Consider the following 272125-nt stretch of genomic DNA (forward strand, 5'->3'; position numbering starts at 1 on the left):
ACAAACTCAGGACTCTTACCCCTGAAGGACTCAATGAATCCATTGAAATGGATCTATGTTAATATTCTACGGTTTATATATACATTCTTCATTTTTTATCTATTTTGATATTGAGACATAGCTGTTTTTTATATATATCAGTTAATTTCAACTACTTCTATCATTTTTTTCAGTGGAGTTCATCTGAGAGCGCCAGTGGCGCAATGTATATATGGTTGATTCTCTCATCACAGTTCTCAATGTATTCCAGTTTGACTGGGTGTTCGATTCTTGGTGTCTGATTTTTGACACCACTACAAAAATTTCTTTACCGCTGGTTGTCTGGTTAACGCACAGTCATCTCCTCGCCGCGCAGACGGACACTGGGCATTGCAGGACCGCAATACCGAGGACGCTCGGTACGGACCAGCCCTAGGAGAAGGTAATCATAATTTAATTATTCATTTGCCCACCTGCCTGTGAAAATCTCTCAAGACATCTATCATCAGCCACACACTGATGGGCTGTTTATCTGGAACTGTGGACATTCCAATCACATCAATTCTGGACTCTGTGGTTCCCATTCTCAATAAGCAGATTGAGAATTTACAGCTCATACATCTTATGATCTAGGTGTTGACATATTTAATTTTATTTTCATGTGTTTTTTATTGCATTTTATATGTAGACTCCGAATGTCTTAATTAATGTTATTAACATAATAAATCTTTTCTTTTTCTACGTCAGCTCTTATCTTTAATTATTCTGCATTAGCCATTGGTGGTTGTTCTTCCACTTTTGAGCAGCCGTTTCTTCTTATTAGCAACCAACGGAAATGCTCCCATTTTTGCACACTAAGGTTTGTGCAATATAAACTATTTTGAAAAAAACAAACACATTTTTTATCATTTTAACTCTATTTATTAAATCACAGTGCTGTACAAGTATATATTAGAAATTAATAGTATTACTTCATTGTAACAGATATCAATCACTTGGTCAAGACAATATACGTAATCCAACATTTCAGATAAATCTTTTATGTTCTTGGACCTATTAATACTGTACATCATTTTTTACAACTGAAAATCTTTAATAGCAAATTTCAACCCACAGTTTTCTGTACTAATAATTTGCTGATATCTCCATACAGATCTGAAGAATGCAGCATTGGAGGTCTAGAATAGATTCCAATATTATGGAACCAGCAAGATTTCAGGCATTCAACACAAAATTTAAGCAACTCACTGAAATCCTGCCGGTTCTGTTATATTAGAATTGTTAAAACTGGAAGTCTGCATGAATTAGCGAATCATTGAACTGCGATTGACAGTAATTACTTGCCATTACAGAGAGTATTAGACTAACCATGACCACTTTGGAATTCTAAGATTAGAATTAGTTTTTCACTCCATTATAGTTCTGGTATTATATTATCATTGATAGGGATGGGAATTATTTTTCCAGAAATATTTTCAGGAAAAAGGAGCTTAACTTTACTGCAAAAAACATACAGGGGTATAGAAAGACATTTTAATATTGCTTGTCAGCCAGAACAAACAAAAGTCTAGTTTTATCCATTTGTGTAAACTAAAAGATCTCATTACATTTTAATTGGAGCATATTACCTTTCGTTATGTATGTACTTTCATTGGCATATAAGGATGTCTAATCAGAAGAACACAACTAAATTAAATATCTGGAAGGATCTTCTATATTGCTGGATGCAGGCAAGATTCAGTTATGTAGTTTCCTCCAATGTCCAGCATGGGAAGTAAAGCACATCAAATATTACAGATTACATGAAGAACTCCATTATACAAGGTAAGGATTATCCAAGACTGCTACACCTGCTGCCACACCACCATCTGCATGTTCTGTGGCTTTTGTCCTAAGAAGATGGCCCACACATTCATTGAGGACCATCTCTTCACCATGCCTGAGGAAGAAAAAAAATAGATAACATTTTGTATGTATATGCACTTACACAGACAATATGCCATCATCAAAAGAGACGCTAGTAGAGAAACTATATATGAGGAATGATGAATATACACTCTGCTTCCTTGGACACAAAGGAACTGGCGTGATTCCAGAGATTGTGCCGATAGATTTAAAACAGCAATAGTTTTAAAAGGCTAACACAGTTTTGTCTTTTAAATTATTGCCGCTTCAAATCTATGGATTAAATCCCCAGAATCGTGACAGTTCATGAAACTCACTAGCTATTACATATGGGCCCAAGCAAGAAAATCTGAATGCCTCCTTCTGCATAACATCACCTCCCAAATGACAACAGTTACACAGTCTAGAACAAATAAAGAAATATTTATCATTTGCGCCAAAACACAGCAGCCTAGTCCTATTTCTGAGCCACACTCTTGCTCACATACAGTACCCAATTTGAAAATAAAATCAAAGGCGCTGTCTGTATTGTGAATGTCTACTTTTTTAAGCAATGAACGGCAATGGACAATCATGATGATCTTTACTTTCTCTTCAATGCCTCAACTTCTGTCTCTCCAATGCATAGAGAAAAAAAAAAGAGAACAGGTGGTAAAAGAACGGGGTCACTTCTATGTCACCCTTTACTAGGTATAAATCTCCACGGTACACACCTTACATAGGTGATCCATGTTTATTTTTACTATTATAGTAGTAAAATAAGATTTTACTTACCGGTAAATCTATTTCTCGTAGTCCGTAGTGGATGCTGGGGACTCCGTAAGGACCATGGGGAATAGACTGGCTCCGCAGGACACATGGGCACTTTAAGAAAGAATTTAGATTCTGGTGTGCTCTGGCTCCTCCCTCTATGTCCCTCCTCCAGACCTCAGTTAGAGAAACTGTGCCCAGAAGAGCTGACAGTACAAGGAAACGATTTTGGTAATCCAGGGCAAGATTCATACCAGCCACACCAATCACACCGTATAACTTGAGATAAACATACCCAGTCAACAGTATGAACAACAACAGAGCAACAGGTCAACCCTGATGCAACCATAACATAACCCTTATTTAAGCAATAACTATATACAAGCATTGCAGAAGAAGTCCGCACTTGGGACGGGCGCCCAGCATCCACTACGGACTACGAGAAATAGATTTACCGGTAAGTAAAATCTTATTTTCTCTAACGTCCTAGTGGATGCTGGGGACTCCGTAAGGACCATGGGGATTATACCAAAGCTCCCAAACGGGCGGGAGAGTGCGGATGACTCTGCAGCACCGATTGAGCAAACACAAGGTCCTCCTCGGCCAGGGTATCAAACTTGTAGAACTTTGCAAAAGTGTTTGAACCTGACCAAGTAGCCGCTCGGCAAAGCTGTAATGCCGAGACCCCTCAGGCAGCCGCCCAAGAAGAGCCCACCTTCCTAGTGGAATGGGCCTTAACTGATTTTGGCAGCGGCAATCCAGCCACAGAATGAGCCTGCTGAATCGTGTTACAGATCCAGCAAGTAATAGTTTGCTTTGAAGCAGGAGCACCAAGCTTGTTGGAAGCATACAGGATAAACAAAGACTCTGTTTTCCTGACCCTAGCCGTTCTGGCTACATAAACCTTCAAAGCCCTGACCACATCAAGCAACTCGGAATCCTCCAAGTCAGTAGTAGCCACAGGCACCACAATAGGTTGGTTTATATGAAAGGGTGGTCTTCTGTATACCGAATGTCGGGATACCGGCGCACAGTATACTGGCGCCGGAATCCCGACATCCGGCATACAGACAACTATTCTCCCTCGTGGGGGTCCACGACCCCCCCTGGAGGGAGAATAAAATAGTGTGGCGCGCGTAGCGCGCCCGCAGCGTGGCGAGCGCAGCGAGCCCGCAAGGGGCTCCTTTGCGCTCGCCACGCTGTCGGTATGCCGGCGGTCGGGCTCCCGGCGCCGGTATGCTGGTCGCCGGGAGCCCGAGCGCCGGCATACCGTACGACACCCATATGAAAGGATGAAGCCACTTTCGGCAAGAATTGTGGACGGGTCCGCAATTCTGCTCTATCCGCATGGAAAACCAGATAAGGGCTTTTATGTGACAAAGCCGCCAACTCTGACACACGCCTAGCCGAAGCCAAGGCTAGCAGCATGACCACCTTCCACGTGAGATATTTCAATTCCACAGTTTTGAGTGGTTCAAACTTAGAGATGAGCGGGTTCGGTTCCTCGGAATCCGAACCCGCCCGAACTTCAGTTTTTTTTACACGGGGCCGAGCGACTCGGATCTTCCCGCCTTGCTCGGTTAACCCGAGCGCGCCCGAACGTCATCATCCCGCTGTCGGATTCTCGCGAGGCTCGGATTCTATATAAGGAGCCGCGCGTCGCCGCCATTTTCACACGTGCATTGAGATTGATAGGGAGAGGACGTGGCTGGCGTCCTCTCCGTTTAGAGTGACTAGAGTACTAGAGAGAGACACAAATTTTGGGGAGCATATAGGAGGAGTACTACTTGCTGCTGATAGTGTGACCAGTGACCAGTGCCACCAGTTTAATTAATCCGTTCTCTGCCTGAAAAAAAACGATACACAGTGTGACACAGTCACACATACCATATCTGTGCTCAGCCCAGTGTGCTGCATCATATACTGTATATCATTATCTGACTGCACTTAAGTACAGTGCACACTTTTGCTGCCAGAGTGCCACTGCCAGTGTGACTGACCAGTGACCACTGACCACCAGTATTGTGATTGTCTGCTGACCACCAGTATATTGTGATTGTCTGCCTGAAAAAGTTAAACACTCGTCGTGTGGTGTTTTTATAAACGCATTCTGCAGACAGTGTCCAGCAGGTCCGTCATTACATAATATATACCTGTCCGGCTGCAGTACTAGTGTGATATATATATATATATATTTTAATTTTATCTCATTATCATCCAGTCTATATTAGCAGCAGACACAGTACGGTAGTCCACGGCTGTAGCTACCTCTGTGTCGGCAGTCGCTCGTCCATCCATAATTGTATACCACCTACCCGTGGTTGTTTTTTTTTTTCTATCTTCTTGATACTAGTAGCTTACTTTAGGAGTCTGCAGTGCTGACAGACAGTGTCCAGCAGGTCCGTCATTACATAATATATACCTGTCCGGCTGCAGTACTAGTGTGATATATATATATATATATTTTAATTTTATCTCATTATCATCCAGTCTATATTAGCAGCAGACAGTACGGTAGTCCACGGCTGTAGCTACCTCTGTGTCGGCAGTCGCTCGTCCATCCATAAGTATACTAGTATCCATCCATCTCCATTGTTTACCTGAGGTGCCTTTTAGTTGTGCCTATTAAAATATGGAGAACAAAAATGTTGAGGTTCCAAAATTAGGGAAAGATCAAGATCGACTTCCACCTCGTGCTGAAGCTGCTGCCACTAGTCATGGCCGAGACGATGAAATGCTAGGAACGTCGTCTGCCAAGGCCGATGCCCAATGTCATAGTACAGAGCATGTAAAATCCAAAACACCAAATATCAGTAAAAAAAGGACTCAAAAATCTACAATAAAATTGTCGGAGGAGAAGCGTAAACTTGCCAATATGCCATTTACCACACGGAGTGGCAAGGAACGGCTGAGGCCCTGGCCTATGTTCATGGCTAGTGGTTCAGCTTCACATGAGGATGGAAGCACTCAGCCTCTTGCTAGAAAAATGAAAAGACTCAAGCTGGCAAAAGCACCGCAAAGAACTGTGCGTTCTTCGAAATCCCAAATCCACAAGGAGAGTCCAATTGTGTCGGTTGCGATGCCTGACCTTCCCAACACTGGACGTGAAGAGCATGCGCCTTCCACCATTTGCACGCCCCCTGCAAGTGCTGGAAGGAGCACCCGCAGTCCAGTTCCTGATAGTCAGATTGAAGATGTCAGTGTTGAAGTACACCAGGATGAGGAGGATATGGGTGTTGCTGGCGCTGGGGAGGAAATTGACCAGGAGGATTCTGATGGTGAGGTGGTTTGTTTAAGTCAGGCACCCGGGGAGACACCTGTTGTCCGTGGGAGGAATATGGCCATTGACATGCCTGGTGAAAATACCAAAAAAATCAGCTCTTCGGTGTGGAAGTATTTCAACAGAAATGCGGACAACATTTGTCAAGCCGTGTGTTGCCTTTGTCAAGCTGTAATAAGTAGGGGTCAGGACGTTAACCACCTCGGAACATCCTCCCTTATACGTCACCTGCAGCGCATTCATAATAAGTCAGTGACAAGTTCAAAAACTTTGGGCGACAGTGGAAGCAGTCCACTGACCAGTAAATCCCTTCCTCTTGTAACCAAGCTCACGCAAACCACCCCACCAACTCCCTCAGTGTCAATTTCCTCCTTCCCCAGGAATGCGAATAGTCCTGCAGGCCATGTCACTGGCAATTCTGACGAGTCCTCTCCTGCCTGGGATTCCTCCGATGCATCCTTGCGTGTAACGCCTACTGCTGCTGGCGCTGCTGTTGTTGCTGCTGGGAGTCGATGGTCATCCCAGAGGGGAAGTCGTAAGCCCACTTTTACTACTTCCACCAAGCAATTGACTGTCCAACAGTCCTTTGCGAGGAAGATGAAATATCACAGCAGTCATCCTGTTGCAAAGCGGATAACTGAGGCCTTGACAACTATGTTTGTGTTAGACGTGCGTCCGGTATCCGCCGTTAGTTCACAGGGAACTACACAATTTCTTGAGGTAGTGTGCCCCCGTTACCAAATACCATCTAGGTTCCACTTCTCTAGGCAGGCGATACCGAGAATGTACACGGACGTCAGAAAAAGACTCACCAGTGTCCTAAAAAATGCAGTTGTACCCAATGTCCACTTAACCACGGACATGTGGACAAGTGGAGCAGGGCAGGGTCAGGACTATATGACTGACAGCCCACTGGGTAGATGTATGGACTCCCGCCGCAAGAACAGCAGCGGCGGCACCAGTAGCAGCATCTCGCAAACGCCAACTCTTTCCTAGGCAGGCTACGCTTTGTATCACCGGTTTCCAGAATACGCACACAGCTGAAAACCTCTTACGGCAACTGAGGAAGATCATCGCGGAATGGCTTACCCCAATTGGACTCTCCTGTGGATTTGTGGCATCGGACAACGCCAGCAATATTGTGTGTGCATTAAATATGGGCAAATTCCAGCACGTCCCATGTTTTGCACATACCTTGAATTTGGTGGTGCAGAATTTTTAAAAAAACGACAGGGGCGTGCAAGAGATGCTGTCGGTGGCCAGAAGAATTGCGGGACACTTTCGGCGTACAGGCACCACGTACAGAAGACTGGAGCAACACCAAAAACGCCTGAACCTGCCCTGCCATCATCTGAAGCAAGAAGTGGTAACGAGGTGGAATTCAACCCTATATATGCTTCAGAGGTTGGAGGAGCAGCAAAAGGCCATTCAAGCCTATACAATTGAGCACGATATAGGAGGTGGAATGCACCTGTCTCAAGCGCAGTGGAGAATGATTTCAACGTTGTGCAAGGTTCTGCTGCCCTTTGAACTTGCCACACGTGAAGTCAGTTCAGACACTGCCAGCCTGAGTCAGGTCATTCCCCTCATCAGGCTTTTGCAGAAGAAGCTGGAGACATTGAAGGAGGAGCTAACACGGAGCGATTCCGCTAGGCATGTGGGACTTGTGGATGGAGCCCTTAATTCGCTTAACAAGGATTCACGGGTGGTCAATCTGTTGAAATCAGATTACTACATTTTGGCCACCGTGCTCGATCCTAGATTTAAAACCTACCTTGGATCTCTCTTTCCGGCAGACACAAGTCTGCTGGGGTTCAAAGACCTGCTGGTGAGAAAATTGTCAAGTCAAGCGGAACGCGACCTGTCAACATCTCCTCCTTCACATTCTCCCGCAACTGGGGGTGCGAGGAAAAGGCTCAGAATTCCGAGCCCACCCGCTGGCGGTGATGCAGGGCAGTCTGGAGCGACTGCTGATGCTGACATCTGGTCCGGACTGAAGGACCTGACAACGATTACGGACATGTCGTCTACTGTCACTGCATATGATTCTCTCCCCATTGAAAGAATGGTGGAGGATTATATGAGTGACCGCATCCAAGTAGGCACGTCAGACAGTCCGTACTTATACTGGCAGGAAAAAGGCAATTTGGAGGCCCTTGCACAAACTGGCTTTATTCTACCTAAGTTGCCCTCCCACAAGTGTGTACTCCGAAAGAGTGTTTAGTGCCGCCGCTCACCTTGTCAGCAATCGGCGTACGAGGTTACTTCCAGAAAATGTGGAGAAGATGATGTTCATTAAAATGAATTATAATCAATTCCTCCGTGGAGACATTGACCAGCAGCAATTGCCTCCACAAAGTACACAGGGAGCGGAGATGGTGGATTCCAGTGGGGACGAATTGATAATCTGTGAGGAGGGGGATGTACACGGTGATATATCGGAGGATGATGATGAGGTGGACATCTTGCCTCTGTAGAGCCAGTTTGTGCAAGGAGAGATTAATTGCTTCTTTTTTGGTGGGGGTCCAAACCAACCCGTCATTTCAGTCACAGTCGTGTGGCAGACCGTGTCACTGAAATGATGGGTTGGTTAAAGTGTGCATGTCCTGTTTATACAACATAAGGGTGGGTGGGAGGGCCCAAGGACAATTCCATCTTGCACCTCTTTTTTCTTTAATTTTTCTTTGCGTCATGTGCTGTTTGGGGAGTATTTTTTTGAAGGGCCATCCTGCGTGACACTGCAGTGCCACTCCTAGATGGGCCAGGTGTTTGTGTCGGCCACTAGGGTCGCTTAGCTTACTCACAACAGCTACCTCATTGCGCCTCTTTTTTTCTTTGCGTCATGTGCTGTTTGGGGAGTGTTTTTTGGAAGGGCCATCCTGCGTGACACTGCAGTGCCACTCCTAGATGGGCCAGGTGTTTGTGTCGGCCACTAGGGTCGCTTAGCTTACTCACACAGCTACCTCATTGCGCCTCTTTTTTTCTTTGCGTCATGTGCTGTTTGGGGAGTGTTTTTTGGAAGGGCCATCCTGCGTGACACTGCAGTGCCACTCCTAGATGGGCCAGGTGTTTGTGTCGGCCACTAGGGTCGCTTAGCTTAGTCATCCAGCGACCTCGGTGCAAATTTTAGGACTAAAAATAATATTGTGAGGTGTTCAGAATAGACTGAAAATGAGTGGAAATTATGGTTTTTGAGGTTAATAATACTTTGGGATCAAAATGACCCCCAAATTCTATGATTTAAGCTGTTTTTAAGTGTTTTTTGAAAAAAACACCCGAATCCAAAACACACCCGAATCCGACAAAAAAAATTCGGTGAGGTTTTGCCAAAACGCGGTCGAACCTAAAACACGGCCGCGGAACCGAACCCAAAACCAAAACACAAAACCCGAAAAATTTCAAGTGCACATCTCTAGCAAACCAGTGGGATTTCAGTAAACTCGACACCACGTTAAGATCCCAAGGTGCCACTGGAGGCACAAAAAGGGGGCTGAATATGCAGCACTCCCTTTACAAACGTCTGAACTTCAGGTAGAGAATCCAGCTCTTTCTGAAAGAAAATGGATAGGGCCGAAATCTGGACCTTAATGGAACCCAATTTTAGGTCCAAATTCTCTCCGGACTGTAGGAAGTGGAGGAAACGACCCAGCTGCAATTCCTCCATAGGAGCATTTCTGGCCTCATACCAGGAAACATATTTTCTCCATATACGGTGATAATGTTGAGCTGTCACGTCCTTCCTAGCCTTTATCAGCGTAGGAATGACCTCCTCCGGAATGCCTTTCTCCGCTAGGATCCGGCGTTCAACCGCCATGCCGTCAAACGCAGCCGCGGTAAGTCTTGGAACAGACAGGGCCCCTGCTGCAACAGGTCCTGTCTTAGAGGAAGAAGCCACGGGTCCTCTGTGACCATTTCTTGCAGATCTGTATACCAAGTCCTTCGTGGCCAATCTGGAACAATGAGGATTGTTCGCACTCCTCTTTTTCTTATTATCCTCAGCACCTTGGGAATGAGAGGAAGAGGAGGAAATACATAGACCGACTGGAACACCCACGGTGTCACCAGGGCGTCCACAGCTACCGCCTCTTGACCTGGCGCAATACCTCTGTAGCTTTTTGTTGAGGCGGGATGCCATCATGTCCACCTGTGGCAGTTCCCACCGCGTTGTAATCTGTGCGAAGACTTCCTGATGAAGTCCCGACTCTCCCGGGTGGAGGTCGTGTCTGCTGAGGAAGTCTGCTTCCCAGTTGTCCACTCCCGGGATGAACACTGCTGACAGTGCGCTTACGTGATTTTCCGCCCAGCGAAGAATTCTGGTGGCTTCCGCCATCGCCACCCTGCTCCTTGTGCCGCCTTGTCGGTTTACATGAGCCACTGCGGTGATGTTGTCTGATTGAATCAGAACCGGTTGGTCGCGAAGCAGGGTCTCCGCTTGACGTAGGGCGTTGTATATGGCCCTTAGTTCCAGGATGTTGATGTGAAGGCAAGTCTCCTGACTTGACCACAGACCTTGGAAATTTCTTCCCTGTGTGACTGCGCCCCAACCTCGGAGGCTTGCATCCGTGGTCACCAGGACCCAGTCCTGAATGCCGAACCTGCGGCCCTCGAGAAGGTGAGCACTCTGCAGCCACCACAGGAGCGACACCCTGGCCCTGGGGGATAGGGTGATTAACCGATGCATCGGAAGATGTGATCCGGACCACTTGTCCAGTAAGTCCCATTGAAAGGTCCTCGCATGGAACCTGCCAAAGGGAATGGCCTCGTATGATGCCACCATCTTTCCCAGGACTCGAGTGCAGTGATGCACAGACACCTGTTTTGGTTTTAATAAGTTCCTGACCAGTGTCATGAGTTCCTGAGCTTCCTCTATCGGGAGATAAACCCTTTTCTGGTCTGTGTCTAGGATCATGCCCAGGAAAGGCAGACGAGTCGTAGGGACCAACTGCGACTTTGGAATATTTAGGATCCAGCCGTGTTGCCGTAACACTTCCAGAGAAAGTGCTACGCTGATCAGCAACTGCTCTCTTGATCTCGCTTTTAGGAGGAGATCGTCCAAGTATGGGATAATTGTGATCCCTTGCTTCCGCAGGAGTACCATCATTTCCGCCATTACCTTGGTAAATATTCTCGGTGCCGTGGAGAGACCAAACGGCAACGTCTGAAATTGGTAATGACAATCCTGTACCACAAATCTGAGGTACGCCTGATGAGGCGGATAAATGGGGACATGAAGGTATGCATCCTTTATGTCCAGAGACACCATAAAATCCCCTCCTTCCAGGCTTGCGATAACCGCTCTCAGCGATTCCATCTTGAACCGGAGCCTTTTCAGGTACATGTTCAGGGATTTTAAATTCAATATGGGTCTTACCGAACCGTCCGGTTTCGGGACTACAAACATGGTCGAATAATAACCCCTTCCTTGTTGAAGGAGGGGAACCTTGACCACCACCTGTTGAAGATACAATTTGTGAATTGCAGTTAACACTAATTCCCTCTCGTGGGGGGAAGCTGGCAGGGCCGATTTGAGGTAGCGGTGAGGGTGCATCTCTTCGAATTCCAGCTTGTATCCTTGAGACACAATCTCTATTGCCCAGGGATCCAACTGGGAGTGAACCCACTTGTGGCTGAAATTTCGGAGACGCGCCCCCACCGGGCCTAGCTCCGCCTGTGGAGCCCCAGCGTCATGCAGTGGATTTTGTAGAGGCCGGGGAGGACTTCTGTTCCTGGGAACTAGCTGTGTTGTGCAGCTTCCTTCCTCTGCCCCTGCCTCTGGCAAGAAAGGACGCACCTCGGACTTTCTTGTTTTTCTGAGATCGAAAGGACTGCATTTGGTAATACGGTGCTTTCTTAGGCTGTGAGGAAATATATGGCAAAAAATTTGACTTTCCAGCAGTAGCTGTGGAGACCAGGTCCGAGAGACCCTCCCCAAACAATTCCTCACCCTTGTAAGGTAAAACCTCCATATGCCTTTTTGAGTCGGCATCACCCGTCCATTGCCGAGTCCACAGGACCCTTCTGGCAGAAATCGACATAGCATTGATTCTAGAACCCAGCAGACTAATGTCTCTTTGAGCATCTCTCATATATAGGACAGCGTCCTTAATATGCCCCAGGGTCATTAATATAGTATCCTTGTCTAAGGTATCAAGTTCCTCAGATAAGGTATCCGTCCATGCTGCTACAGCACTACACACCCAGGCCGACGCGATTGCCGGCCTCAGTAAGGTACCTGAATGTGTATAAATGGACTTCAGGGTACCCTCCTGTTTTCTATCCGCAGCATCTTTGAGGGTAGCCGTATCCTGTGACGGCAGGGCTACCTTCTTAGACAAGCGTGTTAAAGCCTTGTCCACTCTAGGGGAGGATTCCCAGCGTAACCTGTCCGTTGGCGGGAAAGGATACGCCATAAGAATCCTTTTGGAAATCTTCAGTTTTTTATCTGGAGATTCCCAAGCCTTTTCACATAACTCATTTAGCTCATGTGAGGGGGGAAAGGTTACCTGCGGCTTCTTTTCCCCATACATATGAAACCTCCTGTCAGGGACTGGGGTTTCCTCTGTGATGTGCAACACATCCTTAATTGCTATAATCATATAACGGATGGATTTAGCCAATTTTGGCTGTAACTTTGCATCATCGTAATCGACACTGGAGTCAGAATCCATGTCTGTATCCGTGTCAACAATTTGGGATAGTGGGCGCTTCTGAGACCCCGACGGCCTCTGCGACATAGGATAAGGCATGGGTAGGGACCCTGACTGTCCTAAGGCTTCAGCTTTTTCTAACCTTTTATGTAAGGAATTCACACTATCATTTAAAACCTTCCACATATCCATCCAATCAGGTGTCGGCGCCGTCGGCGGAGACACCACATTCATTTGCTCCCGCTCTGCTTCCACATAGCCTTCCTCAGACATGTCGACACAAGCGTACCGACACACCACACACACAGGGAATGCCCTTTTTGAAGACAGTTCCCCCACAAGGCCCTTTGGAGAGACAGAGAGAGAGTATGCCAGCACACACCCCAGCGCTATAACCCAGGAATAACACAGTAACTTAATGTTAACCCAGTAGCTGCTGTATATTGTGTTTTTTGCGCCCCCCCTCTCTTTTTACCCTCTTCTACCGTGAATCTGCAGGGGAGAGCCTGGGGAGCTTCTTCTCAGCAGAGCTGTGGAGAAAAAATGGCGCTGGTGAGTGCTGAGGGAGAAGCCCCGCCCCCTCAACGACGGCTTCTGTCCCGCTCAAATATGCATTTTCTTGGCGGGGGCTCATACATATATACAGTGCCCAACTGTATATATGTGTACTTTTGCCAAAAGAGGTCCATATGCTGCCCAGGGCGCCGCCGCCGCCCCCCCCCCCCCCCCCCCCCCCCCTGCACCCTTACAGTGACCGGAGTATGTGAGGTGTGTGGGAGCAATGGCGCACAGCTGCAGTGCTGTGCGTTACCTCAGTGAAGAACGGAGTCTTCTGCCGCCGATTTCGAAGTCTTCTTGCTTCTCATACTCTCCCGGCTTCTGTCTTACGGCTCTGCGAGGGGGACGGCGGCGCGGCTCTGGGATCGGACGGCGAGGGTGAGATCCTGCGTACGAGCCCTCTGGAGCTAATGGTGTCCAGTAGCCTAAGAAGCAGGACCTAGCTTCAGAGAGTAGGGCTGCTTCTCTCCCCTCAGTCCCACGATGCAGGGAGTCTGTTGCCAGCAGAGCTCCCTGAAAATAAAAAACTTAACAAAATACTCTCTCACATCAAGCTCAGGAGAGCTCACTGAACAGCACCCAGCTCGTCTGGGCACAGTCTCAAACTGAGGTCTGGAGGAGGGACATAGAGGGAGGAGCCAGAGCACACCAGAATCTAAATTCTTTCTTAAAGTGCCCATGTCTCCTGCGGAGCCCGTCTATTCCCCATGGTCCTTACGGAGTCCCCAGCATCCACTAGGACGTTAGAGAAATGATTTTTATTCTTTCATTGTTCGGCAGGACTTTTGTATGTTTTCATGATTGGCATGACAGGGATGATATAAATTAAATGGACATTTTTACAGTTGTTACTTTCTTTTAGGCCTGTACTGTTAGTGCATCTAATACCACTATCAGTGACACATTTGTAGTAAAATATACCACATACCTACAGATACCACATACGTACAGAAGGACACTTACCTCACATAGACCCCAAACATGCCCAGCTCACTGATGCACTCAGAGACGTGTAGCTTGCCATTGGCTTTCAAAAGACAATTTCTGATAGGCTGCGGCTTGATCTTATCCATCAGTATGTAGGAAGTACGCTCAGTGCTGTCTCTAAACCTTTCCAGTACTTCTCTTATCTCATTTCCATAGATATTGTTTCCTGAAACAAGTAATAGAAATACAATGTATCATTTTCCAGTGTCCAGTTATTTTATTAATTACCACCAAATATGGCAGCAAAAAAAAAAAAACAGTGAACCAAACTAAATAGGTTTCTAGACGTGGTGTTTTACGTATTTGCACAACCACATTTTAATTGAAGGGTGTTTAAATACATAATGAAGTCTTCTCTCTTACTCTATGATAAGGTCACAAGGTTTGCCAGTGAGATTTTTCCTATACTGAAAACTACCCTGTACATTATGTAGTAGGGGAGAAGGGGAATTTGGGGGCTGAATTTGTATAGACAGAAGTGGAAGATATGTATATTGATAATAGCGCTCTCCAATAACCATGTTAAATAACACCCATGTGCAAAAATCCCAACATGGGAGTTGATTCACCGTATAATGAAGGAACAAGGTATCCTTTTGCTTCCTTGTCACATGAAACCAAATGGTCACGATGGAGTAACTCTTTTCAGAGAACTCAATGATAGGCCCAATTCACAATCTACGGAAGAGAAAATATAAGCACCTCCTAATCCTTTAACAAGGATAATCAGTGGAGGTACTTATAATGCGAAATATAGTGTAGCAAGCCTTTTAAAAATGGGGTCACATTTATTTTATACAAAATGCACGTACAGAAAAACAACTTTAAAAAAGCATGTCAATCTCCATAAGGCACATCACCATCGTTAGAATCTTTCCAGGGGTTTCTAATGGCGTCAGGTGTCCAGTTCAGAAGTGAAGGAGCTCCGGATGCCCAACACTTAACACCATGCAGAATTCACCCTGTGACCGATCAATGAGTGCAGGAGTCCAAGTAAAATACAGCCACGCTTAACGCGTTTCGGACGGGATCCGTCTTTCGTCAGAAGCATGGCTGTATGAGAAAAGCTTCACTATTTAAACCCTCCTAACTAGGGACATCAGGTGTAAACGATTACAGTATCAAAACCAACACCTCCCGCATTGATGAACACTCGCGTCGAAACCGGAAGTTCGTCATGCGCGTCAGTCATTCCCGGAACTTCCGGTATTTGCGTTCCATATGCGGTTCACGGTTTGCCGGAAGTCACTGTATTTGCGTTCCATGGAAACGGACTTCATTCAGGAGACTTAATTCCGGATTCCTGGCATCCTAAATGTCATTAGATGTCATCATAATCCAATATAAACATGTCCAGAGGATTTTAGTCCGTATGATAGTCCTCTCAATATCCATAAAAATAAAAAATAAATAAAAAACAAATGTTACCATATAAGGAAATGATACACATTAATTTATCCGCCATGGTTGATTACCACTTACAACCACTTGTACAAAAAACAAGGGCATTCCTTAAAGATACAGGAGACACACTTAGAAGGATCAATCAGTATAAGTGGGAGGAGGGAGATTTTTTGTGTACAGCGTATGTGTGTACGCTGTACACAATTATTGATTTGGATAGGGGACTATTGGCAGTCTCCTATTTTTTGAATGCAAGTACCCTCAGTACTCCACTAAAAGCTTTTATTTTGGACAGTATAAAATTTATTTTATTGGACAACTAATTTGGTCTTCGATGGTACCTTCTATTTACAGAGGGTGGGCACTGCTATAGGCACCAGGTTCGCCCCCAGCTACGCTAATTTATTCATGGCCTATTGGGAAGAACATCAGATTTGGCATGATGGCGGGCTGGTGGCGGGCCTGGTGTCCTGGCAGCGCTACATCGATGACATTTTGTTCATATGGCGTGGTGGCGAAGAGTCACTTGACACTTTTTGTGAAAATTTGAATCACAATGATATGGCTATACAATTGGTTTTCAACAAGAGTCAGAAGGAAGTTACCTTCTTGGACTTGAGTATTTATATCTTGGAGGGTCAGATTAACACAAGAACTTTTAGAAAGACTACAGACTCCAATAGTTTTATTGAGAGAACGAGTCAGCATCACGCCAATTGGCTGGATGGTATTCCATTCAGCCAATTTGCCCGTATAAAAAGAAATTGCACAGATGAACACATATGTGATCAACAACTTAATGAAATGTCTGTGCTATTTTCAAAGAAAGGTTATTCTACTGACCTATTGGATAAGGCTAGATCGAAAGTAGCCAAAATAGAAAGAAAGGAGTTACTAAAAATTAACACCAGTCCCAAACCCAAGGATGAACGCTTCCAATGGGCATTCATCAGCCAGTATAATAGATCCTTCAAAAATATAGAACGAGTTTTTAGGGGAAACTGGAACATACTAAAACAGGATTCAGTTTTGGGCCCGAAGTTACCTGAGAAACCACTCTTTATCTATAGGAGGGCGTCAACACTTAAAGATCAGCTGGTAAAAAGCGGTATGGAAAATAATCCCAGACAAAGCATAAGAACTAAGGGTTTCCACCGCTGCGGTGAATGTTTAATGTGTAGGACAGTGAAAACACCGCTACGAAAAATATCTGAATTTACAGTACATGGTCAAACTTATCCAATAAAGGAGTTTATAACATGCCACTCCAAAAATGTGGTTTATATTATGAAGTGTACTTGTGGACTCTTTTATGTCGGAAGAACAGGCAGGTGTGTCAAGGTCAGATGGGCTGAGCACATTTATAATATCCGTAAAGGTCTTGATACCCAGGGTGAATTCTGCATGGTGTAAGTGTTGGGCATCCGGAGCTCCTTCACTTCTGAACTGGACACCTGACGCCACTTCATTTTAAAAAAATTAATGAGTCAAAAGAATGTTTTTTAAAATCTTTATGCGGTATTCAAATGATTCTCCCAAAATGGAGAACCAGAGATGTGCAGAAAAGGCTTGCACAGGCAGAGAACAGATGGATTCACCGTTTGAGCACTCTAACACCTGGAGGCTTAAACGGTGAGTTCGAATTGAAATGTTTTCTGATTTAACTCATCTTCTCTGATTATACGCACTGAAGTTACTTTAATGTGTATCATTTCCTTATATGGTAACATTTGTTTTTTATTTATTTTTTATTTTTATGGATATTGAGAGGACTATCATACGGACTAAAATCCTCTGGACATGTCTATATTGGATTATGATGACATCTAATGACATTTAGGATGCCAGGAATCCGGAATTAAGTCTCCTGAAAGAAGTCCGTTTCCATGGAACGCAAATACAGTGACTTCCGGCAAACCGTGAACCGCATATGGAACGCAAATACCGGAAGTTCCGGGAATGACTGACGCGCATGACGAACTTCCGGTTTCGACGCGAGTGTTCATCAATGCGGGAGGTGTTGGTTTTGATACTGTAATCGTTTACACCTGATGTCCCTAGTTAGGAGGGTTTAAATAGTGAAGCTTTTCTCATACAGCCATGCTTCTGACGAAAGACGGATCCCGTCCGAAACGCGTTAAGCGTGGCTGTATTTTACTTGGACTCCTGCACTCATTGATCGGTCACAGGGTGAATTCTGCATGGTGTAAGTGTTGGGCATCCGGAGCTCCTTCACTTCTGAACTGGACACCTGACGCCATTAGAAACCCCTGGAAAGATTCTAACGATGGTGATGTGCCTTATGGAGATTGACATGCTTTTTTAAAGTTGTTTTTCTGTACGTGCATTTTGTATAAAATAAATGTGACCCCATTTTAAAAGGCTTGCTACACTATATTTCGCATTATAAGTACCTCCACTGATTATCCTTGTTAAAGGATTAGGAGGTGCTTATATTTTCTCTTCCGTAGATTGTGAATTGGGCCTATCATTGAGTTCTCTGAAAAGAGTTACTCCATCGTGACCATTTGGTTTCATGTGACAAGGAGGCAAAAGGATACCTTGTTCCTTCATTATACGGTGAATCAACTCCCATGTTGGGATTTTTGCACATGGGTGTTATTTAACATGGTTATTGGAGAGCGCTATTATCAATATACATATCTTCCACTTCTGTCTATCCTATAGTGTGTTTTTGGATGCACACTTATGTATACTGTTTAGCTGCACTTCTGTATTTATTGCGCACTGCATTTTGAAAATTGTTCCCAGGCTGAATTTGTATGGCAGAAAGCATTTTATACAGTCGGCTGTGCCCTTTCCCAGGTAGGCTTCCCGCACAGCAACAATGCTGCAGTGTGTAGAGGAGGTTCGGCTGGGAGCAATCTTAGCACAAGACTTATAGGCCCTACACACTGGCCGATTTTCTGAAAGATATGAACGATCTCGTTCATAAATGAACGAGAACTCGTTCATATCTTTCAGTGTGGAGACTCCAGCGATGAACAATGCGCGTCCCCGCGCTCGTTCATCGCTGGTCTCCCGTCGGCTGTGCATGCAGGCCAATATGGACGATATCGTCCATATTTGCCTGCACTTCAATGCAGCCGCGTGACGGGGGGAGTGAAGAAACTTCACTCCCCCCGTCACTGCCCCCCCGCCGCCGGGTCGCTCGTTGGCCGTCGGGCACCTCAGCGGCGCATCGTGATATGTGTAGGGCCCTTTACACTTTGACTGACTCAGTGGGAAGCAGGTTACTGTAGCTGAATAAATGCTCTCTCCTAGGTGACTAGGGTCAGCTTAAAACTCTTTATTGTGCATGACGGATGAGGCTTGTCCCCTGCATATATATCAAAACTGCAGAGAATGAACCCCACTCATCATCTGCAGTGAAGTCAGAAAAGGAAATAGGTGGGAGGGACCATACCTTATCCCACCAGTTATCTGTATGGGTCGGTAGCCAGAACGGAAGCTGCGCAAAACTGACGTAGACACACAAAGCACACATTTCAAGTACGGAAAAGACATACACATGCAGTTCAAAGCAGAGTAGACTTTTCCATTAGTATGCCTATTTAAATGCTTTTGAAAGTACAATAGAATTAGCATTAGTTTTTCTAAAATTCTGAGCTTAAAGTGAGCCTGTCACACACAGTGGCGATAGCCATTCTGTAACGCAGAGCTAACAGTCATGAGACTGTATAATTGTGTCAGACAGGGCCTAAGTGTTGTCCTCCATTTCTAGAAAATTAACAGACTTCACACTGTTCCTACCCACAAAGTGTACACGCACCCGGCTTTGTGCTGGTAGTCCATTATAAATATTCCAGTTGTTTGTATATTGTCAAATGTGCAGTTTTGTTTTGGGTTTCTTTTCATTCGATAATGTAGCCTTGAAGGCCGATCATTCCAAATATGATTTCCTGCTAGCACTGTACATAACCACCACTATCATCATGAAAAAGGGTGGCATCCATAAAACAATGTAAACTGAGAGGTCAACAACTGTTTACCTCCTCCTTCTCTTTGTGGCTTTAGTACATACAACTCTGGATTTGCAAGTGCAATTTTCATGGTCTGATCTCCTTCTACACCCTGGATAAAATAAAACAAAATAATACAGGATAAGAACAAATTTCAGTCATACATATATTATAAAAAGGCCCTGTGTACTGCATGTAAGAGGAGTGTGCATCCTACCCCCACATCCCATCCCTTAAAAGTCCATTAACTAGAGCCACTAGTAGCCATTATATTTGGCCATGGCGCGACTTGCTGCAACATGTAATGCATCAGGAAAAAAAAATGGGGGAGGGGGTGAAAAAGTGGTCACTAAAGTTACCAAAAAGGGTCTGGTTTATCCAGGAGGGGGAGGTGGGCACAGTGAGTATGTATGTCTCAGATGTATACATTTTAGGTAAAGAAAGACAACTTTCAACTCTGTATGAGGCCCCTAAGGTTCCAATAGCAATAGGATTAGAAACAATTGTCCACTCTTGTACAGCCCTTCCTTCTTAGTCAACCATGCTCCCATGAATCCCAATTGCGGAAAGGAAAGATTTGGTGGTGGTGAAGGGTGGGTACTTTACACCTGGATCCTGAAGCAGTCAGCACACAGTGATTCATGGTAAAAATGTCTAAAACAGACTCATACATTTTTTTTACAATCACCATTAACAAACACAGTCCCATATCTTGACAGAACTAAATATGTTTAACTTTGTATTTATTTTTGCTGCTCAAACGTTCAGTCCAATCTTACGTACAATATCTAAGGAGTACAAGCCTGCGAAAGTCTCTCGGATTCGGACAACAGCCTCTGGTTGGTCTGGCAGGAATTTTTCCAGAATAAGTGGGCGACTCAGCTCCTGTTGGACTTTCTTGGTACCCGCCAGTTGGGTTGCTATGTCTGGACATTTCACTGCTGTGGATCTCTCCATCATAAGACGTGCTTCCCAACCCTAAACTCATCAAATAACTCCATTAGCACCAATGTCTTCTTTCAGCTGTATGGAACATCTACGACTATTTACCATACGGTTACATTTTTATTAATAGCATAAGCAATGCAAACATTGTATCTATATTTCAGAACGTGCACATACATTTATACAAAAGCATCTATAGCAAAAGGAGACAAAAAAGTAAAAAAGTAAAAAAAAAAAAAAAAGGATAGGAAGATAATAAGTTGGCAATAAGTGTGCTACACAAGTGACACAGCGAGACAAAGGATAGGGACTGAAATATACACGAGGGATATTGCTAAAATGAACTAATGATTGTTTTATATCAATTGGAATATTGCATCTACAGAAATTCCGCAGATACAGATGGCATCTGCAGCAACCAGCATGTTCAGATTAAAATTTGTTTTAAACATTTTGTCTTAAAAGTGGCTTGCAGGCCTTCCATGCTGTAAATAAGGAGTCAGAACGTTTGGCCAGTGCTATTACCACATATGGGATGAAAGACTCACCTGATGTTCCTGCTTTATCTACCGAGTGCTTTGCTGAGGAGGCATGCCCCATAACCTACACATATGGTGCTGGTGATTGTGATGTGCCTTTTTTTCTCTTGAAACCTGTGAGTGCCTTGTGAAGGGTGCATCCCCGTAAAATTGCTATATACCTATACGGGGTGTTTAATATGTAATACGCGTTACAAAATCTAAACACTGGGAATAGTTTACAGTAACTGTATTACACAAGGAATTTTTGTGTTTTCTTTATTTTATGTATATGTACATCTCCAATCATTGATAATGAAGAGGAAAAAACCCTTCAAAGAACTCAAGAGGGAAGTGTTGTTAATGTTTATTCAAAGTGCCATTGTAGGCAACTGATTATCTTTTCTATCTACTACTACTACATACGCTTGCCATGTAACATTGCTTTATATGTCATGAGGATTGTATTCTTTATCCTGATGATGAGGCAATAAAGTGGCTTTGAAACGTTGATTGAATTTACAGCAGCGTGTCCTGCCTTTCATTTATCTGAGGAACCACCGTCTGGTATGAGAAACATACATACATACATACATACATACATACATACATACATACATACATACATACATACATACATACATACATACAGCAGGCAGGTTCGGCTCTCCCATTAAGATCAAAAAGCGCTGGGTGCCCTCACATGGAATGAATACATACAGCGGGTTGGTGCGGCACTCCAAGCGACTGTCACAAATAGGCAAAAGGGTCCTCGGTATGGACAACGTTTCAAAGCAATTTAATATAGCTTTTTCATCAGGTCATCAACCTGATGACCTGATGAAAAATAAGATTTTACTTACCGATAAATCTATTTCTCGGAGTCCGTAGTGGATGCTGGGGTTCCTGAAAGGACCATGGGGAATAGCGGCTCCGCAGGAGACAGGGCACAAAAAGTAAAGCTTTTTCCGATCAGGTGGTGTGCACTGGCTCCTCCCCCTATGACCCTCCTCCAGACTCCAGTTAGGTACTGTGCCCGGACGAGCGTACACAATAAGGGAGGATTTTGAATCCCGGGTAAGACTCATACCAGCCACACCAATCACACCGTACAACTTGTGATCTAAACCCAGTTAACAGTATGATAACAGCGGAGCCTCTGAAAGATGGCTTCCTTCAACAATAACCCGAAGTAGTTAACAATAACTATGTACAATTTATGCAGATAATCCGCACTTGGGATGGGCGCCCAGCATCCACTACGGACTCCGAGAAATAGATTTATCGGTAAGTAAATTCTTATTTTCTCTCTCGTCCTAGTGGATGCTGGGGTTCCTGAAAGGACCATGGGGATTATACCAAAGCTCCCAAACGGGCGGGAGAGTGCGGATGACTCTGCAGCACCGAATGAGAGAACTCCAGGTCCTCCTTAGCCAGAGTATCAAATTTGTAAAATTTTACAAACGTGTTCTCCCCTGACCACGTAGCTGCTCGGCAAAGTTGTAATGCCGAGACCCCTCGGGCAGCCGCCCAAGATGAGCCCACCTTCCTTGTGGAGTGGGCCTTTACAGATTTAGGCTGTGGCAGGCCTGCCACAGAATGTGCAAGTTGGATTGTGCTACAGATCCAACGAGCAATCGTCTGCTTAGACGCAGGAGCACCCATCTTGTTGGGTGCATACAATATAAACAACGAGTCAGATTTTCTGACTCCAGCTGTCCTTGCAATATATATTTTTAATGCTCTGACAACGTCCAGTAACTTGGAGTCCTCCAAGTCACTTGTAGCCGCAGGCACTACAATAGGCTGGTTCAGATGAAATGCTGACACCACCTTAGGGAGAAAATGCGGACGAGTCCGCAGTTCTGCCCTGTCCGAATGGAAAATCAGATATGGGCTTTTGTAAGATAAAGCTGCCAATTCTGACACTCTCCTGGCAGAAGCCAGGGCTAGAAGCATGGTCACTTTCCATGTGAGATATTTCAAATCCACCTTTTTTTAGTGGTTCAAACCAATGAGATTTTAGGAAGTCCAAAACCACATTGAGATCCCACGGTGCCACTGGAGGCACCACAGGAGGCTGTATATGCAGCACTCCCTTAACAAAGGTCTGGACTTCAGGGACTGAAGCCAATTCTTTTTGAAAGAAAATCGACAGGGCCGAAATTTGAACCTTAATAGATCCCAATTTGAGACCCATTGACAATCCTGATTGCAGGAAATGTAGGAATCGACCCAGTTGAAATTCCTCCGTCTGAGCACTCCGATCTTCGCACCACGCAACATATTTTCGCCAAATTCGGTGATAATGTTGCACGGTTACTTCCTTCCTTGCTTTAATCAAAGTAGGAATGACTTCTTCCGGCATGCCTTTTTCCTTTAGGATCCGGCGTTCAACCGCCATGCCGTCAAACGCAGCCGCGGTAAGTCTTGAAACAGACAGGGACCCTGCTGAAGCAAGTCCCTCCTTAGAGGTAGAGGCCACGGATCTTCCGTGATCATCTCTTGAAGTTCCGGGTACCAAGTCCTTCTTGGCCAATCCGGAACCACTAGTATCGTTCTTACGCCTCTTTGCCGTATAATTCTCAATACTTTTGGTATGAGAGGCAGAGGAGGAAACGCATACACCGACTGGTACACCCAAGGCGTTACCAGCGCGTCCACAGCTATTGCCTGCGGATCTCTTGACCTGGCGCAATACCTGTCCAGTTTTTTGTTGAGGCGAGACGCCATCATGTCCACCATTGGTCTTTCCCAACGGGTTACCAGCATGTGGAAGACTTCTGGATGAAGTCCCCACTCTCCCGGGTGAAGATCGTGTCTGCTGAGGAAGTCTGCTTCCCAGTTGTCCACTCCCGGGATGAACACTGCTGACAGTGCTATCACATGATTCTCTGCCCAGCGAAGAATCCTTGCAGCTTCTGCCATTGCACTCCTGCTTCTTGTGCCGCCCTGTCTGTTCACATGGGCGACTGCCGTGATGTTGTCCGACTGGATCAACACCGGTTTTCCCTGAAGCAGAGGTTCTGCCTGGCTTAGAGCATTGTATATTGCTCTTAGTTCCAGAATGTTTATGTGAAGAGACGTTTCCAGGCTCGTCCATACTCCCTGGAAGTTTCTTCCTTGTGTGACTGCTCCCCAGCCTCTCAGGCTGGCGTCCGTGGTCACCAGGATCCAATCCTGTATGCCGAATCTGCGGCCCTCCAATAGATGAGCACTCTGCAACCACCACAGAAGAGACACCCTTGTCCTTGGAGACAGGGTTATCCGCAGGTGCATCTGAAGATGCGACCCTGACCATTTGTCCAACAGATCCCTTTGGAAAATTCTTGCGTGGAATCTGCCGAATGGAATCGCTTCGTAAGAAGCCACCATTTTTCCCAGGACTCTTGTGCATTGATGTACCGACACCTTTCCTGGTTTTAGGAGGTTCCTGACAAGCTCGGATAACTCCTTGGCTTTTTCCTCCGGGAGAAAAACCTTTTTCTGAACCGTGTCCAGAATCATCCCTAGGAACAGCAGACGAGTTGTCGGCATTAACTGGGATTTTGGAATATTCAGAATCCACCCGTGCTGTTTTAGCACTTCTTGAGACAGTGCTAATCCCATCTCTAGCTGTTCTCTGGACCTCGCCCTTATTAGGAGATCGTCCAAGTATGGGATAATTAATACGCCTTTTCTTCGAAGAAGAATCATCATCTCGGCCATTACCTTTGTAAAGATCCGAGGTGCCGTGGACAATCCGAACGGCAGCGTCTGAAACTGATAGTGACAGTTTTGTACAACGAACCTGAGGTACCCCTGGTGTGAGGGGTAAATTGGAACGTGGAGATACGCATCCTTGATGTCCAAGGATACCATAAAGTCCCCCTCTTCCAGGTTCGCTATCACTGCTCTGAGTGACTCCATTTTGAACTTGAACTTCTTTATGTACAGGTTCAAGGACTTCAGATTTAGAATAGGCCTTACCGAGCCATCCGGCTTCGGTACCACAAAAAGAGTGGAATAATACCCCTTCCCTTGTTGCAGAAGAGGTACCTTGACTATCACCTGCTGAGAGTACAGCTTGTGAATGGCTTCCAACACCGTCTCCCTTTCGGAGGGGGACGTTGGTAAAGCAGACTTCAGGAAACGGCGAGGTGGATCTGTCTCTAATTCCAACCTGTATCCCTGAGATATTATCTGCAGGATCCAGGGATCTACTTGCGAGTGAGCCCACTGCGCGCTGTAATTTTTGAGACGACCCCCCACCGTCCCAGAGTCCGCTTGAGAAGCCCCAGCGTCATGCTGAGGCTTTTGTAGAAGCTGGGGAGGGCTTCTGATCCTGGGAAGGAGCTGCGTGTTGCTGTCTCTTCCCTCGACCTTTGCCTCGTGGCAGATATGAATAGCCCTTTGCTCTCTTATTTTTAAAGGAACGAAAGGGCTGCGGTTGAAAAGTCGGTGCCTTTTTCTGCTGGGGAGTGACTTGAGGTAGAAAGGTGGATTTCCCGGCTGTAGCCGTGGCCACCAAATCTGATAGACCGACTCCAAATAACTCCTCCCCTTTATACGGCAAAACTTCCATATGCCGTTTTGAATCCGCATCGCCTGTCCACTGTCGCGTCCATAAAGCTCTTCTGGCCGAAATGGACATAGCACTTACCCGTGATGCCAGTGTGCATATATCCCTCTGTGCATCACGCATATAAAGAAATGCATCCTTTATTTGTTCTAACGACAGTAAAATATTGTCCCTGTCCAGGGTATCAATATTTTCAATCAGGGACTCTGACCAAACTACCCCCGCACTGCCCATCCAGGCAGTCGCTACAGCTGGTCGTAGTATAACACCTGCATGTGTGTATATACTTTTTTGGATATTTTCCATCCTCCTATCTGATGGATCTTTAAGTGCGGCCGTCTCAGGAGAGGGTAACGCCACTTGTTTAGATAAGCGTGTTAGCGCCTTGTCCACCCTAGGAGGTGTTTCCCAGCGCTCCCTAACCTCTGGCGGGAAAGGGTATAATGCCAATAATTTCTTTGAAATTATCAGCTTTTTATCAGGGGCAACCCACGCTTCATTACACACGTCATTTAGTTCTTCTGATTCAGGAAAAACTATAGGTAGTTTTTTCATACCCCACATAATACCCTGTTTAGTGGTACCTGTAGTATCAGCTAAATGTAACGCCTCCTTCATTGCCAAAATCATATAACGTGTGGCCCTACTGGAAAATACGGTTGATTCGTCACCGTCACCACTGGAGTCATCGCCTGTGTCTGGGTCTGTGTCGACCGACTGAGGCAAAGGGCGTTTCACAGCCCCTGACGGTGTTTGAGTCGCCTGGACAGGCACTAATTGATTGTCCGGCCGTCTCATGTCGTCAAAGGACTGCTTTAGCGTGTTGACACTATCCCGTAGTTCCATAAATAAAGGCATCCATTCTGGTGTCGACTCCCTAGGGGGTGACATCCTCATATTTGGCAATTGCTCCGCCTCCACACCAATATCGTCCTCATACATGTCGACACACACGTACCGACACACAGCAGACACACAGGGAATGCTCCTAATGAAGACAGGACCCACTAGCCCTTTGGGGAGACAGAGGGAGAGTTTGCCAGCACACACCAAAAGCGCTATATATATATCAGGGATAGCCTTATAATAAGTGCTCCCTTATAGCTGCTTTGTTATATCAAAATATCGCCATAAATGTGCCCCCCCCTCTCTGTTTTACCCTGTTTCTGTAGTGCAGTGCAGGGGAGAGACTTGGGAGCCGTCCTGACCAGCGGAGCTGTGAGAGGAAATGGCGCCGTGTGCTGAGGATAGGCCCCGCCCCTTTTCCGGCGGGCTCGTCTCCCGCTATTTAGAAAAATTAGGCAGGGGTTAAATATCTCCATATAGCCTCTAGGGCTATATGTGAGGTATTTTTAGCCTTTATAGGTACTCATTTGCCTCCCAGGGCGCCCCCCTCCCAGCGCCCTGCACCCTCAGTGACTGCCGTGTGAAGTGTGCTGAGAGGAAAATGGCGCACAGCTGCAGTGCTGTGCGCTACCTTTAGAAGACTGCAGGAGTCTTCAGCCGCCGATTCTGGACCTCTTCTGACTTCAGCATCTGCAAGGGGGCCGGCGGCGCGGCTCCGGTGACCATCCAGGCTGTACCTGTGATCGTCCCTCTGGAGCTTGATGTCCAGTAGCCAAGAAGCCAATCCATCCTGCACGCAGGTGAGTTGACTCCTTCTCCCCTCAGTCCCTCGCTGCAGTGATCCTGTTGCCAGCAGGAATCACTGTAAAATAAAAAACCTAGCTAAACTTTTTCTAAGCAGCTCTTTAGGAGAGCCACCTAGATTGCACCCTTCTCGGCCGGGCACAAAAATCTAACTGGAGTCTGGAGGAGGGTCATAGGGGGAGGAGCCAGTGCACACCACCTGATCGGAAAAAGCTTTACTTTTTGTGCCCTGTCTCCTGCGGAGCCGCTATTCCCCATGGTCCTTTCAGGAACCCCAGCATCCACTAGGACGAGAGAGAAAAGCTATATTAAATTGCTTTGAAACGTTGTCCATACCGAGGACCCTTTTGCCTATTTGTGACAGTCGCTTGGAGTGCCGCACCAACCCGCTGTATATGTGTGTGTGTATATATATATATATATATATCTATCTCTCTATATCTCTCTATATCTCTCTATATCTCTCTATATCTCTCTATATCTCTCTATATCTCTCTATATCTCTCTATATCTCTCTATATCTCTCTATATCTCTATATATCTCTATATATATATATATATATATATATATATATATATATATCTCTATATATATATATATATATATCTATATATATCTATATCTATATATATCTATACACACACACACACACACACACACACACACACACACACACACACACGTGTGTTACAGTGGGCACTCATAAAAAAACATATGGCCGGGGTGCCCTCCTTAAAGGTATAGCATGCAGGTGGTTTGTGATGGTAAGAGACAACGCTCTGCTCCCATAAAACAAACACAGGCGGCACTCCACGGACTTCAAAGAATGGTGATGTTTATAAATGTGAAAACAGGATGAGAGTCCGACGTTTCAACACCACGCAGGGTGTTTTTTTCAAAGTGTTTTGCTTCACCATGTGTCCTTGAAAAAAAACACCCTGCGTGGTGTTGAAACGTCGTACTCTCATGAAGTCTGTGGAGTGCCGCCTGTGTTTGTTTTATGGGAGCAGAGCGTTGTCTTTTACCATCACAAGCCACCTGCATGATTATATATATATATATATATATATATATATATATATATATATATATATACACACACATACACAATCGCTGCTGGTGCGGCACTCTGCTCAAGAAGAAATTCCAGTAGACTGGCGTGTATAACAACGTTTCAGTGCTCCTTTTTATTGCACTATCATCAGGTTAAAAGAAAAATAACAATTACATACCTTTTATATGATCAACACCCATGTGAGACGCCGGTTCGGAAAACCCGCCCAGGGTCCCGTTCCGGAAACAGTAACGTGTGACGTCAGCGCGTTTGCGCTCACAAACCATCACCATGACAACACATAAACAAAAAATGAACGGACCTGCATCAGAAAGGAGTTTCATATTACTTTAGAAAAATGCTGCGAATATACATTCATATATAAAATAGAAATAACTTTACATCAGAAAAAATATTTTTTATGACTCTAAATACAATTATATGCTCAAAAACAAATTATAAATAAAGACTGACTAGTTGAAACAAGCGAAGCTTATGTATTCATTAAGGCCGCGAGGTGATAATACATCCAGCCGATGTATCCACTGTGTCTCTCTCTGAAGTAATAATCTATTGCGGTCACCTCCTCTAATGGGTTTCTGTACAAAATCAATCATTCTATATCTCAGACTTGAAATACTGTATCTGAGATCTGAAAAGTGACGGGCCACAGGGTGTTCGGATTTTTTGTCAGATAATAAAGTAGCTCTAATGGATGAGCGATGCATTGACATGCGATCTTTAAATCTACATTGCGTTTTGCCTATATATGATAAGCCGCAAGGACAAATAATTTGGTAAATTACGTAGGTTGAATTGCATGTAAGGTGATGTTTAATATAAAACTTTTTACCGGTGTGAGGATGGAAAAATATATCTCCAGCAATCAAAAAAGAACATGTGGTACAACCACATTTAAAACATCCATTTTTCTTTTTAGATAAAAAATGTGAAGTGGATTCTACAGAATAATTACCGATGTCAGATTTTACAAGTATGTCTCTTAAGTTGCGGCCCCTACTATAACAGGGCATTAAATGGACATTTTGAAAAGGCAGATTCTTATCAGTCTCTAAAATGTTCCAATGCTTTTTAACTGCTTTATTAACTTTAATTGACTGAGTGTTAAATTGATTCACCATTGGGATTATTTTGGATGTAGAAGGATTACTTTGTTTACATAACAGGGCTTCCCTATTGAGCATATAATTGTATTCAGAGTCATAAAAAATATTTTTTCTGATGTAAAGTTATTTCTATTTTATATATGAATGTATATTCGCAGCATTTTTCTAAAGTAATATGAAACTCCTTTCTGATGCAGGTCCGTTCATTTTTTGTTTATGTGTTGTCATGGTGATGGTTTGTGAGCGCAAACGCGCTGACGTCACACGTTACTGTTTCCGGAACGGGACCCTGGGCGGGTTTTCCGAACCGGCGTCTCACATGGGTGTTGATCATATAAAAGGTATGTAATTGTTATTTTTCTTTTAACCTGATGATAGTGCAATAAAAAGGAGCACTGAAACGTTGTTATACACGCCAGTCTACTGGAATTTCTTCTTGAGCAGAGTGCCGCACCAGCAGCGATTGTATGTATATACGGAGGTATATGTGAGGGCACCAGCTGTTTATTATGCTCATCGGAGTGCCGGTCTGAACATTGTGTATGTATATATATATATATATATATATTTATTTATTTAAATTTGACTGTGGATCATAGGGTCGACCACACTTAGGTCGGCATGGTGTGTATATGTATGTATGTATATATATATATAAATAAATAAATAAACATAAACAACTTGCGGGTCCGGCTCTCCCAATGATAGATACAATAGCGCTGGGTGCCTCCACAGATACAACCAACAACGGGTGCGGCACTCCATGCGACTAAATGATCAGAACACTTACAGTTGAAGTAGTGACAACGTTTCAATGCAGTTTAATTGTGCATTTTCATCAGGTCATTGCCCTGATGAAAATGCACAATTAAACTGCATTGAAACGTTGTCACTACTTCAACTGTAAGTGTTCTGATCATTTCGTCGCATGGAGTGCCGCATCCGTTGGTTATATATAATATATATATATATATATATATATACATACATATACACACACACACATATATATATATATATATATATATGTATATATATACACACACACACACACACACACACACACACATATATATATATATACACACACATATATACATATACACACACACACATTTATACATATACATATACACTGCACACCTAAACCTTTTATTTAAGCAGCAATTATATTCATTACAGATGTTTTGCTTTGTGGGTAGAAATAATGTAAATGGGATGCCAGTGGGCAGTGCTCAGGGGTGTTTTAAGAGAGGAGGAGGCCTGTGTGCAGCCTCCTCCATCCAAGCCTGAGTAGTAGCAGTAGGGGCTAAGACTCATGCATGCACAGATATCCGGGAAAATGGCGCGGCAGCCATTTCACCGGCAGTTTCTCTTGTGCACATGCACAAAACACCAGGAAAAAAAGGCCACCGCACCATCTTCCCTGTGACGATTTTTGCGCTTGCTGCTGCAGTCGGGAAACTCCGGAGAGGTGAGTATTAAAGAAATGGGTGCAGCGTGTGCGCTGTGGGGCCCCGTGGTACTGCTCTAGAACATCTCCTACATCTCATTCTTTTACCTGACTGGATGAGTTTCTTAGGCCATCATGAGGCAATAGGCACATTTTAAACATATACATTCAATCACCGAATCCTCCATGAACATACATATTTATTAGAGGGTAATACAAACCTGTTCATTGTAATCTTGAGGCATGTACCCAGTCCTGAAGTATGCTACTGCAACCTCATATCCATCCCTAAACAAACCACATCATGTAAGCATTGAAGAAATGTAAAGTGCAAATTGTGCAAGCACTGAAACATCAGACTATAAATACTAACACATATAGATGTTTTCTTTCATCCAAGGAGCCCCTCTCTTTGACATCTGTAAGACGCCTCCTGATCACTTTGATATTTCTACAAGACAAAAAACACAACACTCACACATACAAAAGGAGGCTATCAGAAATATTTATAATGTATCTTGTATTGCTGAAACATTAAAACATAGGACACATGTGTTTACTATGGGCTTTTAAATGTTAAAACAAAAACACCAGAATCTTGGATAGAGATAAAGTACCAACCAATCAGCTTGTAGCTGTCAATTTACAGGCCGTGTTTGAAAAATGACAAGTGGTCATTTGTAGGTACTTTCTCTCTCTTGAAGCTTTGATAAATGGCCGTTCCCCCTATCAGTAGATCCGATATCGGGAAGGACATCGCACAGAACAGACTGTCACATAACCTGTATTGTATGAATGTAGTACTGTATGTCTTCTAATTGAATGATGAGACTAGCAGCTGACATGGGAAGTAAACCTGAGATGGGCCAGAGACACCTAACTGGGAGCATGCCAAGCAAAGCTTTCATTACAAGAAGCCTTGTACAACCCACCATACACCTGTTTCTCCTGCCAACCAGGTAAGGGATTGGTGGATATGTATCAGTGTGCATAAAAAACTCCTCACTCTGAATCAATCTGACAAGCCACGCCCTGTCATACAGCCCACATCTCATCAAATGGACTCATTGGCTGTTTCTATACACAAATACTTTAGCGAGACAGAAGATTTGGTTTTGGCTTACTGAATTGGCTGGTTTATTGCGTCTATAGTTCAAACATCTTTCTAGATGTCTAGGTCTTTTCCCTCAATAGCCCTTATCCAACTGGATCATTTCTCTATTGCATATGTAGGGACTATGTAAAGCAAATATTTATCTACACCAAGTACGGAAGCCATTATCAGGGCCACAGTGTACCAAGGTGTACTGTAATTACTATAGGCTAAGATAATCAAGATGGATCGTTATAGTTCTTACATGATTACAAAGGAAACAGGAGAGTAAACCAGCTAAAGCATTACCTGTTCCACAGCTCATTCTCAATGTAACGGTGATCAAAAATATTCCTCTGGACATTTTCAACCAGGAACATGACAACAGCTCTGAGGAGAAAAAGAACTATGTGACATGGTATTGTTGTTCCCCCTATAGGTCATAGAAACATAGAAACATAGAATTTGACGGCAGATAAGAACCACTTGGCCCATCTAGTCTGCCCCTTTTTTATTTTATCCTTTAGGCAATCTCAACCCTTTTTTAACCTTGATTCTTTGTAAGGATATTCATATGCCTGTCCCAAGCATGTTTAAATTGCCCTACAGTCTTAGCCTCTACCACCTCTGATGGGAGGCTATTCCACTTATCCACTACCCTTTCTGTGAAGTAATTTTTCCTTAAATTTCCCCTGAACCTCCCCCCCTCCAGTCTCAATGTATGCCCTCGAGTTCTAATACTTCTTTTCCTTTGAAGAATGTTTCCCTCCTGAACTTTGTTAAGACCCTTTATATATTTGAAAGTTTCTATCATGTCTCCCCTTTCCCTTCTCTCCTCCAAACTATACATGTTAAGATCTTTTAGCCTTTCCGGGTAAGTTTTGTGATGTAGGCCATGCACCATTTTAGTTGCCCTTCTTTGTACACTCTCTAATGTATTTATATCCTTCTGGAGATAGGGTCTCCAGAACTGGACACAGTATTCCAGATGGGGCCTTACCAATGACCTATACAGTGGCATTATCACTTCTTTTTTCCTGCTACTGATTCCTCTCCCAATGCAACCAAGCATCTGACTTGCCTTTCTCATTGCTTTGTTGCATTGGTTTCCTGCACATATCAGGTCACATATCACTATAACATGTTAACTTTCCACACGCTGATTTGATAGGCAGTACAGGTCCTGCAACTCTTGTATGGCAAAATCTTTCCCTACGTCAGTTGATTAAGCTCAAAAGCTCTGTAACACAACACAGTAATGCAAAAACTCGTCATCTCTGATCCATCCAGTTATGGAGATTGAGAAATCTGTGGTGTGACTGCCAGACAAATATATTTTTTTCATTAGTGTGTAATCAGTGATGCACATTTCTGAATATAGGAGCATGATGATGCTAATAGTGAGCAAGTGGTGGTACTTTAAAGGCAGATACATATGAAATGCTGTTACGTTCAATAATATGCAATTTGCAAAAAATGATTATATATATATATATATATATATATATATATATATATATATATATATATAGTCGAAAAGATTAGGTGGCACTCACAGACTTGTAATCAACGTGAAAACTCCGCCAGGAGATTTATTGTGCAAAACAAGTAACGTTTCGGGGACGTGTCCCCTTCCTCAGACAACCAAAACATAACACGTGCATTGTATAAATAGTGTATCATGACCCCACTTACCCCCTTCATCATGACTCCCAGCTGCGTGGACCACGGCTTGCCTCGGCGTCTCCCGACCTGCACTTCCGGTTTCGGCGTCACCGCCCAGCCGGAAGTGACGCAAGCGGGCTTCGCCGGTCACCATGGAGACGCACCGGGAGCCCTAGCAATACAAAAAACAAAACAAAACACGAATACTTGATTGCGGTGAGAAACGGACACATAATAAAACAGCGCTCAATCGGAGCTAGAGTGTCAGAAAAGTAAATAACAGGTAAAATCACTTCTTAAAACACAAACATTTAAAAACGAGAATGGTGTTAAAAAAGTGTTGATAACATTAAAAGGTGACAAATAAAGCAGGTGCTGCAAAATCTTAACTCCGGTACTCTTTTCTTCTAAAATATCTACCTGGGTGGCAAGGAGCTAGAATGGCTCCTAGTCTACAGGGCAGTGTGCAAATGTTATAATGTATGGTCCTAAGTAGGGTTACCCCACAAAAATGGAATCTATCACTAGATGGCCCTACTCCTTCACCACAGTGATTCTTGGGTCGGTATCCTTATTACCCCAAAGTTACCCCAAAATTGATTGCCACATGCTTTAGACTCACAACGATATGGATTAATTCATAGAAAATTAATTAGTCCAAGGGACTCATTTAGCCCTTTGGGGGCTAAGCAATCCAGGCGGAAAATCCACCTGGATTCCAACTGCAGGAATTTCTTTCCTCTATCACCACCTCTTAGAGAAGCTGGAACATGATCGATGGCCCTATATCTCAGACTCGCCAGTGGGTGGTGCTTTATGGCAAAGTGTCTTGCCACCGGTTGGTCGCTAGTCCCAGAAGCCAGGGCTGCCCGTATGGCTGACCTGTGTTGAGTTAGTCTGACTTTTACTTGGCACTCCGTTTTGCCCACATAATAGAGTCCACATGGGCACACTATTATGTAAATGACAAAACGGGACGTGCAAGTGAGTGGCCACCCGATCTTCAGTCTCTGGCCGGTGTGTGGATGGGGAAAAGATTCTCCCACTAAGAAAAATGAACACGTCGTGCACCCCAGGCATTTAAAGCATCCATTTTTCTTGCTCAAAAAATGCCTGGGTGCATTCTTGGCGTCAAAACCTGTAATATCGGTCTTGACCACCAAGTCTTTCAGATTTTTGCCCCTGGAAAAACTTGCCAACAGTTTACTCTTTTGAAAGCATTTTAGCTCTGGGTCCGTAGTAACCATCCGCCACATGTTCCTAACTTGTTTAACCAAGGTCGGGCTGTTGGCATTGTACTCCGTTACCCATGGAATGGTTTCTCTGGGCAGGGTTTTATTACGCTGTTTGGCCTGTTTTTGAAAATTGGTCAATGCCCTGTCTCGTGCTTTCTTAAGCTCAGTTCTAGCATAACCTCGCTCACTAAATTTAGTTATCATCTCCTCAAGCTGCATCTCACGTATGTTAGGATCTGTATTATTTCTGCAGACTCTGAGGAGTTGTGAGTAGGGTAAACTGCGGATCATCGCTTTGGGATGGGAGCTTTCGGCTTGGAGCACTGTATTCCGATCCGTGGGTTTTTTGTACAGGGATGTCACAACCTTTCCCTCGACAAGCTGAATCCGGACATCAAGATAACAGACATCTGTCTTACTTGATGTCCAAGTTAATTTGATGGGACTATTCGTGTCATTATGTTTCAAAATAATGTCGATGAGTTTTTGTATATCATCATTCCACCAGACCAGGAGGTCATCGATGTAGCGGAAATACAGGGAGATTTTACTTGAGATGTTAGTGTCTATGAAAAAAAGGTCCCGTTCCACCTCCCACATGAAACTATTAGCAAATGCTGGGGCCACCGGTGACCCCATCGAGCAGCCCTGGAGTTGCCTATAAAACTTCCCATTGAACAAAAAGAAATTATGTGTCAATGTGAAAGTCAGTAATTCAATAAATAGATCAATATCAGGACCCGAGTAGAGGCTATTGCCCATGATCAGCCGTCTAACTGCCTCCAGCCCCTCCTCGTGAGGGATACATGTATAGAGGCTGGTCACGTCCAATGTGACCATGCTTGTTTCACTGGGAACCTGTCCCAAGCCTGCTAGTCTCTCTAACAACATATTCGTGTCCTTCAGATACGTAAAAGTGGCCTGTACACAAGGCTGCAAGAACGTGTCTAAGTACACCGCCACTGGTTCGCACAGAGACCCCCGGGCCGAGATGATAGGTCTCCCTGGTGGCCTCTGTGCGTCCTTGTGGACTTTCGGCAAAGTGTAAAATATTGGCACAACCGGGCATTTAGTAGTTAATTTGTCACAAATTACCTGTGTTATTAACCCCTCTTCCACCGCTCTTTTAAGAATAGTATCAAGCTTTTGTTTAAAAACCGGTGTGGGGTCACGGTCAAGTTGACAATATGTTTTGCTGTCACTAAGCAGCCTATCACATTCTGCCACATATAGTGTTGTGTCCTGAATGACGACTGAGCCCCCCTTATCGGCGGCCCTGATCACAATGTCAGTCCTCTGTTGCAGATTTTTCAATGCTTGCCGTTCATCTCTGGGTAGATTGTGTTTCATTGTTGGTGCTACAGTTCCCGTGATGCCATCCATTAGTCTGTGGAAGGTTTTCAAGGTCGCATTATTTGACTGTGGGTCAAATCTGGAGCGACTGCCCAGTTTGGAGATACGGCTAGGTAGTGTCGGTTCAGGATTTGCCGTCGGGTGTTTAAAGAAATGTTCCTTAATCTTTAAAGAACGTGCCAATTTGAATGATTCCACCTTCCAGTTGAATGGATTCATGTAGTTGGTAGGGATAAATGTGAGTCCTTTGCTGAGCAGTCTTTGTTCAGGGTCTTGAAGGGTGTATGAGGACAGATTAAAAATTAAGTGGCTTTGTTCTTGGGTGGTCTTCCCACTCTGCCTCCTCGTTTGGCCTCCCCGTCTTGTTTTGGTCTTCCCCGGGAGGAGGCCACTGCCCGGGTGTTGGCCCCTAAAGGGGTCACGGGTTTTCTAGCTTCATAACCTGTTGCTCCCCCTTCATCGTTATCACTGGCAGAGGTACTTGAGAAACGTACCCGTTGTGGTCGTCTCAGATTACCAGCTCCTCGGCCCCGTCCTCGGGTTTGGGTACTCTGCCCCAGCCAGGTGTATACTCGATGCTGGGCATAATCAGTAACAACCTTTTTGTGTTTCTCTTTCTTATATTTGACCAGGTTGTTTTTATATTCGTCAAGTTGGGCCTTTAATTTAGAGACCCAATCAATGGACTTGTCAGCAGTCATGGTGGTCAGATGTTCGGTTTCGAATGCGCTGATTTTTTCAGTTGTTACTTTTAGCTCCCTCGTGGACTCCTCTATGACCAGTAACATGAGGTCCATGGAGCATTTGTTGAGAATTGAAATCCAGCGCTTGCAGAAGGTGGTATTGTACCGGCCAATGGTTGGAATATTATGGACCCTGAAGCCACGGGGTATGTGTTTTGCCCTGTAGTAGTCGGACAAGGTGCGGCTATGGTAGAGGAAATCCAACTCTCTTTTCTTTAATTTAAACAGTTCACGATAGACCTCAGTACTAGATTCCGTATAATCATCAGACAGTGCCCTGTCTTTGTGTAGAATCTTCTCAGCATCTATGTCCGAGAAGCTGAGCGTCTCGTAATTGTCACACTCTAATAAGAATGACGTGAAATCACCCTCACCTTCCGATGTCGCCATTCTGAGTTCTTAAGCCGGTCCCGGTGCTGCACCTGATTGTGAATGTGCTTCTCACCAACGTGTCGACACCGTGCAAGTCGGTGTTTAAAGTGGATAAAAACAAAGTGAACTTCCGAGGGAGGAGGTCTTGTTGGAGGGTGCCATGGGCTGGTTCAACGAGCTTATCTACCGCAGCAGGGCGTGAAACCAAATATTTTCAAAAAGCTTGCCCCGTCACTCCTCTAAAATAACTGGCTGTGGTGCCCTTCCTTGTGGACCAGTAGGCCCACCGGTATGCAGTCGAAAAGATTAGGTGGCACTCACAGACTTGTAATCAACGTGAAAACTCCGCCAGGAGATTTATTGTGCAAAACAAGTAACGTTTCGGGGACGTGTCCCCTTCCTCAGACAACCAAAACATAACACGTGCATTGTATAAATAGTGTATCATGACCCCACTTACCCCCTTCATCATGACTCCCAGCTGCGTGGACCACGGCTTGCCTCGGCGTCTCCCGACCCGCACTTCCGGTTTCGGCGTCACCGCCCAGCCGGAAGTGACGCAAGCGGGCTTCGCCGGTCACCATGGAGACGCACCGGGAGCCCTAGCAATACAAAAAACAAAACAAAACACGAATACTTGATTGCGGTGAGAAACTGACACATAATGAAACAGCGCTCAATCGGAGCTAGAGTGTCAGAAAAGTAAATAACAGGTAAAATCACTTCTTAAAACACAAACATTTAAAAACGAGAATGGTGTTAAAAAAGTGTTGATAACATTAAAAGGTGACAAATAAAGCAGGTGCTGCAAAATCTTAACTCCGGTACTCTTTTCTTCTAAAATATCTACCTGGGTGGCAAGGAGCTAGAATGGCTCCTAGTCTACAGGGCAGTGTGCAAATGTTATAATGTATGGACCGCAATCAAGTATTCGTGTTTTGTTTTGTTTTTTGTATTGCTAGGGCTCCCGGTGCGTCTCCATGGTGACCGGCGAAGCCCGCTTGCGTCACTTCCGGCTGGGCGGTGACGCCGAAACCGGAAGTGCGGGTCGGGAGACGCCGAGGCAAGCCGTGGTCCACGCAGCTGGGAGTCATGATGAAGGGGGTAAGTGGGGTCATGATACACTATTTATACAATGCACGTGTTATGTTTTGGTTGTCTGAGGAAGGGGACAGGTCCCCGAAACGTTACTTGTTTTGCACAATAAATCTCCTGGCGGAGTTTTCACGTTGATTACAAGTCTGTGAGTGCCACCTAATCTTTTCGACTGCATACCGGTGGGCCTACTGGTCCACAAGGAAGGGCACCACAGCCAGTTATTTTAGAGGAGTGACGGGGCAAGCTTTTTGAAAATATTTGGTTTCACGCCCTGCTGCGGTAGATAAGCTCGTTGAACCAGCCCATGGCACCCTCCAACAAGACCTCCTCCCTCGGAAGTTCACTTTGTTTTTATCCACTTTAAACACCGACTTGCACGGTGTCGACACGTTGGTGAGAAGCACATTCACAATCAGGTGCAGCACCGGGACCGGCTTAAGAACTCAGAATGGCGACATCGGAAGGTGAGGGTGATTTCACGTCATTCTTATTAGAGTGTGACAATTACGAGACGCTCAGCTTCTCGGACATAGATGCTGAGTAGATTCTACACAAAGACAGGGCACTGTCTGATGATTATACGGAATCTAGTACTGAGGTCTATCGTGAACTGTTTAAATTAAAGAAAAGAGAGTTGGATTTCCTCTACCATAGCCGCACCTTGTCCGACTACTACAGGGCAAAACACATACCCCGTGGCTTCAGGGTCCATAATATTCCAACCATTGGCCGGTACAATACCACCTTCTGCAAGCGCTGGATTTCAATTCTCAACAAATGCTCCATGGACCTCATGTTACTGGTCATAGAGGAGTCCACGAGGGAGCTAAAAGTAACAACTGAAAAAATCAGCGCATTCGAAACCGAACATCTGACCACCATGACTGCTGACAAGTCCATTGATTGGGTCTCTAAATTAAAGGCCCAACTTGACGAATATAAAAACAACCTGGTCAAATATAAGAAAGAGAAACACAAAAAGGTTGTTACTGATTATGCCCAGCATCGAGTATACACCTGGCTGGGGCAGAGTACCCAAACCCGAGGACGGGGCCGAGGAGCTGGTAATCTGAGACGACCACAACGGGTACGTTTCTCAAGTACCTCTGCCAGTGATAACGATGAAGGGGGAGCAACAGGTTATGAAGCTAGAAAACCCGTGACCCCTTTAGGGGCCAACACCCGGGCAGTGGCCTCCTCCCGGGGAAGACCAAAACAAGACGGGGAGGCCAAACGAGGAGGCAGAGTGGGAAGACCACCCAAGAACAAAGCCACTTAATTTTTAATCTGTCCTCATACACCCTTCAAGACCCTGAACAAAGACTGCTCAGCAAAGGACTCACATTTATCCCTACCAACTACATGAATCCATTCAACTGGAAGGTGGAATCATTCAAATTGGCACGTTCTTTAAAGATTAAGGAACATTTCTTTAAACACCCGACGGCAAATCCTGAACCGACACTACCTAGCCGTATCTCCAAACTGGGCAGTCGCTCCAGATTTGACCCACAGTCAAATAATGCGACCTTGAAAACCTTCCACAGACTAATGGATGGCATCACGGGAACTGTAGCACCAACAGTGAAACACAATCTACCCAGAGATGAACGGCAAGCATTGAAAAATCTGCAACAGAGGACTGACATTGTGATCAGGGCCGCCGATAAGGGGGGCTCAGTCGTCATTCAGGACACAACACTATATGTGGCAGAATGTGATAGGCTGCTTAGTGACAGCAAAACATATTGTCAACTTGACCGTGACCCCACACCGGTTTTTAAACAAAAGCTTGATACTATTCTTAAAAGAGCGGTGGAAGAGGGGTTAATAACACAGGTAATTTGTGACAAATTAACTACTAAATGCCCGGTTGTGCCAATATTTTACACTTTGCCGAAAGTCCACAAGGACGCACAGAGGCCACCAGGGAGACCTATCATCTCGGCCCGGGGGTCTCTGTGCGAACCAGTGGCGGTGTACTTAGACACGTTCTTGCAGCCTTGTGTACAGGCCACTTTTACGTATCTGAAGGACACGAATATGTTGTTAGAGAGACTAGCAGGCTTGGGACAGGTTCCCAGTGAAACAAGCATGGTCACATTGGACGTGACCAGCCTCTATACATGTATCCCTCACGAGGAGGGGCTGGAGGCAGTTAGACGGCTGATCATGGGCAATAGCCTCTACTCGGGTCCTGATATTGATCTATTTATTGAATTACTGACTTTCACATTGACACATAATTTCTTTTTGTTCAATGGGAAGTTTTATAGGCAACTCCAGGGCTGCTCGATGGGGTCACCGGTGGCCCCAGCATTTGCTAATAGTTTCATGTGGGAGGTGGAACGGGACCTTTTTTTCATAGACACTAACATCTCAAGTAAAATCTCCCTGTATTTCCGCTACATCAATGACCTCCTGGTCTGGTGGAATGATGATATACAAAAACTCATCGACATTATTTTGAAACATAATGACACGAATAGTCCCATCAAATTAACTTGGACATCAAGTAAGACAGATGTCTGTCATCTTGATGTCCGGATTCAGCTTGTCGAGGGAAAGGTTGTGACATCCCTGTACAAAAAACCCACGGATCGGAATACAGTGCTCCGAGCCGAAAGCTCCCATCCCAAAGCGATGATCCGCAGTTTACCCTACTCACAACTCCTCAGAGTCTGCAGAAATAATACAGATCCTAACATACGTGAGATGCAGCTTGAGGAGATGATAACTAAATTTAGTGAGCGAGGTTATGCTAGAACTGAGCTTAAGAAAGCACGAGACAGGGCATTGACCAATTTTCAAAAACAGGCCAAACAGCGTAATAAAACCCTGCCCAGAGAAACCATTCCATGGGTAACGGAGTACAATGCCAACAGCCCGACCTTGGTTAAACAAGTTAGGAACATGTGGCGGATGGTTACTACGGACCCAGAGCTAAAATGCTTTCAAAAGAGTAAACTGTTGGCAAGTTTTTCCAGGGGCAAAAATCTGAAAGACTTGGTGGTCAAGACCGATATTACAGGTTTTGACGCCAAGAATGCACCCAGGCATTTTTTGAGCAAGAAAAATGGATGCTTTAAATGCCTGGGGTGCACGACGTGTTCATTTTTCTTAGTGGGAGAATCTTTTCCCCATCCACACACCGGCCAGAGACTGAAGATCGGGTGGCCACTCACTTGCACGTCCCGTTTTGTCATTTACATAATAGTGTGCCCATGTGGACTCTATTATGTGGGCAAAACGGAGTGCCAAGTAAAAGTCAGACTAACTCAACACAGGTCAGCCATACGGGCAGCCCTGGCTTCTGGGACTAGCGACCAACCGGTGGCAAGACACTTTGCCATAAAGCACCACCCACTGGCGAGTCTGAGATATAGGGCCATCGATCATGTTCCAGCTTCTCTAAGAGGTGGTGATAGAGGAAAGAAATTGCTGCAGTTGGAATCCAGGTGGATTTTCCGCCTGGATTGCTTAGCCCCCAAAGGGCTAAATGAGTCCCTTGGACTAATTAATTTTCTATGAATTAATCCATATCGTTGTGAGTCTAAAGCATGTGGCAATCAATTTTGGGGTAACTTTGGGGTAATAAGGATACCGACCCAAGAATCACTGTGGTGAAGGAGTAGGGCCATCTAGTGATAGATTCCATTTTTGTGGGGTAACCCTACTTAGGACCATACATTATAACATTTGCACACTGCCCTGTAGACTAGGAGCCATTCTAGCTCCTTGCCACCCAGGTAGATATTTTTGAAGAAAAGAGTACCGGAGTTAAGATTTTGCAGCACCTGCTTTATTTGTCACCTTTTAATGTTATCAACACTTTTTTAACACCATTCTCGTTTTTAAATGTTTGTGTTTTAAGAAGTGATTTTACCTGTTATTTACTTTTCTGACACTCTAGCTCCGATTGAGCGCTGTTTTATTATGTGTCAGTTTCTCACCGCAATCAAGTATTCGTGTTTTGTTTTGTTTTTTGTATTGCTAGGGCTCCCGGTGCGTCTCCATGGTGACCGGCGAAGCCCGCTTGCGTCACTTCCGGCTGGGCGGTGACGCCGAAACCGGAAGTGCGGGTCGGGAGACGCCGAGGCAAGCCGTGGTCCACGCAGCTGGGAGTCATGATGAAGGGGGTAAGTGGGGTCATGATACACTATTTATACAATGCACGTGTTATGTTTTGGTTGTCTGAGGAAGGGGACACGTCCCCGAAACGTTACTTGTTTTGCACAATAAATCTCCTGGCGGAGTTTTCACGTTGATTACAAGTCTGTGAGTGCCACCTAATCTTTTCGACTGCATACCGGTGGGCCTACTGGTCCACAAGGAAGGGCACCACAGCCAGTTATTTTAGAGGAGTGACGGGGCAAGCTTTTTGAATATATATATATATATATATATATATATATTTCTCTAACGTCCTAAGTGGATGCTGGGGACTCCGTAAGGACCATGGGGAATAGCGGCTCCGCAGGAGACTGGGCACATCTAAAGAAAGCTTTAGGACTATCTGGTGTGCACTGGCTCCTCCCCCCATGACCCTCCTCCAAGCCTCAGTTAGATCTCTGTGCCCGAACGAGAAGGGTGCACACTAGGGGCTCTCCTGAGCTTCTTAGTGAAAGTTTTAGTTTAGGTTTTTTATTTTCAGTGAGACCTGCTGGCAACAGGCTCACTGCATCGAGGGACTAAGGGGAGAAGAAGCGAACTCACCTGCGTGCAGAGTGGATTGGGCTTCTTAGGCTACTGGACATTAGCTCCAGAGGGACGATCACAGGCCCAGCTTGGATGGGTCCCAGAGCCGCGCCGCCGGCCCCCTTACAGAGCCAGAAGGCAGAAGAGGTCCGGAAAATCGGCGGCAGAAGACGTCCTGTCTTCAACAAGGTAGCGCACAGCACTGCAGCTGTGCGCCATTGCTCTCAGCACACTTCACACTCCGGTCACTGAGGGTGCAGGGCGCTGGGGGGGGGGGGCGCCCTGAGACGCAATATAAAACACCTTGGATGGCAAAAAAAAAATGCATCACATATAGCTCCTGGGCTATATGGATGCATTTAACCCCTGCCAGAATACATAGAAAAACGGGAGATAAGGCCGCCGATAAGGGGGCGGAGCCTATCTCCTCAGCACACTGGCGCCATTTTCCCTCACAGCTCCGTTGGAGGGAAGCTCCCTGGCTCTCCCCTGCAGTCACTACACTACAGAATGGGTTAAAAAAGAGAGGGGGGCACTAATTAGGCGCAGTATTAACTATACAGCAGCTATAAGGGGAAAAACACTTATATAAGGTTATCCCTGTATATATATAGCGCTCTGGTGTGTGCTGGCAAACTCTCCCTCTGTCTCCCCAAAGGGCTAGTGGGGTCCTGTCCTCTATCAGAGCATTCCCTGTGTGTGTGCTGTATGTCGGTACTTTTGTGTCGACATGTATGAGAAGAAAAATGATGTGGAGACGGAGCAGATTGCCTGTAATAGTGATGTCACCCCCTAGGGGGTCGACACCTGAGTGGATGAACTGTTAGAAGAAATTACGTGACAGTGTCAGCTCTGTATAAAAGACAGTGGTTGACATGAGACAGCCGGCTACTCAGCTTGTGCCTGTCCAGACGTCTCATAGGCCGTCAGGGGCTCTAAAGCGCCCGTTACCTCAGATGGCAGATATAGACGCCGACACGGATACTGACTCCAGTGTCGACGGTGAAGAGACAAATGTGACTTCCAGTAGGGCCACACGTTACATGATTGAGGCAATGAAAAATGTTTTACACATTTCTGATAATCCGAGTACCACCAAAAAGGGGTATTATGTTCGGTGAGGAAAAACTACCTGTAGTTTTCCTGAATCTGAGAAATTAAATGAGGTGTGTGATGATGCGTGGGTTTCCCCCGATAACAACTGATAATTTCTAAAATGTTATTGGCATTATATCCTTTCCCGCCAGAGGTTAGGGTGCGTTAGGAAACACCCCCTAGGGTGGATAAAGCGCTCACACGCTTGTAAGGGCTCTACCCTCTCCTGAGATGGCCGCCCTTAAGGATCCTGCTGATAGAAAGCAGGAGGGTATCCTAAAATGTATTTACACACATACTGGTGTTATACTGCGACCAGCAATCGCCTCAGCCTGGATGTGCAGTGCTGGGTTGGCGTGGTCGGATTCCCTGACTGAAAATATTGATACCCTAGATAGGGACAGTATATTTTTGCCTATAGAGCATTTAAAAGATGCATTTCTATATATGCGTGATGCACAGCGGAATATTTGCCGACTGGCATCAAGTCTAAGTGCGTTGTCCATTTCTACCAGTAGAGGGTTATGGACACGTCAGTGGTCAGGTGATGCGTATTCCAAACGGCATTTGGAAGTATTGCCTTATTAAGGGGAGGAGTTATTTGGGGTCGGTCTTTCAGACCTGGTGGCCACGGCAACAGCTGGGAAATCCACGTTTGTACCCCCGGTCGCCTCTCAACATGAGAAGACGCCGTATTATCAGGCGCAGTCTTTTCGTGGACAAGCGGGCAAAAGGTTCCTCTTTTCTGCCCCGTGACAGAGGGAGAGGAAAAAGGCTGCAGAAATCAGCCAGTTCCCAGGAACAGAAACCCTCTCCCGCCTCTGCCAAGCCCTCAGTATACGCTGGGGCTTTACAAGCAGAATCAGGCACGGTGGGGGGCCAGTCTCAATGAATTTCAGCGCGCAGTGGGCTCACTCGCAAGTAGACCCCTGGATCCTTCAGGTGATATCTCAGGGGTACAAATTAGAATTCGAGACGTCTCCCCCTCGCCGTTTCCTAAAGTCGGCTTTACCGATGTCTCCTTCTGACAGGGAGACAGTTTTGGAAGCCATTCACAAGCTGTATTCCCAGCAGGTGATAATCAAGATACCCCTCCTGCAACAGGGAACGGGGTATTATTCCACACTGTTGTGGTACCGAAGCCGGACGGCTCGGTGAGACCGATTCTAAATCTAAAATCTTTGAACACTTACATACAGAGGTTCAAATTCAAGATTGAGTCACTCAGAGCAGTGATTGCGAACCTGGAAGAAGGGGACTACATGATGTCTCGGGACATCAAGGATGCTTACCTTCATGTCAAAATTTACCCTTCTCACCAAGGGTACCTCAGGTTTATGGTACAGAACTGTCACTATCAGTTCAGACGCTGCCGTATGGATGGTCCACGGCACCCCGGGTCTTTACCAAGGTAATGGCCGAAATGATGATATTCCTTCGAAGGAAGGGAATTTTAGTTATCCCTTACTTGGACAATTCCCTGATAAGGGTAAGATCCAGGGAACAGTTGGAGGTCGGTGTAGCACTATCTCAGGTAGGGTTGCGGCAGCACGATTGGATTCTCAATATTCCAAAATCGCAGCTGGTTCCGACGACTTGTCTTCTGTTCCTAGGGATGATCCTGGACACAGTCCAGAAAAAGGTGTTTCTCCCGGAGGAGAAAGCCAGGGAGTTATCCGAGCTAGTCAGGAACCTCCTAAAACCGAGCCAAGTCTCAATGCATCAATGCACAAGGGTTCTGGGTAAAATGGTGGCTTCCTACGAAGCAATCCCATTCGGCAGATTCCACGCAAGAACTTTCCAGTGGGACCTGCTGGACAAATGGTCTGGGTCGCATCTACAGATGCATCAGCGGATAACCCTGTCACCAAGGACAAGGGTGTCCCTCCTGTGGTGGTTGCAGAGTGCTCATCTTCTAGAGGGCCGCAGATTCGGCATTCAGGACTGGGTCCTGGTGACCACGGATGCCAGCCTGCGAGGCTGGGGAGCAGTCACACAGGGAAGGAATATCCAGGGCTTATGGTCAAGCCTGGAGACATCACTTCACATAAATATCCTGAAGCTAAGGGACATTTACAATGCTCTAAGCTTAGCAAGACCTCTGCTTCAAGGTCAGCCGGTGTTGATCCAGTCGGACAACATCACGGCAGTCACCCACGTAAACAGACAGGGTGGCACAAGAAGCAGGAGGGCAATGGCAGAAGCTGCAAGGATTCTTCGCTGGGCGGAAAATCACGTGATAGCACTGTCGGCAGTATTCATTCCGGGAGTGGACAACTGGGAAGCAGACTTCCTCAGCACGACCTCCACCCGGGAGAGTGGGGACTTCACCCAGAAGTCTTCCACATGATTATAAACCGTTGGGAAAAACTCGACAGGTATTGCGCCAGGTCCAGGGACCCTCAGGCAATAGCTGTAGACGCTCTGGTAACACCGTGGGTGTACCAGTCAGGGTATGTGTTCCCTCCTCTGCCTCTCATACCCAAGGTACTGAGATTGATAAGATGGAGAGGAGTAAGCACTATATTCGTGGCTCCGGATTGGCCAAGAAGGACTTGGTAACCGGAACTTCAAGAGATGCTCACGGAGGATCCGTGGCCTCTACCTCTAAGAAGGGACCTGCTCCAGCAAGGACCCTGTCTGTTCCAAGACTTACCGCGGCTGCGTTTGACGGCATGGCGATTGAACGCCGGATCCTGAAGGAAAAAAGGCATTCCGGATGATGTCATCCCTATCCTGATCAAAGCCAGGAAGGATGTAACCGCAAAAACATTATCACCGCAATTGGCGAAAATATGTTGCGTGGTGCGAGGCCAGTAAGGCCCGACGGAGGAAATTCAACTGGGTCGATTCCTACATTTCCTGCAAACAGGAGTGTCTATGGGCCTGAAATTGGGGTCCATTAAGGTTCAAATTTCGGCCCTGTCAATTTTCTTCCAAAAAGAACTAGCTTCAGTCCCTGAAGTTCAGACGTTTGTAAAAGGGGTACTGCATCTACAGCCTCCTTTTGTGCCTCCAGTGGCACTTTGGGATCTCAATGTAGTTTTGGGTTCCAAAAGTCACATTGGTTTGAACCACTTAAATCTGTGGAGTTAAAATATCTCACATGGAAAGTGGTCATGCTGTTGGCCCTGGCCTGGGCCAGGCGCGTGTCAGAATTGGCGGCTTTATCCTGTAAAAGCCCTTATCCGATTTTCCATTCGGACAGGGCGGAATTGAGGACTCGTCCTCAGTTTCTCCCTAAGGTGGTTTCAGCGTTTCACCTGAACCAACCTATTTGTGGTGCCTGCGGCTACTAGGGACTTGGAGGACTCCAAGTTGCTAGACGTTGTCAGGGCCCTGAAAATATATGTTTCCAGGACGGCTGGAGTCAGGAAATCTGACTCGCTGTTTATCCTGTATGCACCCAACAAGCTGGGTGCTCCTGCTTCTAAGCAGACTATTGCTCGTTGGATTTGTAGTACAATTCAGCTTGCACATTCTGTGGCAGGCCTGCCACAGCCAAAAATCTGTAAATGCCCACTCCACAAGGAAGGTGGGCTCATCTTGGGCGGCTGCCCGAGGGGTCTCGGCTTTACAACTTTGCCGAGCAGCTACTTGGTCAGGAGCAAATACGTTTGTAAAATTCTACAAAATTGATATCCTGGCTGAGGAGGACCTGGAGTTCTCTCATTTGGTGCTGCAGAGTCATCCGCACTCTCCCGCCCGTTTGGGAGCTTTGGTATAATCCCCATGGTCCTTACGGAGTCCCCAGCATCCACTTAGGACGTTAGAGAAAATTAGAATTTACTTACCGATAATTCTATTTCTCATAGTCCGTAGTGGATGCTGGGCGCCCATCCCAAGTGCGGATTGTCTGCAATACTGGTACATAGTTATTGTTACCAAAAAATCGGGTTATTGCTGTAGTGAGCCATCTTTTCTAGAGGCTCCTCTGTTATCATGCTGTTAACTGGGTTCAGATCACAAGTTGTACGGTGTGATTGGTGTGGCTGGTATGAGTCTTACCCGGGATTCAAAATCCTTCCTTATTGTGTACGCTCGTCCGGGCACAGTATCCTAACTGAGGCTTGGAGGAGGGTCATGGGGGGAGGAGCCAGTGCACACCAGATAGTCCTAAAGCTTTCTTTAGATGTGCCCAGTCTCCTGCGGAGCCGCTATTCCCCATGGTCCTTACGGAGTCCCCAGCATCCACTACGGACTATGAGAAATAGAATTATCGGTAAGTAAATTCTTATATATATATATATATATATATATATACATACATACATACATACATATACACACACACACACACACACACACACACACACACACAGAGTAAAAACCACAGCACTCACCGCACCAGAAGCGGGGCACAGCTATGCACTTACCACTCACAGGGTGGGGTGCATGTAACACTGCACTCTCCACCACAGAAGCGGGGTACACAGCTGTACTTACCACTCACAGGGCGGGGTGCATGTAGCCCATGACCACATCGCTCTAATAAATACAAACAGAGAACCCAGCACTCACCAAAGTAAACTCACTTATCCTCAACAATTCAATAAATAAATGATGGGGGTTTAGTTGGTGGATTGGCTAATGCACGGAAGCCTGTATACCGATTCAAGGTACCCCACCTTCATACAGGTCCTACACTATCACAGAGTCTTAAAACCCGACTACCACACTGCTGCATCATCTGCCTGCTAGATGTAATGTGTACCTGCCACAGACTTTATGGCTTTTAAAGGCACACTAGTCACCTATTGCACTGGCTCAAAGATGATTGCTAAAAAACAGCTGAGACAGGTTCAGGATAATAAAGTCCACACAGGGGTGCATGAGAAAGCTAGTGGCCACGGTTAATAAGAGCTAACCATAGATTAACCCCTTCATATACACACAGAGTAAAAACCACAGCACTCACCGCACCAGAAGCGGGGCACACTATGAAGGGGTTAATCTTCTAGCAGGCAGATGATGCAGCAGTGTGGTAGTCAGGTTTTAAGACTCTGTGATAGTGTAGGACCTGTATGAAGGTGGGGTACCTTGAATCGGTATACAGGCTTCCGTGCATTGGCCAATCCACCAACTAAACCCCCATCATTTATTTATTGAATTGTTGAGGATAAGTGAGTTTACTTTGGTGAGTGCTGGGTTCTCTGTTTGTATTTATTAGAGCGATGTGGTCATGGGCTACATGCACCCCGCCCTGTGAGTGGTAAGTACAGCTGTGTACCCCGCTTCTGTGGTGGAGAGTGCAGTGTTACATGCACCCCACCCTGTGAGTGGTAAGTGCATAGCTGTGCCCCGCTTCTGGTGCGGTGAGTGCTGTGGTTTTTACTCTGTGTGTATATGAAGGGGTTAATCTATGGTTAGCTCTTATTAACCGTGGCCACTAGCTTTCTCATGCACCCCTGTGTGGACTTTATTATCCTGAACCTGTCTCAGCTGTTTTTTAGCAATCATCTTTGAGCCAGTGCAATAGGTGACTAGTGTGCCTTTAAAAGCCATAAAGTCTGTGGCAGGTACACATTACATCTAGCAGGCAGATGATGCAGCAGTGTGGTAGTCAGGTTTTAAGACTCTGTGATAGTGTAGGACCTGTATGAAGGTGGGGTACCTTGAATCGGTATACAGGCTTCCGTGCATTGGCCAATCCACCAACTAAACTCCCATCATTTATTTATTGAATTGCTGAGGATAAGTGAGTTTACTTTGGTGAGTGCTGGGTTCTCGGTTTGTGTATATATATATATATATATATATATATATATATATATATATATACACACACACACACACACACACACACACACACACATACATATATATATATATACATACACACTGCTCATAAAAATTAAGGGAACACTTAAACAACACAATGTAACTCCAAGTCAATCACACTTCTGTGAAATCAAACTGTCCACTTAGGAAGCAACACTGATTGACAATCAATTTCACATGCTGTTGTGCAAATGGAATAGACAACAGGTGGGAATTATAGGCAATTAGCAAGACACCCCCAATAAAGGAGTTGATCTGCAGGTGGTGACCACAGACCATTTCTCAGCTCCTATGCTTTCTGGCTGATGTTTTGGTCACTTTTGAAAGCTGGCGGTGCTTTCACTTTAGTGGTAGCATGAGACAGAGTCTACAACCCACACAAGTGGCTCAGGTAGTGCAGCTCATCCAGGATGGCACATCAATGCGAGCTGTGGCAAGGAGGTTTGCTGTGTCTGTCAGCGTAGTGTCCAGTGCATGGAGGCGCTACCAGGAGACGTGCAGGAGGCCGTAGGAGGGCAACAACCCAGCAGCAGGACCGCTACCTCCGCCTTTGTGCAAGGAGGAACAGGAGAAGCACTGCCAGAGCCCTGCAAAATGACCTCCAGCATGCCACAAATGTGCATGTGTCTACTCAAACGATCAGAAACAGACTCCATGAGGGTGGTATGAGGGCCCGACGTCCACAGGTGGGGGTTGTGCTTACAGCCCAACACCGTGCAGGACGTTTGGCATTTGCCAGAGAACACCAAGATTAGCAAATTCGCCACTGGCGCCCTGTGCTCTTCACAGATGAAAGCAGGTTCTCACTGAGCACATGTGACAGAGTCTGGAGATGCCAAGGAGAACGTTCTGCTGCCTGCAACATCCTCCAGCATGACCGGTTTGGCAGTGGGTCAGTAATGGTGTGGGGTGGCATTTCTTTGGGGGGCCGCACAGCCCTCCATGTGCTCGCCAGAGGTAGCCTGACTGCCATTAGGTACAGAGATGAGATCCTCAGACCCCTTGTGAGACCATATGCTGGTGCGGTTGGCCCTGGGTTCCTCCTAATGCAAGACAATGCTAGACCTCATGTGGCTGGAGTGTGTCAGCAGTTCCTGCAAGACAAAGGCATTGATGCTATGGACTGGCCCACCCGTTCCCCAGACCTGAATCCAATTGAGCACATCTGGGACATCATGTCTCGCTCCATCCACCAACGCCACGTTGCACCACAGACTGTCCAGGAGTTGGCGGATGCTTTAGTCCAGGTCTGGGAGGAGATCCCTCAGGAGACCATCCGCCACCTCATCAGGAGCATGCCCATGCGTAGTAGGGAGGTCATACAGGCACGTGGAGGCCACACACACTACTGAACCTCATTTTGACTTGTTTTAAGGACATTACATCAAAGTTGGATCAGCCTGTAGTGTGTTTTTCCACTTTAATTTTGAGGGTGACTCCAAATCCAGACCTCCATGGGTTAATAAATTTGATTTCCATTGATAATTTTTGTGTGATTTTGTTGTCAGCACATTCAATTATGTAAAGAACAAAGTATTTAATAAGAATATTTCATTCATTCAGATCTAGGATGTGTTATTTTAGTGTTCCCTTTATTTTTTTGAGGTGTGTGTGTGTGTGTGTGTGTGTGTGTGTGTGTGTGTGTGTATATATATATATATATATATATATATATATATACACACACACACACACACACACACACATACATACATACACAGGTTTTTACCCATATATATTTTATTCCATGTATCCATTGAATATATTATAACAATACAATTTTTTTTATTTTATTTTTTGCCATCTACAAGTTCACCCATGTCCTAGGTGCCACACACTGCAAGCGAACACTGGACATGAGAATTCCAGATGTTTCAGTCTGCAGAGAGGAAATGTAAGGTTATAATTTGGAGAGGAGTTGGCTACAATTGCGCCTGAAACCGCTGGCACAATGTTGATCCATTTAAAAAGCAGCAACTGTGACCGTATCCAAAGTAGCATTTATCGTAAGAGCTGTGACAGGCCAGCAACAGTAGCTCATGTGCCTGGTTTAAGCCAGAGATAGGCCACATACACTTCCAAACCATTTAACTCACATTTTTAACCAGTTTATTTGCAATAACTACATTCACTATAATACATAAAAATGCTCTTATAAAAGAAATTTTCTGTCTCATGTATGAAAAAAAAAAAGTTTGCTTAAACACATAGGCATAGTATATTGTTCAGTGAGAAATAAATCACCAATCAGCATCAAGGGAGGAGTCATATACAGCCAATCGAAATTGGTTGGCTAGCATTGAAGACCATCATGCTTATTCACTATTTGCACCTGTCCCTGAGCACCATATTGCACATAAGAATGTCCCAGAAGTACGCAAGGCTTTGTCCTGCATGCATTCACAACTGTGTAAACACAATAACTGTACTCGGCCTACGTTAACATGCCCCCATTTGCTTGTCCAGACACAAGCAGACCTATATGGGAGGACCACATACGGATTATTTATTTATTTATTTTAAATCTGTCTTGCAGAGCAAAATCACAGGACACAGACTGCACCATCTGACAAAGCGCTCACTCAGCTTTAACCCTTTAATGTGATTGATGGGAAGAACTGTTCTATTGATTACATTTTTCACTTTGTGCAAACAGGTGCACATCCACTGTATGTGATATCGGTTTTCACATGAGGATGCAAAAGTAGATACATTAATGCGTCTAGTGTCAGCAAAATCACAACACAGATAATTATGTTCCGTATCCTATAAATTCATGTGTTTCCCTGGAAGGATTGGTACATTTAAATAAAAATAACCTGTACTTTGTGCAGTTACATAAATACCAGCTTTTTGTGAACAGCTGTATGATCATCATCCCAAATCACATGAAAATATCATGAAAATATGTGGAAAAGAGCTTCATAGGTGGAACATACTTTTGTGATCCGTACAATTCCCAGGCCTTTGCAATACCCTGGGATATCCCAAGCGATGGGTTGTTCGACAAAAGGTTACAAGCTTCCTCCGATTTCTCAAGTGCTCTCAGAACATGTCTAAAACAAAAACAAAACAAATCCCCCATAAAATATTAGGACAGATGAGATTACATTCCATGATGTAAAGGCCCATATACACGGCCGATTTGGGGAGAGATGTGTGCTGAGCGGTTCGCTCAGCACACATCTCTCCCGCCGCTCAGCACAGCGCGATGTGTGCTGAGTGTGCAGGGGCAGACGGGGGAGCCGCTCATTTCACCCAGCGGGTGAAGTGAGCGACCTGCTAGATTGGCCTGCATGCAGGCCAATCTTGCACCAGCGATAGCGATGCGCGGGGCTGCGCATCGCTATCACTGTGAGGGGTACACACGGAGTGATCACTGCTAGTCAGATTGCTTAGATTTTAAGCAGCGATCGCTCCGTGAGTACCCCCCTTAAAGGTCTTATGCCAAACCAAATAGTGTCTATTTATCAGCCAGACACAGTGAGACACTGGCAACACTCTGGGGTATTAAGTGGAGCCTGTGTATTGTAAAATGAACCTGCAAAAAGCTCAGGCAATCACTCTAGTAAAAAGGGGAAATCGGGGAAGGGGAAGTACTGTACATCTTCTGCACCAGTGAGTAGTCTTTAATTGTTTAAATGGCCCTAATTACTCATACAGGCATCAATTGTCTGGTTATACAAGTGTGGGTGCTGCCCTAGACAATATGTATATTGGAGTAATAAGAGAAAAAGAGAAAGTTGTCTTTTTTGCTGGCGCACTGGAGAAATTGTTAAAAATATACTTTTTATAACAAAATATTAAAATGGTCTGATTTGTGAAATAAAACCCTCTATGCATCGTCCTTGGCAAAGTATAGTGCTATATATCTACTGATGTGAATATACTGAATGTATACAATCAAATATTTTTTGCATAGAAGCCATGTTTCAATCATTATAACAATAATAGAAAATAAATATCACAGTAATATAATACCAATAAAAAAATTAAAAAAACATCTAGGAGGTACAATACTCCCCTACATTGTACTATAAAATAATTCAAGACATACATAGGAAAATGAAATATATTATATATACAGATGTTAAATGAATATAAAATAAGAACACAGTGAGACACAGATTATCACTTTATTTCACTTCACTTGTATGTTTTTTCACAAATCAGACAATTTTAATATTTTATAATTAAAAACTACATTTTAAACAATTTCTCCAGTGCGCCAGTAAAAAAAGACAACTCTCTCTTTTTCTCTTATTACTCCTCCTCACTCTATAAATCAACATTTTCCCACTCCTTTAATATTACATACTTAGCTTTATTTCACTCTCCTCCTTAATCAGTCATTGGAGGCCCCATTTACTCCTTATAACCCAGTCACACCTCTATTCTTACCGATGCACTGCAGGAGTGGAGCTCGAGAGTCCTCCAAAACTAGCAGCAATCGTGTTAATCTCAATCTGTTTTAGGGCTGCTGTTCCATCGCCTCTACAGTCAAACATGTAGTCCGAGCGATTAATGCCTAAAAACACAGACTAAACACAAAAACAGTTTCTGGTTAGGTTATGCATATAGATAATAACAGCATAGAAATAGCCATTTTCTAACAGGCTTTTATTCTCAAAAATAATGTACCTGTGCCAAACCTTCATCCAGCACGTGCCTATAGACTTTAAAAAGCTGCGATATAAATTCATCCACTTTCATAGCGCTGGAATATAAAGTCAGGTGCATTAATACAGGCAACTAGCTAAGCCACTTAATGCTCCGTTAGTGTTTGGAAGCATAATGAGTTGTGTGTGTGTTTTCTCACAGGAAATGCATGCAGATAAAACACGCTGTGCAAAACAGACACTACTATAACACTAGCAACAGCACTAGTGGGTACAGTGACACCAGAAATAATAGTTTCTATTAGCATACGTGCTTACATGGATTTTATGGTTACCAGCATTACCAACACTGAAAAAAATGCTGGTCATTAACACCAGTGGGTACGAGGCCTAAAACGGAATGAATCAACCAATAAGCTCCTACAAAACGACCAGCAGCGACAGACCCTCCCATCCAGAGACTCTGGGTCTAATGATACAACAGGCTAGAGAAACACAGGTTGCTAGTCTTAGACTGGAACACACAGGTAATCTGCCCATCTAGACAATGGCTAATAAATAATCTATATTCATAACTCTGGGTATGCAGTGCTGCATTCCTACCTTGAAAGTGTTTGTTCCAGAAATGAGGGGTTCTGGCTGATCCGATCTACCAGAAGATTGAAATCTTCCTGCACAGACTTGGCTTGGTCAAAGAGTGCTCTTGGCACTGGGGAGGGGAGCAGAGTGAAGGGTGCGAAATTCACCACCTGGCAAAGAAACATCACATGAGGGCATACACCTGAAGACTCACCAGCCAAAAAGGATGTCAAACTAACAAATACCAAATGTGGAGTTTGCTGCTACAATACTGCTAAACTGCCCAAGTCATTATAAAAGCAGAATAGAGATAAACATTCATAAAGATACTATATGTTGCTGTCATACTTATTTATAAACGTACTGTACAGACAACAACAATAATGCAATATACACATGAAGCACAAACATATGGTGCAATACTATGTATGTTTATAGTGTTCCCATGAATATCAAACCCATTGCTTACATCAGAGGAATTTGGGGTTTCCTTTGTTCTCATAATAACTCCATGTAAGAGGGCTGCGTCAATAGCGATGGGCACTATTTCCTCAAGGAGCTGTGTATTATTGTAGATGTCCTCCCATAAAGCAGACATCTTAGAACTGTGGAGACAGTTGAATTAAAGAAAGAAAAAAAAAAAAGTTGTATGTAAATACTGTATACTGAAACGATAACAGACTAGACTTAGACTAGAAAGGTCATTCATTCTTCTGGGACCAATGTATCATATGGAGTGTACATTATACACACATTACTAGTCTCTATGGAGTTGCATTATCATTTAAAGCACCTGGGTCCTCTAGCAATCTGTAGCGTATCAACTGTCATGGAATGACAAAGACCAGCATCCTAACCTGGAGACCCACAAATTGCCTAATTTTAAAATGTGGTCCTCAAGGCACCCCAATGGTCCATGTTTTATCTATATCCATGGCTCAGCACAGATGGTTAAATCAAATTGACTGAGGTGCTAATTAAGTCACATATAGCCAAGCATGGATAAACTTAAAACCTGGACTGTTGGGGTGCCTTGAGGACCACGTTTGGAGAACCTATGGACTAAAGACATACACAGGATTAGTTTATCTGCATCCACAATGTTGCAAAGAGGTCCAACTTAGACAGTACAATGGTCCATCAGGATAAAAGCTGAGTGGTGCAATGATAAAGTCCACTTTATAGTGCATGTAAGCCCAAGGTAAGTAGTCCTGTGTAGGTCTTTAGTCAATAGTCAATTTGTCCGAATAAAGGTTTCCTTTTATGATATACTGCACTATGGAGATAACCTGTATTCACAAGTGATCATTCTGCGATTGGGGGTGCACAAGAGACACTACTTGATAGAAGGTCCCTCCTGATCGATTGTAAAAGCCGGAAGCCAGTCGGATCACAGCAATCATATTATATGTGACGTACCAAGACACCATTACGGTACGCATAACTTATTTGAGTGCGTGAACGCATGTATATTAAGAACTACTACACTGTTAGGTGCATGCCAAGGATATCATATTCTATGAGAGAGGAATAATCTTGTTTTTTCTGAAAAATATATATATATATATATATATATATATATATATATATATATATATATATATATATATATATATATATATATATATAATAAGATTTTACTTACCGATAAATCTATTTCTCATAGTCCGTAGTGGATGCTGGGGACTCCGTCAGGACCATGGGGATCAGCGGCTCCGCAGGAGACAGGGCACAAAAAGTAAGCTTTTAGGATCACATGGTGTGTACTGGCTCCTCCCCCTATGACCCTCCTCCAAGCCTCAGTTAGGTACTGTGCCCGGACGAGCGTACACAATAAGGAAGGATCTTGAATCCCGGGTAAGACTCATACCAGCCACACCAATCACACCGTACAACTTGTGATTTGAACCCAGTTAACAGTATGATAACAACGAAGGAGCCTCTGAAAAGATGGCCCACAACAATAATAATAACCCGATTTTTGTAACAATAATTATGTACAAGTAATGCAGACAATCCGCACTTGGGATGGGCGCCCAGCATCCACTACGGACTATGAGAAATAGATTTATCGGTAAGTAAAATCTTATTTTCTCTAACGTCCTAGTGGATGCTGGGGACTCAGTCAGGACCATGGGGATTATACCAAAGCTCCCAAACGGGCGGGAGAGTGCGGATGACTCTGCAGCACCGAATGAGAGAACCCCAGGTCCTCCTCAGCCAGGGTATCAAATTTGTAGAATTTTACAAACGTGTTCCCCCCTGACCACGTAGCTGCTCGGCAAAGTTGCAAAGCCGAGACCCCTCGGGCAGCCGCCCATTATGAGCCCACCTTCCTTGTGGAATGGGCATTTACAGATTTTGGCTGTGGCAGGCCTGCCACAGAATGTGCAAGCTGAATTGTACTACAAATCCAACGAGCAATAGTCTGCTTAGAAGCAGGAGCACCCAGCTTTTTGGGTGCATACAATATAAACAGCAAGTCAGACTTTCTGACTCCAGCCGTCCTGGAATTATATATATATATATTTTCAGGGCCCTGACAACGTCTAGCAACTTGGAGTCCTCCAAGTCCCTAGTAGCCGCAGGCACCACAATAGGTTGTTTCAGGTGAAACGCTGACACCACCTTAGGAAGAAACTGGGGACGAGTCCGCAGTTCTGCCCTGTCCGAATGGAAAATCAAATATGGGCCTTTGTAAGACAAAGCCGCCAATTCTGACAATCGCCTGGCCGAGGCCAGGGCCAACAGCATGGTCACTTTCCAAGTGAGATATTTCAAATCCACAGATTTGAGCGGTTCAAACCAATATGATTTGAGGAATCCCAACACTACGTTGAGATCCCACGGTGCCACTGGAGGCACAAAAGGGGCTGTATATGCAATACTCCCTTGACAAATGTCTGGACTTCAGGAACTGAAGCCAATTCTTTCTGGAAGAAAATCTACAGGGCCGAAACTTGAACCTTAATGGACCCCAATTTGAGGCTCATAGACACTCCTGTTTGCAGGAAGTGCAGAAATCGACCTAGTTGAAATTTCTTCGTGGTGCCTTCCTGGCCTCACCCACGCAACATATTTTCACCACATGTGGTGATAACGTTGTGCGGTCACCTCCTTCCTGGCATTGACCAGGGTAGGTATGACCTCTTCCGGAATGCCTTTTCCCTTAGGATCCGGCGTTCAACCGCCATGCCGTCAAACGCAGCCGCGGTAAGTCTTGGAACAGACATGGTACTTGCTGAAGCAAGTCCCTTCTTAGCTCCCGAGGCCATTAGTCCTCTGTGAGCATCTCTTGAAATTCCGGGTACCAAGTCCCTCTTGGCCAATCCGGAGCCACGAGTATAGTTCTTACTCCTCTACGTCTCATAATTCTCAATACCTTGGTTATGAGAAGCAGAGGAGGGAACACATACACCGACTGTTACACCCACGGTGTTACCAGGACATCCACAGCTATCGCCTGAAGGTCTTGTGACCTGGCGCAATACCTGTCCCGTTTTTTGTTCGGGCGGGACGCCATCATGTCCACCTTTGGTCTTTCCCAATGGTTCACAATCATGCGGAAAACTTCCCGATGAAGTTCCCACTCTCCCGGGTGGAGGTCGTGCCTGCTGAGGAAGTCTGCTTCCCAGTCATCCACTCCCGGAATGAACACTGCTGACAGTGCTATCACATGATTTTCCGCCTAGCAAAAAATCCTTGCAGTTTTGCCACTGCCCTCCTGCTTCTTGTGCCGCCCTTTCTGTTTACGTGGGCGACTGCCGTGATGTTATCCCACTGGATCAATACCGGCTGACCTTGAAGCAGAGGTCTTGCTAAGTTTAGAGCATTATAAATTTGCTCTTAGCTCCAGTATATTTATGTGGAGAGAATTCTCCAGACTTGATCACACTCCCTGGAAATTTTTTTTTTATTTATTTTTTTTTCCTGTGTGACTGCTCCCCAGCCTCTCAGGCTAGCCTCCGTGGTCACCAGCATCCAATCCTGAATGCCGAATCTGCGGCCCTCTAGAAGATGAGCACTCTGTAATCACCACAGGAGAGACACCCTTGTCCTTGGATATAGGGTTATCCCCTGATGCATCTGAAGATGCGATCCGGACCATTTGTCCAGCAGATCCCACTGAAGAGTTCTTGCGTGAAATCTGCCGAATGGAATCGCTTCGTAATAAGCCACCATTTTTACCAGGACTCTTGTGCAATGATGCACTGACACTTTTCCTGGTTTTAGGAGGATCCCGATTAGCTCGGATAACTCCCTGGCTTTCTCCTCTGGGAGAAACACCTTTTTCTGGACTGTGTCCAGAATCATCCCTAGGACCAGCAGACGTGTCGTTGGAACAACTGCGGTTTTGGAATATTTAGAATCCACCCGTGTTGTCGTAGAACTACTTGAGATAGTGCTACTCCGACCTCCAACTGTTCTCTGGACCTTGTTCTTATCAGGAGGTCGTCCATTTTCTTTGAAGACGAATCCTCATTTCGGTCATTACCTTGGTAAAGACCCGGGGTGCCGTGGACAATCCAACGGCATCGTCTGAAACTGATAGTGACAGTTCTGTACCACGAACCTGAGGTACCCTCGGTGAGAAAAGCAAATTTTTGGGACATGGAGGTAAGCATCCCTGATGTCCCGGGACACCATATAGTCCCCTTCTTCCCGGGTCGCTATCACTGCTCTGAGTGACTCCATCTGGATTTGAACTTTTTTAAGTGTTCAAATATTTCAGATTTAGAATAGGTCTCACCTACAGGGCCGGTGCAAGGTTTCTCGACACCCTAGGCAAAACTTCAGCCTGCTTTTAACCGCCCCCCCAACCCCCCCCCCCCCCCCCCGACCAAAACCAAAAACCAGTACACGTTTTCCAGCCCGTCAGATGAAAGTATGTAGGCAGCATCTTAGAAGTTCAACAGCTACCGTCTAAATTAAGTTTTACAGGGATGCATCTCACGGAGTTATCCTTAAATTTGTGATAAGCAGACTCAGGGCAGCCCACTCAGATACTGGCACCCTAAGCAGCTGCCTAATGGTAGAACCAACCCTGCACTTACACACAATGCCCACAGTAGTAGTGCCGCTTACATATAATACACACAGTAGTAGTGCCGCTTACATACAATGCCCACAGTAGTAGTGCCGCTTACATATAATACACACAGTAGTAGTGCCGCTTACATATAATACACACAGTAGTAGTGCCGCTTACATATAATACACACAGTAGTAGTGCCGCTTACATATAATACACACAGTAGTAGTGCCGCTTACATATAATACACACAGTAGTAGTGCCGCTTACATATAATACACACAGTAGTAGTGCCGCTTACATATAATACACACAGTAGTAGTGCCGCTTACATATAATACACACAGTAGTAGTGCCGCTTACATATAATACACACAGTAGTAGTGCCGCTTACATATAATACACACAGTAGTAGTGCCGCTTACATATAATACACACAGTAGTAGTGCCGCTTACATATAATACACACAGTAGTAGTGCCGCTTACATATAATACACACAGTAGTAGTGCCGCTTACATATAATACACACAGTAGTAGTGCCGCTTACATATAATACACACAGTAGTAGTGCCGCTTACATATAATACACACAGTAGTAGTGCCGCTTACATATAATACACACAGTAGTAGTGCCGCTTACATATAATACACACAGTAGTAGTGCCGCTTACATATAATACACACAGTAGTAGTGCCGCTTACATATAATACACACAGTAGTAGTGCCGCTTACATATCATACACACAGTAGAATGCAGTTGTTGGGGTGCGGTCCAGACAACGCAGGCGTATCCGCACTGTTGCGGGGGCGGGCCACAGCAACTGCATGATATTACCTAGGCTGCGCAGGCAGGTAGCTACTCAGCGAATGCAAAAGCATCGCCGCCGTGCATTGAGAAGTACATTTGGATCTGGACTATGTACATGCTATTTGAGGATGATATGCAGTGTTTAATACTATTTATGTGAATAGAACCAATAAATCATCTATGATTCTTTATCCCAACAGTCTGCACTGTGTCTGCTTGTTTAAATTTTTTCAGAACAAGATCTTTATAAAGAAAGAATACATTAGTGCAGACTTCACTGAATAATTGGTTGAAAGATCGTAAGCATTGATTGTTTTACTCGGGATATGTGGCTGCGCCACGTGTTATTAAGATATTAGCATTCCCCTCAGATGTGCAATCTGTATACTAGTGCTCTGCCTTTATCCATGCCCCATATCTGCTCACTCACTACTAATACAGTAAGCAGGTAACTGTATTATCCACTATATATATCAGCAATAGATAGCTACAGGCTACAATCCATACAGAAATATTATTGGCCCTCATTCCGAGTTGTTCGCTCTGTAAATTTCATCGCATCGCAGCGATTTTCCGCTTAGTGCGCATGCGCAATGTCCGCACTGCGACTGCGCCAAGTAAATTTGCTATGAAGTTAGTATTTTTACTCACGGCTTTTTCTTCGCTCAGGCGATCGTAGTGTGATTGACAGGAAGTGGGTGTTTCTGGGCGGAAACAGGCCGTTTTATGGGCGTGTGTGAAAAAACGCTACAGTTTCTGGGAAAAACGCGGGAGTGGCTGGAGAAACGGAGGAGTGTCTGGGCGAACGCTGGGTGTGTTTGTGACGTCAAACCAGGAACGACAAGCACTGAACTGATCGCACAGGCAGAGTAAGTCTCGAGCTACTCAGAAACTGCACAGAGATGTCTTATCGCAATGTTGCGAATCTTTCGTTCGCAATTTTAAGATGCTAAGATTCACTCCCAGTAGGCGGCGGCTTAGCGTGTGCAATACTGCTAAAATCGTCTTGCAAGCGAACAACTCGGAATGAGGGCCATAGCCCGGAGCCGGCAGCTGCCACAGCCAGGGACAGCTCTGTCCCTGCTGTGGTGTGTGGGCATCGACACCTGCAGCTGTAGAATTCGATAGCTACAGGTGTCGGAAGAGGTCAGTGCTACTGACCATTCATACATTGCCTGCATGTCTTTGTGCTATGTTTAGAAAGTAATACATGGAGGGGAGCAGTATCAGGGCAGACTAGATGGGCCAAGTGGTTCTTATCTGTTGTAAAATTCTATTTCCAGATGATACATTTACATCTAAATTACTGCCAGAGAGGGATTGTGTATGGGCAGTCGCCAAATATCGCCAATTTATGTGATCATTGACACTGATTGACTCCTCTCAACATGAGCCCTCTTGTGTTTTTATAACTTCCACTGTTCGAGCACACAGGAGTCAGTGCCACCTTACACACACACACACACACACACACACACACGGGAGTGCCAGCCTACACACATAGGTCAGTGTCAGCCTACACACACACACACACATAGGTCAGTGCCAGCCTACACACACGTGGGGGAGTGCCAGGCTACACACACAAACACACACACACGAGAGTGCCAGCCTACACACACAGGTCAGTGCCAGCCTACACACACACGTGGGGGAGTGCCAGGCTACACACACACACAGGAGAGTGCCAGCCTACACGCACAGGTCAGTGGCAGCCTACACACACACACACACACACACACACGGGAGTGCCAGCCTACACACATAGGTCAGTGTCAGCCTACACACACACACACACATGGGGGAGTGCCAGCCTACACACACAGGTCAGTGCCAGCCTACACACACACACGGCGAAGTGCCAGCCTACACACACAGGTCAGTGCCAGCCTACACACACAGGTCAGTGCCAGCCTACACACACACACACACACACACACACACACGGGGGAGTGCCAGCCTACACACATAGGTCAGTGTCAGCCTACACACACACGGCGAAGTGCCAGCCTACACACACAGGTCAGTGCCAGCCTACACACACACAGGAGAGTGCCAGCCTACACACGCAGGTCAGTGCCAGCCTACACACACACACACACACACACACGGGAGTGCCAGCCTACACACATAGGTCAGTGTCAGCCTACACACACACACACACACACACACATGGGGGAGTGCCAGCCTACACACACAGGTCAGTGCCAGCCTACACACACACACACGGCGAAGTGCCAGCCTACACACACAGGTCAGTGCCAGCCTACACACACACACACACACACACGGGGGAGTGCCAGCCTACACACATAGGTCAGTGTCCGCCTACACACACACACATGGGGGAGTGCCAGCCTACACACACAGGTCAGGGCCAGCCTACACACACACACGGCGAAGTGCCAGCCTACACACACAGGTCAGTGCCAGCCCCCACACACACACACACACGGGGGAGTGCCAGCCTACACACATAGGTCAGTGTCAGCCTACACACACACACACACACACACACATGGGGGAGTGCCAGCCTACACACACAGGTCAGTGCCAGCCTACACACACACACACACACACGGCGAAGTGCCAGCCTACACACACAGGTCAGTGCCAGCCTACACTCACATGGGAGAGTGGCAGCCTACACACATAGGTCAGTGCCAGCTTACACACACACACACACACACACACACACGTGGGGGAGTGCCAGGCTACACACACAGGTCAGTGGCAGCCTACACACACACAGGGGAGTGCCATCTTATACACACACACGTCAGTGCCAACCTACACACACACACGTCAGCCTACACACACACACACACACATGGGGGAGTGTCAGCCTACACACACACACGGAGTGCCAGCCTACACACACACACACACACGGGAGTGCCAGCCTACACACACACCGGGGGGGGGGGGGGGGGGGGGGGGAGTTATAGCCTACACACACACACACACGGAGTGCCAGCCTACACACACACACACACACGGAGTGCCAGCCTACACACACACACAGACACACGGGGGAGTGCCAGCCTACACACACACACACGGGGGGGGGGGGGGGGGGGGGGGGGGGAGTTCCAGCCTACACACACACACGGGGGAGTGCCAGCCTACACACACACACACACACATCCACACACACACGGGGGAATGCCAGCCTACACACACACACACGGGAGTGCCAGCCTACACACACACGGGGGGGGGGGGGGGGGGGGGAGTTGCAGCCTACACACACACACAAACACACAGAAGAGGGCCAGCCTACACACACACACACACGGGGGAGTGCCAGCTTATACACACACAGGTCAGTGCCAGCCTACACACACACACACGTCAGCCTACACACACACACACACATGGAGTGCCAGCCTACACTCACACACACATGGAGTGCCAGCCTACACACACACACACATGGAGTGCCAGCCTACACACACACACACACACACACACACGCACAGGGGAGTGGCAGCCTACACACACACACACAAAAGGTGGGGGGGAGTTCCAGCCTACACACACACACACACTCGGGGGAGTGCCAGCCTACACACACACACACACACACGGGGGAGGGGGGGTGGGGGGGGGGGGGGGGGAGTTCCAGCCCACACACACACGGGGGAGTGCCAGCCTACACACACACACACGGGGGAGTGCCAGCCTACACACACATGGGGGAGTGTGCCAGCCTACACACACACACAGGTGAGGAGTAGCAGCCTACACACACACACACATCAGTGCCAACTTACACAGACACATAGGGGTCAGTACCAGTCAGCCCCCCCCCCCCCCCCCATACACACAGATCAGTGCCAGCCAACCAACACACCACAGCACAGTAGCAGCCTATACACAATGCCAGCCTATGAAGCTGCTGAGTTAGAACCATGAACTGTACACTGACCTTGGGAACGGCCACTCCTTCTCCTGCTCCAGCCTCTCCTCTGAGCTCCCAGTCACCCCAGACCGTCAAACTCCCCAGCAGACCAAAGCTGCTTTCCGTGCCAGCTCCCATCAAGTCCCCCCCCCCCCTTTAAAGTCAATCTGCAGCTCCCAACATGAGGTGGAGAGAGGGAGATCCAATCGTGGGGGCGTGGGTAACATGCGGGAGGGCGGTGCAGCATGAAACTCAGCTTAGCTAAGGAATTATTCTTTCACTGGCAGCGTGCAGCACCGCCCTCTAGTGGCCGGCGCCCATAGGCAGCTGCCTAAAGCTGCCTAGTGGTGGCGCCGGCCCTGCTCACCTAGCCTTCTGGCTTCAGTACCACCATATAATGTGGAATAATACCCCTTTCCTTGTTGTAGGAGGGGTAATTTTATTATCACCTGCTGGGAATACAGCTTGTGAATTGTTTTCAATACTGCCTCCCTGTCGGAGGGAGACATTGGTACAGCAGACTACAGGAAACTGCGAGGGGGAAACGTCTCGACATTCCAATCTGTACCCCTTGGATACTACTTGTAGGATCCAGGGGTCCTGTACGGTCCCAGCGTCATGCTGAGAACTTGGTAGAAGCGTTGGAGGGCTTCTGTTCCTGGGAATGGGCTGCCTGCTGCAGTCTTCTTCCCTTTCCTCTATCCCTGGACAGATATGACTCTTATAGGGACGAAAGGACTGAGGCTGAAAAGATGGTGTCTTTTTCTGCAGAGATGTGACTTAGGGTAAAAAACGGTGGATTTTCCAGCAGTTGCCGTGGCCACCAGGTCCCATGGACCGACCCCAAATAACTCCTCCCCTTTATACGGTGATAAAGCTAAATATTTATCGTATATAAAACACTTTAAGAGGTCTAAGAACACTGTACGCTACCTACGTAAGAAGTACCGTAAGGGTACGCAAGTTGTGTAGCGATCGCTCAACCGTAGTCGAGACGCTCAAGCGTCACGTTCGCTTACGGCCCAGTGCTCACAGGCAGGCACGCTATTGGCTGCCGACTAACGTGATGATTCGCTATAGCGTAGCGTACGCTCGGGACCACGAGGAGATCACCAGCGGTGCAGACGCTTACAACGTTAAAACCTTTATATCTATACCTTTAACAATGAGATACACAGTATACCTTAGTGTAGAGACAGAGTGTAAGTGCAACCTGGTGTAACCTGATTAACTACAAAGCTGCTTGAGCGTCACCGACGCTCAGAGAATACTTAACCCTATAAAGAATACACAGATACCTGGGCTTAGGGTCCAAAACCTATTATATGTATTATAACTATTATACTTGCAAAAGGAATCACAGTACAAATGATACACTACAATATAACATAAACCAACTAACCAGATAACTACACAGGAAATACAATACAATACAATACAATAAAAGGAAAATATTAGAGAGATAGAGGAGGGAGAGAGAGAGATGGCTCACAGTAAGACAATATGATTACGGAGAAAACTTACGCACAAAGGGAAACGATCGCATGCGCCTCGATATCCAGCTCCCGATTATCAGCAATGAGAACCGTTGGAGAGTTTACTGGATACGGTCGGCCTGCCTATTTATGCCCCACACACAATACAATTCAATGGTCCCTACAATCTCATTGTCCATTGGACACAGGAATTCGGCTTCGCATTATAACAAAAGGTCATAGGTTGATTCATACAGGTGGGCTGTGACTATTTCCAACTGCTCAGGTGGGAGGGAAACTGGGTTTCCCGCCGCATGGGTAATAAAGTGCAAATAAAGTAAATGTTCATAAACTTCTTATGTCCATAACTATTCGCACGAGCGATTGATCTGCTTCAAACCAACACCGGAATATTTCTAATTAAATATTCTTCCGATGGATACTAAACACCACTGTATTACTCCTGTCTGACCCTTCGTATCAAACAAAGAGGGATTTCTCTGTTCATGAACATTCTATATTAACCAAACTTTCAGAATCTATCAAAGGGACCATGATCTACAAAATACATTATTAGTGAAAATATGTAATGATTGAGTCGCACGCTACGATCGCATAAACTCTACCGTAAATACGCATACCATGCGCCTGCGGGTGCCCGCGACTGTGAGTATGCGCACGTACGGGAGAGCGTACGCATGCGCAGCACGGACCTGTGTGAGGTGCAAATATGGTAGTGTGCATAGAGATATTTTTCTGACTTTGACAGTCCACCCTTTGGCAGTCAATAATAACTGCCACTTCCTGAAAACATTTCAAAAGGAGAAAAATATATGTTAGGGGTTAATTCATTTCCATGGTTGGGTAAGGGAGGAGAGAGGAGTAGGTGTGAAGAGGGTATGACCTAGTGAGATAGCAGAAGCATGTGTGTATGAGTCCATGTTTGGGGGGTCATGTATCATCGTGCCGTACGTGTTGTAAATCAAGCTTCGAGGTATTGCGAAGTATACATTTGAATTCCTTCTTATCCCGTGGTACGGGTCTGTGGATGGGCTGTCAAACTTTACCGAGCTCTTTTCGGATTTGAACAAAATGGGGAGCACATCTTAGTTGATGATACATGAATGGGGGAATATGTGGTTGCTGATATCTGTGCCTGTATTCCCTATACTATGTGTGTCGTTAACTGAGGGTTGTAGAAATGAAGAAAAGACATAATTACGGTAAATACGGTGGTATTCTATGTCAGGTTAATGTACATCTGTCGGTTGAAGTTTTGTTCGGTATCAGTTGAAAGTCGTCTTCTTTGCGCTGTGTTGCCCATTAGGTGTGAGCAAAAAGCTTTGTCAATGCCATTAGATTTACAAAAAAATGTTGGGCTAGCGTAAGTTTAAGAATTCTAGGGAAACTGGGGATCCATGGCAAAGTTCATCAAATGTCCGTATCTACAGTGGTCAAAACTTCTTCTTTGGTCAATCCGTTGTCTGTATAGCGTCTCGTCAACTTCCTCGTCCAAGGGGGTCTTTTTATCTTGGAGAAAAACCAGAAAAACAGGTGAAAGAAACGGACCGTATAATCGCATTTTCATTACATCATTATTTCTATCATTGGGTCATAAATCAAATCCAGGTTAATTACAGTTTCTTCACTCCTCAAACTCATTACCCTGGTACGATGTTTGCACTTCATTAAAGCCTGACCGCATCTAAATATCAAGCCAATTGATATGACAACACCTAAGATACATAGGAGAAACTTCCCAACATCCATTATGACTCCTTGAGCCCAGTCTCCCAAACCGGAGAACCAATTTCGCGGGTTCAACCATGACACCCAACCAGTCAGCTCATTACCTACAGCAGCAAGAGTGAGATTGTGTCTTCGGCGAAATTCCCACTTCAATTGGAGAAGATCGTCCATCTTTTGGTCTATGACCTCGACCGGATCCTCGGTGCTATTCGTGATATACGTGCAACACTTCACGCCGTACTGTGTTGCCAATGTAACACAATATCCGCCTGTCACTGCTGTGAGGTAATTAAGAACCATTCTATGCTGCACCAGTTCTGTTTTATAAGCTTGAAGTTCCCTTCCAGTATATCTAAACGTGTCATCATACATTTCAGTGATATTATCTAACAAATTTGCGAGCGCAGAAATGTATTTATAATTTAGCACTCCTCTAGCGGTGCGGGTGAAATCTAACGCGATTAAGAATTGAATCCCGGTGGATTCACTTATCAGATCAGAGGCCGGATGCTCTGTCTTCTCTATCAGGTGCCTTTTAACAACGTGCTCGTAATGGGTGTGAGTATAAGGAGCTTGGGCACCACGATGTATGTCTTTCATTTTGTCATGTGTTACAGTCATTACTTCAGGCAATACTTTTCCAATATAACACAATCCTTCAGAGTTTGGGGCAAGCCACTTGTACGCCTTTCTCCCGCATATGAAATATGCATCATCGGGGAGAACATATGGGACGGAGAAGGACATAACCATATTACACACCTTCCAGGTGAAATCTCCTAACCCTAATTCTTCCATCTGCTTAATACACGTATCAGGTTGTACGATATGTGCACAGTATCCTGGTGATACTTCTCCAACTCTCGTAATCCTATTTCCTAAGGTGTACCTATACCGGAAAGATTTTCCTCTACTGGCTATGTGGCGTACAAGCTCTGTATCTGTAGGCATTCTATCTGCTCTATGCGAAAAGGTCATGGTGTGGTTACTCCATGACACTTCCCAATTTCCCGGTTTTCTGGGATTGGAGATGTTGAAACATAATAGGGACCTATCCACATGGTATTGGTGGAGCTTCAAACTAGGAGGGCTGGAGATATTAAACCTCCTGTCCACCGGTCTCCCACCATTTAACTCAAGTACCTCCCCTATCGTTAAAGGAAATGGTACTAGCCCTGATTTGCTATGACCTTGAGGTACTTGAGAGCATACCCAACAATCTGTTTTGTTTAACACATTACCCACTAAGGAGTGATAGTCACTCAATGGATGCCGGTCCATATGGATATTAAAACTGGATTGGCATTTCTTAATGCACCCATCTTCAATGACATTGTTACAGAGCCTACAGATACAGTTTTCCTCAGCTAACAATCCGTCACAATTCCTTCTATGGTCAATGCTATCGGATCGTTTTCTGATACTCGCCTTTGCTTGTTGGTTAGGTTGATCTTGGAAAACTACGCCTCCATCTTTATCATCAGAACCCATTCCAGAACCTCTATCGACCTCCATGGTACTCTCGCCGGAACAGACTGCTCTGGTCAACATCATGGTCAACAGGAAAATCCGGATCACAGTCTCTTGGGGCAAGTCCATCTTATAGGAGGAAACGGAGAAGAATGAGAAGGAGGAAAAAGAAATTTGAGGGAGAGGGGATGGGAAGTGGAGGAAAATAATAAAAGGGAGTGGGGAGTCGACAACAGCTCTCGGTCTTCAAGGCTCAGGTGCCGCCTCAGTCCTCCTGGAACAGACACTCCAGTGATACAACCTCTACCGTCTGTTCCTTATCACGGGACTTCTCTGGATCAGCAACCTTCTTGCAGTGGGATGAATGGACCCAAGTCTCTCTCTCAGCAACCTTTAATGCTGTAGTGCTAGTCAATAAGACCTGGTATGGTCCTTCCCATCTGTCAATAAGGCAACCTGAGCGTAGAAAATTCCGTATCATTACATAATCCCCAGGTTCAATGTCATGACAATTACTATCAGGTAAATCAGGAATCACCAACTTCAGATTATCATTTTGATTCCTTAACTGTTTACTCATGTTAATCAAGTACTTTACAGTTACTTCATTGTTACATTTCAAATCATCCTGAGGGTTAATCATGGCATGCGGTTGTCGACCAAACAAGATTTCAAAGGGAGACAGATTAAGAGGGGACCTGGGAGTGGTTCTGATACTGTACAATACAATGGGTAAAGCTTCTGGCCATGTCAATCCTGTCTCTGCCATCACTTTACTCAATTTATTTTTAATAGTGCTGTTCACTCTTTCGACCTTCGCACTCGCCTGTGGCCGGTACGGAGTGTGCAGCTTGCTATCAATTCCCATCAACTTACACATTCCTTGAAAGACATCACCTGTAAAATGGGTACCCCTATCACTTTCGATTATTCTAGGGATACCATATCTACATACAAATTCCTGCACAATTTTCTTAGCAGTAAACATAGCGGTCTTTGTAGCCGCAGGAAATGCTTCGACCCAATTTGAGAAAACATCTATACAAACAAGTACATATTTCAAATTCCGACAAGGGGGTAATTGTATAAAGTCAATTTGTATTACCTGGAAAGGGCCGCCGGCAGGTGGGATATGGGATGGTTCTGTAGGTATTGCCTTTCCAATATTCTTTCTCAAACAGGTAAGGCATGACATTGCTCTTTTACTCGCATGAGAGGAGAATCCTGGGGCGCACCAATATGCTCTCACCAATTTGCACATCCCTTCCCTGCCTAGATGAGTCAGCCCGTGAGCTGCTTCAGCCAGACATGGAAGATATGCTCTGGGGGCCACTGGTTTACCATGTCCATCCGTCCAGAGTCCTGAGGACTCCTGGCCACATCCCTTTGCCTTCCAGACTGCCTTTTCCTGTGTGGAACACAAATTTTGCATTTCACACAACTTCTGTGTGTTAATGGTATTAAATACCATCAATTGTGTGGTGTCTGTCTGTATGGGGGTAGCAGCTGCTAACTTAGCAGCTTCGTCTGCTCGGCTGTTACCAAGCGATACCGGGTCTTGGCTATATGTGTGTGCTTTACATTTGATAACAGCCACTCTGTCGGGTTCCTGTATCGCTGTTAGATGCCTTTTTATGTGAGCTGCATGCGCTACCGGTGTACCAGCGGCCGTCATGAAATTTCTGAGACGCCATAGGGCTCCGAAATCATGGACTACCCCGAATGCGTATCTAGAATCGGTGTAGATATTGGCTGACTTACCTTTAGCCAATTCACATGCTCTGGTTAGGGCGACCAGTTCAGCAACCTGGGCTGAGTGAGGTGGGCCTAGCGGTTCCGCTTCTATGGTGTCTTGGTCATCTACGACTGCGTATCCAGTACACAAGTCTCCCGAGTCTGACTGTCTATGACAACTACCGTCCGTGTAGAACGTGAGTTCTGCATCTTCCAGTGGGTTGTCACTGATGTCAGGCCTTGCGGTAAAATTTTGGGTCAAATATTCCATACAATCATGTGTATCTTCCTTTATATTAAATCCTCCTTCCCCATCACTCTCACCTTCCACCCTTTGTGCCTGACCAGGCACACCTGGGAGATACGTTGCAGGATTTAATGCACTGCATCTCCTTATGGTGATGTTTACGGGGGCCATTAGTGCCAATTCCCATCTTGTAAACCTCGCTGATGAGACGTGTCTGGTTTGGGCAGAATTCAATAAGGCTGATACTGCATGTGGCGTATGGATTGTGAGGTTGTGGCCTAGCACAACATCTTCGCTTTTTGTCACTAGCAATGCTATCGCAGCAACGCTTCGCAAGCATGTGGGGAGGGATCGCGCTACCGTGTCTAGCTGAGCGCTGTAGTATGCAACTGGCCTACTGGCATCACCGTGTTTTTGGGTTAGTACACCTGCCGCGCAACCAGCACTTTCTGTTCCGTATAGTTCAAAGGGTTTCCCATAGTCTGGCATACCTAGTGCTGGTGCCTGCGTTAGGCACTGTTTGAGTCTCTCAAATGCTGTTTCGGACTCGTCTGTATGCGAAATCCTATCAGGATTGTTTGAGGAGACCATTTCCTGCAAAGGTAACGCCAAAATGGAAAACCCTGGGATCCAATTACGGCAATACCCACACATTCCTAAAAACGTTCTGATCTGTTGCTGGGTTTGTGGCAGAGTCATGTCTCTAATTGCTTGGATTCTATCAGCGGTCAGGTGTCTCAGTCCTTGTGTTAGACAGTGTCCCAAATATTTTACCTTAGTTTGGCATAATTGCAACTTGTCTTTGGAAACCTTGTGTCCTGTGTCTGAAAGATGAAACAGGAGCTGTTTCGTATCCTTCAGAGATGCTTCCAGTGAATCTGAACACAGTAGTAAATCGTCCACATACTGTATCAATACTGATCCACTGTCTGGTTGGAAAGACTGTAAACAATCATGCAAAGCCTGAGAAAATATACTTGGACTATCTATGAAACCTTGGGGTAATCGAGTCCACGTGTATTGGACTCCTCTGTATGTAAATGCAAACAAATATTGGCTGTCAGGGTGCAGAGGTACCGAAAAGAAAGCGGAGCAGAGGTCAATAACAGTGAAAAATTTGGCAGTGGGAGGGATTTGCATTAGGATGACAGCTGGATTTGGCACTACGGGGAACTGACTCAACTATTTTGTTAATCCCCCTTAGATCCTGCACTAGTCTGTAACCCCTCCCCCCACTCTTTTTAACAGGGAAGATGGGACTATTGGCAGTGCTGGACGTTCTTACCAGAATGCCCTGTTGTAGCAAGCGCTCTATTACTGGGTAAACTCCTAACTCCACCTCTGGCTTCAGAGGGTACTGTGGGATTTTTGGAGCTATCCTACCATCTTTTACTTGTACAACTACTGGAGCTACGTTTGCCATTAATCCAGTGTCTTGTCCGTCTTTTGTCCAAAGTGACTCTGGTATCTGAGATGTCATCTCTTCTATTTGGGATGGATTCCTATTTGTCATAATGGTATGTGACATTAATTTTGATGGGGAGTCTAACATGTCTCGCACTTCCTGAGCGTGTTTCTCAGGTATGTCCAAGAATACACCTTCAGGAGTACAATAAATGACGCACCCCATTTTACACAGTAAGTCTCTTCCCAGGAGATTAGTTGGTGCCGATGCAGCCAGCAAAAAGGAATGCTTGGTATGCAAAGGCCCTATTGTAATCTCGGCTGGTTTGCTAACAGGGTAGTGCTGGACTACTCCTGTTACTCCCATGGCTGGAATTGTCCTACCAGTGGTTCTCATGCCCACTGTCGAATTTATCACTGACTTGGCCGCCCCTGTGTCTACAAGAAAGTTTAAAGTTTTACCAGCTACATTAATTGCGATCTCGGGTTCACTTCCAAGGTTGGCAATTAATTTTACTGGCTGCAGATTACAGGTATGGCCACACCCCTATTGGGTATGGTGACCTTCCTGAATCCCGCTGGCAGCAACTACTTGTGAGGGAGATAGTTGGGAACTACCAGAGGCATGCCAGTCTCTGTTCGGGGGATATCTTTTTGTTTCCCCTGTATGTGGCTCATAACTCCGTTTCTGTGGACCCCGATCCCAATGTCGTGTGTCGTGTCGTTGTCTAGGGGGTTGGTATGAGTTTCGTGGATTCTTTACTCTACAATCTCGTGCCATGTGTCCCTGTTTGTGACAAGAATAACAAGTAACCATACTTGACTTACCCACAGGATTTGGTGATACAAACAAAGGCTGCCTTGTGGTCAGAGCCTGTATACTTACTGACATTAATTTATCACCTTGTTGTTCCCTGTGTCTGGTGATGTTTCTATCGTGATCAATAGCAGCCTCTCTCAAAGTAGCCACAGACAGACCTCGCCAACATGGTTGTGTGGTCTGTACCCTAGTCTTCAATGACTCTTTTAAACCATCCATCAGTACCGATACTGCTACTTCCCGATGGTTTGTGTCTGTTTTAATGTCCTCTATGCCTGTGTATTTTGCCATTTCTAATAATGCTCTGTGAAAATACTCTGCAGCTGTCTCTGACTCCTTCTGTTTAATGGAGAATATCTTATTCCATTTAGCTACTGCTGGGAAATACTCTTTTAACTGCAAGTTTATTCTTTTCACATTATCTTGGTTGTACACATCTGTAAGAGGTACATCATGATCTAGTCCGCAATCAGCTAAAAATTGAGTTGCGTCGACATTTGAGGGTAAACATGCTCTCAGCAATATCTGCCAGTCTTTATTGTTGGGCTCTGCAGTGTTACCTAAGTCTCTGATGTATTTTTGACTGGCAACTAAGTCTTTTCTAGGGTCAGGAAATTCAGACACTATGGTCCTTAATTCCATTCGGGAAAATGGGGTGTACATGGCAATGTTCCTAATGGGAGTGGCTCCTGATGTGTCTGTTTTCCCATTTGGCACTGCTATTACTCTAACAGGTGTAATTCTAACAACCTCATTCTGTGTAGATTCTACAGGCTGTGGTGAAATAGTCTCAGCATAATGCATGGTGCCGTACTTACCAGTTGATACGACCTCACCTATCCCTCCGCTAGGGGCCTTTACTAATCTCGTGGGTGGAGCTGTGCCTACTGTGGTCTCTGCTATGGTGGCTGCTAGAGAGAGTGCTGAAATCGTCGCCGATTCGTCCTCTTGATCACACTCCTGAGGAAAGTTCAAAACAGGGTACAACTTGCACGGGTTAATACTTGCATGGGTTAATGGGTTAACATTATCATTAACATTTACACAGTTACTAAGTGATTTTGTGTTACACCTTAGTGCGTCTTTCTCCGCAATCAACTTCTCTCCTGATATATATGGTGGCGGTGGGGCCGTGGCAATCAGTTTTCTGTTAGAGCCAGATCCCGCCGCCTGAGCCAAACCTCTCTGTATCTCACCTTCCTGTTGCCACAACTGTAAATAATCATAATGCTGGATTCGTCTCTTTGTTGATTTTATGAGACACATCCTCCTCCTTAAATTTTGTAACACTTCTGAGCTGAAGCTCCCTACTCTTGGGAATTTCTCCCCGTCATGTACAGTCATTCTCTCCCATTCATCACATAAAGTTTCTGTGTGACTTCCATATTTCTCACACATTATATACCTGGCCGACCCAATTGGTCGGACCACTGAATCAACCCGAACCGAGGTTGATCGCCCCCTACCTGAACAAGTGGCCCCCATAGTTCGAAAGTGTTGCTTTATTTAGCCAACCCTTACGCAAAACCAAATGTCCACAATAGGCTGACGGTGGCGGTTTACCGAGTACCCCACTCACTCGCCCACGCCGACCAATACGACCTGATCACACCGATATGGTGCTGGCGTACTCGACCTAGGGCCCCTGCGACCTGAACCTCTATTTACTGGAACCTGCGAGGGTTATCCGAAGAACACTTACTCTTTCCAGTAACTATTGGTTGCTGGATAGTTCCTGAGTGAGCAGCAAACTTCCCTTAAAATAAAAAAAAATTACACAAATCACGTTAGAGTGTACAAATAGCGTTTGTGACCCCTTTACTCTAATGGTATTAGGTCAGATTACTAACTACTGCACACACTTACGTGCGGTCCAGTCGTTCAGTACACAAACAACTAAGCTTATGTACGGAAAGACCAATGGAATCGAAACTTACGACTGCGAATTCCTTCAGCCAGAGCTTATGTGGCCTATATGGGTGTTGCACCAACCCTTTTCGGTGTTGTGCCTGTGAACTGTATAGCGGACTTCCTTGTCGGCTGTCTGCTATGACCTCCTGGTCTTGTTAGTATGACCTCCTGGTCTTGTTACTCTAATGCTCAAAATTGTATATTTAACCAGAGATGCCTCCCTAGCCACCGTGCACGTCACTTACACGCATGTACCTCACGAGTACTCGACTTTTCTTGTGGTTCAACCTTTAAAAATTGTAAAAACACTCACTCATCACATGTACACTTTTGTTTCTATTTCTATTTCTGCGCAGAAATTTTTCTTTAGATCAGGTGTGTTACCAATTAGGAGCAGGATCTGTTAATTAAATTTCGGACACCCAAAAATAGACTTGCGTTATTTCTCGCCTCGCGTTATTTATCGCTTTGCGTTATTTATCGCTTTGCGTTAAAAATCAACTTATCGTGACTTGAGCTACGTGGGCGTAACCGGACGCTCCGTTGCGTAATATACGCTGCGTGCGTCGGCCTTTGGATTGCGTACGCAAGTCTTTGTTAGAGACACGTATACGCAAAGCAAAGATCCACCGTAACACAATTTATACTTTTATCAATGTAGATGATCCTTGATCATCTACCACACAACACACTGACTTCGCCTTATCTCCCAGGCAAAACTGTGTGTTTGTCTATCTTTTAACTATATTACCTTTACTCTTAAACTATGAAATAACGGCAAATCTCTTTTAGCACTTCTATCAACTATAAAACTGGCAGACAGGAGAGTGATATACGAAAATGAAAAAGAAAAAGAAATGCAGATATATATGTGTGCGTGCGTGTGTACGCAAGACAGAAAAATAAACAGTTTTAAAAGACACTAGCGTTTTGTTCTTACCTCCGGTTCCCGGATTCCTTCAGCACTCTTTACCTAAGCGAAGCAGACGCTTATCCTGTCAGCACTACGAGGGATACAACCTCCCGCCCTTTGCTGAGGGATAATGTCTGCTGATCTACCTAGTGCAGATATGTGAAGGACGGGCGAGCCGCCAATTGATAAAGCTAAATATTTATCGTATGTAAAACACTTTAAGAGGTCTAAGAACACTGTACGCTACCTACGTAAGAAGTACCGTAAGGGTACGCAAGTTGTGTAGCGATCGCTCAACCGTAGTCGAGACGCTCTAGCGTCACGTTCGCTTACGGCCCAGTGATCACAGGCAGGCACGCTATTGGCTGCCGACTAACGTGATGATTCGCTATAGCGTAGCGTACGCTCGGGACCACGAGGAGATCACCAGCGGTGCAGACGCTTACAACGTTAAAACCTTTATATCTATACCTTTAACAATGAGATACACAGTATACCTTAGTGTAGAGACAGAGTGTAAGTGCAACCTGGTGTAACCTGATTAACTACAAAGCTGCTTGAGCGTCACCGACGCTCAGAGAATACTTAACCCTATAAAGAATACACAGATACCTGGGCTTAGGGTCCAAAACCTATTATATGTATTATAACTATTATACTTGCAAAAGGAATCACAGTACAAATGATACACTACAATATAACATAAACCAACTAACCAGATAACTACACAGGAAATACAATACAATACAATAAAAGGAAAATATTAGAGAGATAGAGGAGGGAGAGAGAGAGATGGCTCACAGTAAGACAATATGATTACGGAGAAAACTTACGCACAAAGGGAAACGATCGCATGCGCCTCGATATCCAGCTCCCGATTATCAGCAATGAGAACCGTTGAAGAGAGTTTACTGGATACGGTCGGCCTGCCTATTTATGCCCCACACACAATACAATTCAATGGTCCCTACAATCTCATTGTCCATTGGACACAGGAATTCGGCTTCGCATTATAACAAAAGGTCATAGGTTGATTCATACAGGTGGGCTGTGACTATTTCCAACTGCTCAGGTGGGAGGGAAACTGGGTTTCCCGCCGCATGGGTAATAAAGTGCAAATAAAGTAAATGTTCATAAACTTCTTATGTCCATAACTATTCGCACGAGCGATTGATCTGCTTCAAACCAACACCGGAATATTTCTAATTAAATATTCTTCCGATGGATACTAAACACCACTGTATTACTCCTGTCTGACCCTTCGTATCAAACAAAGAGGGATTTCTCTGTTCATGAACATTCTATATTAACCAAACTTTCAGAATCTATCAAAGGGACCATGATCTACAAAATACATTATTAGTGAAAATATGTAATGATTGAGTCGCACGCTACGATCGCATAAACTCTACCGTAAATACGCATACCATGCGCCTGCGGGTGCCCGCGACTGAGTATGCGCACGTACGGGAGAGCGTACGCATGCGCAGCACGGACCTGTGTGAGGTGCAAATATGGTAGTGTGCATAGAGATATTTTTCTGACTTTGACAACGGCAATACATCTTTGTGCCGTTTGGAATCTGCATCACCTGACCACTGTCGTGTCCATAAACATCTTCTGGCAGATATGGACATCGCATTTACTCTTGATGCCAGAGTGCAAATATCCCTCTGCGCATCTCGCATATATAGGAATGCATCCTTTAAATGCTCTATAGTCAATAAAATACTGTCCCTGTCAAGGGTATCAATATTTTTAGTCAGGGAATCCGACCAAGCCACCTCAGCTCTGCACATCCAGGCTGAGGCGATCGCTGGTCGCAGTATAACACCAGCATGTTTGTGTATACTTTTTAGGATATTTTCCAGCCTCCTATCAGCTGGCTCCTTAAGTACGGCCCTATCTGTAGATGGTACCGCCACTTGTTCTGATAAGCATGTGAGCGCCTTATCCACCCTAAGGGGTGTTTCCCAACGCGCCCTAACTTCTGGCGGGAAAGGGTATACCGCCAATAATTTTCTATCGGAGGAAACCCACGCATCATCACACACTTCATTTAATTTATCTGATTCAGGAAAAACTACAGGTAGTTTTTTCACATCCCACATAATACCCTTTTTTGTGGTACTTGTAGTATCAGAAATATGTAACACCTCCTTCATTGCCCTAAACGTGTGGCCCTAAAGGAAAATACGTTTGTTTCTTCACCGTCGACACTGAAATCAGTGTCCGTGTCTGGGTCTGTGTCGACCGACTGAGGTAAATGGGCGTTTTACAGCCCCTGACGGTGTTTGAGACGCCTGGACAGGTACTAATTTGTTCGCCGGCCGTCTCATGTCGTCAACCGGCTTGCAGCGTGTTGACATTATCACGTAATTCCATAAATAAGCCATCCATTCCGGTGTCGACTCCCTAGAGAGTGACATCACCATTACAGGCAATTTGCTCCGCCTCCTCACCAACATTTTCCTCATACATGTCGACACACACGTACCGACATACAGCACACACATAGGGAATGCTCTGATAGAGGACAGGACCCACTAGCCCCTTGGGGAGACAGAGGGAGAGTTTGCCAGCACACACCAAAACGCTATAATTATACAGGGACAACCTTTATATAAGTGTTCCTCCCTTATAGCATTTAATATATATTCATATCGCCAAATCAGTGCCCCCCCTCTCTGTTTTAACCCTGTTTCTGTAGTGCAGTGCAGGGGAGAGCATGGGAGCCTTCCCACCAGCATTTCTGTGAGGGAAAATGGCGCTGTGTGCTGAGGAGAATAGGCCCCGCCCCCTTTTCGGCGGGCTTCTTCTCCGGAGTTTGTGATATCTGGCAGGGGTTAAATACATCCATATAGCCTCAAGGGCTATATGTGATGTATTTTTCGCCATACAGGTATTATACATTGCTGCCCAGGGCGCCCCCCCCCCGCGCCCTGCACCCTCCGTGACCGCTGTGTGAAGTGTGCTGACAACAATGGCGCACAGCTGCAGTGCTGTGCGCTACCTGATGAAGACTGAAAGTCTTCTGCCGCCTGGTTCCGGACCTCTTCAATCTTCAGCATCTGCAAGGGGGGTCGGCGGCGCAGCTCCGGGACGAACCCCAGGGCGAGACCTGTGTTCCGACTCCCTCTGGAGCTAATGGTGTCCAGTAGCCTAAGAAGCCAATCCATCCTGCACGCAGGTGAGTTCACTTCTCTCCCCTAAGTCCCTCGATGCAGTGAGCCTGTTGCCAGCAGGACTCACTGAAAATAAAGAACCTAAAAACTTTTTCTAAGCAACTCTTTAAGAGAGCCACCTAGATTGCACCCTGCTCGGACGGGCACAAAAACCTAACTGAGGCTTGGAGGAGGGTCATAGGGGGAGGAGCCAGTACACACCATGTGATCCTAAAAGCTTACTTTTTGTGCCCTGTCTCCTGCGGAGCCGCTGATCCCCATGGTCCTGACGGAGTCCCCAGCATCCACTAGGACGTTAGAGAATATATATATATATATATATATATATATATATATATATATATATATATATATATATATATACACGCACACACACAGTATGGATGGTGTAATGGTTAGCATTACTGTCTCACAGCACTAAAGTCATGGGTTCAAATCCCACCATGGCGGGGTGGAGTTTGTATATTCTCCCCGTACTTGCGTGGGTTTTCCCCAGGTAATAATAAGAATTTACTTACCGATAATTCTATTTCTCATAGTCCGTAGTGGATGCTGGGGACTCCGTAAGGACCATGGGGAATAGCGGCTCCGCAGGAGACTGGGCACAAAGTAAAAAGCTTTAGGACTACCTGGTGTGCACTGGCTCCTCCCCCTATGACCCTCCTCCAAGCCTCAGTTAGGATACTGTGCCCGGACGAGCGTACACAATAAAGAAGGATTTTGAATCCCGGGTAAGACTCAAACCAGCCACACCAATCACACCGTACAACTTGTGATCTGAACCCAGTTAACAGCATGATAACAAAGGAGCCTCTGAAAAGATGGCTCACAACAATAATAACCCGATTTTTGTAACAATAACTATGTACAAGTATTGCAGACAATCCGCACTTGGGATGGGCGCCCAGCATCCACTACGGACTATGAGAAATAGAATTATCGGTAAGTAAATTCTTATTTTCTCTAACGTCCTAAGTGGATGCTGGGGACTCCGTAAGGACCATGGGGATTATACCAAAGCTCCCAAACGGGCGGGAGAGTGCGGATGACTCTGCAGCACCGAATGAGAGAACTCCAGGTCCTCCTCAGCCAGGGTATCAAATTTGTAGAATTTAGCAAACGTGTTTGCCCCTGACCAAGTAGCTGCTCGGCAAAGTTGTAAAGCCGAGACCCCTCGGGCAGCCGCCCAAGATGAGCCCACTTTCCGTGTGGAATGGGCTTTTACAGATTTTGGCTGTGGCAGGCCTGCCACAGAATGTGCAAGCTGAATTGTACTACAAATCCAACGAGCAATCGTCTGCTTAGAAGCAGGAGCACCCAGCTTGTTGGGTGCATACAGGATAAACACCGAGTCAGATTTTCTGACTCCAGCCGTCTTGGAAACATATTTTCAGGGCCCTGACTACGTCTAGCAACTTGGAATCCTCCAAGTCCCTAGTAGCCGCAGGCACCACAATAGGCTGGTTTAAGTGAAATGCTGAAACCACCTTAGGAAGAAATTGAGGCCGAGTCCTCAATTCTGCCCTATCCGTATGAAAAATTAGGTAAGGGCTTTTATAGGATAAAGCCGCCAATTCTGATACACGCCTGGCTGAAGCCAGGGCTAACATCATTACCACTTTCCATGTGAGATATTTTAAGTCCACAGTGGTGAGTGGTTCAAACCAATGTGATTTTAGGAATCCCAAAACTACATTGAGATCCCAAGGTGCCACTGGAGGCACAAAAGGAGGCTGTATATGCAGTACCCCCTTGACAAACGTCTGAACTTCAGGAACTGAAGCTAGTTCTTTTTGGAAGAATATTGACAGGGCCGAAATTTGAACCTTAATGGACCCTAATTTTAGGCCCATAGACAGTCCTGTTTGCAGGAAATGCAGGAAACGACCCAGTTGAAATTCCTCTGTCGGGGCCTTCCTGGCCTCACACCACGCAACATATTTACGCCAAATACGGTGATAATGTTGCACAGTTACATCCTTCCTGGCTTTGATCAGGGTAGGGATGACTTCATCCGGAATGCCTTTTACCTTCAGGATCCGGCATTCAACCGCCATGCCGTCAAACGCAGCCGCGGTAAGTCTTGAAACAGACATGGTCCCTGCTGGAGCAGGTCCTTTCTTAGAGGTAGAGGCCACGGGTCTTCCGTGAGCATCTCTTGAAGTTCCGGGTACCAAGTCCTTCTTGGCCAATCCGGAGCCATGAGTATAGTCTTTACTCCTCTCCTTCTTATGATTCTCAATACCTTGGGTATGAGAGGCAGAGGAGGGAACACATACACTGATCGGTACACCCACGGTGTTACCAGAGTGTCCACAGCTATTGCCTGAGGGTCCCTTGACCTGGCGCAATATCTGTCCAGTTTTTTGTTGAGGCGGGACGCCATCATGTCCACCTTTGGTTTTTCCCAACGGTTCACAATCATGTGGAAGACTTCTGGGTGAAGTCCCCACTCCCCCGGGTGGAGATCGTGTCTGCTGAGGAAGTCTGCTTCCCAGTTGTCCACTCCCGGAATGAACACTGCTGACAGTGCTATCACATGATTTTCCGCCCAGCGAAGAATCCTTGCAACTTTCGTCATTGCCCTCCTGCTTCTTGTGCCGCCCTGTCTGTTTACGTGGGCGACTGCCGTGATGTTGTCCGACTGGATCAACACTGACTGACCCTGAAGCAGAGGTCTTGCCTGACTTAGGGCATTGTAAATGGCCCTTAGTTCCAGGATATTTATGTGAAGTGACGTTTCCATGCTTGACCACAAGCCCTGGAAATTTCTTCCCTGTGTGACTGCTCCCCAGCCTCTCAGGCTGGCATCCGTGGTCACCAGGACCCAATCCTGAATGCAGAATCTGCGGCCCTCTAGGAGATGAGCACTCTGTAACCACCACAGGAGAGACACCCTTGTCCTTGGAGACAGGGTTATCCGCTGATGTATTTGAAGATGCGATCCGGACCATTTGTCCAGCAGATCCCACTGAAAAGTTCTTGCGTGGAATCTGCCGAATGGAATCGCTTCGTAAGAAGCCACCATCTTTCCCAGGACCTTTGTGCATTGATGCACTGACACTTTTCCTGGTCTTAGGAGGTTCCTGACTAGGTCGGATAACTCCCTGGCTTTCTCTTCCGGGAGAAACACCTTTTTCTGTACTGTGTCCAGAATCATCCCTAGGAACAGCAGACGTGTCGTCGGAATCAGCTGCGATTTTGGAATATTTAGAATCCAACCGTGCTGTCGTAGTACTATTTGAGATAGTGCTACTCCGACCTCTAACTGTTCTCTGGACCTTGCCCTTATCAGGAGATCGTCCAAGTAAGGGATAATTAAGACGCCTTTTCTTCGAAGAAGAATCATCATTTCGGCCATTACCTTGGTAAAGACCCGGGGTGCCGTGGACAATCCAAACGGCAGCGTCTGAAACTGATAATGACAGTTCTGTACCACAAACCTGAGGTACCCTTGGTGAGAAGGGCAAATTGGGACATGGAGGTAAGCATCCTTGATGTCCAGAGACACCATATAGTCCCCTTCTTCCAGGTTCGCTATCACTGCTCTGAGTGACTCCATCTTGAACTTGAACCTTCTTATGTAAGTGTTCAAGGATTTCAGATTTAAAATGGGTCTCACCGAGCCGTCCGGCTTCGGTACCACAAACAGCGTGGAATAATACCCCTTTCCCTGTTGTAGGAGGGGTACCTTGATTATCACCTGCTGGGAATACAGCTTGTGAATGGCTTCCAATATCGCCTCCCTGTCGGGGGGAGACGTTGGTAAAGCAGACTTCAGGAACCGGCGAGGGGGAGACGTCTCGAATTCCAATTTGTACCCCTTAGATACTACCTGCAGGATCCAGGGGTCCACTTGCGAGTGAGCCCACTGCGCGCTGAAAATCTTGAGACGGGCCCCCACCGTGCCTGAGTCCGCTTGTAAGGCCCCAGCGTCATGCTGAGGACTTGGCAGAAGCGGGGGAGGGCTTCTGTTCGTGGGAAGAGGCTGTCTGCTGCAGTCTTTTTCCCCTTCCTCTGCCCCGGGGCAGATATGAGTGGCCTTTTGCCCGCTTGCCCTTATGGGGACGAAAGGACTGAGCCTGAAAAGACGGTATCTTTTTCTGCTGCGAGGTGACTTGGGGTAGAAAGGTGGATTTCCCGGCCGTTGCCGTGGTCACCAAGTCCGATAGACCGACCCCAAATAACTCCTCCCCTTTATACGGCAATACTTCCATATGCCGTTTGGAATCCGCATCCCCTGACCACTGTCGCGTCCATAATCCTCTTCTGGCAGAAATGGACATCGCACTTACTCTTGATGCCAGAGTGCAAATATCCCTCTGTGCATCTCGCATATATAGAAACGCATCTTTTAAACGCTCTATAGTTAATAATATATTGTCCCTGTCCAGGGTATCGATATTTTCAGTCAGGGAATCCGACCAAGCCACCCCAGCACTGCACATCCAGGCTGAGGCGATTGCTGGTCGCAGTATAATACCAGTATGTGTGTATATACTTTTTAGGACATTTTCCAGCTTCCTATCAGCTGGTTCCTTGAGGGCGGCCGTATCAGGAGACGGTAACGCCACTTGTTTTGATAAGCGTGTGAGCGCCTTATCCACCCTAGGGGGTGTTTCCCAGCGCGCCCTAACCTCTGGCGGGAAAGGGTATAATGCCAATAATTTTTTAGAAATTAGCAGTTTTTTATCGGGGGAAACCCACGCTTCATCACACACCTCATTTAATTTATCTGATTCAGGAAAAACTACGGGTAGTTTTTTCACACCCCACATAATACCCTTTTTTGTGGTACTTGTAGTATCAGAAATGTTCAAAACCTCCTTCATTGCCGTGATCATGTAACGTGTAGCCCTACTGGAAAATACGTTCGTTTCTTCACCGTCGACACTGGAGTCAGTGTCCGTGTCTGTGTCTGTATCGACCTGATGTAACGGGCGCTTTAGAGCCCCTGACGGTGTTTGAGACGCCTGTATTAACTGATTATCCGGCTGTCTCATGTCGTCAACAGACTTTTGTAAAGTGCTGACACTATCACGTAATTCTTTCCATAAGATCATCCAGTCAGGTGTCGACTCCCTAGAGGGTGACATCACTAACACAGGCAATTGCTCCGCCTCCACACCATTTTCCTCCTCATACATGTCGACACAACGTACCGACACACCGCACACACACAGGGAATGCTCTGATAGAGGACAGGACCCCACTAGCACTTTGGGGAGACAGAGGGAGAGTTTGCCAGCACACACCAGAGCGCTATATATATATATATACAGGGATAACCTTATATAAGTGTTTTTCCCTAATATAGCTGCTGTATATCTTTATATGCCAATTTTATGCCCCCCCTCTCTTGTTTTACCCTGTTTCTGTAGTGCAGGACTGCAGGGGAGAGTCAGGGAGCCTTCCTCCAACGGAGCTGTGAGGAAAAAATGGCGCCAGTGTGCTGAGGAGATAGGCTCCGCCCCCTTTTCGGTGGCCTTTCTCCCGCTTTTTTATTGTAATTTAGGTAGGGGTTAAATACATCCATATAGCCCAGGAGCTATATGTGATGTATTTTTAGCCAAAAAAAGGTATTTCTATTGCGTCTCAGGGCGCCCCCCCCCCCCCAGCGCCCTGCACCCTCAGTGACCGGAGTGTGAAGTGTGCTGAGAGCAATGGCGCACAGCTGCGGTGCTGTGCGCTACCTTAATGAAGACAGAATGTCTTCTGCCGCCGATTTTCCGGACTCTTCAGTCTTCTGGCTCTGTAAGGGGGACGGCGGCGCGGCTCCGGGACCCATCCATGGCTGGGCCTGTGATCGTCCCTCTGGAGCTAATGTCCAGTAGCCTAAGAAGCCCAATCCACTCTGCACGCAGGTGAGTTCGCTTCTTCTCCCCTTAGTCCCTCGATGCAGTGAGCCTGTTGCCAGCAGGTCTCACTGAAAGTAAAAAACCTACTTTAAACTTTTTCTCTAAGCAGCTCAGGAGAGCCACCTAGATTGCACCCTTCTCGTTCGGGCACAAAATCTTAACTGAGGCTTGGAGGAGGGTCATAGGGGGAGGAGCCAGTGCACACCAGGTAGTCCTAAAGCTTTTTACTTTGTGCCCAGTCTCCTGCGGAGCCGCTACTCCCCATGGTCCTTACGGAGTCCCCAGCATCCACTTAGGACGTTAGAGAAAAGGGTTTTCTTCCCACAATCCAAAAATATATTGGTAGGGTAATTGGATCCAAACGAAATTAACCCTAGCGTGTATGTGTGTGCGCAGAGACGGATTGGCCATAGGGTTTACAGGGAAGATCCCCGGTGGGCCGATGCACCCGTGGGGCCTGTTTTGATTGAGGACATTTGGTCCTTTTTATAGACATAATGAATAAGATTCAAAATAATTTGCATATATGAAAATGACTTTGCCACTTAGCCTGTGATTGCAGATGATCTAGTGTTTGCTCTGTCTGCCTGCTTGGCTGACATATAAGATTGAGTGAATAGTGATTGGGATACGGTTGGTGTAATAAGCAAGAAAATATATCTATCTAAAGAATGATATAGTTTCCTAAATTCTGAAGGTGTATCATATAATGTGCTCATAATATTTAATGTTTTTTCTTTTTAACTTCCCCATTGATGCTGGACATGCCCACTCTCTGAAAAGTCTTGGGGGGAGGGTGCTGCTGCCATGGCCCATGGCTAGACCTTACACCTCTGGTGCTGCCATGTGGGGCCACTAGTAAAAAAATTTCCAGGGCCGCTTTTTCTTCCCAATCCGCCCCTGTGTGTGCGTGTATATGTGGTAGGGAATATAGATTGTAAGCCCCACTGGGGCAGTGACTGATGTGAATGGCCAAATATTCTCTGTAAAGCGCTGTGGAATATGTGTGCGCTATATAAATAATAATATATACATACATACATACATACATACACTCTTACCATACCATGAGTTAGACCAGCCACAGAATAACCATTTGAACACAGAGCTGCTGCTGGATTAACATAGCGAGACCAGAGTAAAAATTACCTACTTCCTGTTAGTTTATTTGCTAACAGGAGGCTGAAAAAAAAAAAAAAATAATAAAGACAAAAACCTTCGTTCAGACAAACTGTTTAAATCCACTTGATTTACCTAATTTGTCTGAACTCTTTGTAGATAGCAGGATCCTAATCTGATCTATTGAACAGATACACATTAGCACATTTAACAGATAAGCAGATTGAAAAACTGAACAAGTTCAGAAGAACAACATTTGTTTTGCCCTGGCTCTTGAAGTCCAAGGAAAGAGTTCTGCTAAATGATTCTATGTTCTAGAAGTATAAAATACTAGCTTTTGGCTCAGGGTGGTTTTGTTTTTGTTCATTTATTTTTCACCTCTCCTCCATCTCCAGAATCTCTCTTTCCCCTTTTCTCTGTCGCTCTTCTTGGTACCCATATGTCTCCTTTTCCTCACTGCCGGGTCCCCACAGAGGTTGTTATCTGGTTAGGTTCAAGCTATTGAGTGATAATATCGGTGGACACACTCTGCATATTAGGTCCTGCTTGAATGCGCCCCCCTTCCCCCTATGATGTAATTTCCATCAGCGTCAGTGTTATTATATAGATATCAGATTTATTCTGTGTACTAACAGAACAGCCTGGGAAATGTACAGCAGGTTTTAAGACTCTTTATTTCTCAGAAACTATAATAACGGATAATAGAACCTTAACCGGATTCTGTAGTGAAGTTAATTTAGTTATTTATAATCCCGACTATATCCCAGAGATCTGTTCTAGGTATCAGAAGCCCTAGCAACTCAAGAGTGTCAAAGTTCAAGCATGGCTTATTGTAAAAGAGGGAGGGTGGAGAATGGCTGGAACAGTACTGGCAGGGGAGCTAGGGATTACAAAATCAATCTTCTATGGAACCAGACAAAGCAAGAATAAAAAATAGATTTAGCATAGCACTTTCTGGCCTCACCATATATAGGGGCACAGACAATGGTTTCATAAATTCTGGAGAAGATAATTAGCTGATATTACCACCCTTAATTCAAAAGTGGTTATTTACTACATTCTGAAGTACACATTTATGCCATCTAAGACTTTCTCTCCTGTATTATAAAATAACTAAGGATAAACCCCTACAACTACTTCTTTATAACCCAGATCACCTATAAATGATCTCCTATATAATAGCCCAGATCTGTCACTGTGATTGTGTGGCTAACGCTGGGCATGGCTAGCAGCTCTTATTGGGTTAGCAGCAGGTCTATCACACCCAGTCCATAGCTGATTGGGCAAGAAACGCCCTCCCACACAGGTTACATCCAATGGCTGCTGTGTGTTCCCAGAGCAGGATTAGCAATCGGGCTGATGGAGCTGCAGCTCCAGGTCCACAACCCAAAATAGGCCCACTGCATCTGCAGCAACATACCCTCCAACAATTTACACATAAAAATTGCGTCAAATTAAAAAAAAAGGGGGCATGGCCACAGGTACAGCAGCCCCCTTCCCTATACTTTCAATGGAAGTTTGGAAAGCCAAAAATCGGTACAGACCATTAAAAAAATAGGTACTATACCTGCCAAAAAGGTACAGCTGGTGGGTATGCCACTGCATCTGCAGCAAGTCTCTGCACTGTAGATAGGATGCTGCAGTAAAAGGGGGGGAAAAAAATCCTATGTCCTGCTCCCAGTCCGCCTGCCCCCTCCAGCATCAACAATCCCCACTCCCTAGCCGCGGCGCAGGTGGAACAAAAGCTGCAGCAGCCACCGGAATAGATGTGCATGAAAGCTGTGCAGCGGAAGGCTTTCATAGCCCTCCCTGCGATGCATACTCTCTGAGCCCCGGAACCTCCTCTGCGCATGATGTCAGCAAAGTACCTCCCTGCCACAGCCGCGCCCAGATCCCCAGTGCGACTCCACAACACAACACCTGGGTTGCCGGCCTGGAAGCCCTGAGATGGCTAATGTAATGGATAGTGTGGGTGATATCGCGGAGGGTAATGTCTGGACGCTAAATCAATGTAAAAGGTGACAGTGTTGAGAAGTGCAGTGTCACTGACACTGCACAGCACTCTCACCTTTTACATTAATTTAGTCAGTTAGTCAGTTCTGCCAGCCAGTCACTATTATTAGCGCCAGTGTCCCAACGCACCGCATTAAATAAACCACAGCTCCCAGCAGCCCTTAGCGCTGAAGCATTCCGTCACTAAGGCCTGCTGGGAGCTGTAGTTTATGGAATGCATCTTCTTCCTTGTAATGCGGCGCATTGGGAAACCGGGCGCTAACAATAGTTACTGGCTGCTTGGCTGCTGTGCGAGTCTCCGGGAGAGCCACTGCCAAAGGGAGGACAGCAGCTTAGCTGCTTCCAGGAGGAGAAGCAAGAGAAGCATTACCCGCCCCTCCCCCACTCGCAGTACCTCCGGCCCCCCTCTGCGGCACCCCCACTCAAACACACCCCTTCCCCCAACCGGGTGGATCCGGATCCACTCCCCCACCCGCAGCAACCCTGCACCCACCCCTCCCCCACACGCGGCACCACCACACCCATCCCTCCCCCATCTGTGGCACCCCCGCAAACGCTCCTCCCCCACACAAGGTGGCTCCGGACCCCCACCCACGGCACCCGCCTCTCCCCCACCCGCGTCACCACAGCACCAGCTCCTCCCCCACCCGCAGCAACCCTGCAACCGGCCTTTCCCCACCCGTGGCACCCCCGGAACCCCTCCCTTACCCGTGTCTCCCCCGCACCCGCCACTCCCCCACCCGTGTCTCCCCCGCACCCGCCACTCCCCCAACCACAGCACCTACTAGGCTCTTCATCAGGCCCTGCATGCACTGTTCACGCCGTTGCAAGGGGCTACGACCCCTTAACCATTGTACGCCCTTTGTCCGTGCAATATTTATCCACTCACACAATTATGATTGGAGGTAATACTCCATATAATACAAATATTGCACGCAACAAGGGCGTGCAAGGGTTAAGGAGGAGTAGCCCCTTACGATGGTGTGAAGAGCGCCCGTAGGGCGCAATGAATCACCTAGTAATACATATGAACACTTAGATAATAGTGAAGCTTTATTTCAACAAAGTTGGTTGGTTTGGTAATAACCATGGGGTCAAGATGTAATCATTTCATGGAATTTACATTACCTCACAATTAAACAAAAAATAAGAATTTACTTACTGATAATTCTATTTCTCGTAGTCCGTAGTGGATGCTGGGGACTCCGTAAGGACCATGGGGATTAGCGGCTCCGCAGGAGACTGGGCACATCTAAAGAAAGCTTTAGGACTATCTGGTGTGCACTGGCTCCTACCCCTATGACCCTCCTCCAAGCCTCAGTTAGGATACTGTGCCCGGACGAGCGTACACAATAAGGAAGGATTTTGAATCCCGGGTAAGACTCATACCAGCCACACCAATCACACTGTACAACTTGTGATCTGAACCCAGTTAACAGCATGATAACAGAGGAGCCTCTAGAAAAGATGGCTCACTACAGCAATAACCCGATTTTTTTTTTTTTTTTTGGTAACAATAACTATGTACCAGTATTGCAGACAATCCGCACTTGGGATGGGCGCCCAGCATCCACTACGGACTACGAGAAATAGAATTATCGGTAAGTAAATTCTTATTTTCTCTAACGTCCTAAGTGGATGCTGGGGACTCCGTAAGGACCATGGGGATTATACCAAAGCTCCCAAACAGGCGGGAGAGTGCGGATGACTCTGCAGCACCAAATGAGAGAACTCCAGGTCCTCCTCAGCCAGGGTATCAATTTTGTAGAATTTTACAAACGTATTTGCTCCTGACCAAGTAGCTGCTCGGCAAAGTTGTAAAGCCGAGACCCCTCGGGCAGCCGCCCAAGATGAGCCCACCTTCCTTGTGGAGTGGGCATTCACAGATTTTTGGCTGTGGCAGGCCTGCCACAGAATGTGCAAGCTGAATTGTACTACAAATCCAACGAGCAATAGTCTGCTTAGAAGCAGGAGCACCCAGCTTGTTGGGTGCATACAGGATAAACAGCGAGTCAGATTTCCTGACTCCAGCCGTCCTGGAAACATATTTTCAGGCCCTGACAACGTCTAGCAACTTGGAGTCCTCCAAGTCCCTAGTAGCCGCAGGCACCACAATAGGTTGGTTCAGGTGAAACGCTGAAACCACCTTAGGGAGAAACTGAGGACGAGTCCTCAATTCCGCCCTGTCCGAATGGAAAATCAGATAAGGGCTTTTACAGGATAAAGCCGCCAATTCTGACACGCGCCTGGCCCAGGCCAGGGCCAACAGCATGACCACTTTCCATGTGAGATATTTTAACTCCACAGATTTAAGTGGTTCAAACCAATGTGACTTTTGGAACCCAAAAACTACATTGAGATCCCAAGTGCCACTGGAGGCACAAAAGGAGGCTGTATATGCAGTACCCCTTTTACAAACGTCTGAACTTCAGGGACTGAAGCTAGTTCTTTTTGGAAGAAAATTGACAGAGCCGAAATTTGAACCTTAATGGACCCCAATTTCAGGCCCATAGACACTCCTGTTTGCAGGAAATGTAGGAATCGACCCAGTTGAATTTCCTCCGTCGGGCCTTACTGGCCTCGCACCACGCAACATATTTTCGCCAAATGCGGTGATAATGTTTTGCGGTTACATCCTTCCTGGCTTTGATCAGGATAGGGATGACTTCATCCGGAATGCCTTTTTTCCTTCAGGATCCGGCGTTCAACCGCCAAGCCGTCAAACGCAGCCGCGGTAAGTCTTGGAACAGACAGGGTCCTTGCTGGAGCAGGTCCCTTCTTAGAGGTAGAGGCCACGGATCCTCCGTGAGCATCTCTTGAAGTTCCGGTTACCAAGTCCTTCTTGGCCAATCCGGAGCCACGAATATAGTGCTTACTCCTCTCCATCTTATCAATCTCAGTACCTTGGGTATGAGAGGCAGAGGAGGGAACACATACACTGACTGGTACACCCACGGTGTTACCAGAGCGTCTACAGTTATTGCCTGAGGGTCCCTTGACCTGGCGCAATACCTGTCGAGTTTTTCCCAATGGTTTATAATCATGTGGAAGACTTCTGGGTGAAGTCCCCACTCTCCCGGGTGGAGGTCGTGCTGAGGAAGTCTGCTTCCCAGTTGTCCACTCCCGGAATGAATACTGCTGACAGTGCTATCACATGATTTTCCGCCCAGCGAAAAATCCTTGCAGCTTCTGCCATTGCCCTCCTGCTTCTTGTGCCACCCTGTCTGTTTACGTGGGTGACTGCCGTGATGTTGTCCGACTGGATCAACACCGGCTGACCTTGAAGCAGAGGTCTTGCTAAGCTTAGAGCATTGTAAATGGCCCTTAGCTTCAGGATATTTATGTGAAGTGATGTCTCCAGGCTTGACCATAAGCCCTGGATATTCCTTCCCTGTGTGACTGCTCCCCAGCCTCGCAGGCTGGCGTCCGTGGTCACCAGGACCCAGTCCTGAATGCCGAATCTGCGGCCTTCTAGAAGATGAGCACTCTGCAACCACCACAGGAGGGATACCCTTGTCCTTGGTGACAGGGTTATCCGCTGATGCATCTGAAGATGCGACCCGGACCATTTGTCCAGCAGGTCCCACTGGAAAGTTCTTGCGTGGAATCTGCCGAATGGGATTGCTTCGTAGGAAGCCACCATTTTACCCAGAACCCTTGTGCATTGATGCACTGAGACTTGGCTCGGTTTTAGGAGGTTCCTGACTAGCTCGGATAACTCCCTGGCTTTCTCCTCCGGGAGAAACACCTTTTTCTAGACATGTAGTCCCCTTCTTCCAGGTTCGCAATCACTGCTCTGAGTGACTCAATCTTGAATTTGAACCTCTGTATGTAAGTGTTCAAAGATTTTAGATTTAGAATCGGTCTCACCGAGCCGTCTGGCTTCGGTACCACAACAGTGTGGAATAATACCCCGTTCCCTGTTGCAGGAGGGGTACCTTGATTATCACCTGCTGGGAATACAGCTTGTGAATGGCTTCCAAAACTGTCTCCGTGTCAGAAGGAGACATCGGTAAAGCCGACTTTAGGAAACGGCGAGGGGGAGACGTCTCGAATTCTAATTTGTACCCCTGAGATATCACCTGAAGGATCCAGGGGTCTACTTGCGAGTGAGCCCACTGCGCGCTGAAATTCATTGAGACGGGCCCACCACCGTGCATGATTCTGCTTGTAAAGCCCCAGCGTCATACTGAGGGCTTGGCAGAGGCGGGAGAGGGTTTCTGTTCCTGGGAACTGGCTGATTTCTGCAGCCTTTTTCCTCTCCCTCTGTCACGGGGCAGAAATGAGGAACCTTTTGCCCCTTGTCCACGAAAAGACTGCGCCTGATAATACGGCGTCTTCTCATGTTGAGAGGCGACCTGGGGTACAAACGTGGATTTCCCAGCTTTTGCCGTGGCCACCAGGTCTGAAAGACCGACCCCAAATAACTCCTCCCCTTAATAAGGCAATACTTCCAAATGCCGTTTGGAACACGCATCACCTGACCACTGACGTGTCCATAACCCTCTACTGGTAGAAATGGACAACGCACTTAAACTTGATGCCAGTCGGCAAATATTCCGCTGTGCATCACGCATATATAGAAATGCATCTTTTAAATGCTCTATAGGCAAAAATATACTGTCCCTATCTAGGGTATCAATATTTTCAGTCAGGGAATCCGACCACGCCAACCCAGCACTGCACATCCAGGCTGAGGCTATTGCTGGTCGCAGTATAACACCAGTATGTGTGTAAATACATTTTAGGATACCCTCCTGCTTTCTATCAGCAGGATCCTTAAGGGCGGCCATCTCAGGAGAGGGTAGAGCCCTTACAAGCGTGTGAGCGCTTTATCCCCCCTAGGGGGTGTTTCCCAACGCACCCTAACCTCTGGCGGGAAAGGATATAATGCCAATAACATTTTAGAAATTATCAGTTGTTATCGGGGGAAAACCACGCATCATCACACACCTCATTTAATTTCTCAGATTCAGGAAAACTACAGGTAGTTTTTCCTCACCGAACATAATACCCCTTTTTGGTGGTACTCGTATTATCAGAAATGTGTAAAACATTTTTCATTGCCTCAATCATGTAACGTGTGGCCCTACTGGAAGTCACATTTGTCTCTTCACCGTCGACACTGGAGTCAGTATCCGTGTCGGCGTCTATATCTGCCATCTGAGGTAACGGGCGCTTTAGAGCCCCTGACGGCCTATGAGACGTCTGGACAGGCACAAGCTGAGTAGCCGGCTGTCTCATGTCAACCACTGTCTTTTATACAGAGCTGACACGGTCACGTAATTCCTTCCAACAGTTCATCCACTCAAGTGTCGACCCCCTAGGGGGTGACATCACTATTACAGGCAATCTGCTCCGTCTCCACATCATTTTTCTCCTCATACATGTCGACACAAACATACCGACATACAGCACACACACAGGGAATGCTCTGATAGAGGACAGGACCCCACTAGCCCTTTGGGGAGACAGAGGGAGAGTTTGCCAGCACACACCAGAGCGCTATATATATATATATATATATATATATATATATATATATATATATATACAGGGATAACCTTATATAAGTGTTTTTCCCCTTATAGCTGCTGTATCTTTAATACTGTGCGCAATTAGTGCCCCCCCTCTCTTTTTTAACCCTTTCTGTAGTGTAGTGACTGCAGGGGAGAGACAGGGAGCTTCCCTCCAACGGAGTTGTGAGGGAAAATGGCGCCAGTGTGCTGAGGAGATAGGCTCCGCCCCCTTATCGGCGGCCTTATCTCCCGTTTTTCTATGTATTCTGGCAGGGGTTAAATGCATCCATATAGCCCAGGAGCTATATGTGATGCATTTTTTGCCATCCAAGGTGTTTTTTATTGCGTCTCAGGGCGCCCCCCCCAGCGCCCTGCACCCTCAGTGACTGGAGTGTGAAGTGTGCTGAGAGCAATGGCGCACAGCTGCAGTGCTGTGCGCTACCTTGTTGAAGACAGACGTCTTCTGCCGCCGATTTTCCGGACCTCTTCTGCCTTCTGGCTCTGTAAGGGGGCCGGCGGCGCGGCTCTGGGACCCATCCAAGCTGGGCCTGTGATCGTCCCTCTGGAGCTAATGTCCAGTAGCCTAAGAAGCCCAATCCACTCTGCACGCAGGTGAGTTCGCTTCTTCTCCCCTTAGTCCCTCGATGCAGTGAGCCTGTTGCCAGCAGGTCTCACTGAAAATAAAAAACCTAAACTAAAACTTTCACTAAGAAGCTCAGGAGAGCCCCTAGTGTGCACCCTTCTCGTTCGGGCACAGAGATCTAACTGAGGCTTGGAGGAGGGTCATAGGGGGAGGAGCCAGTGCACACCAGATAGTCCTAAAGCTTTCTTTAGATGTGCCCAGTCTAATGCGGAGCCGCTAATCCCCATGGTCCTTACGGAGTCCCCAGCATCCACTTAGGACGTTAGAGAAAGGAGGAAAACTATCAAAGCTTGGAGAGAGATAAAGTAGCAACCAGCTACCAAAGCCAGATACACACTAAAACTATATATCATTACATCGGTAGTGTGGGTGTACACTCAATATGTCTGAATGACATTGTACACAGACATATCACATTGGCCCTGTAGCACAGCTGACGCAGCTATATTGCCATGTCTGACATTCGCCAACCTCCCGTACACTGGCTGCAGGGACTGATATCACAGCTGGGCTGGCAAATTGAAATGCCCACCCATTTGTGATGTCTGCACAGACATATCGAGCGGCAGACTGATAAATGTGTATGCTTCCCAAATCAGCCGCTATGGCGGCGGATCCATTGGTATAGTGGGTACCCAGTCTAACTGTCATTTTTTTTTAAATGCAGCCTGCAAAATGAAAGAAGTTTTCCAGCTTTTGGGAGCATATGGTTGATAGCCATTTGCTCCCATACATTACCAGATTTTTGCTCCAACCAGAAAGATTTGACAGAAGCTTATAGTGTGTATCCAGCTTAACAACAACCAGCAATTGGGCCGCTGGTCGGGGCGAATTCCCTTTGCCCCGCACCATGCCAGACTGTCGGTATACACTATGCTATGTAATGTGATGAATGACATTTTGTTCGGTCCTTCATAACACGCCCACGATATCTTCTGGAAGATCTCTCATGTAACCCGCGGGAACGAGCAATCACGGTTACACATTAGATGATCAGCATGATTTGTCTAAACCAGGCATGTCCAAACTGTGGCCCTCCAGCTGTTGAGAAACTACACATCCCAGCATGCCCTGACACAGCTTTAACATTCTCTGACAGCAAAACTGTGTCAGGGCATGCTGGGATATGTAGTTTCACAACAGCTGGAAGGCCGCAGTTTGGACATGCTTGGTCTAAATGTTTACTAAATCTAATTGTGTAGGCATGCCTGGACCTTGCATATATGCACAGTTGACATTTTCAAATAATTTCCAGTTAGTCAGTGCTGCTAAACTAGGTGTACTAAACAGATTATATAATCTATGAAGTTCTGAAACCTTGATGTTCAAGTCTCCTCTGTAACAGCTCTACTACACTTGGCTCATAATGCAATTTCTCACACTTTAAATGAGTATCATATCTAAAAATAAGGTGTACTTCTTTAACATATATGTAGATGCATGTAAGAAAATGTTCAGAGTGGCTCATTTTTCCTACATGCTTTAGTTCAAGTTGCTTTAAATTATATGCAAGTAGCCTTTAATTACCATAGCAACCACAGTCACATGACATGGTGTAAGGATCAGAGAGGTTTTTTATTTATTTCAGGAGCTAAAATCCCACCCCTTACGTCCTATGCCATCATGTGAACATAAAGAATCTCACTAATGGTCATAGACAGATATCCCATTAATGGTTTTCATCAATTTTGACATCAGTGCTTTACATAGATGGAAAACAGCCAATAATTTTTTACAGTTTACACTGTCAACAGCCATGATTGGAGGTGCTGGAGGTGGGACTCAAGCCAATCAGGGAATGGGGTGGTCAGTGGTGGATTTCCCACTAGGCATGTGAGGCACATTCCTAGTGGTGACACTTGCTTTCACAGCATGCTCACTTGCATGAGAGCCCTGCCAGGCTGATGGCTACACGAGCCTAGGTCAGTGGTTCTCAAACTGTGTGCCTAGGTATCCTGGGGTGCCTTGGATTGGTGGTCCAGGACCAATTCAAATGATTTATGGTCAATGTAATAGGCAAAACCAATGCTGGTGGCTACCAATCATAAAATATGTGGACAAACAGAAGCACATATTGTCCCACAGCACACAATAGAACCTACTGATGACATATAAACAATTTAATTCATTTAATTTTTCATTCTAAATTTCTCAATAAGAAACTGTTGGCCTAGGAGTGCCGTGAAAAAGATTCTGATCCTCTAGGGCACCATTATTTTCAACAAAATGTAGGAAACACTGGGCTAGGCAGGGCCGGATCTAGGGGGGGGCGAAGGGGGCGACCTCCCCCCCTAACACAGTCATAGCCACGCCCACTTTTGAGCAGAAGAGAGCTCTCCGGGGAGAGCCTGAGGCAGAATGATGTGCTGCAGCTTATACCACAGCAGCACAGAGGAGCCAGGAGAGCAAGGGTTACAGAGCATGTGCCCCTCACTTTCTGGTGTGTGGTTACTAGGGCTAATAAATACAATTACCCCATAGCACAGTCACATGTACATAGAACAATCACAAAGCTCTATCTCAGTCTCACTCAAAAAGTTCAGTCAGAATTGAGAGAGGAGGAGTTAGGATTGCAGATGGGAGGAGTTGGGACTGTAGAGGGAGGAGTCAAGATTAAACAGTAAACCGCCCACCCTAAAGAAAAGTCTAGATCCGTCCCTGGGGCTAGGTGATTCTTTTTACTATCACAACTTATTTTTTATTTTTTAACTGGTGAGGGAAGGGAGGGGGCACAATGGTCAGTAAATTGTGGTGGTGGGTGAGGTTAGTATTGCTTTGGCAGTCTAAGGGCCAGAACATGTAGGGGCAGTGACATACTGAGGGTGACCGATAATGTTGTGCCTAGGGGCATCCTGACCCCCAAATTCGCCACTGGAGGAGGGGCTTTGAGGTCACATCAGGGTCAGAGCCAAGCTCTGTGGCCCAGACACCAAGAGATAAAAAAAGTACCAAGCTGTCTGCCATCGCTGGCAAACTATCAATGTTCATTCCGAGAGATGCCCGACTGGCTGCTACAGGCTGAAAAGGAACAAGCAAAACCAAATGTTTCAATGAAAGTTGCATTGTTTTCCAGTGGCAACAATATAAATAAATGTGCCTCACTGATAGATTTTGCAACAGAAATGCTGAATTATAGAATCTCCCAGAAAGCTGAGCTTCCGTTTCATCTTAAAACAAACAAAAACATAAGTAAAACAAATAAAAATAATAAGAATTTACTTACCGATAATTCTATTTCTCATAGTCCGTAGTGGATGCTGGGACTCCGTCAGGACCATGGGGAATAGCGGGCTCCGCAGGAGACAGGGCACATCTAAATAAAGCTTTTAGGATCACATGGTGCGTACTGGCTCCTCCCCCTATGACCCTCCTCCAAGCCTCAGTTAGGTACTGTGCCCGGACGAGCGTACACAATAAGGAAGGATCTTGAATCCCGGGTAAGACTCATACCAGCCACACCAATCACACCGTACAACTTGTGATCTGAACCCAGTTAACAGTATGATAACAAAAAACGAAGTAGCCTCTGAAAAGATGGCTCACAACAATAGTAATAACCCGATCTTTGTAACAATAACTATGTACAAGTATTGCAGACAATCCGCACTTGGGATGGGCGCCCAGCATCCACTACGGACTATGAGAAATAGAATTATCGGTAAGTAAATTCTTATTTTCTCTAACGTCCTAGTGGATGCTGGGACTCCGTCAGGACCATGGGGATTATACCAAAGCTCCCAAACGGGCGGGAGAGTGCGGATGACTCTGCAGCACCGAATGAGAGAACTCCAGGTCCTCCTTAGCCAGAGTATCAAATTTGTAAAATTTTACAAACGTGTTCTCCCCTGACCACGTAGCTGCTCGGCAAAGTTGTAATGCCGAGACCCCTCGGGCAGCCGCCCAAGATGAGCCCACTTTCCTTGTGGAGTGGGCCTTTACAGATTTAGGCTGTGGCAGGCCTGCCACAGAATGTGCAAGTTGGATTGTGCTACAGATCCAACGTGCAATCGTCTGTTTAGACGCAGGAGCACCCATCTTGTTGGGTGCATACAATATAAACAACGAGTCAGATTTTCTGACTCCAGCTGTCCTTGAAATATATATTTTTAATGCTCTGACAACGTCCAGTAACTTGGAGTCCTCCAAGTCGCTAGTAGCCGCAGGCACCACAATAGGCTGGTTCAAGTGAAAAGCCGAAACCACCTTAGGGAGAAAATGAGGACGTGTCCGCAGTTCTGCCCTGTCCGAATGGAAAATCAGATATGGGCTTTTGTATGATAAAGCCGCCAACTCTGAAACTCTCCTGGCTGAAGCCAGGGCCAATACCATGGTTACCTTCCATGTAAGGTATTTTAAATCTACCGATTTTAGAGGCTCAAACCAATGAGATTTGAGAAAATTCAAAACTACGTTCAAATCCCACGGTGCCACTGGAGGCACTATTGGGGGTTGTATATGTAGTACACCTTTGACAAAAGTTTGTACTTCAGGCACTGATGCCAATTCCTTCTGGAAGAAGATTGATAAGGCCGAAATTTGAACTTTAATGGACCCCAATTTTAGGCCCATAGACAATCCTGCTTGCAGGAAATGTAAGAATCGACCCAATTGAAATTCTTCCGTTGGAGCCTTCTTGGCCTCACACCACGCAACATATTTTCGCCAAATGCGGTGATAATGTTGTACAGTCACTTCCTTTCTAGCCTTAATCAAGGTAGGAATAACTTCCTCTGGAATGCCCTTTTCTTTTAGAATCCGGCGTTCAACCGCCATGCCGTCAAACGCAGACGCGGTAAGTCTTGGAACATACAAGGTCCCTGCTGAAGCAGATCCCTTCTTAGAGGTAGAGGCCACGGATCCTCCGTGAGCATCTCTTGAAGTTCCGGATACCAAGTTCTTCTTGGCCAGTCCGGAGCCACCAGTATTGTTCTTACTCCTCTTTTCCGTATAATTCTCAGTACCTTTGGTATGAGAGGCAGAGGAGGGAACACATACACTGACTGGTACACCCACGGTGTTACCAGAGCGTCCACAGCTATTGCCTGAGGGTCTCTTGACCTGGCGCAATATCTGTTCAATTTTTTGTTGAGGCGAGACGCCATCATGTCCACCTTTGGTTTTTCCCAACGGTTCACAATCATGTGGAAGACTTCTGGATGAAGTCCCCACTCTCCCGGGTGAAGGTCGTGTCTGCTGAGGAAGTCTGCTTCCCAGTTGTCCACTCCCGGGATGAACACTGCTGACAGTGCTATGACATGATTCTCCGCCCAGCGCAGAATCCTTGCAGCTTCTGTCATTGCTCTTCTGCTTCTCGTGCCGCCTTGTCGGTTTACGTGGGCGACTGCCGTGATGTTGTCCGACTGGATCAACACCGGCTGACCCTGAAGCAGCGATTTTGCCAGGCTTAGAGCATTGTAGATCGCTCTTAGCTCCAGTATATTTATGTGAAGGGACGTCTCCAGGTTTGACCACACTCCCTGGAAGTTTCTTCCCTGTGTGACTGCTCCCCAGCCTCGTAGGCTGGCATCCGTAGTCACCAGGACCCAGTCCTGTATGCCGAATCTGCGGCCCTCTAACAGATGGGCACTCTGCAACCACCACAGGAGAGACAACCTTGTTCTTGGTGACAGTGTTATCCGCTGATGCATGTGCAGATGCGATCCGGACCATTTGTCCAGCAGATCCCACTGAAATGTCCGTGCATGGAATCTGCCGAATGGAATCGCTTCGTAAGAAGCCACCATCTTTCCCAGGACTCTTGTGCATTGATGTACTGACACAGTTCCTGGTTTTAGGAGGTTCCTGACAAGTTCGGATAACTCCCTTGCTTTCTCCTCCGGGAGAAACACCTTTTTCTGAACCGTGTCCAGAATCATTCCCAGGAACAGCAGACGAGTTGTCGGGGTCAATTGAGATTTTGGAAGATTCAGAATCCACCCGTGTTGCTGAAGCACTACCTGGGTTAGTGCTACACCGACTTCCAGCTGTTCTCTGGACTTTGCCCTTATCAGGAGATCGTCCAAGTAAGGGATAATTAATACGCCTTTTCTTCGTAGAAGAACCATCATTTCGGTCATTACCTTGGTAAAGACCCGAGGGGCCGTGGACAAACCAAACGGCAGCGTTTGAAACTGATAATGACAGTCTTGTATCATGAACCTGAGATACCCTTGGTGTGAGGGGTAAATTGGGACATGCAGATAAGCATCTTTTATGTCCAGGGACACCATGAAGTCCCCTTCTTCCAGATTCGCTATCACTGCTCTGAGTGACTCCATCTTGAACTTGAATTTCTGTATGTACAGGTTCAAGGATTTCAGGTTTAGAATAGGTCTTACCGAACCGTCCGGCTTCGGTACCACAAATAGTGTGGAATAATACCCCTTTCCCTGTTGTAGGAGGGGTACCTTGACTATCACCTGCTGAGAATACAGCTTGTGAATGGCTTCCAAAACCGACGTCCTTTCTGAGGGAGACGTTGGTAAAGCAGACTTTAGGAACCGGCGAGGGGGAGACCTTTCGAACTCCAACATGTAACCCTGAGATATTATCTGCAGGATCCACGGGTCCACTTGTGAGCGAGCCCACTGATTGCTGAAAATCTTGAGTCGACCCCCCACCGCTCCTGAGTCCGCTTGTAAAGCCCCAGCGTCATGCTGATGGCTTTGTAGAACCCGGGGCGGGCTTCTGGTCCTGGGCAGGGGCTGCTTGCTGCCCTCTCTTACCCTTTCCTCTGCCTCGCGGCAGATAAGACTGTCCTTTTGGTCGCTTGTTTTTATAGGAGCGAAAGGACTGCGGCTGAAAAGACGGTGTCTTTTTCTGTTGGGAGGGGGTCTGAGGTAAAAAAGTGGATTTGCCGGCAGTTGCCGTGGCCACCAGGTCCGAAAGACCGACCCCAAATAATTCCTCTCCTTTATATGGCAATACTTCCATATGCCTTTTGGAATCCGCATCACCTGACCACTGTCGCGTCCATAAACTTCTTCTGGCAGATATGGACATCGCGCTTACTCTTGATGCTAGAGTACAAATATCCCTCTGAGCATCTCGCATATAAAGAAAAGCATCCTTTAATTGCTCTAGAGTCAATAAAATACTGTCCCTATCCAGGGTATCAATATTTTCAGTCAGAGAATCCAACCACACTACCCCAGCACTGCACATCCAGGCTGAGGCTATTGCCGGTCGCAGTATAACACCAGTATGTGTGTATATACTCTTCAGTGTAGTTTCCAGCCTCCTATCTGCTGGATCCTTGAGGGCGGCCGTATCAGGAGACGGCAACGCCACTTGCTTTGATAAACGTGTGAGCGCCTTATCCACCCTAGGGGGTGTTTCCCAGCGCGCCCTAACCTCTGGTGGGAAAGGGTATAATGCCAATAACTTCTTGGAAATTAGCAGTTTTCTATCTGGGTTAACCCACGCTTCGTCACACACGTCATTCAATTCCTCTGATTCTGGAAAAGCTACAGGTAGTTTTTTCACCCCCCACATAATACCCCTTTTTGAGGTACCAGCAGTATCAGAGATCTGCAAAGCCTCCTTCATTGCCGTGATCATATAACGTGTGGCCCTATTGGAAAATACGTTTGTTTCTTCACCGTCGACACTAGATTCATCTGTGTCGGTACCCGTGTCGACTGACTGAGGTAAGGGACGTTTTACAGCCCCTGACGGTGTCTGAGACGCCTGAGCCGGTACTAACTGGTTTTCCGGCCGTCTCATTTCGTCAACTGACTTTTGTAATGTGCTAACATTATCACGTAATTCCATAACTAAAGCCATCCATTCCGGTGTCGACTCCCTAGGGGGTGACATCACCATTACCGGCAATTGCTCTGCCTCCACACCAACATCGTCCTCATACATGTCGACACACACGTACCGACACACAGCAGCCACACAGGGAATGCTCTAATCGAAGACAGGACCCTCTTAGCCCTTTGGGGAGACAGAGGGAGAGTTTGCCAGCACACACCAAAAACGCTATAAATGTATATAAACAACCCTAGAAGGTGTTGTTTTTGATATAAGCGCTTTTAATATATCAATATCGCCAAATTATGCCCCCCTTCTCTTTGTTACCCTGTTTCTGTAGTGCAGTGCAGGGGAGAGTCCTGGGAGCCTTCCTCACCAGCGGAGCTGAGCAGGAAAATGGCGCTGAGTGCTGAGGAGAATAAGCTCCGCCCCTTTTTCGGCGGGCTTTTCTCCCGGGTTTTAAGAAAACTGGCCTGGGTTAAATACATACATATAGCCTTAATGGCTATATGTGATGTATTTATTTTGCCACTAAAGGTATTTAATATTGCTGCCCAGGGCGCCCCCAGCAGCGCCCTGCACCCTCCGTGACTGAATCAGTGAGACGTGTAGCAACAATGGCGCACAGCTGCAGTGCTGTGCGCTACCTTCATGAAGACTGAGGAGTCTTCTGCCGCCTGCTTTCCGGACCTCCGTCTTCAGCGTCTGTAAGGGGGATCGGCGGCGCGGCTCCGGGACGAACCCCAGGAGGACCTGTGTTCCGACTCCCTCTGGAGCTAAGTGTCCAGTAGCCTAAGACTCCAATCCATCCTGCACGCAGGTGAGTTGGAAATCTCTCCCCTAAGTCCCTCGATGCAGTGATCCTGTTGCCAGCAGGATTCACTGAGATTTAAACCTAAAAAAACTTTTTCTAAGCAGCTCTTTAGGAGAGCCACCTAGATTGCACCCTTCTCGGACGGGCACAAAAACCTAACTGAGGCTTGGAGGAGGGTCATAGGGGGAGGAGCCAGTACGCACCATGTGATCCTAAAAGCTTTATTTAGATGTGCCCTGTCTCCTGCGGAGCCCGCTATTCCCCATGGTCCTGACGGAGTCCCAGCATCCACTAGGACGTTAGAGAAAAAGAGTTTCACTTTTTTTTAAAAATGCAGTAGAGTAGTTCAGTAACGGGTAATAGGCTGGGAATGAAGGCTGGAGGCATTTGCAAGTACAAATCTTTGAATTGCCAGCTATGTGTATGTGCTAAATGGCACTGACTGACACACTACAACCAGTACGCGTGTAGTATGACTTTGCCATACACGGCTGAGAGACGGGCAGTACTAGCATGTTCACACAACATTTACATAAACTGATTTACTTGCAGTTTGGTAACAGCTCCCCAACTCTCCCCGATCGTGCTCCAACTGGTGCCCGAGACACTCACTACTAAGATCCCTGCAGCCGGGCGGTCAGAAAGCACACCCTCACATCTGATTGGTTTAGTAGAGGGAGGCTTGGAACGCAGGTCGTACACGACGTAAACCTGCTGGTTGGCTGCTTCGGGGACAGAGATGCAATTCATCATGACTGCGCATTCACGGCGCTTGAAACTCGCCGGTCGGTGGGCGTGGCCTAATGGTACAGGTGAGACAGGTTTGCAGTGGCGGACTCAGGGGGGGCACCAAGGCACGTGCCCTCCCCCTCTCTCCCACCACCACCTCCACCTCATGTCGCTTAGGGTGTTTTTATTTTATTAAAGTAACAGGCGCAGGTGAGGTTTTTATATATATAAATATATATAGATATATATATAGATATATTTATATATATAGATATAGATCTATATATATATATATATATATATATATATATAGATCTACCTATATATATATATAGATATAGATATATCTATCTATATAGATAGATGTGTATATATATATATCTCATACTTGCAGTCTTGCATACCTCCCAACATGACCCTCTCCAGGAGGGACAGAATGCTCTGCTCCTGGACTTCCCTCTTAATTGATGATTGCCATCACGTAATGGATAGGAAAGGTGTTCCAGAACAGGTGATGGCAATCATCGATTAATAGAAAAGTGCAGAAGCAGAGCATTGTGTCCCTCCTGAGGAGGGTCATGTTGGGAGGTATGCACTTGCCTACCTGACCCTCTGCGTGAGGGAGAAAATGCTCTGTTCTTGGACTTTCCTGGTAAAGTATGATTGCCATCACCTGTGGTGAAACACCTTTCTTATTAATTAGTTTGCTTACCACAGGTGATGGCAATCATACATTACCAGGAAAGTCCAGGAACAGAGCATTTTCTCCCGCATGGAGAGGGTCAGGTAGGCAAGTATGATATCTATCTATCTATCTATCTATCTATCTATCTATCTATCTATCTATCTATCTATATATATATATATATTTCTCAGACGTCCTAGAGGATGCTGGGGACTCCGTAAGGACCATGGGGTATAGACGGGATCCGCAGGAGACATGGGCACACTATAAGACTTTGAGTGGGTGTGAACTGGCTCCTCCCTCTATGCCCCTCCCCCAGACCTCAGTTAGACTCTGTGCCCAGGAGTGACTGGAAACACACTAGGGTGCTCTCCTGAGTTTCTCTAAAGACTTTATTGTTAGGTTTTTTATTTTCAGGGAGACCTGCTGGCTACAGGCTCCCTGCATCGTGGGACTGAGGGGAGAGAAGCAGACCTACTTCTTCTTAGTTCAAGGGCTCTGCTTCTTAGGCTACTGGACACCATTAGCTCCAGAGGGTTAGATCACTTGGTTCGCCTAGCTGCTTGTTCCCGGAGCCACGCCGTCACCCCCCTCACAGAGCCAGAAGAAAGAAGCCGGGTGAGTATGTGAGGAACAGAAGACTTCAGTGATGGCAGAAGACTTCAGTAGCGGAGGTACAGCGCAGCGGTCGCGCTGCGCTCCATGCTCCCCCACACCAACGGCACTCACAGGGTGCAGGGCGCTGGGGGGGAGCGCCCTGGGCAGCAAGTTACTGAAGGTAAAAAAGGCTGGCAATTGAGGCATATTCGGTGCCCGTGCACCGTGTCCGATACCCCCGCAAGTGTAACGCACCGGTCGCGCTGCGCACCATTGCTACCACACACCAACGTTTACGAGGGCGCAGGGGGGGGGGGGGCGCCCTGGGCAGCAATATATAAAAAGGCATGTATACAGTATATAGATACTATATATGGACCCCCGCCAGCTTAAAATATATATATTAGAAGTGGGGCTGAAGCACGCCGGGAAGGGGCGGAGCTTAGCCCTCAGCAGATTCAGCACCATTTTTCTCCATGTCCCCACCAAAGCAGAGCAAACGAGGGGGGGCACAGTGTTTTAGTGCTATATAGTGAGAAATATAGCACTATTTTTGATAATTGGCGTATAATCATTATTGTGGTGCATATATATCTGTTGTTCCTGTAGGATTTACCCACTATAGCTTTTAGTCAACATTTGTCGACGTGAGTGAGGGCTCTGTCAAAAGCTGCTGTGGGGATCACTGTCGGCATCGCCGACGTCTGTTGGTACTGAATTCAAGAGATGCAGTATCAGCAGGTCGGTAGTGATTTCCTTGTCAAAGGAAACACTGTATGGGAGACACAGTAGTATGTGGGTGACCCTGTCGGCACCAACTGTTATTACAGGGTGTAAATTAACATGCTGTAACTGCCTTATACCTGTGTATATATATATATATATATATATATATATATATATATATATTATAGGTATGTGGGGGAGTGTTATTAAATTACACATGTATGCTTCCCTCAGACCCCTCGGGGTTGCAAGAATGTTATTTTGCCTGGTTATTACCCCTTGCTGTCGACAAATACTAGGTTTTCTGTCGGCCATAACGTTCCTGGTAGATCCACAACTGGGGCATGTCAGTACATGGTCATACACATTCAGAACACATTAATGTCACTAGGGACCCGACGGTTCAGGACAATCCGCTTATATGTAATAGTATTCCTTCTCTTGTGCTGGTTGCTCTGTTGATAAAGCTCTAGGTCGGCTATGACGAGTTGGTCTCAGATCCTCTCAGGAAGTCCGAATGTTGTTCGTTTCCCGCCGCGGATAGAATACTGTGAAAGTCAACTCCGGGTCGACACGGGGCCTTGTCACAAAGGATCGTATACAAGAAGCTAAGTGATATTTTATTTCTATGCTTTGGAATTATTTGCATTACATGCACATGGGGGAGTGTTTATATTCGGAAAGGCATCCGATAGCATTACCCTAAAGAGAGAGGGGATGTTCCTTAGGTTGGTTCTTCTCTATAAATTGCGGCAGGCTGCCGTGCGTATATAGGAGGTGTGTAGCCGGGGGAATACTGAGGCTGACTCCAAGAGATACTGGAGTTTTTCCTAGGACGGTGTACCGCTGTTTGGGGATGCCTCAGTTCAGTCAATCTCGGCGGATACTCCAGGAAAATATAACTTCGTGAGTTAGTCTCCTTCACAACGGTTGGTGACGCATTCTATTGTGGGATGCAGTCGTTTTAACTGGTTCGATACCGCTCTTTTTTCCTTTTCTGTGCAGACAGTAGAAGGTGAAAGATAAGTGTTCTGCAGCTTTGTTAGGTTCGCAGAAGCGGATGTCGTTTTCTGTTTCTACCACATCCACCACATGTTCCTGAGTCTTTCTGGCTGGAGCCCACTCCGGTGGGAACTCGTCTACTACTTTTCAGTCAGTCCGGGAATAGACTAGGACCTGTGAGTTAATTATAGAATCCAAAGGGGGACATTCTGGCGTTATAGATGTTTCCCTCACTGATTTTTCTGATAAATCTTGCCGTTTCCCCTCTGGAAGGGGAGGTAGTACGCGACGCCATACCAGAGGTGCGTCAGGTTCAGGGCATTGTCCTGCTTACCCTGTTTAAAAAAAAAAAAAAGGGCTTATAGGTTTAAATGCGTTGTTCTCCGCATGTGGATTACCTGGGTGGATATCCAGGATTGTTTTTGCCATTTCACCAGAGTGATGGCAGTGGGATGGTATTCTTTCAATGGCAAGAGCCATTGTTGTTCTGTACTGGGACACTCTCCTGATTAATGCGAGGTCAAGACACAAGTGGTGCAAAGCGTTGTTTTCTCTCTGACTGTTCTTCAACACAGGGGAAGGCTGTTATTCCCAACGACGCAGGCGTCAGAGGTGGGTATCAGAGTAGATACGGAACGGTGGAAGTTCTGTGTGTTCCTGTGGAAAGAGGTCTGAGGATCCGGAGTCGGATCAGATTTGCAGCGACAATCCATCAATATGTTCCGTTGATGAAGAAGATCGGTGCGGCCTAAGAGGCCTTTTCAGTGAGCAGGTCAAATGCCAGAGTGGCTTTCACGGGGCCAGTTGGAAATGTGGTCCGGGTCTCACCTGCGCATGCGCCGGAATATAATCCTAGTGGCCAGGTTTTCGCTCCTGTGGTGTCGGCTCAGTTCTCACCTCCTAGAGGGACGAAGGTTCGGAATCCAGGATATGATCTTGGTGTCCATGCATGCAGATCTCCGAGACTGGGGAGCAGTCCGTGCAAGGGAAGTATTTCCAGAGGAAAAGGTCAAGCTGGGAGGCTTGTCTGCAATAAACTTTCTTGAATTAAGAGCTATTTTCAATGACCATATGCTTCGTGATCTGCCCGTGTTAATTCTGTCGGTCGACTTGACAGCAGTGGTGTAAGTAAGCAGCTAGGGCAGAACAAGGAGCAAAGCGGCAATGGCAGATGCCAAAAAAGTTTTCCGCTGGGTGGAAAGACTGATAAACGCTATATTAGCAGTCTTCGTTCCGGATGTGCACGACGGAGAAATAGATTCCTCTGCAGAAGCGATCTCCATCCAGGAGAAATACGGTCATCATCGAAAAGTTTTCACTGAAGCGACAAGTCTTTGAGGAGGGCCTAAATTGGACATGTTGGCGTCTCGCCTCAACGAGAGATCTCAGAGATATTGTTCCAGGTCAGAGGAAACTCAAGCTATAGCAGTGGACGTCCTCGGGACACCTTGGGTGTTTCAGTTGGTCTATGTGTCCCCTTCGTTTTCACCTTTCTGAAGGTGATCAACGTAAGAAGAACAAAGGTTCAGGTGATCCTCATTGTTCCGGCTACATAAGGAGGGCTTGGTATCCAGTTCTTCAAGATTTACTCATAGAAGATTCCTGGCCTCTTCCTCTACGTGAGCAACTGTTACAACAAGATCCGGTCGTGTATCAAAACTTACCGCAGCTGCGTTTGACGGCGTGGCGGTTGAACGCCATATCCTAACCAGAAAGAATATTCCCAGTGAAGTCGTTTCCACACTTCTTCGGGCTAGAAAAGAAGTAACGGCAAAGCCTTACCACCGTGTTTGGAGAAAATGTGTGTCTTGTTGTGTATCCAAGAAGGCTACTACGGCAGATTTCAGCTGGGTCGTTCTTCTCCAGTCTTTGCAAGCAGGTGTGGGTGCAGGCCTAAAGTTAGGCTCCATTTAAGTGCGGTTTTGGCCTTATAAGTTTTCTTTTAAGAAAGAATTGGCAACCGTTCCGGAAGTTCGGACCTTCGTGGAAGGATTATTGCACATCCAACCTCCATTTGTGCCCCATTGGCACCGTGGGACCTTGACGTGGTGTTGCGGTTTCTTGTGTCTAAATGTTTGGAACCTTTATGAAGGGTTGTGTCAAAATTTCTCTCTTGGAGAGTGGTCATGCTTTTGGCTTTGGCGTCTGCAAGGCGGATGTCGGAAGTAGCGTCTGGGTCTCACAAGAGCCCATGTTTGATCTTCCAGGTGGATAGAGCGGAATTGAGAACTCGGATAATAGTTCTGCCAAAAGTGGTTTCGGTGTTTCGCAGAAACCTACCTATTTGATGCCTGTGGTTGCTTAAGCATTGGCTGATTCAAGGTCTCTCGATGTAGGCAGGGCTTTGAATATTTATGTCGCCAATTTGGCTCAGATTGGGGAAACAGAGGCTCTGTTTGTCCGGTATGCCCCAGCGTGATTGGGGCGCTTGCGTCTCTGCAGTCTGTTGCACGCTAGATCTGTGATACGATTCGGCGTGCTCGTTCTACGGCTGGATTGCCGGTACCAAAGTCGGTGGTAACCCATTCTACTAGGTAGATGGGCTCTTCTTGGGCGGATGCCCGAGGAGTCTCGCCGGTTCAACTTTGCCGAGCGGATACTTGGTCGGGTTCGAACACTTTGGCTAAGCTATACAAGTTTGATACCCTGGCTGATGGGGACCTCGTGTTTGCTCAATCGGTGCTGCAGAGTCGTCCGCACTCTCCCGCCCGGTCTGGAGCTTTGGTATAAACCCCATGGTCCTTACGGAGTCCCCAGCATCCTCTAGGACGTCTGAGAAAATAGGATTTTAATACCTACGGTAAATCCTTTTCTCTTAGTCCGTAGAGGATGCTGGGCGCCTGTCCCAGTGCGTACTGTGTCTGCAGTTATTGGTTATGGTTACACTCTTGTGGTGTTTCTTTTCGGTCAGGCTGTTGCTGACGTTGTGCATGCCGTGGCTTGCGGTGTCTTATTATTGGTTGTGTTGACACACTGGTTGTGTTGCATATTCTCTCAGCATGTGGCTGTGTTTTGTTCATGCCGTTGGCCGGTATTCTATTGAATGCCACGTTCTGCGGTATATTCGTGGTGTGAGCTGGTATTACACTCGCCGTGTTTAAACAAATTCTTTCCTCGAAATGTCCGTCTCCCTGGGCACAGTTTTCTAACTGAGGTCTGGAGGAGGGGCATAGAGGGAGGAGCCAGTTCACACCCATTCAAAGTCTTATTGTGTGCCCATGTCTCTTGCGGATCCCGTCTATACTCCATGGTCCTTACGGAGTCCCCAGCATCCTCTACGGACTAAGAGAAAAGGATTTACCGGTAGGTATTAAAATCCTATTTTGTGTGGCGTGCGGCACTCCCAGCATATTGTCTTCGGGATAAAGAGTACAAGTGAAATAAGTTCACCTTATCGCCCTCACTATAAGGTGAGCTTATTTAATTTGTACTCTTTGTCCTGATGACAGTGTTTTTCATAAAATTGAAACGTTGATTTTCTACCTGGCCAGTGTTTGAGCCTTATTGAATATGCTGGGAGTGCCACACGCCGCTCAGCTGTATTACCATACAGATTCGTAAGGGCACCGGGCACCATTACTTTCCATACAGATACATATATATGTGTATATATTGTGACAAGAACACTGGGATAGTGTTTGAGGGCAGGTATATTTGTCCCAGGTTCTTGTTTTACATGTTTTAGAAAATGTTAACTTCTAGGAAAAATGCTTTTTGTTTTGTCTGAACCTTTTCAGTTTGCTGTAAAAGCTGGGTAAAGGCTCTGAGAGAGAGATAAGGCGAGTTCTAGACATTGGGCCCAGTTCGGGTCTTTGGCCTCACAGAGGGCTAATCAGGGTTTCAGCTGTGTAAGAGTGTTATAGTGCTTCTAACCTGATTAGTATGGGCAGACTGCCTGGGAAGGCTGCAGGATCTGTGTGTGAGAGACACGCTTTCTGATGCAAGTAAGCTATACAGTATGTACTGAAGAACTCTGTGTTTTGTTTAGTGACAGTTAGGAATATCTTATGTTTAGTTAGTGCCGGACAGGCAAGGTATTTTTATTTTGGGGTTTGTTTTATTTTCTGTTTCAATAAAACTGTCCGGGGTCAGTTGTACCAGAAACTGGACTTGTGTTGTTCCTCAGCTGCTGCGTGCGGCCATATTCCCCAGGAAAAGGCGCCTTGCACCCCTACAGTGTTACAACTTGGTGGAGAATGCGAGCACACCGTTCTGCGCATAAGTGAAAGCAGCAGCTTTGTGAGGCCTGCAGAAAACGGTGGTTTATGCAGATACAGCCCAGTGTGAAGTTACTGAGACTCACCCCTGAGGGTTTGATATATGTCCTGGGTGAAAGCAGCTACAAAGCCGCCTGAAAAATCTGTCGACATGGAGGATCTGCTTAAAGCCTTGCTGCAAGCTACAGCGGCTCAGCAGGAGGCCAACCGACAGCAGCAGGTGGCAATGGAGGAAAATAGGAGACAACAGCAGGTGGCAATGGAGGAAAATTGGAGACTACAGCAGGAGGCCAACAGACAGCAGCAGGTGGCAATGGAGGAAAATAAGAGACAACAGCAGGCAGTTGTTGATGAACTTTACAGGCAACAGCGTCAGGATAGAGAGGCCTTAGCAGAAGTGGTGCAGAGACTTGCAGCTCGGGTTGGAGATGTGGCCGTCAGTGCTCCAACCAGCTCTAGTTCTATACGGGCCAGTCACTTCCTGCAGAAAATGACAGAGGCTGATGATGTGGAGGCCTATCTGACCACGTTTGAAAGGACTGCCGAGCGTGAGAACTGGCCGAAAGCACAGTGGGCCAGTCTGCTGGCACCTTTCCTGTCAGGTGAGCCCCAAAAAGCTTACTTTGATTTAAGCCCTGCTGAGGCTCGGGACTATGATAAACTAAAGACTGAGATCCTGACCCGCCTGGGAGTCACGCTGTCAGTACGAGCACAACGGGTGCACCGTTGGCTGTACGCCATGGAGAAGCCTCCGCGCTCCCAGATGCACGACCTTATTCAGCTAACAAAAAAATGGCTACAGCCAGAGACATTAACTGGTCCCCAGATGGTGGAAAGAGTCGTCATGGACCGCTACTTGAGATCTTTGCCCATGGTCCTGCGCAAGTGGGTGAGCCATGGAAACCCGGGTACTGCTGACCAATTAGTGGACATGGTAGAGAGGTATTTGGCAGCAGAGGAACTACTGATGACCACCCAGCAACCCATAGATCCTCGACAGCGCCCTTCAGTAAAGACTGGTAAGACTGTTCCGTGGGAAAACGTTGCTGGGCGGTTAAGAGAACGCAAGGCTGGAGAGACTGTAAACACTGGCCCTGGAAACAGGCCAATGGGGCTAGAACGGTCTATGCTGCCCAAACGGGTTGATAATCGTGTGATTAAATGTTTTAGGTGTGGTATGCCAGGTCATGTTATTGCCAATTGCCCAGTCACGCAAGAACCCATGCAATGTGATGCTGCCTTTGAATGTCGCAGAATGTCTTTCTTTGCTAGGTTAGCCTGTACTGTGGTACCTTCACCTGAGCTGGAAAAACAAATGTGTGATGTGTTCTTAGAGGGTAACCGGGTAGAGGCCTTGCTAGATTCAGGAAGTTTAGTTACCCTCGTGAAAGCTGGGTTAGTGAACCCCTTAAAGGTCCAGCAAATACCTATTGGGGTAACTTGCATACATGGGGATACCCAACATTATGCCACTGCTGAGGTGAATATAGAAACTTGTTGTGGGTCAGCAATAGTTAAAGTGGGACTGGTCCCTACCTTGGTGCATGAGGCCATAATAGGGAGGGATTTTCCTCATTTTTGGAAACTGTGGGAATCACGGTTATCTACAGATGTGAGAAGTAAAAAGCCAGTTGATAATACCGGTGATTTTATGGATGTACGTGGGTCTTCGGAACTTTCTGGCCCTTTGCCTTTTGCTAGTTTGGCTGGGGAAGTGACAGATGGGGAGTCCAGTGAGGACCCTCTTGCTGGGAACAGAGACATAGTAGTTAGAACTGAAAGCGTGCCTGACCTGGAGGTAAAGAAGGATCTGTTTGCGTCTGAACAGTTAAAGGATCCTACCTTAATAAAGGCTAGAGAGAATGTTAAGATTGTTAATGGGGAACCTGTGGTACCAGGTGACAGGGTTACGTATCCCCACATGGCCATCTGTAATGATCTCTTGTACCACATTGTCAAAAGGGGTGAGGATGTGGTGGAACAGTTGGTAGTTCCCCAGCCTTATCGGAGAACGGTACTAGATTTAGCTCATAGTCACGTTACCGCAGGACATTTAGGGGCAGAAAAAACCACTGAAAGAGTTTTACAAAGGTTCTTTTGGCCAGGGGTTTATAAAGAAGTGTCTGAATATTGTTCTTCCTGTCCTGAATGCCAGTATCATGCCCCTAGACCCCATTTCAGGAGCCCACTAGTTCCCATGCCTATTATAGAGGTCCCGTTTGACAGAATAGCCATGGATCTCGTGGGGCCCTTGTTAAAGTCTGCTCGGGGCCATCAGTATATCCTGGTAATTATGGACTATGCCACTCGATATCCTGAGGCTGTCCCTTTACGCACTATCACAACCAAGGCGATAGCTAGGGAGCTGGTGCAGGTATTTAGTAGAGTGGGAATACCAAAAGAAATTTTGACTGACCAAGGTACTCCATTTATGTCAAGGATCATGAAAGAATTGTGCAAGTTATTTAAGGTCACTCACCTCAGGACGTCCATCTACCATCCCCAAACTGACGGGTTGGTGGAAAGGTTTAATAAAACATTAAAAAGTATGTTAAAAAAGGTTGTTGAGAGAGATGGGAAAAACTGGGATTGTTTGTTGCCCTACTTGTTAATGGCCATCAGAGAAGTTCCTCAGTCCTCTACGGGGTTTTCTCCATTTGATTTGTTGTATGGTAGACACCCCAGAGGGCTGTTGGATATTGCCAAAGAGACGTGGGAAGGACAGCCCACTCCTTATAGAAGCGTTATTGAGCATGTAACACAAATGCAGGATAGGATTGCAGCCATGGTACCTGTTGTCAGAGAGCACATGGAACAGGCCCAAAGTGCTCAACAGAGGGTCTATAACCGGAGTGCCAAGATACGGGAATTTGCTCCTGGAGATAGAGTTCTTGTTTTGGTACCCACTGTGGAAAGCAAATTCCTAGCTAAATGGCAGGGTCCATTTGAGATTAGGGAAAAAGTGAATGAGGTTAATTACAAAGTATACCAGCCGGGAAAGAGAAAACCCGAACAGATCTACCATGTTAACTTAATCAAACCCTGGAAAGATAGGTTGTCTCTGTCAGCTGAGCCTTGCCCTTCGGTGTCTTCACCCCGGTTGCTTCCCGCAGTGAAGGTGTCAGAGACATTATCAGCTGATCAGAACAATCAGGTTAAAGAATTTCTCATCCAAAATAGGGAGGTATTTTCAGAGCTGCCTGGCCGAACGACCATAATAAAACATGACATTGTCACAGAACCAGGGGTCAGGGTTCATTTAAAGCCATATAGGATTCCTGAAGCTCAGCGAGAAGCTATTTCTAAAGAAGTTAAAACCATGTTAGAACTTGGAGTCATAGAGGAGTCTAACAGTGAGTGGTCCAGTCCCATAGTGCTCATCCCGAAGCCCGACGGTAGCATACGCTTCTGTAATGACTTTCGTAAGTTAAATGAGGTGTCCAAGTTTGACGCATACCCCATGCCCCGTGTGGATGAGCTTGTAGAAAGGCTGGGAACAGCCAGGTTTCTCACCACATTGGACCTGACCAAAGGTTACTGGCAAATACCTTTATCTGATAGCGCCAAAGAAAAAACAGCCTTTTCGGTTCCGGAGGGGCTGTACCAGTATAAGATGTTACCCTTTGGGTTGCATGGGGCTCCAGCAACCTTTCAACGGGCGATGGATAAAATTTTGAGGCCCCATAGAAAATATGCAGCTGCCTATTTGGATGATGTGGTAATTCACAGTAAAGACTGGGGGTCCCATTTGGTTAAAGTACAAGCAGTACTGGACTCAATCAGAGAGGCAGGGTTAACTGCTAACCCAAAGAAGTGCTGCCTCGCAATGGAGGAGGTCAAATACTTGGGCTTCACCATAGGCAGAGGTCTGATTAGGCCCCAATTGAATAAAGTTGATGCTATTCAAAACTGGCCTCGTCCAGTGAATAAAAAACAGGTAAGGGCTTTTTTGGGAATTACTGGGTACTATAGACGGTTTATTCCCAATTTTGCGACCACAGCGGTGCCGTTGTCAGACCTTACCAAAGGGAAGCAGTCAAATGTGGTGAAATGGAACCCTGATGCAGAAAAGGCGTTCCAAGCGTTAAAAGTGGCTTTGTGTTCACAACCGGTGTTGATAACACCAGATTTTTCAAAAGAATTTGTGGTACAGACAGATGCCTCAGAGGTAGGGATAGGTGCTGTGCTGTCCCAAACCAGAGATGGGGACGAACACCCTATCATTTATTTGAGTAGGAAACTCAATGAGCATGAAAAAAGGTATGCCATTGTGGAAAAGGAGGCTTTGGCCATTAAGTGGGCACTAGATACCTTGAGATATTACCTCTTGGGTAGACAATTCAGACTAGTGACGGATCATGCCCCTTTAAAATGGATGTATGTAAATAGAGGCAAGAATGCTCGGGTAACTAGATGGTTTCTAGCGTTGCAGGATTTTAAGTTTACTGTTGAACATAGACCGGGAACACAATTGGCCAACGCAGATGCATTGTCTCGCATCTTCTGTTTGGGGGCTACAAGTGTTCCGGCCCCTAGGTCGAAACAGGGGAGGGGGATATGTGACAAGAACACTGGGATAGTGTTTGAGGGCAGGTATATTTGTCCCAGGTTCTTGTCTTACATGTTTTAGAAAATGTTAACTTCTAGGAAAAATGCTTTTTGTTTTGTCTGAACCTTTTCAGTTTGCTGTAAAAGCTGGGTAAAGGCTCTGAGAGAGAGATAAGGCGAGTTCTAGACATTGGGCCCAGTTCGGGTCTTTGGCCTCACAGAGGGCTAATCAGGGTTTCAGCTGTGTAAGAGTGTTATAGTGCTTCTAACCTGATTAGTATGGGCAGACTGCCTGGGAAGGCTGCAGGATCTGTGTGTGAGAGACACGCTTTCTGATGCAAGTAAGCTATACAGTATGTACTGAAGAACTCTGTGTTTTGTTTAGTGACAGTTAGGAATATCTTATGTTTAGTTAGTGCCGGACAGGCAAGGTATTTTTATTTTGGGGTTTGTTTTATTTTCTGTTTCAATAAAACTGGCCGGGGTCAGTTGTACCAGAAACTGGACTTGTGTTGTTCCTCAGCTGCTGCGTGCGGCCATATTCCCCAGGAAAAGGCGCCTTGCACCCCTACAGTGTTACAATATATATATATATATATATATATATAGCGAGGCTGGGCACGTTTGTAAGTGCTGCCTGACAATGGGCATTAAAAGCCCGAAATGTTGCAATTCCTCCTGATGTCTGAAGTGATTTATTTATCCAGCTAAATCCACAGAGTGCCCAGCCCTCGCGCTATATACAGTGGAGCAAATATAGCAGAATATGGCAGCGGGTACTCAGTACCACCTGCCACACACTAGGATCCGGTATGAAGATCGACAATGTTTAGGACGACCACTATAGGTCGACAGTCACTAGGTCGACAGGGTTTCTAGGTCGACATGTGCTAGGTCAACAGGTCAAAATGTCGACATGAGTTTTTTAAAAAAAAAATTTTTTTGAACATTTTCATACTTAACGATCCATGGGGGTCATTCCGAGTGGTCCGCTCGCTAGCAGATTTTAGCAGCATTGCACACGCTAGGCCGCCGCCCTCTGGGAGTGTATCTTAGCTTAGTAGAATTGCGAATAGAAAATTCTTAGCAGTTTCTGAGTAGCTCCAGATCAGCTCAGCCCGTTTCGTTCCTGGTTTGACGTCACAAACACGCCCTGCGTTCGGCCAGCCACTCCCCCATTTCTCCAAACACTCCCGTGTTTTATCCTGGCACGCCTGCGTTTTTCCGCATACTCCCAGAAAACGGCCAGTTTCCGCCCAGAAACACCCACTTCCTGTCAATCACACTCCGATCACTTCAACAATGAAAATTCTTCGTTCAGACGTGAGTAAATCTACTAAGTTTTGTGTTAAAATACTTAGCACATGCGCACTGCGTACCATGCGCTTGCGCATTTTAGCCTTAATCGCTCCGTTGCGAAAATCGTCAACGAGCGATTAACTTGGAATGACCCCCCATGTTGACTACGATTGGAACGGTAATCTGTGCCGAGCGAAGCGGTAGGGGAAACACGGTGCACCAATTGGGCTTCCCGGTCACTGTACGAAGAAAACGACACCAAAAAAAACATGAAAAACGCATGTCGACCTTTTGACCTGTCAACCTAGAAACCCTGTCGACCTTCAGACCCTGTCGACCTAGTGAGTGTCGACCTATAGTGGTCGACCTAAACATTGTCGACCTAGACACTGTGGATTTGATGATCCACACCCCACACACTTCGCATCCGTGACCGCCATTACCACAATTATAATGCACCACAAAGTAACAAGACCATGGTGCTTGGCAGCATGACGGTGCCTCCCAGTTTGTCAGGGTCACTGGGTGACCGGTGATGTCATGACGCCCCATCACACTTCCTCCTCTGGGGGCTGTGGCTGGCGTGAAGAGAGGAGCCTGATTGCACTTTCCCGCAGCGTCTCTTTCTGGGAGCATTCATTTCTGATATAATGTGGACACTACTATATACAGTATGACTATTATTATGGGGGTATTGCTACATATTTCTATTGTAATGTGGACACTACTATATATGTATATTATACCAGGGGCACTACTACACTATATATTCCTGTTATAATGGAGGCATTATTTTATATTGTTATTACATTGGGGGCATAACTATATATATATATATATATTTATTATACTGGGGGCATTACTATATATTTCTATTATACTGGGGGCATCACTATATTTCTATTATACTGGAGGTAGTACTATATATTTCTAGCCTTGCCTCAAGAGTGCAAAGAAAAGGGGCTTTGTAGTGTCGCCACGCCACTAGTGTCATGTACCCACTCCCACTTGTGGCATGTGGCCACACCCCCTCACAACACATGACCACGCCCATATTCGTCACTCAGTACCACTAAGAAATTACTTCTACTTGCACCACTGGCTATATTTATACCCATTACATTTGTGAGCACCATGGCAGATGTACAAAGAGTAAGAGTGCCAGCCAGTCGCTCTATATATATAAATATATATATATATATATATATATATATATATATATATATATATACATAAACAGAATCCGGCACTCCCAAGATGAACTGTGGTAACGGTCCGGTGCCTTCTTATAGGGGTCGGCGCCCCCACACATATATAAAACAGCAGGAAGCGGCACTCAGAAGCTTTGTGAATCCTGATGAAGGGGGAAAACCCCGAAACGTTGATGTGATATAGTAAAGCTTTGCTGCTTTATTTTGCACGATTCACAAAGCCTCTGAGTGCCGCTTCCTGCTGTTTGAGATATATATATATCTCAATTATCGAACCTCCCTGTCCCTGCCCTGCAGCCCAAGGGACCTGGGGGTGAGTTGCCCAGTCACTTCCCGCAGAGCCCAACTGCCCCCCTCTCTCACCTGTGTGGTAATTGGCCCCTGGTCTGGGAGAGTTTAGATGCTGGTGATGCTGCTGGCTAGGCGGGCAGAGGAGAAGGAAGGAGCGGTAAGAACACTGGCCGCCGCCAGACGTTCTCCAGCTCAGCGGTTCCTGCTGCCTCCGGAGCTGCCGCTGCTCTAGTGACAGGCAGCTGCCTTCAACATTACTAACGCCGGGTCCCGCTGCCTCTTCAACCTGCTGTGCAACTGTAGTGACAGCTCCACAGTAGCGCCAGGTCCCGCCGCTTCACCCCGCTGTGTATGCCCCCCCTCCGCTTTAACCTGTTCCTTTCGTAAAATGGTTAGGATAATATAAAGAAATAACTTTTATGACACAGAATATGTGTCATATGTATCTTCTTGATATTATTTTAATAATTAATGACAGGGGAGGCCTTGTTGTTGGACCCGGACTTGTTGGAGGGGCCCGGGTCCGCAACTCACCCACCCTTGATGGGCAGGTAGAAGAAGCATATGGCGGCTGCTGCTCCTGCAGCAGTAGCAGCATAAATCAGTCAGTCCAGCCCCTCCCTGCACCCAGCAGATCGGACACCCAGTGACCAGACCCGCCCCACTACGCTCTCTGCATGGGTTGGGTCCTGGATAATGTTGGTCAGAATGCCAGCAGGGGGGCGAGCGCAACAAAGCCTCTTGTGGGCTCGCTGCGCTTTCCACAGGTTCTGTTCCCACTACATGGGTGTCGTGTACACCCAGGAGTGGGAATAGGTGTGGCAGCGGTGGCGACATTTTGGCGGCCGGGTTCCCGGCATCGGTATTCTGACAGCCGTGATCCTAACCGCCGGTATCCTGACTACATCCCCTCTGCACAGGGGACTCCGGGACCCAGACTGCCGCCGGAGACATGAATCTTTCCCAACCTTGCAGGTGTCAATGAGAGGCTTATGTATGGTGTAATGCAGTCATGTCAAACTCAAAATCCCAACTGGGCCGAATAATAATGGTCTAAGTCTTGTGTGGGCTGCAAGAAAAAGAAAGTTTTATATGCAATTTTCAAAGATTTACTTTTTAGAAAAACCAACAATAAAGTATAATCAATGAGATGTCTAGTATCATGAAGAAAACATTTATTTTAATGCAGTTGTGCAAGTAGGAAAAATTTCTTAGTGGTACTGTGTGCGCGCGCATATGGTGCCGGATATAAATATGCCCTCAGTAGTGCAGTGCCAGATACACACATTCCACCAATAGTGCCACCAATATGTTACCTTATCTGCACAGGACTATGGTGTATTTCTCATACGTCCTAGAGGATGCTGGGGATGCTTCAAGAACCATGGGGTATAGACGGGATCCGCAGGAGACATGGGCACTTTAAGACTTTAAAAGAGGTGTGAACTGGCTCCTCCCTCTATGCCCCTCCTCCAGACTCCAGTTTAGAATCTGTGCCCAGTGAGACTGGATGCACACGGAGGAGCTCTCCTGAGTTTCTCTGAAAAAATACTTTTGTTAGGTTTATTATTTTCAGGGAGACCTGCTGGCAACAGGCTCCCTGCATCGAGGGACTGAGGGGAGAGAAGCAGACCTACTTCTGTGAGTTTCAAGGCTCTGCTTCTTAGGCTACTGGACACCATTAGCTCCAGAGGGTCTGATCACTAGGTACGCCTAGATGCTTGTTCCCGGAGCCGCGCCGTCACCCCCCTTGCAGAGCCAGAAGTCAGAAGACGGGTGAGTAGAAGAAGATCAGTAGACTTCAGTGACGGCTTTGAGGTACCGCGCAGCGGCCGTGCTGCGCGCCATGCTCCCACACACACAGCGGCACTACAGGGTGCAGCATTAACCTCAATAAATAGACTGGCAAAAGAGGCTTACAGTGCCTGGGCACTAAAACCAGACCCCTGCCAGTGTAAAGATTTGAAAAATAGCGGGGCTGAAGCGCGCCATTAAGGGGGCGTGGCTTAGCTCTAATCAGCTCCATTTTCTCTTCACAGAGCTGCAGAGATGCTGGTCCTGACCTCCTACACTGCTGTACAAGTAATAGGGTGCAAAACGGGGTAGGGGGGGCACGGTAATTTGGTGCTGTTTTTATTAGTATAAAAGCGCTAACAGGTCTGAGGCATTATTTTAATTGTTTTCAGTACCGGGATAGGCGCTGGGTTGTGAGCTGGCAAAACTCCCTCTGTGTTTCTCTAACAGGCCTTGCTGTGGGTCTGTCCCCTATAGCCCCAGTGTGGTTGTGGGTGTCGCTACGCGTGTCGACATGTCTGAGGCTGAGTGCTCTTCCCAGGAGGAGGCTGGAGTGGGGACAGAAAAGACTGTGGGAGTGACTGGGTAAATGTTTTGAGTGTTTTGAATGCAAATGTGGCTCGATTGAATAAGAGATTGGATAAATCTGAGTCTCAGAACCAGACATGGAGAAAATCCATGGAGGATGCATTATCACAAGTTCAGACCCCCTCGGGGTCACAGAAGCGTTCATTTACCCAGATAGCAGATACAGATACCGACACGGACTCTGATTCCAGTGTCGACTATAGTGATGCCAGATTGAATCCTAAACTGGCTAAGAGCATTCAGTACATGATTGTGGCGATAAAAGACGTGTTACATATCACGGAAGACCCTGCTGTTCCTGTACTAGGGTCTGTATGTTTAAGGGAAAGAAACCTAAGGTGACGTTTCCTCCCTCTCATGAACTGAACGCTCTTTTTGAAAAGGCTTGGGAAAATCCTGACAAGAAGTTACAGGTTCGCAAGAGAATTCCGGTGGCATATCCGTTCCCCTCTGGGGACAGGGAAATGTGGGAGTCAACCCCCACGGTGGACAAAGCTGTATCGCGTTTGTCCAAAAAGGTGGCGCTTCTGTCTCCTGACACAGCAGCCCTAAAGGATTCTGCGGATCGTAAGCAGGAAAATACACTTAAATCCATTTATGTCACTACAGGTACGCTGCTCAGGCCTGCCGTTGCATCGACATGGGTGAGTAGCGCTATTGAAAAGTGGGCAGATAACTTGTCATCTGATATAGATATCCTGGACAGGGATAGCGTTCTTTTGACACTGGGTCATATCAGGGACGCTGCAGCCTATTTAAAGGAAGCTGCGAGAGATATTGGCCTTTTGGGATCAAGGGCAAATGCCATGGCAGTCTTGGCTAGGAGGGCATTGTGGATTCATCAATGGAATGCTGATGCTGACTCTAAGAAGGCGATGGAGTCTCTGCCATATAAAGGTGGTGTCTTGTTTGGTGACGGCCTCGCTGACCTTGTATCTACGGCTACCGTGGGTAAGTCATCGTTTCTACCTTATGTCCCTGCACAACAAAAGAAAACACCCCACTATCAGATGCAGTCCTTTCGGCCCAATAAATACAAAAAAGGACGAGGGTCTTCCTTCCTTGGTACGAGAGGAAGGGGAAAAAGGTCACAGGCTGTGGCAAGTTCCCAAGAGCAGAAGTCCTCCCAGGCTTCTACCAAATCCACCGCATGACTCTGGGGCTCCTCTTTGGGAGTCCACACCGGTGGGGGCATGTCTCCAAATCTTCAGTCAGGTCTGGGTTCGCTCGGCCCTGGATCCTTGGGTATTAGACATAGTAGCCCAAGGGTACAAATTGGAGTTTCAAGACGTGCCCCCTCACCGATTTTTCAAATCGGCCTTGCCAGCTTCTCTTCCAGAAAGGGAGGTAGTATGCGCTGCAATACTAAAGCTGTGTCAAAATCAAGTCAGTGTCACGGTACCCCAGTCACAACAGGGGGAAGGCTTTTATTCGAGCCTGTTCGTGGTCCCGAAGCGGGATGGCTCAGTCAGACCGTATCTGAAATAAAAATCACTCAATTTCTATCTAAAAAAATTCGAATTCAAGATTGAATCTCTCCGAGCAGTGATCTCCAGTCTGGGGGAGGGGGATTTTATGGTGTCGGTCGACATAAAGGATGCCTACTTACATGTCCCCATATATCCTCCACATCAGGCTTATCTGAGGTTTGCTGTTCAGGATTGTCATTACCAATTTCAGACATTGCCGTTTGGTCTATCCACGGCTCCGAGGATTTTCACCAAGGTTATGGCGGAAATGATGGTTCTCCTGCGCAAGCAGAGAATCACAATTATCTCGTACTTGGACGATCTCCTGATAAAGGCGAGATCCAAGGAGCAATTACTGGAAAACGTTACGCTTTCTCTGACAATTCTGCAACAACATGGTTGGCTCCCAAACTTGCCAGAATCACAGTTGGTTCCGACAACACGACTGTCATTCTTGGGTATGATTCTGGATACAGAATTACAGAGAGTTTTTCTTCCGGTGAAAAAGGCTCTGGAAATACAGAACATGGTAAAACAGATTCTGAAACCAGCAAGAGTGTCGATTCTTCAATGCACTCGGTTGCTGGTGAAGATGGTGGCGGCCTACCAGGCCATTCAGTTTGGCAGGTACCATGCCAGGGTTTTTCAGTGGGACCTGTTGGACAAGTGGTCTGGGTCTTATCTGTACATGCACCGGAAAATAATCCTATCTTCCAGGACCAGAATCTCTCTCCTGTGGTGGCTGCACAGTCCTCACCTCCTAGAGGGACGCAGGTTCGGGATTTGGGATTGGATCCTGGTGACCACAGATGCAAGTCTCCGAGGCTGGGGAGCAGTCGCACAGGGGAAAAATTTCCAGGGAAAATGAACAAGCCAGGAAGCTTGTCTGCACATAAATATTCTGGAATTAAGGGTCATTTACAACGGCCTTCTGCAAGTGGAACATCTTCTTCTCGGTCTGCCCGTCTTGATTCAGTCAGACAACATAACAGCAGTGGCGTACATAAACCGCCAGGGCGGAACAAGAGCAGAGCGGCGATGGCGGAGGCCACAAAAGTTCTTCGCTGGGCGGAGAAACATGCAAGCGCTCTGTCAGCAGTCTTCATTCCAGGAGTGGACAACTGGGAAGCAGACTTCCTCAGCAGACACGATCTCGATCCAGGAGAGTGGGGTCTACATCGAGAGGTCTTTGCAGAAGTGACAAGTCGTTGGGGAATTCCTCAAATAGACATGATGGCATCTCGCCTCAACAAGAAACTTCAGAGATATTGTTCCAGGTCGAGGGACCATCAAGCAATAGCGGTGGACGCCCTGGTGACACCGTGGGTGTTTTCAGTCGACTATGTGTTCACTCCATTTCCACTCATTCCAAAGGTGATAAAGATCATAAGAAGAACAAGGGTTTAGTTGATACTCATTGTTCCAGACTGGCCAAGGAGGGCCTGGTATCCGGATCTTCAAGAATTACTCATAGAAGATCCCTGGCCTCTTCCTCTACGAGAGGACCAGTTACAGCAAGGACCGTGCGTGTATCAAGACTTACCGCGGCTGCGTTTGACGGCATGGCGGTTGAACGCCAAATCCTAGCCCGAAAGGGTATTCCCAGTGAAGTCATTCCCACACTACTTCAGTCTAGAAAAGCAGTAACGGCGAAGCATTACCACCGTATTTGGAGAAAATATGTGTCTTGGTGTGAATCCAAGAAGGCTCCTACGGAAGAATTTCAGCTGGGGCGTTTGCTCCTTTTTTTGCAAGCAGGTGTGGATGCGGGCCTAAAGTTAGGCTCCATTAAAGTACAAATTTCGGTCTTATCAATTTTCTTTCAGAAAGAATTGGCCTCCCTTCCAGAAGTTCAGACCTTCGTGAAAGGCGTGCTGCACATCCAACCTCCCTTTGTGCCCCCAGTGGCACCATGGGATCTTAATGTGGTGTTGCAGTTCCTGCAATCTCATTGGTTTGAACCTTTACGTAAGGTTGAGTTGAAATTCCTTACTTGGAAAGTAGTCATGCTGTTGGCTTTGGCATCCGCAAGGCGGGTGTCTGAATTGGCGGCTTTGTCTCACAAAAGCCCCTAATTAATCTTCCATGCAGATAGAGCAGAGTTGAGAACTCGTCAGCAATTTCTGCCAAAAGTGGTTTAATCGTTTCACGTAAACCAGCCTATTGTGGTGCCAGTGGCTACTGACGCCTTGGCGGAATCGAAGTCTCTCGATGTGGTCAGAGCTTTGAAAGTCTATGTCGCCAGAACGGCTCAGATTAGGAAAACAGAGGCTTTGTTTGTCCTGTGGGCTCCCAACAAGATTGGGGCTCCTGCTTCCAAGCAGACTATTGCACGCTTGATCTGTAGTACGATTCAGCAGGCTCATTCTATGGTGGGATTGCCGTTACCTAAATCGGTGAAGGCCCATTCTACCAGAAAGGTGGGCTCATCCTGGGCGGCTGCACGAGGGGTCTCGGCATTACAGCTTTGCCGAGCTGCTACTTGGTCAGGATCAAACACCTCAGTGATCGTGCTGATCCCAAAAAAAAAGTGGGGTCCTACCGGTCTTTTACTGGGTCCCATCGGAATGAAGGTTCTTATTAATCTTAATCTTGTTTAGACACTACAAAAGTGTTACAAGGTGGGGGGATAGGGTGACAGTGCTGCTGGGCTGTGTAGCATGCAGGACACCCTGCACCATAGCTGTAACTAGACATTTTGGTGCCCTTAGGCAGAAAGTGAATTGGTGTTCCACCTTACTAGACCGCAAAGTATAGGCAATGCGCGCCGAAGGTGCGCCGCAAAATTTGAGGGGCGTGGCTTCATGGGGAAGGGGCGTGACCACATAATAGTTCCAATTCACATTACACCACACAGTAGTGCCACTTCTACAGATTGCACCAGGTAGAACCTCCTATACACACTGCGCCAGGTAGAGTACGTTATACATATTGCACCAGGTAGAGCACATTATACATATTGCACCAGGTACAGCACGTTATACACTTTGCTCCAGGTACAGCTCGCTATACACTTTGCTCCAAGTAGAGCACATTATACACATCGCGCCAGGTAGAACACGTTATACACATTGCAGCCGGTAGAGCCCTTTATACACATTGCGCCAGGCAGAGCACGTTATACACATTACGCCAGGTAGAGCACTTTATACACATTGCGCCAGGCAGAGCACGTTATACACATTACGCCAGGTAGAGCACATTATACACATTGCGCCAGGTAGAACACGTTATACACATTGCACCAGGTAGAGCACTTTATACACATTGCGCCAGGCAGAGCACGTTATACACATTACGCCAGGTAGAGCACTTTATACACATTGCGCCAGTTAGAGCGCATTATTATACACATTGCGCCCAGTAGAGCTCGTTATACACAATGCACCCGGTAGAGCACGTTATATACATTGCACCAGGTAGAGCACGTTATATACATTGCACCAGGTTAGAGCACATATAAACATTGCACCAGGTAGAACACTTAAGACACATTGCACCAGGTAAAGCAAATATAAACATTGCACAAGGTAGAGCACGTTCTACACAATGCGCCCGGTAGAGAATGTTATACACATTGCGCCAGGTAGAGCACGTTATACACATTGCGCCAGGTAGAGCACGTTATACACATTGCGCCAGGTAGAGCAATTTATACACATTGCGCCAGTTAGAGCGCATTATTATACACATTGCGCCCAGTAGAGCTCGTTATACACAATGCGCCCGGTAGAGCACGTTATATACATTGCACCAGGTAGAGCACGTTATATACATTGCACCAGGTTAGAGCACATATAAACATTGCACCAGGTATAACACTTAAGACACATTGCACCAGGTAAAGCAAATATAAACATTGCACAAGGTAGAGCACGTTATACACAATGCGCCCGGTAGAGCACGTTATACACAATGCACCAGGTAGAGCACGTTATACACATTGCGCCAGGTAGAGCACTTTATACACATTGCGCCAGTTAGAGCGCATTATTATACGCATTGCGCCCAGTAGAGCTCGTTATACACAATGTGCCCGGTAGAGCACGTTATATACATTGCACCAGGTAGAGCAAGATATATACATTGCACCAGGTTAGAGCACATATAAACATTGCACCAGGTAGAACACTTAAGACACATTGCACCAGGTAAAGCAAATATAAACATTGCACAAGGTAGAGCACGTTATACACAATGCGCCCGGTAGAGCACGTTATACACAATGCACCAGGTAGAGCACGTTATACACATTGCGCCAGGTAGAGCACTTTATACACATTGCGCCAGTTAGAGCGCATTATTATACGCATTGCGCCCAGTAGAGCTCGTTATACACAATGCGCCCGGTAGAGCACGTTATATACATTGCACCAGGTAGAGCACGTTATACACATTGCACCAGGTTAGAGCACATATAAACATTGCACCAGGTAGAACACTTAAGACACATTGCACCAGGTAAAGCAAATATAAACATTGCACAAGGTAGAGCACGTTATACACAATGCGCCTGGTAGAGAACGTTACACACAATGCACCAGGTAGAGCACGTTATACACATTGCGCCAGGTAGAGCACGTTATACACATTGCGCCAGGTAGAGCACGTTATACACACTGCGCCAGGTAGAGCACGTTATACACACTGCGCCAGGTAGAGCACGTTATACACACTGCGCCAGGTAGACCACGTTATACACATTGCGCCAGGTAGAGCACGTTATACACACTGCGCCAGGTAGAGCACGTTACACACATTGCACCAGATAGAGCACGTTATACACACTGCGCCAGGTAGAGCACGTTACACACATTGCGCCAGGTGACCACTTAGACACATTGTAGCCACAATCTCGTACCCCCAGTTGTCGTCCCCAGACACAGTGATCACGGGTGTCAGTGGAGGGGGTGTCAGATGGGTGTGTGTTGATAATGCCGTTTTATATGCAGGAATGAAAGCTATACCTTAAACACACCTTAAATACACTTTACCATGGAGCCGCTGCGGCCGCTGTACTTAATACACACTCTAAGTACTTTGTATGCTATTAGCGTACAAAGTCCCGTGCTGTGTACGGACTTAGCGTACAAACACCGCGCTGACGGTACAAAGTACACACAGCGCGTACACACCCAATGAACACACTTTAAACCTTATACAGCAATGTGATGCGTTACTAATACACTTTAAACCTTATGCAGCAATGCAGTGTGATGTTATTACACTTTAAACCTTATGCAGCAATGCAGTGTGATGCTATTACACTTTAAACCTTAGCAGGGAAGGAAAGACACGACACCAGTCTGTGGCTAAAGCACTGGGTTCCAACACCACAGCGTATTATTGCTGAAAGGGGGTTACAATACAATCAATACAATACAATACAATATATATATATAACAGCGTAAATGGCTACAGTCAATGTTACATACGTGAGTGGATTCGCTTGCGCTACCCGGTCCGGTCCTCCGTCATCTGATAGATAACGTTGTGAGTCTTGTGTCTGACCAGGCCTGCAGCAGGCTCTCTTTATACAATTCTTCCAAAAAGAAATACAATAGATACTGTAATCTCTTTGTCCATTGGACACAGGGATGCACATTTACAGTACAGGAGAGGTCATAGGTCGGTTTGAATAGGTAGGCGATGTCTGTCCCAACTGCTCTTGTGGGTGGTCTCCTCTGGATTCCCGCCGCATACATAATGTACAGTAAATACAGTTTATATCTATATTCTGCTCCTGCACATAACTATCCGCAGGAACATGCGATCTTTCTCAAACCAACACCGGAATGTTACCCTTAAAATACCCTTCAGCTGGATACCAACACCACCTTATAACCTTGTTCTGTCCCCTCCTATTCTGTAAAGGTGAATCCCTTTGTTCTGAAACCATTTAAACTGCTGTTACTTTCTGATGTGGTGCAGGGAGGCTATGTATACATTGTGCACTATTTGGATTAAATATGTAATGTGTTTTGATAGCCTTCCATACGTTCACAAACTCTACCGTAAATACCCATACCACGCGCTAATGCGCAGGACCGCGGGAGCAACCATACGCAAACTGTGAATATGTGCGCGCACGGAGGCCATCTGTGCGTAGTTTGTACGTGATTTATGCACTGCAATATTTTTTGACTTTGACAGTCCACCCTTTGGCAGTCACCAATAACTGCCACTATCTAATCACTAAACAGAAAAATATCAATACAATATCTACAGATGATCGGGGAGAGTTGTAGGTGGGAAATGTATGACCTAGTGGGATAGTAAAAAGCATGTATGTATGAATCCATGTCTGAGGGGCATGTATCATCGTGCCGTATATGTTCTAAATAAGCTTCGAGGTATTGCGAAGTATACATTAAATCCTTCTTATCCCGTATTAAGGGTCTGTAATGTCGAAGTCGGAGAATATTACAAACCCGCACTACACATACAGACACCATTCAGAGTGGCTTCTGTGCGGTTGCTTATTAGCCGTGCGTGCGCACACCCGGACGCTGCATACATTGGCTCGTGAAGCCCTGCGTATTAGCGTGGGGTGTGGGTAAATACGGTGACATACGCAGTCGCATAGAAAGGCCCCCAAAGCCATGTTCCATATTCAATCCTTATAGTACAGAATTTGTACAGACTGTAATCTTCAAAGGCAAGTTACTGTTCACACACAAGCTAATCAAACCACACATACACATTCTTCTAAAACAATGTCTTGAATATATCAAGACATGTCTTGTTTACGCAAAGGTTTGTGATCATGAAACAGGCACCCTGATCTGTGAGGAAAGTAAATATCTCTAGTTATCCTTATTGTTTCAGAGAGTATACTGAAGACAACACAAACTGAACAAGTCATCGTTTGGTGGGAGCCAGAACAATGGGAGACAAATATCCCAATAGATACACATAAGCCTGCGTTTTCAAATTATTAACTACAGGCAGCCTGCAGTCTAGAAAACCTTTGATATAATAGCAGGGAAACACTTATGGATAGATAGATATATATATATATATATATATATATATATATATATTTGTGTGTATCTTGAGAATGGTTGGTCATTTCATGTGTAGGATCATGTTGCTTGGAGATAGCATGACAGGGTAACATAATGAACATGGAAATATCTGTCACACATTGCATGTTTCCCAAACTTGGTGCACACATTGCACATAGTCTCCCCTTTCCCCTCATGCAACTTTTACTTATTTGTAAGGCACAACAAGGGAATTATACACCTTTACAGTATGCGAGGGGACAGTAACTGATCAGAGCATCATGCATAGTATCTACGTGTTCGGATTATTATGAGTAATAATCCGGTGTTGGTTTGGAGAAGATTGCATGTCGTTGCGAATAGTTATTCGCAAAGGCAGATTAAAGGTATATTTGTGTTTATTATGTACTTGGTATGCGGTGGGAATCCAGAGCTGACCAGCAGTACACACCCCTGGATCAAGGCATCGCCCATATCTTCAAACCGACCAATGACCTCTCCTGTACTGTAAACGACCATCCCTCCAACCAATCGGTGGAGAGCATACAACTCCATTGTATTGTATTTTGGGCAAGGGTATATAAACCTTGCACCTGGGCCGGTCGCTCTCTCTCTCTTGCTCTAAGGTCATCTTGCCAGATCGACTAGAGGACCGGATCCGGGTTGCGCAGGCGAACAAACGTATGTATCATTGGGTGTGTCTCTCTCTCTCTCTCTCTCTGATTGAATTGTATTGTGTTGTACCATTTATATTTTAACTTATTGTAATCCCCTTTTACAAATATATTATTACTTGTTGCTGCTTTGGACCACAACATACAATCAAATACTGGTGTCGCATTCAGTTTCTGTTGAGCGTTTGTATAGTGTAATTGCCACACCTAGAGCTGCCTCGTGCTCTCAGCGTGTCGGTCTGTGTGTATGCACTGAGTGTAAGCTGCACGGCTATTCCGGCGTGTGTACGCAAAGTGCGTGCACAGTACGGGACTGTGTACGCTAACTGGGGACAGAGTACGTAGGTAAAGGATTTATTACAGCGGCCGCAGCGGCTTCAGTTACAGTGTGCAATAGGGGTTAGTGGCTACTTTCCAAGAAGTCTATCGAACTTCTCAGTTGAGGGCATCGTCTTGCTCGTCTCATACCCGGCTTTTGTACAACATTACAGGCGCTTGCCAGCAGCAAGGGTGGATTAGCATTATTATATTGTGTTGAGCTATCTTGTGCTGCTGAACCGCGCCTGTACTGCATTGGTTAGGGATGCTGGCGTGAACCGCAAGGACAAAGGGGAAAAAAAAAAGCCATTTAAAAGTTTGTTGTTTTTTCTTTTGCACATGTAACCTTGCGTAAAGGCGCACACAGCGTACCCATACTTTGCATCCATCCCACATATTGTTGCCATAGGTTATAACGGTCATTTATAGGTTTGTGTGAAACCGGATACATCTGTGTTGCTATATACATTTGAAGTAACTGTGTTAATGATATAGTTGTAAAAACACAAAACGCAGCTCTGGCCTAGTCTTTTAGGTTAAACAGAGCAATTGTGGGGTGTGTTCGTGAGCGACAATAGTTTATATCGCTCACATTTATACTGTGTGATTTGTTTTAGTGCGGGCGCACTTTTGTACACGTGGCCCGGACAAAGTACGTGAGCGCGCACAAGCGTGAAAAGGCACGTGCGGTTGCGTAATTACGCAAGTTGCGTAAGCGCTAACGCCAAGGACAAACCACACAATAGTTCAATTTAAAGCGGAGTAGTAGATGTTTATCTACAAATAGCACATAACTATCCGGTTTCAAACGCAAATTAGAATAACATTGATAAAGTGTGTTACCTCTGGGGAAAGCTATCAGTTAACAGGAAAGGATATTTTTCTGATCAGAAAACTATAGAGTGTTAGTGTGGGCTGAAAAAAGGTGTGAATGTATTGAACCACGCTTGGTGAACTCGGTGAAACTCAATGAACTTGGTGAGCACGGTCTAGGTGAACACGTGCAACGGAGTGTGATAAAGCTTTGTGAAGTTGTTGTTTTAAAGGTTTTTTTTTCTTGGTATTACACTCCGGCTGTTTTGGAGCACAGTGTGAAGACTCCAGTGATCCTACTACTTATAGATAGCAAGTGTCTATAAGCGATATGATTGGACCGCCCGGTTGTGTGAGCGATACGTGGCGCAACGTGATACGAAGTTTTGCATATTTGTGCGTAAATCTCGTCATCATACGCGTTGTGTAAAGCACATGCAAGCTTGATTTGTGTAAAAATTGTCTTTTAGGCAGATATTCACTGGGTACGGTAAGTTACTCCTAAAGGCCCAGGGGATATAGGCCGAAGTAGGGCCTGCACTGGCTAAGCGTGTCTGCTAAATAGGGCGGATCCGTGGTACTCGGAGCAGAAGACGTTAGTGGAAGAACTTTGAGGACTTCCACCGTTAGACTACTGTGTTTGGAGCATTTTAGGAAGTTTTCCCGTGTTAAAAGGGTCCACAATGGGAGCCAAGTGCACAACACAGGGACGTTCCTCAGTCAGGATTCAGACAGCAGAATTAAGACCCAGGGGGTCAGCTCGGTTGGTATTGTGGGGGAAGTGTGGTCCCCACACTGAGACCTTTTGTGATGAATGGACAGGAATGACTGTGGGGGATAAAGCATCATTTCCTGGGATAGGTAGTTTTGATCCAGAGGTACTACACAATGTAAGGATTAGAATATGTCTGCTCAAATCCAGAAAGCAAAGGGTAAGGCATACAGATTGTTTAAACTTGTGGCAACAAGAGGGGGATGTGCAAAGGGAGCTTGCTCGCACAGCAAGTTCCAGACCAGGCCGAAGCGTGAATGCGACAGCACCACCACCACCATATGTTGATGGAGAGAAGAGTGTCACCACCAATGATACAAAGGTAGAGGTCAGGGAAATGCGCAGTGAATGTATTAAAACTAACGCTTGTACCTTGTACCCTGTTTTACCTTCTCCCCAAGATTACAGCAACGTAGAGGATGAGCCTAGCATGATCTCAGCCCTTGCCCTGGCTGCCACCATACACGACACAAGGGTGGGCATTGCCCAACCACCAAGGGCAGTGGCCACATCAGCCAGTGAGGGGGCAGATGAGATCGTGGCGACTGGTAAGTACGGTACCGTCCATTATGCAGAAACAGTGACTCCCTGTATTGTAGAGACAAACAAGAAAGATGTGGTTGAGTTGCATCCAGTTAGGGTGATTGCAGTCCCTAACGGGAGAACTGACACTCAGGGGGTGACCCCAGTCAGGAACATTGCAATGTACTGTCCCTGGTCCCGTATGGAGCTGAGGTCAATTATGGCAGAATTCCCTGACCCCAGAAAGGATTTAGTCGGATGCCAGAAATATATAAGAGATTTAGGACTTTCCCAAGAACCCACAAACAAAGATTGGCGGACGGTGTTACGAGCGAGTCTCCCCTCTAACATTGACATCCCAAAATTTATTACAGACTGCAACCTAGATGCAGAAGTGCCACTCACTGATGCTTACAATCAGGAGAATGTCGGGCAAATCAATATACAACTAGGTTTGTATTTCCCAGCCGTAGTTAGATGGAATAAGATTTTTTCCATAAGACAGAAAGAGAATGAACTGGCATCCGAATATTTCCACAGAGCTTTGATGGAAATGGCTAAATTCACTGGGATTGAGGATATTAGAGACAATGTCAACCACAGGGAAGTAGCTGTCTCTGTATTAATGGAGGGATTGAAGGAGGCACTGAAAACCAGGGTGCAAACTTCTCTGCCAAACTGGAGGGGTATTACTGTGACTGCACTTAGGGAATCAGCACTGGAGCACGACCGTAATATCCAGAATACCAGGGAGGCACAAGGGGAGCGGTTGATGGTGATGAGCATCCAAGCACTGGAAGGAGCACCAACTCGACCAAAACCCCAGGCCCCTGACACATTGAAAAAGCCAAGAGTTTGTTATCTGTGTAAAAGGGAAGGGCATTATGCCAACAATTGTAACAGCAGACAAAAATTCAGACCCCCTAGACAAGAACACGAGCAAAGTAATTATACACATAGAGGAGATCAGGGATCATACAGGAGAGAGTACGAGCTGCATAGAGGGGAAACAAGGAGGTACCCACCACGGGAGGACTGGCGAGCCCCCGAAGACTTACCGTTATCCCCCTCACATATCATAGCCGCCAACGCCCAAAGGGTGGGTCCACGGCCTCAATAGAGGTTAGGCCACACCTGTAGTCTGCAGCCTGTGAAGCTGATTGCTGGCCCTGGGAATGAACCTGAGGTCTTGGTCAAAGTAGCAGGAACACTACAACCATTTCTTGTAGATATAGGGGCGGCCAGATCTGTACTCAAAGCTCCAACCAATTTACTGACCACGGGCAAAACCATTTCGGCAATGGGAGTAACAGGAACAGTGCAACAATACCCTTTGAGTAGACCTGCAGAGATTACGATAGGGCCCTTGCAGACCAAACACTCTTTTCTGCTGGCTGCATCGGCTCCGACTAATCTGCTCGGCAGAGATTTATTGTGTAAAATGCGGTGTGTCATATATTGTACTCCTGAGGGTGTCTTCTTGGATATACCCGAGAATCACATTCAAGAAGTGCAATATATATTAGACACCCCTCAAAGGCTAATGTCGCACTCTGCTGTTATAGACAAGTGTCCATCAAAGGTAGAGGAAATGATCTCACGAATACCGGGTTCCCTTTGGACCAAAGATGGACAAGACACTGGATTGATGGCGAATGTAGCCCCAGTAGTAGTACAAGTAAAAGATGGTAGGATAGCTCCAAAACTCCCTCAGTATCCTCTGAAGCCAGAGGTGGAATTAGGAGTGTACCCCGTCATAGAGCGCTTGCTACAACAGGGCATCCAAGTCAGGACATCCAGCGCTGCTAATAGTCCCATCTTCCCTGTGAAAAAGAGTGGGGGGAGGGGTTACCGGCTAGTGCAGGATTTAAGAGGGGTGAACAAAATAGTTGAGAGTCAATTCCCCGTAGTACCCAACCCAGCTGTCATCTTGATGCAGATCCCCGCAACCTCTTCATACTTCACTGTCATTGATCTCTGTTCTGCCTTCTTTTCTGTCCCTCTCCACCCCGACAGTACCTTTTCGCCTTCTCTTACAGGGGAGTACAGTACACCTGGACTCGTCTTCCCCAAGGCTTCATTGACAGCCCAAGTATCTTCTCCAAAGCACTGCATGACTGTTTGCAATCCTTTCAACCTGAAAATGGCTCAGTGCTAATGCAGTATGTTGATGACTTATTGTTGTGCTCTGACTCATTTGAAATGTCCTTGGCAGATACGAAGCAGCTGCTGCTTCACCTCTCCCAGACAGGACACAAGGTTTCAAAAGATAAATTACAGTTGTGCAGTAAAAGGGTGAGGTATTTGGGGCATTGCTTGACACAAGGACAACGACACCTCACTGCTGATAGGATAGAAGCGATTCGCAACATGACTTTGCCACAAACCCAGCAACAGATCTGCACTTTCCTAGGAATGTGTGGGTACTGCCGAAACTGGATCCCAGGGTTCTCCATACTGGCTTTACCTTTGCAAGAGATGGTCTCTTCAAACAAACCAGATCGGATTTCGCACACAGATGAGTCCAAACTGGCATTTGAGAGACTCATACAGTGCCTATCACAGGCACCTGCATTAGGTATGCCAGATTATGGGAAACCCTTTGAATTGTACGGTACAGAGAGTGCTGGGTGTGCGGCAGGTGTTTTAACACAGAAACATGGTGATGCCAGCAGACCAGTAGCATACTACACTGCACAGTTGGACACTGTAGCACGGTCTCTCCCCACATGCTTGCGAAGTGTTGCAGCGATAGCTTTGCTAGTGAGTAAGAGCGAAGACGTAGTGTTAGGACACAACCTGACCGTCCATACACCTCATGCAGTATCAGCCTTACTGAACTCTGCCCAAACCAGACATGTCTCATCTGCGCGGTTTACAAGGTGGGAATTATCACTAATTGCCCCTGTAAACATCACCATAAAGAGATGCAGCTCACTAAATCCTGCAATTTATCTGCCAAGTGTGCCTGGACAGGCACAAAGGGTGGAGGATGAGAATGATGGTGAAGGAGGATTTAGTGCAGACACTGATACGCATGATTGTATGGAATATCTGAACCAGACTTTCACTGCGAGACCTGACATTAGTGACAACCCACTGGAAAACGTAGATTTTACTTTTTACACTGACGGTAGTTGCCACAGACAGACGGACTCGGGAGACCTGTGTACTGGATAAGCAGTCGTAGATGACAGAGGTATCATAGAAGCTGAGCCCCTGGGCCCACCGCACTCAGCACAAGTTGCTGAGCTGGTCGCCCTAACCAGAGCGTGTGAACTGGCCAAGGGTAAGTCAGCTAATATATACACAGATTCTAGGTATGCCTTTGGAGTGGTACATGATTTCGGGGCCCTATGGCGCCTCAGAAATTTCATGACAGCAGCTGGCACACCCGTGGCGCATGCGACCCACATCAAAAGATTGCTATCAGCAATACAAGACCCCGACAGAGTGGCTGTTATCAAGTGCAAAGCCCACACTTACAGTCAAGACCCAGTGTCACTTGGTAACAGCCGGGCAGACGAAGCTGCCAAGGCAGCAGCAAGTTCAGCCACACTAACCAACATCACACCACTGATGACATTTAACACAATAAGCACACAACAACTCATTGAAATGCAAGATTTGTGTTGCGAAGTCCGTCTGGAAGGCGAAGGGATATGGAAGAGAGTCTTCGGGCCTCTGGACAGATGGGCACGGTAAGCCAGTGGCCCCCAAGGCATATCTTCCAGTCCTAGCGGAAGCAGCTCACGACCTGACCCACTTGGGCAAGGAAGGTATGTGCAAACTGGTCAGGGCATACTGGAGTGTGTCACTGACCTGGTTTGGGAGTGTTGTGGACTCGGGGCTTCTTCCGATGACCGGGAAGAGGAACCGCCACTGGGTCGTAGTAGAGATGGCCGGATGTAGGTCTTCCTCATGCAGGACTAAGACGGCAGGCGGGAGGCCCAGAGGAATTCTTGAAGGTCTCCTGTAAGACAAGACTTGTAGAAATACTGAAGGCTGGGGTACTGAGATATTGGAGACACTGTGGTATTGGAGGCACTGAGGTGCTGGGAGTACAGGGAGTGCAGGGAGGCCCTTGGAGGCACGGAGGTGCTTGGAGGCACGAAGGTGCTTGGGGCACGGAGGTGTTTGGAGACACCGAGGTGTTTGGAGGGATGAGGTGCTTGGAGGCACGAGGTGCTTGGAGACACGGAGGTAACTGGAGGCACGGAGGTGCTTGGAGGCACGGAGGTGCTTGGAGGCACGGAGGTGCTTAGAGGCACGGAGGTGTTTGGAGACACCGAGGTGTTTGGAGGGATGAGGTGCTTGGAGGCACGAGGTGCTTGGAGGTAACTGGAGGCACGGAGGTGCTTGGAGGCACGGAGGTGCTTGGAGGCACGGAGGTGCTTGGAGGCACGGAGGTGTTTGGAGACACCGAGGTGTTTGGAGGGATGAGGTGCTTGGAGGCACGAGGTGCTTGGAGGTAATTGGAGGCACGGAGGTGCTTGGAGGCACGAGGTGCTTGGAGGTGCTTGGAGGCACGGAGGTGCTTGGAGGCACGGAGGTGCTTGGAGGCACGGAGATAATTGGAGGCACGGAGGTAATTGGAGGCACGGAGGTAATTGGAGGCACAGGATGCTTGGAGGCTCAGGATGCTTGGAGGCACAGGATGCTTGGAGGCACAGGATGCTTGGAAGCACAGGATGCTTGCAGGGACGAGGGAGCTCTGGAATCACAGCTTCCGCAGGAGAAACGAAGATACTCAGGCACCGGATCTCTGCCTGGTATCTGATTTTAAATTCCCCGCCCTAGCCTGATTGGCGGAGCAGGCAGGTGACGTCAGACCTGCTCCGCCTCCTTGCCCTCGCTTGTGATGGCGGCGTCCTTGCTTCCGGGAAGCCGCCGGAGAGCAGCGCCGACCCGCCGCTGAAGCCGGAGACCGTCAGGGGAAGAGAGGCGCCGGGCAGACCAGGCCACCCGCAGGGACAAGCGCGGTCGCCGCTGCCCGAGGTTCGTGACAGTACCCCCTCCTCCAGGAGTGGCCCCTGGACACTTCCCGGGCTTAGTCGGATGTCTGGAGTGGAAGATCCGAATCAGACGAGGAGCCGTTACTTCAGTAGCCCCAATCCAACTTCTCTCCTCAGGACCATAACCCTTCCAGTCCACCAAGTACTGTAATTTTTTATGAAGATAACAAGAGTCAAGAATAGTTTTGATTTCAAACTCCGCTCCAGCTTCTGCCACTACGGACGTTGGCCTAGGGAGTGCTGAGTGGAACCGATTCAGAATGAGGGGACGGAGTAGAGAAACATGAAAGGCGTTAGGTATTCGAAGATGGGCAGGCAAACCCAGTTTACAGACCACAGGATTTAAGACTTGTAGCACAGGGTAAGGACCGATGAACCTTGGAGCGAATTTCATGGTGGGCACCTTCAACCGGAGATTCCGTGTGGACAGCCATACCCTGTCCCCAACTTTATATTGAGGTGCGGCTTGCCGTTTCTTATCTGCGAAGAACTTGTACCGAACAGAAACCTGCTTAAGATTAGCATGAACCTTTCTCCAAATTTGTCCAAAGTGTCGTAGAGTGGACACTACAGCAGGAACCTCTATTATCGGAAGGCTTGGAAATTCCGGAACACGGGGATGGAACCCGTAGTTGACGAAAAATGGTGATTCCCCAGTGGAAGAATGAAACAAATGGTTATGGGCAAACTCCGCCCAAGGCAACAACTCCACCCAGTTGTCCTGTGAAGGAGAGAGATACAAACGAAGAAAAGTCTCTAGATCTTGATTGACTCGTTCCGTTTGCCCATTAGTTTGGGGATGATAAGCAGACGAAAACTTAAGTTTAATGTGTAGAGTTGAACAAAGGGCTTTCCAAAACCTGGCGGTGAACTGTACTCCACGGTCAGAAACAATCTCTTGTGGCAACCCATGCAAACGAAAATGTTCTCGGATAAACAATAGAGCCAGTTTCGGTGCTGTCGGGAGACCAGTCAAGGGCACAAAGTGTGCCATCTTCGAAAAACGGTCAACGATAACCCAAACGGTGTTGCAACCCTTGGAACAGGGCAAGTCAGTGATGAAGTCCATGGAAATGTGAGTCCAGGGTCTCACAGGGATAGGCAGAGGACGAAGTAACCCTGCAGGAGGCAGACGAGGAGATTTATGTTGTGTACATTGGGGACACGAATTAACGCAATCTTGTACATCCTTCCTCATGGTGTTCCACCAGTAAGACCTTTGCAGAAACTTGTACATCTTCTGAGCGCCGGGATGACCGGAAAACTTGGAGTTATGGGCCCACAGTAGTATTCCTGGGCGGAATCTAGCTGGCACAGACATTCTTCCAGGAGGAGGAGCTGGAGTAGTTAAAGCAGCAGAGACAGAAACTGGATTCAGAATTAAACCCCGCTCCGGAGGTTCATCCTCGTCTGTGGGAACTTGTGAACGAGAAAGCGCATCTGCTTTAATATTGAGAGTCCCGGCCCGGTACTTGATAATGAACGAGAATCGGGAAAAGAAAAGTGCCCATCTCGCCTGGCGAGGATTCAAGCATTGTGCGGATTTGATGTACAGCAAATTCTTGTGATCCGTGTAGATGGTAAACACATGTTTAGCCCCTTCTAGAAGATATCTCCATTCTTCCAAGGCAGATTTGATTGCCAAGAGTTCCTGGTCTCCAATAGTGTAATTTCGTTCGGCTGGAGAGAATTTACGAGAATGGAAGCCACACGGATGTAATTTTTTATCAGAGGAATACTGGGAGAGAACAGCCCCAACCCCGACTGAAGATGCATCAACTTCTAAGAAGAAGGGTTCCTCGAAATTTGGTTGTTGGAGAACTGGAGCCGTCATGAAAGCTAACTTTAAGCGAGAAAAAGCTACAATGGCTTCCGGAGGCCACAAACTAGGATTAGAACCCTTCCTCGTCAGGGCAGTAATGGGCGCAACAATGGTGGAGAAACCCTTAATGAATTTCCTGTAGTAGTTCGCAAAGCCCAGGAACCTTTGTATTGCTTTCAGGGAAAGAGGCTGAGTCCAGTCACGAATGGCCGACAACTTTTCCGGATCCATGCGAAGCTCCGTCCCCGAGATGACATAACCGAGGAACGGAATAGATGTTACTTCAAAGGTACATTTGGAAAGCTTGGCGTAGAGATGATTCTCTCGTAAACGGTGTAGCACCTCTTTGACTTGAGTCCTGTGTTCGACAAGATTCTTGGAAAAAATCAGTATGTCGTCCAGATATACCACAACGCTCTGATACAGCATATCACGAAAGATTTCGTTGACGAACCCCTGGAAAACCGCGGGAGCATTACTAAGACCAAACGGCATCACCAAGTATTCGTAATGCCCATCTCGGGTATTAAAGGCAGTCTTCCATTCATCCCCCTCTCGGATGCGTATAAGATTGTAAGCTCCTCTCAAGTCGAGTTTTGAAAAAATGCGGGCACCACGAACCCTATCAAATAACTCTGTGATTAGTGGCAAGGGGTATTTATTCTTAATAGTAATGTCGTTTAGGCCGCGGTAGTCGATGCATGGTCTCAACCCCCCGTCCTTTTTCTTCACGAAAAAGAAGCCTGCACCGGCAGGGGAGGAAGAGGGGCGAATGAATCCCTTGAGCATATTGGACTTAATATACTCCGACATGGCTTGAGTCTCGGGAAGAGACAGAGGATATGTGCGACCACGAGGTGGCGTCTTCCCTGGGACAAGGTCAATAGGGCAGTCCCAAGGCCTGTGAGGTGGTAACAGGTCAGCAGCTTGTTCCGAAAATACGTCCTTGTACCCTTGATATGCCTCCGGAATGTGCTCTTCATCCGTTTTGGAGGTAACACGGAGCGGACAAACAGGAGTAAGACAATTAGTGTGACAAAAGGGACTCCAGGACAGAATTTGTGACGACTTCCAGTCGATGTGGGGATTATGACTTTTCAGCCAAGGCATTCCAAGAACCAGATCATGAGGCATTTCTGGGATTACCAAGAGTTCCAAATCTTCCTGATGTAGAGCCCCGACCTGCAGCTTAACTGGCCCCGTGCGCCACATTATAAGACCTTTGGAAATTCTAGTCCCGTTGATAGCCGTCAGTGAAATTGGCCGCTCAATAGGCCGTAACTTTAAACCCAAACTTTGGGCACAGAAAGAAGAAACGAAGTTCCCTGCAGCTCCGGAATCCAATAGGGCTTCACAAGACCTGGAGACTGAATTGGAGACTAGAGTTACTGGAAGCAAGCAGTCCGAAGTTGGAGAAGCTTTTGTCGTAACTCCCAGCTTGACTCCTCCGGAACAAGCTAGGCCTGCCCGTTTCCCGGACGGGCTTTACAAGATTTAAGAAAATGATCTGCGGCTCCACAGTAAAGGCAGAGTTTACCCTCACGACGACGCTGTCGTTCTTCCGGAGACAGTCGGGAGCGGTTAATTTGCATGGGCTCATCTGAGCTGGGTAAGGCCACCGGCCTAGGAGTAGGATTCCGGAACCTGGAACGATCCGAACGGCTACGTTCTCTTCCACGCTCTTGCATCCGAAGATCCACCTTGACGCAAAGGGAAATCAAATCTTCTAATGGATCCGGCAGATCTCTAGTAACCAGCTCATCTTTCAGCCGGTCGGAAAGACCGTTCCAGAAGGCAGCTCTCAGGGCGTCATTATTCCAGCGTAGTTCGGAAGCAATGGTCTGGAAATGAACCACGTACTGGCCCACGGAACGGGCGCCCTGCCGAACACGGAGCAAATCGGAAGAAGCAGTGGTCATTCTGCCGGGCTCGTCGAAAATCCTTCGAAAGGACGAGATGAAGTTGGTGTAGTTGGAAACCATGGGATCAGATCGTTCCCATAATGGAGACACCCAATCCAAAGCAGAACCTTCCAACAGAGAAATAATATATGCTACCTTGGACCGGTCTGTAGGAAAGTTGTGTGCAAGTAGCTCGAAATGTACCTCGCATTGGTTCAAGAAACCACGACAATTTTTGGGATTCCCATTATAGCGGGACGGAGTAGGCAACTGAAGGCGTGGAGTGACACCGGCCGATGGTTGAACATTGCTGGCAACGGCAACTGGTGCGACTACTGGAACAGGTGCCGGAATTACTGAGGCCAGAGACGCCTGAATCTGATCCAGACGCCCGGACAACTGCTGGAGGTACTGCATCACCTGGCCTTGCGCTGCTTCCTGACTTTGCACTCGAGAAGCCAGGTTCTGAATGGCACTCGAGTCCGTGTTCCGATTCCCCGAGTCCATGTGGCCTGAGTATACTGTCACTGACCTGGTTTGGGAGTGTTGTGGACTCGGGGCTTCTTCCGATGACCGGGAAGAGGAACCGCCACTGGGTCGTAGTAGAGATGGCCGGATGTAGGTCTTCCTCATGCAGGACTAAGACGGCAGGCGGGAGGCCCAGAGGAATTCTTGAAGGTCTCCTGTAAGACAAGACTTGTAGAAATACTGAAGGCTGGGGTACTGAGATATTGGAGACACTGTGGTATTGGAGGCACTGAGGTGCTGGGAGTGCAGGGAGGCCCTTGGAGGCACGGAGGTGCTTGGAGGCACGAAGGTGCTTGGGGCACGGAGGTGTTTGGAGACACCGAGGTGTTTGGAGGGATGAGGTGCTTGGAGGCACGAGGTGCTTGGAGACACGGAGGTAACTGGAGGCACGGAGGTGCTTGGAGGCACGGAGGTGCTTGGAGGCACGGAGGTGCTTAGAGGCACGGAGGTGTTTGGAGACACCGAGGTGTTTGGAGCGATGAGGTGCTTGGAGGCACGAGGTGCTTGGAGGTAACTGGAGGCACGGAGGTGCTTGGAGGCACGGAGGTGCTTGGAGGCACAGAGGTGTTTGGAGACACCGAGGTGTTTGGAGGGATGAGGCGCTTGGAGGCACGAGGTGCTTGGAGGTAATTGGAGGCACGGAGGTGCTTGGAGGCACGAGGTGCTTGGAGGTAACTGGAGGCACGGAGGTGCTTGGAGGCACGGAGGTGCTTGGAGGCACGGAGATAATTGGAGGCACGGAGATAATTGGAGGCACGGAGGTAATTGGAGGCACAGGATGCTTGGAGGCTCAGGATGCTTGGAGGCACAGGATGCTTGGAGGCACAGGATGCTTGGAAGCACAGGATGCTTGCAGGGACGAGGGAGCTCTGGAATCACAGCTTCCGCAGGAGAAACGAAGATACTCAGGCACCGGATCTCTGCCTGGTATCTGATTTTAAATTCCCCGCCCTAGCCTGATTGGCGGAGCAGGCAGGTGACGTCAGACCTGCTCCGCCTCCTTGCCCTCGCTTGTGATGGCGGCGTCCTTGCTTCCGGGAAGCCGCCGGAGAGCAGCGCCGACCCGCCGCTGAAGCCGGAGACCGTCAGGGGAAGAGAGGCGCCGGGCAGACCAGGCCACCCGCAGGGACAAGCGCGGTCGCCGCTGCCCGAGGTTCGTGACAGAGTGCACCAGGGTTCTCATCTCATGCAGGTAGGAGGGCAATGGCTTGTATCACCTGCATGAGAAAGAATGTTGGGAAGACAATACCGACGGAACCATCCCATATCCCTCCTACGGACGGACCCTTCCAGGTAATACAAATAGACTTCATACAGTTACCACCCTGTAGGAATCTGAAATATGTCCTAGTGTGTACAGATGTCTTTTCAAATTGGGTAGAAGCATTCCCCGCTGCCACAAATACTGCTACGTTCACTGCAAAGAAAATTGTGCAGGAATTTGTGTGTAGATATGGTATCCCTAGAATAATTGAAAGTGATAGGGGTACCCATTTTACAGGTGAAGTCTTTCAGGTCATGTGCAAACTGATGGGTATTAATAGCAAGCTACATACTCCATACCGGCCACAGGCGAGCGCAAAGGTGGAGAGAATGAATAGCACTATTAAGAACAAGCTTAGCAAAGTGATTGTTGAAACTGGATTGTTGTGGCCAGAGGCATTGCCACTAGTGTTGTACAGCATCAGAACCACTCCCAGGTCACCACTTAACCTATCACTCTTTGAAGTTCTTTTTGGGCGACAACCTCACATAATGATTGACCCCCAGGATGATTTGAAATGTAATAATGAAGTGACTGTGCAATATTTGGTTAGGATGAGCCAGCAGCTCAGAAATCAACAAAGAAATCTAAAGCTGGTGATTTCTGACCCACCAAACAGTAATTGTCATGACATTGAACCTGGGGACTTTGTGATGATTCAAAATTTCTTACGCTCAGGTTGCCTCATTGACAGGTGGGAAGGACCGTACCAAGTTTTATTGACCAGTACAACAGTACTAAAGGTCGGCGAAAGAGAGACTTGGGTCCACTCGTCCCACTGCAAGGACGTTGCTGACCCGGAGAAGACTCGTGACAAAGAGTAGGTGGAAGAGAACCTCGTATCACTAGAGTGCTTGTTCCGGGAAAGTTGAGAGGCAGGACTGTTGAAAGGCATCTGAGCACGGAGAGTAACGAGAGTTAGAACGTTGTCGTACCATTTTCTTTTTTCACCTCCCCTTGCATTTTTCCTTTCTTTTCTCCTTCTTATTTTCCTCCTTTCCCCTAACGAAATGGATCGGTTACAAGAGACTGCGTTTCGGGTTCTGTTAGGGACTTTGGTTTTAAGAAGGACAACTTGTTTTTGTGAGGGTCCCAGAGAGGTGGAGCAAGGATCTGGAGTGAGTTCTGATGGAGAGTACGGGTTGGTAGGACCCCAGGATCAGCGTATCACTTTCACCATGGCTAGCATCAGAAAAAGGAAATCCACAAACCGGAACCCAACTTATCAATCACCAAAAATGTCATTTTATTGTTGTATGTACCGTTACATGTCTTCTGTTCATCTCTGTAGGGCTAGGTTAGTGAAACACACGTAGTCATTAGATAATAGGGACACATAATTGCTCACACATATGGATCCCCACGATGTATTATCAGATAAATGTGCTCCCCATTTATCATATAGCTCGGTGGAGTTTGTTGGACCAGGGCCCTCATTCCGAGTTGATCGGTCGCATTGCGAATTTAGCAGAGTTACACACGCTAAGCCGCCGCCTACTGGGAGTGAATCTTAGCTTCTTAAAATTGCGACCGATGTATTCGCAATATTGCGATTACTAACTACTTAGCAGTTTCTGAGTAGCTCCAGACTTACTCTGCCTGTGCGATCATTTCAGTGCTTGTCGTTCCTGGTTGACGTCACAAACACACCCAGCGTTCGCCCAGGCACTCCCACCGTTTCCCCGGCCACTCCTGCGTTTTTTCCGGAAACGGTAGCGTTTTCAGCCACACGCCCCTGAAACGCCGTGTTTCCGCCCAGTAACACCCATTTCCTGTCAATCACATTACGATCGCCGGAGCGAAGAAAAAGCCGTGAGTAAAATTACTTTCTTCATAGTAAAGTTACTTGGCGCAGTCGCAGTGCGAACATTGCGCATGCGTACTAAGCGGATTTTCACTGCGATGCGATGAAAAATACCGAGCGAACAACTCGGAATGAGGGCCCATGTACAGACCCTTAATACGGGAGAAGGAATATAATGAATACTTCGCAAAACCTAGAAGCTTACACTGCACGATGATACATTCCCCTCAAGCATTTACTCATACATACACGCTTTTTCCTATCACAATAGGCCACACATTTTCTCACCTATGACTTTTTCTCTCACTTCAAGGTGCATACTCTAACACTGTATCTATGTATTATTATGTAAATATTTTCTGCATATTAATTATGGCAGTTATTGTTGACTGCCAAAGGGTGGACTGTCGAAGTCGGAAAATATTACAAACCCGCACTACACATACAGACACCATTCAGAGTAGCTTCTGTGCGGTTGCGTATTAGCCGTGCGTGCGCACACCCGGACGCTGCATACATTGCCTCGTGAAGCCCTGCGTATTAGCGTGGGGTGTGGGTAAATACGGTGACATACGCAGTCGCATAGAAAGGCCCCCAAAGCCATGTTCCATATTCAATCCTTATAGTACAGAATTTGTACAGACTGTAATCTTCAAAGGCAAGTTACTGTTCACACACAAGCTAATCAAACCACACATACACATTCTTCTAAAACAATGTCTTGAATATATCAAGACATGTCTTGTTTACGCAAAGGTTTGTGATCATGAAACAGGCACCTTGATCTGTGAGGAAAGTAAATATCTCTAGTTATCCTTATTGTTTCAGAGTGTATACTGAAGACAACACAAACCGAACAAGTCATCGTTTGGTGGGAGCCAGAACAATGGGAGACAAATATCCCAATAGATACACATAAGCCTGCGTTTTCAAATTATTAACTACAGGCAGCCTGCAGTCTAGAAAACCTTTGATATAATAGCAGGGAAACACTTATGGATATATATATATATATATATATTTATTTGTGTGTATCTTGAGAATGGTTGGTCATTTCATGTGTAGGATCATGTTGCTTGGAGATAGCATGACAGGGTAACATAATGAACATGGAAATATCTGTCACACATTGCATGTTTCCCAAACTTGGTGCACACATTGCACATAGTCTCCCCTTTCCCCTCATGCAACAAGGGAATTATACACCTTTACAGTATGCGAGGGGACAGTAACTGATCAGAGCATCATGCATGGTATCTACGTGTTCGGATAATTATGAGTAATAATCCGGTGTTGGTTTGGAGAAGATCGCATGTCGTTGCGAATAGTTATTCGCAAAGGCAGATTAAAGGTATATTTGTGTTTATTATGTACTTGGTATGCGGTGGGAATCCAGAGCTGACCAGCAGTACACACCCCTGGATCAAGGCATCGCCCATATCTTCAAACCGACCAATGACCTCTCCTGTACTGTAAACGACCATCCCTCCAACCAATCGGTGGAGAGCATACAACCCCATTGTATTGTATTTTGGGCAAGGGTATATAAACCTTGCACCTGGGCCGGTCGCTCTCTCTCTCTTGCTCTAAGGTCATCTTGCCAGATCGACTAGAGGACCGGATCCGGGTTGCGCAGGCGAACAAACGTACGTATCATTGGGTGTGACTCTCTCTCTCTCTGTGATTGAATTGTATTGTGTTGTACCATTTATATTTTAACTTATTGTAATCCCCTTTTACAAATATATTATTACTTGTTGCTGCTTTGGACCACAACATACAATCAAATACTGGTGTCGCATTCAGTTTCTGTTGAGCGTTTGTATAGTGTAATTGCCACACCTAGAGCTGCCTCGTGCTCTCAGCGTGTCGGTCTGTGTGTATGCACTGAGTGTAAGCTGCACGGCTATTCCGGCGTGTGTACGCAAAGTGCATGCACAGTACGGGACTGTGTACACTAACTGGGGACAGAGTACGTAGGTAAAGGATTTATTACAGCGGCCGCAGCGGCTTCAGTACAGTGTGCAATAGGGGTTAGTGGCTACTTTCCAAGAAGTCTATCGAACTTCTCAGTAAGTGGGCCAACAAACACTACTGAGCTCTTTTCGGCTTCTTGTTCCAACAAATGGGGTGCACAGTTAGTTGATGATACATGGAGGGGGAAACATATGTGAGTGCTAGTATATGTGGATATCACCTGTCGACTATGTGTGCCATTAACTGAAGGTTGCAGAGATGAAGATAAGACATATAAAATACATTCACATAAACATTTTTGGTAGGGCTGATGTCTTTTTCCGGATGGATGTATCTGGGCAGAGGGGGAGACAAAAGTAAAACGGGTGAACGAAACAGGCCATGAAATTCATTTGCAATCCTTATCATATCACAGTCTCTATGGATGGGTCGTAAACTAAATCTGCTGCTGTAACAGTACCCTTGCTCCTTAGACTCATCAATTTTGTGCCGTGCTTGCGCCGCATCAGAATTCAAACACACCTAAGTATCAAACCAATAATTATGATGCCTCCCAGGATACAAAGGAGAAACTTCCCTACACTCATGATGACATTTTGAGCCCACTCTCCTAAACCTGAGAACCAATTGCGTGGAATCAGTTCCTGCTTGTAAGCTTGTAACTCCCTACCCGTATACCTGAAGGTGTCGTCATACATCTCAGTGATATTATCTATCAAGTTCGCTAGCGCATGGATATACCTATAATTTATAATTCCTCTGGCAGTACGGGTGATGTCTAATGCGAGAAGGAATTGAATCCCGGTGGATTCTTGGATCAAATCAGAGGCTGCGTGCTCTGTCCTATCTATGAGGTGTCTCTTGATGATGTGTTCATAGTGAGTATGAGTATAAGGAGCCTGAGCACTGCGGTGAACGTCTTTCATCTTATCATGGGTTATGGTCATGACCTCTGGCAGTACTCTCCCAATATAACACAATCCCTCTGAGCTCGGAGCAAGCCACTTGTACGCCTTCCTCCCACATATGAAATAGGCATCATCTGGGAGAACATAGGGGACAAAATATGACATCACCATATTACAAACTTTCCAAGTGAAGAAACCAATCCCTAGTTCTCCCATCTGCTCAGTACAAGTATCGGGCTGGATGATATGAGTACAATACCCTGGCAATACTTTTCCAACCCACATGGTCTTGCTTCCACGAGTATACCTATACCGAAAATGCCTCCCACTGTTGGCTATTTGGCGTACAAGTTCAGAGTCTATGGGTATCCTATCAGCTCTGTGTGAAAAGGTCATTGGTTATTCCACGTCACTTCCCAATTTCCCGGTTTTCGGTAATTGGAAATATTAAAACATAATAAGGATCTGTCTACATGATACTGGTGGAGCTTCAAACTAGGGGGCCTAGAAATATTGAATTTCTTGTCCACCGGTCTTCCACCCCGTAATTCGAGTACCTCATCTATTGCTAAAGGGTATGGTACTAATCCTGACTTGCTCTGACCTTGAGGTACCTGTGAGCACCCAACATTCTGTCTGGTTTTAAGACCTTACCCACTAGTGAGTGGTAATCACTCAACGGATGACGGTCCATGTCGATATTAAGGTTGGACTGACATCTCTGGATGCACCCATCCTCAACTATATTCTCACAGTTCCTACAAATACAATATTCATCAGACAATAACCCCTCACAGTGCCTCCGAGCTCCCTGACTACCAGAGCGCTTACTGATGCCAGCCTTTACCAAAATGATGTGCTGATCCTGAGATCCTACAAATTCATACTTGCCATCAGAACCCATTCCAGATCCCTGCTCGACCTCTCTGGGACCCTCACAAAAACACACTGTCCTTATCAAAACCAGAATTACTAATAGAACCCGAAACGCAGTCTCTTGTGATCGATCCATTTCGTTAGGGGAAAGGAGGAAAATAAGGGGAAAAGACAGGAAAATGCAGGGGGAGGTGAAAAAAAAGAATGATACTACAACCGTTCTAGATCTGTGCTCGGATGCCCTTCAACAGTCCTGCCCCTCAACCTTCCCGGAACAGACACTCCAGTGATACGAGGTTCTCTACACTCTGCTCTTTGTCACGAGTTCTCTCCGGGTCAGCGGCCTTTCTGTAGGGAACATAAATCTTGCATTTCAATGTGTTTAACTGTTGTGTATTATCAGTTGTGTGAAGTAAACCATCTGTGGAAAGTGAAAAAAGAAAGGAAATAATAAAAAGAAATTTTTTCAGATTTGCGTTCACCATCAGGCTGTCACGCCATCATGCATATCGGTGTCTATATACAGTTTCCCTTCACCCGTATTCCCATTCTCCACCCTTTGTGCATGACCAGGCACACTGATACTGGTGTCCCTATGCTGGTGAGATATACTGGATTTGGGCAGAACTCTGAAAGACCGAGTAGGCCTGTGGCGTCTGAACTGTAACCCTGTCGGTGAACGTAAGAGATGAAGAGGAAGCTTTGAAGACAAATCACATAGAGTTTAGTAACAGATAAGTTGGTAGAGGCAAAGAAGATTTTACAAAGTTTGACATCTGGATTGGGCACTAAGGGGAATGATTCTCTACTCGGTCTGCTCCCCCCCAAAAAAATCTATGTGTGTTATATCTCTACTGGGACTATCCCAGCCATCAATCCAGTGTCCTGTCCATTCTAAATTCATAGGGAACCCGATATCTTTGAGATAATTTCCTCTACCTGTGATGGACATGTATCTAGAACAGTGAAATGCAACATTAGTCTTCGTGGGTATCCAACATACTTTGTGCTTCCTAGGCGGGAGCACGCTATATGTATACCATCTCTAACAATACTTCTGCTAAATTAATTAGAGGTCACTTCTGCTAGAGAAAGAAGCAGAAGTTTAGAGACCTCCTCCCAACCCCAGTAAGTTCTGTCAAAAGGGTAAAGTTGCATTTATTCAATTCTTCCCATTAACCGAATCTGTGTTTTCTATATGGCTCGTGACTCCTTACTATATGTCCCTTGATCCCGTCTATGTGTTTAATAACGTGGCTTGTTTTCTCTGTCTAGGGGTCTATATTGGCTATGTGCTCTACTACTCTTGCAGTCTCTAGCAAAATGTCCTTTATTTTTTTACAAATGTAACAATTTCTCGGTCTTTTCTTACCACCAGGGTTTTTGGGGTTTAGGCTGATGAGACTCTGGTGTAAGAGCCTGCATACTTTCAATCCCCAGCCTCTCCTCCTGCAGTTCTCTACGCCTAGCAATATTCTTATGGTGTTCAATCGCGCACTCTCTACGACAAGCTACTGTGGCCCCTCTCCAATCAGGCAAAAAATGTTTGTACCCTGTCCCTTACTGTCTGATTGAGTCCGTCCATTAATACAGAAACAGCTACCTCCCTGAAATTCGCATTGTTCCCTGTATCTGATACCCCCATGTGTCTATCTATTATTTGCAGGTCCTGATGGAAGTATTCAGATGTCATTTCATTTTCCCTCTGTTTTATGGAGAAAATTTTTCTCCACTTAACAGTTGTGGGGAAATACAACTCTAGTTGCATGTTAATTTGCTCTAAGTTCTCCTGATTGTGTTTTGTCAGTCATAAGACTATCCGACTCTAATCTACAATCAGTGATACATTTTTGGGTGTCAATATTAGGAGGTAGGCACGCTTTCAAAAATATCCGCCAGTGTTTGTTTGTCGGTTCATACGCATTACCCAGATCTCTGAAAAATTTCTGACATCTGGCTAAATGCTTCAGAGGGTCGGGGAATTCTGAAATGATTGATCGCAGCTCATCTCTGGGCCACGGGCAATACATTGCATTATTCCTGGTGAGGATTATTCCCTGACTATCGGTTCCCCTATTGGGGGTTACTATTTCCAAGACAGGGTGTAATCCTACCATTCCGTTCCTAATCTGTTTACTGTAAGGTGTTGTTGTCTCTGTGCAATGAACTGTCTCACACTTACCGGTAGCTGTGACCTCACCAGTTCTTTCATTGGGGAATATTGTTACTGCTCTACCTGGTTGGACAGGCCCCACCTGAGTTTCCTGCAGCGAGGTGACTGCTTGGAGGAGAGCTGCGATTTGGCTCGATATATTTGTTATTAAAAAAAAGATATAGATTCAATATATATATTATAAAGTACAGTATACCTATAGTTACAACTCTTACAGTAAGCAGTTAAAACATACAGTTACATACAATTACAGTTACAGGCCAGCGATACAATTACCATTCCCTCCAATGCATTTTATGTCTCTCTCTCTGTAAATAAATACAGGAACTGATCTGCCAGCAAATCCATCATCCTCTTGTGACCTATAACCTTGAAAATACTTAAAAAACAGGATACATCTTTATTTATTAGTGTTAATACATTGTTTTTACATACTACTATATTTTACGGATATACCATTGACTGTAGCCATCTTCTCCCCCGCAATATACGGTAGTGGTGGTGGTGCGGTCGCCATTGCTTTCCCACTAGGTTTGGAACTTGCTGCGCGAGCTAATTCTCTTTGTATATCCCCCTCCTGTTGCCATAAATTTAAACAATCTGTATGTCTAATCCTTTGTTTTCTTGGATTTTATCAGACATATCCTTAACCTTAAGTTCTGTAATACCTCTGGTTCAAAGCTGCTCACTTAGGGAATGGTACCCTATCTTTGTCAGTCATACGTACCCATTCAGACAAAAAGTCTTCAGTGTGTGATCCATATTTACCACACATAACAATCCTCGCTGACCCCCTGGGCCGCGGCTATTCAACCTGAACCCTGGTTACAAAACGTCCACCGCTTGTGCAATTGGATCCCATCGCGGACTTTTTCCTTTTATGCAATCCCCAATGCACAATACGAATAGACGGTGAAAGTTCTCCGAGCGCTTCCACCCACTCACGCCCACGTTGGCCAGTACTACCATACACTGTCGATAGCGAAGGCAATGTACCCAACCTAGGGCCCTATAGTAACCTATATTTACTGGAAGTTTTTAGGAATAACTTACCCTTTCCAGTAAAGTATCGGTTGTTGGAGATTTTCCTGAGAGAGACCAGCGAAAACTCTCTATGCACTTCATTATACACAAATCACGCTTGCGTATGCTCTATACAGCGCTAATGATACAGCGATTTTACGCCAAAGCTCGTAAAATGGATATCACGTTGCGCTATGTATCGCACCTACAAACGCGCGGTCCAATCGCACAGCATATAGGTACTTGTTACTTATCTGCCGTACGACCACAGGTCGTTGTACAAACTGGGACCCTCAGTCCGGAGCGTAATACCAAAAAAAACCTTTTTACTTCAATACTTCGCAATACAATGCACTATCACGCTCCTCTACAAATCACCTCACGATTTGCATATTTCAATCTATATTAACGTGAACCAGCCACTTCACGCCACCAAGCCTCAGCTTACATGGTGTACCAAACGACGGGATCCCGAATTCCGGGGTTCGAATTTCACTCACTCCTACGTACGCTCGCTCAAGTACACTTTGTCTTTTCTGTACAGAAAATTAGGATTTATTCAAGTTGGCAGCTTTACCCCCAGAGGCAATTTAAAAAAAATATTTATACTAGATTTTGTTTTTATACTAAATTTCTTTAGAAACCGGATAGTCTGGTGCTATTGTAGCATAGCTACTGTCCCACCTTTAAACTAAACAAACTATTGTGTAATTTGTACTTAGCGACCGTACTCTTACGCAATTTGCGTAAGCACGCGACCGTGCGTGTCTCTTACGCTGCGTGTGCAGTTCCGTACTTTGTCCGAGACACGTGTACAAAACCGTACGTCCGCAATTAAACAAATCCCACAACTTCTATAAATGTGAGCAATACCAACTATAATTGCTCACTTAACACAACACACATTCTTTCTGTATAAACCCTATTACGACTGGGCCAGACCTGCGTTTTGTGTCTTTTACATTTACTTCCTTAAACATTTATTTTAGTTTTAACTATATAGCAACAAATATCTCCGGTTTCACACAGGTCTAAATGAATCTAGCAATGATCAATAATTTAAATGATATGATTCAGATTGGATAGCCATCTTGCAGAACATACATTGATATAAACACACACGTAATTATAATATATATATGTACCATTCACTGGTCTCCTATGGGACTCATTTACCCATTCAGTGCTTCTAATTTGCATATCAATGCTATGTGCTTTTGGCTGCCTGTAAAGGTGGTTTCTCTATCGTCCTAGTGGATGCTGGGGTTCCTGAAAGGACCATGGGGAATAGCGGCTCCGCAGGAGACAGGGCACAAAAAGTAAAGCTTTTTCAGATCAGGTGGTGTGCACTGGCTCCTCCCCCTATGACCCTCCTCCAGACTCCAGTTAGATTTTTGTGCCCGGCCGAGAAGGGTGCAATCTAGGTGGCTCTCCTAAAGAGCTGCTTAGACAAAGTTTAGCTAGGTTTTTTATTTTACAGTGATTCCTGCTGGCAACAGGATCACTGCAGCGAGGGACTGAGGGGAGAAGGAGTCAACTCACCTGCGTGCAGGATGGATTGGCTTCTTGGCTACTGGACATCAAGCTCCAGAGGGACGATCACAGGTACAGCCTGGATGGTCACCGGAGCCGCGCCGCCGGCCCCCTTGCAGATGCTGAAGTCAGAAGAGGTCCAGAATCGGCGGCTGAAGACTCCTGCAGTCTTCTAAAGGTAGCGCACAGCACTGCAGCTGTGCGCCATTTTCCTCTCAGCACACTTCACACGGCAGTCACTGAGGGTGCAGGGCGCTGGGAGGGGGGCGCCCTGGGAGGCAAATGAATACCTATAAAGGCTAAAAATACCTCACATATAGCCCCTAGAGGCTATATGGAGATATTTAACCCCTGCCTGATTTTTCTAAATAGCGGGAGACGAGCCCGCCAGAAAAGGGGCGGGGCCTATCTCCTCAGCACACGGCGCCATTTCCTCTCACAGCTCCGCTGGTCAGGACGGCTCCCAAGTCTCTCCCCTGCACTGCACTACAGAAACAGGGTAAAACAGAGAGGGGGGGGCAAATTTATGGCGATATTTTGATATAACAAAGCAGCTATAAGGGAGCACTTATTATAAGGCTATCCCTGATATATATATAGCGCTTTTGGTGTGTGCTGGCAAACTCTCCCTCTGTCTCCCCAAAGGGCTAGTGGGTCCTGTCTTCGTTAGGAGCATTCCCTGTGTGTCTGCTGTGTGTCGGTACGTGTGTGTCGACATGTATGAGGACGATATTGGTGTGGAGGCGGAGCAATTGCCAAATATGAGGATGTCACCCCCTAGGGAGTCGACACCAGAATGGATGCCTTTATTTATGGAACTACGGGATAGTGTCAACACGCTAAAGCAGTCGTTTGACGACATGAGGCGGCCGGACAATCAATTAGTGCCTGTCCAGGCGACTCAAACACCGTCAGGGGCTGTGAAACGCCCTTTGCCTCAGTCGGTCGACACAGACCCAGACGCAGGCACTGACTCCAGTGGTGACGGTGACGATTCAACCGTATTTTCCAGTAGGGCCACACGTTATATGATTTTGGCAATGAAGGAGGCGTTACATTTAGCTGATACTACAGGTACCACTAAACAGGGTATTATGTGGGGTATGAAAAAACTACCTATAGTTTTTCCTGAATCAGAAGAATTAAATGACGTGTGTAATGAAGCGTGGGTTGCCCCTGATAAAAAGCTGATAATTTCAAAGAAATTATTGGCATTATACCCTTTCCCGCCAGAGGTTAGGGAGCGCTGGGAAACACCTCCTAGGGTGGACAAGGCGCTAACACGCTTATCTAAACAAGTGGCGGCCGCACTTAAAGATCCATCAGATAGGCGGATGGAAAATATCCAAAAAAGTATATACACACATGCAGGTGTTATACTACGACCAGCTGTAGCGACTGCCTGGATGGGCAGTGCTGGGGTAGTTTGGTCAGAGTCCCTGATTGAAAATATTGATACCCTGGACAGGGACAATATTTTACTGTCGTTAGAACAAATAAAGGATGCATTTCTTTATATGCGTGATGCACAGAGGGATATCTGCACACTGGCATCACGGGTAAGTGCTATGTCCATTTCGGCCAGAAGAGCTTTATGGACGCGACAGTGGACAGGCGATGCGGATTCAAAACGGCATATGGAAGTTTTGCCGTATAAAGGGGAGGAGTTATTTGGAGTCGGTCTATCAGATTTGGTGGCCACGGCTACAGCCGGGAAATCCACCTTTCTACCTCAAGTCACTCCCCAACAGAAAAAGGCACCGACTTTTCAACCGCAGCCCTTTCGTTCCTTTAAAAATAAGAGAGCAAAGGGCTATTCATATCTGCCACGAGGCAGAGGTCGAGGGAAGAGACGGCAACACGCAGCTCCTTCCCAGGAACAGAAGCCCTCCCCGGCTTCTACAAAAGCCTCAGCATGACGCTGGGGCTTCTCAAGCGGACTCGGGGACGGTGGGCGGTCGTCTCAAAAATTACAGCGCGCAGTGGGCTCACTCGCAGGTAGATCCCTGGATCCTGCAGATAATATCTCAAGGGTACAGGTTGGAATTAGAGACAGATCCACCTCGCCGTTTCCTGAAGTCTGCTTTACCAACGTCCCCCTCCGAAAGGGAGACGGTTTTGGAAGCCATTCACAAGCTGTACTCTCAGCAGGTGATAGTCAAGGTACCTCTTCTACAACAAGGGAAGGGGTATTATTCCACTCTTTTTGTGGTACCGAAGCCGGATGGCTCGGTAAGGCCTATTCTAAATCTGAAGTCCTTGAACCTGTACATAAAGAAGTTCAAGTTCAAGATGGAGTCACTCAGAGCAGTGATAGCGAACCTGGAAGAGGGGGACTTTATGGTATCCTTGGACATCAAGGATGCGTATCTCCACGTTCCAATTTACCCCTCACACCAGGGGTACCTCAGGTTCGTTGTACAAAACTGTCACTATCAGTTTCAGACGCTGCCGTTCGGATTGTCCACGGCACCTCGGATCTTTACAAAGGTAATGGCCGAGATGATGATTCTTCTTCGAAGAAAAGGCATATTAATTATCCCATACTTGGACGATCTCCTAATAAGGGCGAGGTCCAGAGAACAGCTAGAGATGGGATTAGCACTGTCTCAAGAAGTGCTAAAACAGCACGGGTGGATTCTGAATATTCCAAAATCCCAGTTAATGCCGACAACTCGTCTGCTGTTCCTAGGGATGATTCTGGACACGGTTCAGAAAAAGGTTTTTCTCCCGGAGGAAAAAGCCAAGGAGTTATCCGACCTTGTCAGGAACCTCCTAAAACCAGGAAAGGTGTCTGTACATCAATGCACAAGAGTCCTGGGAAAAATGGTGGCTTCTTACGAAGCAATTCCATTCGGCAGATTCCACGCAAGAATTTTCCAAAGGGATCTGTTGGACAAATGGTCAGGGTCGCATCTTCAGATGCACCTACGGATAACCCTGTCTCCAAGGACAAGGGTGTCTCTTCTGTGGTGGTTGCAGAGTCCTCATCTATTGGAGGGCCGCAGATTCGGCATACAGGATTGGATCCTGGTGACCACGGACGCCAGCCTGAGAGGCTGGGGAGCAGTCACACAAGGAAGAAACTTCCAGGGAGTATGGACGAGCCTGGAAACGTCTCTTCACATAAACATTCTGGAACTAAGAGCAATATACAATGCTCTAAGCCAGGCAGAACCTCTGCTTCAGGGAAAACCGGTGTTGATCCAGTCGGACAACATCACGGCAGTCGCCCATGTGAACAGACAGGGCGGCACAAGAAGCAGGAGTGCAATGGCAGAAGCTGCAAGGATTCTTCGCTGGGCAGAGAATCATGTGATAGCACTGTCAGCAGTGTTCATCCCGGGAGTGGACAACTGGGAAGCAGACTTCCTCAGCAGACACGATCTTCACCCGGGAGAGTGGGGACTTCATCCAGAAGTCTTCCACATGCTGGTAACCCGTTGGGAAAGACCAATGGTGGACATGATGGCGTCTCGCCTCAACAAAAAACTGGACAGGTATTGCGCCAGGTCAAGAGATCCGCAGGCAATAGCTGTGGACGCGCTGGTAACGCCTTGGGTGTACCAGTCGGTGTATGTGTTTCCTCCTCTGCCTCTCATACCAAAAGTATTGAGAATTATACGGCAAAGAGGCGTAAGGACGATACTAGTGGTTCCGGATTGGCCAAGAAGGACTTGGTACCCGGAACTTCAAGAGATGATCACGGAAGATCCGTGGCCTCTACCTCTAAGGAGGGACTTGCTTCAGCAGGGTCCCTGTCTGTTTCAAGACTTACCGCGGCTGCGTTTGACGGCATGGCGGTTGAACGCCGGATCCTAAAGGAAAAAGGCATGCCGGAAGAAGTCATTCCTACTTTGATTAAAGCAAGGAAGGAAGTAACCGTGCAACATTATCACCGAATTTGGCGAAAATATGTTGCGTGGTGCGAAGATCGGAGTGCTCCGACGGAGGAATTTCAACTGGGTCGATTCCTACATTTCCTGCAATCAGGATTGTCTATGGGTCTCAAATTGGGATCTATTAAGGTTCAAATTTCGGCCCTGTCGATTTTCTTTCAAAAAGAATTGGCTTCAGTCCCTGAAGTCCAGACCTTTGTTAAGGGAGTGCTGCATATACAGCCTCCTGTGGTGCCTCCAGTGGCACCGTGGGATCTCAATGTGGTTTTGGACTTTCTAAAATCTCATTGGTTTGAACCACTAAATAAGGTGGATTTGAAATATCTCACTTGGAAAGTGACCATGCTTCTAGCCCTGGCTTCTGCCAGGAGAGTATCAGAATTGGCAGCTTTATCTTACAAAAGCCCATATCTGATTTTCCATTCGGACAGGGCAGAACTGCGGACTCGTCCGCATTTTCTCCCTAAGGTGGTGTCAGCATTTCATCTGAACCAGCCTATTGTAGTGCCTGCGGCTACAAGTGACTTGGAGGACTCCAAGTTACTGGACGTTGTCAGAGCATTAAAAATATATATTGCAAGGACAGCTGGAGTCAGAAAATCTGACTCGTTGTTTATATTGTATGCACCCAACAAGATGGGTGCTCCTGCGTCTAAGCAGACGATTGCTCGTTGGATCTGTAGCACAATCCAACTTGCACATTCTGTGGCAGGCCTGCCACAGCCTAAATCTGTAAAGGCCCACTCCACAAGGAAGGTGGGCTCATCTTGGGCGGCTGCCCGAGGGGTCTCGGCATTACAACTTTGCCGAGCAGCTACGTGGTCAGGGGAGAACACGTTTGTAAAATTTTACAAATTTGATACTCTGGCTAAGGAGGACCTGGAGTTCTCTCATTCGGTGCTGCAGAGTCATCCGCACTCTCCCGCCCGTTTGGGAGCTTTGGTATAATCCCCATGGTCCTTTCAGGAACCCCAGCATCCACTAGGACGATAGAGAAAATAAGATTTTACTTACCGATAAATCTATTTCTCGGAGTCCGTAGTGGATGCTGGGCGCCCATCCCAAGTGCGGATTATCTGCATAAATTGTACATAGTTATTGTTAACTAATTCGGGTTATTGTTGAAGGAAGCCATCTTTCAGAGGCTCCGCTGTTATCATACTGTTAACTGGGTTTAGATCACAGGTTGTACGGTGTGATTGGTGTGGCTGGTATGAGTCTTACCCGGGATTCAAAATCCTCCCTTATTGTGTACGCTCGTCCGGGCACAGTACCTAACTGGAGTCTGGAGGAGGGTCATAGGGGGAGGAGCCAGTGCACACCACCTGATCTGAAAAAGCTTTACTTTTTGTGCCCTGTCTCCTGCGGAGCCGCTATTCCCCATGGTCCTTTCAGGAACCCCAGCATCCACTACGGACTCCGAGAAATAGATTTATCGGTAAGTAAAATCTTATTTTCTCTGACGTCCTAGTGGATGCTGGGTACTCCGTAAGGACCATGGGGTATAGACGGGCTCCGCAGGAGACTGGGCACTCTTAAAAGAAAGATTAGATACTATATCTGGTGTGCACTGGCTCCTCCCTCTATGCCCCTCCTCCAGACCTCAGTTAGTATCTGTGCCCGGCCAGAGCTGGATGCACCCTAGGGGCTCTCCTGAGCTTCCTAGAAAAGAAAGTATTTGTTAGGTTTTTTATTTTCAGTGAGATCTGCTGGCAACAGACTCACTGCTACGTGGGACTGAGGGGAGAGAAGCGAACCTACCTGCTTGCAGCTAGCTTGGGCTTCTAAGGCTACTGGACACCATTAGCTCTAGAGGGATCGAACACAGGCCCAGTCCTCGGTCGTCCGGTCCCGGAGCCGCGCCGCCGTCCCCCTTGCAGAGCCAGAAGAACGAAGAGAAGTTGAAAATCGGCGGCTGAAGACTCCGGTCTTCATTAAGGTAGCGCACAGCACTGCAGCTGTGCGCCATTGCTCCCTTAGCACACCATACACTCCGGTCACTGATGGGTGCAGGGCGCTGGGGGGGGGCGCCCTGGGCAGCAATTAGATTACCTTACTTGGCGAAAAGCACATAATACAGTCTGATAAACTGTATATGTGCATTAACCCCCGCCATTAAAGTACATAAAAGGACAGAAGCCCGCCACTGAGGGGGCCGGGCCTTCTTCCTCAGCACACCGGCGCCATTTTCTCTTCACAGCTCAGCTGGAAGGAAGCTCCCCAGGCTCTCCCCTGCAGTATGCTGGTACACAAAGGGTAAAAAAGAGAGGGGGGGCACATCAATTTAGGCGCAAAACTGTGTATATAAGCTGCTATAGGGGAAAAATCACTCAGTATAGTGTACATCCCTGTATTATATAGCGCTGTGGTGTGTGCTGGCATACTCTCTCTCTGTCTCTCCAAAGGGCCTGGTGGGGGAACTGTCTTCAAATAGAGCATCCCCTGTGTGTGTGGTGTGTCGGTACGCGTGTGTTGACATGTCTGAGGTAAAAGGCTCCTCTAAGGAGGTGATAGAGCGGATATGTGTGTGGGAGGGTGTCTCCGTCGACAACGCCGACACCTGTTTGGATATGTGTAAGTGCTGAGGTAAAATTATTGCACAAAAGGTTAGGGAACAGAAAGGAAATCTACCCTAGTCTGTCCCTATGTCACAGAGTCCTTCAGAGTCTCTCTATGTTCACTATCCAAAATAACAAAGTATCGACACGGAGTTTAACTCCACTGTCGACTACGATAATGCAAAGTTACAGCCAAGAGGGCTAAAAGATATTCAATGTATGATTATTGGAATAAAAGATGATTTGCATATCACTGATGACTCATCTGTCCCTGACACGAGAGTACACATGTTAAGGGGAAGAATGCTGAGGTAAATTTCCCTCCTCTCATGAGGAAAAAGAGCAGGAATCTCCAGACAAGAGACGGCAGCTTCCCACAAGAGAATTCTCAGGCTGTATCCTTTCCCCACTAGGGCCAGGATGTGTTGAGAATCTTCCCCTTGGGTGTCCTTTTTGCACTAGCTATTCTCAGGGATCCTGCAGATAGTGTGCACATTCTAGTATACTACCCAGACCGGCGATTGTGTCGGCATGGGTTTATAGCGCTGTGGCAGCGTGGACAGGTACCTTATCAGCAGAGATTGAGACCCTAGTATGCATATAAATATTTTAAGATGCTGTCTTAAGTGATAGATATATAATTATAAAGCATGCCCAAAGGGACATGAGTATACTGGGTCCTAGAGACAAAAGCTATGTCGATTTCTGCTTGACGTGTCCTGTAGAATATACCTTGGACAGATGATGCCGACTTAAGAGGCATATGGAAGGCTGAGGATTGTGTGGAGAAAGGTTCTCGGGCCTGGTCTCCACAGCTATAGCTGGTAATTCTGATATTTTGCCTTATATTCCTACACAGCCTAGGAAAGCACAACATTATTAAATGCAGCTTTTCGAATAAAGAAACAAGAAAGTCTGAGGTGCGTCCTTTCTTGTCAGAGCCGGGGGCAGAGGAAAGAAGCTGTACAACACAGCTAGTCCCCAGGAACAGAAGTCCTCCCCGGCCTCTACAAAAATCCACCGCATGTCGCTGGGGCTCCACAGGCGGAGCTAGGCCCGGTGGGGACACGCCTTCGTAAGTTCAGCCACAAGTGGCTTCACTCCCTGTTAGATCCCTGGGCAATAGAAATTGTTTCGCAGGGATACAGGCTGGACTGTGAGAAGATGCCCCCTCACCGAGGACCCGGCGGGCTTCCCCCCAAGAGAGGGAGCCAGTGTTAACTGCAATTCGTAAATTGTATTTTCAACAGGTGGTGGTCAAGGGTCCCCTCCTTCAACAAGAGGGTGTTATTATTCGACCATGTTATAATCCCGAAACCAGACGGTTCGGTTAGACCCATATTGTATTAAAATCCCTGAACATATACCTAAAAAGGTTCAGGTTCAAGATGGAATCGCTAAGAGCAGTCATTGCAAGCCGGAAAAGAATCAGGACATAAGGGATGCATACCTTCGTGTCCCCATTTATCCACCTCATCAGGCGTACCTCAGAATTGCGGTACGGGATTGTCATTACCAATTTCACCAAGGTAATGGCGGATATGATGGTGCTCCTGCGGAAGCAAGGTGTCACTATTATCACATACTTTGATGATCTCCTCATAAAAGCGAGATCAAGAGAGCAGTTGCTGGACAGCGTATCACCTTCTCTGGAAGTGAAACGGCAACACGACTGGATTCTATATATTCCGAAGTCGCAGTTGGTTCCTACAGCTCATCTGCCTCGCCTAGGCATGATCCTAGACACAGACCAGAAGAGGGTTTATCTCCCGATAGAGAGAGCTCAGGAGCTCATGACACTGGTCAGGAATCCATTGAAAACCAAAACAGGTGTCAGTGCATCACTGCACTCGAGTCCTGGGAAGGATGATGGCATCATACGAGGCCATCCCCTTCGGCTGGTTCCATGCAAGGACAATGGAACTTACTGGACAAGTGGTCCGGATCACATCTTCAGATGCATCGGTTAATCACCCTATCCCCCAGGGCCAGGGTGTCTCTCCTGTGGTGGCTGCGGAGTGCTCACCTTCTCGAGGGCCGCAGATTCGGCATTCAGGACTGGGTCCTGGTGACCACGGATGCAAGCCTCCGAGGGTAGGGGGCAGTTACACAGGGAAGAAAATTCCAAGGTTTGTGGTCAAGCCAACAGACTTGCCTTCACATCAATATCCTGGAACTAAGGGCCATATACAACGCTCTAAGTCAAGCGGAGTTCCTGCTTCGCGACCAACCGGTTCTGATCCAGTCAGACCGCAGGGGCTCATGTAAACCGCCAGGGCGGCACAAGGAGCAGGGTGGCGAGGGTAGAAGCCACCAGAATTCTTCGCGGGGCGGAGAATCAAGTAAGCGCACTGTCAGCAGTGTTCATTCCGGGAGTGGACACGTCCTCCACCCGGGAAGGTGGTGACTTCATCAGGAAGTCTTCACGCATTTTTGCAAATTGATGGAAACTGCCTCAGGTGGACTACATGGCGTCCCACCTCAATAAAAAGATAAAAAAGGTTTTACGCTGGGTCAAGGGACTCTCAGGCGATAGCTGTGGTCGCACTAGTAACACCGTGGGTGTTCCAGTCGGTCTATATATTCCCTCCTCTTCCTCTCAGACCCAAGGGCTGAGAATTGTAATAAACGGAGGAGTGTGAACAATATTCTTTGCTCCGGATTGGCCAAGAAGGACTCGGTACCCGGAACTGCAATAAATGCTCTCAGAGGACCCATGGCCTCTGCCTCTCAGTCAGGACATGTTGCAACAGGGACCCGGTCTGATCCAAGACTTACCGCGGCTGCGTTGGACAGCATGGCGGTTGAACGCCGGATCCTAGCGGAAAAAGGCATTCCGTATGCAGTTATTCCTACGCTGATAAAGGCTAGGAAAGACGTGACAGCAAGACTTTTTCACTGTATATGGCGAAAATAGGTTGCTTGGTGTGTGGCCGGGAAGGCCCTACAGAGGAATTCCAGGGGGGTCGATTCCTGCACTTCCTACAGTCAGGAGTGACTATGGGCCTAAAATTAGGATCCATAAAGGCCAAGATTTCGGCCCTACCCCTTTTTCTCTCAAAAAGAACTGGCTTCACTGCCTGAAGTTCGGACGTTGTTACAGGGGTGCTGCATATTCAGCCCCTTTTGTGCCTCCAGTGGCACCTTGGGATCTCAACGTTGTGTTGGATTTCCTAAAATCCCACTGGTTTGAGCCACTTAAGACCGTGGAGCTAAAATATCTCACGTGGAAAGTGGTCATGCTTTTGGCCTTAGCTTGGACTAGGCGTGTGTCAGAATTGGCGGCTTTGTCATGTAAAAGCCCATATCTGATCTTTCATATGGAAAGGGCAGAATGGAGGACTCGTCCCCAATTTCTCCCTAAGGTGGTATCATCGTTTCATTTGAACCAACCTATTGTGGTGCCTACGGCTACTAGGGACTTGGAGGATTCCAAGTTGCTGGACGTAGTCCGGGCCCTGAAACTTTATGTTTCCAGGACGGCTAGAGTCAGAAAAACTGACTCGCTATCTATCCTGCATGCACCCAACAAGCTGGGTGCTCCTGCTTCAAAGCAGACTATTGCTCGCTGGATCTGTAGCACGATTCAGCTTGCACATTCTGCGGCTGGACTGCCGCATCCTAAATTAGTAAAAGCCCATTCCACGAGGAAGGTGGGCTCTTCTTGGGCGGCTGCCCGAGGGGTCTCGGCTTTACAACTCTGCCGAGCTGCTACTTGGTCGGGTTCAAACACTTTTGCAAAATTCTACAAGTTTGATACCCTGGCTGAGGAGGACCTTGAGTTTGCTCATTCGGTGCTGCAGAGTCATCCGCACTCTCCCGCCCGTTTGGGAGCTTTGGTATAATCCCCATGGTCCTTACGGAGTACCCAGCATCCACTAGGACGTCAGAGAAAATAAGAATTTACTCACCGGTAATTCTATTTCTCGTAGTCCGTAGTGGATGCTGGGAGCCCGTCCCAAGTGCGGACTCTCTGCAATACATGTATATAGTTATTGCTTAACTAAAGGGTTATTGTATGAGCCATCTGTTGAGAGAGGCTCAGTTATTGTTCATACTGTTAACTGGGTATAGTTATCACGAGTTGTACGGTGTGATTGGTGTGGCTGGTATGAGTCTTACCCTGGATTCCAAATCCTTTCCTAGTAATGTCAGCTCTTCCGAGCACAGTTTCCGTAACTGAGGTCTGGAGGAGGGGCATAGAGGGAGGAGCCAGTGCACACCAGATATAGTACCTAATCTTTCTTTAAAGAGTGCCCAGTCTCCTGCGGAGCCCGTCTATACCCCATGGTCCTTACGGAGTACCCAGCATCCACTACGGACTACGAGAAATAGAATTACCGGTGAGTAAATTCTTATTTTTTCACTGCTAGGAAAAAGCAGATACACAGGTTAATTTGCATTTCAGAGTTAACTGAATCCTAGAGGTAAAAGAAAAAAAAACTTTTTTTTTAATCTGTGTGTAATTCTTACATAAAGTATTCATCTCACTATTAACATTAACTAGGCCCAGCTGAAACTATTTGTAATTGACTATGGCATGGGTTAAATAAATGCATTGGTAACTCATAAATGGTGATTGATGTGACCAAGGAGAGCTGATTATTCTGGGCAGTGAAAATCAGCCATTTAGAAAAATGACCTTCCCAAAATGGCCGCTGTTCCTCCCCCTTCCATATCCATGAGGGTTACACAAAATGGTAGACAGGCCATGTGGTTAGTCCAAAATGGAGGACAGACCATGCGGCTTCCTTTGTCACAAAGAAATCACACATCATACAAGCACCAGAAGTTATTTTAGGCCTGAGTTAAAAATAAAAACTATATCAAGGCTATGCAGCAACTTTTAAACACTTTTAAACCTACTTAAACAGATAAACAATCCAATCTGAATCAAACACAATATGACTTATTTGAACCTTGTTTCGCAACAATAAAAATACATTTTAGCATCTTAAATATTATGAGAAACGCATTGTCCCTTGAATTTCATATCAGCGGCTTACTGATACCACAACAATACATTAACGTGGATGTCATTTTCATCAGCTTCTCAATGCGTCCATTGGAGCCGGTCAATTACAGCCGCGTTTGTAATGTACAGTGCATCATTAAGAACGTGATATCCCGTGAGAGCCCCCAATTGATAATGCCGTTTTATATGCAGAAATGAAAGCTATACCTTAAACACACCTTAAATACACTTTACCATGGAGCCGCTGCGGCCGCTGTACTTAATACACACTCTAAGTACTTTGTATGCTATTAGCGTACAAAGTCCCGTGCTGTGTACGGACTTAGCGTACAAACGTCGCACTGACGGTACAAAGTACACACAGCGCATACACACCCAATGAACACACTTTAAACCTTATACAGCAATGTGATGCGTTACTAATACACTTTAAACCTTATGCAGCAATGCAGTGTGATGTTATTACACTTTAAACCTTATGCAGCAATGCAGTGTGATGCTATTACACTTTAAACCTTAGCAGGGAAGGAAAGACACGACACCAGTCTGTGGCTAAACCACTGGGTTCCGACACCACAGCGTATTATTGCTGAAAGGGGGTTACAACAATATATATATAACAGAGTAAATGGCTACAGTCAATGTTACATACGTGAGTGGATCCGCTTGCGCTACCCGGTCCGGTCTTCCGTCATCTGATAGATAACGTTGTGAGTCTTGTGTCTGACCAGGCCTGCAGCAGGCTCTCTTTATACAATTCTTCCAAAAAGCAATACAATACTGTAATCTCTTTGTCCATTGGACACAGGGATGCACATTTACAGTACAGGAGAGGTCATATGTCGGTTTGAATAGGTAGGCGATGTCTGTCCCAACTGCTCTTGTGGGTGGTCTCCTCTGGATTCCCGCCGCATACATAATGTACAGTAAATACAGTTTATATCTTAATTCTGCTCCTGCACATAACTATCCACAGGAACATGCGATCTTTCTCAAACCAACACCGGAATGTTACCCTTAAAATACCCTTCAGCTGGATACCAAACACCACCTTATAACCTTGTTCTGTCCCCTACTATTCTGTAAAGGTGAATCCCTTTGTTCTGAAACCATTTAAACTGCTGTTACTTTCTGATGTGGTGCAGGGAGGCTATGTGTACATTGTGCACTATTTGGATTAAATATGTAATGTGTTTTGATAGCCTTCCATACGTTCAACCGTAAATACCCATACCACGCGCTAATGCGCAGGACCGCGGGAGCGACCATACGCAAATTGTGAATATGTGTACGCACAGCAGAGCAAGTATGCGCACGGAGGCCATCTGTGCGTAGTTTGTATGTGATGTGTGTACTGCAATATTTTTCGACTTTGACAGTGTTCAATGGGCACTGTGAACACATTGTGGGGAGTGCGTATGATTGGCACTGTGTGAGTGTGTAATGGGCAATGTGTGGATATTGGGTGTGTGTATAATTGGCACTGTGTGAATGTGTATAATGGCCAATGTGTGGGTATTGGGGGGGGGTGTAATGGGCACTGTGTGGTTGGTGGGGTGCATGTGATGGCACTGTGTGGCTTTGGACGGTGTGGGTATATGGGGGTGGGGTAGCTATGCTGGTCAATGTGGGCATTTGTGTTGGTGTATGCTGGGCACTGCCCTCACCCCCAGTGTTTTAATCCTTAGCTGTTGCCATCCCTCTCAAACCCCTCCAATAGCTTTCACTCCCGTATGCAGCTGCGGCACCCAGCATACTCAGAAGGCGGACTGAACTGCGGCTTTCTCGGCAGCCACCTGTCTACTCCCCTTCCCGGCGCTGCTATTCACTTCTCCCCCTCACTGCCGCGGCCACTCAGGATGCGGGGGCATGCGCCGGTGAATTCCAAGGCTAGGCGCGGCATCCGCAACGCCGAGTCCTGAGTGGGCGCGGTGGTGAGGGGGAGAAGTGAATAGCAGCGCCGGGATGGGGAGTAGACTGGTAGCCGCTGAGAAAGCCTGTTAACGCCGCAGTTCGGTCCGCCTTCTGAGTATGCCGGGTACCGCAGCCGCATACGGGAGTGAAAGGCACCAACAGCTCCTCCTCCCCGTCTAACAGTCCTCCCGGAAGCCCGGCTATTGGAGGGGTTTGAGAGGGAGACTATTGTGATTGGCCGTTGGACCCAGAGACTTCAAAGAGGCCACAAGATTGGCAGTGGGACCCCCGGCGGAGAGATCAAAGGAGCTACAGGACTGCCTACAACGGAGCACATCCCCAGGGACGCACTCATTTTGTAAAAGCGAGTCCCCGATCCTCATTATGGGGTAAAATACGCGCTATAGTGCATTTTTGCGATCACTGCACCTTTGCGAAGTTTTACAAGTTTGATATCCTGGCTGAGGAGGACCTCTTGTTTGGTCAATCGGTGCTGCAGAGTCATCCGCACTCTCCCGCCCGTTCTAGAGCTTTGGTATAAACCCCATGGTTCTTGAAGCATCCCCAGCATCCTCTAGGACGTATGAGAAAATAGGATTTTAATACCTACCGGTAAATCCTTTTCTCTTAGTCCGTAGAGGATGCTGGGCGCCCGTCCCAGTGCGGGCTGTATCTGCAGTCATTGGTTATGGTTACACACATGTTGTGTTGAGTTCAGTCAGTCTGTGGCTGATGTTATTCATGCCGTTGCATGCGTTGTTGTTGAATGCCATGTTGTACGGCGTGTTTGAGGTATGAGCTGGTATGTATCTCACCTTAGTTTAAAAATTAAATCCTTTTCCTCTAAATGTCCGTCTCCCTGGGCACAGTTCCTATAACTGGAGTCTGGAGGAGGGGCATAGAGGGAGGAGCCAGTTCATACCCCTTTTAAAGTCTTAAAGTGCCCATGTCTCCTGCGGATTCCGTCTATACCCCATGGTTCTTGAAGCATCCCCAGCATCCTCTACGGACTAAGAGAAAAGGATTTACCGGTAGGTATTAAAATCCTATTTTTCTACAGTGCATTGCGGTTATTAATCTGGTACATTATCATGCATGCACTAGCAGTATTTTATATATATTAAGTGGCCCAAACCATGCACTCTCTAATGGTTAGTCCAGCCTCTGTGGTGGCTTGCCACACCTCTTCTGGAGACTGGCCACACCTCTAAACATGGGCCCATACCACTATATTCCTCCAGTGGTCCCTTCATGTTCCATTACCTCTCCCTCTCCCACTATCTCTCCCTGTCACCCACTGCCTGACCCTCATCCACTCCCTATCACCTACTGCCTCTCCCTGCCATCCTCTTTGGCACCCACTGTCTCTGCCTGGCTTCACCCACTTACTCCTCCTGTCACTTAGTCCCTGGTGTCACCCACGGCCATCTTCCACTATCTCTCCCCGTCACAGACTGCCTCACCCTCTTCAGATCGGCCTCTCTCTCCTGTCACCCTCTGTCTCTACAAGGCATCATCTCCCCATAATATGGACACGGCATTCCCTTTGAGGCTACGCCCCTTGTTATGCATCGGCTGCTTCCATCTCTGAATAAGGCCCTAAGTGCGCTATAGTCCCTATTTAGCGGATGTTGGTCATCAGGAACATCTGGGTGCCCTCTGAATTAGAAGTTTATTAAGGTAGGAGTCTAAGTCAGTAGATGCGATAGTCTTGGGGATGCACTTGATACAAAGATTATTTCTTTGGGCACAATTATACATTTATTCTTTATTTTCTTGGATCACCTTCAATTCAAGCTTAATCTGGATATGGTCTGCGTCAGAAATAGCCTAATCCTTCCACTTAATCTGTATGTTTTCCCACTGCTGTCACGTCCACTGTGAATGTGTGAAGATCCCCAGCACATTGGAGCTAATTCAGACCTGATCGCTAGGGTGTGTTTTTGCATCCCTGCGATCAGGTAGTCGCCGCCTACAGGGGGATGGGGAATTCGTTGTGCAGGTGTGCGATCGCATGTGCAGAGAGCTGCACAAACAAAAGTTTGTGCAGTCTCTGCACAGACCAGGACTTACTCTCCCGCTGCGATGGCCGGAGCTGACGTCAGAAACCTTCCTTCCAAACGCCTGGATCCTCCTGCGTTTTTCTGGACACTCCTCAGAAACGGTCAGTTGCCACCCACAAACGGCCTCTTCCTGTCAGTCACCTTGCGATCGCCCATGTGATCGTTTTGTTCGCACCATCCCGCCGCTGCCCAGCACTCCCCGTCGCTGCGGACTGACACGCCTGCGCATTGCGGTGCATACGCATGCACAGTTCAGACCCGATCGCCCGTTGTGTGAAAACGCACAGCAGCGATCGGGTCTGAATTAGGCCCATTGTCATTGATGGAAGTGTGGTGAGAAAGTCCCTACTAGTGATAAGAGAGCCAGTGTCCTCATGGCTACCTGTAGAGGCTTGCTTCATTGATTGGGGCTCTGATACAAGTCTTTCTGAGACATAGTGAGGGAGACCATTAAGATAGTTATACACTGTCAGATTTTTTTGTCCTCCTGACAATTGGGGCAATTTTTGGGGTAATCGAAGGCCACAATATCTAAGCTACAGACTAAGCAATAAAAAAAAAAAAAGTAACCGGTTTTCTACCACACTGAATTTGCATGTGTCCACCCACAGAGAAAATGACGTCCTCATGGAAAACATGGAAAATATGGTCAGATCATGAAGAATGCTCACTCACTGCAGGATTTCTGTAGATTGAGGCTGAGATTTTCTGGTTGCAAATCTGATAATCGAATGAACCTGTGTGACTATCGGTGAAACTCAGATACACTCTATACAATAGAACAGGCCAAACACCCAATTATTGGGAAATTGGTCCAATAATTGTATAGTGTGCACCTATCTTAAGTGAGGGATTTTCTTCCTTTTGGAATCATTGGTTGCAGTGGTGTGATACTGTGAAGACAATTTGTTGTATCTTGAGCCTGTTTGTGTAGTATTGAAGAAGGGGCCTACTTGTTAGGATGGTGTGAAAGTAGTCTTAAGCTATGTTGAGAGAGAACAGGCTACCCTGCAAAAGAAATGTAGAATTATATTAAAGTAAATGAAAGGTGAGTGTTTTCTTTTTACTGAGGTTGATCCAGGGAGTTGTGGTGGTGTAACATCTCAGAGAATCAGAGAATTGTTAAGCCTTCAGGGAGAGTCACGGCTGTGACAGTGGACTTCACAGCAGGTGATAGTTTTGGAAACTGTGCAGGTGAGGGCCACAGGGCTTTCAGCTGTATGCAGAGCCGGATTAACAATGGGGCGGATGGAGCTGCAGCTCCAGGCCCCCCACTAAAAATAGGCCCACAGGATCCCTTGCAGTGCTGCCAGTGTTGACAGGGAAAAGTTTCCTGTCACCACCAGCAGCTCACTCCCTTCCCTCACCCCAGCCAGCCGACAAAACTCCTTGCTATCTCACAGTCAGACTCTGGGCCAGCCGAAACACCATCCCCGACCTGTAAGAAGCTCCGCCCCGTTATTGCGAAAGCTCCACCTCCCATACCCATCAGAAACTCCGCCTTGCACACCAGACAGAAGCCGCGCCTCCCTCACCTGACAGAAACTCCACCTCCTGCAGCCGTCAGAAGCTCTTCCCTCCGTTGCCGTCAGAAGCTCTACCTCCAGCACCTAACAGAAGCTCTGCCCCTGCCCCCCCCCCCCCCCGACAGAAGCTCTGCCCCCGACAGAAGCTCCGCCTCCAGCAGCCGCCAGACGCTCCACAGCCATCAGTAGCTCCGCCTCCTGCACCCGTCAGAAACTCTGCCTCCCGCACCTGTCACAAGCCCGCCTCCTGTTACTGTACCAGTTGGAAGTTTAGAGGCTCCGCAGTCACGATGTCAGGGTAAGAACTTGAAGTTCAGAACTTTTGAAGCTAGATCGGCAGCAAGTGAGTAGAGCTGGAGGTCAGTGGGGATGACTGGAGGTGGTGGTGAGTAATTAACCGTTTAGGACAGAGTTCAACTACTTAGTTTCCAGGAATTTCACAATGCAGCAGTTATCACAGGTGTCACAGTTCTTCCTCTGGATATGCTCCACCCCATGACACCATTTTTGCTCCTACCCAGTTATGTGCTGCTCTTCCACCAGTATCTATGCTTTCTAGGGAGGCCAATCCCGGGATCGGGATCGGCGAGAACCCTGGTTTTGGGCCCAAAAATGCCCGGATTTGAATCCCGGGATTGGAGCCTCCAATCCCGGGATTCACGGGATTACATTGCGCATGTGCGGGAGGGTGGGTGTAAGTAATACTACTTACTACCATTAGGCGGGCGGCAGCCATGGACATACGCTGAACGCGGCGGCACTTCAAATGTAGCGCCGGTCGCCAGCCAATCAGAGCTGGCGGACCGACAGCCAATCAGGGAAGCTGCTGCAGTAGTGGCAGCCAATCAGGAGCGACTGCTGCGACCGCTTCCCTGATTGGCTGCCGCTCCGCCAGCTCTGGTTGGCTGGCGGCCGGCGCTTCATTTGAAATGCTGCCGCTTTCAGTGTGTCCATGGCTGCCGCCCATCTAACAGTAAGTAGTATTACTTACACCCGTCACCCACCCTCCCTCCGTGCAGTGCTCTCTAACTGCCTATCTTCCGCGCCGCTACCTACACCCTCCCGCGCCGCTACCTACACCTTCCCGCACCGCTACCTACACCCTCCCTCCCACGCCGCTACCTACACCCTCCCTTCAGCGCTGCTCCCTGCATCCTTCACTGATCCCTACTGCAATCCCGGGAATCCCGGGATTGAGCGTTTTTCAATCCCGAATCCTGGGATTGAAAAAACGGCCTGGGATTGGCCTCCCTAATGCTTTCCTCTCCACCTGTATCTCTGCCCCCTCCCCTCCTGTATCTCTGCACCCTCCCCACCTGTATCTCTGCCCCCTCCCCACCTGTATCGTTGCTCCCTCCCCACCTGTATCTTTGCTCCCTCTCCACCTGTATCTCTGCCCCCTCCCCTCCTGTATCTCTGCCCCCTCCCCACCTGTATCTCTGCCCCCTCCCCACCTACATCTCTGCCCCCTCCCCACCTGTATCGTTGCTCCCTCTCCACCTGTATCTCTGCCCCCTCCCCACCTGTATCTCTGCCCCCTCCCCACCTGTATCTCTGCCCCCTCCCCACCTGCATCTCTGCCCCTCCCCACCTGTATCATTGCTCCCTCCCCACCTGTATCGTTGCTCCCTCTCCACCTGTATCCCTGCTCCTTCTCCACCTGTATCTCTGCCCCCTCCCCACCTGTATCTCTGCCCCCTCCACACCTGCATCTCTGCCCCCTCCCCACCTGCATCTCTGCCCCTCCCCACCTGTATCATTGCTCCCTCCCCACCTGTATCGTTGCTCCCTCTCCACCTGTATCCCTGCTCCTTCTCCACCTGTATCTCTGCCCCCACCCCACCTGTATCTCTGCCCCCTCCCCACCTGTATCTCTGCCCCCTCCCCACCTGCATCTCTGCCCCTCCCCACCTGTATCATTGCTCCCTCCCCACCTGTATCGTTGCTCCCTCCCCACCTGTATCGTTGCTCCCTCTCCACCTGTATCCCTGCTCCTTCTCCACCTGTATCTCTGCCCCTCCCCACCTGTATCTCTGCCCCCTCTCCACCTGTATCATTGCTCCCTCTCCACCTATATCCCTGCTCCCTCTTCACCTGTTCCTGCTCCCTCTCCGCCTGTATCCCTGCTCCCTCTCCACCTGTTCCTACTCCATCTCCTGCTGTATCTCTGCTCCCTCTCCACCTGTTCCTGCTCCCTCTCCACCTGTATCTCTATCCCCTCTCCACCTGTATCTCTATCCCCTCTCCACCTGTATCTCTATCCCCGTGTCTGTGTCTCTGCCTTCCTCCACACCTGTGTCTCTGCCCCCTCTCCACCTGTGTCTCTGCCCCCTCTCCACCTGTGTCTGTATCTCCCTCTCCACCTGTATCTCTACCCCCTCCCCACCTGTATCTCTACCCCCTCCCCACCTGTGTCTCTGCCCCCTCTCCACACATTTCTGCCTTCTCTCAACCTGTGCTTCCACCTACCTCTCACACTTGTGTCTCTGCCACCTTCACTACTTGTCTGTCTCTCTGCCACCTTAACTGCCTGTGTGTCCACCCCTCTTGCCACCTGTACCTTCCTACTTGCACCTCTGCCTCGTTCCCCACTTGGGTCTTTGCCCCCTCCCTACTTGTTTCTCTGCATTCTCCCCGTGTCCCTTCACCACCTGTGCTTATGGCCCCGTTTACACATGTGACTCTGCCCCCCTATCCAGCTGTATCTCTGCCTTCCACCCTACCTGTGGTTCTACCTTCTCTCTACCTGTGCTTCCACCTCCCTCTCCACCTCTCCAAATGCATCTCTATCTCCCTCCCCACCTGTATCTTTGCCCCCCTCTCCACTTGTATCTCTATCTTCCTCTCTACCTGTCCATCTACTCTTCCGTCTCCCTCTCCAAATGTATCTCTGCCTCCCTCCCCACCTGTGGCACTACTCCCTTCGACCCGTGCTTCTGCCCGTCTCACTGTAACCGGATTCGCAAGGACAGAGCTCTTTCACAAGCTCTGTCTCTGAATATGATAATTGATACATCCTTGTGATGTATTCAGTCATCTCAATGCGATTTTGGTCGAATTTATCACATTCTATTCACATCTGAGATGTGGATTGTAATAAATATGCCCCATAGTGCAGAGATGTAGTGTAGTAGTGATTGTACTAAGCAGTGATAAGAGCGGAGAAGTGAGCCAGTGGAGAAGTTGCCCATGGCAACCAATCAGCATTGACGTAACATTTATAATTTGCATACTATAAAAATATACAGAGCAGTTCCACTGGCTCACTTCTCCACTTTTATTACTGCTTAATACATCTCTTCCATAGTGAAGAGATGTAGTGTGAGGAGGAAGTGCAGTGATGTAGTATGCCACCACACACCCCTACCCTACCAGGGAGAAATTCTGTGATGCTAATAACACCCACTGCGTGGCACGCAATAGGCCCTTCATAAATTTCAGCTCCAGGCCCATGTGGACCTTAATCTGGCACTGGCTGTATGGGAAGCAAGAGTCCCACTGTCTAGGATCTGCCTGAATGTTATGCAGTGTAATTCTCTGGTTGGACACAAGCTGGCAGCAAATTTTTTTTAAATGAAGCCAGATTAAAATGTTAGTAAATGCCACTGAAAACAATCAGAAATTGATCTTTTGATTTGCATATTTGGAAGATTTAACAGAATCCCTTGTCATGCAGCAAATATTACAGATAGGTAATCAACAGATAGTGTCCTAAAAGGTGTTTCAGTATGATCAACTTGTGTAGGGAAACTTGCCTTAGAGCAAGCAGGATTTGAAGTTGCAGATTCAGAGATAGTAGTGCGCCGGTATCCTGAGTGGTGTCGTGATTCTGGTACTGGTCACATGACTGCTGTCATCCCATCTGAAGCACTGCTCCACTTGATGAAAAAAATAAAAAAGTTTTTGGTGACATGGGTTACTTTAAGAAATGAGTTTTCTACTGAAATCAGCTACTCACAGCTCACATTGCAAGAAGACTCTGAAGGAGGAGTGGATTGCCCTGTTAAGTACCCCCGCAGTATAGGGCAACAGTAAATTGTCCAAGCACCACTGGTATTCAGCAGGAGTCTGTAAGATTAGGCAGGTAAGTTTGTCATTGTGTTGAAGGGGAGCTCCACGTGAGGTGTCAGTAATATGGGTCACCCATAGGCGTGCACTTGGGGGGTGCCTGGTGCGTACAAGCACCCCCCTAATGTCTGGCATCCCTGCACACGGAGCCGACCGTCTGGACTTTTGTCCTGGGCCCTGACAGACAACAAGGGGGCACAGGTGGCAGCAGAGTACATGGGCGGGCATTACTGAGTGACATGTTTGCCGGCGGCATTTAAACTGCAGCGCCGGTCTCCAGCCAATCGGAGCTCTCGCATTGGTAGCCAGTTGGGAGCAGCAACTCCTGACTGGCGGCCAGCACCGCATTTGAATTACCGCTGGTGAGCCTGTCACTCACTACTGCGCTGTGCTGTAATGCAGGATTGTGCTGCTCCTGGCCTCAGTGTCCGCTTGCTCACAAGCAGGTGAGAGAGGTTACCAGTGAACAGAGGGGGGAGAGGGGAGGATTCTGAGAGGCACAGAAGGAGGCGCAGGTTGAAAGGGTGAATGGGGGAGGCTGAGAGACAGAGTGAAGGGAGGGAGCAGGCAGAGAGGCACAGAGTAAAGGGGGAGGCAGGCTGAGGCACAGAGTGAAGGTATGGGCAGGATAAGAGGCACAGAGTTAAGGTGTAGCCAATTGAGAGGGACAGAGTGAATGTGGATTAGGCTGAGAGGCACAGGGTGAAGGGGGGCAGGCTGAGAGGCACAGAGTGATGGGGGGTAGGCTGAGAGACAGAGTGAAGATGTAGCCGACTGAGAGGCACAGAGTGAAGGGGGGAGCAGGCTAAGAGGCACATAGTGAAGGAAAATCAGGCTGAGAGGCTCAGAGTTAATGGGGGGGGGGTCAGGCACAGAGTGAAGGGTGGGCAGGCTGAAAGGCACAGAGTGATGGGGGGCAGGCTGAGAGACAGATTGAAGGGTGGCAGGCACAGAGTGAAGGGGGGCAGGGTGAGAGGCACAGAATGAAGGTAGGGGCAGGGTGAGAGGCACAGAGTTAATGTGTAGCCAACTGAGAGGCACATAATGAAGGGGGCAGGCTGAGAAGCACATAGTGAAGTTGGGGCAGGCTGAGAGGCACAGAGTGAAGGGTGGGCAGGCTTAGAGACAGAGTGAAGTGGAGGGCAGGCATAGAGGCACAGAGTGAAGGGGGGCAGGCATAGAGGCACAGAGTGAAGGGGGCAGACTGAGAGGCACAGAGTGAAGTGGGCAGGCTGAGAGGCACAGAGTTAAGGTGTAGCCGACTGAGAGGCACAGAGTGAAGGGGGGCAGGCTGAGAAACAGTGAACGGGAAGCAGGCTGAGCGGCACAGAGTGAAATGGTAGCTGGCTGAGAGTCACAGAGTGAAGGGGTGCAGGCTGAGAGGCACAGAGTGATGGTATGGCAGGATGAGAGGCACAGAGTTAAGGTGTAGCCAACTGATAGGCACAGAGTGAATGGGAATCAGGCTGAGAGGCACAGAGTGAAGGGGGGCAGACTGAGAGGCACAGAGTGAAGAGGGGCAGGCTGAGAGGCACAAAGTGAATGTAGGGGCAGGTTGAGGCACAGAGTGAAGGTGTAGCCAACTGAGAGGCACAGAGTGAAGGGTGGGCAGGCTGAGAGGCACAGAGTGAATGGGGCACGCTGAGAGGCACAGAGTGAAGGGGGGGAGGCTGAGAGGTACAGAGTGAAGGGGGGGCAGGATGAGAGACACAGAGTGTAAGTATGGGCAGGGTGAGAGGCACAGAGTTAAGGTGTAGCTGACTGAGAGGCACAGAGTGAAGGGAGGCAGGCTGAGAAACACAGTGAACGGGAATCAGGCTGAGCGGCACAGAGTGAAAGGGTAGCTGGCTGAGAGTCACAGAGTGAAGGGGTGCAGGCTGAGAGGCACAGAGTGACGGTACGGGCAGGATGAGAGGCACAGAGTTAAGGTGTAGCCAACTGATAGGCACAGAGTGAATGGGGATCCGGCTGAGAGGCACAGAGTGAAGGGGGGCAGGCTGAGAGGCACAGTGAATGTAGGGGCAGGTTGAGAGGCACAGAGTTAAGGTGTAGCCAACTGAGAGGCACAGAGTGAATGGGGATCAGGCTGAGAGGCATAGAGTGAGGGGGGGCAGGCCGAGAGGCACAGAGTGAATGTAGGGGTAGGGTGAGAGGCACAGAGTGAAGGTGTCGCCGACTGAGAGGCACAGAGTGAATGGTGATCAGGCTGAGAGACATAGAGTGAAAGGGTAGCTGGCTGAGAGGCACAGAGTGAAGGGGAATCATGCTAAGAGGCACAGAGTGAAAGGGTAGCTAGCTGTGAGGCACAGAGTGAAGGGGGGGCTGAGAGACACAAAAGTAAGGGGGATAGTAAGAGATGCAGATGGGAGATGGTGTGGCAGAGAGACGCAGACAGGAGATGATGGTGTGGCTGAGAGACGTGAATGGGGAATGATGGTGTGGCTGAGAGATGCGGACGGAGATGATGGTGTGGCTGAGAGACGCAGGAAGGAGATAATGGTGTGGCTGAGAGACGCAGACGGGAGATGATGGTGCGCATCACTCATTTGATAACAATAAATGATATTACTGTAAAGCTGCTTAGTGATATGCTGCAAATGTTACTCTTAAGTTTGTCAGCATTTTATTCACTGCAAAGACTGACACAAAACATCCTAATGAGTAAGATGTGTTTGTATTCTGCTGTGTTTCATACCTCCAATAATCTGTTGATCTGGATTTTTCAGTGTACTGTATTTTATTCTATTTCAATGTATTTTATGTGGATCTGGCTATTTCAATGTATTTTATGTGAATCTATATATATATTTATGTCAGTCCCAGGCCCCAACATTTCTGATCGCAGCCCTGCCCACACGCCAGGTCCGCAGCTGCAACAGTCACTATATAAACATGCCACCCGCGCCAAAAGATGTGTTGACCAGGCAGCCTCCCCTAGCCCTGACTCCCTCAGTCCCCCTCTTAACCTTGTTCACATGCAAATGCCTGCATTCTGGGATTGACGTAGTCAGGGTGGATCTTACATACCCATCCCATACAGCTTCCCCCTTATTTTGGCATTCTTATGCTCTCTTACTTGCACCCAATAAGTGGTGCTAGCCACGCCCAATAGGTGGTCATAGCCACACCCAATAGGCGGTGCTAGACACACCCCTCCTGTGGTGCACACCCTAATAAAATGTGCTACGCACACATATGGGGGCACCCAAACATTGGCAAAGATTCTGCAAAATTAGGCCTACCCAAGAGCTAGGCCAGGGTCAGTTGCCAAGGTCCACTTGGGTTGACTGAAAGCCACGCCAGATATGTCCTGTGAGGGACAGCTGTCATCTGGGTTAGCATTTAGATTACCTAAAAGGGACATCTATCATGACATAAAGGATAGTAAAAGGCTTTCATGATGGCATAAATACTTCTCTGTTGTGTATTTAGGAATTGTCATCTTTACACCAAGCATTGGTTACCCTGGGTTTGAGACTCTCCGTTATTCATAATTATTAATTTTGGGCCCGATTCAGAGATGTACGGAAACCCGATGGTTATTGATCTGCATAGTACTGTTCAGTGGATGCGATGACAGTCACAGTGCCCCGAAGCCACATCATGATTGACATGCTGCAGCCACTTGTGGGCGAGGCGGAGCCAGCAACCGTGAGCGTTTGAAAAAAAAAAGGGGGAGGTAGGCCACATTTTGTAGGCGTGCTGCGTCTTCCAACCCAGATTTCCTGGCCTCTGCTGCGTGATTACACTGGATATCCTAAGTCCGATGTACTTGGAGATGATCCAATTCTGCGTTTTTGGACGCAGTAGCAGATCAGAGAAGCTGGCAGGAGGTGTCTATTTACACAAGAAGCCTCCTGCGTCATTAGCATATTTTCACACAGCAGCTATGTCCACCTTTGAAGCAGCCCCTTTGATCACAAATGTGTGTGAGCCTGTGGAATGTGTGCAATGCAGAAGGCAACCAGTAGATGGCCTGCAAAGCAAACGAGAGATGCAGCTTTCTTATATGGTGACTATATTCAACTTTGATCAAGTTGAATAAAAATAATTAGTTTTAATTACTCAGTTTACTTTTCTTTTTTGCCTACATTGTTTAATTACTTTTAATTGTAAACAATTGTATCTGTAAAATAAGGGGAAATGGGTGTTGAGTTGAGGATCATATTCATATGAAGTGCAAAATTATTAAACGCTTTCACTCTCAATACTTAGGAAAGTATCAATTATAATATAACCCTTCTGAGCAAGTCATGTAAAGGCACTGTAACCTTCATTTATAATTTTCTATACTTGTGTTGAATACTGTACAGGAAAGTAAATGTGAAAAGGTTTTGTTTTAGGGATACCAGCTTTTTATTTTTGGATTCCTTGTAGAGGTAGTGTGCAGATGCCAAGGTTAGGACGAAAACCGCAGTAGGGTTACAAACTTTCTGATGTTATAGGGAGACAGAGAAAGGAAGAGAATACAACACACATTTTACTTGGTTCTTCCCATACTTTATTAAAAGTCACCTGCAGGATATCTGTCTCATCCACTTATTAAATCACTTGTCCTGGCGAGTCCCCTCTATCAGGATGTGTAGAGAGCAATACTAGCAGGAGGAGGTGTCTCCCAACACCGTGTCTTGTAACTGACTTACAAAAGAAAATAAGAGTGGAATTCAATTAGCCGAAGAGTTTACCTCAGGAGCTGCATAGAACAATCCGCACTAAATGCACCTCTCTGCATTAAACATGTAGGCAAACCCATTAGGTTCTGCATTTTACGTGGAATCAGTGGATTCCCGCACGTTTCCAGATGTCTTACCATGCGCAGGAAAAGGCTAATTAATTGAATAGCTATTCCCCAAATGTCGCAATCAATTTCCCGGAGGGTAAACCTGGCAGAAACACTTATTGAAGAAAACAAAAATACCCAACACCAACTGACCCTGTGTGAAATAGTAATTGCCCCCTTAGTTACTCCTTCAACTGTTGAACCACATATAATTGATAATTTGGTTCAATTAGACAAGACACAAAAAGACTTTTATTGCTTTCAGCCGTATTGAATCTAAACATAACTAAAATAGAACTTTTCAAGTACGAAGTTGGTTACAAGGTCTCAAATAGCAGAACGGTATTCCACAATCAAAACAAATTCCAGAAGAGATGAAAAAGAAAGTTATTGAAATATATCAGTCTGGAAGAGGTTACAGTACTATTTCTAAAGCTCTGGGACAATACCTTCCAATTCTCCCGATTTTGGCAGGACAGTCCCATTTTTGGGCACTGTCCTGCTGTTCCACCCGCGGGCCTCAATGTACCGTGGTGGAGGTGGGGGGGAGATGGGAAGCCACCGGTCACTCGCTGCCTTGCTTAGCAGAGCAGCGGTGAATAGATGCTGTGTGCATGTGCACAGCGTTTATTCACTGATAGGGACTGGGGGCATGGCCAGCAGCTCACAGAGCTCCGGGTATGCCCACACAGTGATGAAAAAGGGGGGCATGGCTCGTGATCTCGGCACTTCCTGTGAGGCCACGCCCTTGATGTCCCTCGTCCAGCATGCACAAAGTTAGGAGGTATATGGGACTTCAGCAAACCACATTCAGAGTTATATTCAAATGGAGAAACCTTGTAATATTGGTTAATATTTCCAAAATGGCTAATATACCAAATTTCCTCCAAGAACACATTAACGACATCCAGAAAGTTACAAAAGAACCCAAACAAACATGTAAGGAACTGCAGGCAGAGCCGGCCCTAACCAATATGATGCCCTAGGCAAGATTTTGTCTGGTGCCCCCTAGCACCACCGCTAGTTCCGCCTCTGACCCTGCACCCCTTTCCCAGCACCATCACCCCCCACCCATAGCAGTCCTTTTTTTGTTTTTCTACCCCCTGTAATTTAAATAAGAACAGTGTGCACATTCGGCGCACAGCCCAAAAAGGTATGTGTTTTTGCTGGCAAGGGGCATGGCCACACAATAGTACCCCCTATTCAAAAGATGCCTCACTGTACTGCAACTTTATTCACAATTTATCATACGATAGAGTCCCTTATTCACATTACATCACACAGTAGAACCAATTTACCTTATGGCCCTCATTCCGAGTTGTTCGCTCGTTCTTTTTCATCGCATCGCAGTGAAAATCCGCTTAGTACGCATGCGCAAAGTTCGCACTGCGACTGCGCCAAGTAACTTTACTATGAAGAAAGTATTTTTACTCACGGCTTTTTCTTCGCTCCGGCGATCGTAATGTGATTGACAGGAAATGGGTGTTACTGGGCGGAAACACGGCGTTTCAGGGGCGTGTGGCTGAAAACGCTACCGTTTCCGGAAAAAACGCAGGAGTGGCCGGAGAAACGGTGGGAGTGCCTGGGCGAACGCTGGGTGTGTTTGTGACGTCAACCAGGAACGACAAGCACTGAACTGATCGCACAGGCAGAGTAAGTCTGGAGCTACTCTGAAACTGCTAAGTAGTTAGTAATCGCAATATTGCGAATACATCGGTCGCAATTTTAAGAAGCTAAGATTCACTCCCAGTAGGCGGCGGCTTAGCGTGTGTAACTCTGCTAAATTCGCCTTGCGACCGATCAACTCGGAATGAGGGCCAATATACGTTACTTCTCACAATAGTGCCCCTCATTCACATAACATCATACTGAATTGCTCCTTATTCACATTACACCACACCATGTTGCTCTTTATTCTCATTACACCACACCATATTGCTCCTTATTCACATTACACCACACCATATTGCTCTTTATTCCCATTAGACCACACAGTAGTGCACTTTCTATACGTTACACCACACAGTAGAGCACCTTATCCACATAATGCCACACATTGGTAATGCATTTATACACATAATACCACACAGTAATACCCCTTACACATATGACACACATTATCAATGTCCTTATAAACATAGTGCGCTTTACACATTATGCCAACCCTTATTAATACCCTTATACACATAATTTCCCTTACACATATGCCGCACATTGTTAATGCCCTTATACACATAATGACACACATAATGTCCCTTACACATATGCCACACATTATTAGTGCCATTATACAGATAATGACACACATAGTGCCCCTTACACATATGTTACACATTATTAATGCCCTTATACAAATAATGACACATATAGTTCCTGGCGTGAGTCAACTGGCAGCTCTGCTAACGTCGGGTGCCAATTTTTTTATGAAAATGCATCTTATTTGCATTGCTATGTGGCTAGGATGCACAAGCAGCTTATGCTGATTAAAATGATATGCAGCATGCCTATATATTGTGTGCGACTGTGGCTGTATCTGCATACGAAATGCTGCACACAGAATACAGGCATGCCGCATATCATTTTAATCAGCAGAAGCTGCTTGTGCCCCTAGGCATATCAGATGCCCTAGGCAATTGCCTTATTTACCTATTCCTAAGGCCGGCTCTGACTGCAGGCCTCGCTCACCTCAGTTAATGCCATACGTTCATGATTCCATCATAAAATAGACAGTTGCAAGGTAACAACCACTGCTTACCAGGAGGAACATGAAGGCATGGCTCACATTTTGCAAAAAAAAAAACACACATTGACAACCCCTAAGCTTTTTGGGCTAATGTTCTGTGGACTGATGAATCAAAAATGTAAGTTTTTGGAAGACATGGGTCACGATGCATCTGGCATAAAGCTAACACAGTGTCCCACAATAAGAACATAGGGGGTAATTCCAAGTTGATCGCAGCAGGAAATTTTTTAGCAGTTGGGCAAAACCATGTGCACTGCAGAGGGGGGGGGCAGATATAACATTTGCAGAGAGAGTTAGATTTGGGTGGGTTATTTTGTTTCTGTGCAGGGTAAATACTGGCTGCTTTATTTTTACACTGCAATTTCGTTTGCAGATTGAACTCACCACACCCAAATCTATCTCTCTCTGCACATGTTATACCTGCCCCCCCTGCAGTGCACGTGGTTTTGCCTAACTGCTAAAAAAAAATCCTGCTGCGATCAACTTGGAATTACCCCCATAATATGTACAGTCAAACATAGAGGTGATAATGTAGGGATGCTTTGCTGCTTCAGAACCTGGGCAATTTTCCATAATTGATGGAATCATAAATTCTGATTTTGAATTAGAATGTCTAGTCATCAGTCTATGATCTGAAGCTCATGTACAATTGGATTATGCAGCAAGGCAACAATACAAAGCACAAAAACATGGCTCTCTGGCTCATTTGGGCTTGACATAGTCAAAGTCCTGGCTTGAATCCAATTTAGATGACATGCCATGATCTTTAAACAGGCAAATCCTGCTGAAAACAAAAACCCTCTAGTTTGGCTGAATAAAATAAATTCTGAACGGGATAAAATGCCTTCATAGTGGTGTGAAAAACTGATCTCCATTGATTGGAAGTGTTTAGTTGCAGTATTGTTTTGAGCGTCTAATTTTCCCATCTAAACGGGACTGTTTAGAGGACTAAACAATTGTCAGTATTCAGTTGTGTCACGCACAAACACACGCGGTTTAGGCACGTACAACGGCTAAACCACTCTAACTACTATTTGGACGTCCACAGTTCAGAGTTTCTACACATTTTTTCTTGGTCCTCAGGCGGCTGCGAGAAAAATTTGTCTTCCGTGGCTGCTGGGCATCCGAACAGCAGAACAATTGAATTGCTGCCATTAGGCGCCATTTAGTCGCGGCCGCAAATAAAACAATTGAATTCCCCCCAATAAGTTTAGGGGGGCAATTTATTTTTCATATAGGTGTTTACTGTGTCTTATATTTAGTTTTGTTTGAAGATCTGAAACAAATAAGTGTGACAAATGTGCAAAATTGGAAGAAATAAGGACAAAAACATTTCCAGTGGGCTCCATGGAAGAAGACCTTGGAAGGATCCACTTGACAAAAAACAATCTAAAGGGAATTTTTTAAGATGCATAATGACAAGCCACAATGCTTCTGGGAGAATGTTCTTTGGATAGATGAGTCAAAACTGTAACTTTTTGGCAAGTCACAGCAGCTCTATGTTCACAGATGACAAAATTGAGCTTTCAAAGAAAAAAACACCATGCCTACTGTAAAACATAAGGGAGGCTTGTTTATGTTGAATCTAGAATGCCTTGAGACTAAGCAGAGCACAATGAAATCTCAAGACTGCCAAGGCATTCTGGAGTGAGACACACTTCCCAGTGTCAGAAAGCTCTGTCTCAGTCTGTGGTCATGGGTCCACTGACAGGACAACCCAAAACACACCGCTAAAAGCACACAAGAATGGATAGGAACAAATCACTAGACTATTCTGAATGGAAAGCAGTGACATGTAGGCAGGGAGGACAGAGCCTCTCCTGTCATACTCCCTGTCAAACTCCAGAGTTTTGACTATAAAAATTATTAGAATAATATAATTTATTTCTAACTTATAAATATATTCTTTGTACTATTCTGATCATTTTTATATGCAAACTTGCCAAAATTGCAGCAATCCCTGGAAATACAGGGATAGATGAGAGGTGAGGCAGCAACGAGCTCAGCCTCATCTCTGATAGTCAGACATTGCCTGGAGCTAAGGGCTGGACCATGCAGCTGTCAGTGATACCACATAGAAAAGGGGGGAGGGTGCCTTGAGCTCTGGACACCTCTGATCAGGTGACCAGTCCAGGAAGTGCTCAGACAATGAAGATCTGCAGCAGCACTGAGGAGGGTGCCACAAGAATCAAACAGAAGGAAAATGCAGAAGAGACCCATGCAGGAGAGAAAGCTGTGGACAACAGGACACTGTTTGAGGGCTTGTAAGTCACTGTGTAACAGGATAGGGAGATCCGGATGATAGGTCGACAATCAATTGATTTACACCATACACCATATGGTCGACATACACATGGTCGACATTACTTCTTTTTTTCATACTTTACCATCCACGTTGACTATGTTAACCTGCTTTACCACACCCCAGGATAGGGGGTTTCTCTGCAGACTCCAGTAGCTGGCACCTCATCACAATTTAGGGGCTGGCACTTTCTGTGTAATGGGTGGGGGATATTCTGTGCAAGTGGGAGATCTGTGTGAGGGGGGATCTTCTCCAATGTGTGTTTGAGAAATATTTTGTGCTACTGGGGGATCTTCTGTGCTAGTGGGAGAACTGTGTGAGAGGGGGTTAAAGGATCAATAGGTTGACATGGACAAGGTCAACAGGGGAAAAAAGTTGACACTGAAAAGGTCAACCTGGAAAAGGTCAACATGAGGTTTCTTTAATATATTTTTGGTGTGGTTTTGTCCATCACATGACCAGGAACCCCAATTAGTGCATCTCGTCCCCTTGCATGGCATCGTTGCATTCGGCGCAGGTTACAATTCCCAATCGTAGTCCACATGGATGGTAAAGTGTGAAAAAGTGTAAAAAATGTTTTAAAAAAGAAAAAAAAAACTCACATCGACCTTTTCACGTGTCAACCTTATTCCCATGTCAACCAGTAGTGGTCAACCTATTGACTGTCGAGCTACCATCCAGATACCATGATGTGCTGGTGGATATATGTGTAGGAAGGGATCTGTGCTAGTTGGAGATGTGTGTGTGTGTGTGTGTGTGTGTGTGTGTGTGTGTGTGTGTGGGGGGGGGGGGGGGGGGGGGACTGGTTCATATGTGTGTATAAATCTGGCCCTTATGCTAACCAGTGCCTTCCCAGCCATTGACCACCACACATGACTGATGGAAAGAATTGTAACATGCAGTCTGGAGAAGGCACCCATTAAATCTGATACTAATGGAGAAGTTTGCTCAGGAAGCCAAACTACCTGTTTACAGAAGTCTCATTGAGGCCTATAGAATGTGCTTGATTGCAGTACTTGCCTCTAAAGGTTGTACAACACAATATTAAGTGAAGGGACCCATTGTTTTTTGTTCATGCTATTCCATACTTGCCTACCTGACCCTCTCCATGAGGGAGAAAATGCTCTGTTTCTGGACTTTCCTGGTAATGTATGATTGCCATCACCTGTGGTGAGCTAGTTAATTGATAAGAAAGGTGTTTCACCACAGGTGATGGCAAGCATACATTACCAGGAAAGTCCAGGAGCAGAGCATTTTCCTCCTCATGGAGAGGGTCAGGTAGGCAAGTATGTGCTATTCCCATTTGCATACCTCCCAACATGACCCTCTCAGGGAGGGACAGAATGCTCTGCTTCTGGACTTTCCTCTTAATTTATGATTGCCATCACCTGTGCTGAAACACCTTTCTTATCCAGTAACCCATAGGTCTGCAAACTCGGTCCTCATTTGCAGGTCTCCTCACAGAATCGCAAGTGAAATAATTAACTCCACCTGCGGACCTTTTAAAAGGTGTCTGTGAGTAATTAATATACCTGTGCACCTGCTGGGTTACCTGCAGAACATGCACTGTGTAGGGGTAATGAGGACCGAGTTTGCAGACCTATGCAGTACATTAAACAATGTGTTTGTTGCAAAGAGGCAACAAGAAGAATAGATTGCTTTTTGGAGCACTCTTTTATAACAATATTTAATTTGCAATTCGTGTGAAATGATTATAATAATTTAAAACGTAACCTTTAATTCATACTCCTAAAATAAACAGGGATTTTCTGAATAGCAATAACTATTTTGTAAATCTTATTCTATGAAAACATGAATTCAATTGTATCCCTTCTAAAGAACAATTATATGTCTTATATTATATCTAAGTGAAGAATAATTACACGTTTGTTATTAGATTAATATCGCATTTGTGGTAAAATATTGATGAATCTCAATGCATATGTAAATCGCAGCTGGTAGTAACCATTTGATATCGCCATCACCCGCAAATAAATTCTTTTACTCTAAATCTGTGTCCGTGGCAGTCAGAATTACATTCAAATCTGTTACAACTATGTATACCAATGTCATAAACACCTGTTTCTAACCTATGTCAATGTGTTAATCAATATTATTTCCTGCCAAATTCCTAGATACAAGTGTTACATATCCAGCATGTTTTATTTGACTAAGATTATTCCAAACCAGTAAATCAGGTTTATTTCAATCTACTTAAAATTGCATTGTTAGAATAAACACTATTAATAAAGTATGACATCAGACATTAGACTGTAGTATTATCCAATACTGGATACCATACCAATTAGTATAGAAAAAACATGCACAGTAACATATTGGGTGTCAGTTCCTTCAAAAATTCTTACATGCTCTCATATTGGGTAAGATGGTATTGACACAGACAACAGTACATTGCATCAATTATTTCTGTGTAGCAAACTGTTGTTATAAAATCTCACATAAATAGGTTAAGTCATACGCAGAATATTTCCTATGATGACATGATATGTGACATGGTTATGCCCATGAATGATAGAAGTTGTGGGGAGAAGTACAACCCAAGATGCCGTCCCCCTCATCTGCTGCCCAGTATCATCGTAGAGCGGATACTGAGTGAGAGTAAGGGTTATTGCCGGATTGATAGAAGAAATAGATTCGGCGTCACTTTGTCATCCTGTGCCTGGTGTTAGATGGATCCTGTTACCATAGGCATTGCAGGGTCCAAATTCGCCAGCAGGAAACAGGTAAACGCTAGGAAAATCAGATAACAGATATATGATATATCACAACCCTTAGATTAATCTGTTTCATATAATATTCAAGCAATAGTGGTTAGGCTGATAAAATGATCTACCAAGAACATATACCAAGATTTTTGTTGCCTGCAGTTCCTGTGATACCGGAGTTACGCTCAAGCAAATTTATCATAACTGGCGTAATTATATGCTAAAAGCACGTACCACAATGATAGTTGCCTAAAAACTAAAATGAGATATCTCACATACGTGTGTATACTATTAACAGGATGAAATCCTTACCTACAGTTATTGCCACTAGATATATGATTTTAGAGTGCCAAAGAAAGGGTAAACTCCTCCCATTCATCAATTCAGAGGTATAATACCAATACAACTTAAATAAACCATTAGTAACGAAACTTTAACAAGCACATAATGCAATTAAAAAATGAAAGCTACACAGATAGATATGGTACCGAGATGTCAAATATGTTATCAATTTGCGGATAATCGGCTGTATTTGCCGTGGCTGCGGTCAGAAGTGGTGATACTTTTACATGCAAATAATGCAATTAAAAATTAAAGCTACATGGACAGGTATGGTACCGCTATACCAAATGTGTTACCAGTTTGCAGATAATCGGCTGTAATTGCCGTGGATACGGTCAGGGGTGGTGATTCCTTCCCTATTGCATTTGGACGGCTTCCTCCCGCTGTGAGGTGCCGTGACTGTGCGGCAGCGTGCAGCTACGATCCTTGGATTCAGACCGCACTGACGGCTTCCTCCCGCTGTGAGGTGCCGTGACCGTGTGGCTGCGATCGGTAGACTCGGACTGTACGTACGTTTCACCACGTCGGCTTGGTGATCAAGCGTACGTACAGTCCGAGTCTACCGATCGCAGCCACACGGTCACGGCACCTCACAGCGGGAGGAAGCCGTCAGTGCGGTCTGAATCCAAGGATCGTAGCTGCACGCTGCCGCACAGTCACGGCACCTCACAGCGGGAGGAAGCCGTCCAAATGCAATAGGGAAGGAATCACCACCCCTGACCGTATCCACGGCAATTACAGCCGATTATCTGCAAACTGGTAACACATTTGGTATAGCGGTACCATACCTGTCCATGTAGCTTTAATTTTTAATTGCATTATTTGCATGTAAAAGTATCACCACTTCTGACCGCAGCCACGGCAAATACAGCCGATTATCCGCAAATTGATAACATATTTGACATCTCGGTACCATATCTATCTGTGTAGCTTTCATTTTTTAATTGCATTATGTGCTTGTTAAAGTTTCGTTACTAATGGTTTATTTAAGTTGTATTGGTATTATACCTCTGAATTGATGAATGGGAGGAGTTTACCCTTTCTTTGGCACTCTAAAATCATATATCTAGTGGCAATAACTGTAGGTAAGGATTTCATCCTGTTAATAGTATACACACGTATGTGAGATATCTCATTTTAGTTTTTAGGCAACTATCATTGTGGTACGTGCTTTTAGCATATAATTACGCCAGTTATGATAAATTTGCTTGAGCGTAACTCCGGTATCACAGGAACTGCAGGCAACAAAAATCTTGGTATATGTTCTTGGTAGATAATTTTATCAGCCTAACCACTATTGCTTGAATATTATATGAAACAGATTAATCTAAGGGTTGTGATATATCATATATCTGTTATCTGATTTTCCTAGCGTTTACCTGTTTCCTGCTGGCGAATTTGGACCCTGCAATGCCTATGGTAACAGGATCCATCTAACACCAGGCACAGGATAACAAAGTGACGCCGAATCTATTTCTTCTATCAATCCGGCAATAACCCTTACTCTCACTCAGTATCCGCTCTACGATGATACTGGGCAGCAGATGAGGGGGACGGCATCTTGGGTTGTACTTCTCCCCACAACTTCTATCATTCATGGGCATAACCATGTCACATATCATGTCATCATAGGAAATATTCTGCGTATGACTTAACCTATTTATGTGAGATTTTATAACAACAGTTTGCTACACAGAAATAATTGATGCAATGTACTGTTGTCTGTGTCAATACCATCTTACCCAATATGAGAGCATGTAAGAATTTTTGAAGGAACTGACACCCAATATGTTACTGTGCATGTTTTTTCTATACTAATTGGTATGGTATCCAGTATTGGATAATACTACAGTCTAATGTCTGATGTCATACTTTATTAATAGTGTTTATTCTAACAATGCAATTTTAAGTAGATTGAAATAAACCTGATTTACTGGTTTGGAATAATCTTGGTCAAATAAAACATGCTGGATATGTAACACTTGTATCTAGGAATTTGGCAGGAAATAATATTGATTAACATATTGACATAGGTTAGAAACAGGTGTTTATGACATTGGTATACATAGTTGTAACAGATTTGAATGTAATTCTGACTGCCACGGACACAGATTTAGAGTAAAAGAATTTATTTGCGGGTGATGGCGATATCAAATGGTTACTACCAGCTGCGATTTACATATGCATTGAGATTCATCAATATTTTACCACAAATGCGATATTAATCTAATAACAAACGTGTAATTATTCTTTCACTTAGATATAATATAAGACATATAATTGTTCTTTAGAAGGGATACAATTGAATTCATGTTTTCATAGAATAAGATTTACAAAATAGTTATTGCTATTCAGAAAATCCCTGTTTATTTTAGGAGTATGAATTAAAGGTTACGTTTTAAATTATTATAATCATTTCACACGAATTGCAAATTAAATATTGTTATAAAAGAGTGCTCCAAAAAGCAATCTATTCTTCTTGTTGCCTCTTTGCAACAAACACATTGTTTAATGTTTGGCCTTTTTGATTGTGGGAGCACCTCCAGCATTCTAAAGCTTAGAACTCCAGAGGAGGAATATATTTACTAGCTGGTTTTTGTCCTTCAATGTACTTCCATTAATGTAATCAACTAATTTTAGTCTGGTGCTGGATACTTAGTATAATATCAGACCTATGCAGTAACCTGTTCAACTCAGGTGCCGGCAATCATACATTAAGAGAAAAGTCCAGAAGCAGAGCATTGTGTCCCTCCTGGAGAGTGTCATGTTGTGAGGTATGCATTTGTTTTATTATTTTAAATATTCTGTTGAATGAAAAATCAAGCGCAAAGTCTGATTACTATGAAATATTGAATAAACAATGATTGATGCCAATTACTTTTGTCAGTTTGAAGTTATTTCAGTGAAAAATATGGGGGTCTTCTTTTTTAGTGTAAAGGTACCAGCAAATTGTCCGTGTCTGTTTGCTATGTCACATGCATGACCCAGTCCTCTCAACTAAGTTGTTTGTCTTTAAACTTTTATTTAATCCAGTTTAACAATGAACATTCCTCTTAATAAAGTATTGCGGAATAAGACAATGCTATACTTATGTAACAACATTTCTTTCTGCTAGCAAGGATTCTGCAGATTCCCAAATGACTTATTAAGCACCTGCACACTCTTTAACAAAGGAGCACAACTATGCACTTGTCTAACGAACATCATAATGCCCCTGCAGCTATGCCAGGCATGTGTTCTGCAGCCCTACATTGTTCTATAGTTTTGATTCACTCCCAAAGCTTTTGTAAGAGATAAGGCGCTTGTTATAGGTCAACTTTTATAGCCACATCCAGTAATGGAAAAACAAGAACTAGATAAGATGCCAAACACTGTCTCTGCCAGATTTTATAGAGTGTAATCCCTGGAGATCAGAGCCACATAGGTTGTCTATCACCAGCATGGAAATACATCACCATGGGAGATTTAGGGATTGATAGATAAAGAGGCTGACAGGTGATGTACAACAGCTGAGCAGTTGATATAATAGTTGAGATTGACATTCTCATTGGGAGAAGTAGCATCTCACCATGTTACAAGAGGGTGATATCGGCTGCAGTTGGGAATCTGTAACCTGTGCTCTCTGGTATTGCCACAGTCAGCAGTACATATCACATGGCACTCTATGATGTTTAATAATTTGCTTGCTTTGCTTTATAGAATAAAATATATAATTAATACCGCGCTGTGTATGTGTTGAGCAGCTCCGTATTTTTAATAACAATTAATAAGATAAGAAAAAGGAGTGCTTTGGTGTGTGAAAAGAACGCTCATACCTGTAAATAAAAAATAAAAAAGGGGGAGGGGGGTTAGTAATGTTACAACTCTTTTATGATTATTTTTAAAAGAGATCGGGTTTAAAGGATTCCAGGGGGTTTATTTACTAAAGTCACGATTTTGTCCGAATCAAACGCGGCTGTTTGTTCATACAACGCGGTGATTTACTATTCATTCGTATTTGGGTGTTTGTTCCTGAATGGTCAATTGCGGTTGTATTTTTTTGCGATTCGTTAAAAAAAAGCAGCAAAAAAAATAGATCTGCTTTTTCCTGGTGTGTTTGGATAGTCATGCACGTATCAGTGAGATCCGTGCATGCTTATCTGTGGGAATGGGTCTGTTTAGGTGAAAAAAAAAAAAAATTATGTGGGGTCTCCCTTCCTAAGCATAACCAGCCTCAGGCTCTTTGAGCCGGTCCTGGTTGTAAAAATACAGGGGAAAAATTGTGTAGGGTTCCCCCATATTTAAACAATCAGCACCGGGCTCTGCGTCCGGTCCTGGTTAAAAAACTACGGGGGACAAAAGATGTAGGGGTCCCCCTTATTTTTTAAACCAGCACCAGGCTCCACTAGCCAGAGAGATAATGCCACAGCCGGGGGACACTTTTATACTGGTCCCTGTGGCCGTGACATTACCCCCCCCCCAACTAGTCACCCCTGGCCGGGGTTCCCTGAAGGAGTGGGGACCCCTTAAATCAATTGACAGTGCAGGAGCGCACAGCTAATCAGGAGAGTGCCATGACGTGGCGCTCCCTGATTGGCTGGCGGGACCTTCACTGACAGAAGTCACGGGGGGTCCCGCCAGTCGGGGAAAGGGGTTCCATGTGTAAACATGGAACCCCTTTAAGTGCGTGGTTCGGGTTTTTCGTTTTTTTATTTTAAACAAGTCCCTAGATTACAAAGTTAAAGAAGAGGACATATCTACACTGGATTGTTTGTAAGTATAATTTTATTTTTAAAGGTAATCCGTGGATTCTACTGGACAAGGGGACGCGAATCGCAGCGTTGGAGGTAGGTAAGTATGTGAGTGTGTGTAAATAAAATTGTACTACCACGGTGTGTGTGTGTAGTGTTTTTTTTTTTTTTTTGGGGGGGGGGGTATTTTTTTGTAGTAGAACTACAGGTACCAGCGGGCCCATTATTTTTCCGCATGCTGGTACTTGTGGTTCTCCAAATACCAGCTTGCGGGGGAGGCTTGCTGGGACTTGTAGTTCTTCTACAAAAAAAATATTCTTTCATTTTACACAAAGGCTATCCGCTTCCTATCCACCGCCCACGGATGGGGAGGACAGCCTCGGGCTTCACTCCTGGCCCTTGGGTGGCTGGATGGGGGACCCCTTGATTTAAGAGGTCCCCACTCCTCCAGGGAACCCCGGCCAGGGTGACTAGTTGGGGGGGGTAATGCCACGGCCGCAGAGACCAGTATAAAAGTGTCCCCCGGCTGTGGCATTATCTCTCTGGCTAGTGGAGCCCGGTGCTGGTTTAAAAAATATGGGGGACCCCTACATCTTTTGTCCCCCGTATTTTATTAACCAGGACTGGACGCAGAGCCCGGTGCTAATTGTTTAAATATGGGGGAACCCTACACAATTTTTTCCCTGTATTTTTACAACCAGGACCGTCTCAAAGAGCCCGAGGCTGGTTACGCATAGGAGGGGGACCCCACGCAATTTTTTTTTCAGTTTTAACCCTTTCATCACTTAGTATAATATACACAATGAAGCCCTGCACGGATCTCATTGATCCGGCTGGGATTCATTGTGTTATGTCTGGCAGTGTTTTACTAATCACTCCCATAAAACACTGCCCAACAATATGAATCACATCAACATCAGAAAAAAACGAAAATAGAAAACTCAGCAGCTTAGTAAATTACCGTACATGGATTCAAAAAGTTGCCATAAAATACGTCCAATAAAATTCGAGATCAAACTCCCTAAAAAATGGCACAAACACGAATATTAGTAAATAAAACCCCAAAAGTCAGTTTTTTTGCCTCGGTTTGTGGGTCCGAGATAACTATCCCTGCTCTCCCTACCTGTGATGCCAGCTGTAGCGGTTTTGATGTAAATCAGCCTGACCAGCTGTGATGCCTGCTTCAGCGGCTCCCTTATTCCTGCGGCTCCTGCTTGGTTAGAGAGCGCTGGCATGGTTGTCACCTGTGCGTCTCTCTCCTCAATCTCCGTGGTGTCTCCAACGCGTTTCGGGCTATGCGCCCTTTGTCTAAAGGCATCTTATAGAATAACATGCCATAATATGAGAAGACTTTTTTTTTAATATATATTTTATTAGAGAACTGTACATGTATATAACAAAACATGTATGTTATACACAAAATATTAACAATATCGAGACAAAGCAGGAGATTGAGGTAAGATGCATTTCAGGTATTAAAATTCACTGCATGTAGAGCAAGACCAGGAGATCACACTTACTGGAAGATAAAAACAAAAACAAGCATGGGAAGCAGTAAACATTTGCATAGGGGATATACATTTAGAAAGGAGGACTACCAGAGGTAAGTATTTCCAAGTTATACCAAGATGTTAGTGAGACTGCTGTTCTCAATGAATCTTTGACAGGTAGGGGTAAAGAATGAATATGGGGTAACCAGATATTAAACATTTTTCAGCCCACTTCTCTTTATTGAGAGACATTTCAAGCCAATCCATTGAGAAAAGGTAAGACACCCTAGGAATAGAGATAACGCCAGTGGGTCTGGCGAAATCCATTGAGACAATATTGCTTTTTGTACAGCCGCTGCCAATTTGGCTAGAAACAACCTTTGTCCCAATTTTGGTCTATTCCCAACAGAGTACATATATATGTCCCATAATGCCCATTCAGGAGTTAGCGTAACAGTAATACCATGAGTGTCTTTAATATATAGACCTATCAACTAGAGATGAGCGCCTGAAATTTTTCGGGTTTTGTGTTTTGGTTTTGGGTTCGGTTCCGCGGCCGTGTTTTGGGTTCGAACGCGTTTTGGCAAAACCTCACCGAATTTTTTTTGTCGGATTCGGGTGTGTTTTGGATTCGGGTGTTTTTTTCAAAAAACACTAAAAAACAGCTTAAATCATAGAATTTGGGGGTCATTTTGATCCCAAAGTATTATTAACCTCAAAAACCATAATTTACACTCATTTTCAGTCTATTCTGAATACCTCACACCTCACAATATTATTTTTAGTCCTAAAATTTGCACCGAGGTCGCTGTGTGAGTAAGATAAGCGACCCTAGTGGCCGACACAAACACCGGGCCCATCTAGGAGTGGCACTGCAGTGTCACGCAGGATGTCCCTTCCAAAAAACCCTCCCCAAACAGCACATGACGCAAAGAAAAAAAGAGGCGCAATGAGGTAGCTGTGTGAGTAAGATTAGCGACCCTAGTGGCCGACACAAACACCGGGCCCATCTAGGAGTGGCACTGCAGTGTCACGCAGGATGGCCCTTCCAAAAAACCCTCCCCAAACAGCACATGACGCAAAGAAAAAAAGAGGCGCAATGAGGTAGCTGTGTGAGTAAGATTAGCGACCCTAGTGGCCGACACAAACACCGGGCCCATCTAGGAGTGGCACTGCAGTGTCACGCAGGATGTCCCTTCCAAAAAACCCTCCCCAAACAGCACATGACGCAAAGAAAAAAAGAGGCGCAATGAGGTAGCTGTGTGAGTAAGATTAGCGACCCTAGTGGCCGACACAAACACCGGGCCCATCTAGGAGTGGCACTGCAGTGTCACGCAGGATGTCCCTTCCAAAAAACCCTCCCCAAACAGCACATGACGCAAAGAAAAAAAGAGGCGCAATGAGGTAGCTGACTGTGTGAGTAAGATTAGCGACCCTAGTGGCCGACACAAACACCGGGCCCATCTAGGAGTGGCACTGCAGTGTCACGCAGGATGTCCCTTCCAAAAAACCCTCCCCAATCAGCACATGATGCAAAGAAAAAGAAAAGAAAAAGAGGTGCAAGATGGAATTGTCCTTGGGCCCTCCCACCCACCCTTATGTTGTATAAACAAAACAGGACATGCACACTTTAACCAACCCATCATTTCAGTGACAGGGTCTGCCACACGACTGTGACTGATATGACGGGTTGGTTTGGACCCCCCCCCAAAAAAGAAGCAATTAATCTCTCCTTGCACAAACTGGCTCTACAGAGGCAAGATGTCCACCTCATCTTCACCCTCCGATATATCACCGTGTACATCCCCCTCCTCACAGATTATCAATTCGTCCCCACTGGAATCCACCATCTCAGCTCCCTGTGTACTTTGTGGAGGCAATTGCTGCTGGTCAATGTCTCCGCGGAGGAATTGATTATAATTCATTTTAATGAACATCATCTTCTCCACATTTTCTGGATGTAACCTCGTACGCCGATTGCTGACAAGGTGAGCGGCGGCACTAAACACTCTTTCGGAGTACACACTTGTGGGAGGGCAACTTAGGTAGAATAAAGCCAGTTTGTGCAAGGGCCTCCAAATTGCCTCTTTTTCCTGCCAGTATAAGTACGGACTGTGTGACGTGCCTACTTGGATGCGGTCACTCATATAATCCTCCACCATTCTATCAATGTTGAGAGAATCATATGCAGTGACAGTAGACGACATGTCCGTAATCGTTGTCAGGTCCTTCAGTCCGGACCAGATGTCAGCATCAGCAGTCGCTCCAGACTGCCCTGCATCACCGCCAGCGGGTGGGCTCGGAATTCTGAGCCTTTTCCTCGCACCCCCAGTTGCGGGAGAATGTGAAGGAGGAGATGTTGACAGGTCGCGTTCCGCTTGACTTGACAATTTTGTCACCAGCAGGTCTTTCAACCCCAGCAGACTTGTGTCTGCCGGAAAGAGAGATCCAAGGTAGGCTTTAAATCTAGGATCGAGCACGGTGGCCAAAATGTAGTGCTCTGATTTCAACAGATTGACCACCCGTGAATCCTTGTTAAGCGAATTAAGGGCTGCATCCACAAGTCCCACATGCCTAGCGGAATCGCTCCCTTTTAGCTCCTTCTTCAATGCCTCCAGCTTCTTCTGCAAAAGCCTGATGAGGGGAATGACCTGACTCAGGCTGGCAGTGTCTGAACTGACTTCACGTGTGGCAAGTTCAAAGGGCATCAGAACCTTGCACAACGTTGAAATCATTCTCCACTGCACTTGAGACAGGTGCATTCCACCTCCTATATCGTGCTCAATTGTATAGGCTTGAATGGCCTTTTGCTGCTCCTCCAACCTCTGAAGCATATAGAGGGTTGAATTCCACCTCGTTACCACTTCTTGCTTCAGATGATGGCAGGGCAGGTTCAGTAGTTTTTGGTGGTGCTCCAGTCTTCTGTACGTGGTGCCTGTACGCCGAAAGTGTCCCGCAATTCTTCTGGCCACCGACAGCATCTCTTGCACGCCCCTGTCGTTTTTTAAAAAATTCTGCACCACCAAATTCAAGGTATGTGCAAAACATGGGACGTGCTGGAATTTGCCCATATTTAATGCACACACAATATTGCTGGCGTTGTCCGATGCCACAAATCCACAGGAGAGTCCAATTGGGGTAAGCCATTCCGCGATGATCTTCCTCAGTTGCCGTAAGAGGTTTTCAGCTGTGTGCGTATTCTGGAAAGCGGTGATACAAAGCGTAGCCTGCCTAGGAAAGAGTTGGCGTTTGCGAGATGCTGCTACTGGTGCCGCCGCTGCTGTTCTTGCGGCGGGAGTCCATACATCTACCCAGTGGGCTGTCACAGTCATATAGTCCTGACCCTGCCCTGCTCCACTTGTCCACATGTCCGTGGTTAAGTGGACATTGGGTACAACTGCATTTTTTAGGACACTGGTGAGTCTTTTTCTGACGTCCGTGTACATTCTCGGTATCGCCTGCCTAGAGAAGTGGAACCTAGATGGTATTTGGTAACGGGGGCACACTGCCTCAATAAATTGTCTAGTTCCCTGTGAACTAACGGCGGATACCGGACGCACGTCTAACACCAACATAGTTGTCAAGGCCTCAGTTATCCGCTTTGCAGTAGGATGACTGCTGTGATATTTCATCTTCCTCGCAAAGGACTGTTGAACAGTCAATTGCTTACTGGAAGTAGTACAAGTGGGCTTACGACTTCCCCTCTGGGATGACCATCGACTCCCAGCGGCAACAACAGCAGCGCCAGCAGCAGTAGGCGTTACACGCAAGGATGCATCGGAGGAATCCCAGGCAGGAGAGGACTCGTCAGAATTGCCAGTGACATGGCCTGCAGGACTATTGGCATTCCTGGGGAAGGAGGAAATTGACACTGAGGGAGTTGGTGGGGTGGTTTGCGTGAGCTTGGTTACAAGAGGAAGGGATTTACTGGTCAGTGGACTGCTTCCGCTGTCACCCAAAGTTTTTGAACTTGTCACTGACTTATTATGAATGCGCTGCAGGTGACGTATAAGGGAGGATGTTCCGAGGTGGTTAACGTCCTTACCCCTACTTATTACAGCTTGACAAAGGGAACACACGGCTTGACACCTGTTGTCCGCATTTCTGGTGAAATACCTCCACACCGAAGAGCTGATTTTTTTGGTATTTTCACCTGGCATGTCAACGGCCATATTCCTCCCACGGACAACAGGTGTCTCCCCGGGTGCCTGACTTAAACAAACCACCTCACCATCAGAATCCTCCTGGTCAATTTCCTCCCCAGCGCCAGCAACACCCATATCCTCCTCATCCTGGTGTACTTCAACACTGACATCTTCAATCTGACTATCAGGAACTGGACTGCGGGTGCTCCTTCCAGCACTTGCAGGGGGCGTGCAAATGGTGGAAGGCGCATGCTCTTCACGTCCAGTGTTGGGAAGGTCAGGCATCGCAACCGACACAATTGGACTCTCCTTGTGGATTTGGGATTTCGAAGAATGCACAGTTCTTTGCTGTGCTGCTTTTGCCAGCTTGAGTCTTTTCATTTTTCTAGCGAGAGGCTGAGTGCTTCCATCCTCATGTGAAGCTGAACCACTAGCCATGAACATAGGCCAGGGCCTCAGCCGTTCCTTGCCACTCCGTGTGGTAAATGGCATATTGGCAAGTTTACGCTTCTCCTCCGACAATTTTATTTTAGGTTTTGGAGTCCTTTTTTTTCTGATATTTGGTGTTTTGGATTTGACATGCTCTGTACTATGACATTGGGCATCGGCCTTGGCAGACGACGTTGCTGGCATTTCATCGTCTCGGCCATGACTAGTGGCAGCAGCTTCAGCACGAGGTGGAAGTGGATCTTGATCTTTCCCTAATTTTGGAACCTCAACATTTTTGTTCTCCATATTTTAATAGGCACAACTAAAAGGCACCTCAGGTAAACAATGGAGATGGATACTAGTATACAATTATGGACTGCCTGCCGACTGCAGACACAGAGGTAGCCACAGCCGTGAACTACCGTACTGTACTGTGTCTGCAGCTAATATAGACTGGTTGATAAAGAGAAGATGTCTATGTAACTATGTATGTATAAAGAAGACTGAAAAAAATCCACGGTTAGGTGGTATACAATTATGGACGGACTGCCTGCCGAGTGCAGACACAGAGGTAGCCACAGCCGTGAACTACCGTACTGTACTGTGTCTGCAGCTAATATAGACTGGTTGATAAAGAGAAGATGTCTATGTAACTATGTATGTATAAAGAAGAATGAAAAAAAAACACGGTTAGGTGGTATACAATTATGGACGGACTGCCTGCCGAGTGCAGACACAGAGGTAGCCACAGCCGTGAACTACCGTACTGTACTGTGTCTGCAGCTAATATAGACTGATTGATAAAGAGAAGATGTCTATGTAACTATGTATGTATAAAGAAGAATGAAAAAAATCCACGGTTAGGTGGTATTACAATTATGGACGGACTGCCTGCCGAGTGCAGAGACACAGAGGTAGCCACAGCCGTGAACTACCGTACTGTGTCTGCTGCGACTGGATGATAAATGATATAAAAAATATATATATATCACTACTGCAGCCGGACAGGTATATATTATATATTATATAATGACGGACCTGCTGGACACTGTCTGTCAGCAGAATGAGTTTTATTTTTATAGAATAAAAAAAAAAAACACACACAAGTGAAGTCACACGACGAGTGTTTAACTTTTTCAGGCAATCACAATATAAGTATACTACTAACTATACTGGTGGTCAGTGTGGTCAGGTCACTGGTCAGTCACACTGGCAGTGGCACTCCTGCAGCAAAAGTGTGCACTGTTTAATTTTAATATAATATGTACTCCTGGCTCCTGCTATAACCTATAACTGGCACTGCAGTAGTGCTCCCCAGTCTCCCCCACAATTATAAGCTGTGTGAGCTGAGCAGTCAGACAGATATATAATATATATAGATGATGCAGCACACTGGCCTGAGCCTGAGCAGTGCACACAGATATGGTATGTGACTGACTGAGTCACTGTGTGTATCGCTTTTTTCAGGCAGAGAACGGATATATTAAATAAACTGCACTGTGTGTCTGGTGGTCACTCACTATATAATATATTATGTACTCCTGGCTCCTGCTATAACCTATAACTGGCACTGCAGTAGTGCTCCCCAGTCTCCCCCACAATTATAAGCTGTGTGAGCTGAGCAGTCAGACAGATATATATAATATTATATATAGATAATAGATGATGCAGCACACTGGCCTGAGCCTGAGCAGTGCACACAGATATGGTATGTGACTGACTGAGTCACTGTGTGTATCGCTTTTTTCAGGCAGAGAACGGATATATTAAATAAACTGCACTGTGTGTCTGGTGGTCACTCACTATATAATATATTATGTACTCCTGGCTCCTGCTATAACCTATAACTGGCACTGCAGTAGTGCTCCCCAGTCTCCCCCACAATTATAAGCTGTGTGAGCTGAGCAGTCAGACAGATATATATATAATATTATATATAGATAATAGATGATGCAGCACACTGGCCTGAGCCTGAGCAGTGCACACAGATATGGTATGTGACTGACTGAGTCACTGTGTGTATCGCTTTTTTCAGGCAGAGAACGGATATATTAAATAAACTGCACTGTGTGTCTGGTGGTCACTCACTATATAATATATTATGTACTCCTGGCTCCTGCTATAACCTATAACTGGCACTGCAGTAGTGCTCCCCAGTCTCCCCCACAATTATAAGCTGTGTGAGCTGAGCAGTCAGACAGATATATATAATATTATATATAGATAATAGATGATGCAGCACACTGGCCTGAGCCTGAGCAGTGCACACAGATATGGTATGTGACTGACTGAGTCACTGTGTGTATCGCTTTTTTCAGGCAGAGAACGGATATATTAAATAAACTGCACTGTGTGTCTGGTGGTCACTCACTATATAATATATTATGTACTCCTGGCTCCTGCTATAACCTATAACTGGCACTGCAGTAGTGCTCCCCAGTCTCCCCCACAATTATAAGCTGTGTGAGCTGAGCAGTCAGACAGATATATATAATATTATATATAGATAATAGATGATGCAGCACACTGGCCTGAGCCTGAGCAGTGCACACAGATATGGTATGTGACTGACTGAGTCACTGTGTGTATCGCTTTTTTCAGGCAGAGAACGGATATATTAAATAAACTGCACTGTGTGTCTGGTGGTCACTCACTATATAATATATTATGTACTCCTGGCTCCTGCTATAACCTATAACTGGCACTGCAGTAGTGCTCCCCAGTCTCCCCCACAATTATAAGCTGTGTGAGCTGAGCAGTCAGACAGATATATATAATATTATATATAGATAATAGATGATGCAGCACACTGGCCTGAGCCTGAGCAGTGCACACAGATATGGTATGTGACTGAGTCACTGTGTGCTGTGTATCGCTTTTTTCAGGCAGAGAACGGATTATAAAGTAAACTGCACTGTCCTCACTAGTAAACTCTCTCCACTCAGTCTCTACACTTCTACAGTAACAGTACTCCTCCTAGTCAGCTCCAGTAAATCTCTCTCAGTCTCTTATAATCTAAATGGAGAGGACGCCAGCCACGTCCTCTCCCTATCAATCTCAATGCACGTGTGAAAATGGCGGCGACGCGCGGCTCCTTATATAGAATCCGAGTCTCGCGATAGAATCCGAGCCTCGCGAGAATCCGACAGCGTCATGATGACGTTCGGGCGCGCTCGGGTTAACCGAGCAAGGCGGGAAGATCCGAGTCGCTCGGACCCGTGAAAAAAAACATGAAGTTCTGGCGGGTTCGGATTCAGAGAAACCGAACCCGCTCATCTCTACTATCAACACCCACAATTTATGCACCTCTGGGCAGCTCCACATGCAGTGATATAAATCCGCATCTGGTGCTGCACATTTGAAGCAGTTAGAATCAGTAGAGGCACCCATAAATAAACGTTGTTTCGGTATACAATACGCTCGGTGCAGTAATTTGTATTGCATTTCCATGTAAGATGCAGATACTAAGGTCTTATTAAGACGTCGGAAAGCATCAAGAAGTGTCGCAATCGGGAACATCAGGTAAGTCAATGACCCATTTCACCATTCTCATCTGCAAACCTTCCAAATTTATACATTGTTTAATATGCATATATAATAGGGAAGTTGAGCACCCTCTATTAGTAGCATTTCTGACCATAATATCTAACTCATTTGAGGTGTCTTTGTCCGTTAATTTAGAAAGCGCACTGCGGGCGAAGCTGCGGAGTTGATAATAGACAAATAATGGTATAGACAAGTCTGGGTATTTATCACGTAGTAGGGTAAGTGGTAGTAATGTCAAACTATTACCTTGTAATGTATGGAACATTGAACAAAGGCCCGTCTTGTGCCAAGACATCGATAATGGAGAACCCCATATCAAAGGAGTGCCCATAGTATCAGTGGGGTAAAGTGAGCGAAAAATCATGTTGCAGGCTGAGAGTCTTAAACCAGATCTAGCTAATCACCAGGCGGTACAAGTAGTGGCAAGTAAAAAATTACCAGGTACACTAGGAGGGTGGTCCGAAGGTCTCATATGTAACAGACTAGGTAAAGCTATATCCGGACAGAAGGCCTGCTCCAGAACAGTGTATGCATAGTTACTGATGGAGTGAAGCCAATCCACCACATATCGGTAATTTGCTGCAAAGGTGTAACTACGTATGCAGGGGAGATTTATACCCCCCAAAGATGGAGACTGACTCAATTTAAATAGTGATATTCTTGGCTTCTTCCCCGCCCAAATAAATGCACTAATGGCCTTGTTTATAACTTTCAAATCTGAGTCTTTTAGTAAAATGGGAAGCATTTGTATGGCGTATAACAGCCTAGGAAATGATACCATCTTAATTAAGTAACATCTGCCTATATAAGATAATGGTAAATGACGCCAGCATTTAAAATCTAACATAGTACGAGCTATCAACCCAGGGAAGTTCGCCATGTATAAATCAGCCGGATTTATTGTTATATTTAAACCCAGGTATTTAAGGGAAGAATCCGCCCATAGAAATGGAAAGCCCCCTGTCCAGTGTTCTTTTGCGTCAGGTCTTAAGGCTAATGCGTGGGTTTTTGTTTTATTTATTATAAAACCTGAAATCCGTTCGAAATCATCTAATATTTGTAAGAAGCCCGGAAATGCCTCCTGGGGATTTGTAAAATACAAAAGGAGATCATCTGCATAGGCTGAGACTTTCAGTATTTGTTGGCCCACCTCTATCCCACGCCAAGGGGTGTATTGGTGAAACAATCTAATCAAGGGATCTAACGCTCAATTAAATAATAAAGGGGATAGTGGGCAGCCCTGCCAGGTACCACGTGATAAAGGAAAGTTTGGGGTGTTACTCTTTCTCATGTTTCTCAAACTACTCCTGAACAATTTTTGCAGTGTGGAATAATGTTTCTATGAAGGAGTGTACTTAGCCTGCAACAATGTTAAGGTAGGTGGTACTGGATATGTTAAAATAACATGCACATGAATACCAGGACCCACGGTTTCCTAATAGGACATTACCCAGAGCATCACACTGCTTTCACCTTCTTGCCATAGTGCATCCTGGTGCCATCTCTTCCCCAGGTAAATGATGTACACACACCCAGCTGTCCACATGATGTAAAAAACACACATTATTCATCAGACCTAGTCACATTTTTCCATTGCGCCATGGTCCAGTTCACTCACATGCCAATTGTAGGTGCTTTGGGAAGTGGACAGGTGTCAGCAGCTATGCAGCCCTGTATTGTGTGTTCTGACACCTTCTGTCATAGCAAGCATTAACTTTTTTATCAATTTGTGCTACAGTAGCTCTTCTTTGGGATAGGACCAGACTGGTTAGTCCTCACCCCCCATGCGCATCAGTGAGTTTTGGGCATCCATGGGCCTGTTGTCGGTTCATTGGTTGTACTTCCTTAGACCACTTTTGATAGGTACATACCACTGCATACCGGGAACACCCTACAAGACCTGACAATTTAAGAGATGCTCTGACTCAGTCATCTAGCGATCACAGTTTGGCCCTTGTCAGAAGATATATAGTAGAACCCCAGTTATCCCAGGTAAACAGGAGAGTTTGAATGGATAATTGTAATAACTGAAAAGGGCAGAATAGATGGGCCAAAGGGTTCTTATCTGCCATCTAATTCTATGTTTCTATGTTACTGTAAATTTTAAAAATATATGTACAGTTCCCACTGTATTCTTTGGCTATTAATGAAGACATTGCACACTCTGTGTAACTGAAGCGGAAAGTATTACAAATGTACATGCTCAGCAAGGCTCAAAATACTGTAAAGTATTTATGTAGTACCAGGGAGAATTGGGGGAAAATATATTTTATCTGTCTGGCAGGGTAGTTTTTTTTTTAATTATTATTATGCTGTAACTACAGGCACAGTGCCATGTCTTCTTTACAAAAAACTATTATAAGGGAATTCCCCTGGTATTATTCCACATTCTTGTTGCTTGTGGTCTTTATTTGAGTGAGCTGAATCAATGCAGTAAAAAAAACACACACATGCACACACACACACACACACACACACACACACACACACACACACACACACACACACACACAACAAAGATATATGGAGGGTGAACCAGATGAGAGAGTTACTACATCTGCCTAAGGTGCCCTACACACTGGTAGATATTTAAGAACGATATGGACGATATAATTCAAAAATGAACAATATATATCGTTCAAAAATGAACTACAGGTTGAGTATCCCATATCCAAATATTCCGAAATACGGAATATTCCGAAATACGGACTTTTTTGAGTGAGAGTGAGATAGTGAAACCTTTGTTTTCTGATGGCTCAATGTACACAAACTTTGTTTAATACACAAAGTTATTAATAATATTATATTAAATGACCTTCAGGCTGTGTATATAAGGTGTATATGAAACATAAATGAATTGTGTGAATGTAGACACACTTTGTTTAATGCACAAAGTTATAAAAAAATATTGGCTAAAATTACTTTCAGGCTGTGTTTATAAGGTGTATATGTAACATAAATGCATTCTGTGCTTAGACTTAGGTCCCATCACCATGATATCTCATTATGGTATGCAATTATTCCAAAATACGGAAAAATCCGATATCCAAAATACCTCTGGTCCCAAGCATTTTGGATAAGGGATACTCAACCTGTATATATCGTTCAGTGGAGGCACCGTCGATGAGTTGTTCATCATTGGTCTATCATTGTTTATTATTGCAAGCCAGTTTGGACGATATCATTGTATACAATGTGCAATATGCTCAATTTGTTCATACAAATTGTTCAGTGTGTATGCTCAAAATCGTTACTAAAAACTACCTGAAAAATCGTTCATCGCTCATATCTCTCAGTGTGTAGGGCCCTTTAGACTCCACAATTCCTCCCCTGGAAATCCTATAGGACAGGAGAAAACCACAACTAACATTCTTATTTTTAATTTTATCTATCTCTAAATTAACTTTCTATGTTTTAATATATTTAGTCTATCTACATATATTCAGATGTAATAGGAATAATAAGCAGTAAAAACTTGGTTTTATAGAAAGATGTAAAATAAATCATATCAAAGCCTAATAACTGGATTGTTAATGTAAGAAAGCATTAAAACATGGTTTATCAAGGTTTCTAAGACATAGCAATGTTTCACAATATTAATATGATAAGCAGGATTCAATTTTCCTTTTCATTAAAATATTAATGCAAAAAATGGTTAGAAAAAAACACATTTAACCATAAAAACTTTTATTTTTAACTTATTTTTTCTAACCCTACTGTCTGGTTAATACATTCCCAGATAATTGGGGTACTAATATGTAAAGTGAAATGCAGTGGACTTAATGTGTTGAATCTAATTTACAGATTCCAGATTATATAAATTGCAATGGAAGAAGACTGCCTAAATATATGCAGAGGAGGTTAAGTAGATGAGTTTGTGTGTTTCCTACAGAGGAAGTGTCATTGTCTGGATCAAGTTGAAGGGAAGAAATGTGATCTGACATTGTCAGCATTAGCCTTGTGTTTGCATAATACAGACCTCTGGAAAGGGTAAGCCTCAGTGCCATGTTCTGGATGATTTGCATAGTAGCCTCAATTAGTACCTCTTCAAACATGTCTACTGTTCAGGGCTCCCTTGGTATAGTTACATTCAACCCTTGTCTGACACAAGCTCCTGCAGTGACCTGTGTAAGTTAATGATCCTATTCCATTGTGTACACTAGTTATGTTCAATGCATCAAGATGGCAAATTAGAAATTGATACTTGTGATTCAGAATGGTACTTGGCATTGTTGCTGCCAGGGGTGTATATAGGTGTCCGGGTACCCCAGGCAAAGTAAAGGACTGACAGCCCCCACCTCCATACACACACTTGAAATAGGGAAGGCACGTGTGCTAAAAAGGGGCATGGTCACACAGCAGTACCCCCAATTCAAATTACACCACACAGTAGTGTCCCTTATTCACATTTTGCTACACAGTAGTACTCCTTATATACATTATGCCACATACTAGGGCTCCTTATTAACATTACGCTACACAGTAGTACCCGTTATACACATTATGCCATGTTAGAGCCCATTACACACATTGCACCACAGTAGAACAGACCCCCTTATACACACTGCACCAGGTAGAGCCCCTTATACACACTGCACCAGGTAGAGCCCCTTATACACACTGCACCAGGTAGAGCCCCTTATACACACTGCACCAGGTAGAGCCCCTTATTCACACTGCGCCAAGTAGAGCCCCTTATACACACTGCACCAGGTAGAGTCCCTTATATACACTGTGCCAGGTAGAGCCCCTTATACGCACTGCGCCAGGTAGCCCCTTATGTACATGGCACCAGGTAGCTCATTATACACACTGTGCCAGGTAGCCCCTTTTACACACTGTGCCAGGTAGCCCCTTTTACACACTGTGCCAGGTAGCCCCTTATACACACTGTGCCAGGTAGCCCCTTATACACACTGCGCCAGGTAAAGCCTCTTAGGAGAGTGTGTGTGTGTGTGTGTGTGTGTGTGTGTGTGTGTGTGTGTGTCAGTGTATGTCTCTATTACTCACCAGCTCTCTGGATAAAGTCACTAGTGGGACAGCGCCAAGTGGAACAGATCACATCTCCATCTATCCTGGGTAATCTGTCTCTCCCATCAGACTTGTTTGTCTGTCCTATGGTGGATGAATTCCAGATATCTCCGCACTACTTAAAAAGTTAGGGCTGGATATGGTGACTATGGGTGCCAGTCTCCGGGGCTGGGGAACTTTGGTTCTGCAGTTCCAGTTTAAGGTCTTCTTGGGATAGTTCCCTTAACATGAATGTGCTTGAATATCGGGGCTATCTTCCGAGCCTGGGCAGAAGCTTCAGGGGTCTCTGGTGAAGGTCAGAAACACCACAGTTGTGACATATCTCAATCACAAGGAAGGCACAAATAATCTGGCAATAAGGGAGATGTCCAACATCATCCGGTGGGCAGAGCATCACACGTTGGCAATGTTAACCATGTTCATTCCTTGAGTTGAATATTGGGAGGCTGACTTCCTTAACCATCAGGATCATCATCCATAAGTCTTTCAGACCCTGGAACACTGGTGGGGTTTGCCAGCCATTAATCTGATCAGCTCGGGTAAACCAGAAGGCTCAGCTTTATTGCTCCAGGATGCGGAATCCTGTTGCCCTCTGAGTTGAAGTAATGTCCATTCCGGTAGGGGGCGGGTCGGCGGCGTCTGGCTGCCGTTTTAGAGGCACAGGTGTGGGGGGCGGGCCGCGGCAGCTGCGTGTCGTCACACGCAGCCGCTGTGGCCCGGACAGTGACGAGTAGCTCCCTGCCAGCGCACAGGAGCTGCGCAGGTAGGGAGTTACTCGTCAAGTACAAAAGCATCGCCGCCATGCAATGCTTTTGTACTTGTGCGCAGGGGGGGGGGGGGGGCCTGACATGCGGGGCGGACTAGCCCTGTGCTGGGCGTCCCCCCGCATGTCTGAGTAACTGATCGTAGCCATGCAAAATTTTGCACGGGTACGATTAGGTCCATTGTTCTATATATTTATGGATATGACCCAGTAGTCAAGCTTGATGACATCATGTTTATTGTTAATACAGCTATGTAACAGCATATCAGCCTATCTATGCAGACTCTCTGGTTTCGAAGATTTGTAGGGATTCTATTTGGAGCAGGAGAGACAATTGAAGATTATGACTGAATTTATAAATAGAAAGCCAGTTGGCCCTGTCTGTATCTTGGAACAATGCTATTGTCTGCTTATGAGCACTTAGGATGTTTCTAAAACTACATGCAGGAATTCAAAACTTTGAGCAGATCATTTTTACAGTGTTTGTTTCAATTGGATTTTGTTCATGTAAGTTCTAAAGAAAATAAAAATGTAGAAATATTATGAACTTGAAATGCTTCATATTGTGAAATGATTTATTAAATAAGTTATAAAGCCACTCTTACCCTTGCTGCTGTGCTATAAAAGCACCTGTTTTTCTGTTTAAATTCAATGGATTCATGATTGAGCAAATGAGCAACACTACGGCTGCTTTTGTAGCATATACATAATTTACTGTTCAAGACGCTAATGTCTGAAGTGGGGATGAAAAGCCTAAGGACAGGTTGTTTTTGTATGACCAAACAGCAAATATTACTATTCATTTTTATATAGACCTTAACATACACAGGCAGGACAGGACCAAAGGCTAAATAAAAGAGGCAGCTCATTGGCTGCATTGTGGCTCAGAGGCCCAAGTCCATTGATTAATACATAAAACAAAATAAAAAAATATTTTTAAATGTCAACTTGAGAAATGTGCTTTCATTGTGACTTCTACATCAACAAAGATGTTTTATTGTTTGTCTACGTCTTGTTAGATGTATTTAATGTCATCAGAACACGAAACATATGAACTATAAGGCCTGCAGTGTTGCTATACTCCAACGATAGGACATACAGTATCACATAATTACACATAGTGTAGGGATGGACACTGTTAAGCCTTTGGTTTACAAAGCATTTGGTTCTGCCATTGTGCAAAATGTTCTTTACAGGTTATATTGAATAAATGTTTCTTAGAAACTTTGAGATAACTAGATGGTATTACATTTATTGCCTCCAAATGCTCGGGGAACAGGTGTGTTTTGTGCCATATTTTGAAAACTGCAAGAGAAGATGCTTCTCAAATTGCGCAGGGTATAGAGTGCCAATATATGGGTGCAGCATAGCAAATGCTTTAGCTTCAAAGGGTTTAAAATAAATGGACCCTTGGCTTAATTGTTCCAGGAGATCACACATGGTGTTATGGTGGATAGCAAACATTGTTACCTTTCTTTAGACTTCTTGGGCTCAGTAATGACACATGAGCACAAGTGCGGGCCCCCCCCCCAAAAAAAAAAAATGCCGCTCCCAGGCATGCGCCTAATGAGAAATTCGCCACTGGCGAGCGTCTTTACATGGTGTAATTGACGATCACTAACAACCAAGGTTTCAGTAATAAATGACATCTCTGTATGACACCTATGGTTATGTGCATGAGGTTCGTACTGCAGACTCCTCCTAGGTTCTAGAGTCATTGGTTGCTGTAGGTGCTATCCTATTATTCTATGTTTTATACCATAACTTTATATTGGCTTTTAGTTAGGCTTCAATCGCTTGCAAATGACTTTATATTAATGCTGTATTTTGTTTATCTTCTGCATAATAGTGACTTTGAATAATGTGCCTGCTAACGTGTTATTATTATTATCATCATCCTCATCATCATCATCATCATCATCATCAATAGGTCACCACAAAGTATACAAGAATTACAATAATATAAATAACAATACAAAATAGATATACATGTAAACGGGGGATCCGGTCGGGATCCCGGCTGTCAAAATACCTACGCCGGAATCCCGACACTGATCAGAATGCCGGAGCTGGCATCTCATATGAGATCACAATGCTGATGTCGGCATCCCGACAGCCGGGATCCTGATCAAGTGACTGCCGGGCCGCTGGAGAGGTAAGATGAGGGGTGGAGGGAGGTAAGGTTTAGGCTTTGGGGGGAGGCTGCAGAGAGGGGGAGAGTTAGGGTTAGGCTGCGAGGGGGATTAGGATTAGGCACCACCAGGGAGGGGGGGTTAGGTATAGGCACCACCGGGAAGGGTTAGAGTTAGGCTGCGGGTGGAGAGTTAGGTTGAGGCTACGGTAAAGGAGGTTTGGGGGGCAGGGGTAGCATGCTTTCCTGACCCCTGCCTGGATTCTAAACAGCGGGATGTTGCGGTCGGTATTCTGACCCAATCCGTAAACAGTATACTGCAAACAACATTCGAGGATAAATCAGACCTTCATGCTACTTCATATGGAATGGTAATAATATTACATTTATCATAATCCACAAATTGAGCCCTGTACCATCCAGATCACAATGCTGGTTATGTGCTTTATTAAAAGGTCATGTTCTATTATGTCAAATACACAGCAGAAAGGTCAAGAAGAATTAGGGGGAAACATTCACCCTGCCTCTAGCTACAACATAGTGATTACATACAGTACACCCTTGCTGATCCAATACTATTCTTTCATCTGAAGCCTGACTTGAGTTTGTCATAGGTGGTTGTAGAGCAACAATCTTTTCTATTACCTTTCCTGAAAAGTGAAGTCTGAGACAAGTTTGCAGGTGACCAAGTTCTATTTGTTTAGTCATGACTGATTAGTAGTCATATCACAATCTGCATCCTTCAATCCAGGAAAGCTTACTTACTCCTTATTCCCAAATTGTGTTAAATGATCTAACATTGACATTGTATAGTAGTTCTATGCAGGTGTGTTGTGACACCCACAAAGTAATTGGTTAGAAAAAGCAATTTGCTGGCAAATGAGTAGCAAGTCTTGGGGAAAGTATACATTCCTCAGTAGAAGTAATCTATACTAATAGGTATCTACGCTGAGGAATTCCATAAATTTTTCCCTATCTCAGGAACTCATGCAATTGTAATGGTGCACTGTGGATATCAGCTGGCCAAGGGCGTAGCTACCATAAGTGCAGGGAGTGCAGCTGCTATGGGGCCCAGAGCTGGGAGGGGCCTACCTTCCCTGTCAACGTTACATGTGTCATATACATTTTCACCATTGGGTGGTATGTAGGGATCCTTTCAAACTTTTTCTTCTTGGCATGCAATATATCTAGCTACGCCCCTGGACCTGCTCATTATAGTGTGGTATAAAATGAACTGGGTGCGATTCATAAAAGAAACTAGGACACTACTGTGGGATATAACATTAAATAAGGTTCTACTATGTTTCAGAAAATGAACTAGGGCACTATTATAGGGCATAAAATGAACAACTGCTGCAGAGAAGTGTCTCTCTAGAAGCATTGACACGGGGACCCCTTCAAAATGTTGCTATGGGGCCCACAAAGTTCTGGCTCTGTATCCTGCGGGTTTCAATGACAGCTATGAAATCGCGCCCTTCCTGTAAAGATGTCACTCACGTGAAAGCCCTTCTTCCCTATTTCTTCTTTTTTCCTTTTCCTTTTCACTTACATATGTATAGCTTTTCACGATCCACTATTTCACATTAATTTCCACTGGGTGAAATGAGTGCCCCCCCGTCCCTCCCCCCTCGCTCAGCACACATCGCGCTGTGGTGAGCGTGGGGAGAGATGTGTGCTGAGCGGTCACTGATAGATCGCTCAGCACACATCTCCCTCCACATCTCCCTGTCAGTATGGCCCTTAATTGTTTAGAGACTACTAAATTGTGTAACAAGATCTGCTGTTATGACCAGATTTCTCTGTACCAGAACTCTGCTACTGATTAAGTACTGACACACACATATCATAGTTACTGTGCCCAATACAGACACCTTCTACTCTTCACTCTAGCCCTGAGTTAACCTGGAAAAAAACCCAAAAAAAAACATGCTAATTATAGATCATTATCTAATAAATGAGTACTAGAAATATGTGAACATTAGGGGTGCATTTCAGTTGTTTATGCGCGCCCGATCTCCCGTCTACAGTGATGGGTGATCGTGGGAGCATTATTCAAATGGGTTTTTTATTGTGTATGTCGGGCCCAAACAGAACTGATTTAGCTACGTAAAAGCAGCTAAATCCGCTGGATTTAATGGGTACAACACAAAAAGTGCTGTTTGGGTGCCCAAACAGCCGACTTTGCCCATTTCAGCCACCTCCAGCTAATCGCATCCGAACAGAGCAACAATTGAATTGCTCTGTCAGAGGCCAGCTAATGGCAGCCGTGGGGAAAAACAATTGAATACCCCATGGATGTCTTGATTTGATGACTAATATTTACAAGGAAAAGACAGGACACTTGGGGCCTGATACTCCCACCCCAGAATCAGGTCCTTAGGGGCATATCTATCAGGCTTTTAAATAATCATTACTATTCAGTCAGGGTGTGAGGTAGCGGTTGACACAATTCCCCAACTCTACGATCTCAAATTTAGCCCACAGCCTTTCCAAATCTCGTTCATTGTTAAAAACCAGTACCTATAACTAATTATTTCTTAAGGTGTATTATAGAACTTATCTGTCTCCACACACACGATTTAGGATGGGCCTTACAAGTTCCCATAATTGCCCTAGGTGTGGTTGAGGGGAAGCAGCTCTTTATCACTGCTTAGTGGCCTGCCCAGTGGTTCAGTTATTCTGGAGGTGGGTGAGACAAAATGCCAAAGCCTATTTTGTTAATTATGCTCCATTTCCTTCGAAGTAGGCCATTTTGGGTATTTTCCCTAGAGATCAGAGAGTCACTCAGGGTAGCAGAAAACATGGTATTTAGTGCATAAGATGTAATTTTTTGTTGGAAAAGTATAGGGGGTGGGAATACTGCATGGCTTGATATGTACATGTATGTATCTATATAGATGGTCAATGTTTGTGCACTCTAATGACATATTACCACTTCACTGCATGTGGATATATGACCACAATAAAATATGATTGTGTTATTAGAATATTAAAGGGGTATATTTTCCATTTAAACAGGCGGTGTAAAAAATCTATAGTGTCTTACCCAGTTTGTTTCTTATAGACAGCAAAGAGTTAAAAAGTTCTCATTAATATTTTAAGATTAGAGACCTGTTGGTTGCAGTATTCCTTCTCTGTGTACCGTATGAATGAGTAACTGGATGACAAGACACCCTTAATAATATCTCTTCACATATCTAAATCTATTTTAAGATAATCTGAAGAAAAACAGACTTAAACTGTCAGGATTAGAGTAACATTTTTCTCCTGTGCCTCGGCTGCACAATTAGCAGCACCTCTGCAACGGACTGGCCCTGGTATTCCACACATGCTAATCTCAACAACTGAACCTTTTGTATTTACGCTGCCACCGGCCAGTGGAATCTGGGCATGTGCTAACGCTTGTCAAAATAACTTGTGGGAGACTGTAGGGGATTTGACTCTTCTCAAACTGCCTATGAAGACTTAAGACTGACTCTATGTTAAATCTACTGTGCATTCTGAGCAAGGAGCAGAGGATTAAGTAAACAGTTTTGCCCCTGTCTTTGAAGTGGGAGGACACTGTGTGAAGTGGTTAGATTAAAAGGTTTAAGGCGTTTGCCTGAAATACATACTAAATTGCTTTTATATCTGTCAGCACTATTTAGCAAGTAATAATTGTAATAAATGGCCCCTATCTTTTAAATACGTAACTCTTAAATATCTCTATTTCTCTGTTGGGTTAGAGATAACAGATTAGCTATGTCAGTTCTTCATACACATGATATTAACAATATTGTAAAGCTGCATTTAGCATACAAAATGAACTTGTTTGTTTTGCCTGCTCAGATTGCCTTCGCTTGGCTGCTCACGTTATTTGGTCACCTGCATTTCAACACTTTCATATTTTCCTTGTCTGGCCTTATAGAGGACTGTACTGTAGTAAATAGACAAAAATAAAAATCATTATCTTAATTAGTTTTGGGATTGACCAGATTATTCTTTCAGTTGTTTGAGCAAGCAAGGTAGTCTCTTATCAATAAATGGAGACCCTAATCTTATATTTCCTTGCCTTTGAGAAACTCAAAGTAATGAATCTCCCCAGTAATACTGTAGGTTTCTAGATAAGCTTTGCATAATTCTATAAAAAGAATCTGTGTAGGCGAGGACCTACAAATGGGGGATCAGTAAGAGATCCCGTGGTTGGGATTCCAGCGGTCAGGAGACAGACGCCGGGAGCCTGACAGTGTGTCCCCTCGCGGGCTTGCTGTACTCACCACGCTTCGGGCCCGGTGGTGACCTTAGGTTGCCACAGGTTTCTATCCCCCTTCGGGTGGTGGCGTGGACCACCACCCAAGAGGGGTAACCAGCTGGTGGTCAGGACTCCAACCGACGGTATTTCAGCTGGCGTCGGGATTCCGGCGTCGGTATCCTGACTGACAGGATACTGGAAGGTGGTCAACTGACTGCCTCCCACAAATGGGATGCAGTCAGTTTACCAGCTGTTGGGATCCTGGCGTGCAGGAGGCCAACGCCGGAATCCCATCACCTGATGATAAACCGTCAGCAGGAATCACGTCACTGTCCTGATATTCCCACTCAATTGATGGACTCACAACTCATATAGTATGAGTGCAATACAATACATTCTTGGCAAATGGGATTCATTGTATCTTAATGTGTGAATGGGTAATTGAACAAAGGATAACCTCCATCTGTACAGTCAGCTACTAAATTTCCTGGAGGACCAAATCAATTGTTTCATGGATGATGGGATTAGCATTGCCAATCGTGAGTCATGTTACCATTGCGGGATGTTCAGCTGACAGCCAGAAATAATTAATTATTGAGTCCACTTGTCCAGCAACTCCAAAAATATATATGCTCCCAGATCAAGCTTTCCATGATGGCTCATTTGGTAAGGAACTTTCATGAGAGTTGTCAAAGTCAGAAAAATATCACGATGCACACTGCCATATTTGCACCTCATACATGTCCTCACTGCGCATGCGTACACTCTCCCGTGCGTGCGCATACTCGCAGTCGCGTGCACCCGCAGGCGCACGATATGCGCATTTACGGTAGAGTTTGTGTGCGTCTAGCGGGCGACTCGTTCATAACATATTTTAACTATATAATGTATTTTGTAGATTATGGTCCCTTTGATAGAATCTGAAAGTTTGGTTAATATAGCATGTTCATGGACAGAGAGATCCCTCATTGTTTGATACGAAGGGTCAGACAGGAGTAATACAGTGGTGTTTAGTATCCATCGGAAGAGTATTTAATTAGTAATATTCCGGTGTTGGTTTGAAGCAGATTAATCGCTCGTGCGAATAGTTATGGACATAAGAAGTTTATGTCCATTTACTATTATTTGCACTTACTTATCCATGCGGCGGGAAACCTAGTTTCCCTCCCACCTGAGCTGTTGAAAATAGTCACGGCCCACCTGTATGAATCAACCTATGACCTTTTGTTATAATGCGAGGAGGAATTCCTGTGTCCAATGAACAATGAGATTGTAGGGACCATTGAATTGTATTGTGTGTGGGGCATAAATAGACAAGCCGATCACATCCAGCTCACTCTTCAACGGTTCTCATTGCTGATAATCGGGAGCTGGATGTCCAGAGGCGCATGCGATCGTTCCCCTTTGTGCGTAAGTTTTTCTCCGCAATCATATTGTCTTTCTTGTTATTATGGGCCATATCTCTCTCTCTCTCTCTTCTCCTTTTTCTTTCATTTTCCCTTAAAACGTAATTGTATTGTATTGTATTTACTGTGTAGTTATCTGGTTAGTTAGTCTATGTTATATTGTAGTGTATGACTTGTAATTGTATTATTCTTTTTCAAGTATAACATTCATATTAGGCGTTAGACCCTAAGCACGGTATTTGTGTATTTCTTATAGTGTTAAGTATTCTCAGAGCGTCGGTGACGCTCGAACAGCTTTTAAGTTAATAAGGTTACACGGTGTTGCATCTACACTCAATCTCTGCACCAAGGTTTACTGCATAATACACTGTTTTATGGTATAGTTACAAAGGTTTAACATTGTGAGCGTCTGCGCCGCTGGTGATCTCCTCGTGGTCTCGAGCGTTCGCATCGCTATAGCAAATCATTACGTTAGTCGGCAGCCAATAGCGTGCCTGCCTGTGATCTCTTGGCCGTGAGCGAACATAACGCTTGAGCATCTCGACTACGGCTAAGCGATTGTTACGCAACGTGCGTACCCTTACGGTACTCCATACGTCAATAGCGTACAGTGTTCTTAGACCTCTTAAAGGGTTTTAAGTAAGATAAATAATTTAGCTTTATCAATTGGCGGCTCGTCCGTCCTTCACATATCTCTGCTAGGTAATTTCAGCAGACATTATCCAGCAGCAAAGGGCGGGAGGTCATATTCCTCATAGTGCTGTTTGGATAAGCGTCTGCTTCGCTTAGTAAAGGGTGCTGAAGGAATCCGGAACCGGAGGTAAGAACAAAACGCTAGTGTCTTTTAAAACTGTTTATTTTCTGTCTTGCGTACGCACGCACATATCTGCATTTCTTTTTTTTTCATTCGTGTATTCTCATATCACTCTCCTGTTTGCCATTTTATAATTGATAAAACGTGCTAAGAGAGATTTGTCGCTATTTCATAGTTAGTGTAAAAGTAATATATTAAGGGATAAAGTGTAAAGCCCACACGCAACTCTACCTAAGGTATAAGGAGAGATTGGTGTGGTGCACGGTAGACGATCGAGGATCATCTACATTGATAAACGTGTTAGGTGTGTTGCGGTGGATATTTGCTTTGCGTACACGTGTCTCTAACAAAGGGTGAGACTCGCGTACGCAACTCAAAGGCCGACGCACGCAGCGTATATTACGCAACGGAGCGTCCGGGTACGCCCACGCAACTCAAATCACACGCTAGTGTTAGTTTAACAGGCAAAAAGGTGGCAACGTGGTAAGTAGCGCAAGTCTATTTTAGTGTCCGAAATTTAGATTAACAGATCCTTCTCCAAATTCACAACACATCTGGTCTAAAGAAAATTTCTGCGCAGAAATAGAAATAGAAACAAAAGTGTACATGTGGTGAGTGAGTGCTTTGTATAAGTTTATACAATTTTCCAGGTTGAACCACAAGAAGTCGAGTTCTCGCAGAGGTACATGCATGTAAGTGTCGTACATGGTGGCGAGGGAGGCATCACTTGTTAAATATAAAATTTGAGCAGTAGAGTATAGTAGACCAGGAGGTCATACTAAAACACAGACCAGGAGGTCCAGGTACAGCAGACAAAGAAGTCTGCTATAAATAAGAGAAAAGGGCACAACCCAGGGGGTTGGTGCAAAACCCATATAGGCCAATAAAGCTCTGGCTGAAGGAATTCGCAGCCGAAATTTTCGATTCCACTGGTCGCTCAGTACATAAGATTAGTTGCTTATGTGCTAAACGATTGTACCGCACGTAATTGTGTGCATTAGTTAGTCTGACCAGTACCATTTGTGTACGAAAACGGTCATAAAACTATTTGTACATTCTGACGTGATTTGTGTAATTTTTTATTTTCTGAAGGGAAGTTCGCTGGTCACTCAGGAATTGTCCAACAACCAATAGTTACTGGAAAGAGTAAGTGTTCTGCGGATATCCCTCGCATGTTCCAGTAAATAGAGGTTCATAGGGGCCCTGGGTCGAGTACGCCAGCGCTAAGGCAGTGTGTAGGTTGTATTGGTCGGCGTGGGCGAGTGAGTGGGGTACTCGGTAAACCGCCACCGTCAGCCTATCGTGAACATTTTGGTTTTTGTAAGGGTTCGCTGAAGACCCTGATTGAAGGTCAGAGGTGGTGAAAGCAACGCCTGCAAGTTATGGGGGCTAATTGTTCAGGAAGGGGGCGATCAACCTCGGTTCGGGTTGATTCAGTGAACCGACCAGTCGGGTCGGCAAGGTATGTAATGTGTGAAAAATATGGTTTACATACAGAGGTTTTATGTGATGAATGGGAGAGAATGACAGTACATGACGGGGAGAAATTCCCAAGAGTAGGTAGCTTTAGCCCAGAAGTGTTGCAAAATTTAAGGAGGAGGATATGTCTCATTAAATCAACAAAGAGACGAATCCAACATTATGATTATTTGCAGTTATGGCAACAGGAGGGTGAAATACAGAGAGGATTGGCTCTGGCGGCGGGATCTAATCCTATCAAGAAATTGATAGCCACGGCCCCGCCGCCACCATACATATCAGGAGAGAAATTGGTTGCAGAGAATGACGCATTAGGGTGTAACAAACAAACACTTAGCAACTGTGTAAATGTTAATAAGTTAACTAATGCAAGTATTAACCCGTGCAAGTTGTACCCTGTTTTGAACTTTCCCCAGGAGTGTGATCAAGAGGACGAATCGGCAACAATATCAGCGCTCTCTCTAGCAGCCACCATAGCAGAGACAACAGTAGGCACGGCTCCACCCACGAGATTAGTAACAAAAGCCCCTAGCGGAGGGATAGGTGAGGTCGTATCAACGGGTAAGTACGGCACCATACACTATGCTGAAACCATTTCACCACAGGCTGTAGAATCTACACAGAATGATATTAGTAGACTTAATCCTGTTAGGGTAATAGCAGTGCCAAATGGGAAAACTGACACCACAGGAATCACTCCTGTTTGGGAACATTGCCATGTACAGCCCATTTTCCCGAATGGAATTAAGAACCATAGTGTCTGAATTCCCTGACCCTAGGAAAGACTTAGTTGCTAGCCAGAAATACATCAGAGACCTAAGGAACACTTTAGAGCCCAATAACAAAGACTGGCAAATATTGCTGAGGGCATGTTTACCCTCCAATGTCGACGCAGCTCAATTTTTAGCTGACTGTGGATTGGATCAGGATGTACCTCTCACAGATGTGTACAACAAAGATAATGTAAAAAGAATAAGCTTACAGTTAAAGGAGTATTTCCCAGCGGTAGTTAAATGGAACAAGATATTCTCCATTAAACAAAAAGAGTCAGAAACTGCTGCAGAATATTTTCACAGGGCATTATTAGAAATGGCAAAATACACAGGTATAGAGGACATTAAAACAAACATAAACCATCGAGAAGTAGCAGTATCTGTACTAATGGATGGTTTAAAAGAGACATTAAAGACAAGGGTACAGACCACGCAACCATGTTGGCGAGGTCTGTCGGTGGCTACTTTGAGAGAGGCTGCTATTGATCACGACCGGAATATCACCAGACACAGGGAATCGCAAGGTGATAAATTAATGGCCGTAAGTATACAGGCCCTGACCACAAGGCAGCCTTTGTATAAATCACCAAACCCTGTGGGTAAGTCAAATGTGGTAACTTGTTTTTCTTGTCATAGACAGGGACACATGGCACGAGATTGTAGAGTGAAATATTCACAAAACTCATATCAACCCCCTAGACAACGACACGACACACGACATTGGGAGCAGGGTCCGCAGAAACGGAGTTATGAGCCACATGCAGGGGAAACAAAAAGATATCCCCCGAACAGAGACTGGCAAGCCTCTGGTAGTTCCCATTTAACCCCTTCACAAGTAGTTGCTGCCAGCGGGATTCAGGGAGGTCACCATACCCAATAGGGGTGTGGCCATACCTGTAATCTGCAGCCAGTAAAATTGATTGCAAGTCTTGGGAGTGAACCTGAAATTGCAATTAATGTGGCTGGTAAATCATTAAACTTCCTTGTAGATACAGGGGCGGCCAAATCAGTGATAAATTCGACAGTGGGCATGAGAACCACTGGTAAGATAATTCCAGCCATGGGAGTAACGGGAGTAGTCCAGCATTACCCTGTTAGCAAACCAGCCGAGATTACAATAGGGCCTTTACATACCAAGCATTCCTTTTTGCTGGCTGCATCGGCACCGACTAATCTCATGGGAAGAGACTTATTGTGTAAAATGGGGTGCGTCATTTATTGTACTCCTGAAGGTGTATTCTTGGACATACCTGAGAATCACGCTCAGGAAGTGCGAGACATGTTAGACTCCCCATCAAAATTAATGTCACATACCATTATGACAAATAGGACTCCATCCCAAGTAGAAGAAATGACATCCCAGATACCAGAGTCACTGTGGACTAAAGACGGACAAGACACTGGATTGATGGCAAACGTAGCTCCGGTAGTTGTGCAAGTAAAAGATGGTAGGATAGCTCCAAAAATCCCACAGTACCCTCTGAAGCCAGAGGTGGAGTTAGGAGTTTACCCAGTAATAGAGCGCTTGCTACAACAGGGCATTCTGGTAAGAACGTCCAGCACTGCCAACAGCCCCATCTTCCCTGTGAAAAAGAGTGGGGGGAGGGGTTACCGGCTAGTGCAGGATCTAAGGGGGATTAACAAAATAGTTGAGAGTCAGTTCCCCGTAGTGCCAAATCCAGCTGTCATCCTTATGCAAATCCCTCCCACTGCGAAATTTTTCACTGTTATTGACCTCTGCTCCGCTTTCTTTTCGGTACCTCTGCACCCTGACAGCCAGTATTTGTTTGCATTTACATACAGAGGAGTCCAATACACATGGACTCGATTACCACAAGGTTTCATAGACAGTCCAAGTATATTTTCCCAGGCTTTGCATGATTGTTTACAGTCTTTCCAACCAGAGAGTGGATCAGTATTAATACAGTACGTGGATGATCTACTACTGTGTTCTGATTCATTGGAAGCATCCCTGAAGGATACGAAACAGCTCCTGTTTCATCTTTCAGACACAGGACACAAGGTTTCCAAAGACAAGTTACAATTATGCCAAACTAAAGTAAAGTATTTGGGACACTGTCTAACACAAGGACTGAGACACCTGACCGCTGATAGAATTCAAGCAATTAGAGACATGACTCTGCCACAAACCCAGCAACAGATCAGAACGTTTTTAGGAATGTGTGGGTATTGCCGTAACTGGATCCCAGGGTTTTCCATTCTAGCGTTACCTTTGCAGGAGATGGTCTCCTCAAACAAACCTGATCGGATTTCGCATACAGACGAGTCCGAGATGGCATTTGAGAGACTTAAACAGTGCCTAACGCAGGCACCAGCATTAGGTATGCCAGACTATGGGAAACCCTTTGAGATGTACGGAACAGAAAGTGCTGGTTGCGCGGCAGGCGTCTTAACCCAAAAGCACGGTGATGCCAGCAGGCCAGTAGCATACTACAGCGCTCAGCTAGATACGGTAGCGCGATCCCTCCCCACATGCTTGCGAAGCGTTGCTGCGATAGCATTGCTAGTAACGAAAAGCGAAGATGTAGTGCTAGGTCACAACCTCACAATTCATACACCACATGCAGTGTCAGCCTTGCTAAATTCTGCCCAAACCAGGCACATCTCATCAGCACGGTTTACAAGATGGGAATTGGCACTAATGGCCCCCGTAAACATCACCATAAGGAGATGCAGTGCATTAAATCCTGCAACATATCTCCCAGGTGTGCCTGGACAGGCACAAAGGGTGGAGGATGAGAGTGGTGGGGAAGGAGGATTTAATACAAAGGAGGACACACATGATTGTATGGAATATTTGACCCAAAATTTTACCGCAAGGCCTGACATCAGTGACAACCCACTGGAAGATGTAGATCTAACTTTCTACACGGACGGTAGTTGTCACAGACAGTCAGACTCGGGAGACTTGTGTACTGGATACGCAGTCGTAGATGACCAAGGCACCATAGAAGCAGAACCGCTAGGCCCACCTCACTCAGCCCAGGTTGCTGAACTGGTCACCCTAACCAGAGCATGTGAATTGGCTAAGGGCAAATCAGCCAATATCTACACCGACTCTAGATATGCATTCGGGGTAGTCCATGATTTTGGAGCCCTATGGCGCCTCAGAAATGAGGATGAGAGTGGTGGGGAAGGAGGATTTAATACAAAGGAGGACACACATGATTGTATGGAATATTTGACCCAAAATTTTACCGCAAGGCCTGACATCAGTGACAACCCACTGGAAGATGTAGATCTAACTTTCTACACGGACGGTAGTTGTCACAGACAGTCAGACTCGGGAGACTTGTGTACTGGATACGCAGTCGTAGATGACCAAGGCACCATAGAAGCAGAACCGCTAGGCCCACCTCACTCAGCCCAGGTTGCTGAACTGGTCGCCCTAACCAGAGCATGTGAATTGGCTAAGGGCAAATCAGCCAATATCTACACCGACTCTAGATACGCATTCGGGGTAGTCCATGATTTCGGAGCCCTATGGCGCCTCAGAAATTTCATGACGGCAGCTGGTACACCGGTAGCGCATGCAGCCCACATAAAAAGGCTTCTAACAGCGATACAGGAACCCGACAGAGTGGCTGTTATCAAGTGTAAAGCACACACCTATAGCCAGGACCCAGTATCACTTGGTAACAGCCGAGCAGACGAAGCAGCTAAGTTAGCAGCTGGTACCCCCAGACAGACAGACACCACACAACTGATGGTATTTAATACCATCAACACACAGAAGTTGTGTGAGATGCAAAATTTGTGTTCCACACAGGAAAAGGCAGTCTGGAAGGCAAAGGGATATGGCCAGGAGTCCTCAGGACTCTGGACGGATGGACAAGGTAAACCGGTGGCCCCCAGAGCATATCTCCCATGTTTAGCTGAGGCAGCTCACGGGCTGACTCACCTGGGCAAGGAGGGAATGTGCAAGTTGGTAAGAGCATATTGGTGCGCCCCAGGATTTTCATCTCGTGCAGGTAAGAGAGCAATGTCATGCCTTACCTGTTTGAGAAAGAATATCGGAAAGGCAATACCAACAGAACCATCTCATATCCCACCTACAGGCGGACCTTTTCAGGTAATACAGATTGACTTTATCCAATTACCCCCTTGTCGAAATTTGAAATATGTACTTGTTTGTATAGATGTATTCTCAAATTGGGTCGAAGCATTTCCTGCGGCCACAAACACCGCTATGTTTACTGCTAAGAAAATTGTGCAGGAATTTGTATGTAGATATGGTATCCCTAGAATAATTGAAAGTGATAGGGGTACCCATTTTACAGGTGATGTCTTTCAAGGAATGTGTAAGTTGATGGGAATTGATAGCAAGCTGCACACTCCATACCGTCCACAGGCGAGTGCGAAGGTGGAAAGAGTGAACAGCACTATTAAAAATAAATTGAGCAAAGTCATGACGGAAACAGGATTGACATGGCCAGAAGCTTTACCCATTGTACTGTACAGCATCAGAACCACTCCCAGGCCTCCTCTTAATCTGTCTCCCTTTGAAATCTTGTTTGGTCGACAACCGCATGTTATGATTAACCCTCAGGATGATTTGAAGTGTAACAATGAAGTGACTGTAAAGTACCTGGTTAATATGAGTAAACAGCTAAGGAATCAAAATGATAATTTGAAGTTAGTGATTCCTGATTTGCCAGATAGTAATTGTCATGACATTGAACCTGGGGATTATGTAATGATACGGAATTTTCTACACTCAGGTTGCCTTATTGACAGATGGAAAGGACCATACCAAGTCTTATTGACTAGCACTACAGCATTGAAGGTTGCCGAGAGAGAGACTTGGGTTCATTCGTCCCATTGTAAGAAGGTTGCTGATCCAGAGAGGTCCCGTGATAAGGAACAGACGGTAGAGGAAGTTGTATCACTGGAGTGTCTGTTCCAGGAGGACTGAGGCGGCACCTGAGCATTGAAAATCACAAGATTAAAAGCAGTTGTCGATTCCCTGTTCCCTTTTATTGTTTTTCTCCACTTCCCATCCCCTCTCCCTCAAACTATTTCTCCCCCCTTCTCATTCTTCTTCGTTTCCTCCTATAAGATGGACTTGCCCCAAGAGACTGTGATCCGGATTTTCCTGTTGACCATGATGTTGACCAGAGCAGTCTGTTCCGGCGAGAGTACCATGGAGGTCGAGAAAGGTTCTGGAATGGGTTCTGATGACAAAGATGGAGGCGTAGTTTTCCAAGAACAACTTAACCAACAAGTAAAGGCGAGTATCAGAAAACGATCCGATAACATAGACCATAGAAGGAATTGTGAAGGATTGTTAGCTGAAGAAAACTGTATCTGTAGGCTCTGTGACAATGTAGTTGAGGATGGGTGCATTAAGAAATGCCAATCCAGTTTTAATATCCACATGGACCGGCATCCATTGAGTGACTATCACTCCTTAGTGGGTAGTGTGTTAAATCAAACAGATTGTTGGGTATGCTCTCAAGTACCTCAAGGTCATAGCAAATCAGGACTAGTACCATTTCCTTTAACGATAGGGGAGGTACTTGAGCTAAAGGGTGGGAGACCGGTGGACAGGAGGTTTAATATCTCCAGTCCTCCTAGTTTGAAGCTCCACCAATATCATGTGGATAGATCCCTAATATGTTTTAACATTACCAATCCCCGAAAGCCGGGAAATTGGGAAGTGTCATGGAGTAACCAAACCATGACCTTTTCATATAGGGCAGATAGAATGCCTACAGATACAGAGCTTATACGCCACATAGCCAGTAGAGAAAAATCTTTCCGATATAGGTATACCCTAGGAAGTAGGATTACGAGAGTTGGAGAAGTATCACCAGGATACTGTGCACATATCGTACAAACTGATACGTGTACTAGACAGATGGGAGAATTAGGGTTAGGAGATTTCACATGGAAGATGTGTAATATGGTTATGTCCTACTCCGTCCCATATGTTCTCCCCGATGATGCATATTTCATATGCGGGAGAAAGGCGTATAAGTGGCTTGCCCCAAACTCTGAAGGATTGTGTTATATTGGAAAAGTACTGCCTGAAGTAATGACTGTATCACATGCCAAAATGAAAGATATTCACCGTGGTGCCCAAGCTCCTTATACTCACACCCATTACGAGCACATCGTTAAGCGGCACCTGATAGAAAGAACAGAGCATCCGGCCTCTGACCTCATCAGTGAATCCACCGGGATTCAATTCCTAATCGCGTTAGATATCACTCGCACCGCTAGAGGAGTGCTGAACTATAGATACATCTCTGCGCTTGCAAATTTGTTAGATAATATCACAGAAATGTATGATGACACGTTTAGGTATACTGGAAGAGAACTTCAAGCTTATAAAACAGAACTAGTTCAGCATAGAATGGTTCTCAATTATCTCACAGCAGTAACAGGTGGATATTGTGTCACACTGGCAACACAATACGGCGTGAAATGTTGCACATATATTACGAATAGCACCGAGGACCCGGTCGAGGTCATAGACCAAAAGATGGACGATATTCTCCAATTGAAGTGGGAATTTCGCAGGAGACACAATCTCACCCTTGCTGCTGTGAGTAATGAGCTGACTAGTTGGGTGTCATGGTTGAACCCGCGAAATTGGTTCTCTGGTTTAGGAGAATGGGCTCAAGGAGTCATAATGGATGTAGGGAAGTTTCTCCTATGTATCTTAGGTGTTGTCATATCGATTGGCTTGATATTTAGATGCGGTCAGGCTTTAATAATGTGCAAACGTAGTACCAGGGTAATGAGTCTAAGGAGTGAGGAAATTGTAATTCCAATGGATTTGATTTATGACCCAACTGTAGAAACAATGATGTGATGAAAATGCGATTATACGGTCCGTTTCTTTCACCTGTTTTTTTCCGGTTTCTCCTAGGTAAAAAGACCCACGTTTGACGAGGAATTTGATGATCCTGTATACAGACAACTGATGGATTAAAGAAGAAGTTTTGACAACCTTATACACAGAGATTTGATGAACTATGCCAAAGACCCCCAGTTTCCCTAGAAATTTTAAAATTACGCTAGCCCAACACTTTTGTAAGTCTATGGACATTGACAAAGCTTTTTGCCCTCGCCTTTTGGCAAAAGCACAAAGAAGACTGCATTCAACAGACACCGAACAAGACTTCAATCGACAAATGTTCATTAACCTGACATAGAATACCACTGCATTTACCGTAATTATGTCTTATCTTCATCTCTACAACCTTCAGGTAATTACACACATAGTCGATAGGGAATACAGGCACAGATATCAGCAATCACATGTTCCCCCATTCATGTATCATCAACTAAAATGTGCTCCCCCATTTTGTTGCAACCACAGCCGAAAAGAGCTCGGTAAAGTTTGACAGCCCATCCACAGACCCGTACCACGGGATAAGTAGGAATTCAAATGTATACTTCGCAATACCTCGAAGCTTGATTTAAAACACGTACGGCACGATGATACATGACCCCCAAACACGGATTCACACACACATGCTTCTGCTATCTCACTAGGTCATACCCTTTTCCTAACTTCTCCTCTCCTCCCCTACCCAACCATAGAAATTTATTTACACTTGACATATATTTTTCTCTTTTTGAAATGTTTTAGGAAGTGGCAGTTATTGTTGACTGCCAAAGGGTGGACTGTCAAAGTCAGAAAAATATCACGATGCACACTGCCATATTTGCACCTCATACATGTCCTCACTGCACATGCGTACACTCTCCCGTGCGTGCGCATACTCGCAGTCGCGTGCACCCGCAGGCGCACGATATGCGCATTTACGGTAGAGTTTGTGTGCGTCTAGCGGGCGACTCGTTCATAACATATTTTAACTATATAATGTATTTTGTAGATTATGGTCCCTTTGATAGAATCTGAAAGTTTGGTTAATATAGCATGTTCATGGACAGAGAGATCCCTCATTGTTTGATACGAAGGGTCAGACAGGAGTAATACAGTGGTGTTTAGTATCCATCGGAAGAGTATTTAATTAGCAATATTCCGGTGTTGGTTTGAAGCAGATTAATCGCTCGTGCGAATAGTTATGGACATAAGAAGTTTATGTCCATTTACTATTATTTGCACTTACTTATCCATGCGGCAGGAAACCTAGTTTCCCACCCACCTGAGCAGTTGGAAGTAGACACAGCCCACCTGTATGAATCAACCTATGACCTTTTGTTATAATGCGAGGAGGAATTCCTGTGTCCAATGAACAATGAGATTGTAGGGACCATTGAATTGTATTGTGTGTGGGGCATAAATAGACAAGCCGATCACATCCAGCTCACTCTTCAACGGTTCTCATTGCTGATAATCGGGAGCTGGATGTCCAGAGGCGCATGCGATCGTTCCCCTTTGTGCGTAAGTTTTTCTCCGCAATCATATTGTCTTTATTGTTATTATGGGCCATATCTCTCTCTCTCTTCTCCTTTTTCTTTCATTTTCCCTTAAAACGTAATTGTATTGTATTGTATTTACTGTGTAGTTATCTGGTTAGTTAGTCTATGTTATATTGTAGTGTATGACTTGTAATTGTATTATTCTTTTTCAAGTATAACATTCATATTAGGCGTTAGACCCTAAGCACGGTATTTGTGTATTTCTTATAGTGTTAAGTATTCTCAGAGCGTCGGTGACGCTCGAATAGCTTTTAAGTTAATAAGGTTACACGGTGTTGCATCTACACTCAATCTCTGCACCAAGGTTTACTGCATAATACACTGTCCTAAGTATGTTTTAAAATTGCTGCACTTAATCCTGATCAGTGTTTATCCTTAGGAAGAAACTTGCAATGATGTGAAACCTTCTTTACACAGGTATTTTAGAGAACTGGTATATTTTGCTCCAGGGCTGTTTCTAGACAATTTGGCTCCCAGTGCGAGCAGTATAAAAAAATGTGCCCCCACCCCCTCATAGCATACTTGCCTACTTTTGAAAAAGCATTTCAGGGAGATTGTGAAAGTAACAGCTATCAGCGCGGACATGTGCTGCTACATCTGAGAGGTGTGTCATGAATATGACTTACATCCAAATGTAAATGAGCCCCAAAGTTAGTGAGGTCTACTTGTTGAAGAAAATACACTGATATTTTGCAGGAATTTTTCATGTATTGTGCTTTACAAGTGGTTCCATATACTGTAAGTGGCCACGAGAAACCTTATTTAAAATGCATGGGGATCATTGGCCCTCATTCCGAGTTGTTCGCTCGCAAGCTGCTTTTAGCAGCATTGCACACGCTAAGCCGCCGCCCTCTGGGAGTGAATCTTAGCTTAGGAAAATTGCGAACGAAAGATTCTCTAAATTGCGAATAGAAATTTCTTTGCAGTTTCTGAGTAGCTCGATACTTACTCTACCACTGCAATCAGTTCAGTCAGTTTCGTTCCTGGTTTGACGTCACAAACACACCCAGCGTTTGCCCAGACACTCCCCCGGTCCTCCAGCCACTCCCGCGTTTTTCCCAGAAACGGCAGCGTTTTTTCACACACACCCATAAAACAGCCAGTTTCCGCCCAGAAACACCCACTTCCTGTCAATCACACTCCGATCACTTCAACGATGAAAAAACCTTGTAATGCCGTGAGTAAAATACCAAACTTCTTAGCAAATTTACTTGGCGCAGTCGCAGTGCGAACATTGCGCATGCGCAATTAGTGGAAAATCGCTGCGATGCGAAGAAAATTACCGAGCGAACAACTCGGAATGAGGGCCATTGTGCCTTATAACCAATGCAGGGAAATGGCACTGATGAGCCCATTTGAATGTATGTATCTATCTCTGATTAATTTTTCCCCCCAAGAATGTAATAGCTACTTAATGGGGGTCAGGTGCAATCAGGGAGATTGCTGGACTATTCAGGGAGCGAGGGAGATTGCTACTATTTCAGGGAGTCTCCTGCAGAATGAGGGAGGGTAGGCAACTATGCCTCATGGACATAAAAAAAAAGTTTAGCAAAATATTTTGGGGGGCAAAACTCCACCCCTACCCCTCTCCCCCCACCCCCCCCAAGCAGAGTATTATGGACGGGAGGTGGGAGAGCAGATAGAAACTGCACTGTTTTGCTTAATAGAATAGTCATTGATGCAGTCTTTTCTTGCTCAAATAAGGGCTCCATACAGCTTGGCTGGGTTTAAAAGAAGCAAGATGAATAACAATAACTTAGCCCAATTCAGAGTACTATCTCACTTATTTTGCCCTATCTATCAAGGACAGCTAGTCTGCAAACTCCATGCAGTCTCAAAGGCCTCCCTGCTTCTTACATATATTGACATTGGTCATGGGCCTGCTTCAGCTCCACCCGGGCTGTATCCCTAAGACAGACATCTTTTTCTTCTTTGTGTGGGCAGATACCTCCAGCCCAATGCTAAATCAATGACTACTCACCCACCAAGCCAAACTCCCGCACAGCACACACATATATATATATATATATATATATATATACACTGCTCAAAAAAATAAAGGGAACACTTAAACAACACAATGTAACTCCAAGTCAATCACACTTCTGTGAAATCAAACTGTCCGCTTAGGAAGCAACACTGATTGACAATCAATTTCACATGCTGTTGTGCAAATGGAATAGACAACAGGTGGAAATTATAGGCAATTAGCAAGACACCCCCAATAAAGGAGTTGTTCTGCAGGTGGTGACCACAGACCACTTCTCAGCTCCTATGCTTTCTGTCTGATGTTTTGGTCACTTTTGAAAGCTGGCGGTGCTTTCACTCTAGTGGTAGCATGAGACGGAGTCTACAACCCACACAAGTGGCTCAGGTAGTTCAGCTCATCCAGGATGGCACATCAATGCGAGCTGTGGCAAGAAGGTTTGCTGTGTCTGTCAGCGTAGTGTCCAGAGCAAGGAGGCGCTACCAGTAGCGGATCTTGCCACGGGCAAGCAGGACTTTTGCCCGGGGCGCCGCCTTCTGGAGGGCGCCGGCGCCATCCGGAGGGTGCCGCACCATGGCAAGATCCGCTGCTGCTGTGCCCCCCGCTGCCCTGTCTGTCCCGCTGCTCCCCGCTGTGAAGGGAACTAGACGCGTAGCGTCTAGTTTCCCTTCATGGAGAGGACCTTTACTGTGCGGTGCGCCTGCAAAATGACCTCCAGCAAGCCACAAATGTGCATGTGTCTACTCAAACGATCAGAAACAGACTCCATGAGGGTGGTATGAGGGCCCGACGTCCACAGGTGGGGGTTTTGCTTACAGCCCAACACCGTGCAGGACGTTTTGCCATTGGCCAGAGAACACCAAGATTGGCAAATTCGCCACTGACGCCCTGTGCTCTTCACAGATGAAAGCAGGTTCTCACTGAGCACATGTGACAGACATGACAGAGTCTGAAGACGCCAAGGAGAACGTTCTGCTGCCTGCAACATCCTCCAGCATGACCGGTTTGGCAGTGGGTCAGTAATGGTGTGGGGTGGCATTTCTTTGGGGGGCCGCACAGCCCTCCATGTGCTCGCCAGAGGTAGCCTGACTGCCATTAGGTACCGAGATGAGATCCTCAGACCCCTTGTGAGACCATATGCTGGTGCGGTTGGCCCTGGGTTCCTCCTAATGCAAGACAATGCTAGACCTCATGTGGCTGGAGTGTGTCAGCAGTTCCTGCAAGACGAAGGCATTGATGCTATGGACTGGCCCGCCCGTTCCCCAGACCTGAATCCAATTGAGCACATCTGGGACATCATGTCTCGCTCCATCCACCAACGCCACGTTGCAGCACAGACTGTCCAGGAGCTGGCGGATGCTTTAGTCCAGGTCTGGGAGGAGATCCCTCAGGAGACCATCCGCCACCTCATCAGGAGCATGCCCAGGCATTGTAGGGAGGTCATACAGGCACGTGGGGGCCACACACACTACTGAGCCTCATTTTGACTTGTTTTAAGGACATTAATCAAAGTTGGATCAGCCCGTAGTGTGTTTTTCCACTTCTAATTTTGAGTGTGACTCCAAATCCAGACCTCCATGGGTTAATAAATTTGATTTCCATTGATAATTTTTATGTGATTTTGTTGTCAGCACATTAAACTATGTAAAGAACAAAGAATTTAATAAGAATATTTCATTCATTCAGATCTAGGATATGTTATTTTAGTGTTCCCTCTATTTTTTTGAGCAGTGTATATGTGTATATATATATATATATATATATATATATACCAACAAATATAAAACCACAGCACTCACCACCCCAGAAGCGGGGTGCAGTGTCTGCACTCACCAGTCATAGGGTGGGGTGCATGTAGCCCATGGCCACCTACTTAAAAATATACAAACAGAAAGTTCAGCACTCACCAAAGCAAGCTCACTTATTTTCACAACATCAATAAATAAATGATGGGGGTTTAGTTAGTGAATTGGCCAATGCACAGAAGCCTGCCAACCGCTCGCCAAGGTACCCCATCTTCATGCAGGTCCTACACTATCCCAGAGTCTTGAGCAGTGTATATATATATATATATATATATATATATTGTTTTAGTGCTTACAGCAGTGTTTGCTGGCCATATATGCTTTGTGGTCCCTATGTCAAGGCCAGATTACTGATATAGGCCAAGTTTTTTACAATTATTTATATATATTTTTTTAAATAGAATGAATAAAACCATGACCACCACCAGTCTTGGCAGCAGAGCCAGCTCACCTGTCACCACCACTACAGGTGCGTACCAGCGTGATGCCTACTATTTGATCTGCAATTATTTCATGATGGCTGGTCCAGAGACCAATGCAATGTTGTACAGATCAAATATACCTCCTTCCTTTCTCTTTCCCTCCCTTCTCAGTAAGGGACCTGCTAATTATGCCAATTGGTGCTGCTTCTGTTCCTGCTCCGACATCCCAGGAAGCATTGAATGCTGAGTGAAGAAAACAGCAAGACCTGTGTGCAGGGGAGGCCTGGCGTTTCCTACAAGTTGTAATGTTTGATGTCTGGACCAAAGTAGGAGGAAGAGGTCTGTCATCAGGGAAAATTCACTGGTGGTCAGGAATGCTTTCCTCACTACGAATATCCCTTGCTACACATTGGGCCTGATTCCAATTTGTAATGCTGTTGCACAGCTGCTTCCATGCGACTGTGCAATACCATCACCTAAATTGCAAATGGAGCAAGAGGTATACTCTATGTAGGAAATAGATGCCTCCTGCATGTATCTGTGATCAGAGTGCTGCAGTATTGGATTACCACCGCGACCATTGGTCATGATGGTCACAGGCCTTGGACAGTTTGCATAAGTTGAAGCTTACTCAGACTGGCCATCTGAACTGGTCATCCGGGTCCAGGAAATCTGTGTCTAATGACGCAGACCCTGGGTTTGGCACGCCTACAAAACGGGGACAACATGCCCCTGTTTTGTAGAATGGTCCTGGTCACCGCCCCCAAATGCAGCAGCATGTCAATCATGCTGCGGCTAAAGGGGGACTACAAGCGATTGCGCAGGTCCTGTTCTGCACATGCGCAGATCCCTAACCAACAGATATGTAGATTTGTGTACAAATCCGAATCAGGCCCATTGTTGATAAAATTTCAGGATGAAATAGCATGCCTGTTCTCGGGAACCTACATCAAGGTGAGGCAACTTGCTGCTTTTACCAGTTGCCCAGCCAGCCAACAGGAAAATTGAAAACATTAGGGGGGCTAGTCATTATCTGAAAAAGGCCCATTACACATATAGAAACACCGCTGCTCTAAATGGAATTGCAGCACAAAAAGAAAAAAAAAACTTCCCAAAAAAAACAAAAACAAATGTGAACCAAAAGAATTATGTGATAATATGGGTGTCCCCGTACCAAATCTAAAAACAAATGAGATTTCTAGTTAAAATGTTTCCAGATATCCAGTGGATGATCTCAAATAAATTGTGTACCAAGTATAACAGATACAAATTATTACTAGTTCCAAAATATAAATGTACATTACCCCTGATAAGGTCCTACTGACAACATCTGTTTGTCAGAGATGAAGTACATTGGTTTGATATCCTGATCCAGTGTATGGCGTCTGTTTTGTTTTCTCACAGATATAGGGGTCTATTTACTAAGCCTTGGATGGAGATAAAGTCACTGGAGATAACGCACCAGCCAATCACCTCCTAACTGTCATTTTTCAAACACAGCCTGTGACATGACAGTTAGGAGCTGATTGGCTTGTAATTTATCTCCAGTGACTTTATCTCCATCCAAGGCTTAGTAAATAGACCCCTAATATCCTCACAACGATGAAGAGACACAATTGGGGGGGGGGGGGGGGGGGGGGCACGTAGATTGCTGTGACCACTAGTGCCACTGTTTACTTTTTATTGTTGAAATGGATTGATCACATACCTCAAGCATTGCAGGTGTTTGAGTGTCATGGGCTAAAGCTGATTGTTTATAATAACATTTTGTGGTCACATTTTCTCTTGCACCCCATTTTCGCATATGTATGCCAATTCTTGGACCCTGTTCAGCATAAGTCTCAGTTTCTGCAATCTTAGCAGAAACTGTGACTGAAAAAATCTCAACTGGGACCACCTAACGCAGTGCAAGGCCGCGCAGCATGAGAAGGTCTGCCCTGCCATGCAATCTAATTGCGACCGCACTGCAATTAGATTGCGATCGCATTAAACTATAATAGACCTCTGCCAGCGCAGACTAGCTGTGATGGCAGGTTCACTGACACAATTTTTTAAATCGGAGCGACTGTATGCAATGTCACGCAGCCAACCCGTCCCCGTTTTGACCATCCCCGCAAAGCGGGTCGCTGCCCCGTGAGACGTTTGCATGAATGCGATGCGATCGCATTGGCACTGGGGACAGGAAAATGCCGGGTGACGAGAAAATGTGATGCAACTTAAATGAGGTCCCTTGTACGCTAATTTCCCAGGTGCCTATTAATTGATATGCTTGAAAACACAAAGGATGCAGAGCAATTCTCATGTTTTTGTGGTTCTGTGTAGGGACTGGCCAGAAGAGAAGTCTTTGACGCAGTTGGCTGGCTTCATAATTTATTGCAATATTTTAGAACAAACATTAAATAAAATAAAGTTTGGAGTTTAATTATGATATATTTATTCAAATAAACAAAGATCTTATATACACTGAAGTGCCAAAAGTCATGGAATTGCATTTTGTATTGGTAGGTGGTGCCCCCATACTGTGACATCTTGGAAATGCCCAGACATGTACCAGTTGTAATCTGACATCTCATGAGTCAGTTTGGATACCGGCTAGGCTGCTCTTGGCAAGGTGATGAAAATTATCAGATGTTCGAATGGAGCATGATGGGAGACCGCTGGATGGGACATTCCATTTCTGAAGTCGTGCGGACATGCAGCATTCATGTGTACCGGAAATACCTCATGGAAGGCATTACTACTCACCATGGACAGGCAGTGGCCGTCCACGGGTGCTTAATGATCGTGACCAGTGGCGTCTGCAGATCCGGATTTAGACCTCATGGGGCACTAGGCAAGAATTAGACCTCTAGCTTGTTACTCCTGGGGTAGCGAGGTCGCCAACCCTTTACACAGCTAAACCTGATTACTGTGGGCACAATATGCGCAATAACGGGGATCACTTTATAAAGGAGATTAGGCGTGATATATCATTTGAATACCGCCCAAAGAGCTGGTATTGTGGTGGGTTAGAGTACATGCACAGTAATATGTGTGACTGTGCCCTGCTTAGTGCCTAAGTAATGATGGTGATGAGTTATCACCACAGACTATGGTGGCTGATCTCTCCCTGGCTGCCAGGCACAGTGCTTTCATCTGTGTTTTCACACTGCAACCACTGTATGTCTGCTTAATATTACAGTCTCATTACTGGGGTGCCAGGCTAATATCACAAGTTAGACAATGACTTCCCAATTAAATAACCATACAATTGATAGATGTCGGTATAAGCATACAGTCAGACAACCCCCACCCACTACTTTTTTATTTTTTTACAGTATAGGATTTATTTTTTTGTGGGAAGTTGGGAAGTGGACAGGACTGCATTATATTATATGACATGTATATTACAAGTAATTAACATGCACAGTGCAGAAAATGGGAATCTGAGGGTACAGGCGAGTCCAGTGCTGTCATGACATCACACGGTAGCCACACAGCGCTGTTCTGGGAACATTTTGGACAGACTGGATTTCTTTGTAGAGCCCATTCAAGGACCCTTGGGAACCATTGGACCCTAGGCAGGCATCTAGGATGCTTTGTGGGAAATCCGGGCCTGATCATCTGGACAGAATTGCTAGTGGTAACAAATATGCAACACTGGCTCAAATCACATCCACATTCAATGCAGGAGGAACCAGACTCATCCAGCAGGTCAGTGCAGCGTTCTTTAGCTTCCATAGGATATGAGTGCCCCTATTAATGCTCTGACACAAAACACTGTTCCTCACCTGGGCTTGTGACGTCGCTCTGGAGTACTGGCAACATGAGGCATGGTCTGATATGTTATAGTTCCAGTTGTTTCCAGGTGATGGTAGGGGTTGAGTGTGGCACAGAACCCATAAGGTCATGGACCCCAGTTCCCAACAAGGCAAAAGCAGGCTGGTGGTGGTTCCATAATGGTGTGGGAATATCTTCACATGGCGTGGGTTGGGTCCGCTGGTCTACCTGAACACGTCATTGACCGGTAACCACTTTGTTACATTGCTCAATGACCATTTGCAGCCCTTCATGGCTTTGTTTATCCCTACATCAATGGAATATTCCAGCAGGATAATGCACCATGTCATCAGTCCCAAGTTGTCCAGAATTGGATCGTGGAGCATTCTGGAGAAATTTGACGAATGGTGTGGCCACTACGTTCACCCCTGAACAATTATGGGATGTGGTGGAAAGGTCCATTCTCACCCAAGATCCTGCACCAACAAATATCAGGGAGGTGTGGGAAGCTATCCTGATGGCATGGGTCAAGTTCTCTCCAGAGGTCTTCCATCCACTTGTGGAATCAATGCCATGTTGAGTTGCTCAAAACCTTCGCGGGGTTAGAGGCGGTCCTGCACAATACTAGGCACTTATATCATGACTTTCAGCACTTCAGTGTTTATACCATATAGTGATCAAGAGTACAGATTATGGAGAACTGCAAAAACATGCATATGCACTTTTAGGGCATATCTTGTGCACCTGCTATTGGACAGGTGCATATACGCGCAGTTGATTATAATGATGACTTGTTGGGAACCAGGAATGTATGCTCCACAGGTGACACTCTATATGCATGGAAATAGGCTATTTTTCTTTGGAATTTTGACACATTTTGCAAATAACTTGACATCAGATGCAAAATGAGGATATTAAAACATTTTGTATATAAATGGAATAATTCTGTTTACTTTTTACATTTATTGTTATTTCTTAATAAAGAACTGATAAACAAAAATCCAGCATTGCTATTATTATAAACACAAGTGGGATTGTATTATATAGTTCCATGATGATTGTGTTTGTGCTGTAATTAACATTTCTTTAACGTTTCTTAGTGCAGCACAGGGAAACAATTTGAATCTGTTACAGTAGAGTAGACAGTCTCTGTGCAGAAGAGATACATTGTGTCACTGATGAATGCTCCCTTGTTGCAGTAACAGACATTATTTAATAAGCTGGGTCATGACGCTTTCCCCTCTTACAAAAACACGAAACAAAACTTAAATTATCTGAACAAGCCGACAAGGACATGGCACCTGTCAAGAGTGCGACAGCTACATAAACATGATCTCACGCAGCACTTAAATGTATTCCCCTCAAGCTGGTATGCATTGTGATGCAGAATGTGCTCATTTTACAGGTTTCTTTTTCTTTTTTTTTTAATATATCCACGCACAGTAGGCTTAGACAAGCCAAGGATCTTCAGCTGTTGTGGAACTGTAGGTCCCAGCATGGGTTATCTGACTCTGAGTTACACTACTTTCACAGAGACTTTCTTTTTTCTTTTTGAAAAAGTGTTTTTATAGGAGTGCATTGTTAAAAAGACAAGAACAGTTGGTGTTGTGTCCTTTGTTTCCACTTGCTACTACTTGGTGCTTGCAGGAGTTTCTTAAACCAAGCACCAAACCGCACTCCATCACGCCATCGCAGAGGCCGCAAAACACCACTCAGATGTTACTAGAGACACTAGGCTGCGACCAGAGCCGGATTAAGGTGGGGGTCCCGGGGATACGTACCCCGGGCCCCCCTTTCCAAAAGGGCCCCCTGCCACACCACAGATCGGATCTTTCTTCAATCCGATCTGCGGTGCACTGCAGCGCTCACGAGCCCCGGCTCCCCGCTGCCCTGTCCCTCCTCCTCCTTCAGTACAGCGTGCGGCCAGTGCCGTTTAGCGGCGGGCGAGCGGCACTTTGTGACTACTTATCTCCTCCCTCTCTCTCCCCCCGAGCGCTCCTGCTCGGGGGGCGGGGCTTCGCGGAATGACTCGTTTGCGTCGTGACGTCACAACGCAAACGCGTCATTCCGTGAAGCCCCGCCCCCCGAGCAGGAGCGCTTGGGGGGGGATGATGGATGGGAGAGAGAGAGGGAGGAGAGGAGATAAGCATCGAAGGAGGAGGCGGCCGGCGCGAGGGGCGTGAGTCGGCGGGACCCGAAGAGCGGGAAGATGTAAGTATTTTTTTTCCCCTCTCTTTCTCTCTCTCTCTTCCTCCCTTCCTCCCCCCCACTTGACACCTGCCTGCCGCACTATGTAAAATGAGGATACCTCCCGCACTGTGTAAAATGGGGACACCTGCCGCACTGTGTAAAATGGGGACACCTGCCGCACTGTGTAAAATGGGGACACCTGCGCACTGTGTAAAATGGGGACACCTGCCGCACTGTGTAAAATGGGGGCACCTGCCGCACTGTGTAAAATGGGGATACCTTCCGCACTGTGTAAAATGGGGATACCTGCCGCACTGTGTAAAATGGGGGCACCTGCCGCACTGTGTAAAATGGGGATACCTTCCGCACTGTGTAAAATGGGGATACCTGCCGCACTGTGTAAAATGGGGATACCTGCTGCACTGTGTAAAATGGGGATACCTGCCGCACTGTGTAAAATGGGGATACCTGCCTGCCGCACTGTGTAAAATGGGGACACCTGCCTGCGTACTGTGTAAAATGGGGACACCTGCCTGCGTACTGTGTAAAATGGGGACACCTGCCTGCGTACTGTGTAAAATGGGGATATCTGCCTGCGTGCTGTGTAAAATGGGGATATCTGCCTACCGTACTGTGTAAAATGGGAACACCTGCCTGCGTACTGTGTAATATGGGGACACTTGCCTGGTGTAATGTGTAAAAAGGGGACTTTTTTATTTTTATTTTTTCCCCCTGTGGTGGGTATGATGATAACAGACGAGGCCACGCCCACTTTAATGAGACCACTCCCATTTTAATCAGGCCACACACCCTTGTCGGGAGCGCGCGCGCATGCTTTTTCTTTTTCTGGCTATATGGGGGGGGGGCACGCAAATTTTTTTTATAGCAAGGGGGGGGGCGCATTTTGAAATCTCGCACTGGGAGCCAAATTGTCTAGAAACGGCCCTGCGTGCGGCGCACTAATGACGGAGCCACAGGCTTGCTGAGCCGGACAGCAATTGGACAACTGAGCCGTCGCTCAGCTGCGCTGACTACAGCTCTAAGAATAGTGCTCTAACAGCTGTTGTCAGGGCAGTTGAGCGACGGCTCAGCTGTCCAATTGCTGTCCGGCTCAGCAAGCCTGCGGCTCAGTCATTGGCGCGCCGCACGCTGAACTGAAGGAGGAGGGATTCTTAGATAAATTTTATATATATATATATATATATATATATATATATAAATCCCTCCTCCTTCAGTGGACTAAAAAACTAATAAAAAACTAATAAAAAAATAATAATATATATATATATATATATATATATTTTATTTTTATTTTTTATTCGTTTTTTAGTCCATGGGGGCCCCCTGCAATTTAGTACCCCAGGCCTCCCGGGGCCTTAATCCGGCTCTGGCTGCGACTTTAACCATACAGGAATTACAAAACCTGGCGAAGAAGACAACGATTTTGAGAAAGACGCTCTACATGGCCGAGACGCCCGGGACCTGGCACAGTGACAGGGGCTACATGAAGTGACTGTTGCTACTGTGTATGAGAACACATTTGTACACGTGCTTCACACACATTTATTTTCTCATGTCTTTAAACTTCTTGGAGGAGACTTACTAAGCAGGGGATTTCTTCTGCAAACTACAGATTGCATGAAGTTTTCAGAGCCGAACCGCCAGATTTACTATACTATGGGTTGGAAGCTGAAAGCTCAAACCGCATCCACTGTGTAATTGAGTATGAAGTCCCAAACAGCCGTTTTTTACATAAGGGAAATTATATATCATTGGTAGCAGTGGGACCCTGCAAAGTATCAGTCCTTATCTGCTGCACATCATAGTTATAAGAGGGTGGGTGCGGGCCGTGCGGCTATTTAGCAAATTATTCATATTGGGACAACCGATCTCATAGGTTCCTGTGCTGACGAATGAATAACCTCTATTTTCATTGCTAATCATATTGGCAACAGTTTACACTGCCAGACTTTTTCCCAGTAGTGTTTCTGCATATTCGCACCAGGGAGATCCCTCCTGTGTATTGCAATAGCTTTTTTTTCATCGGAAAGAGACTGCTAATGCCATCTGGAGATGATGTAGGCAATTGGTTACAAATGTCTGAACTTGCTAAATAACAATTCAAAATGTATTGGGGACTGTGTTATGCACCTATCTGAAGAGGCACAATTACAGAAATATACAGGCATGTGTCCCAAAACAATTTAAATTGTGGGATGGCAGTTTTACACTTTCGTGAATGAACCTTGGTGTAGAAATGTGAAATATACAGTAACTCTAGTCACTCTCTGCAGTACAGATGTGTCCACACACATCTAGCTTACCTGCACGTTACAAAGCCCTTTTTTCTGTTCAAATGAGTCTTATTTGCAAAACGATACAAATGGGACGCACAAGCAGCTTATGCTGATTAAAATGATACGCGGCATGTCTGTACTCTGTGTGAGACTGCGGCTGTATCAGCATACGAAATCCTACGTTACTGAGTTTTCCTAGAAATTTCCTATGCAGATGAGGCATGGTTTAGAACATGGGTCTTCAACCTGTGGCCCTCCAGCTGCTGTGGAACTACACATCCCAGCATGCCCTGCCTCAGTTTTAGCATACCTTAATAGCAAAACTGTGTCAGGGCATGCTGGGATGTGTAGTTTCACAACAGCTGGAGGGACACAGGTTGAAGACCCATGGTTTAGAATATAGGCATGCTGCATATTTTAATCAGCAGAGTCTGCTTGTGCGTCTTATTCACATAGCGATGGGTTAATCCCCAAAGGCATGACAGAGCTGCGATGAAAACTCTGTAATAAATGCACCCCTCTGCATTTGAAGCATGGGGAAATCCATTTGATTCTGCATTTTACGCCGAATCAGTGGGTTACTGTGCATTTCAAGAGGTTTTACTGTGTTGGGAAAATGATAATTGAATAGCTATTCCCCACGGTGCGATAAGTTAGCTAGGGAATAAACCCTGTTGCTAATTGAATTCCCCTCTTAGCTTTGTAAGAAAGTGACAAAATAAGTACTCATTTCTAACTGTTTGTTTATTCACACCACTATTATTACTGTAATATTAACTTATTTGCAGTTAATAATGAAAATAGCTAATACATTTACTGTGTAATTATGAAAGGGTTAATAATTTAATTTTAAATATATTTATATTATATATATATGTTTTAGGATGAGACCAGAATATATATCGGAGTTGTGATGGTGGGATAGACATTGTTCCTCTGAGCAGCAATCCCACTAAAGGACAACACAGTCCTCTCCTATTTTAGCATTGTAGAATTTTAAGACAATGACTAAGAGTACAATAGCTTGCAGTCAGCTGCATAATACATTAAAATAGAATACCAGCCTCTCAAGTTCATGGGGAAATAAAATATATATATTATTAGAAGTTTATGCAATTCTTTTTTGGGATGCTGGCAACGTAGTCATGATTGAGTAGCAGGTGTAGGTGTTACTGGGATCCATGTAAGGATGACAGTGTTGCCTTTCTGATAACCCTGTTGCAAACTCCAAATAATGAAGGGTATTGGTTGCTGACAATCCTCTGATTAAAAATGAAGGATGATTTGGATCAAAGACATTTTTGAGACCATTTAAAGATTCCATAGCACTCTGTGCTGTTTATATGAGCAAGTAGAGCTTTTTCATCTGAAGGGTTTCTACTGTAGATTGCCCCAAATTCTAGCTGATGTGATTGCCAGCTATAAAGTCATAAGTGAGAAGCTGGTGATTTCCATGAGAGTTTTGTCCAAATAACTGGAGTCCCTGAAATCACAAATACACCATTGTAATAAGGGACTTTAAGAAAATAATTGGTGAAGTAGCCAAGCCAAAAGAGACATCTTCTCGCACCCATGTGTCTGAAGTGGTCTTTAACCAGACCCTGGGTGAACTGCAGAAGTCAGCCTCCCCACCCTGGGGTGCCCCAGGGGGAAGCCCGTCCCGTCATGCAGCAGGCTTGTCTTGTTTTTTTTTTAAGCAGGCTGACTAACCGCCTAGGACTGCTTTGCCTTGGAATTAGTGGTTTTGGAAGCACGGGATAGTCTCTGGTATGCCTGCCCTTTTGCTTTCCCTTGAGGTTGAAAGGAACGAAAAGAGGTACCTTTTGCCTTATGTGCAGAAGGATAAGTATTTGGGAGAAAGGCGGTCTTAGCAGCTGCCAGTTCAGACACGATTTTATTTAAGTCCTTCCCCAAACAAGATGTCTCCCTCAAAAGGGAGTACCTCCAAGGTCTTTTTGGAGTCCAGGTCCACCTTCCATGACCTCAACCACAGAATGCAGCGAGCCAGGACAGATGTAGTCGACGCCTTGGCTGCCAACCCACCGACCTCAGAGGACGCCTCTTGAATATAATAAGAGACAGTGGCGATGTGAGACAGGTATTGTCTGGCATTGTCAGATATATCCTCTAATGCCTGAACCCATGCTTCAAAACCTTTAGCAGCCCAGGAGGCAGCAATAAAAAATAAATAGATTTCAGGCATCCCTCCACCAGCTTATCTGTCGGTTCTTTCAGTGAAGTGACAGTGGTGACAGGCAAAGTGGATGACACCACTAGGCGGGTGACATGAGAACCCACCGGCGGTGAATTTTCCCACTTGTTACATAACTCTGCCGGGAGAGGATAGCGAGCTAAGGCCCGTTTGGAGAGAGGGAATTTCTTCCCTGGATTAGACCAGGGATCCTGCCTGATGTCTACCAAATGGTCAGAATGGGGTAATAGATTTTTATCCACCTTCTGCCGTTTAAACATGTCAGTTTTCTTGGTGACAGTAGTGGAATCCTCATCATCAGTGATTTGTAGGATTTTCTTAATAGCAATCACTAGAGCAGGGATGTCAACTTGCAATGTAGAATCCTCGTCAGAAATGTCTGATTCAGTGTCTGACATGACAGTATGTTCCCCCTCCTCTTCAGATGAAACATCTTGATAGATTTGTGGATTGTGAGGAGGAACAGTCCGCTTAGATGTCCCAGAGACATGGGATTGACCTGGGGTAGATTTTTGTCTGACCAAGGAATGAGTCAACTGCTGCAACTGGTTAGACAGGTTGTTCGCCCAAGGTGGATTGACCATAGGGACTATTTGAGTCTGTAATGGTACAGGTGGTCCATTAGGGGGCGTTAGGCGTTCCACTAGAGTACCCAGTAGGTTTGAGAACACGGCCCAGGGTGGCTCTTGATTGGTTACAGGAGCCGTGGACTGACTACGGATAACCATAAAAATTAAGCTTCAACTCAAGCGACTGCAAGAGCTTGTCAGTGGAAATGCGCTGATTTCCCAGTTATATTACAAAAATATATGGAAGTTAAGCGTGAAATGAGTGTCAAAATTTAGAACACTCATTTATATAGCAATAAGGCATATCCTATTATATTATGCTTATATGTGTCACTTCTCCGGTTAGAGAATGATGTCATCCATTTACCTATAACAATTCATTTACAGTCAGTTACAGTCAGTGCACATATTAGGAAAACACTATGGGCCCGATTCAGACCTGATCACTGATGTGTGTTTTCGCACAGTGGACGATTATCGATAGACTGTGCATGCGTATGCAACGCAATGCGCACGCACATCGCCAAACAACAGCAGGTAGCGCTGAACAGCGACAGGCTGGTGCAAAAATTTCAATCGCACAGACATTTGCATGCTGATTGACAGGAAGAGGCTGTTTGTGGGTGGTAACTGACCGTTTTCAGGGAGTGTCAGGAAAAATGCAGGCGTTCCCAAGCGTTTTCTGGAAGGGTGTGTGACGTCAGCTCCGGACCCGATATGCCTGTTCTCATCGCACTGTAGGAGTAAGTCCTGGGCTGCGTACAGACTGTACACACTGATAAAAAGCATTCACTGGTGAGTGAGGTGCGAACGGATTTGCAGCTGTCCGCTGACTGAGGGATATTTGTAGCACGACGTACACATGCGATCGCACACTTGCACGGGCGAATATACACTCCCCGTGGGCGGCGACTATCGAAGTGCAGGAAAGCAAAATTAGCAGCCCAGAGATCAGGTCTGAATTAGGCCCTAAGATTGCAAAACCTTTGCAAGGTGTAGACAAAAACGAAATCCCAGTACGACGTAAAGGTGTGGAATGATATTGTGCTAGCACAGGGCTGAGAACGTACTGTTACAGGTTTATCCTATATGGGAGACTGAGCTCCTCTTGAAGCACAGCTGCAGCTTCCTGAATTCCACTATTTTTAGATATCATATTAATGCCAACTGAGATCCTTTTCTTCTTTTGTCAGTGGAAATACAGACACTCTGTGGTCAGCAGTACTGTGTGTATTACTTGTGTCCAGGGGCACCAAGAAAGAAGTGGGTACAGATTGCCTGGGCCTTTGCAAGGGCCCGGGAGTGAATGAGAGGAGTAGCCACATCACCTCCATATGATACCTGTGCTCATCTGATGGCAGCTCTGCTTGGTTCATCATTATCTGTTTTTATTGTATTACTTAAGGAAAGCTTGAAATTAGGCATTTCCTTATGAATTGTAGGAAGAGGCCCAATCTCTGCCACTTCTGAGGACATGTAAAGTTCAAGTCCTTTAGCACTTACCAAAATATGCCTGCTACAGTCCTCATTTACATAATCTCACCGCACAAAACAGAACCTAATTTTTGGTATGTAAGTGCATAACCGTTTCTTAGTGAATGATACACTGTAGTCTCACAAATATTGGTTTAGCCCACAAAATATAAGTAGCAATTAATATTCCATGAATATACCAGGAGTGTTACTTAAATTATCTCTAATCACGTGCGATGATTAGAAAGGTCATAGCCTGAAAAATCAAAGCTGTGTAGGCATGTATGTACAAACAAACATCAATTAAGGTCTTAGGGGTCTATTTACTAAGCCTTGAATGGAGATAAAGTGGATGGAGATAAAGTACCAGCTAGCGCCGTAACTAGGTGTGTACAGAAGGGGCATTGCCCACAGCGCACACCTAGTTAGAGCGCATTTTCCCCCTGCGCTCCCACTGACCGTCCCTGTCTACTGCGCTCCCGCAGCCTGCCCCCTCTCTTGGCCCCAGTGTACTGTGCTCATACGGCCCCTCCTCCATCGGCCCCCATGTACAGTGCTCCCACGGCCCGCCCCCTCTCTTGGCCTGCAGTGCAGTGTACAGAGGGAGCGCTGGGTCAGGAGCCAGCAGCAGCACAGCCACAGGAAGAAGGAGAAATCATGTAAGCGGGTGCCCACACACTACACTACATTACACTACAGTACACTACACTAAAGTACACTACATTACAGAACACTACACTAAAGCACACTACACTACAGTGCACTACATTACAGCCTAAGGGTAGGGGGGCTGTAAGGTGCTCTGTCTGCCGTAATGAGTAAAAGGGGGCTCCACCTGCCATAATGTGTAAAAAGGTGGACTGTCTGCCATAATGTGTAATAAGGGGACACTGTCTGCCGTAATGTGTAAAAAGGGGACGTTGTCTGCCGTAATGTGTAAAAAGGGGACGTTGTCTGCCGTAATGTGTAAAAAGGGGGCGCTGTCTGCCGTAATGTGTAAAAAGGGGGCTGCTGTCTGCCATAATGTGTAAAAAGGGGACGCTGTCTGCCGTAATGTGTAAAAAGGGGACGCTGTCTGCCATAATGTGTAAAAAAGGGGATGCTGTCTGCCGTAATGTGTAAAAAGGGGATGCTGTCTGCCGTAATGTGTAAAAAGGGGGACGCTGTCTGCCGTAATGTATAAAAAGGGGACGCTGTCTGTCGTAATGTGTAAAAAGGGGGACTGGCTGCCGTAATGTGTAAAAAGGGGACGCTGCCTGCTGTAATGTGTAAAAAGGGGAATGCTGTCTGCCGTAATGTGTAAAAAGGGGACGCTGTCTGCAGTAATGTGTAAAAAGGGCTCTACCTGGTGTAGTGGCACTACTGTGCGGCGTAATTTGAATAAAGGAGACTACTATGCACCGTAATATGAATTGGTATTATTTTGTGGCCACACCCCTTCTCCATGAAGCCCCGCCTCTATATTTTTCACGTGTGCCTGCGGCGCACACTGCCCCTATTTTACATAAAGGGGGCGCCGATGCCGTTTCTTGCACACAGCGCCAAAATGTCTAGTAATGGTACTGGTACCAGCCAATCAGCTCCTAACTGACATTTTTCAAACCTTAAAAGAAGAGGAAAAGACTCTCATTTTTTGGGGGGCACTCATTGAAAAATATTGCATAAAATCTAACTTTTATTAATTACCATTAAAAGCTGTTGCCACCAACCAGGACTGGGACAAAAACATACACACATAAATACAAAAATGACAAAACAATAGAAAACAACAAAAAAATGACAAAAAAACAGTATTTGCACTGTAACATTTACAAGATTATTATTATTATTATTTTTTGTTTATATTATGGATATTTATATCCTAGATCCTGAATAAATACTATGATTATTTCGCTACTACCTCTTTATAGGAACCAATGACATGCAATCTATGGGGAGACTGCCCTTACTATGAAGTTTGAACACACACTAAACCATCATTGTTACTTATTTACTCTACGTCAGTAGCATTTATTACAAGAGACTGAAGTATTGTTGGTAAATCTATCTACAGTGTTTCTGTTTCATGTGTTAGCCGACTATACTAGCCCACTATTTGTCTCCTTCTGTTAGGGGACTGTTAAGGCTAACTGTTGCAGGAACTAGTGTCAGTATTTATCATATTGGCCCTGACTGCGTCAGGCATATCTCCCCATGGCGTGTTCATACCACACGCAAACCTAGGTGTGGTTTTTTTGTCATTTTTTTGTTGTTTTCTATTGTTTTGTCATTTTTGTATTTATGTGTGTATGTTTTTGCCCCAGTCCTGGTTGGTGGCAACAGCTTTTAATGGTAATTAATAAAAGTTAGATTTTATGCAATATTTTTCAATGAGTTCCCCCCAAAAAACGAGAGTCTTTTCCTCTTCTTTTTTGGTATACTAGTGTTCACTCTCAGGGGTGCACCTCCACATGAGTTACTGCTATAGTATCCTTCAATGAAGGATTAAATTCTAAACTACTGTGGTTTTTTCCAATTCATTCAGTGTCATATCATATTTCAGCACCTGTGCTCAAGTTTCCCATATCCCCTTTCTCCCTCTACATTAAAATTTTTCAAACCTTGACTGTAACATGGCAGTTAGGAGTTGATTGGCTGGTACTTTATCTCTGTCGACTTTATCTCCATACAAGGCTTAGTAAATAGACCCCATAGTCTGTAACAATGTATAGGTAGGTGGTGCATGTCAAAATAACATTCACATGAATGCCAGGACTGAAGGCTACCCAGAAGAATATTGCCCAGAGCATCACACAACCTCCGCCGGGTTGCCTTATTTCCGTAGTGCATCCTGGTGCCATTTCTTCCCTAGGTAAACGATGTACACACACCCAGCCTTTATTATTGTATTTTCTATAGTTATCTAAAGAAGTGCTGCGGCAGTTAAGATAACAAAGTCGTACTATAACTACTAAAGAGAACTATTGCCTATTGTTTATCTATTACCAAATGGCGAACTAGTGTCATCTATCTGTATTGTGTCGTTGTGTCGAATTCTATGTAATTTGTGTACTGAGCATTATTTTCTGCATAATAGTTTCCTGGACCTATGTGCTCTTGCTCTGCTTTAACAAATTTGTAAAATGATTCTATTCATCAAGGCTTTCACTTAAGTAATTTTATTGTGCGTATGGGGTTGTGTATCCTCTCTGCCATAGACTGAGAAGGACAAGTTTGTGGAATCATTGCCAGAGAGACAAAAGGAAGATCCACTGGAGCTGCAGTCTCTACTGTAAGGTACCTTCTAGACATAACTTATCCACACCAACACCTGGGGTGTCACATACATTAAACATTAAGGGATGGTTTAATGCAGTGGTTCTCAAACTGCAGCTCGCTCACAGGGGTGCCGCAGCCTTATGATATGGTCCGGTCCCAAATGAAATAATTTGAGCCGACAAGTTATTGTGCTGGCCGCATGCTGCATTAGCCATAGCTACAGCATGAAGCTATTCACACATAGAGGGCTGCAAGCTCCGGCTTGGTCCCCTCCATTATACTCCTGGTGCTGGTGACCAAATTGACAAGGCGCCTGGTGCACGATCCACCACCATTCAGGTGAGTGCTGACTGTAGCCAGCATGGAAGATGGGAGCTGCGGCATCGCTATGTGGGCCCTTGGGTAATGTGGGGGGATCAAACTCTATGACCCCTGAACGGCTGTCATTAGGCACCGTTCCAGTGATGCCGCCTAATCAGGTGTGTGGCAGCCTCTGGCTCATGCTCTGATATCCTTTTCTATGTCAGGGCTAGGCTAACAGTGCACCTGCATAAAAAGTCCACCCCTGTCAGCAGTAAGCAAGGTTGCCTGGCATCTGAGCTTGGCATAACAGCGCAGGTGGCAGCACCCACTCACCTTCACATTTTACAGCAGGAAACTGGCAAGTGGTAATATTATTCCAATGTAGGTTATTTATGTGGGCCACTATTGTGTGGGCATAACTATGTGGCATGACACTATGGACAGCTTGGGGTTCATTCCGAGTTGATCGCACGCTGCAACTGTTTGCTGCCCGTGCGATCAGATAGACGCCGCCTATGGGGGAGTGTTTTTTTGCATAGCAAGGGTGCGATCACTTATGCAGCTGAGCTATGCAAAAATATTATGTGCAGTTTCTGAGTAGCTTTTGGCGATCACTTCAGCCTGTCAGGTCCCGGAATTGACGTCAGACAACCGCCCTGCAAATGCCTCGACACGCCTGCGTTCACCTCCCCAAAAACGGTCAGTTGACACCCAGATCCACCTTCTGCCTGTCAATCTTCTAGCCGCTGCAAACACTTCTGTCGTTGCTCTGGTCGCTGCCGGGGCAACAACACGCATGCGCATTGGGAACCGCGCGCAGCCGCAGTTCAGACCCGTTCGCACGTCTGCGAAAAAAAGCAGCGTGTGAACAGGTCGGAATGACCCCCCATGTTGGGTATTTCTGTTGGGGCATGTAGGCTGGGGCTGTAATGTGGGCATAAAAGTATATTTTTTTCTGTTAATAAATGTGTTAATGAGTATCTCAATAGGAAATTTTTAGGGGAAGATTCTATTACGCGCTGCACACACAAGACATTATTTTGTAAGGGAACCTTGCTAATTTTGAACTAGCGCTACATTAGCGTCAGCGCCAACTGAATCTAACCCTTGATCTAGGGGTGGCGTACTAACGGCATCTGCTGTATGTATGAAATACCTGCAGGTATATCTGAACATTGAAATCTCAAAAAATTATATATAATTTATTTCCGTCTGAGTATAGGTGGGGGCCGCGGACTGGACACTCGCCGGGGCCCTCAAACAAGCCAGGGCCCAGGTAATTAGCACCCGTTCCTCCGCCCTCTCGGTACCACTGCACTTAGGCGGTGGGTGCGGGGAAAGTCAATAAGCTATGATGAAAGATTTAAAGCTTAATTTAAATGCAGGTTCCACTGGCACACTTAAGTCAAATGCTGGTTATTGGAAACTCACGCTCTTTGTTCCCAGGTTTTTTCACCACCAGCCTATGCTTAATTGCTTATGTTATGTCTGTTTATTAAATTACATATTTTCACTAAATAATCATGTAGTCCTGCATGGATCCTAGGTGCAGAGGTGTAGCTAAGTGCCATGGTGCCTGGAGCAAGGGTATGTTTCAGTGCCCCCTCCCCTGTGCTGAATTGGGGGCCTGCCCAACATGTGGTGGCATGTTAATTATATTTGAAAATATAAATATAAAATGTTTAAAAATTCTGAATTGGTCACAGGGCCGGTTCTAGACCTCGTAGAGCTCAGGGTGAAAGTTTCCCCTGGGCAATCCCCCCCCCCCCCCCCCAAAAAAAAAGTATAAAACAGAGATAGTGCGTCCCCAGACATGCAACAAATACATAGATAATGCAGATAAAGGTGCTGCAGCAGCAGCTGGGGCATAGTGAGATGCTGCAGCATCAATGTAGTGAGAGATGCTGTAGCAGCCAGGGCAGAGAGGGGTGCTGCAACAGCTGGGGCAGAGAGAGGTCTGCAGCAGCCAAGGCAGAAAGAGGTGCTGCAGCAGACGGAGCAGAGAGAGGTGCTGCAGCATCTGGGGCAGAGAGAGGTGCTGCAGCATCTGGGGCAGAGAGAGGTGCTGCAGCAGCCTGGGCAAAAAGAGGTGCTGCAGCAGTGAAGGGTGCAGGACAAAAGTAACCCGGCTGCACAGCTACACGCAGACAGTGAGACATGTAAAAAGGGTGGGCAGAGCTACGGCATGTCAGTGTCTCCTGTGCAGGGCCGTAACTAGGTGTGGGCAGATGGTGCTTTGCCCACAGTGCATTTGCCCTGTGGGCGCACCATCTGCATCCACCCCGACTGGCCACCTTGGTTGGTACTGTATGTGCAGGACAGCTGTAGCGCTGTCCCTTGCATACATTACAGGAGGCCTCTCCCCAGTGTGTTCAGCCCGCATGCTGGCAGCGGGCAGGGGAGGAGGATGAGAATGAGATTGATGGTGGGCGGGAGCGGACACGGGTGAGGAGACCAGCGGTGATGAGTGGGAGGGGCAGACACAGGAGCCGGTGAGTACCGGGGCACGCGGACTACTTGCTTATACCTGTACGCATGTGAACCCCTCCGCCCCCGCTCGCTGGTTTAATGATCCAAGGCCCCTTAACCCCCATGCGCTTACCCTGTCACTTGGTCAGTCCCGCTGTTGACGCTGCGCCAGCCCTACCCACCCTGTCTTTTTCCATCTGCACCGCCGCCGTCAGCGAGGAGCCCAGCCCGCAGTTAGGTGTGTACTATGGCCAGCCTCCTGCCGGGCACGATGTACAGATATGTGTGTGACAGACTACAGCAGCCCCTTTCAGTCCCAACGCTATGCTCAGATTTTGATATGTGTGTATGTATACAGTCAGGGGCGGAACTACTGGCGGGGCAGGCAGTGCATTGCACTGGGGCCCCGCCGCACTCAAGGGCCCACAGCCGCCGGCCGGCATTACATGAATGAGTCACAATGACTCATTGTATGTCATGCCGCAGCCGCACACCAGCGCTCCCGTGACCTGCCCGTCATAAGGAACGATTCTGGCGGCTGGCCACCCGCACACGAAGGAGGGAGGAGGGTCCGTCCCTCCCTCCCTCATATACAAACAGGTCACAGTCTCTCAGTGAAGGAGAGAGCCGCAGCAGCGCTTTGTTACTGGTGGAGGCGCTGCTGCTGCTGCTGCTCCTCTGCTTCACTATAGGCTGTCTCTGAGAAGAGCCTATAGGGAAGCAGAGGGGCAGCAGCAGCAGCGCCTCCACCAGTAACACAGCGCTGCTGCGGCTCCCTCCTTCACCTCCCTCCTCCTTCTTCTCTACTGCCCGGGAAGCTGCACCGAGGAGCCTGAGCCAACAGAGAGGGTAAGTATAATTCTTCTTTCTTTCTTTCTTTCTTTCTTTCTTTCTTTCTTTCTTTCTTTCTTTCTTTCTTTCTTTCTTTCTTTCTTTCTTTCTGTCTCTTTCTTTTTTTATTTGTTGGGACTGCCTGCCGCAATGTGTAAAAAGGGGGGACTGCCTGCCGCTATGTATAAAAATGGGGAATCTGCCTGCCGCAATGTAAAAATGGGGAATCTGCCTGCCGCAATGTAAAAATGGGGAATCTGCCTGCCGCAATGTGTAAAAAGGGGGAATCTGCCTGCCGCAATGTAAAAATGGGGAATCTGCCTGCCGCAATGTGTAAAAATGGGGAATCTGCCTGCCGCTATGTATAAAAATGGGGAATCTGCCTGCCGCTATGTGTAAAAAGGTAGAATCTGCCTGCCGTAATGTGTAAAAAGAGCACGCTATCTGCCGTAATGTGTAAAATGGGGACGCTGTCTGCCGTAATGTGTAAAATGGGGACGCTGTCTGCCGTAATGTGTAAAATGGGGACGCTGTCTGCCGTAATGTGTAAAAAGTGCACGCTGTCTGCCGCTATGTGTAACGAGGGCACGCTGTCTGCCGCTATGTGTAACGAGGGCACGCTGTCTGCCATTGTGTAAAAAGTGTATGCTGTCTGCCGCTATGTGTAACGAGGGCACGCTGTCTGCCGTTATGTGTAAAAAGTGCACGCTGTCTGCCGTTATGTGTAAAAAGGGGAATCTGTTCGCTGTAAGGAGTAAAAGGGTCTCTACCTGGTGTAGTGGTGCTACTGTACGGCGTAATTTGAAGAATGGAGACTACTGTGCACCGTTTTATGAATTGGTATTATTTTGTGGACACACCCCTTCCCCACGAAGCCACGCCACTATGTATTTTTGCACGCGCCTACGGCGCGCACTGCCCATGGGGTGGACTTGGATGGGATGGGGGGGGGGGGCCCAAAGCATTTTGTTGCACCTGGGCCCACCGCTTGCTTGTTCCGCCACTGTATACAGTGTATGTATGTGTATATATATATATATATATATATATATACATATATATACAAATTCGGTTCAATCCGGCACTCAGTATAATATGGTCTCCTCAAGTACTTGCTCTGGTGCCCTCCCTGGGTCGGTAACCCTGTAATAGAATGCAGGAAGAATGGCCGGCACTCTCCAGGCTTTGAAGTTTCAATAGCGTCCTTTAATCCTACGTTACGTTTCGGGCTTGCGCCCGTCGTCAGGGACAATCATACACAAAATAACATACATAGATACAAACATTTATACCCTATCTAACATGTTCACAGATTGCAAGAGTTTACTCACCTGCTCCACGCCGCTCGGTGCAGCCGGGTACGCGCGCACACACCTGACGTCACTGGTTCCCGACGTCACCAGGCGGCGCCGAGCTGGGATCTCCCAAATTCTCAGTTGCCTAGCAACCTGACAACATAAAACGGAAAACTAGTACAAACATTTAAAATAGCAATCCGCGTTATAAAAACTGGACATACTCATCAGTTTTGTGTGTTATAACTGTCTATACATTTTCTTTGGTCAATATTGAATATAGCATTTTTTTACCATATAGCACAGCTCACTCATAAATGTCTAAGTCTCTGCTTATGTCCCTTATAGTAAGGCAGCCTATACACCGAATCAACCCAAGTGTTTTTTACAATATATTATTATGTATTTCTGCACGAAGTATGATTATTGTTTACCCCACTACAGATAACATTGTAAACCCAGGTTTTCATTTAACCCTTTTGGGGCCAATGTATTAAGCATGAAAATCCACCTACATTCGCGTTTAAGCAGAATTTTAGCTCGGTTGCCTCCTCTAGGTAGAACTGGTATATGATCAATGATGATACTTCTTAATGTGGCTGTGACAGGACGGAACCGCACGGAAGCACTCGCCGCTTGCCGCGTCCCGTCGACTGCGCACAGAATGGAAGGTCAAGCCGCACGAGGCCTGACCACATAGGGGATTCCCGCTTACTGTCAGTAACCGCCTGTTACTGACTCCACCCACTGCGCTGTGGGCGGGTTCTCGCTGCCACCACCAAACTCCTAACCTGCCGTGGCATTTGGAACCACGGTTCTGCTCTGTATGTGCCGACGCACTGCTTTACCACACCTGTGTGGTGTTGACGAATCCCCACTAGCCACTTGCTAGGCCTCTACCGGTAGCTGGCGGAAGGCGGAGCTTGGAGACGCTAGGTGCTTCCCTGGACAGCCGGAGGACGGGGCTAGGTTTGGCCTAACCCTGTTGGTCACAAGATGAAGCAATCTTCTTGAGGCAATGATGTTTATTTGCTCAAATATAGTTCTAAAGAGAACTCTTCCCTATTGCTAGGGGCAACAGCATACAGCAAGATGTTCCAGCAGAATAAGATGGTATAACTACACCACTCTGGAGGCACGCAGGTCTCCTTTTTATGTCAGTTTTCCACACAGTACCACAGGGGGGTAAGCCCTCCCTGTCTTCTCCAACCAATCAGGTTATTTTACAAAATACCAATAAATTACATTTTACAAGGATATAAGTGCAATAAAACAATATCCTCCTTCCTGTCACCCAGACAACATTTGGTATCAGATTAACATTCACTATTGATAAATTTATCACATATCTTCAAAATACAAATGTGTCTGGTCATTCCCATCTGCAGGCAATCTCAGTGTTTAAGATTACAACAGGAATGGCTACAATACAAACAAACGGTCTTCCTTCCTTTAACTTCCATTCAGGGATCGTATATCAAATCCAAGCCCATAAACCCAATGATTAGCATCTCTCTCTAAGGAACTTACACATCAAAAGGTATTGTCCTTCACACCTCACTGCTAGTACAGGGCCCTTAGCATGCCCCTTCCTATTTCCAGAGGATACGAGATGCGTATTCAGACAGCTATAGTAACTGCATTTTTCCTTTAAATATACACCAAGCCTGTCTTGAATATAAAATAGATACAGTTAAACATGCCTTCCTGCAATGGTGCACAGAGAACTACATATGACATGTTAAAAGTAAAACACATAATTAAACAAACTTTTAAACAGTCCGTAACATGGCGCCGGGCACGAGGGTTAACCCCTTCAGTGCCGCAGACGCCATTACACGTGTGGCTGGCTAGTCTCTCCGGCCACATTCCTCCCCCCCCATTCAAGCGGGTCAACCAGGGACCCATGTCCCAACGATTTGGGTCCTGGTCCCGCAGTCCGTTGGGGTGAAGGGGACGCTACCTGGGGGGTGTAGGCTCTGGCCTAGACAGTTCATCCATAGTGCAGTGGGCCTCTCTTCGTGGGTGCACAATGTTCAAATAGTCCACCTGAAGTCCAAGTTCAAGGCTCCACCACAAAAGTCTGTCCAATTCCCCCAAGGTAGGTTGCAGCCACCTAACAGGTAGGTGGTAAGTCACCACGGTGGGAGGCCGGTTACAAACAAGTGCCACCCACGGTGTCCCAACAGTGGCATACCCCACCTGGCACAATAGCAGTTTCCTGCTCAACCAGGCCACAGGGTGCTCCTGCCCATATGGCTCTTTCTGGCTCGGTACAGCTCCCAGTTCGTGCAGTGGCGCAATAGTTCGTAACACACAGTCCTGGTCAAGAATGTGCGCCATCAGCACTGGAGCGGGTACCCGAGTCTTCTTCAATGACTGGAATGCCAACTCGCAAGCGGGTGCAAAGTCCACTGACTTGGGAATGCCCTTCCTAGCCACCTCTGTCAAGGGGTTCACTACAGGACTAAAGTCAATGACAACATGTCCGTAGGGCCTTACAGGTTCTAAGGCCAGTACCGGTCTGGGTGATGTGGGTCGGGGACAGCCTCTGGTTGCCTCCACCCCCTCTGGGTTGGGCCTACCCCTGTCTCCTCCCACATGGTGCCCCAGGCACTGCACCTCCGTCATACCTATCTGGCAACTGTCTGCCCTTACTGTCAGATCTGCCATCCAATCCTCCTCTGTTGACCTATGACTCGGGAAACCTACCCTGTCACCTAGGCCTACTCCTTCCTCCTCTTCCGCTACCTGTGCCACAGTGATGGCGGCCAGACCACCAGCCTCTGGATCCTGTGTGGCATCCACTACAGGGAGGCTGCGTGTCTTCCCCGATCTACTGCGCACAGGCAGGGGACCTGCTATGTCCACAGCAACTTTCTGCAAGGGTTCTCCTATGGGCAGAGGCCCAGAGACAACACAACCGCTGGAGTGCCCCGGCTGCCAACGCATGGCACCAGCCTTACAGTTGGTCTGGGCGTCATCCGACATTCCAGACCAGGGTAAGCTCTGTGTCAGGCACTTCAGGGTACGGTCTGTCTCCGGGTTGCTGTCCAAAGGGGTTTCGCTGGCAACCGACACCGGTTGCGCAGGAACGTTCCCTGAGGGGACCAGTTGGACACATTCCCTATATGGTCTATCCCCTCCCACTTTCCTGGCTACCCTGTACCTTAACCCTTCCCGCCAGGTCAACCTCCCCGCCCCAACCCTGTCAAGGCCGCTGCCAGAGTGGCGCCTCATGCCTTTCGGGGATGGGTCAGAGAGTTGAGCCTCCCTAAACTCCTGCCTGTGGCCCTCAATCTCTCCTAAATTGGGACACTCTACAGGGGGATCTAGGGGGGGACTACTAGGGTCAGTCTGGTAGGGGTCAGTCATGGAAAAGTCAATGTGGTTTCTCATACTCACCGCCGGAGTTGGCAAACCACTTGGGTCAGGAACATCATTGGGCACCCCCACAGGATCAAACGAGCTGGAACCGACATCCTCTGCGTTGCTAGGGGACATAGGCATACCAGAGGCAAAAGGCATGCGGGGTCGATGTACTGATCTAGCCACTGTGATCTTTTCCTCTGGGCTGGTTGATGCTGTGGTTGGCTGTGCTGGCAGTTGTCTAGCAGCTGTAGTCTTTTCCTCTGGGCTGGGCTGTGCTGGAGTAGCTGATGTCAACGGTGGTTTTGGAACTTGACTCCGGGGAATGGCGCCAACAAACATAGTGACGATCCCACCACCCAGATCATTTCCTAGGACCACATCAGTTGGGAGACCATCCATGACGGCAACTTCTCGCAACTCTGGTCCAGCTCCCCAGTCCAGGTAGACTCTTGCCATGGGAACCGCTTTTTCTGTTCCTTCTGCCAGGGTGATCGTGGCAGTGCGACCCTGCAATACGGCAGCAGGATCTATAAGGTGGGGGCTCACCACAGTGATTGAGGCCCCAGAGTCTCTTAGGCCTTCTCCCTGCAGGGGTCCCACGTGGACTGGCTGCAGGTGCCTCCACATGTTGTGTAGGGGCTGTTTGGCCATGCAGGTGACTCTCTCCGCAGAGTGCACCTGTCTCTCGCCACACTCCATCGGACTGACTGGAGGGGGAACAGTCTCTGTAGGCTCATCTCCTCTCGTCAAACAAGCGATCCGGGCTCCAGCACTCGGATTTGGGGCACGAGTCTGGGGTGCTTGGGATGCAGGACAGTTCATCCTCAGATGTCCGATTTTCCCACAGCCGTAGCACTTCTTCTCCAGTCGTGGCACCGATGATCTCTGATCAGTTGCAGGGACGCTGCGGTGCGGTTGCTGGCCAAGAGCACCCGGGTTGGAAGATGCTTGTCTTTGGGGGTGATGAGTTGAAGAGGGGGGTCCCCTTGGTGGTACAGTCTGTTGGAGCTGGCTGCTGGCGGGGCGCTTCTGCCCCCGTGGCCGAATTGCCACATACTTGTCGGCTAATTGGGCAGCCATCTTTAAGCTGGGTGGCTCCCGATCTAGCACCCACTCCTTCACTTCCTGGGCGCACCGGCGGTAGAACTGCTCCCTGCAGATCAGGTCGATCAGTGCGTCCCATGTAGTGGCTTCTGAATCCTTCACCCACTTCACCACGTACTGCCGCAGCTGGGTGGCGAACTGCTCATGGGTGCTGCTAGGATTCTTGGGCAAGTCTCTGAACTTCTTCCTGTAAGACTCCGGAGTGATGAAGAATCGCTGGAGGAGGGCCTTCTTGACTTCGTCGTAGTTCCCACAGTCCTCCGTCGCCACTCCTCGATAGGCCTCCAAGGCCTCTCCATGCAGAGTGGGCACAAGGTGTCTCACCCACTCTGACTTGGGTAGATCATGTAGTTTACAAGTCCTCTCAAAGACTTGCAAATGTCCATCAATGTCCCCATCACTGTCTGCAAACTTGGCAAACTGAACTCGTCCTGATCTGTGTACAACAGCTGACAACGGCTCCCGGGGTACCACGGCCTGTGGTGCCCGCTCCGCATGCCACATCCGAATGACAAGCATGCGTTCTTGCTCCGTTGCCCTTTCCCCCAATTCCGCTAGCCGATCTGCTAGGGTATCCGAGTCGCCCCCCCTGGGACGTTGGGATCCTGGCCCTGCTAGGGATTGCTGGGAAACATTGCTGCTGTAAGAGAGGGCGGGGCTTGTGGTTCTCACCGGTTCCTCACGAAGGTCCACTGTTGGGCCGTCCTCTGCGATGCTGACGCCGTCAGTGCTTTCCACCTCCGCCCGATGAGACTCCTCCCAGCTCCTGAGCGCCGCCTGCATGACGCTCCTGGACGCGTTGGAAGGGATATCCACACCCTTCCCCTGGCATACGATCTCCAGATCCTCCTTGGACATTCCGCTGAATTCCGCCATCTTGTGCGTTCTCCTGCGCTGCAGTTACTCCTCTCCTGAGTAACTCGGCTTCTCCAATCGGGTGATGAAAAGCCGCCTGGGATTATCCCACCGCTGCCACCAATTTCTGTGACAGGACGGAACCGCACGGAAGCACTCGCCGCTTGCCGCGTCCCGTCGACTGCGCACAGAATGGAAGGTCAAGCCGCACGAGGCCTGACCACATAGGGGATTCCCGCTTACTGTCAGTAACCGCCTGTTACTGACTCCACCCACTGCGCTGTGGGCGGGTTCTCGCTGCCACCACCAAACTCCTAACCTGCCGTGGCATTTGGAACCACGGTTCTGCTCTGTATGTGCCGACGCACTGCTTTACCACACCTGTGTGGTGTTGACGAATCCCCACTAGCCACTTGCTAGGCCTCTACCGGTAGCTGGCGGAAGGCGGAGCTTGGAGACGCTAGGTGCTTCCCTGGACAGCCGGAGGACGGGGCTAGGTTTGGCCTAACCCTGTTGGTCACAAGATGAAGCAATCTTCTTGAGGCAATGATGTTTATTTGCTCAAATATAGTTCTAAAGAGAACTCTTCCCTATTGCTAGGGGCAACAGCATACAGCAAGATGTTCCAGCAGAATAAGATGGTATAACTACACCACTCTGGAGGCACGCAGGTCTCCTTTTTATGTCAGTTTTCCACACAGTACCACAGGGGGGTAAGCCCTCCCTGTCTTCTCCAACCAATCAGGTTATTTTACAAAATACCAATAAATTACATTTTACAAGGATATAAGTGCAATAAAACAATATCCTCCTTCCTGTCACCCAGACAACATTTGGTATCAGATTAACATTCACTATTGATAAATTTATCACATATCTTCAAAATACAAATGTGTCTGGTCATTCCCATCTGCAGGCAATCTCAGTGTTTAAGATTACAACAGGAATGGCTACAATACAAACAAACGGTCTTCCTTCCTTTAACTTCCATTCAGGGATCGTATATCAAATCCAAGCCCATAAACCCAATGATTAGCATCTCTCTCTAAGGAACTTACACATCAAAAGGTATTGTCCTTCACACCTCACTGCTAGTACAGGGCCCTTAGCATGCCCCTTCCTATTTCCAGAGGATACGAGATGCGTATTCAGACAGCTATAGTAACTGCATTTTTCCTTTAAATATACACCAAGCCTGTCTTGAATATAAAATAGATACAGTTAAACATGCCTTCCTGCAATGGTGCACAGAGAACTACATATGACATGTTAAAAGTAAAACACATAATTAAACAAACTTTTAAACAGTCCGTAACATGGCGCCGGGCACGAGGGTTAACCCCTTCAGTGCCGCAGACGCCATTACACGTGTGGCTGGCTAGTCTCTCCGGCCACAGTGGCCATGCTATGTTTAGCTATGGCAAAATGCCTGGCCACAGGCTGATCACTATTGCCTGCTTCTAATGCCTGTCTTATTGCCATGCGATGCATTGCCATACGCTCCCGAAACTGCCGCAGTGTTTTGCCCACATAGGACAGCCCACAAGGGCAGGTTAGAAGATATATGACATATGTGGTCGTGCATGTGACCGCATGTCTTATCTGAAATTTTTTTCCCAGTGTGTGGGTGAGAAAATGTGGAACTGACTACCATGGACCTACACGTTGTACATCCGAGGCATCTAAAACACCCCAGTTTTCTACTCAAAAAGTGTTTGGGTTTCTTTTTGTCCATGCCCGTTATATCTAATTTGACAACTTTGTCTTTTAGATTGCGGTTTCTCATATAACTGGGCATTAGTTTTGAACCCTGAAGTGTTGGCAGGTCTTTATCAGTATTTATAATGGGCCACCAATTCTTGGCCTTCTTGGTGAGGTTCTCACTATGTATATTGTAACGATTGGGCCATGGTATCCTTGCCAAATTCTGTGTTTCTTTAGTCTTAGGTTCCAACAATGTGGTCCTGGGGATATCCATTACCCTATTTTTAATTTGTGTAAGCTGATTTTTATTGTATCCCCTCTGTCTAAATCGCTCAACCATTATGTTGAGTGCTGGTTCCACATGTTCAGGTTTGGACGTAATTCTTTTTGCCCTTAATAATTGCGAATAAGGCAGGCTTTTTCTTAAAGGCAAGGGATGAAAACTCTCATATTGGAGAAGGGTGTTTCTATCTGTGCTTTTTCTATAAAGAGACGTGGTTAATTCTTTCCCCTCAATGTGTATATCCACATCTAAAAATTGAATTTCAGTAGCACTTATTTTATATGTAAATTTTACATTGCTTAAAGAGTTGTTATGCACATCTAATAGATTCTTTAGGTTCTCCTCAGTACCAATCCAAAAAATTAGTAAATCATCTATAAATCTACGATATATTAGTATCTGAGAATTCAATTCACTCCCAATATTAAATAGCGATTTCTCCACTGAATACATATACGCATTGGCGTACGATGGGGCCACTGAGGACCCCATCGCACAACCTGTGCGTTGTAGAAAGAATTGGCCATTATAGTAAAAATAGTTTTTTTGTCAAAACTAATTTTAAAAGTTGCAACACAAATTGGACAGGTGGTCCTTTGTATAAAGGGTTATCAGATATAAGATCCATGACTGCCTGCACACCTGCATCATGCGGGATGCAGGTGTACAGGCTAGTCACATCTGCACTACACATGATTATTTCCTCTAATGGTAATGCTAAAGAATTCAAAATAGATAACAACATATTAGTGTCCATGGCCACATTAAGAAGTATCATCATTGATCATATACCAGTTCTACCTAGAGGAGGCAACCGAGCTAAAATTCTGCTTAAACGCGAATGTAGGTGGATTTTCATGCTTAATACATTGGCCCCAAAAGGGTTAAATGAAAACCTGGGTTTACAATGTTATCTGTAGTGGGGTAAACAATAATCATACTTCGTGCAGAAATACATAATAATATATTGTAAAAAACACTTGGGTTGATTCGGTGTATAGGCTGCCTTACTATAAGGGACATAAGCAGAGACTTAGACATTTATGAGTGAGCTGTGCTATATGGTAAAAAAATGCTATATTCAATATTGACCAAAGAAAATGTATAGACAGTTATAACACACAAATAGGGATGAGTATGTCCAGTTTTTATTACGCGGATTGCTATTTTAAATGTTTGTACTAGTTTTCCGTTTTATGTTGTCAGGTTGCTAGGCAACTGAGAATTTGGGAGATCCCAGCTCGGCGCCGCCTGGTGACGTCGGGAACCAGTGACGTCAGTTGTGTGCGCGCGTACCCGGCTGCACCGAGCGGCGTGGAGCAGGTGAGTAAACTCTTGCAATCTGTGAACATGTTAGATAGGGTATAAATGTTTGTATCTATGTATGTTATTTTGTGTATGATTGTCCCTGACGACGGGCGCAAGCCCGAAACGTAACGTAGGATTAAAGGACGCTATTGAAACTTCAAAGCCTGGAGAGTGCCGCCCATTCTTCCTGCATGCTATTACAGGGTTACCAACCCAGGGAGGGCACCAGAGCAAGTACTTGAGGAGACCATATTATACTGAGTGCCGGATTGAACCGAATTTGTGCATTTAGCAGTGTCCACTACAATTGCTGTGAAGTGGACACACAGCTGGATCAAGGCACCGGTGGTATTCATTACCTTATTTGGGACATGTTACAGTTTTAATTTGAATTTTAACGGTACTGGAACATACAAGCACTTGTGTGTACTGATTGGATACACCTATATATGGTGTTATCGCACAGCATTTCAATATAGTCATGGCAGCTCCTAACACTGAAACAGAACAAGTGGTGGATTTGACCTATTTGGATGCGAAGGAATCATTCAGCTATTCAGATGCTGAGGCAGATTCTATCCTATATAAGGAGGGCTTGGATGATGATCCTCTAGCGACAGATCCCGACACATTGTATCGCCATTGGTTAAAATTAAAGCAAAAGGAATGTGATTTCCTATACCATGGCATCAGTCTGTCAGACTATTATAAAAACAAGTGGATACCTAGGGGATTCCGCATCCATAACACACCCACTATAGGAAGACATGATATAGCCTTTTGTCGCAAATGGGTATCCATATTAAATAAATGCTCCTTGGACTTACTTCTATTGCTAATAGAAGAATCCACAAAGGAACTGGCAACAACTAAGCAGAAGATTGCTGCATTTGAGGAAACCCATAAGGCTATACTATTGGTAGAAACGGATAACACCTGGCTTAATAAGATGACGACACAAATGGAAAAATACAGGAAAGACCTCATAGCTTTCAAAAGGAAAAGCTCTACAAAGTCCAGCAGGACTATGAGCTTAGACGTGTGTACCCATGGGCAAGCAACAGCAAACCCTATAGGGAAAGAATCAAACACTTCAGAAAGCGAGGACAACCATTTAGACAAAGGGAATCAGATGAATCCAGTGCCTCACAGAGTGAGAACGAGCCACAACCTGTTAATGAGGATGGCCGCCCTTTAGGGTTACAGACTCGAACCACTCTATATACCCCCCCTACAAAAGGAAGAGGCCGACAAGGAGGGCGAGGCAGAACGAGAGGAGCCACAAGCAGGAGGCCACCACGCCGGTAGAAAATTTGGTGTTTAATTTATCTACAACTCCATTGACAGAGATTGAAAACAGAGTGTTATCCAGAGGACTGACCTTTGTACCCACAGCTAAAATGGATGCATTCAAATGGAAGTTGGATGTCTATAAATTAAATAGGACATTGAGATTGAAAGATCACTTCTCTAGAACACCAAATGTTCCTGGACCAAAGGGGGAAGATATACCGGAACAACTTAAAAGGATCTTACCAAGATCAAAATTTGATCCCACTACGCAAAAATCATCAATAAAGACATTTACCAGATTATTGGAAAACGAAGGCGTACGAGCGGCAAATACAAGAACAACACATAACAACCTCACCTATGAAGAAAGACAAGCACTTAAATCCTTGTCACAACGCTCTGATATTATAATCCGTCCAGCGGATAAGGGGGGAGGTGTGGTACTTCAGGATCTGACGGAGTACAAAAATGAATGTGAACGTCAATTGAGGGACAGCGACACATATGAGCTACTACCTCGAGACCCGATAGAAATATACAAGCGGGAAGTGGATGAGGTTCTAACAGAAGCTAAACAACAAGATATGATATCCACAGAATTACAAAGAGCATTAATGGTGGAATTTCCAATTGCTCCCTTCTTTTATGTGGTCCCAAAGATCCATAAGAACCTGCAAGCTCCCCCAGGGAGGCCGATAATATCGGCATGTGGATCCCTCCTTGAACCGATATCAATTTATCTGGACTCACTGATTAACCCATGTATTCAGGGTATACCCTCTTACCTGAAGGACACTAATATGTTGTTATCTATTTTGAATTCTTTAGCATTACCATTAGAGGAAATAATCATGTGTAGTGCAGATGTGACTAGCCTGTACACCTGCATCCCGCATGATGCAGGTGTGCAGGCAGTCATGGATCTTATATCTGATAACCCTTTATACAAAGGACCACCTGTCCAATTTGTGTTGCAACTTTTAAAATTAGTTTTGACAAAAAACTATTTTTACTATAATGGCCAATTCTTTCTACAACGCACAGGTTGTGCGATGGGGTCCTCAGTGGCCCCATCGTACGCCAATGCGTATATGTATTCAGTGGAGAAATCGCTATTTAATATTGGGAGTGAATTGAATTCTCAGATACTAATATATCGTAGATTTATAGATGATTTACTAATTTTTTGGATTGGTACTGAGGAGAACCTAAAGAATCTATTAGATGTGCATAACAACTCTTTAAGCAATGTAAAATTTACATATAAAATAAGTGCTACTGAAATTCAATTTTTAGATGTGGATATACACATTGAGGGGAAAGAATTAACCACGTCTCTTTATAGAAAAAGCACAGATAGAAACACCCTTCTCCAATATGAGAGTTTTCATCCCTTGCCTTTAAGAAAAAGCCTGCCTTATTCGCAATTATTAAGGGCAAAAAGAATTACGTCCAAACCTGAACATGTGGAACCAGCACTCAACATAATGGTTGAGCGATTTAGACAGAGGGGATACAATAAAAATCAGCTTACACAAATTAAAAATAGGGTAATGGATATCCCCAGGTCCACATTGTTGGAACCTAAGACTAAAGAAACACAGAATTTGGCAAGGATACCATGGCCCAATCGTTACAATATACATAGTGAGAACCTCACCAAGAAGGCCAAGAATTGGTGGCCCATTATAAATACTGATAAAGACCTGCCAACACTTCAGGGTTCAAAACTAATGCCCAGTTATATGAGAAACCGCAATCTAAAAGACAAAGTTGTCAAATTAGATATAACGGGCATGGACAAAAAGAAACCCACACACTTTTTGAGTAGAAAACCGGGGTGTTTTAGATGCCTCGGATGTACAACGTGTAGGTCCATGGTAGCCAGTTCCACATTTTCTCACCCACACACTGGGAAAAAATTTCAGATAAGACATGCGGTCACATGCACGACCACATATGTCATATATCTTCTAACCTGCCCTTGTGGGCTGTCCTATGTGGGCAAAACACAGCGGCAGTTTCGGGAGCGTATGGCAATGCATCGCATGGCAATAAGACAGGCATTAGAAGCAGGCAATAGTGATCAGCCTGTGGCCAGGCATTTTGCCATAGCTAAACATAGCATGGCCACATTAAGAAGTATCATCATTGATCATATACCAGTTCTACCTAGAGGAGGCAACCGAGCTAAAATTCTGCTTAAACGCAAATGTAGGTGGATTTTCATGCTTAATACATTGGCCCCAAAAGGGTTAAATGAAAACCTGGGTTTACAATGTTATCTGTAGTGGGGTAAACAATAATCATACTTCGTGCAGAAATACATAATAATATATTGTAAAAAACACTTGGGTTGATTCGGTGTATAGGCTGCCTTACTATAAGGGACATAAGCAGAGACTTAGACATTTATGAGTGAGCTGTGCTATATGGTAAAAAAATGCTATATTCAATATTGACCAAAGAAAATGTATAGACAGTTATAACACACAAATAGGGATGAGTATGTCCAGTTTTTATTACGCGGATTGCTATTTTAAATGTTTGTACTAGTTTTCCGTTTTATGTTGTCAGGTTGCTAGGCAACTGAGAATTTGGGAGATCCCAGCTCGGCGCCGCCTGGTGACGTCGGGAACCAGTGACGTCAGTTGTGTGCGCGCGTACCCGGCTGCACCGAGCGGCGTGGAGCAGGTGAGTAAACTCTTGCAATCTGTGAACATGTTAGATAGGGTATAAATGTTTGTATCTATGTATGTTATTTTGTGTATGATTGTCCCTGACGATGGGCGCAAGCCCGAAACGTAACGTAGGATTAAAGGACGCTATTGAAACTTCAAAGCCTGGAGAGTGCCGCCCATTCTTCCTGCATGCTATATATATATATATATATATATATATATATATGTTGAGTACTCAGTCTCTGCGCAATTAGTCCGAATGCTCTCAGAGTTAAAATGTATCTTTCCTTCCTTTAAATCCTCCACGTGCAGCTACATCCAACTCCAAGCCAGCGGAGTGGTAAGTATTGTTGCTATAAGAAATCAGGAGAGCGCACGTATGAGTCAAAGGGTAGTATCTTTATAATAAACGAATGCAATATCCACATACATTTAAATTTAAAATCACAAGCACGGCAATGTTATAAAAACCGTCCCGGCTGTGCTCCGTCTAGCCGATTCTGCTACACTGGCTCCGGACCCAGTAGCTGACGTCACAACGCCCACGGTGTGTAGTCACGCCCAACGCGTTTCAACCAATAATGGCCTTCGTCAGGGGATGCGGTCATTGTCCATAGACAAGGCTTTTATACACTTGTCTCATCTTAACACTTTCCCGTCGGTTTAGAAAAAAGGAAACACATACATATATATTTAACTTTCCACCATTAAAATCCATCTACTACATAGTGTAAGGCAACAGTCCATTTCAATTTCCTCTTAATAAGGAAAAATATTTCATATATTAATTATTCTGGTATCAGTTAGTTTTAGCTAATAATATACTATCAAATAATCAACCTTAATTATACCATCTGTGTGTCCACATGATCAGTACCCTCCCGGTTTACACACATCTAATTGAAATAGCATTAAGTGCCTTTCACCTTACAGACTTATTGTAAAAACACTATTTTATATCATATCAGTGCACCTATATTCAGTTGGAGTTATTTTAAATAAATGCATATATCAATACATCATAATTCATGCAAGAGATCTCAAACAGACATAATAAATCAAATCAAATTCATTTTGTTCCTAGCAATGTTCATAAATGGTATAGTATCAGCCACAAATTCATTAGTGATATCTACCAGATTTCTATTACAAATATACTTTTATTTTTACCTGTAACATCTTTATTGGGAATGCTGGATTAACCCCCAAAAACCAATAAATAAATAAATTAGAACCCATATTTTCGAGCACATTGATTAAGTCCATAAATCGGGACTTAGCCGCTGCCACTCCTGAACCATCAAGCGCTCAAATTGGATAAGTTAGACATGTAAAAACGGGACTATATCACATCCTTCATTTAGTACCTGTGGTGCGAATGTATTTAAAGTATAGATCCAGTAAGTTTCTCGCTGTGACAACTTTTTTAACAAGTCTCCTTTCCTTTCATCCAGGGTAACTTTTTCTAGTGTCTCTTTGTTGGCGCACTTTAAGGAGAAGAGTGAATATGTTTAAAATTCAACTTTTAATTTCATATAGATAAAATGCCTGAGAATGTGAAAAATCATGAGACAAGAAATCACAAACATTACACAAAAATAAAAACAATAACAGATCCTTCTATGTGTCTTCGTTGTATCTATATAATTTGTAGTTCTTAAATGTGTGCAACTATAACCTAGACCTGGCCGCAGGTTGATGACTGCTCACATAAACCCTTATTTATTAAGGTACCTTTATTAATTCCAGTTATTTTCTATGTGCATTAATTACACAAACTACCCACAGTGTATGTCAGGATATGCTTGCATGCTGTGCTGGTCTAATCTGACCACATGCATTCATGCTGATCAACTCAGGATTGTGACTCTACCCCTAGAATGTCATAGACATTCGCTGATACATCAGTATAATTATGAGTAAACTGTTGATATCCCAATTTTATTTAATATATTATATACATTTAGTAGCTCACACCACTTCTATCCCAAAAGACCAATCTCATACCTACCTAACAGTAAGAGCTCATGTGGTTTAACTGTATTTTTTAAACGTGGTTTTGAATACTTCCTGCAGGACACTACATACAATAAACAGACACGGCAGTTTACCAGTGACAGTTTAATAAAGTGTATAGAAACCTGCAGTCTTAGTGGCAACTGTTGCAATGTTTGTGGCAATATTATAAAAACCATGTATTGTTGCAACTTTTGAGACAGCAACAGAGCAGTCACAAGAGAGAGATACAAATGAACCACCTTGATAAATTGAATTAGCAAAATATACAGGCTGTGGGAAATCCTGTGTAACAAACACACACAGCAGACAGCTCACATTCATTTTATTTTATAAAAACTCACATGGTGGAACTGTATCTCTGATAAATAAATGCTCTCTTTAGGTTACTTGGTGTAACTAACAGACATAGAAGTATATACATGACCATTCACAAAGGAAGATAGGCAATCTGCAACTTCAGTGCTAATTGTTCTAATGTTTTAGGATTGCATCATAATAATCACGGATTGCTGCAACATTTTAAGACAGCAACTGAACAACCATATGATAGAGTCACACATGAGCCACAATTGCTGGATTTTGTATAATAACTGTTTATTGTTACTGTGTGCAGAGTTGACACAATTTGGTTCCTCTTGCACATGCACAAGTATGAATATAGAATAAAGCCTTTACCGCAAATTTGCAGGGACTGCTGATTATAGTGATATACCCTTCCATAATTGGAATTAATAAAGGTACCTTAATAAATAAGGGTTTATGTGAGCAGTCATCAACCTGCGACCAGGTCTAGGTTATAGTTGCACACATTTAAGAACTACAAATTATATAGATACAACGAAGACACATAGAAGGATCTGTTATTGTTTTTATTTTTGTGTAATGTTTGTGATTTCTTGTCTCATGATTTTTCACATTCTCAGGCATTTTATCTATATGAAATTAAAAGTTAAATTTTAAACATATTCACTCTTCTCCTTAAAGAGTAAACTGTTGATATCCCATTTTTATTTAATATATTATATACATTTAGTAGCTCACACCACTTCTATCCCAAAAGACCAATCTCCTATTGGGTGAATGTGAGCTATTCACTGTGTATATTGATTGCACAAGGTTCCCCAGCCATTATTGAGCTATGTCTGCATAATAAGCTGGTTGGATTGAGTCAGGTATACTCTAACTAATAAACTAGGACTCTGGCTCTATCTCATGCTGAGAATAAAGGTCCCGCTGATAAGCGAACATGAACCTATAAATACTTTTCAGTGAGCGTTTGTCCCATCCATAACCCTGACTACAATCTAATCCCATGCACTGCACCTAATGTATAAAAGTTGCTAAAGTAAATTTAACATTGCACACACATTGAATTACTTGTATAAACACATAGCAAGTAAGTTGGCGTGCTAGCGCCGCTCTGAAACGCTCACGTGCACGTTTCACTTTTGCTTCGTCAGGGCAAACCCGATCGCCCTGCTCAGAGACATTATAACGGATAGACGGACCAATTGCGGCGCAGTTTGGCGGTCATGTGACCTCCCATTCAGAGACGCTTGAACGTGTCCCCTCCCCTCCGTATTTGATCTGATATGTAACAACCTTTAATGTTATAAATAATCCAGTGTGGGTGATTAATACAAATCATGTCTGAGATCCGGACACTGAATGTAGCGGTCATGTGACCTCCCATTCAGAGACCCTTGAACGTATCCCCCTCCCCTCCATAGCTGATCGGATTAGTGACAGCCTTTGAAGTTATAAGTAATGCTGTGTGGGTTGGTTGATACAAATTGCGTCCGAGATCCAAGCACTGTATATTAACTTAAAGTTGCAAGAAGAAAAAATATATAAAATGAAAGGATCACTATCATGTGATTATACAGTAAGTGTTGTGTCTTATGTTTAAAGTCATTGCCGGACACTTACCTATTGGAAATTGACTATACTGACACTTTAATCTGAAAAATTCAGATAGAGGAACAATCTATACTGATGCATTAGGCACAATAAATGCTGCCTCTTATATAGAATCCTTCAAATGTTCGTACAGTTATGATTGATTCCAATTATAGTTTCATTAATTCGATAAGATAATAACTCGGGTAAGTATACATATCCGCAGATATAGAAATTAGAAACGTACAGTAATAATTATAGAATATCTGAATACCGTGACATGTGTATAATTGTAAAGAAAAACTAATTGTGAATGTAAGTGATAGGTGTCATGTGTAGAACCGTTAATTTAATTGATAACTCGGGTGAGTATATATGTCTGCAAATATTGGAAAAATACAGTGATGATTGTAACATTTCTGAATACCGTGACATGTGTGCAAATGATGAGAAAAACTAATTGTGAATATATATGATATAATGGGTGTCATGTGTTGAGCCATGAGTATAGGGTCATATATGTGTATTTAGCTCTTAGTGATGTGTGAACCAATCTTAAAAAACAAAGTGAAAAATCGAACAAAATGAATATAATAAAATGAAAAGTGAAAAAACTGTGTGTGTGTATGTGAGGTGTGCATAAAGAACACCTCATCGTGCTCTGTCTTCATACTGTACTCATCTGTAATTTTATAACATGGTGTTAATTCTGAGAAAAGATCCCCAAGTTACTCATCAGTGTTCCCCATCTATTACTATGAGAAGATATTCATGTTCCAAAGATTGTTACTATCATCTTGAGTGATTCAGATACATTTATTGCATAATGCTAATAAATATTAAAAATATCATAAAATGTCCAGACACTGAAGTCAAATACATGTATTTCTCCTATACAGGGACCAGAATTAAACTATCCCAATTTCTTCAAACAAATGTGATAACACTGGAATATCATAGTGCCCTATGAAGTGCCCAAAGTATGCCCGGTTATTGCTACATGTCTAGAAGCTCTTATGATTATGATCATGGGAATTTTAGATGGTGATAGTACCCCCGTGTCAAATAATTTCACTTTATGATACCCACCTAACAAAAATCATTAATCACATAGCCAGAGTGTAACTGTGAGGATGGCATCTACATAAGCAACAGATTCACTTCTATAATCACAAAAAAGGCAAGTAACTGTTGTTCTCGTTCAACCCTTTGGGATGTTGGCTTCCCATCAAAAATATCATCTTGCTCTCAAACCTGAGGAGGTCCCCATCAATATCATCCCCCCCCCCCCCCCCCGGATGCCTTTACTGAAATGTTTCAAACCAAATGCCTGAAGGCCCTTCGGGATCCCATTATGTTGGTGCAGAAAGTGGTTAGCTACAGGAGTCAAAGATTTGAATCTCAGTTTGTCCTGTCTGGCATTCCTGATACTGCCGACGTGCTCCAGTAATCTGACCTTTAATGGTCTTATCGGTTTACCGATATATATCATGTTGCAAGGGCAAATTAATTGGTATACAACTCCAGAGGTTGTACAATCAATGTAGCTATCAATGTGCCACTTTCTGCCATACCTATCCTGATAATCAGTTTTGGGGATCATATACTGACAGGCTTTACATTGCCTGCAACAGTAAGAGCCTGTCTTATGGTGGATTGGTTTCTTTTGGGATGATAGGTGGCTCTTAACCAGTATGTCCTTGAGGTTACGAGACCTCCTCCAACTGGTTTGTACTTTTTCAGGTAAGATTTCCTTGAGATCATTATCCGTTCGTAAAACCGACCAGTGCCTTTGCAAGATGGTATTGATTTCGCGCCATTTGTTATTAAAGGTGCCAATATATCTCACTGGTTCTTCCTTAGGAGTTCTGGCCTTAGGGACAAGTAAGGATTCTCTGGGGTAGGTTTAAATGTCTCGTTTTGCTGATTTGATGATCCTTTTACTGTAGCCTCTCTGCTTCAGTCTGTCTATCAATTGTTGTTCTCTCACAGAAAAAATGGTGGGATCTGAACAGTTTCTCTTTGTGCGTAACAATTCGCCTTTGGGAATCCCCTTGATAGTTGCTGGTAAGTGTGAACTGGACGAATGTAGGATGCTATTTGTGGCCGTTTTTTTCCTGAATACATCAGTTGAAATTGACCCATCATCCTCAATTCTTATCGTCAGGTCTAAAAGATTAATCATTTTCTGACTCATTTCACCGGTAAGTTTCAGGTTCAAGTTGTTCTTATTGAGGACAGATATAAATTCCTCCAAAAGAATTTGATTGCCGTCCCACAGAATGAGGACGTCATCAATGTATCTCAGGTAGATTATGATGTGTTCAGTATACTTTTCATGATTTTCTTGAAAAACTATTTCCCTCTCCCACCATCCCAGGTAGAGGCCAGCATATGTGGGGGCACACGCCGTCCCCATTGCTGTGCCCCTAACCTGGAGATAGTACCGCTCATTACATGTGAAGTCGTTTTTGGTAAGTATAAATGCCAATAGGGAGAGAAGAAAAGTATTGAAATCATGCTGCATGCACATGTCCAAGAAGAACTTTACCGCCTCCAACCCTCTTATGTGGTTAATGCTAGTGTACAAGCTCTCAATGTCATATGTTGCTATAGATGTACCAGGGGTGACTGTTATGTTTTGAAGTCTCGTTAAGACATCCATTGTGTCCCTGATGTAGGAAGGTAATGAAATCACAAATTGTCGCAGATGTTGATCAACATATATGCTTGCTTTCTCAGTGAGACTACCTACGCCAGAGACAATGGGCCTCCCTGGTGGTGTAATCTCATTTTTGTGGACTTTTGGGAGCAAGTACAGTGTTGGTGTAATTGGCTTTTCATTCTTCAAGAAGTCAAAATCCCTTTTGGGAATAGTACCTTGGGTCAATGCTTGTAAGATGATATCATGGTACTGTGCTTGAAAATCCGAAGTCGGGATGAAGGTCAAACGTTTATAACACGACCGGTCTCTCAGTTGTTTGTTCAGTTCCTTAATGTACATGGTCCTCGGCCACAATACTACATTGCCCCCCTTGTCTGAGGGCTTGATAATAGTGTCCTGCCATTGGGAGATGTCTTTTAAGGCAGATCTTTCATCCTGAGACAAATTGTCGCTGTATAACTGATGAAAGTGGTGTTCTTTAAAGAGAATGTCCAAGTCCCTGGATACTAAGTCCTGATAGACCTGGACAGGAGGACAGATCTTATAATCCGGAAAGAATGTGGACTTCTTTTTAATTTTGGTAACATCAAAGGGTTGTAACGTGTGGGGGTCTCTTGGACTCTCAGTGTCAAGTTCCTCCAGTATCTCCACCATAACCTGATCTTCTGCAGTTAATGCAGCAGAGGCAGATGGGGATTCATTCAGCAAAGGGGTAGAATCATGATAGGCCTCCCTATTCTTATAGAATTTCTTCAAAAGAATTTTCCTTGTAAATAGGTGGAGGTCCTTCTCACACTCAAAATGATCAGGTTTATTGGTGGGAGAGAAAGAGAGTCCCTTAGACAATAAAGAAGGTTGGGTGGGTGTGAGGACTCGCTCTGTCAAATTAATGATACGTAAACTGTCTGATGTCACTTCCGATATTTCCTCTGCTCTCTGGGTTCTTCTCTCCAATCGCGCATATCGCGCTTTCTTCTTTCCCCCCTTCCCCCTCCTAGTCTTATACTTTCTCTCCCTATATCTTCTCTGATTTCTCGCGGGGTTCTCTCTAAAAAAGAAGACTTTCTGCCCCATTCTCTGTTGAACATGCTGGAGGTTCCCTCCCCTTCTGAGGAATCAATATCTGATGTTGTATAATTGTTGTAATTTTGTTCCCTCACACTATACGACTTCCATCTATATGCCTTAT

General features: G+C 45.8%; 1 protein-coding gene across 3 annotated transcripts; it reads right to left on the reverse strand.

Moving 5' to 3' along the window:
* Positions 1-877: 877 nt before the first annotated feature.
* Positions 878-104268, reverse strand: GSS (glutathione synthetase). Of its 3 annotated transcripts, none has more exons than XM_063960141.1 (13): positions 104125-104268; positions 55603-55738; positions 55158-55303; positions 54577-54652; positions 54337-54476; positions 52875-52991; positions 32205-32285; positions 31176-31253; positions 31024-31090; positions 20277-20471; positions 19524-19605; positions 14083-14272; positions 878-1918 (listed from the first exon to the last, which is right to left on the reverse strand). In XM_063960141.1, exons 2-13 carry the CDS (start codon positions 55729-55731, stop codon positions 1795-1797), a joined length of 1425 nt encoding a protein of 474 aa, XP_063816211.1. In that variant the 5' UTR covers positions 55732-55738; positions 104125-104268; the 3' UTR covers positions 878-1794. The 3 variants fall into 3 exon arrangements, with proteins under 3 accessions (XP_063816211.1, XP_063816209.1, XP_063816210.1); XM_063960139.1 differs by having other exon boundaries at positions 104059-104268; XM_063960140.1 differs by lacking the exon at positions 104125-104268 and adding an exon at positions 103346-103453.
* Positions 104269-272125: the final 167857 nt, after the last annotated feature.

This window comes from Pseudophryne corroboree, chromosome 3 (genome assembly GCF_028390025.1).
Source record: "Pseudophryne corroboree isolate aPseCor3 chromosome 3, aPseCor3.hap2, whole genome shotgun sequence".
NCBI lineage: Eukaryota > Metazoa > Chordata > Amphibia > Anura > Myobatrachidae > Pseudophryne > Pseudophryne corroboree.

Excerpts from the sequence above, each read along its gene's own strand:
- GSS (XM_063960141.1), bottom strand. The coding sequence starts at position 55,731 with ATGTCTGCTTTATGGGAGGACATCTACAATAATACACAGCTCCTTGAG. Across the intron at positions 54,653-55,157 it reads CTGGAACAAACACTTTCAAG|CGCTATGAAAGTGGATGAAT; the intron begins GTAGGAATGCAG and ends TTTATATTCCAG. Across the intron at positions 31,091-31,175 it reads GAAAGAAAACATCTATATGT|GGATGGATATGAGGTTGCAG; the intron begins GTTAGTATTTAT and ends TGGTTTGTTTAG.